The sequence below is a fragment of the Sorex araneus genome, chromosome 7, assembly GCF_027595985.1.
Source record: "Sorex araneus isolate mSorAra2 chromosome 7, mSorAra2.pri, whole genome shotgun sequence".
In the NCBI taxonomy this organism is placed as follows: domain Eukaryota; kingdom Metazoa; phylum Chordata; class Mammalia; order Eulipotyphla; family Soricidae; genus Sorex; species Sorex araneus.
The window spans coordinates 3,322,140-3,557,111 of record NC_073308.1 but is presented as its reverse complement, the minus strand read 5'-3'; the positions used below and the strand labels follow the sequence as shown (position 1 = coordinate 3,557,111).

Genomic DNA, 234,972 nt, shown 5'->3' with positions numbered 1-234,972 from the left:
GGTGAGGAGACCAGAGAGTTTTGTGCCTTCTCTGGGCCCATTCCTACTGAACCTCAGTTTTCTCTGTGAAAGTGGACAACCACTGTTCTGTCTCAGAGTTGTGAACACTGAGTTTAGAGAATACGTTCAGAGAAGCTTGGAGCATTGTACAGGGTGAATCGGTTGCCCATGGAGAGTTGTGTGACTTGGGCTTCTGAAAGGACAGACCATCTTTCTGCCAAGCACCGTGGTCTCCCTTTTCTCTCTTCAACCCCATGTTTCATGGGACTCTGCTTTGTTCCTTTAGCTCTTTTATTTTGTTCCAGTTATTTTGGGCCACATTCAGCAGTGCCCAGGGCTTACTCCTGGCTTTGTGCTCAGGGATCACTTGAGGCAGGACTCAGGGGACTATAGAGGGTGCTGGGGATCGAAGCCAGTTTGGCCCTGTGTAAGGCAAGCGCCCTCCCCACTATATCATCACTCTGGCTCTCATTTGGTTCCTGAGTCCCAGCATCTCAGGCCTGTGTGGGGAATCGCCCAGGGCCGCTGTCTGCTTGCTCTGTGCTGTGTTTGCTGGTGTTCCTGACACTCTGTTTGCAGTGATGGTTTGTCTGGCCCTGCTCTGGCCTCTCAGAGGAGTTTGCTCCAGTTCACCGATGTTACTTGACCATGCGCTCGTGCCCGCTGATAACCCGCTCTGTCTATCCAGTGAATACTCTTTGATTATCAGTGAACGAGTGAGCTGCATGGGGCTCAGGCTGTCATTCAGATGGTGGCAGTTGGAGCCTTCTGGCACCTGGCCTTGTGACTGGCTGAGGGCCTCTTTGGGATTCAAGAACAGGGCTGGTGGGGTGAGCCTCCAGTGTGGCTGGAAGGAATCGGAGCCCAAGATCTGGGAACCAGAGAGGCTGGGCCCAACCTCCAGGGGGAATGCTGACCAGAGATACCACCCTTTCCTGATGTTCTGGTGCCCAAAGTGGGAGCTGCTCCACCCACACCCGGAGACCCCGCAGAGTGGGTCTACCACAGCATACTAGTTTTTGTAGCTGCTGGCTCGTAGCAAATTGAGATTCGAGCAGTGGTGTTGCCTCATACTGTTGAAGCAGGCAGGCCCAGGAGGCCGGTGTCAGCAGGAGAGCCCTCCCCACCCTTCCTGTCAAGCGGTGTCACCTGTACCTCTCCCTCCCTCCCTCCCTCCCTCCCTCCCTCTCTCTCTCTCTTCTCTCTCTCTCTCTCTCTCTCTCTCTCTCTCTCCCCTGACATCCCTGACAGTGCTCAGGGACTACCCCATACTCCCACAGTCTGTGCGGAAGTATGGGAGCACTGTCACCCCTGCGGTGCTGACGAAGGATCCCGTCACTCCTGCATGTGAAGCCACTTGGCATGTGGAGCCTCTCTCTGGCCCCGAGCACTTGTTCTCTTCACTGCCGAGTCTGCAGACACATGCCTGTCCTTGCAGCTGGGGGTGTGAACGGTTGCTGGGCCCATGGACCATGAGCCCCTGCTTCTGGTCCCTACAGGTTGTTTGCATCCTCAGCCACAGCATCTTCTGTGGACCCTCTGCTCTCTCACTCACTTTCTTTTCTCTTGTCTGTTTTATTGTTTTCACCACACCCAACAGTGCTCTAGAGGCTACTGTACCATGGGTAGGGGTCAGGCCTTTTGGCTCACATTCAACAAGACTCAACCCAGCACCGCCTGTGATCCCCTAAAGCCAACCAGGAGTGATCTCAACACAGAGCCAGGAGTAAGCCCTGAGCACATCCAGGTGTGACCTGAAAACAAAAGAATTCAAAAAGAACAAAACCCAGAGAGAGCCTCTGTTTCTGTCTGTGGCTCAGGGATGCACTGAACCAGAGTGCTGTCTTCTGCTCGTTTTTGTTTCACATGGGGTGAAAGGCCTTGCAGCTATCATTTGGAGAATATGGTGACCTGCTCCTTGCTGTAGGGAGTTGCGGGGGGAGGGAGGGCATGGACCAGAACCCTGACCAGAGCCTCAACCTTATTCATATGACCACCCTCTGTCTCCCTGGGTGTCATGTGGTCCTTGTAGAGCTGTAGGCAGGGTAGAAATGCTCTTAGTGTTGGAGAATGGACTGGACCTCCAGGCGGCCATGCCAGTAAGGTGGCCAGGGCCAACAGGATGAGATGAGAGATGTGGGAGAGCCGCCACAAGGCTTTCAACTACATGGAAAGGAATGGACATCACGTGGGAGGGGAGGCCTGGCCAAGGGATAGTTGAGCAGCAGCGGTTCCCGGAGTCTCCTTCCTCCTTTAGAGCATATGACTGGGGATCAAAGGGAAATATCAGTGCCGTGGGGGCTCAGGGAGGTCCCCTGAAAGATTTCCAGTGAGCCTGCTGCCCTGGGGCTTCTTGATGGCTCTGGGCACCATGGGTCAGAACCTACATCCTAGTCACCCATGTGGGTGGTCACTGGGGCAGTTACCGTCTTTGGACATTTACAGCGTTTCCTGATTTTTCCAACTATGGTGTTTGCACTCAGCTCCTTCTTTCCCCCTTGCAAGGGGACCTGTTGGTGGCTGTGGGCCTGGGCTCTCCTCGCCACTCCATGGGTCTTGAATTCCCTGGGAGAGGCAGGGTGTGGAATGATGTTTGGATTGTCTGAAACCAAATTCTGCGTTGTCTTCCTGGGAGAAGCTGAGCTTTCTTTTTCTCCTTGCTGATGTTCCGTTATTCTGAGAATTTTCTGTCGGCAAGGAACTGTGAGTTTCAGTTGTGTCTTCTCTCCTCCTGGCCACTGGGATGTCGGGCCCATAGGCTGCTTCTCCTGGGAAGGTCCTTCCCTATGCCACCTTCCCAGGACGTCACAGAGGTAGGGCAGAGCCACTGGCTGGCTTTGCATCCTGACAAGGACTGAGTCTTTAGGCAGTAGGCTTCTGGTGCATATGTGCCTTCATCGTCTCTTCCTGCCCTACCCTGTAAAAGTTGAGCTGCATGAAGCATTTGTATGTTTGTTTTGTTTTGGGGCTACCCCCAGTGGTGCCCAGGGCTTACTGAGCTTACTCCTGGCTTTGCACTCAGGGATCACCCCTGGCAGGCTCAAGGCTCATAGAGGGTACCCGATGTCAAACCCAGGTCAGCTGCTTGTAAGACAAGTACTATGCACTGTATTATCACTCTGACCCCTGTTTGTACCTTGTATAAAGTATAGTAATACTATCTGACATTGGAAGAACATTTGAAGTTGGACTTCCATAAGGATTTTAAAATCCTTTATTTATGGGGGGCGGAGGGGTAGCATTGGGCACCAGCACTGCTCAGCATTTACTCCTGGCTCTGTGCTCAGTAAATATTCCTTGCAGTGTTTGGGGCACCATATGTGGTACGAGTAAATAGAATTGGAGTCAGCCAGATGGAAGGCAAGTGCAAGTGCCATAACCCCCATACTGTGTCTCTGGTCCAATATCAAAATCTTTAAAGGATCTAATAGCCAGAATATATAAAGACCTTTTATACATCAGCAATAAGAAGCAGATCCAGTTAAAAATAAAGGATTTAATGACACGTTTCTCAGGGCAATATGTTAAAATAGTCAATAAGTACATATATGGCATGACATGAACTCATCTGAAATACACAGGTCAGTGGTTTTTAATTTAATCACACAACTGTGCCACCCACTGTTGCCACAATCTAATTTTAGAATATTTTCACCCCCTTGAAAGAAGTACTGCAGCAAGTAGCAGTTCCTCCTGTTCCCCTTTCTCTGGGTCTCCAGCAGCCATGCAGATGTTTTCTATTTCTATAGATATTCCAATTATGGACATCTCTTATAAATTAATTCGTGCATCATGGAGCCATTTGTGATGCTCTTCATGCTTAGCCCACAGGTGCCAGCAGGCCACCATGGCAACATTATGGTGATTTCAGACCATCGGACCAGCATGCCGAGGGGGCCATATGGTGCCGGCACCTTCTTAAACTGTCTCCCTGCCCTCCTTCAAGTTGTTTATTCTTGATTTTCAGGCCACACTCAGCAGTGCTCAAAGTTCATGAGCTACTCCTAACACTGGCGGTGCTTAGGGTTCATGCAGTATTGGGGATCAAACCTATGTCCCCCACATGCAAAGGCCTTGAGCCATCACCTCTGCCCCAGTTAATCTCTTCTTTCAACAAACACTGAGCACTTCCATGTATCAGGAACTATGCCAAATATAGAGGACAGAAAAGTACATTAAAGAAATTGAGCCTTGGGGCTGGATCAATAGCACAGTGGGTAGGGCATTTGCCTTGCACATGGCTGACCCCGGTTCGATTCCTAGCACCCCATATCGTCCCATGAGCACTGCCAGCAGTAATTCCTGGTTGCAGAACCAGGAGTAATGCCTGTGCATTGCCAGGTGTGACCTAAAAATACAAAAAATTAAAAAAAAATCCAGCCTTGTCCTCAGTGTAGTAATCTCAGTGCTATAGATGAGGAAGTTAATTTCCATCTGATAGAAATTGGGACTCAGGAACCTGAAGTGTCTAGGTGGCCCAACTGGTGACAGGCACAGCCGGACTAAATTCAGGCCTCTGCAGTCTCACGTCTTTCTCCCTCTTGGGTGGGAGTGAGGCTCCAGCAGTGCTGCTCTCCACTAGCGGTGCGCCGGAGTTCCTGCATGCGGTGTAGAGGATTGATTGCCAGGCCCTGTATATGCCAGGTATCATGTGCTCAGCCCTTTGAGAATCTCCAAAGCCATACAGTGCTTTCTAGTTTTTTGTTTTGGGGGCCACATCTGGCGTGTGCTCAGGACTTACTCCTGTCTTGTACTCAGGAATCACTCCTGCAGGGCTCAGGGGACCACATGCAGGGCAAGGGCCAGCCCTGCTCCACTACTGATCTGGTCCCTAGACTATTACAAGAAAGAAATGCCTGTCTTTCCTTGGTTTTCTGGCTCTTAACGCAGCACTTTTTCCTCTTACTGATGCTCTGCATTCTTGGTCTTGCATCAGGTGGAAAGCTCAGCCCTGCCTAGAGGCATTCCCCAGGCTCCGGAGCAGTCCCTCTGAGGGAGTCCGCCTCTGAATCCCAGTTCCATGTGGCTTAGCCCATGTTTTGAAATAGAGAAGGTGGCCAGTGGCCAAGCTCTTGTCTTTTTTTTTCTTTTTTAAACGAAATTTTATTTATTTTTTATTGGATCACCATGAGATACTTTACAAACTTTAATGATTACATTTCAGTCATATAATGATCGAGCACTCATCCCTCCACCAGTGCACATTTCCACCACCATTGTTCCCAGTGTCCCTCCTGCTACCCCAACCCCAACCCACCCATTACCTCTGTGGCAGATACATTCCTTCTTACTCTCTAATTTGGGGTGTTATGATTTGCAATACAGATAGTAAGAGGCCTTTATGTTCTGTCTTTAGTCTACTTTCAGCAAACATCTCCCATCCCAATCAATCTCTCCAATCATTATTGACTTAGTGGTCCCTTTTTTTTTATTTTATTTATTTTTTTTATAAATAATTTATTTATTTTTAATTAGAGAATCACCGTGAGGGTACAGTTACAGATTTATACACTTTTGTGCTTATACTTCCCTCATACAAAGTTCCGGAACCCATCCCTTCACCAGTGCCCATTCTCCACCACCCGTAAACCCAGCGTCCCTCCCACCCTCCCCAATCCCATCTCCCCCCCAACCCACCCTGCCACTGTGGCAGGGCATTCCCTTCTGTTCTCTCTCTCTAATTAGCTGTTGTGGTTTGCAATAAAGGTGTTGAGTGGCCGCTGTGCTCAGTCTCTAGCCAACATTCAGCCCGCAACTCCCTTCCCCCACATGGCCTTCGACTACAATGTAGTTGGTGATCGCTTCTCTGAGTTGCCCTTTCCCCGGAACATGAGGCCAGCCTCGAAGCCATGGGGTCAACCTCCTGGTACTTATTTCTACAGTTCTTGGGTATTAGTCTCCCACTCTGATATTCTATATACCATAGATGAGTGCAGTCTTTCTATGTCTGTCTCTCTCTTTCTGACTCATTTCACTCAGCATGAAACTTTTCATGCCCATCCACTTAACTACAAAATTCTTGACTTCCTTTTTTCTAACAGCTGCATAGTATTCCATTGTATAGATGTACCAAAGTTTCCTCAACCAGTCATCCGTTTTGGGGCATTCGGGTTTTTTCCAGATTCTGGCTATTGTAAACAGTGCTGCGATGAACATACATGTGCAGATGTTGTTTCGATTGTACTTTTTTGCCTCTCTGGGATATATTCCCAGCAGTGGTATTGCTGGGTCAAATGGGAATTCAATATCTAATTTTTTGAGAATCGTCCAAATTGTTTTCCAGAAGGGCTGAACCAGTCGGCATTCCCACCAGCAGTGAAGAAGGGTCCCTTTCTCCCCACATCCTCTCCAACAGCGGTTGCTTTTGTTCTTTTGGATGTGTGCTAATCTCTTTGGTGTGAGGTGGTATCTCATGGTTGTTTTGATCTGCATCTCTCTGATGATTAGTGATGCAGAGCACTTTTTCATGTGCCTTTTGGCCATTCGTATTTCTTCCTTGGTAAAGTTTCTGTTCATTTCTTCGCCCCATTTTTTGATGGGGTTGGATGTTTTCTTCTTGTAGAGTTCAACCAGTGCTTTATATACCATTGATATCAACCCCTTATCTGATGGGTATTGTGTAAATATCCTTTCCCATTCTGTGAATAGTCTTTGGATTCTGGTCACTGTATCTCTTGCGGTGCAGAAGCTTTTTAGTTTAATGTAGTCCCATTTGTTGATCTCTGTTTTTACTAGATTACTTAGTTCCGTGTCACCTTTGAAGATACGTTTATCTTCAATATCGTGGAGGGTTTTGCCGACCTTGTCTTCAATGTACCTTATGGTTTGTGGTCTAATGTCGAGGTCTTTAATCCATTTTGATCTGACGTTTGTGCATGGTGTCAGGTCAAGGTCTAAACCCATTTTTTTTGCATGTGGTTGTCCAGTTGTGCCAGCACCATTTGTTAAAGAGGCTTTCTTTGCTCCACTTCACATCTCTTGCTCCCTTATCAAAGATTAGATGATAATACATTTGGGGTTGTGTGTAGGGATATTCCACCCTGTTCCATTGGTCTACGGCTCTGCCTTTGTTCCAGTACCATGCTGTTTTAATTGTTACTGCTTTGTAGTAAAGATTGAAGTTGGGGAGGGTGATGCCTCCCATCATCTTTTTCCCAAGAATTGTTTTAGCTATCCTTGGACGTTTGTTATTCCATATGAATTTTAGGATTGCTTGATCCATTTCTTTGAAGAATGTCAAGGGTATACTTATAGGGATCGCATTGAATCTGTATAATGCTTTAGGGAGTATTGCCATTTTGACAACATTGATTCTCCCTATCCACGAGCAGGGTATATGTTTCCATTTCCTCATGTCCTCTTTGATTTCATGGAGTAGCGTTTTGTAGTTTTCTTTGTAAAGGTCTTTTACTTCCTTGGTTAAGCTGATTCCGAGGTACTTGATTTTCTGGGGCACGATTGTGAATGGGATTGCTTTTTTCATGTCCCTTTCCTCTGCCTCATTGTTTGCATATATGAAGGCCATGGATTTTTGGGTATTGATTTTGTAGCCTGCAACTTTACTGTATAAGTCTATTGTTTCTAAGAGTTTCTTAGTAGAGGTTTTAGGCTTCTCTAGATATAGTATCATGTCGTCTGCAAATAGTGAGAGTTTGATTTCTTCCTTTCCTATCTGGATGCCCTTAATCTCTTTTTCTTGTCTAATAGCTATCGCAAGTAGTTCCAGTACTATATTGAAGAGGAGTGGTGAGAGTGGGCATCCTTGTCTTGTGCCCAATCTCAGAGGAAAGGCCCTTAGTTTTTCCCCGTTGAGGATAATGCTTGCCGTACGCTTGTGATAGATGGCTTCGACTATCTTGAGGAAAGTTCCTCCAAACCCCATTTTGGCGAGGGTTTTCATCATGAAAGGATGTTGGATCTTGTCAAATGCTTTCTCTGCATCTATTGATATGATCATATGGTTTTTGTCTTTGCTTTTGTTGATATGCTGGATTATGTTGATTGATTTCCGAATGTTAAACCATCCTTGCATCCCTGGGATGAATCCCACTTGGTCGTGATGTATGATCTTTTTGATGAGTTGTTGGATCCTATTTGCTAGTATTTTGTTGAGGATCTTCGCATCGGTGTTCATCAGGGAAATTGGTCTGTAATTTTCTTTCTTAGTGGTGTCTTTGTTTGCTTTTGGTATTAGGGAGATATGTGCTTCATAGAAACTGTTTGGGAGAGTTCCTGTTTTTTCAATTTCCTGGAAAAGTTTGAGGAAAACAGGCAATAGGTCTTCTTTAAATGTTTGGAAGAATTCGCCAGTGAAACCATCTGGGCCTGGGCTTTTGTTTTTGGGGAGGTTTTTGATTACCGTTTCAATTTCCTTAACATTGATGGGTCTATTCAGGTATTCCAGGTCTTCTTTCTTCAGTGTTGGGAGATTGTAGGAATCAAGGAATCCATCCATTTCTTTTAGGTTCTCCTTTTTTGTGGCGTAAAGACCTTCAAAGTAGTCTCTAATGATCTTTTGAATCTCACTGGTTTCTGTTATGATGTCCCCCTTTTCATTTCTGATTCGATTTATTAGAGTTTTCTCTCTTTCTTTCTTTGTGAGTCTTGCTAGCGGTTTATCAATCTTATTTATTTTCTCAAAGAACCAACTCTTTGTTTCATTGATCTTTCTGATTGTTTTTTTGGTTTCGATGTCATTAATTTCTGCTCTAATTTTTATTATTTCTTTTCTTCGATCTGGTTTGGGGTCCTTTTTCTGGTCCTTTTCTAAGGTCTTGAGTCGTGAAGTCAAGCTATCTATGTGGGTCCTTTCTTCCTTCCTGAGGAATGCTTGGAGAGCTATAAATTTACCCCTTAACACGGCTTTAGCTGCGTCCCATAGGTTTTGGTAGCTCGTGTCTTCATTCTCATTTGTTTCTAAGTATCTTTTGATTTCTTCCTTGATTTCCTTCCTGGCCCACTCATTGTTCAACATGGAATTGTTTAATTTCCAGGTGTTTGATTTGATTTTCCGTGTTTGTGAGTGGTTAGCTTCTATCTTCAGCGCATCGTGGTCTGAAAAGATGGTTGATACAATTTCTATTTTTCCGATTCTATTGAGGTATGTTCTGGGGCCCAGTACATGGTCTATTTTTGAAAATGTTCCATGTGCACTGGAAAAGAATGTGTATTCTTTCTTTTGGGGGTGTAAGGCCCTGTATAGGTCTATTAGGCCTCTCTCTTCAATTTCTTCATTCAGAGTCAGTGTTTCCTTGTTGAGTTTTGTTCTTGTGGATCTATCTAGAGGCGATAAGGCCGTATTGAAGTCTCCGACTACAATTGTGCTCTTAGTGATGTCCTCTTTGAAGTCTGTTAGGAGTTTTTTTAAATATTTAGCCGGTCGTTCGTTAGGAGCATATACGTTTAAGAGTGTGATTTCTTTCTGTTGTACATATCCCTTGATAAACAGAAAATGACCTTCGCTGTCCCTTTTGATCTTTTTCATCCTGAAATCTATGTTGTCGGATACCAGGATGGCCACTCCAGCTTTTTTAAGGGGGTTGTTTGCTTGGAGGATTGTTTTCCATCCTTTGACTTTGAGTCTATGTTTACTCTGTTTGTTCAGGTGTGTTTCTTGCAGGCAACAGAATGTTGGGTTTAATTTCCGGATCCATTTAGCCACTCTGTGTCTCTTGATAGGTGCATTTAGGCCATTGACATTGAGAGAGATTATTGTGATGTGGTTTTGTGTCATCTTTCTGTGGGATTTGTTGTTCTTATAGGGCTCCTCCTTGTCTTACAGTAGCCCCTTTATACCTTCTTTCAAGATTGGTTTTGAGTCTATGAAGGACCTGAGCTGTTGTTTATCCGAGAAGTAGTGTATGGTTCCTTCGAGTTTGAGTGAGAGTTTAGCCGAATAAAGTATTCTTGGTGAGGCATTCATTTCGTTGAGTTTTTTCACTATGTCCCACCATTGTCTTCGGGCTCGGAGGGTTTCTTCTGACAGATCGGCCGTAAATCTGAGGGGTGCTCCTTTGTATGTGATTTCCTTCCTTGACCTTGCTGCTTGCAGAATTGTGTCTCTATCCATGGTATCCGTCATTCTGACTATGATATGCCTTGGGGTCTTTTTATTCGGGTCTCTTTTTGCTGGTACTCTTCAGACTCCTTGTATCTGGATGCCTGCCTTGTCCAGCTCTGGGAATTTCTTAGCAATGATATCTTTGACTGTGTTTTTTTCATTGGGGTTGCTTCCCTGCGGTTCTGGTACTCCAATGATTCTTATGTTGTTCCTCTTGAAGTCATCCCCCAGGGCTCTGATTCGCTCTATAGCCATTTTGAGGTCTTTGGCCATGATTTGTTGTTGTCTATAAGCTTTCTGCAGCTCATCTTCCAGATCACTGATTCTGTCTTCAGCTGTAGTCATTCTACTGTTGAGGGCATCTAGTGAGATTTTTATTTCATCTACCGATTGCTTTATTTGTGAGACTTCCGTTCGAAGGTTTGAAATTTCTGCTCTCATTTCTGCTCTCATTTCTTCCTGTATTTTCTTGGTAGACCGTTCCAGCGCTTCATTCATCTCCTCCCTTAATTTATTGGATGTCTGTTCCATACTTGCTTGGAGTAGGTCGACTCTCCTCCAGATTTCCTCCAGATTTCCTCTCTGAATTGTTTATCTGTTGAGGTTTCTGGTATCTTTTCTTCCCCCTCTCTTCGCGGAGGGGATTTTCGCTGCTTCTTCATATTGTCACGGAAGTATAGAGTTGGAACCTTGTAATTATTTATTCCTCTTCCTTTTTGTGGAAAGAAGGGGCTCCGATTGTGCTAAACTTCCCTTATTCCCTGATAGCTTATATACTGTCAGCCTAAGCTACTGGCTATTTTGCGTAAGTGTTTGAGATCGCAAAAGTGAATTTTCAAAGGAATGCACGGTACCGATTGAGCTGAGGAAGGAAAGAATAACTGCGGCTGCGTTAGCGTTGGCGGCTCTGAAAATAGGCCACGCCCACTTTGAGACCACGCCCACTAAGGCACAGGCCACGACCCAGTGTCTTCCTGTTGATTGTGGGGACGGGAGGTCGTGGCCGAGGGATGGTCCTCGTACCTGAAGGACGTGTGCAGTTACAAGCCGGTTCGGGAGACAGGGTGCGCAGGGCGGCAGGGAGTGGCTTCAGAAATTCGGGGGACGCAGACGGCAGCGGGAAGGGGGAGCGGGAGGGCGTGGCCGAGGGATGGTCCTCGTACCTGAAGGACGTGCGCAGTTACAAGCCGGTTCGGGAGACGGGGTGCGCAGGGCGGGCAGGGAGTGGCTTCAGAAATTCCGGGGACGCAGACGGCAGCGGGAAGGGGGAGCGGGAGGGCCAGCTCTTGTCTTCAAGGCCCTGATTTTGAGCCCAGTCACTGCATCCCCCAAACATTCTCAGGCCCACCCAGGGATGCATAGCAGGAATAGACTCTGTTAAGAAAAAGATACACCAGGGGCTGTAGGTGGTCCTGTGGCTTAAAGCCTGAAGGAGGCCACAAGCCGCTGAGGCCACAAATCCAAACCCTGGTGCTACTACATGTGCTGAAGTCATCCTGGCAGCAACTTTTCTGGAAGCTTTGGTAAAAGGAAGCATAAAAAACATTTTGTTGGGTAATTTTTGGTGGGGCCACACAGGTGGTGCTCAAGGGCTATTCCTGGCTGGGTGTGGCGGGAGGGTGTTGGGGCCTACTCCTGGTGGTGCTCAGTTGGGCCCAAGCCTCCTGCAGTGAAGCTTATGCCCCTCCTGTTGCATAGCTCCCTGGCCCTTGAAAAACTTTTTAATTGCTACTTGGGACCAGAACAGAGTATAGCAGTTAGGGCACACTCGTAGTGTGCACCTGACCTAGGTTTCATCCCTAGCACCACCTGGCCTCCCAGCATCAGTGGGCATGGCTCTGGTGGCCCCCAGAATCTGGGGTTGACCCAGCTAATGCCCAGCACTGCGCAGTACAGGTAGCACAGACCCTTAGGCCCTCACACTGAACTGCCATGCCAGCTACTGAGAATCACTAGAGGGGCCCTTGGGCCTCCGGAAATCCGCCTCCACCACCCCGTATCCAAATAAGTACATACGCAAATGTTATTGCATAAAAAACCTAACAAACAGCGGCTTCCTCTGAGTGGTGTGTATGTGTGATTTTTCTTTCTGTGCCTCTAGCGTCAGGTGGTGCTAGTTCGGTAGTTCAGCAGGACAAAGCGTTGGTGTGGGTGTGCCCCATCCCGTGTATGGTGGAGGACAGAGTGGCATTCGGAGGGGTGCCACCAACCTGGTGTTTGTCCGCGCCGCCCTCCAGGTCATCAAGAAGGGGCTTGTGGGCTCCATGAAGGCCTTGCAGAAGCAGTACGTGTCCTGGGACATGGTGGTGACGAGTAAGGATGCCGACGCCAACACCGTGTACAGTGCCGTGGAGGCCATGTTCATCCATGGTCTGCACACCAAGCACATCCTCACCGAGGAGGGAGACAAAAGGAAGAAGCGTGCCCAATGGAAGCCCTTGCCGCAGCCTGCCTTCTGGCCCCTCCTGAAAGCCGTCACCCAGAAGTGAGCTTTGGCTTTGGGGAGGTGCTGCAGAAATGGGGTGGGGGTGGGGCCATCGCTGTGGGGGGAAATCCCCAGCAGTGCCATGTTCTAGAGCACACAGGGGGCCTCTTACACTTTTTCCACTTGCCGCCCCTCTTGGCTCCTGAGATGCCACCCTGCGCAAGTGCTGCCAGAAGCACCTCGGGTTCTTGAGGAGCTTGATTTTGAATGAGTGCTCAGTTCAGAAAGCTTTTCCTGGGCCGGAGAGATAGGATAGCAGGGAGAGCACTTGCCTTGCACATGGCCAACCCAATTTTGGTCCCTGACACTTTCTACAGTTCCCAGAACCCTGCCAGGAGTGATCCTTGAGCTCAGACCCAGGAGTCAGCCCTCGCATCGCCAGGTGAGGCCCCCAAAATAATAACTCTCCTGTGGCCCACATGCTCACAACCCTCTCACATTCAGTTTCTATCGAGTTACCCTAAGGGCTCATGAGCTTCAGTCTAAAAAGTTGGGGACACTCACACAAATGCACGGCAGGGGAAGGGGAGGGTGTTCTGCCACACCCTCCCATGCTCAGGGGCTATTTCTGGCTCTGTCCTCAGTGATATTGGGGGGCCATGTGGTACCAGGGATCAAACCTGGATTGGCCACATACAGGGTAAGTGTATTAACCCCTTCCTGTACTGTCTCTCCAGCCCGTGGAGTATATGTTTTAATGTTTTAAGATTTTCACCAACATTTACTATATAATTTTTGTTAATAACATATAAGTTGGGCTGAAAGATAGTATAGCTGGTAGGGCACATACCTTGCAGCCAATCCAGGCTTGAACTTCAACATACCAGGAGTGATCCCTGAGCACTGCCAGGTGTGGCCCACAAACTAACAAAAAAACACCAAAAATTGACAAATAGAAAATGTTTTGAAAATCCTCCCTTGCCACATATATAGACCATTTCAGGACTATTTCACCCCTGCCCTCCTTACATGAATTTTCTTAAACTTGTTTTGAAATTTTCCTTTTTGTCTTTCCCTTTTTTTGGTTTTATTTATTTATATTTATTTATTCATTTATTTATTTATTTGGAGGTAGGGGTACACCTAGCAGTGCTCAGGGGTTATTCCCGACTCTGCAGTCAGGCAGTGTTCAGGGAACCATATGCCAGGGATCAAACCCAGGTTGGCCACACAAAAGGCAAACACCCTCCCCACTGTACTATCACTTCAAACCCTCCTGTTGGTTTAACTTCAGCAGCACAGAACCAAAATTTTTTTAACAACAACAAAAATATTGGCATCCAGCTATCTGGTGCCGCTGATTAAAAAGCTGACCATAAATATGTAGATGATCCCTTATTACCTTTGTTTTCTTTTATTTTGTTTGGATGCACTCAGCAATGCTCAGGGCTTACCCCTGACTCTGTGCTCAGGAATCACTCTAGGTGGGGGACCATATAGAGTGCCAGGAATTGAACCCAAGTCAGCAGTGTGCAAGGCAGATGCTCTGCTCACTGTGCTGTGGCTCCAGCCTCTAGTCACCTCTTACGCGGATGTTTTGAAAGATCTGATTTATGAAGGTAGGTCAGAGTAAAGCTCAGCTAGGAGAATATCAGATAAAAGTCTTTTTTTTTTTTAATGAACCCACTTTTGGGCGTTTGCACTCTCAGCCACAGGGGCAGATGTGGGCCACCGTTAGGCTACTGTCTCTTGGCCCTACAACAAGAGGAACCTCCACAAGGGAGGAGAAACCACTAGCCTAGTGCCCATTCCAGAAGGCCGAGAAGGAGACTCGTGTGCCTGAATGTGTAAGGGTGTGTGTCCACAGAGACACTGGCTCCCTGTGGCCCCAGAAGCATGCGGAGAGGAGAGTGGCCTTTCTAGAGCCCCCTGGGGGGGACTGAGTGATGCCCTCCCCCATGTGTGTACTTGTGGCCACATGACAAGCCTTGAGCCCATGGGCTCAGAGACTTCAGGGAACAAATGCACTCTGTCCCCACAGCACAGAGGTAGACCAGCAGCACCTCACAGCTCTGAGAACAAAATGGGTCCCCACGTGACCAAATTCCAAGTCCCAGGAAGGAATCTTGGGGCCTGGGCTTCTGATCAATGGCTGATCTAACTGCAGGCCCACAGTTAGGCTGCTTAGGAGTTCAAAGGTACTTACTTCCCCTTCCCATCGCATCCTTTGTCTCTGCTCTGTCAGCTTCCTTTGCCTGAGGTTCTCAGCTCTCATACGTGCTGCCCTCTGTGCTGGGGGAGCAGAGGGACTGCGGAGGAGGAGGCCTGTCCCCATGGGGAGGGTAAGAGAGGTGTTTGCTCTGTGCTCAGATCACAAAGCAGCATATCTCCCTACTTACGATTTCCGTGGTGGGCATCCTAGTGGGCAGTCCAACTTGTCACACAGGGTATTTTTCTGTTTAAAGCTTCCAAGGGTGTTGTCAGAATTCATCAAGGCCCAGATGGACTCTGTGCCAACCTGCCAACTAAACCAGGAAGCAGCAAGCCCTGTGCCGCCCGGCCTGCACTCAAGCACACGCCCGCACTCCACCACATTAGTTCAGCCCTGCCTGCCCCGGCCTTCTCCTGCGCTCCTCCAGATGGTGGTTCCCCAGACTTGCCACCACCGGGAACTGCCCCTGTTGTCTCTGCAGGGAGCACTCCATGCCAGTAGCCTTCAAGTCTGGTGGGTGAACTGACCAGCACAGCCCGCCAGGGAGCCACCAGCCAGAGCTCCGGGAGGGTGGAGCCGGACTGAGAATCGTGGTTCCCTCACCTGCAGCCCAGTGAGTAGTGCGAGCTGTGGGTGGGGTGGAAGGGCCCCATGAAATGTCTCAGCTAGTGACTCTGAGTGGTCCCTGCCTTTTCCCCATTAGCCCTGGGTCCCCTCCCAGTGCTGGGATTCATTGCCTGGCAATGATGGAGCCCGGGCTTCTGGGTGTAAGTCAAGGAGATGAGGCAGGCACAGTGCTGGACACTTCCTGTGGGTGTGTTCTGTCAACGCATATCAACCCTGGGGGGAAGCTAATGCTCATCTTAACACAGACTCCGCGCTGAGGCTCATCTGTGCCAAAATAGTTTCCAAAGGCAAGACACTTTGCTCACTGAGCCTTTATTTTCCCTCAGCCCATATTAAATTAACAGTTCATAAAATTCTCATTCTGCAACATGAATCAGGTTTAGAACCACACACTCTCCGGAGACTAGAGCGATAGTACAGTGGGGATGGGGCTTGTCTTGTGACATGGCCAACCCACGTTTGACCCCCGACAGCCCATATAGTCCCCAAGCACCACCAGGAGTGATTCCTGAGTGCAGAGTCAGAAGTAAGCGCTGAGCATTGCCATGTAGGGTACAAAAGACAAAGGAACCACATTGTCTAATAATCTACCAGTGAACACTTGAAAGACGGCTAGTCCTGGGCTGGGGAGATAGCTCTGTGGTCATGGGTTGCATGCCTTGCGTGCACAGGGACTCATTTTCACTTCCCGGTTCCTCATGCTTCATTCACCACATGGCATGAGTCCTAGCACTGGCCCGTCCAGCCCAGTTGACCGAGTATCGCTGAAGTAGTCCAGTGTGTTGATCATCCAAGGGAAGCCAGCCATATGCAGCTCCTGGGAGAACCCTGCGTGGGCCCTTGTGAGCTTAGACCAGGGCTAAGTAGTCCCGCTGGGAGGCCACACCCTTGCTGCTTCACATTTTTTCTCAGGAAACAGGTGAAGATTCCCAGAGAAAATTATGGATCTTTTATAGTGACCCTTCTGTTTGAAAGAGAACTTGTGACTTTATTAGCAGCAAACGATGCATAGAAAATAAACTTTGTGATTTTACTCAATACCAAATAGATTAATGTGTACTCTCTTAGGGTGTTTTTTGGCACATTCCTCTGGTGCTCAGTTTCTACTCCTGGTGTGGTGCTCTGGGTACCATGGGGTGCTGGGGACTAAACCTGGAGCTGCTGCAAGCAAAGTAAACACTACAGGTCTTTGAGCTATCTCTCCAGCCCTTACTGAGTTTTTTTTTTTAATATATTAAATTTTTTTAATTTATTTTATTGAATCACCAAGTGGAAAGTTACAAAGTTCTCAGGCTTATATCTCCGTTATACAATGCTCAAACACCCATCCCTTCACCAGTGCCCATATTCCACCACCAATAAAAACAAAAACAAAACAAAAACAAAAGCAAAAACAAAAAAGAACAGTATACATCCCACCCCTCACCCCCCAAACCCCCCGTGCGTGAGTGATAATTTCACTTCCTTTTCTCTTTACCTTGATTACATTCCAGATTTCAACACACAACTCACTATTGTTGTTAGAGTTTCAAAACAGACTCACTATTTTTTTGGAATTTATCCCCCAAGAATACAGCTCTATTAACAAGGAAATATTTGATAATAAGATTTCCACTGATGAGAATGAAGCAATAAAATGTCGGTTTACAATTTCTGTATTATAGTAATTAAGTCCTCGGAGATTTAAGTTGGAAAATGAATCATTTACCTTCCTGGACCAGCATGTAGCAAAAGCTTAGTTCACAGTCTCCATACATGGGTGCAAGCACTTGCTGGAACCCCAAATCCTAAATTGTCTCTGGTTCCCGCTCGTTCCACATCCACCGGCTGTGCAGAGGCGTGGGCACCCGGGCGAAACCCGGCCGGAGCCCAGCACCGGCCCCAGCGGGGACTCCCTTACTGAGGTTTTTTGTTTGATTATTTGTTTTCTTTGTTTTCTTTGGGCCATACCCAACAGTGCTCGGAAGTTACTCCTGACTCTGTGCTCAGGGGACCATAATGGATGCTGGGGATCAAACTGAGGTCAGCCGCATGCAAGGCAAGCCCCCTACCCACTGTACTGTCTCTGCCCCCTGATGTTTTTTTTTTTTTGTAACCAAGAAATCTGAAGCTTCCAATTAGAGCCTCTCATTAGCACCACAACCAGGTTGGCAACTTTGAAATCTAGAATGTGAGTAAACACAAATTTTAATAGCTTCGTGTAATCTGCACACACTTTGTGACTCAGTAAATGTGTTACCTCAGGCTGTGTATCATATGTGCCCACAAACCAAAATGGGTACAAGGCTTAATATATGAAAGAAAATTATGTGGCCCCTTGATATTCTGAGGGAAATAATGTCACCTCTCAAAATGGGCACGGACAAGTGCCCAGGTCACTAGCCCCCAAGGAAGAATGTAGCAGTGTGTTAGTCGAAGGGACAGATGTTCCGTGGTTGTTGATTTGACTTGAGCATTGGTGGAAAAGGTCCGGTGTGAGGTCAGCTCCAGGTGGCTGGGCCAGGGAAAGGGAAGGCAGCTGCCCAGTGATGCTCAGGGGTTACTCCAGCTCTGTGCTCAGAAGGGTACAAGGCAAACGCCCTACTGCTGTGTTCTCACTTCAGCTCCACTTCTTAGATTTGTAATTCTTTGACATGTTTATTTTGTGTGTGTGCATATGTGATCCGAGGGGTTGAACCTAGGACCTCACACTTAGAAGCCTGTGCTCTGCCACTGAACCATAACCCTTCCCCCTGGCCCCCACTACTACCACTTTCTTTTTATTTTTTTATTATTATTATTTGCTTTTTGGGTCATACCTGGCGATGCACAGGAGTTCCTCCTGGCTCTGCACTCAGGAATTACTCCTGGTGGTGCTCAGGGGACCATAGGGGATGCTGGGAATCGAACCCGGGTCGTCCGCGTGCAAGGCAAACGCCCTACCCGCTGTGCTATTGCTCCAGCCCCTACCACTTTCACGTAACACACTCATGCCCTTCATTTTAAGAACAGCTTTATTGGGCCCCAATTCACCAATTAAAGTGTAGATTTTAATTTTTAAATAGACTCATAAGATTGTGTAGCCATTACCAGAGTTTAATTTACTTTGGTCCTGTGGCCACACCCACCATCACTCAGGCTGCTCCAGGATGTGTATTTGGCAGCACTTGGGGGCTCAGAGCTGCCAGGAATACTGCCTGGGCCTCCTGTGTGAAAAGCCAGCTCCGTAGCCTGCTGAGCTGTCTCTTGAACCCCACAGTTTCACTTTAAAACCTTGTCATCCGGGAAATAACCAGCCTCTTCGGTTTTTTTCCCTTTGTCAGACAGCGTGGCGATTACTAAACAGGCGTGAACTCGGTGGCGCGGGGCAAGGGGGAAAAAGAAAAGTTATGTAACAAACAGCAGGACTTAATATCTCTATATTCTTAGTAATGGAGAACTATCAAATGCCTTATTGGCAATAGGACTGTCTTTTTCTTTTTGGGGGGAAACCCCAGCAACGATAGTGAGTTGTGTGTTGAAACATGGAATGTAATCGAGATAAGCGCAAATGAAGTGAAACTTATCACGTACAAGGGTGGGGACTAGGGAGGTGGGAGGGGGCGGCAGATATACTGGGGGGGTTGGTGATGGAAGATGGGCACTGGTGAAGGGAAGGGTGTTTGAATATTGTATAACTGACATAATCCTGAGAACTTTGTAACCCTCCACTTGGTGATTCAATAAAAAAAAAAAAATCAAAAAAAAAATAAATAAAACCTTGTCATCCCCCCGCTGAAGGAAACACCTTCAATTACCAGTCTCTCTCCAGTCCTCTCTCTGCCCTTGGCCTCTGGCCTTCCTTCAACCACTTTGCTAGTAGTCAGGCCTGTTCTGGAGGGTCCCTTAATAGTGGATGAACCACACAACTTGCCCTGCTGTCACCCCATGACAGGCTCAGCCTTGGAGCAGCATCATTCCCTTTTGTTGTTGACTGACATTCCTTTGTAGGTGGCATTGTACGGCAGGTTACATTTTGTTTATCACTGGCTGATGGACTTTTCTCTTCCACTTTTGCTATTATATTTGTGTCTGTATGTTTTTATTTCTCCTCAGTGCATATAAAGTGGAATATGGGGGGAATCCAGTTTATTTCTTTTGTATTTATTTATTTACTTAACACTCTGTTTTTATTTCTATTTTCATTTTTATATTGAAACAGAAAATGTGGGTTGTTTTACACTTAATACTTTCAAATGACTTCTCACTACCTATATAATGTTCAAACTCCTTAACAAGCTCCTAAATAATCTGCTCCAATATCCCCCTGTATTCACAGTCTACTCATTCCCTTGTTGAGATCCATTTTATGCCTTGTAAACACATGTGCTTTAAAACTTCTCGTATCTGCTTTTTAATTTTTTTTAATGAATCATTGTGAGGTACATTTACAGACCCACAGACTTTCATGATTGCATTTCAGTCAAACAATGTTCAAGCACCCATCCCTCCACTGGTGCCCATTCCCCACCCCCAATGTTCCCAGTATCCCTCCTCCCACCCCTCAACCCCACCCCTTCCCTCTGTGGCAGGCACAATCCCTCTTACTCTCTGTCCTTTTGAGTGTTGTTATGGTTTGCAATACAGGTAACAAGCAGCCATGCTGTTTGGTCCATGATCTACTTTCAACATGCATCTACTATCCCCAGCGATCCCTCCAACCATCATTTATTTAGTGCTCCTCTCTCCATCCCAGCTACCTTTTCCCCTAATGCATGAGATTGGCTATCAAGGCTTGGGGTAGTGCTCCTGACACTTATTTTAACTGTTCCTTGATGTTAGTCTCCTATTATGTTAATTTATAGCCCACAAATGAGTGCAGTCCTTTTATGTCTGTCCCTTTCTATCTGACTTAGCATGATACTCTCCATGTTGATCTACTTCTATGCAAATTTCATGACTTCATTTTTTTCCTACAGCTGCATAGTATTCTTTTGTGTAGATATACTAGAGCTTCTTTAACCAGTGGTCTGTTCTTGGGTACTCAGGTTGTTTCCAGATTCTAGCTCTTGTAAATAGTGCTACAATAGACATACAAGTGCATATGTCACTTCTACTGTACATTTTTGCATCTCTGGGATATATTCCCAGACATGGTATTGCTGTGTCAAATGGGAACTGATTTCTAGTTTTTTGAGAAGTGTCCTTATTGTTTTCCAGAAAGGCTGGACCAGTAGGCATTCCCACGAGGAGTGAAAGGGAGTCCCTTTTTCCCCACATCCATGCCAACAGCGCTTGCTTTTGTTTTTTTGGATGTTTTTCGGTCTCTGTGGTGTGAGATGATATATCATAGCTGTTTTGATCTGCATCTCCCTGATGATTAGTGATGAAGAGCATTTTTTCATGTCTCTTTTGGCCATTCAGATTTCTTCTTTGAGGAAGAAGAAAAAGAATTTCTTCCTCTGTTCATTTTATTGCCACATTTTCTGATGTGGTTGGATGTTTTTTTCTTGTGGAGTTCAACCAGTGCCTTGTATATCCTTGATATGAACCCCTTCTAGAGGGGCATTGGATGAATAACCTTTCCCATTGTGTAGACTGTCTTTGTCTAAGCAAAATGGGAATTGAAGGAACTTTTCTCAATATACTCAAAGCCCTCTACCATAAACCCACAACAAGCTTTATCCTCAATGGGGAAAAAGTAAGAGCCTTCCCTGTAAGATCAGGGACAGGACAAAGATGCCCACTCTTACCACTACTATTTAAGATATGCTGGAAGTACTTGCCATAGCAGTTAGTCAAGAAAAAGACATTAAGCGTACCCAAATTGGAAAGAGAGAAAGAAAACTCTCATTATTTGCAGATGACATGATACTATATTTTGAGAACCCTAAAACCTCTACCAAGAACTTCCTAGAAGCAGTAAACATGTAAAGTCACAGGTTATAAAATCAATACCCAAATGTCCATGGCTTTCCTATACACAAATAACGAGAGAGAAGAAAGTGATATGAAAAAGGCAATCCCATTCACAATCATGCCTCAGAAAATCAAGTACCTCGGAATCAGCTTAATGAAGGAGGTAAAGGACCTATACAAAGAAAACTACAAAATGCTACTTCAAGAAATAAAAGCGGACACGAGGAAATGGAAACACATCCCCTGCTCATGGATTGGGAGAATTAACAATGTCAAAATGGCAGTACTCCCCCAAAGCCTTATACAGATTCATTGAGATCTCTACACATGACATTCTCAAAGAAATGGATCAAACACTCCTGAAATTCATATTCAAGCGCTCACAAATAGCTAAAACAATTCTCAGGAAAAAGGATGTTGGGGTATCACCTTACCCAACTTCAAACTGTACTTCAAAGCAGTAATAATTAAACAGCATGGTATTGGGACAAAAATAGCCCACAGACCAGTGGAATAGGGTTGAACATCCTTACACAACCTTCAAATATATGAGCATGTAATCTTTGATCGGTGAGCAAGAGATGTGAAGTGGAGCAAGGAAAGTCTCTTTCACAAATGGTGCTGGCAAAACATGTAACTTTCAGTTACATGAAAAACAATGGGCTCAGATCTGTACTTAACACCATGCACAAAAGTCACATCAAAATGGATTAAAGACTTCAACATCAGACCCGAATCTATAAGGTACATTGAGGAAAAGGTCGGCAAAACCCTCTACGACATTGAAGCCAAAAGTATCTTCAAGGATGAAATGCCATTGACCAAAGAAGTAGAAACAGAGATGAACAAATGGGACTATCTTAAGCTAATAATTTTCTGTACCTCAAAAGAAACAGTGACCAGAATACCAAGACTGTCTACAGAATGGGAATCCAGTTTAATTCCAGGTTTAACCTTTTTTATTTGTTTGTTTGGGTTGGGGGGTAAACACAGAGGTGCTCAGGGCCTACTCCCAGCGCAGTGCTCAGGGGTGGCTCCTGGTACTGGTAGGAGTTTGGGGCTGGGGGAGACCCTCTGCTGCCAGCGATGGAATGTGCATCTCCCAAGCATGCACCGTGTGCCCCAGACTGTTAAAGTCTCCCTCTGGTCCCTCTGGTTAGTCTCTTGAGTACTACCACATTGTGAAAAACTAAAAGGTACAGGGGCTGGAGCAATAGCACAGTGGGTAGGGTGTTTGCTTGCACACAGCCAACCCTAGTTCGATTCCCAGCATCCCATATGATCCCCAGAGCACTGCCAGGAGTAATTCATGAGTGCAAAGCCAGGAGTAACCCCTGTGCATCGCTGGATGTGACACAAAAAGAAAAAAAAAACCCAAAAAACTAAAAGGTATAGTATGTTTTTCCATATCTTCACCCCCAATTTTGATTGTCATTGCTGCCAGCCTCCTGGTGAATAGGGACAGCTCACCCTGGTTTGGTGTATTTTTTGTTTCTTTTAAAATTTAATTTAGGGGCTGGAGCAATAGCACAGCAGGTAGGGCATTTGCCTTGCACGCGACCGACCCGGGTTCGATTCCCAGCATCCCATATGGTCTCCTGAGCACTGCCAGGGGTAATTCCTGAGTGCAGAGCCAGGAGTAACCCCTGTGCATTGCCGGGTGTGATCCAAAAAGCAAAATAAATAAATAAATAAATAAATAAATAAATAAATTTAACTTAGTTTTTAAAATTTTATTTTCCCTTGCCTTATATAGACACTGTAGTTCGCAAAACTGTTCATGAAGATTTGTTACAGACATTCAATTCTACCATCATTGTACCTTCCCACCACCATTATCTCCATTTTTTCCAATCATCCTTTAAACCTTACGCAAAGCAGGTACTCAGTAATTTATTTATTTATTTTATATTACTTGTTATAATTTGCTAAAAGAATACTGAAAAAATATCTCCTCAGAAGAAAATTAGTGAAGATTGTGTATCTCACCCTGGAGCTATTATCTTATCTTATCTTATTTATTTTTGGAGCTATTATTTTAGTTTAGAATTTTCTTCTTTCTTTCTTTCTTTCTTTCTTTCTTTCTTTCTTTCTTTCTTTCTTTCTTTCTTTCTTTCTTTCTTTCTTTCTTTTTTTTTTTTTTGCCTTTCGGGTCAAACCCGGCGATGAACAGGGGTTACTCCTCGCTCTACAATCAGGAATTACTCCTGGCAATGCTCAGGTGACGATATGGGATGCTGGGAATCGAATCCCGGGTGGGTCGCTTGCAAGAAAATTTCCTATCTGCTGTGCTATCGCTCCAGCCCCTCACCCTGGATCTATTAAGCAGTTGTACAAGACATTGCTAAGATATTGGTATAGGTTAAGCCTTTTATGTTGGTACTTTCTTAACCTAGATCGGATGCCTTCTACTTTATATCCCATGCAGTCTGTTTGCTACTCCTGTTTTATCAGTGTTGTACAGTTTGAGGTGTCGTGTGGCTGCAAATGCCCTTGTGCATTCCAGTAAGCCCAAAGTTTTCAAGGAGGTGATACAGGTGGAGTTAACTTTTTAACTGGCCATCTAGCCAAGGCATGTGAATTGGGGATAGGGCCTAAGAATGAGTTCCTTTTGTGCCAGAGACCACCAGTGTTACCTGGTGATCCTCAAGGGTCTCCAGGGCTATAGTCAGTGGTGCTTCAAAGAGGGTGACATGGTGCCAGGTCAAATACAGGTCTGGTTTGCACCAAAGTCCTTGAGCTTTGTCTTGATCATTTGTCACATCAGTGTTTTTAGTTTATTTCCATTTTGGGACCATACCCGGTGGCATTTAGGGCTTACTCCTGGCTCTGTGCTCAGGGGTCACTTCTGGCGGGACACCGGAGACCATCTATGGTGCTGGGGATCAAACCCAGGTTGGTCATACGCAAGGCAAATGGCTTAGCCCCTGTCCCATAGCTCCATGAAAAGTTTTTAGTTTTCATGTAGTCCAGCATCTATTTCCTTTTGTCACTTTGGGTTTGGGTGTTTGTAATTAGGATCCTAATTGCCAGGTGTAAGGTCACGAAGATTTATTTCTGTGCTTTTTCTCAGGAACTGGATTATTTGCTTTGGACTATTGTATAGGAAAAGGACTCTTGGCTCTCTGTTTGGGGGTCACCCTGGTGATGCTGAGGGGAACCTGCCATGCTGGGGATCAAACTGGGCCTCCCGTGACCAACACATGCATTCAGTCTGTTGTGCAGCCCTCTGGCCTACTGCTTCTTAGTTACGGAGTTAGCTCTTACTTTTAGGTCCAGAGCCACTTAAGCTCCCGTCTATGTCTGGTGTAAAAGGCCCAGCATCCCCTTACCTCTGCCCAGTCACTGAAATCTGTTTTTCCTGTCTCTTCCTCGGCCCTTTTAACATTTTGCTGTATTTACAGTTCCCTTATTTTTGTGTCCACCTCAGTAATATTTACTGAGGCATATACTCTTTGGCAGGTACTCCGTGGCTACTTTTTGCATCAAATTCTGGAACATTTGTAGCCCACGACAACAGTGGTTTCCCAACCCCCTGGTCTGTGGGCAGGTGCCAGCCTGTCCTGCCAGAAGGTTCTTGCCACTTTGTGAACCAGTGCTTGCCACTTTCTATGTGGCAAACCATGGACACGGTTTGGACACTGTGAGGGCTGACCACTCTCTTCCTGGTTGACCTGATGTCATGTGGAATGAGGCGGGGAAAGCCGGCCTGCTATGGAGTTTTCCAGAACTCCTCTCTCTCCTCACTTGGGCATTCTCCATGTTGTCTGCCCTTTGCTTTCATTCTGTGTCACTGTCTTCTCTTCCCCTTCACAAGCCAAATGGACCAGAGCCCTGGGAGTAAAGGACTAAACCCAGGACTAAAGGGTTTCCAAGGGCTGCCTCCTTGTTCTCATACAAGTCCAGGCCCCTAGCTATTGACTCATTTATAAAACCAAGGGGACCCCGATGAAATTTCTATATTTGGGGGACTATTAAAGTGTTCCTTGTACGAAGAAAGCGTTCATGTTTTCCTGTCTGAATTTGAGTGCCAAGTGCAATCGGAGCACTCAGGGTACTAAAAGGAAGATAAAACCTATTGTCCGCGACATGTTCATCATGAAGTGGAGACCTGTGTGAACAGTTTCACAGGGTGTTGGGAGAGGCAATGAACTCTGTAATTACTGGTTTGAAACAATATCAGGCTTTAGGTAACTTAACCAAAGCAAATTGTTTTTAGTGGAGAGAGAAAACTCGGTGTAGCTTAATGATCTGGTATGGAGGCATAAAAAATAGTGGTGGGTGGAAGAAGTATGTCAGAATGCCAGTGATTTCAGCTGCTCTGGAAGAACGGACTAGAATTCAGATCATCTTTAAAAAGTCCTGGATAGGGGGTTGGAGCAATAACACAGCAGGTAGGGTGTTTGCCTTGCATGAGGCGACCTGGGTTCGATTCCCAGCTTCCCATATGTCCGCCTGAGCACTGCCAGGAGTAATTCCTGAGTGCATGAGCCAGGAGTAATCCCTGTGCATCTCAGGTTGTGATCCAAAAAATAAAAAAAAAAGTCCTAGATAGAATCTATCTTTGTTTTGTTTGGGAGAGGGGTATTTGGGACCACACCCAAGTGTCTGGGGCTATTCCTGAATGTCTTGCTCAGGAGTGACCCCTTGGAGTGCTGGGGATACACTCTTAGTCATCAACCAAAAGAGCATTAATGATTAGGGATGATCCTTTCTAAAAAGACGAGGATGGAGGGCTCCCAACATGTTTCTTTATATTTTACATACTGTTCCAAGGATCAGAGTTGGTTTGGCCACGTGCAAGGCAAACATCTTACCCTCTGTCCTATCTATCTTACCCAGGATCTAATTTTTTTGTTGTTTTTGCACCACACCCAGCTATGTTTAGGGGTTACTCGTGACTGTGCACTCAGGAATCACTCCTGGCAGTGCTCAGGAGACCATATGGGATGATGGGGAACAAACCAGGTCAGTCACATGTAAGGCAAGCACCCTACCACTGGTGATTTCATCAGTCTTGATAAAACTGGGATGTGCCTTGAATCACTCATGTTCCTACTTCTGAGTTTTAACTACAGCAGACATAAAATGAGAAATGATTATGTGATAGTTTCCAGACTTCTAGATTTCCAGAACAGATAAAACAAGAATAAAATTCAGACCATGATCAAAGATTTTCCATTTTTAAAACAACTTTAGGACTGAAGGGGATAAATAAAAATCACTGTATCACTGTCATCCCGTTGCTCATCGATTTGTTTGAGTGGGCACCAGTAACATCTCTCATTGAGTGACTGCACAGCGGTTGGGCATTTGCCTTTCACGCAGCCGACCCGAGTTCGATTCCTCCGCCCCTCTCGGAGAGCCTGGCAAGCTACCGAGAGTATCGAGCCCGCACGGCAGAGCCTGGCAAGCTACCCATGCTCATTGGATATTGGATATACCAAATAAAAATATTTTTAAAAATTCCTCTTCATAAAACAATTATTAGCATTGTAGAGAGGTCTGTAACAACAAGTCTCACAATGGAGACATTACTGGTGCCTGCTCGAGCAAATCGATGAACAATGGGATGACGATAACAGTGCTGCAGTGCTTCCACTCAGCAGCAGGGCATTTGCCTTGCATGCAGCCGACACGGGTTTGATATTTCACCCCTCTTGGAGAGCCCGGCAAGCTACCAAGAGTATCTCACCCGCACGGTAGAGCCTGGCAAGCTACCCGTGGTGTATTCGATATACCAAACACAGTAACAACAAGTCTCAATGGAGATCATAATGGTGCCCGCTCGAGCAAATTGATGAGCAATGGGATGACAGTGACAGTGACAGTAGAGAGGTCACACAACTAATGAAACCAGTTTTTGTCTTAGAAAGAAGAACATTTGTTATATTACCCTTTATGTTTTTTGGGGGGCCAAACCTGGCAATGCTTCTCCTTGCTCTGCACTCAGGAATTACTCCTGGTAGTCCTCAGGTGAACATATGAGATGCTAGGGATTGAACCTGGTCAGCTACATGCAAGGCAAATACTCTACCTGCTGTACTGTCACACTGAGCCCTATTTATATTATCCTTTTTAAAGGATTAGGGAAAATTTCACAGACGGGATGTGGTGCTGTCCTGATTCTGCTGACCTGGGTTCAATTCCCACTTCCATAAATGGTCCCCCAAGCCCTTCCAGGGATTCAGTGATGTTTGAGCACAAACCTAGGAGTCAGCCTGGAGCATCACTGGGTGTGGCCCCCAAATAAATGAACACAATTCCATCTTCCACTAACATTTTTTTTTAACTTTTTGGGTCACAAGGGCTACTCCTGGCTCTGCACTCAGGAATTACTCCTGTCGGTGCTCAGGGGACCATATAGGGTGCTGAGAATCGAAGCCGGGTCAGCCACGTGCAAGGCAAATGCGCAACCCGCTGTGCTATTGCTCCAGCCCCTGATACTAACATTTTAAAATTACGGATGGGAAGGACCTACTTGCCTTCTTAGTCCATTGCTCCACCAAATAGCTACAGGGAAGCTAAGAAGTCTCGTGGGCACCACAAGCTCCCATGTTGGAGTCACTACTTGAATCAACTCAATTCCCCAGTCTCTGCCCTGCTCTCAGCTCCCACATCATCCGGGTTCCACAAACGCACCTTCACAATGGTGCAGTATCCTGTGGGGTTGGGATTGGGGTGAGGAGGAAGGAAATTGTTTTCTAAGGGTTCAGGCAGAACTAGAGGTCCTTCCCCTATGTCCTTAAATTAGCTCTCTGGTCTCTAATCCCAGGGCTCAATGGCTCCAAGATGAGATACAACAGTTTTCACACACCTTACTCTGAGGAAACCTTTTTGGATAATTTTCAGTCAAGTATTTATAGCAAGTAATACAAAATAAATGACTTAACATTTTTTGGGGCAGTTTTGGGATAGTGGTGGGAAAAGTCAAAGGTGGTGGAAAGGTGTAATGGTGATGAAATTGGTGTTAAATATTGAGTGTAATCAAATTCTGTGAAAAACTCTGAAATAAAAGAAAGAAAATTAGCCCTCTGGGCTCATCAAGAAAGACTTGTGCTGATGGGACACCAAGGAGTTTAAAGGTGGGGACTTGGTGCCTAGCCCTTAGCACTGTGGGCTGGGCCTGGCCACAGTAGATCCACCCCCAGCACGCCCCACCCTCGCACAAGCCCCCTTTGAAAAAGCGGGGGCAGGTTCTGCGCAGGCGCAGTGCCGCCGTGAGTTTGAGTTGCGCAGGCGCAGTGAAGCCGAGGAGGGCTCAGGTGGTACCTTTCACGGTTCCCAACGAGAGTGACAAAACCCTGTTGGTGTGGGAGATGAGCTCTGGCCCCAAATATCCCTTGCATGTGAGCCGGGTCCCCCCGGGAAAGGAGTCTCTCGAGCCCCGACTTCCCGCCGTGGCCCCGCGCCCTGCCCTGTGCCAAGGGAACCGTGGCTGTCAGCTCGCGCAACACTTTCTTGTGCTGCACCTCGGGCCCGTGGCCGTGGCTTGCGACGCAGCTGCAGCCCCGTCTTGCAGAGTGCAGCGTGCTGGGGATGTGGCCCCTCACCTGGGGGCAGGGGACAGGCGGGGAGGGTGGCCTCCTATGCCAGACTGTGCAGTGGGTGACCAAGGCGGCCCTGCAGCATCGTTCTCTGTCCGCAGCCTTCTCCCGCTTCGCCTTCTGCGTGCGGTGAGCGTCTTCCCCAACGCTGTGGCCTCCCCGCCGGGTTTCTACTCCGGGGTCAAGTTTTATTTTGCGCGCGCCGCTCACTCAGCCCAAGGGGCCTATGACCGGCAGCCGCTCTTCCAGTTGTCTCAGCTGAAGGTGGGTCCGCACTCGGCGGGGGCCGGCCCCGTGGGAAGCAGTGCTGGGCGGGGGCACCTTACACTGGCAGCTAGCCGCCCCCACCCACCAGCCTCCCGCTGCCTTGCAGAGTGTCCCCCAGAATCCGGGTAGCACGCAGCCAGTCCCCCAAGGCTGCTGCTGCAGAAACGCCCAGGCTGGTTGCAGTAAGAGACTCGCTGACAGGGTCAGAGCCAGTTCCCAGCCTCCTCTGGGCTTTGATGGGGTCCACGTGTGCGCTTGGCAGTCCTGTTGGCTGGAGGGACTCGTGGCCAGCGTCATCGCTCTGTCTTAAGCCAGCCATTCGCGATGCCCAGCCCCAGTTCCCAGTTCCCACCGAAAACTTTCTTCCCTTTGCGTGCACCCCAGCTCCGCGGTCTCCAGCTCCCAAATTCCGTCTCGCTTGGGCCTCATTTTGGTCCCATTCTTTTGTCTGGCCCATTTCCGTTCTCTTGTGGTTCGTTTCGGTTTTGGTGGAGCGGTGTTGGGTGTGGAGGGGATGGAGGTAAGAACCTAGGGGTCTCCTGCTCCGCTGTTTTCCTGTGCACACCCCCCACCATTTCCCATGCCTCTGAATATATGAGTGAGGATTTTTTCTCTTCAAACCTTTCACTTGATAATTCTCAGCCTTCTCTGATTGGCTCCCTGAACTGGCTTCTCACACCTCATCTTGCTGGTCATTCTCACTCCCCATCCTTTCCTCCTTGCCTGCACCTTCATCGGACATGAAAACACCCCTCCGTGGTGACCATAGACTCTGCTGCTCCTCTGCAGGCTCAACACCTGCTTCAGTCTCTACTCCACCCCCTAGGAGTGAGATCAAGGTCTCTTAGACATTATTTGCTTTGCAGACTATACGCTGCAGCTAACCTATGGCCATCTCACAGTTACATCACAGCTGGTATTAAAAACATTTTTGGCCAGAGTGATAATATGGCCGGGGAGGGCTCTTGGCTTGCACTTGCTCACACTGGCTGGATTCCTGGCACCCCAGATGGTCTCCCAAGACCCACCAGAAATTTTTCTTGAGTGCAGAGCCAGGAATAAGCCTGGGGAATGCCAGGTGTGGCCCCAACCCCCCCTCAAATAAATATAATTTATCCGTTGTAATTAATGAGTGGTACTCCCCTCACCCCTTTCTCTCATTGGCTACTAAGACCATCTTGTAGGAACAGGGATGTGACCCTTGGCAGAGCGTAGACCTTGCATATGTAAAGGCACTGTAGGAGGGAGGAAGATGAGTTTCATAAATGTGGTTTTGAGATTTATTTTTTTTTTGCTTTTTGGGTCACACCCAGCGATGCTCAGGGGTTACTCCTGGCTTTGCACTCAGGAACTACTCCTGGTGGTGCTTGGGGGACCATATGGGATGCCGGGGATCGAACCCGGGTCGGCCGTGTGCAAGGCAAATGCCCTACCCGCTGTGCTATCGCTCCGGCCCCGGTTTTGAGATTTTTATAGCATAAAATTCATTACCAATATAGTGACAAAAGGAACATTCTATAAATCAGTATATAGTTGTGAAGGTGGTACTCTAGTAGATCATCTAATGTAGAGGCTGGGATTACTACCTTCCCTCGGAAAGTTATCCATTTCAATGAGAGGTTCTTTTATATTTTGGATAGCACCCAGAGTTCTTGTCTACTTTTGGCCTCCTGTAAGTACAGAAAAGCAAATTGGATCTTAATGTAAGGTGAAGGAAAGACCCAAGTCATCAGAGAGGTTTCTTCATGGTTACCAGCAAAAAAAAAAAAAAAAAAAAAAACTGTTCCAAAGTTAAGGTGACTACTCTCCAGGGTCTCAGAACCCTTCTGAAGCTTCCTAGTCGACAAAGCTGCCGTCACCACAATGATGGGCTAGTGTGTGGTGCAAACATTCAAGATCAATCGTCATTGCTTCCTCTCTCACCCAGTTGGGGAAACTAATTTTGTTCTCTTTTCTCATTCCTTGATTTATTCTCTCAACCAACAAACTATTGATCCTTTTATGGTAACAAATCTTTCTAGCTTCAGAGAATGAGGAAAGGATACAATATGGATTCTTGAGCACTCAAGGTGCTTATAAACTGGTATAATGATAGGCACATAAAACAAATCAATAATTAATATTGCTTTGCTTTCATTTGTATTTGAATTATTTTTCTTTTTTGTTTGGCAGTGCTCAAGACTGTTTTCTGACTCTGCACTCAGGGATCACTCCTGGCAGGCTTGGCGGCACCATATGGGATGCTGGGGATTGAACCCGGATTGTCCATATGGAAGGCAAAAATGCCTTACCCATTGGACTATCTCTCCAATCTTGCATTTGAATTTTTATAATATGTTCATGTACTACATCCTCGCTGAAAGTTGAACTTGACATTTAAGAACTAATGATGTAAGAAGTCCACAATAATGTATATTTAGAGAACTATTAACAGACATATTTTTTATTTTATAAGGAAGCTCTTATGCAGATGATAGTTACTCATAAAATGTTGTCACAAAAAATAAACTGTACTATTTTCTCTTCTAGCAAGGTTAATAGTTTGGAGAGGGGAGTGCTGCAGATGGAGGTCCTTCTTTGGTAGCATGTCTGTCTTATCTATGCTTCAGGTTATAGTTTCAGACAAAAGTTGCTAGATAGAATCACTGAAGCAATTTACTTCTTTTACTTATATACAATCTTGAAGATCTTCCTGTATCATACATTCATTGACCAGCAGAAGTCAGGGAAATGCTCAGATTAACCAGAGACTATGGAAATAATGCAGAAGAATACCATGGCTTGAAAACAATGAGTATTAGTCCTTACTATGAACTTAATGCCTAAAATGTTTAAGGACCAAAAAATAGGCCAGGAGTTAATGTGCTGACCTTGCTTGCTGCCAACCCAGTTCTATGCCCAGCAGACATATGATTGCCCCAACCACCACCTGGAGTGATCCCAGAGCACAGAGCTAGGAGTAACATTGCTGCTGAGTCACTGTCACTGTCATCCCGTTGCTCATCTACTTGTTCGAGTGGGCACCAGTAAGGTCTCTCATTGAGAAACTTATTGTTACTGTTTTTGGCATATCCAATACGCACGGGTGGCTTGCCAGGCTCTGCCGTGCGGGCTCGATACTCGATAGTCTTGCCGGGCTCTCCGAGAGAGACTGAGGAATCGAACACAGGTCAGCCACATGAAAGGCGAATGCCCAAGCACTGTGCTATTTGTAATAGGACTGCTGCTGAGTAGGGGTCTGAAACAATAGCAACCACCAAAGTTTGTTCGATTTGCTCTTCACAGCCACCTTATGAAACTTGTATTGAGAAGTCTTGGGTTGGCTGAATTAGATCTCTGTGGCAATTTGTTCCTATCGTCGAGTATGTCTCTTACGTCTTTAGGTTTGTCTCAAGCAGACATAAAGCAGTTCAACATCGTGCCCTTGCCCTAAACAGCTCCCAATGCCAGGAACTGGCAAAATACTATTTGGTTTTAATGGATGGTCTAAAAGGATTGTCAGGATAGGAAGTGAAGAGAGAGTTCAAGTGCAGATCCTGTGTGCACCGTGTTCAAGCCCCGGGGTTTTGTCCTGAGAACTGCACGACTCCCCAGCACTGTGGGGTGTGACTGCAGCAGGCCCTGTGGACCAACAGACCTGACAGATTAGAGTTGTCTAAGTGAAAGTGTCTGAGCACCGGTCACACCCCAGCATCAATCAAGATCTCAGTGAATTGACAGTGGTGTCCATATTCTACAACACTAGTGTGCTCTGTATGTGCGTGGCTGGTGTAGTTCATGGAAAGTTTGGCTTAATATTGAAGTCACAGGTTACTTCAACTGTTAGCACAGGTTGCTGGAATTTAGTTTTTATTTAAATTAAACACTTCAAACCTACATTGAGATGTTCAGAAGGACCTTCAATCTAAAATCCTAACAGCTTCAGAATTTTTCTGACCTTGAAGAAAGGGAAAAGGAAGATATTGTGGCACCACTTCAGAAGCAAAGCATGAAGATCTTCTGTGCTTTAGAGGTGGTATTAGAGGTGGTATTGTCATCCTTTGATTGCAAGAGCCCTGGAGTTGGCATAGCTGAGGAGACTTTGGATAAATTGGAAGGTCTCTGTGGGGATTAGAATGGGAGTGTGGGTAAGAATTCATTCTCTCTCTCTCTCTCTCTCTCTCTCTCTCCTTGATCATATTTTCAGATACATCAGAAACAACCCTCTCCTTGCTAAACTGCTACAACTTTATTCAGATGTTTTTAACAATTCTTGTTTAAATCTTAGGTAGTAACGAACAGAATTGTTTATTTGGGGGGATGGGGGAAGAGGAGGTGTTGGGGACACCTGATGATGCTCCTGGCTCAGCACTCAGAAATCACTCCTGGCGGTGCTCAGAGGACTCTGTGGAATGCTGGAGATCAAACCTGGGTTGGCTACGTGCGAGGCAAGTGTCCTACCTGCTGTGATATCACCCTGGCAGAACCTTGAACTTCACAATTTTAGAGCTGTCTTTCTACCAAGGAGTTTAGGGGTATGGGGATGGAAATAGTGTTTCTCCTTTTGGGGGATAACAGTCTTCTTTGTTCCAAAGTAAACTTTCAAGTATGTGTAATCTTCCATTATTCCAGCAAATTCTTCACCTAGATAATGAAAGAAACTAATATAAATGCTTTTTCCTCCAGAATCTATGGCACTTAGACTTAGGGAATTCAGTCAAAGGCAGGGCTGTTAGTGAAAGAACTGGAACAGACTCTGGTAGGTGAATCTTAGGGAGAAAGAAGTTCATCTATGCTACTAACAAACCTTTCTCAAGCTTCTGTTTTTATTTTTAATTTAATTTTATAGAGTAATTCACAATATTTTATCGTATTTAATATTTGAACACCAATCCCACCACCATTCCACCTTCCTTACCACTATATTTTGGATGTTTCCATCCGATCCCGAACCACAGCCCCAAAGCAGAATGAAAGAATTTATTTTGTATTGTTTATTCTGAATCAACTGCTGAAAATGCTCCAAAACTTTCCTTAGAGGAAAATACGTGAAGATTGTTGTATTTAACCCAGGGACCATTAAGCCCTTCAATAAGAGCTTACTGACAGGTTGTTAAAGGCTGCGCCTGCTTATGCTTTTATATATACATATATATGTGTATGTATATATCACTTGTATCACTTGTCATCCCGTTGATCTTCGATTTGCTCAAGCAGGCACCAGTAATATCTGCATTCTTCCCTGTCGAGTGCTAGTGTAGCCCAATGATATCTTCTTGCTCCAGGAACACGAAGAGCTCAAACTGTTCATTCAGGGTTTTGACAAAGAAGTGTGACCATCTCGTTGGTGGACGGCCACTCGGTCTTTTGTTCTGTGGAATCCAGTCGGTAACAGCTCTAGTCCAGCGGTTGTCTCTGAATTGCATTACATGTCTGGCCCATCTGATTTTTGACGCCTTGGCAAATGAGACAGCGTCCCTGATTCTTAACCTTCGATGGAGGTCTCAACTCCAGATTCCTTCTTTCACTTGAGTGAAACGTGATACTCCAAGCATAGCTCTTTCAGTTCCTCTTTGGGATACCTGAATAGCCTTCTCATCCTGTTTTCGTAGGGCGCAGGTCTCTGAGGCCTATATTAGTGCAGGAAGAATGGTGGAGTCGAAAGATGTACCGTGGAGGTTCTTTGTCCTCTTAACCACTTCCTCGAAGCTCTTGAAAGCATTCCATGCTGCTCTCTTCCTCCTGCGCAGTTCTGGCACCAAGTAGTTCCTCATGTTGAGTTCTTGACCCAGGTACACATAACTGCTGCATTCGGAGATGTACGTTCCATTGAGAGCAAATGGAACGCCAGGGACTAGTTCGTTTTTCATGAACATTGTTTTGCTGAGATTCAGCTGCAGTCTGACCTTTCACACTCACAGTTGAAGTCGCCAGCACTTGTGCTGCTTGGCTAATGTTTGGTGTTATGAGAACGATGCCACCAGCAAAGTGGAGGTGGTGTCATTGCCAACCGTCTATCTTCACTCCCATTCCTTCCCTTCCCATTCCAATAGTCGCATGATATTCTCGAGGGATATATATATATATATATATATATATATATATATATATATATATATTCCTCTAAGTTTGGTTGCTTTCTATTTTAAACCCCATCAAATGTGGAGTGCTACTTTTGGAATATTAGCGGTGTGAGGTATGTCAAGTTCCTGGTTTGTAGTAGAGTAGTCTATAGGTGTCTATCTTCCACTTGCCCGTTTGAAATATATAATCATTGTGAACTCTGTGCCATGACCTTGACTAATTTCTCCCTTCTAGTTGACCTATTCAGGAATGTCCAGAATAGATCAGACAGCAAAAATGTATGGTAATAGCCCTGACAGAATATACCTACCACAGAGCCGTCAAGACATAGACCTGTGTGGTGCCTTCCCTTACTAAGAGCATGATGTAGTTCTCTTTTTATCTTATTTTCATTTATTTTTATTTTTTGCTATGTTGGGTCACACCCAGCAATACTTAGAGGTTACTCACGGCTCTGCACTCAGAAATTACTCTTGGCGGTGCTGGGGGGACCAAATCGAATGCCACGGGTCTAACCTGGATCAGGCGTGTACAAGGCAAACGCCCTATACTGGCTCCAGCCCCAGTTCTCTCTTTAGACTTCATAAAAATCAGTTATACAGATTGGCACTGTAGATCTATTTGTTTTAGTCAGATTTTGCACCACTGTCATCCTTTTGAAAAAGAAGATAACTCAGAAGTTTACTATTCAAAAAGTTGTGTCAGATGCATGTCAGAAATTTCTCATTGTGGTCTTAGGTAAGACTTTTTATGGTTGAAGTTCTGCAGTTTTCTTATTTGAAGAGCAAATAAATTCTTTTTGAGAAGTCAATTATATTGAAAATAATGGAAATATAAGTACTTCCTATTCTTTTATTCACTAGATGCTCTGCAGGAGTAGTTTCAAGTTTGTTCTTTGTGGAATCTGTGAAAAAATAATTATAGCAAATATTACCCCAAATGTATAAATGTCGAATGGTTTAGATTGTGGAGAATATTTGATCCAATTCTTCTTTCTCAATTGCTTGTCAATAAAGCAGAATAATATAGTGATTATAAACTAGCTCTCTCCATATTTTTCCTTTTTTCTTTCTTAGGCCACACCTGCTGATGTTTAGGGCTTGTTCCTGGCTCTGTGGTCAGGGACCAGTGCTAGGAGGACTCAGGGAACCCATAGTGTGCCAGGGACTGAACCTGTGTTGGCTGCATGCAGGGCAAATGTCCTACCCACTGTAATAACACTCTGGCCCCTCTGTCAAATTTTCAAAAGGCAACTGTAGGTCTTACAGGTATGCGTTGGTATTGCTAAGCTGTATTTTTCTGAAAAAAAAAATAGACAGTAATTTAGCTTACCTTATGGGCAATATTGTAAAAGTCGAATACTTAAAACATACCTAGAATTTAGTAATAGACAAAATATTCCAATTATTGCTATTATTTTCCTACTGGAGAGAAAACATAACTGGAATCAGTTCAGGGTCGGTTTTCAGCACTGACATACTGAGTGGTTTTGATTCTATGTAACAAGCAAGTATGTAATGTGAACCTTCACCATGATTCAGCTGGAGCCAGAAAGACAGCTGAGAGGCCTAGTGCACATGCCGTGCATGTAGAAGGCCAAGGTTGGGTTCCTGGCAACACCTGAGTGTCCAGGAGCAACCCCCAAGTACCCAGCTCGGGAGAAGACTCTAAACTGCTGGGTGTGGCCCCCAACAGCAACAAACAAATAATGGTCATGCTATTTAAGATTTTTACATTTTCTCCTCTTATGGAATTTTATAGTGCTATATTACCGGTTGTGGCCAAAGGAAATGGAATAATCAGTAGAGAATCCACAAACAGAATCACTCTCCTTCCTCTATAGCCCTGCAGTCTTAGAGAGAGAAATTTTAAGTTGTAAGAGACCTTATATAGTTACATGAGTAGGCCCTGGGTTTGCTTCAGCCTTGCAGTCTGGGCAATCCTTCTAGTAAAAGTGACTCTTTGGTCATCTAGTAAAATTTCTATCAACTATAAGAACCTTTAAGAACTAATGGGGGCTTAGAGAAGATGGTATAGGAGCCAAGGCACCTGCCTTGCATATCCCTGCCATGGCATATGTTCCCCTCTAACACCACCAGGGAGCACAGAGCCAGCAGTAGCCCCTGAGTACCAGAGGATATGATCCCCACACCCAAAATATTGAGAAATAAAAGAAGCAGTGGGTTGGAGAGATAGCTCAGCAGACTGAGCACATTCTTGGCATGCAGGAAGCATAGTTTCAGTTTCAACTCAGCATGGCATTGCCAGGAATGACTCCCAAGTATTAAGTGGGTGTAATTCCTGGGCATCATTGAGTCTATCCCCAAAACAGAGAAACAAAAAGAACCAAACTTAATGGTTGCATTGAAAAGGAAAATGCTCTTATTTTTGCTTTCAAAACAAAATTATTGGGGTCAATGTAGCGATAGCACAACGGGCAGGGCGTTTGCCTTGCACTCGGCCACCTAGATTAGATTTCCAGCATCCCGTATGGTTCCCCAAGCACTGCCAGGAGTAATTCCTGAGTGCATGAGACAGGATAACCCCTGTGCATCTCTGGTGGTGACTGAAAAAAGCAAAAAATAAATAAATAAATAAATAAAATTATTGGATGTATAAAGGAAGTACACACACAATATCATAGTTTATTACCTTCAGAGAAAGATTATTTTAGAAAATAATTTCGAATTGATCCTCGTTAACTTTATTTCAGAAAGTGATAAAATAGCTGTGGAATATAGGCCTTTTGAGTCGCTCACTGATGCCAGAACTGAAGGACTCAATCTTTTCAACTATTGACCTAGTTTTGAAAAATAACTTTTAAAATAGTTTATCAAACCAATGAAGAAAACGTCAAACACCTACAATTGGGTCTTAACAAGACTAGCTCAGGAGCCTGAGACCTAGTCCATCAGGCTGCTGCATGGACTGTGGTGAGGGAGACCTGGGTTTGATACCTGCCAGTGCATGGCCTCCGGAGCACTGCCAGGTGCAACCTCAAACACCTCCAGGTGTGGCCCCTAACAAAAAAAAAAAAGTCCACCTTAAAATGAAACATGAGAAGACATTTAGTACTAATGCCAAAGAATTCAGAAAACTAACACCCATCCCTAAATGAGGCCACTTTTGGAACCAACTCCATTCAAAGCTCTCTACTCAACTAGACACTGGGAGGAAGCCCCTTCTCACGAAATTTATATTCTAGTAGTGTGCAATAATAAGAATTGAAATCGATTAGAAGAAGGACTGTGAACAAAGTGGGTGCTAGTCACAGTATTGTAAGAGAGCTTTGTTACATGCTGACGTTAATGTCTTCAGTGGTCTCTCCAGGAGTGCTAGAAGGGCGGGCAGCCCTCTAGAAAGGGGCTTGCTACTTTTTCTCTATGAATTAATGTTGAGCTCCATGCAAGACAGGGGGATTTGCCCCAGGCTGGTATAAAGGAGTGTATACAGCTGTTCATTCAGTTTAAGAGCCCTCCTTCAGAAAATATTGGGAACATTTGGGAACCTGCATCAATCTTAACTAGTGTTCCTTTTGCAGGTCAGCCTACTTGAAAGCAGGATGGCCAACAGGAGGAAGAATGTGTCTCGGATTTCAGTAGTGAGGAGGAAGCACCAAGACCACCACAACTGGACTAGTACTGTTGAATTCGGCAGCGTTCCCAGCCCTAGGACATGCTGTTCCTTCCCCCACCCCCACCCTGGGGATCAGCCCATAGTAGTCTTCAGTCCCAGTCCTGTTTGGCTGGCAGGGGTGGGAGGGGAGTCTGGGGACAGGGGCGGGGGGGAAGAGGACCCGATTGGACATTTTAGGTGCCTTCATGGAAAGAAGGAAAGCCTGGGTCATGCTGGTTATGTTTAGCCAGCCCTGACCCAATAAAGGCAGCTTAAAGGCAGCATAAAAGTGCTGTGGGGGAGGTGTGTGTGAGCTGCAATAATGGTGCTGCCATAACGGTGCTGCCATTACAGCTCGCTACCCTCAGGGGGGCTGTGCCCCACTGGCCTGAATCGCTGCACCTCCAAGCCTCAGCATGTCACATCATCACTGCTACTCTAGGCCCTATGTGTCCTCACGTGGCGACCAATGTGGCTGCTGGTGCAGGGAGCTCAGCCCCTGGAGTTGGTGCTGCACCCAGTATAGCTGCCTTCCCAGTTACCCCAGGGTCTCCCAAGCCCTGGCCTTCACATTCCCCTGATCTTCCACCTGATTCGCCCCTTGCCTTTCAACCCCGGCCAACCCAAGGGACTTTGAGTACCTGTTTTCCTAGACTGCTACCTGCCTTTTGTTCCATTTAAGATGTTCTCTAAGACATTAGTTCGACCCTTGGTGAGGGATAAGGATTCAAGTAAAGAGTTGCCTTCTGGGTCTGATCGATTGCCCTCTGGGTCCCGTACCTTTACTACTGGCCACCGTCACAATCCAGGCCGCTTTCTGGACACTCGGGCCCGGACCCAGCATTACACACGAGTGAAGCCCCACAGAAATGGGGGACTTCACTCATAAAGCAGAACTTTGTGACCTTGGACTCCAGTTTCATGGGACTGTGAAACAGAGATCCTCTGGCTGCTTCCACAGCTGCATTTCAGGATCTCCCAAGGAATCGAAACCTTCTTTAGTTCAGGACTCAAATTGGCTGTCAAGTACCCTGAAGAGGGTGATACTGCTTCAGTCCTGCCAGAAACCCTAGTTCAGCCTACATTGGCTGCTGAGGAAAGGGGGTCTTCAGTGCCTCAGGAGGTGGAAGCTCGGCCTTCAGTCAGGTCTGGAACTTGTAGCGCAGTCTTTACTGCATCATCAGGAAAATGAACTGTCTCCAGTCCAGAAAGAAGCCCATCTTTCAAATATATCTACTGTCACCATCAAACCTGCCTACCTGCAGATTACCAGAACTCCAAGGGTCATCAATGAGGGTGAAACTTCAACCCAGCCAGAAACTCTAAATCTCACACTGCAGAGAGCCTTGAAGAGAATGAACAATCTCTAACCCAAGCAGAAGCCCAGTTTCAGTCTCTAGAGAGCCTAAAGGGTGACTGTGCCATACAGCAGGAGGCAGTGGCTCAAGCTCCAGAGATCCCTGAGGTGACTGAATCTTCAGTCTGCAGGAATCCCTAGCTCAGCCTCCTGAATCCTCTATGGAGTTGGAAGCTCAACCATTCCTGCATCCTGAGGAAAATGTTCTATCTCTAAGTCAGAATGAAGCTCCACACTTAAACCTGCCTCGTGTCACTGCTAAAGCTTTGAGTGTGACATTTGTTATATTTTCAGAAGTCAGTTATGAGGTTGAACCCTCTCCAGTGCCACAGGAGGCCCTGGATCAGCTTTCTGAGCCATCTGAGGAATCAGTCCCTCAAGCACTTCTGCATCCTGAAGGAAATATTCCATCTCCAAGTCAGAATGAAGCTCCAAGCTTAAATTTGCCTCATCTTACTGTGACAGTAACCATAGCTACAGAGGTCAGATCGGACGAGCCTCATGCATAAAGGGACCGGCAGTGGAAGCCAGGTGTGCGGGGCCCAGTGCTGAGATCTCCAGACCTGCTCGGTTTGGGACTGGGCCTTCTCCACCCAGACCCTCACTTTCCGTAGCTTGGCAGCCACACCCAAAAACTCCCCCCAGTGTCGTGTAATCCCACCAACAGCCAACATCCAGAGACTATAAGACCAAGTTCCCGGAAGAGAATGATGCAGAGTCTCTTGCCCCGTGCCTGGCTGTCTTCACCGGGGCCCCTCTGAGGGGACCGGTTGCCTTTGCCTTTGCCTTTGCCCCAAGCGGAGCTTTGACAGTTGAAGATCTCCAGAACACAGCCACAGCCATGCTCAAGGCTACTCTCCACACATTTGGACGAGCCTCTAGCATGAAGGGACTGGCAGAGGAAGCCAGGTGTGCGGGTGCCCGCTCGAGTAAATCAAAGAACAACGGGATGACAGTGATACTGTGATACAGACATCTATAATGAGGTTGAACCTTCTTCAGTCCTGCAGGAGCCCAGGCTGAGACTCTTGAGCCATCTGAGGAATCTGTCCCTCAACCGTTTCTGCATTCTGATGAAAATGTTCCATCTCCAAGTCAGAATGAAGCTCTAAGCTTAAATTTGCCCCGTGCCACTGCTAAACCAATGGGTGTGACATTTTCCATATCTACTGAGTTTTGTAATGAGGATGAACCTTCATTCCAGTAGGAGGTGTAGGCTCAACCTCCTGAGCCACGTGAGGAATCTGTCACTCAGCCATTTCTGCATTTCTGCATTCTGAAGAAAATGTTCCATTTCCCAGTCAAAGTCTCCATCTTCACATGAAAACGTGCACAGTGTCACTGCTAAATAAAAACAAACAGTGGGCATACTATTTAAGATTTCTATATTTTCTCCTCTAATAGAATTTTTTAGTGCTATGAATATTACTGGTGTGCCCGAAGGAAACTGAAAATCAGTAGAGAATCCACAAACAGAATTGCTCTCCTTACTCTATAGCCCTGCAGTCTTAGAGACAGAAATTTTAAGTTGTCCGAGACCTTATTTACTTACATGAGTAGGTCCTGGGTTGACTTCAGCCTTCCAGTCTGGGCAAGTATTTTAGTAAAAGTGACTCTTTGGTCATCTGGTAGAATTTCTATCAACTAAAATAACATTTAAGAACCAATGGGGGGTGCTGGAGGTAGGGGGGGTGCAGCAGGTAGGGCGTTTGCCTTGTATGCAGCAGACCTGGGTTTGAATCCCAGCATCCCATATGGTCCCCTGAACACCCCAGAGTAATTCCTGAGTGCAGAGCCAGGAGTAACTCCTGTGCATGGCCGAGTGTGACCCAAAAAGAAAAGAAAAAAAAAACCTTTGGGGACTTAAGGAGATGGTACCGCAGCTGAGTCATCTGCCTTGCATGTCCCTGGCACGGCATATGGTCCTCTCTAGCACCACTAGGGTTCACAGAGCCAGCAAAAGCCCCTGAGTATCAGAGAATATGATCCCCACACCCAAATTATAAAGAAATAAAAGCAGCAGTGGATTGGCGAATTAGCTCAACAGACTGAGCACATTCTTGGCATGCAGGAAGCAGTTTCAGTTCCAGTTCAGCACGGCATTGCCAGGAGTGACTCCAAGTACGAAGTGGGTGTAATTCCTGAGCACCATTGAGTCTGGCCCCAAAACAGAGAAACAAAAAGAACCATACTTAATGTCTGCATTGAAAAGGAAAATGCTCTTATTTTATGCTTTAAAAACAAAATTTTGGAGGGTTTTAGCGATAGACAGTGGGCAGGGCATTTGCCTTGCATACGGTGACCTGCGTTCAATTACCAGCATCCTGTATGGTCCCCCAAGCACTGCCACAAGTAATTCCTGAGTGCAGAGCCAGGAGGAACCCCTGAGTATCACTGACAGAGACCCCCAAAGCAAAAATAAACAAACAAAAAATAAGTTCTGGCCATTTCAAAAGCCCCAAGAGAGTGACCATAAATAAGTAGGGGAAGGAGTTGAGTCTGCTGTCATTAACTGCTGTGGCACTTGGAGAGTCCATGACGAGAACAACAGGTTTGGTTGTGATTTACTTAAATACCCATCCCTGCTTGAGGATGATGATTTTTGCAGCTCTTCAGGGATTGATTTCCAGCTCTTCAGGAACTTCGGGATCTGATTATTCTGGGGGCACGAGGAGAGGCTCCCATCCTCCCATGCCATTCAGTCCTCTCGGACCTCATCTCCACCTGGGGAGGGATTCCAGCTCCAGTTCTGCATTTTCTGCCAATGGCCTTATTGGTTAGATGAACGTTGACCTCTTTTTTTTGGCTTTAATTCTCAAGCCCATCGCTGGACTTATTCATATATGCATTTTAATATGAGAAAATGAAATTTTTTTAGGATATGCCAAGAGGCTCTTTAGAAAATAAACTTTCTAGGTGGTTTGAGGCAGAGGAGGCATTCACTGCGTTCACGTGGGGCTTCTGTCACCATGCCATCCTGCAATGACTCCTATGGTTCCTCTTCAGTCTCCTGTAATGCCAGCATCTCCTGGGATCTGAAGGACTGTTGTGTAAGGGGGCCTGCGGAGCCCTGATGGACTGTCGTGCTGAGAGGTGCTGTGAAGACCTGATGGACTGTCGTGACTGGGGTTCTGTGGTGCGGGGGCACCCTGTGGAGGCTTGCTGGTCTGTTGTGCCAGGGGGACAAGTGGTGGCAGGGGGCGCCTTGGTACCTGTGTCTCCTGTGCTCCCTGGCTCTCCTCTGCTGTCTTGGTCTCCTTAGCTGCATTCTCAGGAAGTTCTGCGCCCTTCACTACTCCGAGCTCCCTGAGCTCCCTGCAACAAGAATAAGGTCGCTCTCGAAAGGGACATCCCTCCTCTGCATCGCTTCCTGACTTCAGGCAGAAATTGGAACTGTCCCCATCATTTACTCTGTGTCTTTGTTGAAAATTTTGTCCTTGTCAGAGGAATCCTTGTCCTGAAGCTTCTGTGCCATGTTTTTCTTATGTGCCATGTTTTTCTTACTGAGCGGCCGATACATGTCCCTCAGCCACAGGGGCCGCCTTTGCCAGAAAAAGCCCTCCTGGAAAAGGCAAGGGGAGCTCGTGATCCTGTACCCCAGCCCACTCTTGTACTGCCTCAGTGTCCCCTCTTCCCCTTGCTTACCTGAGGCTTGTGTTCCACTGAACTTCTCCAAGGAAGCAATAATCCAAAGAAGGTCCTTGGAGGAAAACACGGACACACATCATTCGTCATTCACCCATTTCCCATGCTTCTATGATGGAGGTCTCTGTTCTTGTTAGGATAACTACATGGGTACCTCGGTCTGGAGCCATGATGAGTCCAACCACTATGACCTGATACCTTGACAAAGTTTCCATGCATACTTGCAGCGGTTTTTAGAAATTTGTCGGGTCCATCCAAAGGGACCCCATAGTCTCTTGAGAGACATTTATATGCAGCCTGGCTTAGAAAACAGGCAGGATATTTAGTTCTGCTCACCACGGTGGCCCCAGCAAATGCCCTGTGCAGTGAATAAACTGCCCACCACACTGAGAGAAGGCACTAGAGTCTCCAGAAGCCTTTCCACTGGTTGCCTCTGGATTTAGTTCCTCGGGCACCCTTTACTGGAAGTTGGGGTTGGGGAGATGATTCTATCCTCATAGCTGCTTTATTCCAGATGCTGAACCAGAGTAAATGCCTATGTGCAATTTGCCAAATCTTTTAGCCCACTAGCTTCCATCCTGCAGGCAATCACATCATTGTTGGGGATGAGGGATTACAGCTGCTGGATGAGTTGAATCTCCAGTTGGTCTCCGAGGTGTGGTTTTTGTGTGGCAGAGAAGATGTCCCTGGTCACGTTGTGATATTCCCACTGCATCTCCTTGGACTGTTTGACAGTTGGCATGATGTTGTCCGCCATCGCGGCTTCCTTCTCATGGGTGGTTCCATTGCTACTGACAGTTTTCTCTGGCAGCGCAATGCCTCTGGTGTTCCCCCCATTTGCAGCATGCGTGCTTTCTGCAGTCTTCTTTTCTGTAGACTAGTGCGAAAGAAGAAATTATTGCAGGAAAGCTTTGTCCTGATCTCTCCAAGACAGACTCCTCTCGTGGCGGGGAGTTGATGAGGCTCTTCACTGCAGCGGAAGGAGGCCGCTTGCTGAGCACCGGCCTCTCGGGTGCTGATAACTTTATCTCCATATTCATTCTGCCTTTGGGCATTCTGCAGCCCACCAGTGAGTAAGGTTTATGAAAATGTTGACACGGGGCTAAGAAACTATGTTTCGAACTCGAGGGTTCGAGTCTTCCAATATAAGGTGTTTTTCTGGTCTTTCGATTTGTTTTTCATTACAGATGGGATTTTGTAAGAAGTGGCTGTCGACACTCAAGCTTCGGGGGTGTGGTGACCACCGCTTTGTGCTCCTGGATGAAGGACGACGACTCAAGGAGTTTTCCACTAATTTCCTGGGCTTTCCCACCAAGGGAAGCTCTTTCGGTTCTTTTGGGACTGGCTGCCTGAACCTTCTTTCTTGGGCAATGTTTTCTAAGTCTAGTTGCTTTTTTATGAAAATGGAGAGGTTACTTCCATATGCTGAGGCCTTCTCTGGTTGAATGATCAGCTCAGATCCGGTATTCTACTTTCTGCGGCCTGTGAAACCTTCAAGAACTCTCCTTCCATGTTTCTTATGGACTCATCTAAATCTGACTTCTCGGGTGCTGATTTCTTCGTCTCTGTATTCACTCTGGCTTTTGTCATTCTGTGTCAAAGCTGAGAGAGTAAGATTTATGAAATTGGTATTTTTTTCTGTTGTAATAATCATATGATTATTCTACTGATCCCCAAGGAGCAAGCACCCAGTCATCAAGACAAATATTTGCTGCTCAGTTAGACTCTTTACTGATCAACTATGACTTTTTTTTGTTTTATGTTTTGGCCATTCCCAGCCATGCTCAGGGGTTACTCCTGTCTCTGCTCTCCGAAATTTTCTGGATGGTGCCTTGGGGACCGTATGGGATGCTGGGAATTGAACCTGGGTTGACTGCATAAAAGGCAAGCACCCTCTCCACTAGACCATCTCTCCAGCCCCTCAACTATGACTTGGGGTGTATTCCCATACCTTTATCCCGTCCTGCCCATATAAAGAGAGAGGACTTTTTCTCTCTACCTCTCTCAGGTACTAATGCTTTTGTTACTGTCAAGATGACGAATAAATTCCTCCAAAAATCAGGTCTTCATCTGAATGTACCCTTCCTCCACCTACCCACTAATTCTTTTGCTTATTAACTCTTAGTCTCATATTGTTGAAGCTGGCAGATGTCTAAGGATAGGTTAATGGATTTGCCAGAGTATATGTCAGTGTGCAATGTTGAGAAAATCTGGAAGATAATTTTGCTTTGTTTTGTTTGGGGTGACACTTGGTGATGCTCAGGGGTTATTCTTGGTTCTGTGCTCAGGAAATCATTCCTGGTGGTGCTTGGGAAACCAAATGGGATGCTGGCGATGGAACCCAGGTCATCCGTGTGCAAGGCAAGTCCCGTACCTACTGTACTATCTCTTGGGCCCCTGAAATAACATTGGAGCTCCCAAAATTGGGGAAAATAACTCTTATTAGATGTCTATTTTGCCTTCATTTACTCCCTTCAACTTCCAATTCTATTTAGGGAACCATACAAAGTTTCTGACTGCTTGAAGGTCAAGTATAACATTTGTACAATTGGGTTTTTTTTTTGAGGGGTAGTGGGGCCAAATCCATAAATGTTCAGGGGTTACTTCTATCTCTGTGCTCAGGGATCACTCCTGGTAGTAACTGAGGATTGTCTGGGAAGCGAGGGATCCAACCCAGGTCTGCCGTATGCAAGACAGGTGCGCTAGCTGCTAGACTATCTCTCCAACCAACCTTTGCTGAAGAATTCAAAGTGCTTTTGGTGGAGGTGAAGTTTAGAGGGGGAGTTAAGGGAAGTGAAGAAGAAGCATGGACTTGCAGAGAGTCCCAGACCGGGAACACATGATCTAGGCATTAGGCACATTTAACACTTTTAGTTTTGCTATTCCTCACCTAAAAAAATATATAATTATTTGGTTTAGTTTTTCTCTAAATAAAATCATTGCAGATGGAGTAGCGTGGTTACAATGGTACCGATGCTATTGGTTTCCATGTACAAAGTGAACTTCACCTAGACCACTGCCCAAGTGCCGAGACACCACAGTCTGTACATCGCCTCTAGCCTGACTCTACTCCTGCCACCCCCCACATCTCCAGGTTTGTTGTTCATCTTATGAAAGGTGATTAGTAAATGATTGTTATGCCCACTTTTGCGAAGAGAATTATTGCAAAGGGACTTGCTAAAAGTTGATTTTAACAATAACACTATCTTTGTGTAAGAAGCAAAGTGATCTGATGTGCCCAATTTCTGATAGCGAATCTGATTCATACTATCCTGGCGTGAAAACACATTTTTGGGTGGTGCGTGTGTGTGTGTGTGTGTGTGTGTGTGTGCGCGCGCGCGCGTAAGCACATGTGCATGCGTGCTTGCGCCATTCTCAGTAGTGCCCAAGAAATACTCCCAGCAGTGCTTGGGAACCTGTTTTGCAGGGAGTTGAACCCACACAGCCCACATGAAAAGCATGTGATACAACCTATTGATCTATTTTCCTAGGCCCCTAAAAGCACGTTTTGGAAGTTATCAAGCTAAAGTCAGTAAAGTTACTATGTGGAAAGATACTTAAGAGCACCTGAGTGCTTTGTAGATGGAAGGGTTAAAATTCAAAATAGGCTCAGAAGTGGGGTTGGTCTAAGAATCCATGAGCCCATCCATCTTTAGAAGGACTGAGTGGCAACCTCTGCTTAGAAAACCAGAAATTCTCAGGCTCTAAGCAAAACTTTCATAAGACAGTATGACTTGTACTCACCTATAAATTACAAAAGCACATGCAATAAAGTAGCGACACCTGTCCTATGAAGAAAAGGGCACTTGAGATCTGTTGTATATAAAATCTGTTTACAAACTGCATTCTGTGGCTGAGCTCTCATCTGGAGGACCAGCACCTTGGTCAGAGTGTGGCCCTCATTTGTGACCATTAATGTTACCTCCCTTCCCCACTTCTATCCCTTTCTGCCATTCCTCTTAAGTCTTCAGGTCATCCATATACTACTAAGGTAATGATGTTATTGAGATTCTGACTTTTACCAAGGGAAATCATTCTTAGAAATATAGGAATTTGAACTCTGAATAAAAATAATGCAACTACATAATCAGTTTAAAATGGACCATCAGTGATTAAAATTAAAATGAAACAATTAAAGAGCTATGAGCAGGCTATTTAGACTTACCTCTGTGTTTACTATTGTTAGGATATTCACTGTCACAATTTAGTTTGAATAAAGTCTTGCAGACAACCTCAATATTGGGGTGTGTTTTTTAATTTTTTGGTTTTTGGGTCACACCCAGCTATGCACAGGGGTCACTCCTGGCTTTGCACTCAGGGATTACCCCTGGTGGTGCTCAGAGGACCATATGGGATGCTGGGAGTCAAACCCAGGTCGGTCACATGCAAAGCAAATGCCCTACCCACTGTGTTATCGCTCCAGCCTCTCAATATTGTTTTTAAATTGCTGAGGAAGCAGGCTAAATGGCTGGGTAAGATCCTATGAATGGAAACACAGAATTAAGTGTAGAGTAAAGGGGTGGCTTTAAACAGGTAGAAGAGGTAGCCAAAGCCACTGTGCAGCTATTCAAAATGTTCCTGAGAAACATGGGTGAGGTGTTGCTCGAAATCTGTGGTGGTGGGAATCCAACTGGGAGGTGATGCATGCCAAGTGTGTACCTTAACCCCTCTCCTATCACTTCAGCCCTCAGAAAATTGAGTTTTGTTTTTGGTCATTGTTGGGGTCTCAGCAGCCAGCCTGAGACCCTGGACAAATCCCTGCCCTTAGAAGCAGGAGCAGTCTCTCTTCACAGGGGCCTAAGGCCCTGTGCCAGCACTCCACCCAGTGCTAACATACCCGGCCTTGAGAGCAGGAAACATAAGTCATTAGTTAACGTCTGTAATGGGTCCGGCAAAGTGTATATGACAAGCGTTGATAACCATGTGTTCACAATATCCAAGTCACCCTGAAATTGTGTATAAATATCTCCTGTGGGATCTAATAAAATGAGAGTTGGTTGACCTCCGACTTTCCCCCCCTCTGTGTGATTCTTTCTCGGTGGTGGCGGTGGGGTGGCCACGGTGAGCAGAGGGTCAAGGCAGAGGCTTCTCCCCTTCCCACTCCCTCTCCTTTTTTTGGTATGACCAAAAAGTCAAAATAACTAAATAAAATAAAACAAAATTACGGGTATGGTGCAACCAGCAGGTCAATCTGTACCTGCGGGGCGAGTGCATCAGCAGCCAGATGGACCCTTCTGGCTTCCTGATATTTCAAAATTGCCACTGTACCTGTGGCCAAACCCCAACAACTTAGGGCCAAGTTCACCAAAACTTGGTAAAATTTCCAAAAATTAGTTTGGAAACTAATTTTGTTCTCTTTTCTCATTCCCTGATTTATTCTCTCAACCGACAAACTATGGATCCTTTTATGGTAACAAACTTTTCTCGCTTCAGAGAATGAGAAAAGGATACAGCATGGATCCTTTGAGCATTCAAGGTGCTTATAAACTGGTAATAGTGATAGGCACATAAATCAATAATTCATATTGCTTTGCTTTCATTTGTATTTAAGTTGTTTTTCTTTTTTGTTTGGCAGTGCTCAGGGCTTTCTTCTGACTCTGCACTCAGAGATCACTCCTGGCAGGCTTGCCGGCACCATATGGGATGCTGGGGATTGAACCTGGATTGTCCATATGCAAGGCAAAAATGCCTTACACATTGGACTATCTCTCCACTCTTGCATTTTAATTTTTATTAATAAGTTCATATAGTACATCCTGACTGAAAGTTGAATTTGACATTTAAGAACTAATGCTATAAGATGTCCACAGTAATGTGTATCTAGAGAACTAATAACACGTTGGGGGCTGGAGAGATAGCACAGCGGGTAGGGCATTTGCCTTGCACGCAGCCGACCCGGGTTCGAATCCCAGCATCCCATATGGTCCCCTGAGCACCGCCAGGAGTAATTCCTGAGTGTAGAACCAGGAGTAACCCCTGTGCATCGCCAGGTGTGACCCAAAAAGAAAAAAAAAAGAACTAGTAACACGTAATTTTTATTTTATAAGGAAGCTCTTATGCAGATAAGAGTTACTCATAAAATGATATAAAAATAGCTATACTGTAGTCTCTTCTGGACTGAAGCGATAGCCCAGCGGGTAGGGCGTTTGCCTTGCATGCAGCTGACCAGGGTTCAATTCCTCTGTCCCTCTCGGAGAGCTCAGCAAGCTACCGAGGGTATTGTGCCCGCAGGGCAGAGCCTGGCAAGCTACCCGTTGTGTATTCGATATGCCAATACACACAGGTAACAAGAAGTCTCACAATGGAGACGTTACTGGTGCCCACTCAAGCAAATCGTTGAGCAAAGGGATGACAGTGCTGCCAGAGTGCCACATAGTCTCTTCTAGCAAGGCTAATAATTTGGAGAGGGGAGTGATACAGATGGATGTCCTTCCTTGGGGGCATGTCTTTCTTATCTTCCTTCAGCTTATAGTTTCAGACAAGAGCTGCTAAATAGAATCACTGAAGCAATTTACTTCTTTTGCTTATCTACAGTCTTGCAGATCTTCCTGACTTATACTTTCACTGACCACACGAATCAGGGAAACAAATGCTCAGATTAATGGGAGACTATGGAAATAATGCAGAAAAGTATCATGGCTTGAAAACAATGAGTATTAGTCCTTACTATGAACTTAATGCCTAAAATGTTTAAGGACCAAAGAAATAGGCCAGGAGTTAATGTGCTGACCTTGCTGCTGCCAGCCCAGTTCTATACCCAGTAGCATATATGATTGCCCCAACCACCACCTGGAGTGATCCCGGAGCACAGAGCTAGGAGTAACTGATTACTACTGAGTATGGCTCTGACACAACACCAACCACCAAAGTTTGTTTGATTTGCTCTTCACAGCCACTTTATGAAACTTGTATTGAGAAGTCTTGGGTCGGCTGAATTAGATCTCTGTGGCAAGTCGTTCCTATCCTGGAGTATGTCTCTTATGTCGTTAGGTTCATCTCCGCAGACGTAAAGCAGTTCAACATCGTGCCCTTGCCCTAAACAGCTCCCAGTGCCAGGAACTGGAAAACTACTATCTTGGTTTCAATGGATGATATAAAAGGATTGTCAAGGTGGAAGTGGAGAGATAGTTCAAGTGCAGAGCCTGTGCTGACCGTGTTCGAGGCTCTGGGTTTTGTCCTGAGAACTGCACGACTCCCCAGCACTGTGGGGTGTGACGCCAGCAGGTCCTGTGGACGGACAGACCTGACAGATAAGAGTTGTCTAAGTGAAAGTTTCTGAGCAACGGTCACACCCCAGCATCAATCAATATCTCAGTGAATTGACAGTGGTATCCATATTCTACAACACTAGTGTGCTCTGTATGTGCATGGCTGGTATAGTTCATGGAAAGTATGGCTTAATATTGAAGTCACAGGTTACTTCAACTGTTAGCACGGATTGCTGGAATTTAGTTTTTGTTTTTAATTAAACATTTTAAAATCTACATTGAGATGTTCAGAAGGATCTTCAATCTAAAATGCTAACAGTTTCAGTATTTTTCTGACTTTGACTAAAGGGAAAATGAAGATATTGTGGCACCACTTCAGAAGCAAAGTGTGAAGTTCTTCTGTGCTTTAGAGGGGGTATTGTCATCCTTTGATTGCAAGAGCCCTGGAGTTGGCATAGCTGAGGAGACTTTGGATAAATTGGAAGGTCTCTGTGGGGATTGGAATGGGGTGTGGGTAAGAATTCTCTCTCTCTCTCTCTTTCTCTCTCTCTCTCTCTCTCTCTTTCTCTCTCTCTCTCTCCCTCATTATATTTTCAGATACATCAGAAAGAGCCCTCTCCTTGCTAAACAGCTAAAGCCTTACGCAGATGTTTTTAACAATACTTGTTTAAACCTTAGGTAGTAACGAACAGAATTTTGGGGGGTGGGGTGGGGGAAGTGGAAATGCTGGGGACACCTAATGATGCTCCTGGCTCAGCAATCAGAAATCACTCCTGGCGGTGCTCAAAGGACTCTGTGGGATGCTGGGGATAAAACCTGGGTGGCTACATGCAAAGCAAGTGCCCTACCTGCTGTACTATCACTCTGACAGAACCTTGAACTTCACAATTTTAGAGCTGTCTTCCTACCAAGAAGCTTAGGGGTATGGGGATGGGAACAGTGTTTCTCCTATTTGGGGCAACAATCTTCTTTTTTCCAAAGTAACCTTTCAATTATAGATCACGTGTAATCTTCTGTTATCCCAGCAAAACCTTCATCTAGATAATGAAATAAACTAATTAAATGCTTTCCCCCCAGAATCTATGGCACTTAGACCTAGGGTATACAGTCAAAAAAAGGGGCTGTTAGAGAAAGAACTGGAACAGACTCTAGTAGATGAATCTTAGGGAGAGACCAGCTTATCTATGCCACTACCAAACCTTTCTCAAGATCCTGTTTTTTTAAATTTAATTTCATAGAGTAATTCACAATATTTTATTACATTTAATATTCAAACACCAATCCCACCACCATTACACCTTTCTACCACCGTATTTTCTATGGTTCCTTCCTGATCCCGAACCCCAGCCCCAGAGCAGAACAAAAGAATTTATTTTGTATTGTTTGCTCTAAATCAACTGTTGAAAATGCTCCAAAAAAGTTTCCTTAGAGGAAAGTATGTGAAGATTGTTGTATTTCCCCCAGGAACCATTAAGCCCTTCAATAAGAACTTACTGACATGTTAACGGTTGAGCCTGTTGTGCTTATATATATATATATATATATACATATATATATACATATATATATATACATACATATATAGAAAATCCACAAACAGAATTGCTCTCCATGCTCTATAGCCCTGCAGTCTTAGAGACAGAAATTTTAAGTTGTCAGAAACCTTATATAGTCACATGAGTCGACCCTGGGTTGACTTCAGCCTTGCAGTCTGGGCAATTCTTCTAGTAAAAGTGACTTTCTTGGTCATCTAGTGTAAAAAACTAAGGAACGCCGAGGGGGCGCGTGCACTCACGGGCTCTCCGGGCGGCTCTGTCTCACCGCCCGCGTCCGGTGCCCCGGAACCGCTGTGTGTGCTGTCTGTCGAGGGAAGGCGACGGAAGGAAGAAGAAAGAAGGCCAAACTGGTTGCTCGATCCGTTTATTTCATCCTCTCTCTCCGCTTCTCTCCCACTCTCCTAGATCTCCCCCCCCAACCCACTCTCACAGCCTAGTTAAATCTCCACAGCATGAGGGGGTTGGGGCGTACACATAGGTGTGGTCACCATCAATAGGGTAAGATCCTTTCCCTTAGGGGATGCTTCTCCTAGGACTTAATTCTCTTTCAGCAGGAGGATCCACCCAAGGGCGGAGTCCCATGAATGTGTTTCTCTTCTCCTCAGCCAGCAAACATATAAGAATTCATAATATTAGTTATTTTGTATGGACACAATAAGAGATGCATTAAAGTTTATAGAATTGCTCTCCTGGGGCCATCTCAATCTCAGACTACAGTGCTCAGGCCAGATCAGTCTTTCCTATCCCTGGCAGGGTCCCAGTCTCATAATTACTATTGGATCATGACAGAATTTGTCTATGATCAAGCTCTTAACTTATAGTTAAGAATTAGGCACTTTGGCCAGGCCCATCTCGATGCCAGGGTAGCACATAACTCACCGCTTGCCCTGGATCCTTCCCGTCCCACGTCGGGGACCCTACTTTGGGGTGCTAGGAACTGAGGGCAACTGAGGCTTAAGTGGAGAAAGCAGATGCTCGGGAGGGAATATTCGAGGCCAATTAAGTCTCAAGTTATAAAAACATAATATTGTCTTCTTGTGTCTATACAAAACAGTCATAGCTTTAAAATAAATAATTCAAAAGGCACAAGAAGAGGAGAAAGGCAATATTAACTTATATAATATAAATTCAGTATCCTAGGAAGGTCCGACCTTGCAAATTAGCAGAGTCAGATTAAGGGAAAGCCGAGGGCTAAACAAAGGGATGGGAGAGATTCGGGAACACCTTGATGGATATGACTGGGGTAAGCCTAAACTCTGGGTAAAACCGGGACAAGCTACTTGTGGCAAGGAGGGAAAGGACAAAGTAATGTCATCCTACAATCTAGTAAAATTTCTAAGTGGGGGCTTAAGAAGATGGTACCGGAGCCAAGGCACCTGCCTTCCATATTCCTGGGACGGCATGTGGTCCCGTCTAGCACCACCAGGGAGCTCAGAGCCTGCAAGAGCCCCTGAGTACCAGAGGATATGATCCCCTCACCCAAAATATAAAAGAAATAAAAGATGCCGTGGGTGGGAGAGATAGCTCAGCCCACAGAGTATACTCTTGGCATGCAGGATGCATAGTTTCAGTTCTAGCTCAGCACGGCACTGCCAGGAGTGACTCCCAAGTACTATCTGGGTATAATTCCTGAGCACCATTGAATCAGGCCCCCAGAGAAACAAAAAGAACCAAACTTAATGTCTGCATTGAAAAGGAAAATGCTCTCATTTTATGATTTCAAAACAAAATTATTGGCGGGGGGGGGTGCTGGAGCGATAGCACAACGGTCAGGGAGTTTGCCTTGCACCAGGCCACCCACGTTCAATTTCCAGCATCCTGTATGGTCCCCCAAGCACCACCAAGAGTAATTCCTGAGTGCATGAGACAGGATAACCCCTGTGCATCTCTGGGTGTGACTGAAAAAGCAAAAAATAAGTAAAATAAAATAAATAAAATTATTGGATATATAAAGGAAGAACACACCCAATACCATTGTGTACTACCTTCATAGAAAGGTTATTTTAGACAATTATTTTGAATTGATCTATGTCAACTCTATTTCAGAAAGTGGTCAAATAGCTGTGGAAGCTAGGCCTTTTGAGGAGCTTACTGAAGGACTCAATTGTTTGAACTATTGACCTATCGCTGTCATCTCGTTGCTCATCAATTTGTTCGAACGGGCACCAGTAACATCTCTCATTGAGAGACTTATTGTTACTGTTTTTGGCATATCCAATACTCACGGGTAACTTGCCAGGCTCTGCCACGTGGGCTCGATACTCTCGGTAGCTTGCCGGACTCTCCGAGAGGGGCGGAGGAATCAAACTCTGGTCGGCTACGTGAATGGCCAACACCTAACCGTTGTGCTATTGCTCCAGCCAATAGTTCAATAGTTCTAGTAGGCTGGAACTATTAACCTAGTTTCGAAAAATAATTTTTAAAATAGTTAAATCAAACCCATCAAGAAAACTTCAAATACCTACAATGGGGTCTTAACAAGACTAACTTAGGGGCCTGAGACAAAGTTCATCAGGCTGGAGCATGGACTGTGCGTGAGGGAAACCTGGGTTTGATACCTGCCACTGCATGGCCTCCGGAGCACTGCCAGGAGAAACCTCAAACACCTCCAGGTGTGGCCCCCAAACAAACAGAAAACCTCCACCTTACTATGAAACGTGAGAAGACATTAAGTACTAATGCCAAAGAATTCAGAAAACCAATATCCATCCCTAAATGAGGCCACTCTTGGAAACAACTCCATTCAAAGCTCTCTACTCAACTAGACACTGGGAGGAAGCCCCTTCTCACTGAATTTATATTCTAGAAATGTGAGATAATGAGAACTGAAATTGATGAGAAGGACTGTGAAGGAAGTAAAATGGGTGCTAGTCACAGTATTGCAAGAGAGCCTTGTTATATTCTGACTTTAAGGTCTTCAGTGGTCTCTCCAGGAGTGCTAGAAAGGCAGGCAGCCCTCTAGAAAGGGGCTTGCTACTTTTTCTCTATGAATTAATGTTGAGCTCCATGCAAGAAAGGGGGATTTGCCCCAGGCCGGTGTAAAGGAGTGTATATGAGTGTTCATTCGTTTATGGTCGGTCTCCCAGAATAAACTGTCTATGGCCCCAGAGCCCTCCTTCAGAAAATTTTGGGTCAGTGATTCCATGCTATCCCCTCTCTCGGAGACTGATAAATAATCAGAGATACTGAGAGTTTAAAGGAAATGAGAACATTTGGGAACCCCCATCCACCCTAAATAGTGCTCCTTTTGCAGGTCAGCTAGCTTTCTTGGAATTAGGTTGGCCAATGGGAGGAAGAATGTGTCTCGGATTTCAGTAGTGAGGAGGACGCACCAAGACCGCCACAATTGGACTAGTACTGTTGAATTCCGTGTGTGCCAACCCGGGGACATGCTGTTCCTTCCCCTCTTCCTCGGAGCTTGGCCCACAGTAGTAGGCAGTTCCAGTCCTGTTTGGCTGGCAGGGCTGAGAGGGGAGTCTGGAGGCAAGGGCGGAGGGAAGAAGACCCTATTGGATATCTTAGGTGCCTTTGTGGGAAGAAGGAAAGCCTGGGTCCTGCTGTTTATGTTTAGCTGACTCAGACCCAATAAAGGTGACTTAAAGCTGGCATAAATGTGCTTCAGGGGAGGGGCGCCTGGGCTGCAATAAAGGTGCTGCCATAAGGGCTCCGGGCGCCCTCGCCCTACTGGCCTGAATTGCAGCACCTTGGAGCCTCTGCACGTCACATCTTGGCTGCTACTCTGGGCCCTATGTCTCCTCACGTGGCGACCAATGTGGCTGCCTGTGCAGGGAGCTCAGCCCCCCAAGTGGGTCCTGCAACCAGTCCAGCTGCCCTCTCTTACCCCAGGACCTCCCAAGCCCTGCGTTTCACATTCCCCTGATCTTCCACCTGATTCGCCCCATGCCCTTCAACCCTGGGCCGAGACAGGGGACTTCCATCACCTGCATACCTGGACTGACGCTCGGTTGTTGATCCCACCTCAGAAGCTGCCTAACACTTTGGTTCCCACCCTCGATGAGGATTCACGTACAGAGTTGCCCTCTGGGTCCCCTCGATTTGCCCTTCCACACCAGGGTTTGAGTGACAAGCCTGCAACACATCAGAGGCTCCTAGTTGACCCAATGATATGTAAGACTCAGGATGAGAGTCCGCCTCTAGTTTTGCCTCCTAGAAGGAAAAGTGCAATTCCAACTAGGTCTAGATCAACCTGAAGATCAGACATTTGAAATGCCTGCTCCACCTCTAGTGGACAGATTCCAAAATTTAATAAAATTTCATTATTTCACCTGAAAACCAGATGAAGGGTGTATTTGGCTGTCAAAATATACTGCTAAAGTTGTTGGAATTCCCAGAAAATCTGAGACCTCATCATCGACCACAACAGATGCAGGATGATGACTTAGATTCCAGTATGGATATCTTTTATCCTGAGGGGAGTGAACCTTTGGATGTACTGGGAGATTCAGAGCAACATCCACAGATCCCTCACAAGACTGAATCCTTTTCGCCCCAGTCCCAGCATCCAGAACCCTCTGAAGAGATAGAACAGCTTCCCTTTAAGGCCCTGGAAGCTGAAGTTTCAGCAAGCACACAACAGACCCCAGGTGCACTTCCAGGATCTCCCGGGGAATGGAAACCTTCTTTACTCCAGGACTCAGATTGGCTGTCAAGTACCCCTGAAGAGGAAGGGAATGATGCAATTTCTAACATAAATCTCCCTGGACTTAATTACTAAAATACTAAAATACAGAAATCCTAAACCGCTCGGCCGCAATAGACTTCATATCTCATCATTCTCAGCAATGGAAAACTAATTATCAAATACTTCCTTGTCGGTAGGGCTGTTTTTATTGGGGGGGGGGGAGAAACTCCAACAACAATAGTGAGTTTTGTGTTGAAATATGGAATGTAATCAAAAGAAAATAAAGTGAAATTTATCAGCTACGCAGGTGGGGGTGGCGGGGGTGAGAGGTATACTGGGGGTTTTGGTGGTGGAATATTGGCACTGGTGAAGGGACGGGTGTTCGAGCATTGTATAACTGAGACATAAGCCTGAGAACTTTGTCACTTTCCACATGGTGATTCAATAAAATTAATAATTAAAAACAAACAAACAAACAATGAAATTCCAGGTATTTATAGCAAATTTATTTGCATTAAATGATGTTGTCCTTAAAAGTTAGTTCTGAATCTTGAATTGCATGCATGTTTGAATAAAGTATAAACAAGAAAAAAAAAGTACCCCTGAAGAGGGTGATACTGCTTCAGTCCTGCCAGAAACCCTAGTTCAGCCTACATTGGCTGCTGAGGAAAGGGGGTCTTCAGTGCCTCAGGAGGTGGAAGCTCAGCCCTCAAAGTCAGGTCTGGAACTTGTAGCGCAGTCTTTACTGCACCATCAGGAAAATGAACTGTCTCCAGTCCAGAAAGAAGCCCATCTTTCAAATATATCTTCTGTCACCATCAAACCTGCCTATCTGCAGATTACCAGAACTCCAAGGGCCACCAATGAGGGTGAAACTTCAACCCAGCCAGAAACCCTAAATCCAACTGCAGAGAGTCTTGAAGAGAATGAACAATCTCGAACCCAAGCAGAGGCCCAGTTTCAGCCTCTGGAGAGCCCTGAGGGTGACTCTGTCATACAGCAGGAGGCAGTGGCTCAAGCTCCAGAGATCCCTGAGGTGACTGAATCTTCAGTCCACAGGAATCCTTAGCTCAGCTTTCTGAATCCTCTACAGAGTTGAGAACCAAACTTGATGTCTGCATTGTAAAGGAAAATGCTCTTATTTTATGCTTTCAAAATAAAATTATTGGGGAGGGCAGGCTTGAGCGATAGAACAGCAGGTAGGGCATTTGCCTTGCACTTGGTTACCCGTGTTCGATTCCCAGCATCCCATATGGTCCCCCGAACACCACCAGAAGTAATTCCTGAGTGCAGAGCCAGGAGATACCCCTGAGCATCACTGAGAGTGACGCCAAAACAAAAATAAACAAAATAAGTTCTGGTCATTCCAAAAGCCCCAAGAGAGTGTTCATATGTAGGTGGAGGAGTTGAGTCTTTGTCATTAATTTCTGTGGCACTTGGGGAGCCCATGAAGAGAATAACAGGATTGGTTGTGATTTACCTTAATATCGATCCCTGCTTAAGGATGATGGCTTTTCCAGCTCTTCAGGAACTGATTTCCAACTCTTCATGAACTTCAGGATCTGATTATTCTGGGGGCACGAGGAGAGGCTCCCATTCTCCCATCCATTTAGTCCTCACAGACATCATCCCCACTTCGGGGAGGGATTTCAGCTCCAATCCTGCATTTCTTGCCAATGGCCTTTATTGGTTACATGGATGTCGACCTCTTTTTGGGGGCTTCAATTCCCAAGCCCATTGCTGGACTTATTCATCTATGCATTTTTATATGAGAAAATAATTTTTTTTTTAGGAAATTCTGAGAAGCTCTTCAGAAAATAAAATTTCCAGGTGGTGTGAGGTGGGAGGCATTCACTGTGGTGCCTCTGACACCATGCCCTCCTGCGATGATTCCCATAGATCCTCTTCAATCCCCTGTATTGCCGGGACCTTCTGGGATCTGAAGGATTGTCGTGCATGGGGAGCCTGTTGTCCCCTGAGGGACTGTTGTGACCAGGGGTCTATGGTACCAGGGCACCAAGTGGAGACTTGCTGGTCTGTCCTGCCAGAGGGACAACTGGTGGTGGAGGGCGCTATGGTGCCTGTGTCTCCTGTGCTTCCTGGGCCTACTTAGCTGCTTTCTCCTCAGGAGTCAGTTCTACCCTCTTCACTACTCCGACCTCCCTGAGCAACCTGGAACAAGAATACACTCAGCTCTCGCAAGGGATGTCCCTCCTCTGCATCACTTCCTGACTTCAGGCAGAAATTGGAACTGTCCCTATCATTTACTCTGCATCTTTGTTGAAAATCTTGTCCTTGTCAGAGGAATCCTTGTCCTGAAGCTTCTGTGCCATGTTTTTCTTACTGAGCGACGGATACATGTCCCTCAGCCACAGGGGCCGCCTTTGCCAGAAAAAGCCCTCCTAGAAAAGGCAAGGGGAGCTCGTGATCCTGCACCCCAGCCCACTCTTGTACTGCCTCAGTGTCCCCGCCTCCCCATAGTTACCTGAGTCTCATGTTCCAATGAACTTCTCCTAGGAAGCAATAATCCAAAAAAGGTCCTTGGAGGAAAACATGGACACACATCATTCGTCATTCACCCATTTCCCATGCTTCCTAGGATGGAGGTCTCTGGTCTTGTTAGGACAACTACATGGGCACCTTGGTCGGGAGCCATGATGAGTCAAACCACTTTGACCTGACATCTTGAGAGAGATTCCATGCAGACCTGTGGCAGTTTTTAGACATTTGTTTGGTCCATCTAAAGGGACCCCATGGTCTCTTGAGAGACCTTTATATGTAGCCAGGCTTGGAAAACAGGCAGGATATTTATTTCTGCTCACCACCGTGGCCCTCCTCATTGAAGGAGTTTTCCACCCATTTCCTGGGCCTCCCCGCCAAGGGAAGCTCTTTCGGTTCTCTTGGGGTCGGCTGCCTGAGCCTTCTCTCTCGGGCCATGTTCCCTGCCGTGGGCAGAGCCTCCCCTTTCCTTAGGCTGTGCTGATTGCCCCCTTCTTTGAAGCGCCTCTTCTGGAGGCCTCTGGGGTCCTTGAACACGCTGCTTATCTGCAGTGGTTCCCTCTCCCCCTCCTCCACCTTTCCTAAGTGCTTTCTCTTTGGCCAGATAGTTTTCAATTTCTTCAGAAAGATTTGATGTTTCAATTTGGGCCCAAAAAGCATGGAATGGAACAGCATGGCAGTTTTCTCTCTCTTTCTAGCTTTGTGGACTTCTGCTTGAGTTCCTGCATTTATCAAGCTTTCCAGAAAAAGGAGACTTTCGACTTACTGTGTATTGTATTGTTGGATTCGAGCTGTAGAGACATTGGAATTGTGCTGTTCTTCAAATGTTCCAGAGGATTTGCTCCATCTTGCATATCTGGAAAAAGAAGCTTAACGAAGGGTAACAATGTTGATTCAAAATCTCCTATGTTCCCATCCAGGAGAAAAGGCACTACGTAATTTAGCCCAGTAATGGTATCACTGTCATCATTCACGTCTAGCTGCTCATTCACTAAAAGGGACATGCTGTTTCTCTCTGACGAGGTCTTCTCTGTTTCAGTGGTTAGCTCAGTGCTGGTATTCCTTTTTTGGGCCTGTAAAACCTTCATGAAGTCCCCTTCGGTGTTGCTATTGGACACTTCCTCATCTGTCAAAAAGGAAGAGCTTGCTTTTCATCATGAAAGACGACTGGGGATAATTTTGGGAGCATCGACAGACAGAAATCCCAGACAAGCAAATAAGTAATCAGTAAATGAATGCCATATGGTGGGGGGCACAGAGAAACCCTAAATTTACGCCTATGATTGACAAAAGGAGAAATGAAATGGTCGTCACTATTTATTCAGAATAAATAAGGCATGAAGTTCAGTTACATGTCACTATCACTGTCATCCTGTTGTTCATCTATTTACTTGAGCAGGCACCAGTAAGGTCTCTATTCCTCGCAGCCCTGAGATTTTGCAGCCTCTCCTTACTCGTCTTTCCCAATGACTGGAGGCTCTTTCAGGGTCAGGGGAATGAGACCTATAGTTACTGTTTTTGGCATATTGAATGCACCACGGGTAGCTTGCCAGGCTCTGCCCATGTGGGCGGGATTCTCTCGGTAGCTTGCCGGGCTCTCAGAGAGGTATATGTATATGTGTGTGTGTGTATATATATGTAGGCTGGAGTGATACCACAGCCATAGGGCGTTCGCCTTACATGCAGCTGACCCATGTTCGATTCCTCTGCCCCTCTCGGAGACCCCGGCAAGCTACCGAGAGTATCGCACCCGCACGGCAGAGCCTGGCAAGCTACCCGTGGCGTATTGGATATGCCAAAAACAGTAACAAGAAGTCTCACATTGAGAGACATTACTGTGCCCACTCGAACAAATCGATGAACAACGGGATGACAGTGACAGTGATATATATATGTATATATATATATATATTACTCTATATGTATATATACATACATCTATACATCTATATATATACTTATTTAATAGATATAGATAAATTAACTCAGTACATGTATTTAGGATTATTCCACTGGCAGGCAGAGTGACAGTAGAGTAGATAAAGTACTTTTCTTATACGCAGCCAATCTGTGTCTGATCCCCAGCACCCCAGAGGGTCCCTCAAGCCTTACCAGGCCTGACCCCTGAACACAAAGTCAGGAGTAAACTTTGAGCACTTCTGAGTATGCCCCCAAACAAGCAAACACACAAACAATAATAATACGATTATTCCACTGGTCCCCAAGGACCAAGTGCCTAGTATTCAAGACAAATATTTGCTGCCCAGTTAGACTCTTTACAGATCAACTATGACTTCTGTTTTATTTTTTGGCCATTCCCAGCCATGCTCAGGGGTTACTCCTGGTTCTGCTCTCAGAATTCTAGCAATTCTGATTTCTAGGAATTCAGAATTGAAGTATGTTGAATTATGATTTCAACATAATCTGTTTCCAACTGTATTCTGTAAATTTGAAAATATTTCAGATCATTAAAAACTAACTAACCTTGGGTCTGTGATTCAGCCACAGGACAGGATTGATGCACTCAATATTGATGACTTAAATAACATGCATATCAGAGATAAGTGGCCTTCCTCTATGATTAGGGAGGAGTGTTTTAGATAGAGAAAATTGAAGATTAAAATTGAGCAAGTTCCAAATTCTGATTTAAACTTTACATTTTTTGAGTAAAATATACCTTTTTTAATGTCTACCTGCTCTATTTTTTTAAATAATTTATTTATTTTTAATTAGAGAATCACCGTGAGGGTACAGTTACAGATTTATACACTTTTGTGCTTATACTTCCCTCATACAAAGTTCGGGAACCCATTCCTTCACCAGTGCCCATTCTCCACCACCCGTAAACCCAGCGTCCCTCCCACCCTCCCCAATCCCATCTCCCCCCCAACCCACCCTGCCACTGTGGCAGGGCATTCCCTTCTGTTCTCTCTCTCTAATTAGCTGTTGTGGTTTGCAATAAAGGTGTTGAGTGGCCGCTGTGCTCAGTCTCTAGCCAACATTCAGCCCGCAACTCCCTTCCCCCACATGGCCTTCGACTACAATGTAGTTGGTGATCGCTTCTCTGAATTGCCCTTTCCCCGGAACGTGAGGCCAGCCTCGAAGCCATGGGGTCAACCTCCTGGTACTTATTTCTACAGTTCTTGGGTATTAGTCTCCCACTCTGATATTCTATATACCATAGATGAGTGCAGTCTTTCTATGTCTGTCTCTCTCTTTCTGACTCATTTCACTCAGCATGAAACTTTTCATGCCCATCCACTTAACTACAAAATTCTTGACTTCCTTTTTTCTAACAGCTGCATAGTATTCCATTGTATAGATGGACCAAAGTTTCTTTAACCAGTCATCCGTTTTAGGGCATTCGGATTTTTTCCAGATTCTGGCTATTGTAAACAGTGCTGCGATGAAAATGCGTGTGCAGATGTTGTTTCGATTGTACTTTTTTGCCTCTCTGGGATATATTCCCAGCAGTGGTATTGCTGGGTCAAATGGGAATTCAATATCTAATTTTTTGAGAGTCGTCCAAATTGTTTTCCAGAAGGGCTGAACCAGTCGGCATTCCCACCAGCAGTGAAGAAGGGTCCCTTTCTCCCCACATCCTCTCCAACAGCGGTTGCTTTTGTTCTTTTGGATGTGTGCTAGTCTCTGTGGTGTGAGGTGGTATCTCATGGTTGTTTTGATCTGCATCTCTCTGATGATTAGTGATGCAGAGCACTTTTTCATGTGCCTTTTGGCCATTCGTATTTCTTCCTTGGTAAAGTTTCTGTTCATTTCTTCGCCCCATTTTTTGATGGGTTGGATGTTTTCTTCTTGTAGAGTTCAACCAGTGCTTTATATACCATTGATATCAACCCCTTATCTGATGGGTATTGTGTAAATATCCTTTCCCATTCTGTGGATAGTCTTTGTATTCTGGTCACTGTATCTCTTGCGGTGCAGAAGCTTTTTAGTTTAATGTAGTCCCATTTGTTGATCTCTGTTTTTACTAGATTGCTTAGTTCCGTGTCACCTTTGAAGATACCTTTATCTTCAATATCGTGGAGGGTTTCGCCGACCTTGTCTTCAATGTACCTTATTGTTTGTGGTCTAATGTTGAGGTCTTTAATCCATTTTGATCTGACTTTTGTGCATGGTGTCAGGTCAAGGTCTAAACCCATTTTTTTGCATGTGGTTGTCCATTTGTGCCAGCACCATTTGTTAAAGAGGCTTTCCTTGCTCCACTTCACATCTCTTGCCCCCTTATCAAAGATTAGATGGTCATACATTTGGGGTTGTGTGTAGGGATATTCCACCCTGTTCCATTGGTGTACGGCTCTGCCTTTGTTCCAGTACCATGCTGTTTTAATTGTTACTGCTTTGTAGTAAAGTTTGAGGTTGGGGATGGTGATGCCTCCCATCATCTTTTTCCCAAGAATTGTTTTAGCTATCCTTGGACGTTTGTTATTCCATATTGTTGGATATCATTGGTTTGTCCTTTCCCCCTTGCCACTAGGAGCTTAGGTTTATCAGTCACACCCATCAAAGTGCTCCCGAGTCACTCCCATTCCTTTGTTTATCTGTAACCATTTCTATCAGTTTATCTGCTCTTCCCTTAATCAAACTCTGTTAATTGGTAAGGTCAGAACTTCCTAGGACACTGAATATTATAACATTGCCTTTCTCTCCTCTTTATGCCTTTTGAATAATTTACTTTAAAGCTATGTCTTTTTTGTATAGACACAAGAAGACAATATTATGTTTTTATAACTTAAGACTTAATTGGCCTCGAATATTATTCCCTTCTGGGCATCTGCTTTCTCCACTTAAGCCTCAGTTGCCCTCAGTTCCTAGCACCCCAAAGTAGGGTCCCCGACGTGGGACGGGAAGGATCCAGGGCAAGCGGTGAGTTATGTGCTACCCTGGCATCGAGATGGGCCTGGCCAAAGTGCCTAATTCTTAACTATAAGTTAAGAGCTTGATCATAGACAAATGCTGTCATGATCCAATAGTAATTATGAGACTGGGACCCTGCCAGGGATAGGAAAGACTGACTGGCCTGAGCACTGTAGTCTGAGATTGAGATGGCCCCAGGAGAGCAATTCTATAAACTTTAATGCATCTCTTATTGTGTCCATACAAAATGATTAATATTATGAATTCTTATATGTTTGCTGGCTGAGGAGAAGAGAAACACATTCATGGGACTCTGCCCTTGGGTGGGTCCTCCTGCTGAAAGAGAGATTCTGTCCTAGTGAAGGCATTCCCCTAAGAGATAGAACTATACCTCCTATGGATTGTAACCACACCTTTAGATAAGCCCCAGGCTGCTGGGGGACGGGGAGATTTAAGGTAGCTGTTTGAGGGGGCAGGGGGAGAGTTCCAGAGGAGAGTTCCAGAGGAGAGTGTATAGAGAGAAGATTGGAATAAACTACAAGTGAGACCAACCATCTTGGCTCCGTTCCTTCCTTCGCCTGCCACATCTTCGCCATCAACCTCCCCGGGGTGGGGGAAGCGGCTGGAGGCTACCGAACTCGGGTGGCGGGAGAGACAGCTGCTACCCTAGGCCCTGTGCCTGGCTCGGTGCGGTGAGGTATCTCCGCCCGCGCCGTTTCTTTTTATTTTTATACACATATGAATTTTAGGATTGCTTGATCCATTTCTTTGAAGAGTGTCATGGGTATATTTATAGGGATCGCATTGAATCTGTATAATGCTTTAGGGAGTATTGCCATTTTGACAACATTGATTCTCCCTATCCACGAGCAGGGTATATGTTTCCATTTCCTCATGTTCTCTTTGATTTCATGGAGGTAGTTTTGTAGTTTTCTTTGTAAAGGTCTTTTACTTCCTTGGTTAAGCTGATTCCGAGGTACTTGATTTTCTGGGGCACGATTGTGAATGGGATTGCTTTTTTCATGTCCCTTTCCTCTGCCTCATTGTTTGCATATATGAAGGCCATGGATTTTTGGGTCTTGATTTTGTAGCCTGCAACTTTACTGTATAAGTCTATTGTTTCTAAGAGTTTCTTAGTAGAGGTTTTAGGCTTCTCTAGATATAGTATCATGTCGTCTGCAAATAGTGAGAGTTTGATTTCTTCCCTTCCTATCTGGATGCCCTTAATCTCTTTTTCTTGTCTAATAGCTATCGCAAGTACTTCCAGTACTATATTGAAGAGGAGTGGTGAGAGTGGGCATCCTTGTCTTGTGCCTGATCTCAGAGGAAAGGCCCTTAGTTTTTCCCCGTTGAGGATAATGCTTGCCGTACGCTTGTGATAGATGGCTTCGACTATCTTGAGGAAAGTTCCTCCAAACCCCATTTTGGCGAGGGTTTTCATCATGAAAGGATGTTGGATCTTGTCAAATGCTTTCTCTGCATCTATTGATATGATCATATGGTTTTTATCTTTGCTTTTGTTGATATGCTGGATTATGTTGATTGATTTCCGAATGTTAAACCATCCTTGCATCCCTGGGATGAATCCCACTTGGTCGTGATGTATGATCTTTTTGATGAGTTGTTGGATCCTATTTGCTAGTATTTTGTTGAGGATCTTCGCATCAGTGTTCATCAGGGAAATTGGTCTGTAATTTTCTTTCTTAGTGGTGTCTTTGTTTGCTTTTGGTATTAGGGAGATATGTGCTTCATAGAAACTGTTTGGGAGAGTTCCTGTTTTTTCAATTTCCTGGAAAAGTTTGAGGAAAACAGGCAATAGGTCTTCTTTAAATGTTTTGAAGAATTCGCCAGTGAAACCATCTGGGCCTGGGCTTTTGTTTTTGGGGAGGTTTTTGATTACCGTTTCAATTTCCTTAACATTGATGGGTCTATTCAGGTATTCCAGGTCTTCCTTCTTCAGTGTTGGGAGATTATAGGAATCAAGGAATCCATCCATTTCTTTTAGGTTCTCCTTTTTTGTGGCATAAAGACCTTCAAAGTAGTCTCTAATGATGTTTTGAATCTCACTGGTTTCTGTTATGATGTCCCCCTTTTCATTTCTGATTCGATTTATTAGAGTTTTCTCTCTTTCTTTCTTTGTGAGTCTTGCTAGCGGTTTATCAATCTTATTTATTTTCTCAAAGAACCAACTCTTTGTTTCATTGATCTTTCGGATTGTTTTTTTGGTTTCGATGTCATTAATTTCTGCTCTAATTTTTATTATTTCTTTCCTTCGGTCTGGTTTGGGGTCCTTTTTCTGGTCCTTTTCTAGGGTCTTGAGTCGTGAAGTCAAGCTATCTATGTGGGTCCTTTCTTCCTGAGGAATGCTTGGAGAGCTATAAATTTTCCCCTTAACACGGCTTTAGCTGCGTCCCATAGGTTTTGTTAGCTCGTGTCTTCATTCTCATTTGTTTCTAAGTATCTTTTGATTTCTTCCTTGATTTCCTTCTTGACCCACTCATTGTTCAACATGGAATTGTTTAATCTCCAGGTGTTTGATTTGATTTTCCGTATTTGTGGGTGGTTAGCTTCTATCTTCAGCGCATCGTGGTCTGAAAAGATGGTTGATACAATTTCTATTTTTCCGATTCTATTGAGGTATGTTCTGGGACCCAGTACATGGTCTATTTTTGAAAATGTTCCATGTGCACTGGAAAAGAATGTGTATTCTTTCTTTTGGGGGTGTAAGGCCCTGTATAGGTCTATTAGGCCTCTCTCTTCAATTTCTTCATTCAGAGTCAGTGTTTCCTTGTTGAGTTTTGTTCTTGTGGATCTATCTAGAGGCGATAAGGCCGTATTGAAGTCTCCGACTACAATTGTGCTGTTAGTGATGTCCTCTTTGAAGTCTGTTAGGAGTCGTTTTAAATATTTAGCCGGTCGTTTGTTAGGAGCATATATGTTTAAGAGTGTGATTTCTTCCTGTTGTACATATCCCTTGATAAACAGAAAATGACCTTCGCTGTCCCTTTTGATCTTTTTCATCCTGAAATCTATGTTGTCGGATACCAGGATGGCCACTCCAGCTTTTTTAAGGGGGTTGTTTGCTTGGAGGATTGTTTTCCATCCTTTGACTTTGAGTCTATGTTTACTCTGTTTGTTCAGGTGTGTTTCTTGCAGGCAACAGAATGTTGGGTTTAATTTCCGGATCCATTTAGCCACTCTGTGTCTCTTGATAGGTGCATTTAGGCCATTGACATTGAGAGAGATTATTGTGATGTGGTTTTGTGTCATCTTTCTGTGGGATTTGTTGTTCTTATGGGGCTCCTCCTTGTCTTACAGTAGCCCCTTTAGACCTTCTTTCAAGATTGGTTTTGAGTCTATGAAGTTCCTGAGCTGTTGTTTATCCGAGAAATAGTGTATGGTTCCTTCGAGTTTGAGTGAGAGTTTAGCTGGATAAAGTATTCTTGGTGAGGCATTCATTTCGTTGAGTTTTTTCACTATGTCCCACCATTGTCTTTGGGCTCGGAGGGTTTCTTCTGACAGATCGGCCGTAAATCTGAGGGGTGCTCCTTTGTATGTGATTTCCCTCTTTGACCTTGCTACTTGTAGAATTGTGTCTCTATCCACAGCATCCGCCATTCTGACTATGATATGCCTTGGAGTCTTTTTATTTGGGTCTCTTTTTGCTGGCACTCTTCGGACTTCTTGTATCTGGACGCCTGCCTTCTCCAGCTCTGGGAATTTCTTAGTAATGATGTCTTTGACTATGTTTTTTTCATTGGGGTTACTTCCCTGTGGTTCTGGTACTCCAATGATTCTTATGTTGTTCCTCTTGAAGTCATCCCCCAGGGCTCTGATTCGCTCTATAGCCATTTTGAGGTCTTTCGCCATTATTTGTTGCTGTCTGTAAGCTTTCTGCAGCTCATCCTCAAGCTCGCTGATTCTGTCTTCGGCTGTAGTCATTCTGCTGTTGAGGGCATCTAGTGAGATTTTTATTTCATCTACCGATTGCTTTATTTGTGAGACTTCCGTTCGAAGGTTTTAAATTTCTGCTCTCATTTCTGCTCTCATTTCTTCCTGTATTTTCTTGGTAGACCGTTCCAGCGCTTCATTCATCTCCTCCCTTAATTTATTGGATGTCTGTTCCATATTTGCTTGGAGTAGGTCGAGTCTCCTCCAGATTTCCTCGCTGAATTGTTTATCTGAGAGGTCTTAGATGTTGGGAGACTCTTTTGAGGTTTCTAGTATCTTTTCTTCTCCCTCTCTTCGTGGAGGGGATTTTCGCTGCTTCTTCATATTGTCACGGAAGTGTAGAGTTGGAACCTTGTAGTTATTTATTCCTCTTCGTTTTTGTGGGAAGAAGGGGCTCCGTTTGTGCTAAACTTCCCTTATTCACTGATAGCTTTTATACTGTCAGCCTAAGCTAATGGCTATTTTGCGTAAATGTTTGAGATCGCAAAGGTGAGTTTTCAAAGGAATACACAGTACCGATTGAGCTGAGGTAGCAAAGAATAACTGTGGCCGCGTTAGCGTTGGCCGCTCTGAGAGGAGGCCACGCCCACTTTTAGACCACGCCCACTAAGACACAGGCCACGCCCCCAGTGTCTTCCTGTTGATGGGGGGGACGGGAGGGCGTGGCCGAGGGATGGTCCTCGTACCTGATGGACATGCGCAGTTACAAGCCGGTTCGGGAGACGGGGTGCGCAGGACGAGCAGGGAGTGACTTCAGAAACTCGGGAGTTGCAGACGGCAGCGGGAAGTGGGGGAAAGGGAGGGCGTGGCCGAGGGATGGTCCTCGTACCTGATGGACGTGCGCAGTTACAAGCCGGTTCAGGAGACGGGGTGCGCAGGACGAGCAGGGAGTGACTTCAGAAACTCGGGAGACGCAGACGGCAGCGGGAAGTCTACCTGCTCTTAATGCTTATTGGTTTATATAGAGTTAAACATTGAACTAATTTAATAATTTATTCTTTGTGCTGAGAGTTGTACTCTTTTAATAACACAATTTAACACTTATGTTCATATTAGTATCTATCTTATCACTGTTATAAGCGAACTGAAAAAATATTAATACCATCAATCTTTATTAACATTGGAAAGCTTTTCATAATGTATCATGGGGAGAGCAATGAGATTAGTTCCTGGTATTTCAAACAAGTCACATGTATTTGGATCTTCTTTAGGTTTATCAGTGAAACTATTTAATAAAGTTTGCAGACATAATAATAATAAAGCTATTAGATAATTCAACCCTGAGTTAGAGAAGCATAAGGATAAGCCCAAGAAATTTGAATGGTTTAATGGACTACAAAAATAATCATTTTTTAGTTAGTTTTTTTGTTAGTTATTTTTATGGCTCATAATTATCACATGTTTGACAAAAGTTTAATAAAACAAGCCTTCTCTTGAGCATAATAAGGTGTACTAATCAAATATGTAAAAAGATACATGATAAAGACTTGGTGCTCTGAATGCATCAAGAAGATAAACTACACTTGAAAAATAATTGGGTTTTTTTTTGGGGGGGATACCTGGCAATGCTTAGGGGTTACTTCTGGTTCTGCACTCAGAAATCATTCATGACAGTGTTTGGGGGACCATATGAGATGCCGGGGATTGAATCAGGGTTGTTTTCATGCAACACAATCAGCTTACCCACTTTACTATCTCCAGCCCAAGAAAATACATCTTTATAATGGCTAAATTTTTACTTTAATTAAATTTTACATGTGCCTATTACTTATACTTGTTTGCATAATTGTTGATAGTATAGTTTTTAAATAATCTAGAACTGCCTATACAAGTAGATAAATGCAGGGCTAGAGAGAGTACAGAGGTAGAGCATTTACCTTGCATGTGACCAACTCAGGTGTGATCCCTGGAATCTCACATGTTAACACGTGTTAACTTCCACACCAGTAGAAGTAATTCCTGAGTGGAGAGCCAAGAGTAAGCCCTGAGCATTAATGGGTGTGGCCCCCAAAAGCAAATTAACAATTAATAAATAAATCTTTTCTTAAGGTAATTATGTCCACTGGGCTGGAGCGATAGATCAGCAGGTAGGGTGTTTGCCTTGCATGCGGCTGACCCAGGTTTGATTCCTCTATCCCTCTCAGAAAGCCCGACAAGCTATCAAAAGTATCCCGCCCACAGGGCAGAGCCTGGCAAGCTCCCCATAGCTTATTGGATATGCCAAAAACAGTAACAACAAATCTCACCATGGAGACATTACTGGAGCCCGCTCAAGCAAATTGATGAACAACGGAACGATAGTGCTACAGTGCTACAGTGATGCTCTCAGAAATTATTCTGGGTGGTGCCTGGGGGACCACATGGGATGCTGGGAATCGAACCTGGGTTGACTGCATGAAAGGCAAACACCCTGGGACTGGAGTGATAGCATAGCAGTTAGGTCATTTGCCTTGCATGTGGCCAATCTGGATTCGAATCCCAGCATCCCATATGGTCCCCTGTGCACTGCCAGAGCCAGGAGTAACCCCTGTGCATAGCCAGGTATAACCCAAAAAAGAAAAAAAAAGCGAGCACCCTCTCTACTATACCATCTCTCCAGTCCCTCAACTATTGCTTCTTATACTCTCATATCTTTATCCTGTCCTGCCCATTATAAAGAGAGAGGACTTTTCTCTCTACCTCTTTTGGGTGCTAATATTCTTCTTACCATCACAGGCAATGAAGAAATTCTTCCAGAAATCAGGTCTTCATCTGTATGCACCCTTCCTTCACCTACTCATAATTTTTTTTTTTTTGCTTTTTAAGTCACACCCGGCAATGCACAGGGGTTACTGCTGACTCTGCACTCAGCATTTACCCCTGGCGATACTCAGGGGACCATATGGGATGCTGGGAATCGAACCCGGGTCTGCCTCGTGCAAGGCAAACGCCGTACCAGCTGTGCTATCGTTCCAGCCACAAAAGTGATTTCTTGGTCAGAGTTGGGTTTTTTGTTTGTTTGTTTGTTTGTTTGTTTTTGGGTCACACCTGACAATGCTCAGGGGTTACTCCTGGCTCTGCACTCAGAAATTACCCCTGGCCATGCTCAGGGGACCATATGGGATACTGGGAATCGAACCCAGGTCGGCCACACGCAAGGCAAATGCCCTACCCATTGTGCTATCATTCCAGCCACAAAAGTGATTTCTTGGTGAGAGTTGGGTTTTTTGTTTATTAGTTTTTTTTTTCTTTTTGGGTCACACCAAAATGCTCAGGGGTTGCTCGTGGCTTTGCACTCAGGAATTCCTCCTGGCGGTGCACGAGGGACCATATGGGATGCTGGAAATCAAATCCAGGTTAGCCGGGTGCAAGACAAACGCTCTACTCGCTGTGCTATGGCTCTAGCCACAGTAATTCTTTTGCTTATTAGCCCTTAGTTTCATATTGTTGAATCTGGCAGATGTCTAAGGATAGGTTAATGGATTTGCCAGAGTATATGTCAATGTGCAATGTTGAGAAAATATAAAAATAATTTTGTTTTGTTTTTTGGGGGGGGCCATACAGGTGATGCTCAGGGGTTACTCCTGGTTCCATGCTCAGGAAATCACTCCTGGTGGTGCTTGGGAAACTGTATAGGATGCCGGCAATGGAACCCAGGTCTTCTGTGTGCAAGGCAAGTCCCCTACCCACTGTACTATCTCTCTGGCCCCTGAAATAGTATTGAAACTCCCAAAATTGGGGAAAACAACTCTTATTACATGTGTATTTTGCCTTCACCTACTTCCTACTATTTTCAGCTCTACTTAGGGAACCATACAAAGTTTCTGACTGCTTGAAGGTCAAGTATAACATTGTGCAGTTGGGTTTCTTTTGGGGGTCAGTGGGGCCAAACCCAGAAATGTTCAGGGGTTACTTCTCTCTCTGTGCTCAGGGATCACTGCTGCTAGTAATTAGGATAGTCTGGGATGCTAGGGATTTAATCCAGGTCTGCGGTATGGAAAGCAAGTGTCATAGCTACTAGACTATCTCTCCAACCAAACTTTTCTGAAGTTATTAGTATTTTATTCTGAATTTTGATTATTTGGTTTAGTTATTCTCTAAATAAAATTATTGCAGTTGGAGTAACATGGTTACAGTAGTACCAATGCTATTGGTTTCCATGTACGAAGTGCCGAGAAACCACAGTTTATACATCACCTCTAGTCTGATTCTTCTCCCCGCCACACCCCACAAAATCCCCAGTTTTGATGTTCATCTTATGAAAGGTGATTAGTAAATGATTGTCATGCCCACCTCTGAGAGGGGATTAATACACTTTCTAAAAGTTGATTTTAACAATAACACTATCTTTGTGTAAGAAGCAAAGTGATCTGATGTGTCCAATTGCTGATAGTGAATCAGATTAATAATATCCCGGTGTGAAAACACTTTTCTGGGTGGTGTGTGTGTGTGTGTGTGTGTACGCATGCTTCATACTCAGTAATACCCAAGGGATACTCCCAGTAGTGCTTGGGAAACTGTTTTGCAGGGGGTTGAACCCACACCTCCCACATGAAAACTATGTGTTTTAATCTATTGTTCTATTTTCCTGGGCCCTTAAAAGCACATTTTGAAAGTTTTCAAGCTAAGGTCCATAAGCTTACTATGTGGAAAAATATTTAAGGGCACCTGAGTGCTTTATAGATGGAAGGGTTAAGATTCAAAAAAGGCTCAGAGGTGGGGATGGTCTAAAAATCCACGAGCCCATCCATCCTTAGAAAGACTGAGTGGCAACCTCTGCTTAGAAAACCAGAAATTCTCAGGCTCTAAGCAAAACTTTCATAAGACAGTATGACTTGTACTTGCCTATAAAATTACAAAAACACATGCAATAAAAAAACTACACCTGTCCTGTGAAGAAAAGGGCACTTGAGATCTGTTGTGTATAAAATCTGTTTACAAACTGCCTTCTGTGGCTGAGCTCTCATCTGGAGGACCAGTACCTTGCCCAGAGTGTGGCCCTCATTTGTGACCATTAGTGTTAGCTCCCTTCCCCACTTCCATCCCTTTCTTCCATTCCTCTTAAGTCTTCAGGTCATGCATAGACTGCTAAGGTAATGATGTGACTGAGATTCTGACTCTTACCAAGGGAAATCGTTCTTAGAAATATAGGGAGTTGAACTCTGAATGAAAGTAATACAACTACATGATCAGTTTAAACGGACCATAAATGATTAAAATAAAAATAAAATACAAATTAAAAACCTATCAACAGGCAATTCAGATTCACTGCAGTGTGTGCTTCTGGTAAGATAGTCACTGTCACAATGTAGTTTGACTAAAGTCTTGCAGACAACCTCGATATTATGTTTAAATTGACAGAGGCAGCAAGCTAGATGGCTGGGTAAGATCCTATGAATTAAACACAGAGAATTAAGTGCAGAGTAAAGGGGCTACTTTAAATTAGTAGAAGAGGCAGCCAAAGCCACTGTGCAGCTATTCAAAATGTTCCTGAGAACCAAGGATGAGGCGCTGCTCGAACTCGGTGGTGGTGGGAACCCAACTGGGAGGTGATGCGTGCAAAGCATGTACCCGAACCCCTCTACTGTCACATTAGCCCTCAGGAAATGAGTTTTGTTTTTTGGTCATATCTGGTGGTGCTCAGGGGTTGCTCTTGGCTCTCAGCTCAGGGATGATTCCTTGCAGGCCTTGGAGAACCATAGACAGTGCCAAAGACTGAAAAGGGTTAGCCACATGCAAGGCAAATACATAACTCACTATCTTATCTCTCCAGCTCCCAGATAAAGATAAAAATGCCGTGGGGAAATCTGAAAGCACTTTTCCAGACTATAAAAAAACAGCGACTAGAGTAATAGTATAGTATAGCAGGTCTGGCATTTGCTTTGAACACGGTCAACCTGGGTTTGATATCCTGCATCCATGAGACACCAAAAGTGATTCTTGAGTATCTCAATTTAAAAATAATTTTAAAAAATAAAATTACACCTCAATTAAACATAGCTTAAGAAAAATAAACAAGCAGTTCAGAGTATGGTGCCACCAGCAGGTCAATCTATACCTTCGGGGTGAGTGCAGCAGCAGCCAGATGGACCCTTCTGGCTTCCTGATAACCCAAAATTGTCGATGTACCTGTGGCCGAACCCCAACAAATTAGAGCAAGTTTACCAAGAAACTAAACAGCCAAAAGTTTGGTATGTTGGAGCCACACCCACAAACCACCTCCGGCTCAGTTATACAAGCTCATTTACCGGCCATATTTCAGAGACCCATAAATCTCAAAAGAGATCAAGAGCTGCAGATAGGGTTGGTGGTGAGGAGCCCTACGGCCAAACGGGCATACTCTGCAGGGCATATGCCTATAGTTTCTTTCTCTGGAAAAGATAGAAACAAGGGCCACAATCCAGAGACACACAAAAGAATCTCTAAACCGAGCAGCTCTCTGCGAGATGCCTCCGGACTTTAAGCCAGGCCAACTTCACTGGGGAGCCTCAGGGGCAGGCATCATCCCTCCACCTGCCCCTTAAGAAACCCAGCAGCCACCAACTTCCAGAACCCAATGAGAAGTGCAGGTGCGCGGGTTCAGTGACAGCAAACTCCAGGCCTCAAGGGATAGGGGATGGGCTGTTCCCTCTCATGCCCCTGTCTACCCGTGGGAACCTGGAGGTCATGCCCACAAACTGCCTTCAACTGCCACTTAAGGTGCTTAATGATCATGATCCAGAGATACACAAAGAATCTCTGAACTGAGCAGCTCTCTGCAGAGATTTCTCCACACCCTAATTGTCTAAACTTTTAGAATTCCAGGAGCACACAGCCACTCTTGTGGCCGTATGACATCTTATACTATTCATAACAAGCAATGCAAAAGAGAGTATGGGGGAGATTGTCTGCCAGAGGCAGGGGGAGGGGTGGGACAAGGGAGGGATACTGGGGACATTGGTGGTGGAAGATGCGCACTGGTGGAGGGTTGGGTGTCCTATTATTGTATGACTGAAACTCAAACAGGGAAACTTTGTGACTGTATGTTACGGTAATTTAAAAAAATTTAAAAAATTAAATTAAATTAACATCCTGAATAAAAAATAATAATGTGGAGTTCATGCCAAATTGAATTAGCTTAATTAGTGGCTGAATAAATAGCAGTACTCCTACATTTAAAAATAGAGAGGAAACAAAAATGAAAAGCCTTAAAAAAGCGAAGTGAAAATAAATGTCAGAAAAATCAGCTTACAGTTTTTCCAATTCAAGAGTCATCATGAGGCTGTTTTGGACTGGTCCAAGTTACACTTGTGTTGCTCCCATGTCTCTGAGGGAGAAAGCACAAGCATGATGTGAATCCAAATACAGAAACTCTAGAGTTACATTGATGAGATTAAAGAGGAATAACTTTGATTCTGACTTTGCTGTAAAGCCAGGTCAACTGTTTACTCTAGACCATAATTCCAGAGAGCTCTTACTGATAAGAGATTTCTCTATCATCAAATTAATGACACTTTGTAGACTAAATAAATTTCCTCCCTCCCTCCCTCCCTGCTTTCCTACCTTCCTTCACTTGTCTGATTCTCATTCTAAATTGCATTTACTTATTTTAATGTTTCTTTTTCATATGACCTAGAGGTGGCCTTGGATTTTAGCCACATCTGGCAGTACTTGGGAGATATGCTGGGTGCTGTACTTGTGGGTTGCTCTGAGTAGAGTTCCGGGAAACACATAAGGTGCCAGAGATCGAATCCAGGCCTCTAGCATGCAGTGCATGGGCTCCAAACACTGACCTATCTGGTCCTCTTTTCTTTACTTTCTTTTTGAAATAGTGTTTACATTATTACTCGTTACTTTCTGGAATAAATAATACTTCTACACACATCTGTATGTTTCTTATCTATATGTACTCAACATTGCTCTTGTACTCTTTTGGCTATTACCCATGTACATTCTTTCTTAATCTTTTCCTTTGACAATAAATCTCATTTCAACAATCCAGTGTTAATATTAAAAATATAACTTTTAAATTCAATGCAAGACACTTAATCTTTGACAAAAATGGAGAAAAATAAAGACAGCAAATCATAGCAGAAACCATATGACCTACAAAACTATTAAAATACTTACAGATATTTTAATGCTGGCAATTGAAAAAGATATGAATCTTCAATAGTTGTTAGAGGATTATGACCGAGAATTCTAAAAAAATACAATAAAATGAAAATTATCTGCATAATCAGTAACTAGCATTAAAGTTTATATTTATTTATTGGCATTGAACTTGAAGATGAAAAACATTATTTTCTGTGATTATCTATAATCACACTTAGAATTCATAAAGCATCCTACCCCATTTTTTTTGTTTGTTTTTTGGGTCACACCGGTGATTTACAGAGGTTACTCCTGGCTCATGCACTCAGGAATTACTCCTGGTGGTGCTTGGGGGACCATATGGGATACTGGGAATTGAATCCGGGTCGGCTATGTGCCAGGCAACCGCCCTACCTGCTGTGCTATTGCTCCAGCGCTAAGCATTCTCCCTTTGGGAAACACCCAAGTCTCAAGATGATAAAGAGAAGGGGAACGTGGTGGGGGGGGTGAGGGGAAACAAAACAAATGTACAGCAAAATAATATATATATGCTAACAAATTTTCCCAAGTTGAAAACCCTAGGAGTAGGGGCCAAATAGTACAGCAAGTGGGGAACTTGCTTTGCATGCAGCCGACTTCTACCTTTCATTCCTGGAATCTTATATAGGCCCCAGAACACACCAGGAGCGATCCCTGAGCACAGACTCAGGAGTAAGCCCTGGGAACCACAGGGTGTGTCTTTCCATCACCCCCAAGAAGAAAGAAAACCCAAGGAGTGATGATGTCTGCAGGAAGTCCTTGCTCTGCAGCAAATATTATTTCTTTTTCTTTTTAAAAAAAAAATTATAATGAGGACTGGAGCGATTGCATAGCGGGTAGGGTGTTTGCCTTGCACGCGGCCAACCTGGGTTTGAATCCCAGCATCCCCTATGGTCCCCTGAACACCGCCAGGAGTAATTCTGAGTGCAAAGCCAGGAGTAACCCTGTACATCACCGGGTGTGACCCACAAAGGGAAAAAAAATTTATAATGTAGGAGCACCGCTATTTATTCAGCCATTGATTAAGCTGATTAAATTGGGCATAATTCCACATTACATTTTTTTCTTAATTTTTTAATTTTATAAGTTAGTTCACAATGTTTGATTACACTCAACATTCAAACACCAATCCCACCACCATTACAACTTCCCTCCACCAGATTCAGGATGTTTCCATCCCAAGCCCCAAGCCCTGTCACAAAACACAACCGAAGTAATATATTTCGTATTGTCTGTTATGAAGAACTGCTGAACATGCTTACAAAAAAGTGTTCATATAGGAAACAGTGTGAAGATTTTTCTATTTTGGCAGGAACCATTAGACATCTGTAGGATATCACTAACTTGCTATTGAAGTTTGGGTGGTGTGAACTTTGGTATATATATCTGAAAATATGTATATATGCATATATAAATATATACATTTCCCCCTATGATTTATTGCCTACTATCTGAACTCCATCAAATGTGGTGTGGTAATTATGGAGAAAGGGTAGGAAGTGTTTTATGATGTGTTGCGAGGCCACTTTTGCTGCTGCACAATCCAGGAATATGTTTGCTCATAGGTGAGGCACAGCCCGAGTGCATGGGGCCCGGCCTTGAGTATGGCAGCAGTTAGGTTGTGGAGGTTTTTGGCTGCCAGAGCTGGGTCCCTTGGGGTTGGACGGGCTCTCACCCGCACCCCTCTGGGGTGCACTGTGTGAAACAGCCTGGTGCGGAGTCCGGTGGCATGGTTATGGGGGCCTCATGTTATGCTCCCTTTTAGGAGAAGCAGCCATGTCATCTGGACAGTGGCTGATGATGATATTATCTGGCACCAGCAGGAGGTGGCTTATGGCATGACCCCTGGGTCACCGGAGACTTGGAAAAGTGGGCAGAAGATTTCCGCTCCTGGTCCCATTGAGCCCAGAGGCTCAGGTCACAAAGTTCTGCATTACCTCGGTCCTGTAGGACTTCACTCATGTGAGGCTCGGCCAGAGTGTGTAGGGAGCAGCCTTGAGCGTGGCATGGGTTCCCGCCTACCTCTGCACTATGGGCCCTAACTGTGTCTTTTGATCTCTTTTGAGATTTATGGGCCTCTGAAATAAGGCCAATAAATGAGCTTATAAAGCTGAGCCATATGTGGTTTGTGAGTGTGACTCCCACATACCTAACTTTTGGCTATTTAAGTTCTTGGTACTTGGCCCCAAGTTGTTGGGGTCTGGCCAAAGGCACAGCAGCAATTTTGGGGTAAATGGAAATCTGAAGGCACCATCAGGCTGTTGATACATTCGCCCCAGGTACAGGTTGACCTGCTGGCGGCATCATACCCCCACAGATATTTCTAACGGATGCCACTACAATTCAAAATGTTTCTTACACCCTGAGAAATTCAAACCATTTCATGGCTTAACACAACCAGCTAAAGATAAAAGTAGGGTCAATCCTTGGTTTTGGATAAAGAAGACAGGGTCACTCTAAGAGGAGCTGGTGGAGCTGTCTTCTCACCAGTCATTCCCCAGAGATCTCTGTGCCCTGACCTTTATCACACTGTATGTGATCACTGACTCACCTGTCAGTCTCCTGGATTTTCAGCTTCTTGAATGCCAGGGCCACCCGAGTGTCACTGGTCTGACAATATCGGGTAGCTACTAGATACTTCAGAGATAACATTATGGATATATTGGTCAAATGAACCAGTTCCTTCCCTCCCTCCCTCAGTTCCTCACTACTTTCTTTCTTTCTTTGGTTTGTGGGCCACACCCAGGAATGCTCAGGTATTACTCCTGATGGTGTTTAGGAGACCATACAGAATGCCAGGCATGAACCTGGGTCAGCCACCTGCAAAGCAAGCACCTTTCCTGCTATATTATCACTCCAGTCCCAGAAGCAGTTCATTTTTGTCAAAAAATTTTGTTCCAAGGGACTGGAGCAATAGCACAGCGGGTAGGGTATTTGCCTTGCATGCGGCCAACCTGAGTTTGATTCCTAGCATCCCATATGGTTCCCTGAGCACCGCCAGGGATTATTAGTGAGTACAGAGCCAGGAGTAACCCCTGTGCATTGCCGAGTGTGACCCAAAAAGCAAAAGCAAAATAAAAAGCTCTTTATCACTAATCATCAGAGAGATGCAGATCAAAACAGCTATAAGATACCACCTCACACCACAGAGACTGACACACATCCAAAAGAACAAAAGCAACCACTGTTGGCATGGATGTGTGGCGAAAGGGACTCTCCTACACTGCTGGTGGGAATGCTGACTAGTTCAGCCCTTTTGGAAAACAGTATGGACACTTCTCAAAAAATTAGACATTGAGCTCCCATTTGACCCAGCAATACCACTCCTGGGAATATATCCCGGAGAGGCAAAAAAGTGTCATCGAAATGACATCTGCACTCGAATGTTCATTGCAGCACTGCTCACAATAGCCAGAATCTGGAAAAAACCCGAGTGCCCGAGAACAGATCACTGGTTAAAGAAACTTTGGTACATCTACACAATGAAATACTATGCAGCTGTTAGGAAAAATGAAGTCATGAACTTTGCATAGAAGTGGATCACCATGCAAAGTATCATGCTAAGGGAAATGAGTCAAAAAGAGAGAGACAGACATAGAAAGATGGCACTCATCTGTTGAATATAAAGTAAGAGAATGGGAGATTAGCACCCAAGAACAATAGAGATAAGTACCAGGAGGCTGGCTCCACGGCTTGAAAGCTGGCCTCACATGCTAGAGGAAAAGGCAGCTCAGACAGAGAAGGGAACACTAGGTAAAGTGTGGTTCGAGGATCCACTGGGGATGGGAGATACACGTTGAAAGTAGATTGTAGATCAAACACTATGGCCACTCAATACCTCTATTGCAAACCACAACACCCAAAAGGAGAGATAGAAGAAAAGGGAATGCCCTGCCACAGAGGTGGGGTGGGGTGGAGGGATGGGATAAGATGTGGAAGGGATACTGGAATTATCGGTGGTGGAGAATGGGCACTAGTGGAGGGATGGGTACTTGAGCATTGTATGACTGAAACACAGGCACGAAAAGTTGTATGTCTGTAACTGTACCTCATGGTGATTCACTAATAAAAAATTTTAGAGGGATGTAAACGAAATGCAAATATGAAAGTTCATAAGTTTGTAACTGAACCTCACGGTGATTCACCAATAAAAATTAGAAAAAAAAATTTTTTAAATGCGCTGGCAAATTCCTGGGAAACTGGACCATGAGACACAAAGTCTATGTGACTATAGAAAAAAAGACTACTATCATTAATAAATGAATTCCACAAGATTGTAAGATACAGGAGCAATATGACAAATTTAGCCATATTTCAAGACACTAGCTAGAAGTAATTAAAGATGAACATTTTTTCAAGTTTCAGATATAGGGGCTAGAGCTATAGTACAGCAGGTATGGTGTTTGCCTTGCATGCAGCTGATCTGGGTGTGGTCCCTGGTATCCCATATGGTCCCCCCCCCCAAGACTTCAGCAGTGATCCTTGAGTGCAGAGCCAGGAAGAAGTCCTGAGTGTCACCCAGTGTGGCCCAAAAAACAAAATAATTTTAAAAAATTTTTAACGTTTTCAAATATAATGACATAAAAATGATAAACAGGAGAAGAGATGAACAGGAACTTCCTCAAAAAAGAATAGAAATGGTCAGGGACTGAGAGATAGCATAGTGGGTAAGGTGCTTGCTTGGATGCAGCAAACCTGGGTTCAATCCCCAGCATCCCATATGGTCCCCTAAGCAGCATAAAGAGTGATTACTAAGTGCAAAGCTGGGAGTAAGCCCTGAACATTGCCAAATATTGCCCAAATCCCAGCCCAAAAGAAATACAAATGACCAAAATGCATATGGAAAAAACTGTTCTATATCACTAATCATCAGGAAATGAAGATCAAAGCAACAGTGAGATATCATCTCATACCACAGAGACTGGTACTCATCAAAGAGAACAACAATAACTAGTATTGACGAGCATTTGGGGGAACAGGGCCCCTCATTCACTGCTGTGAGAATGCTAACTGACCCAGCCTTTCTGGGAAGACAATATGGACATTCCTCAAAACTCTAGGAATTAAACTTCCATATGACTGGCAGAGGAAACCAGGTGTGCGGGACCCGGGGCCTAGATTTCCAAGGTTGCTCGGATTGGAACTGGGCCTCTTCCACCCAGATTCTCCATTTTGAGTAGCTAGGCAGTCACACCCAGAAATCTCCCCCAGCCCCACCCCGCCCCACACACAAATACCATGTAATCCCTTCAACGGTCAACATCCAAAGAATATAAAACCCAGCTCCTGGAAGCATGCAGACACTATCAAACAACATCTGATAGCCTAGATATCCCTTTTGGAAAACCTGGCAAGTTACCGAGAATTTACTGCCCACAGGAGAAAGCCTGGCAAGCTCCCCGTGGCGTATTCATATGCCAAATACAGTAACAATGATGGGTCTCATTCTTCTGACCCTGAATAGCCTCTAATGAGGCACCATTAGGAAGGACAAGAAAAGAGAGGCTGCTAAAATCTCAGGACTAGGATGAATGGAGACATTGCTGGGCCCGCTAGAGCAAATCGTTGATCAACAGGATGACAGTATATACATACCTCGCAGAAAGCCCGGCAAGCTACCGAGAGTATCCTGCCCGCTAGGGCAGAGCCTGGTAAGCTACCCGTGGTGTGTTCAATATGCCCCAAACAGTAACAATAGGTCTCATTCCCCTGACCCTGAAAGAGCCTCCAATCCTTGGGAAAGACAAATAAGAAGAGACTACTAAAATGTTAGGGCTGAGAGGAATAGAGACCTTACTGGTGCCTGCTCGAGTAAATCGATGAACAATGGGATGACAGTGATACAGTGATTCCACTGATACAGTGATACAGAAATTCCACTCTTGTGAATATATCCTAAGGGCCCAAAAGCACAATGCATAATAGATGTCTGCACTTCTAGGTTCATTGCAGCACTATATATAACAGCCAAAATATGGCAACAGTCCAAATACCCACAAACAGATGACTGGATAAAGAAACTATGGTATAGATACACAATAGAATATTACCCAGCTATAAGAGGAGATAAAGTCATGCAATTTGCTGCAATATGGATAGATCTGAAGAGTATCGTGTTGAGTGAAATCAGTCAGAGGAAAAGGAACAGACTCAGAACCATCTATCTCAAACTTTGTAGGGGACCCTCAAATGTCCAATGGCAATGGAAACAAAGAACTGAACTGGTCTTCAGTAGGAACTTGCCACTGGGATAGAGGTGGGAGAGAAGTTAGTGAGGGGAACAGTAGGACAATGAGATGGGCGGACAAAGTGCCTGCTACAGGGGCAGAGGGGGCAGGGAGTGGGGGGTACCAGGGGACATGAGTTGAGAGTAGTGGACACTGGTGAAGGGACTGGTGTTAGAACAATGTATGTCTGCACCTCAATCATAAATATCTTTGAAACTTTGTAATTCACAGGGATTCAAAATAATTTTTTTAAAGGTTATAGGGACTGGAGAGAGCATACAGGGGTTAAGGTGCTTGTCTTGCATCCACTGACCCAGGGTTGAATCCCCTGCACCCAGATGGTTCCCACCTAGGGACACTACTGAGTACAGAGAGACAGGAATGGTCCTGGGTGCTGCTGGGTGTAGTCCTCAAACGAACAAAACCCAAAAACCACACAAATTTAAAAATACCTGGGAGACATTAAAAATGGAAATAAATGGAAAGACGCGTCCTGACCAGAACCCTATTGCTGATAGTATTCATCAAATTGAGCTGTGTTTTTAGTATTATCTTCGTACAAATCCCAGCTTTATTATTATTATTATTATTATTATTATTATTATTATTATTATTATTATTATTTATTTATTTATTTATTTTTGGAGGTCAGGGATACATCTAGCAGGATTCAGGGCTTATTCCTGGCTCTGTGTTCAAGGGTCTCTCCTGGAGGTGCTAAAGGACCATCTGGTACCAGGGATAAAAACGGATTGTCCACATGCAAGGCAAGTGCCTACCCGCTGTACTATCGCTCAGCTCCCAAAGTGGGTTTTAAAATGACTATTATAAGCAGGAGAAGATAGTTAATGTCTTGCCATTATCAGAACAAAAATCCAAGTCACAATCAGATACTACTTTATACTCAGCAAGATGGCTAAAAGCAGACAATATGTGCAACCAGGGTGATGGAGAAATTGAAATCCTTATGCACTGCTGGTGAAAATATAAAAAGAGACACTGCAGAAAAGCTTGATGGTTCCTCAAAAAAGTTAGGCATAGTTACCAAAGACTCAGCAATTTAATACCTGGGTATGTGCCCAAGAAAAATGGAAACATGTCTATACAAAAGTGAGTATTCATAATCAAAAAATGGAAGGGGCACCTGAGCACGTGCTTTGCATGTCAGTACTTCCTCTGGCTGACTTCTTCTGCATTTTAAAATAAATGTATGCGCATGCCTAGCTCATTCATTGCCTCTTTTATATTCATGACCTTATCTTTATGCTTTATGGAGTAAACTGTGGCAAAAGGACTAAGTAATAAGGCTCAGAGGTAAAACACTTGTCTTGCAGGTATAAAATCTGAGGTTCTATCCCCAGCCCGGCAAATAAAGGAGCAACAGTTTTTATCAATCTCAGAGAGCATGACTGAGTTGGGGAGTTTGCTCAAAGTGGCAGAGCAGATGCCTGGCATTTGCGAGGGGCTGAACTTGACTCATGGTATAATGGGATCCGTGAGTACCACCATAATTGGTTCCTAGGTCCTTTGGACGTTATTGGAGAATCCTATTTAAAAATAAACGAAAAGAGGGTTCAAACAAACAAACCAAAAAGGGCTGGGGTAAATGCCTTGCCCAAGGGGGTGGGGTGGGCAGGTTCATGGCACTACCTGGCCCCCTCAAACACCCCCTCAAGGCCCAGCACCCCATGAGCACGGAAGGGTATAGTCCAAAAACAGTAAAAAAGACTGATCTCTTTCAGTGACCAAAAACCTTTCTTTTGGTTACTGGGCCACACCCAGCTGTGCTCAGCGCTAACTCCTGGCTGTGCACTAAGGGATCAGCCCTGGTGGTGCTCTGGGGAGCACATTCAGTGCTGGGGATTACATATGGGTCAGTGACGTGCAAGGCAAGTGCCCTCCCAACTGTACCATCTCTCTGGCCCCAGGCAGTATTACTTCAAATGCCCTTTTGAAATAAATCTTATCTGGGGACTCCGGCTTGACCCCCTCACTGCAAGCATTCAGCCTGGAATTCAATCCCCCGTGTCACCACATTGGCTGAATGAGATTCCTGGCAGCTCTGGGGTCTGTCTTGCAGCTCTGCCATTCCTTGTCCCTGGCAACTGATTTCCAGTTGCACTGCAGTCAGTCAGGAGGACGTTAACATCACAACAAAAGAGGCCAAATCCCTGGCAGGCAACACTACTAAAAGGTGTGGAAACACAGTTGAGTATGCTACCTCAGGATAGAAAAACATTCAAAAGGACACATGAACACACATTCTTCGCAGCACTCAGTGCAATAGCTAAGATACGGAATCAACGTAGGTGTCCAACGACAGGTGACTGGTTTGTAAAGATGTGGAATAGATATGCAATGAGATACAATGTAGCTGCAAGAAACGATGAAATCGTGTAATTTGCTACAACCAACTTGGAAGCAGAAGACATCATATTGAGTGAAGTCAGATGAGGATACATACAGGATGATCTCACTTCTCAGTGGTAGATAAAGTAACTAGAAGAGGGAATGCATTGAAGTAGAAAGGATGACTAGATCAGTCTTGACCCCCAAGTATAGGGAGAATGAGAGAAAAGCAAACAAATCAACATGTGGTAGAAGATAAAGGGCGGGGACAAGGGTCAGGGCTTTATTTCTCCAATGATGCGTCAAAGTGGTATAGCTCTCTAAACAAAGCACAGGCTCAACACTGAAAACATAACATTTAAAAAAACCACCACTGGGCCAGAGCAACAGCCCAACGGGTAAGGTGCTTGCCTTGCACACGACTGACCTGGGTTCAATCTCCAGCAACCCAAATGGTCTCCTGAGCCTGTAAGGAGTGTTCCCTGAGTACAGAGCCAGGAGTAATCCCTGAGCACCATTGGATGTGCTCCCCTGCCCCCCCAAAAAACAAACCCTACAACCACTGAACCTTGAAATGTGCCTGTCAATGTAGCAGATTGGGTGTAGGAACACTGGTGAAGGGAAGTGTAAGAACGCTGGTGGTGGGATTGGTGTCAAAATATTGTATGCCTAAAACCCAATAACCATGGTGGAAATGCTGACTGGTCAGCCTTTTTGAAAAACAATATGGGCATTCCTGAAAAAACTAGAAATTGAGTTTCCATCTGACACCACAATACCACTTCTGTGAATATATTCTGAGGGTACAAAAAGCACAGTAGAAATGACATCTGCACCTGTATGTTCATTGCAGCAGTGTTCACAATAGCCAGAATCTGGAAACAACCCAAGTGCCTGAGAACAGACAACTGGTTGTTAAGGTTGAAGAGACCTCGAGCAGATCTCTACCCGGGGAGGTGCGAAGAGAGGAAGGAGACCAAGGCAACTCTTTCTGCAAATGCATGGGGTTTATTCAAGCCAACATGCCAGTACCCTACAGCTACAGAGCCGAGGGTCCCGAACCCAAAAACCAAACAGTTTTTGTACCCTTTTGGAAGAAAAAAGGGGAAATCACACATATTGGATCACAGGGAATCACACATATTGGATCAAAGGAAATCACACCTATTGGATCAAAGGAAATCACACATATTCCCTCAAAGGGAATTGCACCTATTGGATCAAAAGGGAATTACACCTATGTCACTTAATTTGCTAATCTCAACATTTGTTGACTGTTAACTGTTTCCATGCAAATGTTTGCTTACAGTTCCTAGGGCAGTTTGTTGGCCCATTTGGTGACAGTTTCCTGCCCAGTGGTAGGTCTCGAAAACATCTTTCAAAGCAGCCAAGCAGTTACAAAGGGCAAATTCAGCGGTTAGCAGAAGTTTTTAACCCTTAACCTGCCCTCCAGTTTTTAACCCTTAATCTGCCCTCCTCTTCATGGTTAAAGAAACTTTGGTACATCTACGCAATGAAATACTATGCAGCTGTTAGGAAAAATGAAGTCATAAAGTTTGCTTATGAGTGGACGATCATGGAGAATATCATGCTAAGTGAAATAAGTCAGAAAGAGAGGGATAGACAGAATGACTATGCTCATTTGTGGAGTATAAAATAACATAATATGAGACTGATACCCAAGTAGACTAGAGACAATGGCCAGGAATATTGCTCCATAGTTGAAAGCCTACCTCATGAGCTGGGGGAGAAGCAGCTGGAATAGAAAAGGGATCACTAAGTCAATGGTGGTTCAAGGGATTGTTCGGGATGGGAGATGTGTACTCAAAGTAGATAAAAAATCAAATTTGATGGTCTCTCAGTATCTATATTGCAAATCATAATGCCCCAAAGTATAGAGAGAATATGGGGGAACATTGTCTGCCATAGAGGCGGGAGGTGGGGTTGGGATTGTGAAGAGGGGAGATACTGGGGATATTGATGGTGGAGAAAGTGCACTGGTGGAGGGATGGGTGTTTGATCATTGTATGACTGAAAGTCAAACACGAAAGCTTTGGGACTGTAGCTCACAGTGATTCAATGAAAAAACAAACAAACAAAACCCCAACTCTCAATAACTTTGTAAATCGTGGTTCTTTAAACATTTTTTTTAAAAAAAAAGAGATGTGCACACAGTGGACTTCATGTCTGTCCCCCAACCCCCAAGTTTACCTGAACGAACATGCATACTTAGTTGGGGACAGAGCCACACTGTCCTCTTCCTAGGTACACAGGTCTTGTAGTGGCTTCCTGCCTAGGCCACTGTGGCTGAGCAGATGGCTCTATGCCAATGGGCACGGGTGGAGTTCAGTCTCAGGAAAAGCAAGACCCCAAGAAGCACATGAATCCACCTCAAAATTCAGGCAACGAAGGTCTTTGCTGATCTTTGATATAAAAGAGAAATGGTGCACAAGAACCACGCCGAGAAGTGGTGCCTCTGACAAGCACAGGTATAAGCACAGGTCTTAGAAAGTTCTTATACACGAGTAGAACAGTGATACCTGTTGGTTGTGTGTGTGAGCCTCCCATCCCCCCCAAGCATTTAGCAAACATCAGCCCAAGGGGGAAAATGCCTGGCCCTGATGTAGGATTTCCAGTGTGTAAAAAACTAAGGCTCGCCGACGGGGCGTGTGTACTCGCGGACACTCCGAGTGGCTCTGTCTCACCGCCCACGTTCAGTGCTCTGGAACCGCTGTGTGTGCTGTTGGTCAAGGGCAGGCGATGGAAGGAAGGAAGAAGGCCAGACTGGTTGCTCGATCAGTTTATTTCATTCTCTCTGCTTCTCTCCCGGTTCTGCATCTCTCCCTCTGGGTCTCTGGATCTGGCCCCCCTATCCACTCTTCCAGCCTAGTTAAATCTCCCCAGCATGAGGGGTTTGGGGCATACACATAGGTGTGGTCACCATCAATAGGATTGAGGTTCCTTTCCCTCAGGAGCTGCTTCTCCTAGGACTTACTCCCTTTCAGCAGGAGTATCCACCCAAGGGTGGAGTCCCATGAGTGTGTTTCTCCTCTCCTCAGCCAGCAAACATATAAGAATTCATAATATTAATCATTTTGTATGGACACAATAAGAAATGCATTAAAGCTTATAGAATTGCTCTCCTGGGGTCATCTCAATCTCAGACTACAGTGCTCAGGCCAGATCAGTCTTTCCTATCCCTAGCAGGGTCCTAGTCTCATCATTACTTTTGGATGATGACAGCATTTGTCTATGATCAAGCTCTTAACTTATAGTTAAGAAATAGGCACTTAGGCCAGGCCCATCTCAATGCCAGATAGCACACAACTCACCGCTTGCCCTGGATCCATCCCGTCCTTTGTTGGGACCCTGCTTTTGGGGTGCTAGAAACTGAGGGCAACTGAGGCTTAAGTGGAAAAAGCAGATGCCTGGGAGGGAATAATATTTGAAGCCAGTTAAGTCCAAGTTACAAAAACATAATATTGTCTTCTTGTGTCTATACAAAAAAAACATTGCTTTAAAGTAAATTATTCAAAAGGCATAAAGAGGGGAGAAAGGCAATGTTATAATATTCAGTGTCCTAGGAAGGTCTGACCTTACAAATTAGCAGAGTCAGATTAGAGGGAGGAGCTGATTAACTCTTTTTGGGGAAGAGAGCATAGAGAAGTGATTACAGTTAAACAAAGGGATGGGAGAGATTCTTGATGGGTGAGACTGGGGTAAGCCTAAACTTCAGGGAAAACCGGGACAAGCTACTTGTGGCAAGGGGGGAGAGGACAAAGTAATGTCATCCTACACCAGTGAGCGCCGCAACTGAATATGGGAACATCACAGCCAGGTGTGTATGACCCTCAGACATCTCGCAACAAAAAGATGAGGAGGAAAGGTAAAACCTGTTTGGGAGTGTGGGGGAAGCAGGGAGACTAAAGGGAGCAGCTAGACCACATCTGGGTGGTGCTCAGGCGCTACAGTGCTCCAGCAGCAGTACTAAGTGGAAACAGAAGATATCTCCTTATATAGATGGGAAGGAAAAGACGCACTTGGGAGAACAGACGCTTTCAGTTGCTGAATGTGATCAACTCCTCAACTTTCCAGCTATAACAAAGAAACCACCCCTAAGCCATTTCAAGATCCTGAGCGGTCTTCATCTTTATGGTAGAAGCTTTTGAACGATGAGAAGCTGCTGCCAGGATTTCAGTACACACCCCAAAGTGATAACAATGCCTTAGAGTAAGCTCTCGTGTGGACACTCATCTAAAGACAGGCCATTATGCTATGTGGCTGGGAGAGCGTGAGGGCTTCGCTGTGACCACAGCTCCGTCTGCCTTCACAGTGCAGCTCCCCACCTCACTGACAATCTCCACAGTGGGGTCAAGCGGTCAGTAGGAACAAGGCTTGGGTTTCCTTTGTTCTCTCTTAGTCCTTATGTCTTGGCAAAATACTTAAGTTCCACAAACAAGCCAGGGTGTCCACTGCTCTGTCTGAGTAAGGCATCGCCTTTCTACTTTGTCAAGTCTGCAGTTGCTACAATCATGGAACTTGTACCGATGAAATGACTAAAAAAGTTTTTTAAACAAATCATCAGTTTAGACCTGTGTAGGTGAATGAAGAAACACTCGAAAGTCAGAGGGAAAAAAAAGATACTTGGAGCTGGAGCAATCGTACAGCAGGTACAGCAGGTAGGGCATTTGCCTTGCACACGGCTGACCTGGGTCTAACTCCTGATATCACATATGGTTCCCCAAGCACCGACAGGAGTAACTCCTGAGAGGAGAGCCAGGAACAACCTCTGAGCATGGTGGTGTGGCTCCAAAACAAAAGATAAAAAAAGATACTGAACATTTAGGATTAGCAAACACTGTTGGATTTCCATAACATACTTCATTCCTGATTTCATCTGTAAGAGATGTGATTATCACCCTTTCAAAAACAATGGCATCTTATTAATATTTTGAAAATTTATGGAAAATCTATTAATTTGCAGTTGCAAATTATTATGGCATATTGTAGGTGACCTATTTTTTATTTAACTGATATGTTCACCACTCAATGTCTATTAATATTATAGATGCTTCATTCAAGAAACTCACTGAGTGATAATTACCCAGAACCCAGGAAGAATTAAGGTTTTGTGGGCCCTGAATTTCATCTAGTTTATTAAAATCCTGTTTAACAAAATAAATGAAATGCAAAATTATGAATATAAAAATTTCTGGGATCTTCCCCGAGATCTTGCAAGTAAGGTTTGGAGTTCAGCTTCTTTTAATTCCTTATCAATTCACCTCAGATTTTGTTTTGTTTGTGCTTAGGTTTGGGTTACACCTGGCATGCCTCTGCCCACTGAGCTCTCTCTCTGGCTCTCACCTTGACCTTTCCTCAGCTATATTTAATGCAGGGAGTAAATTATGATCAACCCAGCCTCTAATCAGCCCAGTCATTTGTCAGATAGGTAATAAAATGACCTATCTTTGTTGCATACGTTTAAGTGGTTTGGAACTTTGCACATGAACAGAAACCAAAGTTAGGATTTAACTGGGAATTTAAAGCCTCATTCACAGTTCAGCGCATACCAGTGACAATGCTAACAGGTGCCTTTCTGTTAGTGCTCTCGCCAATAATCAATAATAGGGAAAGCAAAGCCTGCCACGCCCCATGCAGATCTCCTGGCCTCTTTGTTCCTTAGTTTCTTCATTTGAAAAAAAGGGATTGGATCTCAGGACATACTTGTTAGAGTTCACACTGGACTTATACCAGTGAGGTAATAATAACTGTGTGATGTTTTTATGCACAGTTTCAATATATATATATATATACATATATATTTATCTGCTTTTTCACTTACATCTTTTGTAAAAAAACACATTCCAGGACAGGACTGAAATGTTCCAAAGCTCAGTTCGGTGATTAAATTGCAACCAAGATCCTACCAAAGAAAAAAAGAACAAAAAGATAAAAGCACCAGCAGAAGAAAAAAGAAGAAAGAAGAAAAAGGAAGGAGAAAAAGAAGAAAGATGAATAAGGAAAAAAGAAGGAAGAAGAAGGAAGACTGAAGAAAGAAGATGGAAGAAGGAAGAAGAAAAACGAGGAATAAGAAGAAGGAAGAGGAAGAAGAAAGAAGGAAGAAGGAAGAAGAAAGCGAGGAGGAAGAGGATGAAGACAAAAATTAAGAAGAAGAAGAGGAAGAAGGAAGATGAAGAAGGAAAAGGGAGAAGGAAGAGGAAGAAGGAAGAAGGAAGAGAGGAGGAGGAAGAGGAAGAAGGAAGAAGAAAGAGAGGAGGAGGAGGAGGAGGAAGAAGAAGAAGAAGAAGAAGAAGAAGGAAGAGGAGGAGGAGCAGAAGGAGGAAGAAGAAGGAAGAGGAAGAAGGAAGAAGAGGAAGAGGAGGAGGAAGAGGAAGAAGACAAAGAAGTGAAAGGAGATGAGGAAGAGGGAGAGGAAGAAGAAGAGGAAGAGGAAGAGAAAGATGAAGAGCTAGAAGAAGAAGAGGAAGAGGAGGAAGAGGGTGAGGAGGAAGAGGAAGAGGATGAAGAGGAGAAAGAGGAGGAGGAGGAAGAAGAGGAGGAAGAGGAGTAAGAGGAAGAGGAGAAAGAGGAAGAGGAGGGAGAGGAGGAAAAGGAGGAAGAGGAAGAGGAGGAAGAAGAGGAGGAAGAGGAGGAAGAAGAAGAGGAAGAGAAGGAAGAGGAAGAAGAAATATTCTATTTTTTTTTGGATCACACTGGGCGTTACTTTTAATTCACATAATCACAACATTTCATGCACTAAACATCACTGTGAAAGACCTAAGCTTAAGGTTTATTCTTTGATGTTTATGATGCTGTGGGGGTATTAGACACAAAATAGCAAATGCTTAACAAATACTTCACTAATGAAGTTCTCTAGAACAGGGATTCATGACTTCAGCACTACTGCCACATGGGGGCTGGATAGTTATGGGGGGGGGGCTGTCCAGTGCATTGTAGCTATTCAGCAGTGTATCTGGAGGCCTCTGCTCACTAGGTACCAACAGCATCATTATAGATCTGACCATTAAAACAATAAAAAAAAAACCCTCAAGGCACTATCAAGGGTCATGTGGGCACAAAATCATCCTGGTTGAGGGCCACGGTTCTATTGTTCACATTGCTCTGACTAGTAATTCCCATAGTAATCCTTACTTACAGGCAAAACGGATTTGCTGTACAGTTTTAGTAGCTATTTATAATGTTCTAATAATATTCAAATGAATAACAAGATGACAATTAGGTGTTCTAAAAATTCCAAAAATAATGAAGCATATTTTTAACTTACACATACTGCAGATATGGTAGTGCTTCAAATGTATGCCTTTAATAAACTGTATTTCATTGCAGGATAAATCTCTAGGAAAAGGAAAAGGAAAATATTGCTCCGATTAAATACCAAATATCTAATTTTAGGAATAACCAGTAAAGTCAAAATAATATTGAATGAGTATATTTGAATGTTCCGGAACTCCTAAACTTGCTTTCATTTCTCTCAACCACAAATCTTCATGAATAAAATGTACGACTACTTGGTTCTTGGACTTTAACTTTTCTCAGAGCAGAGAATTGATTAGGTGATTTTTATGTTCTCAGTGATAGATGGAGTTCAATTTTTTATCTTCATGTAAAATTACTATATTTAATATAATTATTTCAAAAATTCATATGAATAATCTCATGTTTATAGACCTTCCTATTTAGCTGTTTTCTAGGCTAATAAAATGACCCATTTTCATATAATATGAAATGAAGTTACTCCCTTCATTTACAGAATAGTGATTCTTACAGCATAGTGAAGGTGCTATTGATGTTGGGCCCTGGCACAGGCACTCTACGGAGCCTCTTCTCTGGACTGAGACCAGCACAGGAGAGGATATTCTCTGTGCAGGTACAGAGCTCACATATGTTGAAGATCATGGGTACATTCTGTTCCAGTTGCTCAGGGAAATATACATGTGCCTTTTCTGAAGTAGATTGTACAGAAGGCAGGGCTGAAGAGTGAGTCGGGGAAGAATGAGCTGTCCCTGATGTTTCTGGTTGTGGAGTTTTCTCCAAAGATACAGATGTGTGTTGACCCAGATCTGTGTGCTGATCCTGACACTGTTCTGACGGCAATCCCTGTGCGGGGGTTGTCGGAGTGGTACTTGTTCAAACTGTTACCTCAGCTTTCATTGGGGCCTTTGCAGGCTGAGCTGGAGTCTCTTGCAAGTTGTAGATGTAACTGAACTGCCTTCTTAGTGACAGTAACATCCTTGTTTATAGGTGCATATGTGACTTTAGTCAGGTTTGAATGAGGACTCAGTGTGATAGGTGAAACATTCGAGTGTTCTGTAGCACTGATACTTGTCAGGGTTGTCGAGGGTTTAGTATTCAGCGTGCATACTGGAGTTACAGTCAAATATTGATTTGACCCCCAGAATGGGTAGAGCCGAAACTTTAGTTGAGCCAGATTGAATGAGTCTGCACATGCCCTGATGGTTTTGTCACTGTGTGCTCTGTGGGAGTGGTAGTCTTCTTCAGGGTCGTAGAACCTTCGGTCTCCCTACTTGGTTCCGCCGTGATAGTCGTGACATGGGCTGATGATGGATGCTGAGTTGATGCTGAAACTGTTCGTTCCAGATGCTCTGGAGCCTGAGGCAAAACAATATCAGTTGGTAGCTCTGAAAGCTGAGTGAGGGTCTCCTGCATAGCTGAAGAAATGTCCATTTCCTCAGCAGGTTCCTTGTCTGGTGAAAGCTGAGTTTGAGTCTGTCCCAAATGTAGAACTACCCTCTCACTCTGGAACATCTGTGTTTCTGAAATTGTTGAAGATAAAATCTGCCTGCCAGAAAATTCCATGTTCGCAGAGAGGCCTGGAAATGAAGCCAAGACCTCCAGAGATGGAGATATTCATCCTCATGGGGAGATCCAGGAAACAGAGTTGGGTTCTCCTGGGAGCCTGGAGATTGCGCTTGGCTCTCTTGGGGGAACAGACTGTGATGCTATCATCTCATGGTGCTTTGTAGACTGAGCTGCATTTTCCTGTTGGGATAAAAATATTTGAGAATCATTCGAAGGCTCATCTGTAGTCAAGTCCTCCTGAGAGACTGAATGCTGAGGTGGGGTCTCTTTCTGGGTTACAGATCTGGTTGTTGCAGTAGTCGTTAGAGGATGAGATGAGACTGGATCCTGAGCAAATGGTTCAATCTCAGAGTGCTCTAGTGAGTTTTTTGGGATCTCCTGAGAGACTGTGTAAGTGTCCACCTCAGGAAGATCTGGAGTCAGAGCAATGGTCTCTTGTTGACCTGGCGTAGCTTCAATCTTTTCAAGGCTGACTGCAGGGTGATCAGAGTCTTCCTCATGGACTGGAAAAGGGCCAATTTCTGTGGTGGGCCCATACCTAGAGAAACTGTCATTTTAGATAACATTGGTTGCTGAGCTTCACCCAGACCTAGAGGTGAAGTGTGACATTCTGATGTACAGATTTAGCTACAGGATCCATAGTTAACTCTGTAGACAGATCTACATTTTGTGCACTTTGGAACCCTACTGTGGGCTTTGGAGTCTTAAATTGGCCCTCCTGCTGACTTTGAGAGATACCGAAGTCCTTCAGACTGCGTTGGGACTTCTCTGATTGACTGAAGAAAGTATGAAATGACTCCCTCATCATTTCAGAGGGAGTTGAATACAGATCTGGACCATCTGTTGCAGTGCCAAAATTTCCAGCTTTCCTGGGAAACCAGGGAGTTGGCTGGGGTCGCATGTTGGGGTGATGAAGTTGTGCTAACCCTCAGAGCCTCAGATTTAACTTTGGGCAATGTCAGAGGCAGAGGTTGATCCCAACTCACAATAGAATCTGTTGACACATCAGGTTCTAGAGGATGATTATTTCATTAGAGAGCCCTAGATTTTGATTTGTGGTTTCCTTCTTGGGTAGGTAGACGGGGGCCTCATTCGGGGTTAAAGGTTCCTATTTTATAATAGGAAATAAAGCCCCCCCTTTATAGGGGGGCTGAGTGAGTTGTAGTCTGCTGCCCACTCAGAGAATGCCCTGGTACTATACTGGGGTGTACTGTTCCGAACAACCACGTTGGCAGGTTCAATCACGACACTGGGGATGTGTGAAGGTGAAGCGTGAGGGGGACCTGGTGAAACTGTCATCTTCTGATTCTCCAGGTCTAGATTGGGAATGCTTCGTGAGTCTGGAGCCTTAGGAGAGGTGACTGGCTGAGCCGAAGAAATGACTACCTCAAGATACTCAGGAATCTTAAGCATGGCATCCTCCTGGGTTGTGGAAAATAAACCAGTTTTAGTGGTTTCAGACTTGTTACTTTTAGATTTCTTATGATGAGTCTGATACTGCTTTGCAGTCTGAGATAGCAACTGATAACTTTTTGAAATTTTAGGTGTTGATAAAGAAAACTTGGATGACAGGAACCCAGTTCCAGAGGGTGGAGCAGATCCCCTTGAGTGGTTATGACATAATCATGAAGGTTCTCTATAGGCTGGGACAATTCTTGCTCCACAGCAGAAAAGCTTTTCTCTGGGTGGTCTGGTCCTTGTGTCTGCACTTCCTGCAGGACTAAAGATTCCCCGCCTGCCATGAGGTTGGTGGTTTCATATGATGAAAATGTAGTCTTTGTCCTGGCTCAAAACCTGGCTCAAAACCTGATGCCCATCAGTTACAGAACTCAGCTCCGCGTGTCCCATATGCGGGATAGCTTCTTTGTTCCCTGAAGGCTCACTTGTCAGTGAGCCTCTAGATGCTCCATGAGGAATGGAGTCAGGGATCAGAGACGCCTTTACCTGCACTGTCAGGGAATCCTCCAGACAACCGTGAAAACCTGATGTGCTGCTTCTAAGGTTCACTTGAACAAGCTCCCTTTCTACCCCAAGGCTCAAATCTTGTCCCTGTACACCAGAATTTAATCTGTGGGGACTCAGGGTGGGAGAAATGGTAACTACATGAGGGCAGGGAATATCCAAGGCAGCGCTCCTTGCCGTGGCCGGTTGCAGTGAATCCAATGACTGGAGCTCTGAAGCTCCACGTAGGGGAGGAGGGTTGCAGCTGGGAATGTCCCCTGAATTTGCGGGGCCTGGGGCTGGCCCCACTGCTAGTTTCCCGAATTGGGGTCACCAGCCACGCCAAGATGGAAGGGACAATCTCTGGCCCAGTGGTTTCCCTTATGCCATTTCCCTTATGTGGATGAGGTCCAGGTGGTGTTCTCACAGTGGAAGTGTTTGGAGGTGCCCTGCAGTCCTTACGGAAGTGGCCTGATCTCCCACAATTAAAACATTTGCCCTGATCTTGCCTCTGTCTGGCATAGGCCTCAACAGCATTCATAGGTGCCTATTGTTTGATAGAACCAACATTCCCACATGCCCTCAAGTACCCCATCATGTCCCCCTCCTCCTTAATGGGGCACAGCATGGCCTGGCAATCCTCATTAGCATTTTCAAAGGCCAATTGTTTGGACAAAAGCTCCTGAGTTTACTTACCCTTCACCTGCTTTCCTATGGTTTCCATCAACCTCCCTGTGAAGTCTGCATAGGGTTCTGAGACTCTCTGAATAATCTTAGTATAGCTTCCCTTCAATTCAGCATCTGCATCGATCTTCTCCCAGGCCTACAAGGCGGCGTCACGGACATGAGTAAAAACAGCACGAGGCAAGGTGTCTTGCTGTTTAGGGTCATGCCATTTCCCTTCACCTATTAACATGTCATAAGTAAATTTACTCCCTGACAATTTTCATTCAGCATGGCCTAGGCTCTGTAGTTTTATCTTGGCCTCATCACTGAACTACGACTCCATAGCATATACTGAGAAGGGCTTAAACAAGTCTTAGCAACCACATGAAAAGCTTGAGGTACCCAATGAGTCTTTGCTTTCAGCCTGTAAGATAGTCCTTACAGTATGGAGATGTAGATCCTTATGAGTCACAGGCCTTTTTGAAATTACTGAATGAGTCCATTCTTAACCCTTCCTAAGATGGAGACTGATTTTCCCCCATCTGGATGAGAAAAAAAGAGATGGAGCTCATGGGGCCTGGGTGGGATTAACTATTTACGGTCGAGAGGTCTCAGCTGTCAGCTCCTATCGGGAGCATGTCCCGAGCTACCAGGAGGTCGCTTGGTTGAAGGGCAGCGGCTCCTGTGAGAAGCCTTCTCTACCATGCCACTCTCAGACTCAGAATCTGAGCAACTGGTAGCTGGCTCATCTTACCCATCACTTCCCTCTGATTCACTGGAAATGGAGTCACACAAGGGAGGTGGTGTTCTCTCTGGCCACCAGTAGGGAATTTTAACTCATGAGGGCAGAGAGATTTTTGCTCTGAGAATGTGTTTGCACTGGAAATGCCTTGAGCTGCTTTCGTGGCTTGGGTACGGGAGTAGCCAGGCACTGAGCATCAGGCTTCTTTCTAGGCTTGGGTATGGGAGAAGCTGAGGGTAAGGCTGTCTTCGTAGTAGTAACTTTCTTTACTTCATCCTTATACTTAAGGAACTAAGGGCAAGTGAAGCTTAAGTCGAGAAAAGAGATGCCCAGGAATGAATAATATTCAAAGCCAAGTAAATCCCAAGTTGTAAAATCATATTAAAAACTGTACATACATTTTGTACACACAAAAATGACATTGCTTTAAAGTAACCTATTCAAAAGATACAAGGGAGGAGAAAGTCAATTTTAACTTACTATGCAAGTTCAGTGTCCTAGAAATATATGACCTTACAAATTAACAGAGTCTGACTGGGGGAAAAAGCCGATCAACTGGTTGCGGAAAAGAGCATAGAGAAGTGGTTACAGACAGACAAAGGAATGGGAGTGACAGGGAGCACTTTGATGGGTGTGACCCGATAAACCTATGCTCCTTGTGGCAAGGGGAACAGGACATACCAATATTGTCTTAAAATGTTTAGAGATTATTACCAGATAAACCTAAACTCGTTGTGATAAAGGAGAAAGGACAAACCAATGGTATCCTATAATTACTGCCCTCATTAATTACAGTAATAGTTACAGCCATAGGTTTAGCAGAGACATCGGGCAAATTTAAGCTTAGAGCTTCATTCTGACTTGGAGATGGAACGTTTTCTTTTGAATGCAGAAATGGTTGAGCAATAGATTCCTCAGATGGCTCAGAAGACTGTTCCAGGGCCTCTTGTGCCACTGGAGAATTTTCAATCTCATTACTAATTTTTGAAAATATGAAAAATGTCACACTCAAAGGTTTAGCAGTGACATGGGGCAAGTTTAAGTGCGGAGTTTTATTCTGACTTGAAGATGGAGGGGAATGAGCTAGAGATTCCTGCTGGACTGAAGATTCAGTCACCTCAGGGATTTCTGGAGCTTGAGCCACTGCCTCCTGCGGTATGGCACAGTAACCCTTAGGGCTCTCTAGAGGCTGAAACTGGGCCTCCTCTTGGCCTAGAGATTGTTTATTCTCTTCAAGGCTCTCTGCAGTGTGAATTAGATTTAGGGTTTCTGGCTGGCTTGATGTTTCACCCTCATTGGTGACACTTGGAGTTCCAGTATTCTGCAGATAGGCAGGTTTGATGGTGACAGAAGATATATTTGAAAGATGGGTTTCTTTCTGGATTGGAGATAGTTCATTTTGCTGATGATGCAGTAAAGACTGCACTACAAGTTTCAGGCCTGACTCTGAAGGCTGAGCTTCCACCTCCTGAGGCTCTGAAGATCCCCCCTCCTCAGCAGCCAATGTAGGCTGAACTAGGGTTTCTGGCAGGACTGAAGCAGTATCACCCTCTTCAGGGGTACTGGGCAGCAAATCTGAGTCCTGAGCTAAAGAAGATTTAGATTCTGGGAGATCCTGGAAGTGCAGCTGGGGTCTGTTGTGTGCTTGCTGAAACTTCAGCTTCCAGGGCCTTAAAGCGAAGCTGTCTATCTTCTCAGAGGGTTCTGGATGCTGGGACTGGGGTGAAAAGGATTCAATCTTGTGAGGGATCTGTGGATGTTGCTCTGAATCTCCCAGTACATCCAAAGGTTCACTCTCCTCGGGATAAAATATATCCATACCGGAATCTAAGTCATCATCCTGCATCTGCTGTGGCAGACAATGATTTCTCTTAGCTTTTCTGGGAGTTCCAACAATTTTAGCAGCATGGTGATGGCCAACTAGAACCTCCCTCTTGTTTCCACGAGAAATAATGAAGTTTAGTACTTTTGGAATCTGTCCATTAGAGGTTGAGCAGGCATTTCAGATGTCTGATCTTCAGGTTGATCTAGACCTATAGTTGGAATTGTACTTGTCCCTCTAGGAGACAAAACTAGAAGTGGACTCTGACCCTGCGTCCATCCTATTGTTGGACCAACTGGGAGCCTCTGATGTGTTGCCGACTTGTCATTCAAACCCTGGTGTGGAAGGGCAAATCGATGGGATGCAGAGGGCAACCCTTTTCCTGAATCTTCATCCAGGATGGGAATGAAACCTTTAAACTTCTGCGGCGGTAACACCATCTGGCGAACATTCGAGGTGAAATGTTGATGAAAAAACCCAGACTTGGCCCGGGGTTGAAGGGCACAAGGCGATTCAGGTGTAAGAACACAGGAAGGTGAAATCCAGAGCTTGGGGATGGAGGGGCCAGGGATCAGCGGGACTGGGTGCAAAATCTGCTTCAGGATCGGAGCTCCCAGCAGCCATATTGGTCGCCACATGAGTACACATAAGACATATAGGAGACAAAGCTAGAGGTGGACTCTGATCTTGAGTCCATCGTATCATTGGATCAGCTGGGAGCCTCTGATGTGTTGCTGGCTTGTCACTCAAACCCTGGTGTGGAAGGGCAAATCGAGGGGACCCAGAGGGCAACTCTGTACGTGAATCCTCATCGAGGGTGGGAACCAAAGTGTTAGGGAGTTTCTGAGGTGGGATCAACAACCGGGCATCAGTCCAGGTATGCAGGTGATGGAAGTCCCCTGGCTCGGCCCAGGGTTGAAGGGCATGAGGCGAATCAGGTGGAAGATCAGGGGAATGTGAAACGCAGGGCTTGGGAGGCCCTGGGGTAAGAGAAGGCCCCTGGATTGGGTGCAGGACCCATTCGGATGGCTGAGCTCCCTGCACCAGCAGCCACATTGGTCGCCACGTGAGGAGACATAGGGCCCAGAGTAGCAGCCAAGAAGTGACATGCAGAGGCTCCGAGGTGCTGCAATTCAGGCCAGTAGGGTGTGGGCACCCCCAGCCCTTATGGTAGCACGTTTATTGCAGCCAGAGCGCCCCTCCCCTGCAGCACGTTTATGCCACCTTTAAGTCGCCTTTATTGTGTCTGAGTCAGCTAAACATAACCAGCAGGACCAGGCTTTCCTTCTTCCCTCAAAGGCACCTAAGATATACAATCAGGTCCTCTTCCCCCCTCCTGCGCCCCCAGACTCTCCTCCCAGCCCTGCCAGCCAAACAGCACTGGGACTGCCTACTACTGTGGGCCAAGTCTTGGGGAAGGGGGGAAGACCAGTGTGTCCCCGGGTTGGCACACCAAATACAACAGTACTAGTCCAATTGTGGTGGTCTTAGTGCTTCCTCCTCACTACTGAAATCCGAGACACATTCTTCCTCCCCTGGGCCATCCTGCTTCCAAGAAAGCAAGCTGACCTGCAAAAGGAGCACTACTTAGGGTGGATGGGGGTTCCCAAATGTTCTCATTTCCTTTAAACTCTCAGTATCTCTGATTATTTATCAGTCTCTGAGAGGGGATAGCATAGAATCAGTGACCCAAAATCTTCTGAAGGAGGGCTCTGGGGCCATGAACAGTTTATTCTGGGAGACTGATCTTAAACTGAATGAACAGTCATATACACTCCTTTACACCGGCCTGGGGCAAAACCCACTTTTTTGCATGGAGCTCAATATTAATTCATACAGAAAAAGTAGCAAGCCTTTTTCTAAAGGGCTGCCTGCCTTTCTAGCACTCCTGGAGAGACCACTGAAGACCTTAACATCAGAATGTAACAAGGCTCTCTTGCAGTACTTTGACTAGCACCCAATTTACTTTCTTCACAGTCCTTCTCATCAATTTCAATTCTCATTATCTCACACTTCTAGACTATAAATTCAGTGAGAAGGGGCTTCCTCCCAGTGTCTAGTTGAGTAGAGAGCTTTAAATGGAGTTGGTTCCAAGAGTGTCCTCATTTAGGGATGGATGTTGGTTTTCTGAATTCTTTGGCATTAGTACTTAATGTCTTCTCACGTTTCATAGTAAGGTGGACGTTTTCTGTTTGTTTGGGGGCCACACCTGGAGGTGTTTGAGGTTGCACCTGGTAGTGCTCAGGAGCCCATGCAATGGCAGATATCAAACCCAGGTTTCCCTCACGCACAGTCCATGCTCCAGCCTGATGAACTTTGTCTCAGGCCCCTAAGTTAGTCTTGTTAAGACCCCATTGTAGGTGTTTGAAGTTTTCTTGGTGGGTTTAACTATTTTAAAAATTATTTTTCAAAACTAGGTCAATAGTTCAAACAATTGAGCCCTTCAGTAAGCTCCTCAAAAGGCCTATCTTCCACAGCTTCTTGACTACTTTGTGAAATAGAGTTAACAAGGATCAATTCAAAATAATTGTCTAAAATGACCTTTCTTTGAAGGTAGTACTCAATGATATTAGGTGTGTTCTTCCTTTATACATCCAATAATTTTATTTATTTTATTAATTTTTTCTTTTTGGTCACACCCAGAGATGCACAGGGGTTGTCCTGTCTCATGCACTCAGGAATTACTCTTGATGGTGCTTGGGGGACCGGACGGGATGCTGTAAATCTAACCTGGGAGGACGTGTGCAAGGCAAACACCCTGTCAGTTGTGCTATCGCTACAGCGACCCCCCCTCCAATAATTTTGTTTTGAAAGCATAAAATAAGAGCATTTTCCTTTCCAATGCAGACATTAAGTTTGGTTCTTTTTGTTTCTCTGTTTTGGGCCAGACTCAATGGTGCTCAGTAATTATACCCACTTAGTACTTTGGAGTCAATCCTGGCAATGCCGTGCTGAGCTGGAACTGAAACTATGCATCCTCCATGCCAAGACTGTACTCAGTCTTCTGAGCTATCTCTCCCACCCACTGCTTCTTTTACTTCTTTTATATTTTGGGTGTAGGGATCATATCCTCTGGTACTCAGGGACTATTGCTGGCTCTGTGCTCCCTGGTGGTGCTAAAGGGGACCATATGCCATGCCAGGGATATGCAAGGCAGGTACCTTGGCTCTGGTACCATCTTCTTAAGCCCCCACTGGTTCTTAAAGGTTCTTATAGTTGATAGAAATTTTACTAGATGACCAATAAAGTCACTTTTACTAGAAGAATTGCCCAGACTGGAAGGCTGAAGTCTACCCAACGTCAACTCGTGTAACAATATAAGATCTCTGACAACTTAAAATTTCTGTCTCTTAGACTGCAGGGATATAGAGCAAAGAGAGCAATTCTGTTTGTGGATTCTCTACTGATTCTTCAGTTTCCTTCGAGGAAAAAATATATATAACATATATATGTATATATATATATGTATGTGTATATATTTATATAAGCAAAACAGGCTGAACCATTAACAATATGTCAGTAAGCTCTTATTGAAGGGCTTAATGGTCCCTGGGGGAAGTATAACAATCTTCACATACTTTCTCTAGGAAACTTTTTTGGAGCATATTCAACAGTTGATCCAGAACAAACAATACAAAATAAATTCTTTCGTTCTGCTTTGTGGCAGGAGTTCAGGTTCGGGATTGAAATACAGTGGTAAGAAGGTGTAATGGTGGTGGGATTGGTGTTCAAATATTAAATGTAATCAAATATTGTGAATTACTCTATAAATTAAAAAAAAACAGTATCTTGAGAAAGGTTTGGTAGTGGCATAGATGAGCTGGTCTCTCCCTGAGATTCATCTACTAGAGTCTGTTCCAGTTCTTTCTCTAACAGCCCGTTTTTTTGTCTGTATACCCTAGGTCTAAGTGCCACAGATTCTGGGGGGAAAATATTTAATTAGTTTATTTCATTATCTAGATGAAGGTTTTGCTGGGAAAACAGAAGATTACACATGATCTTTATTTGAAAGATTACTTTGAAACAAAAAAGATTGTTGCCCCAAATAGGAGAAACACTGTTCCCATCCCCATACCCCTAAGATTCTTGGTAGGAAGACAGCTCTAAAATTGTGAAGTTCAAGGTTCTGTCAGAGTGATAGCACAGCAGGTAGGGCACTTGCCTTGCAAGCTAACCCAGGTTTTATCTCCAGCATCCCACAGAGTTCTCTGAGCACCGCCAGGAGTAATTTCTGAGTGCTGAGCCAGGAGCATCATTAGGTGTCCCCAGCACCTCCACTTCCCTCACCCCATCCACCAAAATTCTGTTCGTTACTACCTAAGGTTTTAACAAGTATCGTTAAAAACATCTGCATAAGGCTTTAGCAGTTTAGCAAGGAGAGGGCTGTTTCTGATGTATCTGAAAATATAATGAGGGGGAGAGAGAGAGAGAGAGAGAGAGAGAGAGAGAGAGAGAGAGAATTCTTACCCACACCCCCATTCAATCTCCACAGAGACCTCCCAGTTTATCCAAAATCTCCTTGGCTATGCCAACTCCAGGGCTCTTGCAATCAAAGGGTGACAATACCACCTCTAAAGCACAGAAGATCTTTATGCTTTGCTTCTGAAGTGGTGCCACAATATCTTCATTTTCTCTTTCTTCAAGGTCAGAAAGATCCTGAAGCTGGATTTTAGATTGAAGGTCCTTCTGGACATCTCAATGTAGACTTTAAAATGTTTAATTAAAACAAAAACTCAATTCCAGCAATTTGTGCTAACAGTTGAAGTAACCTGTGACTTCAACATTAAGCCAAACTTTCCATGAACTACACCAGCCATGCACATACAGAGCACAAAAGTGCTGTAAAATATGGACACCACCATCAATTCACTGTGATCTTGTTTGATTCTGGGGTGTGACCGTTGCTCAGACACTTTCACTTAGACAATTCTCATCTGTCAGGTCTGTCGGTCCACAGGGCCCACTGGGGTCACACCCCACAGTGCTGGGGAGTCGTGCAGTTCTCAGGACAAAACCCAGGGCCTCGAACACGGTCAGAACAGGCTCTTCACTTGAACTTTCTTTCCACTTCCTACCATGACAATCCTTTTAGACCATCCATTGAAACCAAAATAGTAATTTGCCAGTTCCTGGCATTGGGAGCTGTTTAGGGCAAGGGCACGATGTTGAACTGCTTTATGTCTGCTGAGGTGAACCTAACGACATAAGAGACATACTCCAGGATAGGAACGACTTGCCACAGAGATCTAATTCAGCCGACCCAAGACTTCTCAATACAAGTTTCATAAAGTGGCTGTGAAGAGCAAATCAAACAAACTTTGTTGGTTGCTGTTGTTTCAGAGCCATACTCAGCAGTAATCAGTTACTCCTAGCTCTGTGCTCTGGGATCACTCCAGGTGGTGCTTGGGGCAATCATATGCTACTGGGTATAGAACTGGGCTGGCAGCAGCAAGGTCAGCACATTAACTCCTGGCCTATTTCTTTGGTCCTTAAACATTTTAGGCATTAAGTTCATAGTAAGGACTAATACTCATTATTTTCAAGCCATGGTACTTTTCTGCATTATTTCCATAGTCTCCCATTAATCTGAGCATTTGTTTCCCTGATTCTGGTGGTCAGTGAAAGTATAAGTCAGGAAGATCTGCAAGGCTGTAGATAAGCAAAAGAAGTAAATTGCTTCAGTGATTCTGTCTAGCAGCTCTTGTCTGAAACTATAAGCTGAAGGAGAGATAAGACAGACATGCCCCCAAGGAAGGACATCCATGTGTAACACTCCCCTCTCCAAATTATTAGCCTTGCTAGAAGAGACTATGCAGCACTGTCGTAGCACTGTCATCCCCTTGCTAATAGATTTGCTCCAGTGTGCACCATAACGTCTCCATTGTGAGACTTCTTGTTACCTGTTTTGGCATATCGAATACACCACGGGTAGCTTGCCAGGCTCTGCCCTGCGGGTGTGATACTCTCGGCAGCTTGCTGGACTCTCCGAGAGGGACAGAGGAATCAAACCCGGGTCAGCTGCGTGCAAAGCAAACGCCCTATCTTCTGGGCTATAGCTCCAGTCCAGAAGCGACTACAGTATAGTTATTTTTTATAGCATTTTATGAGCAACTCTCACCTGCATAAGAGCTTTCTTATAAAATAAAAATTAGATCTGTTATTAATTCTCTAGATACACATTATTGTGGACTTCTTATATCATTAGTTCTTAAATGTCAAATTCAACTTTCAGCCAGCATGTAGTATATGAACATATTATAAAAATTCAAATGCAAGGGTGGAGAGATAGTCCAATGGGTAAGGAATTTTTGCATTGCATATGGACAATCTGGATTCGATCCCCAGCACCCCATATGGTGTCGCCAAACCTTCCAGGAGTGATCCCTGAGAGCAGAGTCAGAAGAAAGCCCTGAGCACTGCCAAACAAAAAAGAAAAACAATTTAAATACAAATGAAAGCAAAGCAATATTAATTATTGATTTATGTGCCTATCACTATTACCAGTTTATAAACACTTTGAGTGCTCAAAAGATCCATATTGTACCCTTTCTTATTCTTTGAAGCGAGAAAAGTTTGTTACCAAAAGTGTATCAATCGTTTGTTGGTTGAGAGAATAAATCAAGGAATGATAAAAGAGAACAAAATTAGTTTCCAAACTAATATTTGGAAATTTTACCAAGTTTTTGTAAACTTGACCCTAAGTTGTCGGGGGTCAGCCACAGGTACAGTGGCAATTTTGGTGTATCAGGAAGCCAGAAGGGTCCATCTGGCTGCTGATGCACTCGCCCCGCAGATACAGATTGACCTGCTGGTGGCACCATACCCGCTTGTTTATTTTTCTTAAGCTGTGGAAGTCGATGTGGAGGTCTCGTTCTGTTCAGCAGGGAGAACCCTTCGTAGGGCGCAGCTGAAAGAACAGACGCAGAGCCCGGAGGAGGGAGAAATGGCATTTATTCTATGTCAGTTACAGTATTTATACCTCCCTGTTGGGAGGAGGTGGTGCCAGGACCCCCAACAGAAATACAGGGTGTGGCACGGGATTTAGCTAGTAATAAACAAATGCTGATAGGATAAAATCAGTAAGATTAGGAGTGGCAACCTTTGCTAGGTGTGGCATGGGGTTAGCTAGTGATTAAACAAATAGTGACAGGATAAGATCAGTAAGGTAAAATGGCTCCCTACATTAAGCTATGTTTAACTGAGGTGTAATTTTGTTTTATTTATTTATTTTGGCTTTTTTTGGTCACACCCGGCGATGCACAGGGGTTACTCCTGCATTTGCATTTGGGAATTACTCCAGGCAGTGCTCAGGGAAGCATATAGGATGCTGTGGTCAAAACTGGGCCAACTGCGTGCAAGGCAAACGCCCTACCTGCTGTCCTATCACTCCAGCCTCCTGTATTTTTATTTTTTAAAAAAATATATTTTTAAATTGAGATACTCAAAAATCACTTTTGGTGTCTCATGGATGCTGGGAATCAAACCCAGGTCGACCATGTTCAAAGCAAATGCCAGACCTGCTATACTATACTATTACTCTAGTCGCTGTTTTTTCATAGTCTGGAAAAGTGCATTCAGATTTCCCCAGGTTATAACTGGTATTTTTATTGTTTTTCTGGGAGCTGAAGAGATAGGATAGTGAGTTAGGTATTTGCCTTGCATGTGGCTAACCCTTGTTCAGTCTTTGGCACTGTCTATGGTTCCCCAAGGCCTGCAAAGAATGATCCCTGAGCCGAGAGCCCAGAGCAACCACTAAACACCACCAGATATGACCTGTCAGGGTCCTGGCCAGTCGACATCAACAAACTGGAAGCCGCCAGACTTACTCCCTATTGGAGAGGGAGTGGGAAGGGGAGAAGCCTCTGCCCTGACCCTCTGCTCACCGTGGCCACCCAACCGCCACCATCCAGAAAGAATCACATGGCGGGGGCGGTGGGGGTGGGGCTCGGGAGAGTGGGAGGTCAACCAACTCTCATTTTATTAGCTCCCACAGGAGATATTTGTACACAATTTCAGGGCGACTTGGATATTGTGAACACATGGTTATCAACGCTTGTCATATACACTTTGCCGGGCCCATTACAGACGTTAACTAATGACTTATGTTTCCTGCTCTCAAGGCCGGGTATGTTAGCACTGGGTGGAGTGCTGGCACAGGGCCTTAGGCCCCTGTGAAGAGAGACTGCTCCTGCTTCTAAGGGCAGGGATTTGTCCAGGGTCTCAGGCTGGCTGCTGAGACCCCAACAATGACCAAAAAACAAAACTCAATTTTCTGAGGGCTGAAGTGATAGGAGAGGGGTTAAGGTACACACTTGGCATGCATCACCTCCCAGTTGGATTCCCACCACCACAGATTTCGAGCAACACCTCACCCATGTTTCTCAGGAACATTTTGAATAGCTGCACAGTGGCTTTGGCTGCCTCTTCTACCTGTTTAAAGCCACCCCTTTACTCTACACTTAATTCTTTGTTTCCATTCATAGGATCTTACCCAGCCATTTAGCCTGCTTCCTCAGCAATTTAAAAACAATATTGAGGGGCTGGAGCGATAGCACAGTGAGTAGGGCATTTGCTTTGCATGTGACCGACCTGGGTTTGACTCCCAGCATCCCATATGGTCCTCTGAGCACCGCCAGGGGTAATCCCTGAGTGCAAAGCCAGGAGTGACCCCTATGCATAGCTGGGTGTGACCCAAAAACCAAAAAAGTAAAAAACACACCACAATGTTGAGGTTGTCTGCAAGACTTTAATCAAACTAAATTGTGACAGTGAATATCCTAACAATAGCAAACACTGCAGTAAGTCTGGATTGCCTGCTGATAGCTTTTTAATTATGTTTCATTTTAATTTTAATCACTGATGGTCCATTTTAAACTGATTATGTAGTTGTATTATTTTTATTCAGAGTTCAACTCCCTATATTTCTAAGGACTATTTCCCTTGGTAAAAATCAGAATCTCAGTCACATCATTACCGTAGCAGTATATGCATGACCTGAATGAAGACTTAAGAGGAATGGCAGAAAGGGATAAAAGTGGGGAATGTAGGTGACATTAATGGTCACAAATGAGTGCCACAATCTAGGCAAGGTTCTGGTCCTCCAGATGAGAGCTCAGACACAGAATGTGGTTTGTAACCAATTTTATACACAATAATTCTCAAGTGCCCTTTTCTTCATAGGACAGGCATAGCTACTTTATTGCAGGTGTTTTTGTATTTTATAGGCAAATACAAGTCATACTGTCCTATAAAAATTTTGCTTAGAGCCTGAGAATTTCTGTTTTTTTAAGCAGAGGTTGCCACTCAATCCTTCTAAGGATGGATGGGCTCCTGGATTCTTAGACCATCCCCACCTCTGAGCCTATTTTGAACTTTAAACTTTCATCTACAAAGCACTCAGGTCCTCTTAAGTATCTTTCCACATAGTAAGTTTACTGACCTTAGCTTTATAACTTCCAAAATGTGCTTTTAGGGGGTCCAGGAAAATAGATCAATAGGTTGCACTACATGCTTTTCATGTGGGCGGTGTGGGTTTAACCCCTTGCAAAACAGGTTCCCAAGCACTGCTGGGAGTATCCTTTGGGCACTACTCAGTATGGTGCAAGCACGCATGCACACGCACTTATGCACACACACACACAGACACACACACCACTCCCAAAAATGTGTTTTCACGCCAGGATAGTATGAATCTGATTTGCTAAATTCTAGGTTTGTTTTAATATTTGACTTTTATAACATTGCCCATAAGGTAAACTAAATTACTAAGTATTTTTTCAGAAAAATACAGCTTAGAAATACCATCACATCCTGTATAAAAGACCTACAGTTGCCTTTTGAAAATTTGACAGAGGGGCCAGAGTGTTATTACAGTGGGTAGGACATTTGCCCTGCATGCAACAAAACACAGGTTCAGTCCCTGGCACACCATGGGTTCCCTGAGTCCTCCTAGCAGTGGTCCCTGACCACAGAGCCAGGAGTGAGCCCTAAACATCAGCAGGTGTGGCCCAAAAACCAAGAAAAGAAAAAAGGAAAACAATGGAGAGAGCTAGTTTATAATCACTATATTATTTTGGTTTACTGATAAGCAATTGAGAAAAGAAGAATTGGATCAAATACTCTCCACAATCTAAACCATTCGACATTTATACATTTGGGGTAATATTTGCTATAATTATTTTTCACAGATTCCACAAAGAACAAATTTGAGACTACTTCTGTAAAGCATCTAGTGAATAAAAGAATAGGAAGTACTTATATTTCCACTATTTTCAATATAATTTACTTCTCAAAAACAATTTATTTGCTCTTCAAATAAGAAAACTGCAGTATTTCAAGGACAACCACAAAAAGTCTTACCTAAAACCACAATGAGCAGTTTCTGACATGCATCTCACACAGGCTTTTGAATAGTAAAATTCTGAGTTATCTTCCTATTTAACAGGATGATAGTGGTCCTACATCCGACCAAAACAAATGAATTTACAATGCCAATCTGTATAACTGATTTTATGAAGTCTAAAGAGAGAACTGGGAATTCAGTACGTAGGGCGTTTGCCTTGTACAAGCCCGACCCAGGTTAGACCTGTGGCATCTGATTTGGTCCCCCCAGCACTACCAGGACTAATTTCTGAGTGCAAAGCCATGAGTAATCCCTGAGCATTGCTGGGGATTACTCAAAACAGCAAAAAATAAAAATAAATTAAAATAAAATTAAAAGAGAACTACATCATGATCTTAGTAAGGGAAGGCACCACACAAGTCTATGTCTTGAAGGCTCTGTAGTAGGTATATTCTGTCAGGGCTATTACCATACATTTTTGCCGTCTGATCTATTCTAGACATTCCTGAATAGGTCAACTAGAAGGGAGAAATTAGTCAAAGTCATGGCACAGAGCTCACACTGATTACATATTCCAAATGGGCAAATGGAAGCTAGACACCTATAGACTACTCTACTATAAACCAGGAACTTGACATATCTCACACCGCTAATATTCCAAGAGTAGCACTTCACATTTGATGGGGTTTAAAATAGAAGGCAACCAAACTTAGGGAATATATATTCCTCGAGAACATCATGCAACTACTGGAATGGGAAGGAATGGGAGTGAATATAGATGGTTGGCAACTACACCACCTCCGCTTTACTATTGACATTGTTCTCATAACACCAAACATTAGCCAAGTGGCACAAATGCTGGCCGACCTCAACTGTGAGTACGAAAGGTCGGACTGCAGCTAAATCTCAGCAAAACAATGTTCATGAAAAACGAACTAGTCCCTGATGTTCCATTTGCTCTCAATGGAACATACATCTCCGAATGCAGCAGTTATGTGTACCTGGGTCGAGAACTTAACATGAGAAACTACTTGGTGCCCGAATTGCCCAGGAGGAAGAGAGCAGCGTGGAACGCTTTCAAGAGCTTCAAGGAAGTGGTTAAGAGGACAAAGAACCTCCAGCTGGCCACAACTTTTTGACTCCATCGTTCTTCCTGCACTAACATAGGCCTCAGAGACCTGAGCCCTACGAAAACAGGATGAGAACGCTATTCAGGTATCCCAAAGAGGAACTGAAAGAGCTATGCTTGGAGTGTTTCACTGAAGTGAAAGAAGGAATCTGGAATTCAGACCTCCATCGACGGTCAAGAATCAGGAACTCTATCTCATTTGCCAACGGGTCAAAAATCAGATGGGCCAGGGGCTGGAGTGATAGCATAGTGCGTAGGGCGTTTGCCTTGCACGCAGCCGACCCGGGTTCAAATCCCAGCATCCCATATGGTCCCCTGAGCACCGCCAGGAGTAATTCCTGAGTGCAGAGCCAGGAGTAACCCCTGTGCATCGCCAGGTGTGACCCAAAAACAAACAAACAAAAAAAAAAATCAGATGGGCTGGACATGTAATGCGATTCAGAGACAACCACCGGACTAGAGCTGTTACTGACTGGATTCCACGGGACGTCAAAAGACCGAGTGGCCGCCCAACAACGAGTTGGTCACACTTCTTTGTCAAAACCCTGAATGAACGGTTTGAGGCTCTTCGTGTTCCTGGAGCAAGCAGATATCATTGGGCTACACTAGCATGTGGTGACAGGGACCAAAGCAGACATTACTGGTGCTTACTCGAGCAAATCAAAGATCAACAAGATGACAAGTGATACATGTGATATACACACATACACACACATATATGTATATATAAAAGCATAGCAGGCACAGCCTTTAACAACATGTCAGTAAGCTCTTATTGAAAGGCTTAATGGTCCCTGGGGGAAATACAACAATCTTCACATACTCTCCTCTAAGGAAACTTTTGGAGCATTTTCAGCAGTTGATTCAGAACAAACAATACAAAATAAATTCTTTCATTCTGCTTTGGGACTGGGGTTCGGGATCGGGATGAAAACATCCAAAATACAGTGGTAGGAAGGTGTAATGGTGGTGGAATTGGTGTTCAAATATTAAATATAATAAAATATTGTGAATTTCTCTATAAAATTAAATTAAAAATAAAAACAGAAGCTTGAGAAAGGTTTGGTACTGGCATAGATGAGCTGGTCTCTCCCTGAGATTCACCTACCAGAGACTGTTCCAGTTCTTTCACTAACATCCCTGCCTTTGACTTAATACCCTAAGCCTAAGTGCCATAGACTCTGGGGGAAAAAAAACATTAATATTAGTTTCTTTATTATCTAGGTGAAGATTTTGCTGGGATAATGGAAGATTACACATGATCTATACTTGAAAGATTACTTTGGAACAAAGAAGATTCTTAACCCAAATAGAAGGAACACTGTTCCCATCCCCATAACCCTGAGCTTCTTGGTAGGAAGATAGCTCTAAAATTGTGAAGTTCAAGGTTCTGTCAGGGTGATAGAACAGCAGGTAGGACACTTCCCTCGCATGTAGCCAACCCAGGATTGACTACAGTGTCTATATAAGGTAAGGGGAAATAAAATTTAAAAAACAAAGTTAAATTAAATTCAAAAAAAGTACACCAAACTAGGGCGAGCTGTCCCTTTTCACCAGGAGGCTGGCAGCAATGAAGGAGAGAGACAATCAAAATTGGTGATGAAGATGTGTAAAACATACTGTACCTTTTAGGTTTTTTTTTCCCCTTTTTTGGGTGACACCCGGCAATGCACAGGGGTTACTCCTGGTTTTGCACTCATGAATTACTCCTGGCTGTGCTTAGAGGACAATATGGGATGCTGGGAATAGAACCCAGGTTGGCTGTGTGAAAGGCAAATGCCCTACCCGCTGTGCTATTGCTCCAGCCCCTGTACCTTTTAGTTTTTAACAATGTGGTAGCACTCAAGAGACTAACCAGAGGGACCAGAGGGAGAGTTTAATAGTCTGGGGCACACAGTCCATGCTTGGGAGATGCACATTCCATCTCTGGCAGCAGAGGGTCTCCCCCAGCCCCCAGTCCTAGCAGCTCCAGGAGCCACCCCTGAGCACTGAGCTGGGAGTAGGCCCTGAGCACCTCTGTGTGTGCCCCCTAACCAAAACAAACAAATGAAAAAGGTTAAACCTGGAATTAAACTGGATTCCCATTCTGTAGATAGTCTTGGTATTCTGGTCACTATTTCTTTTGATGTACAGAAATTTCTTGAAGTATCGTTTTGTAGTTTTCTTTGTATAGGTCCTCTACCTCCTTCATTAAGCTGATTCCAAGGTTTCTGAGACATGATTACAAATGGGATGACCTTTTCCATATCACATTCTTCTCTCTCATTATTTGTGTATAGGAAAGCCATGGACATATGGGTATTGATTTTATAGCCTGCGACTTTACATGTTTACTGCTTCTAGGAATTTCTTGGTAGAGGCTTTAGGGTTCTCTAAATATAGTATCATGTCATCTGAAAATAGTGAGAGTTTTCTTTCTTCCTTTCCTATTTGGATACCCTTAATGTGTAGGGAGCCATTTTACAAGCCCAGCTCTTATCCTCTAGTCAAGTGGAGGCTTACTTTGGATTCCTGTAACAAGGTCACCACTGCTGACCTTACTGATCTTATCAGTTCATCATTCCTCTCTCACTAGCTAACGCCCATGCCTGATCTGCCCAATGCCCATGCCTGATCTGCATTTTACTATTGTTCCTATGGGTGTCCAAGCATGCATACCGCCCCCTCCCACCAAGAGGTATAAGTATTGTAACTGCTGTGAATAAATTCTCCTCCTCCTCCTCCTTCTGGCTCTGCGTCTCTCCGTTCGGTTGCGTCCCCTCCTTAGCCCCACGAAGGGTCCTCCCTGTGGGACAGGATGATGCCCGCAGGGGGGACCCCACATCTGGCGCCCTAGTGGGGCACTAGGGGACCACCGAACGTCCGGTCAAGTTCATGTCAGCCGACGAATTCACGGAAAAGTGAGTGTCTCTGAGGGTCGCCTCTCTCTTGGCGCACACCCTGGTATGGGACCGAGCTCGAATACAGTCTCGTGTTAAGGACGAGACGGTCACTGGCGGAAAGGCTTGAATTCCCTTGTCTTGTGTGTATGTGTGAGTGATTGTGCAGTCTTGGACGTCCTCGTCCTTGTACTGAGTCTGTGGCTCCACGACTTGGCATCCTTAAGATCCCTTTAAGGTTACAGAGTCCGATTGGGCTGTCTGCGATTCCACGAGGAACATATGGTCTAGGGTGGTGCTCGTTTAGACACCGGCCGAAAGTCACCTCTCAGGCTGATCCACTATGGCTAAGTTCCTCACCGGCCAGACATGCATCTGAGTAGTTTGTTATGAGTGTCCCCGTCCCCCCCTGCCCCCTTCTTGTGTCTTTTGTGCTTTCATTTCCATCGAGTTAGAGAAAAAGCCTGCCAGTGACCTTTTCCTTTCTGTACTTTCATTTCTGTCGAGTTGGCAGAAACAGCCTACCAGTGAAGCAGCCACTGGTGGAAGGCTTGAACCCCTTTGTCCTGTGTTTTCATTTCTGTCGAGTTGGCAGAAACAGCCTACCAGTGAAGCAGCCACTGGTGGAAGGCTTGAACCCCTTTGTCCTGTGTTTTCATTTCTGTCGAGTTGGCAGAAACTACCTCCCAGTGAAGACAGTCACTGGTGAAAGGTTGGATCCCTTTGTCCCGTGTTTCCATTTCTGTCGAGCTGGCAGAAATTACTTCCCAGTGAAGACAGTCACTGGTGGAAGGTTGGATCCCTTTGTCCTGTGTTTTCATTTCTGTTGAGTTGGCAGAAACAGCCTACCAGTGACCCTTTCTTTTCTCTTCTTGCTTTATGGCCTGCTTATCCTCTGTTTCCAAGGCTCCCTCAGTCTGTGGGGATGAGGCCACCCCCATGCACGGAACTGACTCCTCAAATTCTACTACTATAGACTCTGACCATCCTGCTTTCCTACCTGAGCCCTCCCAAGCGGAGGCGCCTCCAAGACTTTAAAAAGAAAAACGGCAGTTGGCGACTGCTACAGGATCTACGAGCAGTAAATAAAACCATAGTCATTTTTGGGGCGCTTCAACCTGGACTGCCGTCCCCAGCAGCCATTCCTTCAGAAATGTATAAGACAGTACTTGATTTAAAAGACTGCTTTTTCTCAATTCCCTTGCATCCTGATGATCACCCCCGCTTCGCCTTTAGTTTGCTAGCTTCTAATTAGAAAGAGCCCACTGTACATTGGAGCAACCCCATTGTCAGGGGGATAAGACCAAAGATAATGTGGACGTCCGTAGGGCAGGTTCAGGAATTTCAGTGTGAATGTGGTGAGTGGGTGCGCACCCTCGTGAAAGAAGGACCGGTCCGAGCGAGTGCAGGAGTGTGCTTTGTGCGTGTGCCTTTAGTGTGTGTGTAATTGTCTCATTATCTTTCTCTTAGTTCTGCTTATTATTATCAGCAGAGAAGGCAGGAAAATGCAAGATCATGTGGTTAAGTGTTTAATAATATCAGGAAATAAAAGTATATCACTAAGGTAGCCTATCCCCAAATCTGATAAGAAGTCACTAGTTCCCTGCCTCAGAACTAGTCTTGACCAAGAAAGAAAAATGCTAGCATCTGACCACCTTAGGTTTCAACAATTTTGAAAAGGTTTTGCCGGCTTATATCAACAAAAGCGCTTTCTTGACCCATTTTTAACAAGCAGGAAACGGGCTGGTCAGGCAGAGAAACGGGGAGCAATGTTCCCAATCGGCCGACAGGGCTTAACTTTGCCCTGGGGACTTGTTCCTTCCTTTCTCAGTCTATCAGTTTTTTCCTTGCCATTTCTGAAGGGCCAGATCGATAGATCAACTGCAGATGTGTGCACATGTACGTGTGGTGTTTTTAGTGAACTTATTGTCTGTCTGTTTGTTTGTCTGTCTGTCTATGTGGAACACTTGAGTGCTGGAGCCAGAGTGAAAATCAGTGGTAAAAATTAGGCCTGGGGAAAACAGGATCATCTCAAGAGATCAGAGTGATATGCAGTTCAGCAATTTAAAGGATCTATGTGATTTTGGAACCTGTTAGACCAGGTTTAAACAAAGATTTCTAATTAGAATGTGGCGCCTACAACAAAATTGAAATTTTTAGTCTAAATTTCTTATTGGAAGAACATTAATAGTTATTAACAGTTGAAATTCTTTTGAATTCCAGTAGCTGTACTATCTAGAAAAAGCTACAGAGCTAGAGCCAGAGAACTAAAAGTGAAATAAGAATTCAGAGAGTGCAAGGCTTTATCTTATAAGCGTCAGCCAATTTTAATGAGGAAGTTAGCTGTTTTTCAAGCAACAGAGGTACAGAAACCCTCAAAATAAACAAAGTTTACTTGTGTTTCCATAAATATTTGACAGTCCAAATGCTTTTCTTTCTATGCTATTATCAAAGTTTGGTTAAAAATATATATATATATATATATACATATAAATATCCAAAGGGCTTTTTCTGTGTTTGAAAGCATATTTGTATTGTGGAATTGATAAAGTTAGAAAGCTTGTGATTTGAACTAACTAAGGTACAAGAACTATTGAACTGAAGCCAAAGAAGATTTACTCATGTTTCATAAAAATTGATGGTTTAAAGGTCTTATGCTGTTGTGTAAATGTACATATGCATCTATATTGGATTATTAGAATGTGAGCTGAAATAGTTGTGGTTAAAAACAGGTTCAAAGAGTAATGGTTTAGTTAAAATATGTTTTTCTAGAGTTATAAAATTGGTTGCAAAATTTATTCTACAAGTGTTTTATTTGATCTGAGACTCGGTAACTAAAATTTCTATTGATACTTAGCAAAGAATTATAATAGATTAATCTCAGGTGTCAGCCTGATAGTCTAAAGCCACAGTATTGGGCCTTGGTTAAAGTTTGAGATGTGGGAACTTTTACTGACTATTGTTAAGTCAGTCTGTCCAGTACATGAAAATGCATGTTATTGTTCTGATAACTTTATTCATTGCAAAGCTTTGTCACCAGGTATCATACCTATCTTGGATCATCAGAGACCTTCGTACAGAAGTATGAGATCCTTAATGTTTTATGGTAGTCTATGGGTGTTTTAATCTTTATATTTGTATTTTCCTAGAACTCTAAAGTTTTTTGAATATCTATAGAACTGACAATGCTTTTAAAATGGTATGGCAGAGTAGTTTTGTCATGTTAAATGAGATGATTGATAACTAGTGTCCAAATTTGGGAAATCATGTTGTACTGAGTTCAGTAAAATAAGAGTTTAAATTTGTGGGACGACTATAAGGAATATAGATGTATGTGTTAAGTCAGAAAGATAATGGATGCAGATATCATCAGTTGGAAAAAGGAAAGGATCCTGTTAAAGTGAAGTTGATTTTGAAATGGGTTGAAGGAAAGATACAGGACAGAATGAATATAAAAGAATGTGTAGAAGGTTTGAGGTTGTGTTTGAAGGAAGGAAAGTGATCACTGTTCTAAGAAACTCTTTAAATCACATGCAAAAATTGTTCTAGTATGTTTTTTGGTAGGATCTATGGAAAAGATATTGGATGGATTGTCTGGACTCCTGTTAGAGTGCTCTTAGATAATTGAAGTCTTCAAAAGTTGCGGGAAATCAAGGGTTTTTTCAAATGGGATTAAATGAATTAGACATGTTTAATTGTACACTGGACTCCTAGTACAGTGCTCTTATTAATGGGAAGTCAACGTTTTCAACATGGGATTGAATGGGTTAAATATGATGTTAAATTGTACACTTTCTCTATGGATTTTAGATTCTTTGGCTAGGAACTACAACAAATGGGCGTGTTGCATCTCACTGTGAGTAAAGTGAAATGTTTTTCTCTTCTTTGTACCTTCGGTATGTTTTTGATGCTTCGTGGCACTATGTTGGTTTGCACAAATCCAGACAAAAGTTTTTCCTCTCTGTAATAGGGTCTACCCCTCATGCAGACAGGAAAATCAATTATGGGACCCCAAAGCCCTCTTTCAGGGAAAGAGTCAAGGGATTGGTCTAAATGACAGGAGCAGGTATTTAACAGGTACTGTTTCAAGTACCCTACAAACCTCAGGGAGACCCTAGAGGCCAGTTGGCTTAAGGAAAGAATGGAAATCATCACTGCTATGGAAAATGAGAAATCCGGGAATCTGTGTGACTGACACAATCTGGGCCTACTCAGCATCAAGAAAAACCCTGGAAACCAGGATCCCTCCCAGCCCTGAAAAAGGGAGGGGATGGACTCCTTTCTGCCAGGATGCATCTACGGAAAAGGCCACCTCCAGTTCAACCTGAAAGCTCGAGACCATCCAGTTCATCGTGGGACATTTATGGCCAGGCCTGGGTAACTCTGACGTGCCACATAAGATTAATGCCATTATTGGTGTGCCTCCTGTCTTTAGCCCAACCCCCAGGACTTCTCAGTAAATAATGGGGTACCCCAAAATGGAGAGTTCTCCAATCTTGCTGTGTTTATGCAAAAGAACAAGTCAGATTTGTTAAGCCATCAGGCAAATTTTAAAATGAAGGTGGAGAGAAAACCATGTTTCTGTAACTTGCCTTTTTAAAGAATCAGATTCAAATTCTACAGAATGATCTAGTAAATGTATTCTAATCTTGATCTAAAAGGTATTCCTCCTGGGTAATTCAGGTAAAATGTGTTTTGCTGACTGTAAAGTAAGCAGCCTAGTCTTTGGGACTCAATGTTGAACATGCTGTCACTAGTCTGACCAGGGTATTGGAAGCCAGAGCTTTAGTAGGGGGAACCTCAGCTCAAAGTGCAGAATTAATTGCTTTCCCCCAACCTGTCAGTAGGCTACAGTGCCAAAAGTGGACATCTCAACTGGTTCTAAGTATTCACCTTTAGTTCTGTGAACACAGTCATTTGGAGAGAACTAGAATTTTTTAACAGCTCTTAATTCTCGTTTCATCATGGGATTAATACCCCATCCAGAGAATACTCATCTAAGATACTCCGCAAAAGAGGAGCATAGGCATTGGAACAAGGTTTTCAAAAGAAAATTGATAGATAAAGGGTTACACTAAGCTTCCAACACTAGTGAAAGCCATCTTTCATGGGAAGGAACTCAGTACTGTGCTTTCTATTTCATTAATGAACCTAGTGGAAATTCTGGGCTTCCTTTCCTAACACTTGTTCAGCATCAAGGAATTTACCAAGGAGAGGACTGGCAGTTTGACATCATGTAAATGATCAAATGCTCATATTCAAGGTATAAATATCTACTGCTTCCAAATGACAGCTTCAGTGGATAGGCAGCTTTTCCAACCTGAGAAGTGGTGTGGTGCTTCTAGGCCACTAGAAAATTCTGGACATAGGAAGTCATTTTCTATCAACCATGGGTGGAGCAGTTATTCTTTTCCATTGTTTTTATGACAGAAATGGGTATGGCATTATGTTGCTTTGGGTTCTGTTGCTTTAACTCTTACAGCAAACTATTTTGTCCTTACTAGGTCAGAAAGGACCTTCCACATCTTCAGAGTCTAATCATTTCAAAGTGCCATCCCTCAGTCTAATTGATCTGATCTTTTCTTTCAGATAACTTCAGGAACCCAACCAGTTCATTGCCTGGAGCCCACTAAAACTAAGGTAGCTTGAGGTTTCACCCCTTGTGCAGGCAGGGTCTGCGCCCCTCTGTCAGCATGAAGCAGCTTCAGAAGATGGATCACCGACCATTTTCCTCTTAAAGATTTAAGGTGGTGAAATCTCTAGGGAGGAATATGATGTAGGCAGGTAGATAGGGAAAGGCCCTTGGCAATGAAACAGATTAATAAAGTCTCTGGGAAGGAGAATCCTGAGACTGACCCACCCTGTGGATACAGAAAACAGACCTGATAAGACCTTCTAAAGAAGACCATCACCACTCCCAACCTCCCTGGTAACCTCCTTAGCAACGGACTTTTACCCGAGAAGGAGCCCCCACGTGGGGACAGGTTGAAGAGACCCTATAAAAGACACCTTGAACAAAGAAGTGTGCGCATATGCTGCCTGAACCCATGTGCTGCTTGTGCCATGTGGCCGAGCACATGTGTCGCCCGCATTCCCCCCTTGAGATTTGTACTTTCATGCTTTCATGTTTGTGTCATAAGGGATACTGGACAATGCCTCCCCTGACCACATTTAATTTAAAACAAAACAGGGGGAGATGTAGGGAGCCATTTTACAAGCCCGGCTCTTATCCTCTAGTCAAGTGGAGGCTTACTTGGGATTCCTGTAAAAAGGTCACCACTGCTGACCTTACTGATCTTATCAGTTCGCCATTCCTCTCTCACTAGCTAATGCCCATGCCTGATCTGCCCAACGCCCAAGCCTGATCTGCATTTTACTATTGTTCCTATGGGGGTCCAAGCATGCATACCGCCCCCTCCCACCAAGAGGTATAAGTATTGTAACTGCTGTGAATAAACTCTCCTCCTCCTCCTCCTCCTCCTCCTTCTGGCTCTGCGTCTCTCCATTCGGTTGCGTCCCCTCCTTAGCCCCACGAAGGGTCCTCCCTGTGGGACAGGATGATGCCCGCAGGGGGGACCCCACATTAATGTTTTTTTCTTGACTAACTGCTATGGCAAGTACTTCGAGAACTATATTAAATAGTAGTGGTAAGAGTGGGCATCCTTGTCCTGTCCCTGATCTTACAGGGAAGGATCTTAGATTTTCCCCATTGAGAATAAAGCTTGTCATGGGTTTATGGTACATGGCTTTGAGGATATTGAGAAAAGTTTCTTCAATTTCCATTTTGCTGAGACAAAGACAGTCTACACAATGGGAAAGGTTATTCACACAATGCCCCTCTAGAAGGGGTTCATATCAAGAATATACAAGGCACTGGTTGAACTCCACAAGAAGAGAATATCCAACCCCATCAGAAAATGGGGCAATGAAATGAACAGAAGAAGAAATCCTTTTTCTTCTTCCTCAGAGAAGAAATCTTAATGGCCAAAAGACACATGAAAAAATGCTCTTTGTCACTAATCATCAGGGAGATGCAGATGCCTACTGGTTCAGCCTTTTTGGAAAACAATAAGGACACTTCTCAAAAAACTAGAAATCAGTTCCCACTTGACAGAGCAATAACATTTCTGGGAATATAGCCCAGAGATGCAAAAATGTACAGTAGAAATGACATAGGCACTTGTATGTCTATTGCAGCACTATTTACAAGAGCTAGAATCTAGAAACAACCCTAGTGCCCGAGAACAGACCACTGGTTAAAGAAACCTTGGTATATCTACACAAAGGAATACTATGCAGCTGTAGGAAAAAAATGAAGTCATGAAATTTGCATAGAAATAGATCAACATGGAGAGTATCATGCTAAGTGAAATGAGTCAGATAGACAGGGACAGACATAAAAGGACTGCACTCATTTGTGGGCTATAAAGTAACATAATAGGAGACTAACACCAAAGGATAGTTAAGTAAGGGTCAGGAGACAAACACTAAAAGATAGCAAAGTAAAGGTCAGGAGCACTGCCCCATGGCTTGATAGCCAATCTCATGCTCTAGGGGAAAAGGTAGCTGGGATGGAGAGAGGAGCACTAAATAAATAATGGTTGGAGGGATCGCTGGGGATAGTAGATGCATGTTGAAAGTAGATTATGGACCAAACACGATGGCTGCTTGTTACATGTATTGCAAACCATAACAACACCCAAAAGGACAGAGAGAGTAAGAGGGATTGTTCCTGCCACAGAGGCAAGAGGTGGGAAGGGGTTGGGTTGGGGGTGGGGGGAGGGATACTGGGAACATTGGGGTTGGGGAATGGGCACCAGTGGAGGGATGGGTGCTTGAACATTGTTTGACTGAAATGCAATCATGAAAGTCTGTAAGTCTGTAAATGTACCTCTCGATGATTCATTAAAATAAAAAAAATTAAAATAAATAAATAAATAAAAATTTAGAAGAGCATGTGATTGCAAGGCCCAAAATAAATCTAAACAAGGGAATGAGTAGACTGTGACTACAGGGGCATATGGGAGCAGATTATTTAGGAGCTTGATAAGGGGTTTGAACATTATATAGGTAGTGAGAAGTCATTTGAAAGTATTAAGTATAAAACAACCCACATTTTCTGTTTCAATATAAAAATGAAAATAGAAATAAAAACAGAATGTTAAGTAAATAAATAAATACAAAAGAAGTAAACTGGATTCCCCCCCCCCACCCATATTCCACTTTACATGCACTGAGGAGAAATAAAAACATAAAGACACAAATATAATTGCAGGGGTTGGAGTGATAGCACAGCGGGTAGGGCATTTGCCTTGCACACGGCCAACTCGGGCTCGAATCCCAGCATCCCATATGGTCCCCTGAGCACCACCAGGGGTAATTCCTGAGTGCATGAGCCAGGAATGACCCCTGTGCATTGCCGGGTGTGACCCAAAAAGCAAAAAACAAAAAAACAAATATAATTGCAAAGGTGGCAGAGGAAAGTCCATCAGCCAGTGATAAATAAAATGCAACCTGGCCAGTGATGCTCAGGGGTTCACAACATGGCCGTACAATGCCACCTACACAGGAATGTCAGTCAACAACAAAAGGGAATGATGCTGCTCCAAGGCTGAGCCTGTCATGGGGTGACAGCAGGGTAAGTTGTGTGGTTCATGCCACTATTAACAGACCCTCCAAAACAGGCCTGACTATTAGCAAAGTGGCTGAGGGAAGGCCACAGGCCAAGGGCAGAGAAAAGACTGGAGAGAGACTGGTAATTGAAGGTGTTTCTTTCAGTGGGGGATGACAAGGTTTTAAAGTGAAATTGTGGGGTTCAAGAGACAGCTCAGCAGGCTACAGAGCTGGCTTTTCACACAGGAGGCCCAGGCGGTATTCCTGGCAGCTCTGAGTCCCCAAAGTGCTGCCAAATACAGATCCTGGAGCAGCCTGAGTGTTAGTAGGTGTGGCCACAGAACCAAAATAAATTAAACTCTGGTAATGGCTACACAATCTTGTGAGTCTATTTAAAAATTAAATTCTATACTTTAATTGGTGAATTAGAGCCCAATAAAGCTATTCTTAAAATGAAGGGCATGTATGTATGTACATGAAAGTGCTAGCAGTGAGGGACAGAGGGAAGGGATATGGCTCAGTGGCAGAGCACAGGCTTCTAAGTGTGAGGTCCTAGGTTCAACCCCTCGGATCACATATGCACACACACAAAATAAACATGTCAAAGAATTACAAATCTAAGAAGTGGAGTTGGAGTGATAGCACAGCGGTAGGGCGTCTGCCTTGTACCCTTCTGAGCACAGAGCTGGAGTAACCCCTGAGCATCACTGGGCAGCTGCCTTCCCTTTCCCTGGCCCAGCCACCTGGAGCTGACCTCACACCGGACCTTTTCCACCAATGCTCAAGTCAAATCAACAACCACGGAACATCTGTCCCTTCGACTAACACACTGCTACATTCTTCCTTGGGGGTTAGTGACCTGGGCACTTGTTCGTGCCCATTTTGAGAGTTGGCATTATTTCCCTTGAAATATAGAGGGGCCATATAATTTTCTTTCATATATTAAGCCTTGTACCCATTTTGGTTTGTGAGCACATGTGATACACAGCCTGAGGTAACACATTTACTGAGTCACAAAGTGTTTGCAGATTACACAAAGCTTTCAAAATTTGTGTTTTCTCACATTCTAGATTTCAAAGTTGCCAACCTGGTTATGTGGTGCTAATGAGAGGCTCTAATTGGAAGTTTCAGATTTCTTGATTAGACAAAAATATAGCCGGGGGGCAGCGACAGTACAATGGGTAGGGGGCTTGCCTTGCATGCGGCTGACCCCAGTTTGATCCCCAGCATCCCATATGGTCCCCTGAGCATCACCAAGAGTGATCCCTGAGTACAGAGTCAGGAGTAACTCCTGAGCACTGTTGGGTATGGCCTGAAGAAAACAAATAATCAAACAAAAACTTCAGTAAGGGCTGGAGAGATAGTTCAAAGGCCTGTAGAATTTGCTTTGCTTGTAGTAGCTCCAGGTTTAGTCCCCGGCACCCCATGGTACCCAGAGCACCACACCAGGAGTAGAAACTGAGCACCAGAGGAATGTGCCAAAAACACCCTAAGAGAGTACACATTAATCTATTTGGTGTTAACTAAAATCACGAAGTTTATTTTCTATGCATCCTTTACTGCTAATAAAGTCACAAGTTCTCTTTCAAACAGATGGGTCACTATAAAAGAATCCATAGTTCTCTCTAGGAATCTTCACCTGTTTCCTGAGAATGGGAAACGGCAAGGGTGTGGCCTCCCAACTGAACTATTGGGCCCTGATCTAAGCTCACAAGAGCCCACACAGGGTTCTCACAGGAGCTGCCTAGGGCTGGTTCCCTTGGATGATCAACACACTGAACTGTTCCAGCGATACTCGGCCAACTGGGCTGGACGGGCCAGTGCTAGGGCTGTTAGGATGTGGTGAATGAAGCATGAGGAACCAGGACTTAAAAATGAGTCCCTGTGCATGCAAGGCATGCAACCCATGACCACAGAGCTATCTCCCCAGCTCAGGAGTAGCCGTCTATCAAGTTTCTAACCACATTATTAGGCAATGTGGTTCCTTTGTCCTTTGTACCCTACATGGCAATGCTCAGCGCTTACTTCTGACTCTGCACTCAGGAATCACTCCTGGTGGTGCTTGGGGACTATATGGGCTGTCGGGGATCAAACGTGGGTGGGCCATGTCACAAGACAAGTCCCCTCCCCACTGTACTATCACTCCAGTCCCTGAAGAGTGTGTAGTTCTAAACTTGATTCATGTCGCAGAATGAGAATTTTATGAACTGTTAATTTATTTTTTTAAATTCTTTTATTGATTCACCATGTGGAAAGTTACAAAGCTTTCAGGTTTAAGTCTCAGTTATACAATGCTCAAACACCCATCCCTTCACCAGTGCACATATTCCACCACCAAGAATCACGATATACCTCCCCCCTTCCCCCCACCTCCCCAGCCCCCCACCCCGCATGTGTAACTGATAAATTTCACTTTGCTTTCACTTTACTTTGATTACATTCAATATTTAAACAAAAAAATTCACTATTATTGATTTGGAGTTTCTCCCCCCTAAAGTCGATCTGCTGAAAAGAAAGCATTTAGTAATTTGTTTTCCATTGCTGAGAATGAAGAGATATGAGGTCAGGAGGCCGCACTAGCAGCAGCATAGTTTTGGATTTCTGAATTTTAGTATATTAGTAACTAAATCCAGATAAATGTCTGCCAGGAATCACAACATTGTAAGCTTGTACCTCTCAGCTACTTTATATTCCACATATGAGTGCGATCTTTCTATGTCTGTCTCTTTCTTTCTGATTCATTTCACTCAGCATGATACTTTCCATGTTGATCCACTTATATGCAAATTTCATGACTTCATGTTTTCTGACAGCTACGTAGTATTCCATTGTGTAAATATACCAGAGTTTCTTTAGCCAATCATCTGTTTTCGGGCACTCTGGTTTTTTCCATATTGTGGCTATTGTAGACAGAGCGGCAATGAACATGGAAATGCAGATGTCATCTCTACTATACCTTTTTGCCTCTCTGGGATATATTCCCAGGAGTGGTATTGCTGGGTCAAATGGGAGCTCAATTTCTAACTTTTTGAGAATCGTCCATATTGTTTTCCAAAAGGGCTGAAGCAGTCGGCATTCCCACCAGCAGTGAAGGAGAGTCCCTTACTCCCCACATCCACGCCAACACCGGTTGCTTTTGTTTTTTGGGATGTGGGCCAGTCTCTGTGGTGTGAGATGATATCTCATTGTTGTTTTGATCTGCATCTCCCTGATGATTAGTGATGTGGAACATTTTCTCATGTGCCTCTCAGCCATTCGGATTTCTTCTTTGGAAAAGTTTCTGTTCATTTCATCACCCCATTTTTTGATCGGGTTGGCAGTTTTCTTCTTGTGGAGTTCAACCAGTGCATTGTATATCCTTGTTATCAGCCCTTTATCGGATGGGTACTGCATAAATATCCTTTCCCATTTTGTAGATTGTCTTTGTATTTTGGTCACTGTTTCTTTTGAGTTGCAGAAGCTTCTTAGTTTGAGATAGTCCCATTTATTTATCTTTGTTTTCACTTGCTTGGCCAGTGGCGTGTCAGCTTTGAAGATACCTTTGGCTTCAATGTCGTGGAGGGTTTTGCCGACCTTATCTTCAATGTACCTTAGGGATTCTGGTCTGATGTTGAGGTCTTTAATCCATTTTGATCTGATTTTTGTACATTGTGATAGATGGAGGTCTAAGCCCATTTTTTTTCATGTAGCCATCCAGTTTTGCCAGCACAATTTGTTAAACATGCTTTCCTTGCTCCACTTCACATTTCTTGCTCCCTTATCAAAGATTAGATGATCATATATTTGGGGGTGTATGTCAGAGTATTCAACCCTATTCCATTGGTCTGCAGCTCTGCCTTTGTTCCAGTACCATGCTGTTTTAATGACTACCACTTTGTAATAGAGTTGGAAGTTGGGGAGGTTGATTCCTCCCATTTTCTTTTCCCCAAGGATTGCTTTAGCTATTCTTGGGGGCTTATTGTTCCATATGAATTTCAGGAGCGCTTGCTCCATTTCTTTGAAGAATGTCAAGGGTATCCCTATAGGGATCACATTGAATTTATACAATGCTTTGGGGAGAATTGCCATTTTGACAATATTAGTTCTTCCAATCCATGAGCAGGGGATGTCTTTGCATTTCTTCGTGTCCTCTTTTATTTCCTGAAGTAGTGTTTTATAGTTTTCATTATACAAGTCCTTTACCTCCTTAGTTAACCTGATTCCGAGGTACTTGATTTTTGAGGCGCAATTGTGAATGGGATTGCTTTTCTCAGGTCACTTTCTTCTCTCTCATTATTTGCATATAGGAAAGCCATGGACTTTTGGGTATTGATTCTATAGCCTGCAACTTTACTGTACGAGTCTATTATTTCTAGGAGTTTCTTGGTAGAGGTTTTAGGGTTCTCTAGGTATAGTATCATATCATCTGCGAATAGTGAGAGCTTGATTTCTTCCTTTCGTACTGAATGCCCTTAATATCTTTTTCTTGCCTAATCGCTATTGCAAGTACTTCCAGTACTATATTGAACAGAAGTGGAGAGAGTGGGCATCCTTGTCTCGTCCCTGTTCTTAGAGGGAAGGCTCTTAGTTTTTCCCCATTGAGGATAATGCTTGCCATAGACTTGTGATAAATGGCTTTGACTATTTTGAGGAAGGTCCCTTCTATACCCATTTTGGCGAGTGTTTTCATCATAAATGGATGCTGGATCTTGTCAAATGCTTTCTCTGCATCCTATTGATATGATTATATGATTTTTATCTTTTCTTTTGTTGATATGATGGATTATGTTGATTGATTTCCGGATGTTAAACCATCCTTGCATCCCCGGGATGAATCCCACTTGGTCGTGGTGTATGATCTTTTTGATGAGTTGTTGAATTCTATTTGCTAATATTTTGTTGAGGATCTTCGCATCTGTGTTCATCAGGGATATTGGCCTTTAGTTTTCTTTTTTTGTGGTGTCTTTGTTTGCTTTTGGTATTAGGGAGATATGAGCCTCATAGAAACTGTTTGGGAGCGTTTCTGTTTCTTCAATTTCCTGGAAAAGCTTGAGAAGGACTGGCAAAAGGTCCTCGTTAAATGTTTGGAAGAACTCGCTAGTGAATCTGTCTGGACCTGGGTTTTTGTTTTTGGGAAGACTTTTGATTACCATTTCAATTTCCTTGATGTTAAATGGACTATTCAGGTACTCCCAGTCTTCTTGGTTCAGCCTTGGGAGATTATAGGAGTCGAGGAATTTATCCATTTCTTCTAGGTTCTCTTGTTTCGTGGCATAGAGATTTTCAAAGTAGTCTCTGATGATCTTTTGAATTTCATTGGTTTCTGTTGTGATGTCCCCCTTTTCATTTCTGATTCGGCTTATAAGGGTTCTCTCTCTCTCTTTCTTTGTGAGTCTTGCTAGTGGTTTATCAATCTTGTTTATTTTCTCGAAGAACCAGCTCTTGGTTTCAATTGATCTTTCGGATTGTCTTTTGGGTTTCCATGTCATTAATTTCTGCTCTAAGTTTTATTATCTCTTTCCTTCTGCCTGGTTTGGGCTCCTTTTGTTGGTCCTTTTCTAAGGTCTTGAGCTGTGAAGTCAAGTTATTTATGTGGGCCCTTTCTTCCTTCCTGAGATATGCTTGCAGAGCTATAAATTTTCCCCTTAAAATGGCTTTAGCTGCGTCCCACAGGTTCTGGTAGCTCGTGTCTTCATTCTCATTTGTTTCTAGGTACCTTTTGATTTCTTCCTTGATTTCCTTCCTGACCCACTCATTGTTCAATATCGAGCTATTTAATTTCCAGGTGTTTGATTTGGTTTTCTGCATCTGTCCACGATTAAGTTTTATCTTCAGTGCATCATGGTCTGAAAAGATAGCTGGTACAATGTCAATCTTGTTGATTCTGTTGAGGTATGCTGTGTGGCCCAGCGCATGGTGTATTCTGGAAAATGTTCCATGTGCACTGGAAAAGAATGTGTATTCCTTTTGGGGGGAATATAAAGCCCTGTATAGATCTATTAGCCCTCTCTCTCTATTTCTTCCTTCAAAGCCAGTATTTCCTTGGTGAGTTTTAATCTTCTTGATCTGTCCAGAGGAGACAGTGCGGTGCTGAAGTCTCCAACTACTATTGTGTTGCTCGAGATGTCCTTCTTAAGGTCACTTAGCAGCTATTGTAGGTATTTAGCTGGTCCCTCATTGGGTGCGTAGACATTTAGGAGTGTGATTTCTTCCTGATGTACACATCCCGTGATTAATAAAAAGTGCCCTTCACTATCCCTTCTAATCTTTTTCAACCTGAAGTCTATGTTGTCCGATACTAGTAAAGCCACCCCAGCTTTCTTGAGGGAGTTGTTTGCTTGCAGGATTGTTTTCCATCCTTTGACTTTGAGTCTGTGTTTGTTCTGGCTATTCAGATGTGTTTCTTGCAGGCAGAAGAATGTTGGGTTCAATCTTTGAATCCATTTTGCCAGTCTGTGTCTCTTAATTGGTGAATTCAGACCATTGACATTAAGGGAGATTATTGTTATGGGATTTTGTGCCATCTTTGTGCAAGGGTTTGTTGTGCTTGTAGGGGTTGTTCTTGTCTTACAATAGTCCCTTTAGTGCTTCTTTTAGGTTTGGTTTTGAGTCTATGAAGTTCCTGAGCTGTTGTTTATCCCCAAAGTAGTGTATGATTCCTTCTAGTTTGAATGAGAGTTTAGCCGGATAAAGTATTCTTGGTGAAGCGTTGATTTCATTGAGTTTTTTCACTATATCCCACCATTGCCTTCGAGCTTGGAGGGTTTCCTCTGATAGATCTGCTGTGAGTCTAAGAGGTGCTCCTTTGTATGCGATTTCCTTCTTGGACCTTGCTGCTTGCAGTATTGTGTCTCTCTGGATGATGTCCATCATTGTAACTATGATATGTCTTGGGGGTTTTTCTGTTAGGATCTCTTTTAGCTGGCACTCTTCGGGCGCCTTGAATCTGGATGCCCGCATTGTCCAGCTGTGGGAAGTTTTCCACAATGATTTGTTTGACTGTGTCTTTTTCGTTGGGGTTGGTTCCCTGTAGTTCTGGTAGTCCAATGATTCTAATGTTGTTCCTCTTGAAATCATCCCCTAGGATTCTGATTCTGGCTAGAGCTATTTTGAAGTCTCTTGCCATGGTTTGTTATTGCCTATAGGCCTCTTGCAGCTCATCTTCAAGCATACTGATTCTGTCTTCGGCTGCAGTCATCCTATTGTTGAGGGCAGCCAGAGAGTTTTTGATTTCATGTACCGAATCCTTCATTTCTTTTTGAAGGTCTTTTATTTCTGCTCTCATTTCTTCCCGTATTTTGTCGGCTGTCTGTTGTATTGCTTCTGCCAGGTCTTCCTTGAAGTTGTCCATCTTTGCATTGAGTTCATTGAACATGTTGAAGATTTCAACTCTGAATTCTTTATCAGAGAGGTCAAGTTTGTAGGAAACGCCCATTGAGGTTTCCGGACTCCTTTGATCGTCCTCTGCTTGCAATGGGGATTTTTGCTGTTTGTTCATGTTGTTGTGGTGGTATGAAAGAGGTCCCTTGAAGATGAGTATCCCTGTTTCCTTTTGTTGCGAAAAAGGATTGTGGATAGGCTCAATTAATAGTGGTTGCCTTTTTACTTGCCGGTTGTAGAACCTGGTCTCCTACTGAGATGTTTCCTTCAATCCTTATGTGAAGTCTTGTGTTTTATTGTCCTACTGCTTGCGAATAGCTAGGATGTTAGTCTTGGATAGGATGTTGGGGAAAGTATCTGCCACCGTGTCAGTGGTGGCTGGCCGGTATTGAGGCCACGCCCACTTTTCTTAGGCCACGCCCCTGACGATTAGGCCACGCCCCTTACCCACAACCCTACAGTGGTCAACGGGCTGGGGGTGGCTGTCTGGAGGGGAGGGAAGCCTGGGGTGCTCAGGGCCGCAGAGCAGGCTGGGTCCAGAAGGGCGGGTCAAGGGAGCGTCACAGACCTTTGCCGGAAGACAGAACGGCGGCGGCTCTTGGGGTCGGCGTGCCGGCCACTTGGCCAGCAGTCCGGAGGGGAGGGAAGCCCGGGGTGCTCAGGGCCGCGGAGCAGGCTCATGAACTGTTAATTTAATATGGACTCAGGGGGAAAAAAGGCACAGTGAGCAAAGTGTCTTGCCTTAGGAAAGTGTCTTGGCACAGATGAGCCTCAGCACGGAGTCTGTGGTCAGATGAGCATTAGCTTCCCCCCAGGGCTGATATGAATTGACAGGACACACCCACAGGAAGTGTCCAGCACTGTGTCTGCCTCATCTCCTCGACTCACACACAGAAACACGGGCTCCATCATTGCCAGGCAATGAATCCCAGCACTGGGCGGGGACCCAGGGCAAATGGGGGAAAGGCAGGGACCACTCAGAGTCACTAGCTGAGACATTTCATGGGGCCCTTCCGCCTCGCCCAGAGCTTGCACGACTCACTGGGCTTGTGGGTGAGGGAACCTCTGGTTCCATCCTCCTGAGGCTCTGGCTGGCGGCTCCCCTGGCGGGCTGCGCTGGTCAGCTCGCCCACCGGACTCAAAGGCTGCTGGCATGGAGTGCTCCCTGCAGAGACAACAGGAGCAGTTCCCAGTGGTGGAAAGTCCGGGAGCCACCGTCTGGAGAAGCACGGAATTATCAAATGCTTCCTTTCCAGCAGGTCTGACATCAGGGGGCGGGGGGTCTCCAAAAAATAATAGTGAGTTTTTTGTTGAAATATTGAATGTAATCAAAGTAAAGAGAAAGTAAAGTGAAATTTATCAGCTACACAGGTGGGGTGTGGGGCTGGGGAGGTGGGAGGTGGGGTGGAGGGAAGGTTTACTGTGGTTCTTGGTGGTGGAATATGTGCACGGGTGAAGGGATGGGTGTTTGAGCATTGTTTAACTGAGATTAAGGCCTCAGTTAACTTTCTACATGGTGATTCAATAAAAAAATAAATAAATGAATTTTTTAAAAAAGAAAAGGCTGGGGCAGGCAGGACTGAACTGATGTAATGGGGTGTGGACGGGGCGGCACAGGGCTTGCTGCTTCCTGGTTTACTTGGCAGGTTGGCACAGAGTCCATCTGGGCTTTGTTGAATTCTGACAACACCTTTGGAAGTTTTAAACAAAAAAATACCCTGCGTGACAAGTTGGACTGCCCACTAGGATGCCCACCGCGGAAATCGTAAGTAGGGAGATATGCTGCTTTGTGATCTGAGCACAGAGCAAACACCTCTCTTACCCTCCCCATGGGGACAGGCCTCCTCCCCCGCAGTCCCTCTGCTCCCTCAGCACAGAGGGCAGCAGGTATGAGAGCTGAGAACCTCAGGCAAAGGAAGCTGACAGAGCAGAGACAAAGGATGAGATGGGAAGGGGAAGTAAGTACCTTTGAACTCCTAAGCAGCCTAACTGTGGGCCTGCAGTTAGATCAGCCATTGATCAGAAGCCCAGGCCCCAAGACTCCTTCCTGGGACTTGGAATTTGGTCACGTGGGGACCCATTTTATTCTCAGAGCAGTGAGGTGCTGCTGGTTTACCTCTATGCTGTGGGGACAGAGTGCGTTCAATCCCTGAAGTCTCTGAGCCCATGGGCTCAAGGCTTGTCATGTGGCCACAAGTACACACATGGGGGGGGGGCACCACTCAGTCCCCCTCAGGGGGTTTGAGCAAGGCCTGCTCTCCTCTCCGCATGCTTCTGGGGCCACAGGGAGCCAGTGTCCCTGTCTCTGTGGACACACACACTTACACATTCAGGCACACGAGTCTCCTTCTTGGCCTTCTGGAATGGGCACTAGGCTTGTGTTTTCTCCTCCCTTGTGGAGGTTTCTCTTGTTGCAGGGCCAAGAGACAGTAGCCTAACAGTGGCCCACATCTGCCCCCGTGGCTGAGAGTGCAAACGCCCAAAGGTGGGCTCATGGGAAAGAAGACTTTTATCTGATAGTCTCCTAGCTGAGCTTTACTCTGACCTACCTTCATGAATCAGATCTTTCAAAACATCCTAGTCAAGATGAGGTGACTAGAGGCTAGAGTGACAGCACAGTGAGTGGGGCATCTGCCTTGCACATGGCTGACTTGGGTTCAATTCCTGGCACCCTAAATGGTCCCTCATGTGGAGTGATTCCTGAGCACAGAGCCAGGAGTAAGCCTTGTGCATTTCTGAGTGCAGCCAAACAAAAGCAAAACAAGACAAAACAAAGGTAAGAGGGGATCACCTACACATTTATGGTCAGCTTTTTAATCAGGGGCACCAAAATATCTGGATGCCAATATTTTTATTGTTGTTAAAAATATTTTGGTTCTGTGCTGCTGAAGTTAAACCAACAGAAGGGTTTGGAGTGATAGTACAGTGGGGAGGGTGTTTGCCTTTAGTGTGGCCAACCTGAGTTTGATCCCTGGCATCCCATATGGGTCCCTGAACACTGCCTGAGTGCAGAGTCAGGATTAACCCCTGAGTACCGCTAAGTCTACGCCTGCCTCCAAAATAAATAAACAAATAAAACCTAAAAAAAGGGAAAGACAAAAAGGAAAATTTCAAAACAAAGTTTAAGAAAGTTCAGTTAGGGAGGGTAAGGGTGAAATGTTCCTGGGTCTATTTTTATGTTGTAGAGGAGGATTTTCAAAACATTTTCTACTTGGCCATTTTTGGCGGTTTTTTGTTAGTTTGTGGGCCACACCTGGCAGCGCTCAGGGATCACTCCTGGTATGTTGAAGTTCAAGCCTGGATTGGCTGCAAGGTAAGAGCCCTACCAGCTATACTATCTTGTCAGCCCAACTTATATGTTATTAACAGAAATTATATAGTAAATGTTGATGAAAATCTTAAAACATTAAAACATATACTCCACGGGCTGGAGAGACAGTACAGGAAGGGGTTAATACACTTACCATGTATGTGGCCAATCCAGGTTTGATCCCTGGTACAACAAGGCCCCCCAATATCACTGAGGACAGAGCCAGAAATAGCCCCTGAGCAGGGGAGGGTGTGGCACAACACCCTCCCCTTCCCCTGCTGTGCATTTGTGTGAGTGCTCCCAACTTCTTAGACTGCAGCTCATGAGCCCTTAGGGTAACTCACGGAAACTGAATGTGAGAGGGTTGTGAGCATGTGGGCCACAGGAGAGTTATTATTTTGGGGGGCTCACCTGGCGATGCTCAGGGCTGACTCCGGGATCTGAGCTCAAGGATCACACCTGGCAGGGTTCGGAGGAACTGTAGAAGGTGCCAGGGATCAAACCTGGGTTGGCCATGTGCAAGGCAAGTGCTCTCCCTTGCCTTGAGAGATATTCTATCTCTCCGGCCCAGGAAAAGGTTCCTGAACTGAACACTAATTCAAAAATCAAGCTCCTCACGAACCCGAGGTGCTTCTGGCAGCACTTGCCCAGGGTGGCATCTCAGGAGCCAAGAGGGGCGGCGAGTGGAAAGAGTGTAAGAGGCCCCCTGTGTGCTCTGGAACATGGCACTGCTGGGATTTCCCCCCACAGCGATGGCCCCACCCCCACCCCATTTCTGCAGCACCTCCCCAAAGCCAAAGCTCACTTGTCGGTGACAGCTTTCAGGAGGGTCCAAAAGGCAGGCTGCGGCGAGTGCTTCCGTTGGGCACGCTTCTTCCTTTTGTCTCCCTCCTTGGCGAGGATGTGCTTGGTGTGCAGACAATGGATGAATATGGCCTCCAGGGCACTGTACACGGTGTTGGCATCAGTTTCCTCACTTGTCACCACCGCGTCCCAGGACACGTACTGCTTCTGCAAGGCCTTCATGGAGCCCACAAGCCCCTTCTTGATGACCTGGAGGGCGGCGCGGACAAACACCAAGTTGGTGGCACCCCTCGGAATGCCACTCTGTCCTCCACCAAACATGGGATGGGGCACACCAACACCAATGCTTTGTCCTGCTGAACTACCAAACTAGCACCACCTGTTCGAACTAGCTAGAGGCACAGAAGGAAAAATCACACATACACACCACTCAGAGGAAGCCGCTGTTTGTAAGGTTGTTTTTATGCAATAACATTTGCATACCTACGTATTTGGATATGGGGTGGGGGAGGCGGATTTCAGGAGGCCCAGGCGCCCCTTCAGTGATTCTCAGTAGCTGGCATGGCAGTTCAGTGTGAGGGCCAAAGGGTCTCTGCTACCTGTACTGTGCAGTGCTGGGCATTAGCTGGGTCACCCCCGGATTCTGGGGGCCATCAGAGCCATGCCCACTGATGCTGGGAGACCAAGTGGTGCTAGGGATGAAACCTAGGTCAGGTGAACACTTAGAGTGTGCCCTAACTGCTATACTCTCTCCTGGTCCCAAGTAGCAATTAAAAAGTTTTTCAGGGACTGGAGCGATAGCACTGTGGGTAGGGCGTTTGCCTTGCATGCAGCCGACCCAGGTTCAATTCCCAGCATCCCATATGGCCCCCCTAGCACCGCCATGAGTGATTCCTGAGTGCATGAGCCAGGAGTAACCCCTGTGCATCGCCGGGTGTGACCCAGAAACAAACAAAAAAAAGTTTTACAAGGGACAGGGAGCTATGCAACAGGAGGGGCATAAGCTTCACAGTAAAAGGCTTGGGTCCAGCCGAGCACCACCAGGAGTAGACCCCAACTCTCACCCCCTACACCCAGACAGGAATAGCCCTTGAGCACCACCTGTGTAGCCCCACCAAATATTACCCAACAAAATGTTTTTTATGCTTCCTCTTACCTAAGCTTCCAGAAAATGGGCTGCCAGGATTACGTCAGCACATGTAGTGGCATCAGGGTTTGGACTTGTGGCCTCAGGGGCTTGTGGCCTCATTCAGGCTTTAAGCCACTGCACCACCTATAGCCCCTGGTGTTTTTTTTTTTTCTTAAACAAAGGCTATTCCTGCTATGCATCATTGGGTGGGCCTGAGAATGTTTTGGGGAAGCAGTGACTGGGCTCAAAATCAGGGCCTTAAAGACAAGAGCTTGGCCACTGGCCACCTTCTCTATTTCTGAAACATGGGCTTAGAGCCACATGGAACTGGGATTCAGAGGTGGACTCCCTCAGAGGGACTGCTCCAGAGCCTGGGGAATGCCTCTAGACAGGGCTGAGCTTCCCACCTGATGCAAGACCAAGAATGCAGAGCATCAGTAAGAGGGAAAAGTGCTGTGTTAGAGCCAGAAAACAAAGGAAAGACAGGCATTTCTTTCTATGGTAAGAAAGAGTCTAGGGACCTGATCAGTAGTAGAGCAGGGCTGGCCCTTGCCCTGCATATGGTTCCCTGAGCCCTGCAGAGTGATCCCTGAGTACCAGCCAGGGATCCTGCACTCACCCCTGAGCACACACCAGATGTGGCCCCCAAACAAAATACAGGAAAGGATTCTAGGGCGTTGGAGATGCTCAAAGGGCTGAGCACATGATACCTGGCATATACAGGGCCTGGCAATCAATCCTCTACACCGCATGTAGGAACTCCGGCGCACCGCTGGTGGAGAGCAGCACAGCTGGAAGCCTCACTCCCACCCAAGAGAGAGAAAGACATGAGACTGCAGAGGCCTGAATTTAGTCCGGCTCTGTGCCTGTCACCAGTTGGAACATCTAGACACTTCAGGTTCCTGAGTCCCAATTTCTATCAGATGGAAATAAATTTCCTCATCTATAGCACTGAGATTACTACACTGAGGACAAGGCTGGATTTTTTGTTTGTTTGTTTGTTTGCATTTTGGGGTCACACCTGGTGATACACCGGGGTTACTCCTAGTCCTGCACTCAGGAATTACTCCTGGCGGTGCTCAGGGGACCAGGTGGAATGCTGGGAATTGAACCCAGGTTGGCCATGTGCAAAGCAATTGCCCTACCCGCTGAGCTATTGATCCAGCCCCATGGCTGGATTTTTAAATGTACTTTTCTGTCCCCCTCATCTGGTACAGTTCCTGGTACATGGAAGTGCTCAGTAAGTATTTGCTGAAAGAAGAAATTAAGTGGGGCAGAGGTGATGGCTCAAGGCCTTTGCATGTGGGGGACTTAGGTTTGATCCCCAGTACTGCATGAACTCTGAGCACCGCAAGTCTTATGAGTAGCTTCTGAAATTTGAGCACTGCTGAATGTGGCCTGAAAATCAAGAATAAGCAAACTTGAAGTAGGGCAGGGGAGACAGTTTAAGTAGTGACGGCACCATATGGCCCCCTCGGCATGCTGTTCTGATGGTCTGAAATCACCAAAATGTTGCCATGATGCCCTGCTAGCACCTCTGGGCTAAGCATGAAGAGCATCACAAATGGTTCCATGATGTATCAATTAATTTACAAGAGATGTCCAGAACTGGAATATCTATAGAAATAGAAAACATCTGCATGGCTGCCAGAGACTCAGAGAAAGGGGAACAGGAAGAACTGCTACTGGGTGCTACAGTACTTCTTTCACGGGGGTGCGAATATTCTAAAGTTTTTAATGTTGGGCCAGAGACACAGTATGTGGGTTATGCCACTTGTCTCCCACGTGGCTGACTCCAATTCTATTTGCTAGTACCACATATGGGCTCCCAAACACTGCAAGGAATATTTATTGGGCACAGAGCCAGGAGTGAACCCTGAGCAGTGCTGGTGCCCAATGCCCCACCTCCTTCCCCCCCATAAATAAAGGATTTTAAATCTTTATGGAAATTCAACTTAAAATTTTCTTTCTACATTAGATAGTATTACTATATTATATAGAAGGTCCAATCAGGGGTCAGAGTGATAATGTAGAGTGTAGTGCTTGTCTTATAAGCAACTGGCCTGGGTTTGACAACTGGTACCTTCGATGAGCTTCAGGCTGCCAGGTGATCCCTGAATGAAAAGCCAGGAGTAAGCTCAGTAAGCCCTGAGCACCACTAAGTATGGCCCCAAAACAAAAACAAAACAAAGATGCAATGCTTTCTTCAGCTGAACTTCTACGAGGTAGGGTAGGAAGAGACAACGAAGGCACATATGCACCAGAAGCCTACTGCCTAAAGACTCAGTCCTTGTCAGGATACAAAGCCAGCCAGTGGCTCTGCCCAACCTCTGAGGAGCACTGGGAAGGTGGCATAGGGAACAGCCTTCCGAGGAGAACCAGCCTATGGGACAGACGTCCCAGTGGCCAGGAGGAGAGAAGACACAACTAAAGCTCGAAGTTCTTTGCTGGCAGAAAGTTCTCAGAATAATAGAACATCAGCAAGGAGAGAAAGCAAGCTCAGCTTCTCCCAGAAAGACACCTCAGAATTTGGTTTCCAGACAATCCAAACATTGTTCTCACACCCTGCCTCTCCCAGGGAATGCAGGGCCCATGGAGAGGCCAGGAGAGCCCAGGCCCACAGCCACCAACAGGTCCCCTTGCAAGGGCCAGAAGGAGGTAGTCTTTCGACTACATGGGAAGGAATGGACATCATGTGAGAGGGGAGGCCAGGCCGAGGGATAGTTGAGCAGCAGCGGTTCCTGAGGTCTCCTTACTCCTTTAGAGCATATGACTGGGGATCAAAGGGAAATATCAGTGCTGTGGGGGCTCAGGGAGGTCCCCTGAAAGATTTCCAGTGAGCCTGCTGCCCTAGGGCTTCTTGATGGCTCTGGGCACCACAGGGTCAAAACCTATATCCTAGTCACCCATGTGGGTGGCCACTGAGGCAGTTACTGTCTTTGGACATTTACTGTTTCCTGATTTTCCCAAGTATGAGTGTTTTGGGCTCTGAGGCAGAACAATTGTTGTCCACTTTCACAGAGAAAACTGAGGTTCAGTAGGAATGGGCCCAGAGAAGGCACAGAATTCTCTGGTCTCCTCACCCCAACCCTACGCTTCTCACCAAACCACTGTCACGGGTATTAAAATAAAAGCATTAAAGGCAACTTATTAATGAGACTTTTAGGAGATAGGCAGATGCTCCAGTTGGTTGGAGAAGACCTAAACTCATGGAGAAACCACAGTGCTGAAGGGGCAGCGGCTCCAGTCAGCTCCCATGTCCCAGCACACAGCTAGGAAGGAACTGCCCTGGTTGTTTGGGTTTTCAGTTTTCATTTTCCTCTTTATATTCTTTTACCTTCTCTATACACTTCCAATTTTACTTCTCCAATTTCCATTTTCACTCTCCCCCACCCACCCTGCTGAGATCAAAGAACAAAAAGAGAAGAATGCTTTAGAAGAGGCTTACATTGAAAGAAGAAATGCAGGGGCTGACTTTCCTGCCTTCAAAACACTTCATCCAGGAGTAAAAAGCAATCTGTGCTCCTGAGAGACTTCTCAGCCATCCCTGCTGGCCAGCTCTCTGGGGCCTGACCCCAGTCCTGTACTGGGCCGCGTGGAGCAATAGACTGACTCTCAGCCATGCAGTGGCGGTGCCACCTGATGAATCGTGTTCTGCAGCTGGGGAAGCATGGCAAATTTTGCTGTTGGAAGAAGCGTGACAAGGTTATCTTCTGACTCAGAAGGGCAGCTGACTTTTCAGCCACAAGTGCTCAATGAGTAAATGGCACTGTCTTGCACTGAGCCAAGCTGGATTTCTGGACTAGTGTCTTGTGAGGGGCAGAATGGGGGTGGGTGGGAGAGGTGGGGAGAGAGAGAGGGGAAGGTCTGTGTGTGTGTGTGCAAGGGAGAGGGAGAGAAAGAGAGAGAGAGAGAGAGAGAGAGAGAGAGAGAGAGAGAGAGAATGGGAACTGAGCCTTTGAAGGAACCAAGTGTAGAGAGAGAAACTTCCACTGTATGATTCCCAGACTAAGCTTGGGATACAGGAGGCAAGGATAGGTTGCTGGGGGACACCGGGTGAAAACGTTCTTTCCTTCCATCCAGCCAAGAACACCCTTTTCCCCTCACACTCTTCTCTCATGTTCCCTAGGACTCTGAATAAAAACAGGAACTTCCCCGCCCCACAAGTTTATCCACCAGTGCACCTCCAGGGCCCCGAATAGTGCTTTTGGGAAAACACTTGCTGAATGAAGTGATGAATAACATAAAAACAAGGGCAAGTCAAAGATAGCTCATGGTGGAGAACAGGCCTTGCCCACAGAACACGGGTTTGATCCCCAGCACCACACAAACCAACAGAGGCCTGGGGCAGGTGTCTCCAGTCACTGAGAAAGGGAAGTGAAGAGGAGAGCTCCTCCCATTAAACCCAGCTGCAGAAGGTGAAAACCAGTCCGATTTCTGGCACCTTAAGCAGGGGGATCCTGGAGGCACTTGAAGGAGTCTCAAAGGAATGAGACTCGGAGAAGCTGCACAGAGACTATGGGTTCTCCTTAGGGTCCTTATCAACAAACGTGAAATAACCAAGTCTGCTGCCCGGTCAAGAGAATGTGGAGGGAATGTGCACCCACCGTGCATGGGGCAAGTGTGTGTGCTGCTCTGAGGTCATAGTTCCTTGAGTTCAGGAGTGTCCCAAATGGTCAAAGCTCAATGACCTGGCACCTGCAGAAAGAAGAAACAAACTTGACAGGCCCGGGTGGTTGTTGGGGCTGACCAGCAAACAGCTCTGGCTGGGGGAGCACAAGGTGAGGAGCCTTAACATGTGCAGGACAACTCACACACCATTCTGCCACCACACAGTGGCATCTCCACTTCCCCAGGCCAGCACTGTGAATGGAAGGGCTGGGTCCTGCAGCTGCAGTGGAGTGAGCGACTGAGGCACCAGCACTCACCTTCAGGGATTTGGCTGCTGCCTACCAGGCGGGTGGCCAGCACAGGGAGTCCAGCATCAGTGCCAGACACACAAACCCCAGGAAGCCCAGGGGAACAGAAGGTGAGGAGAAACTCTGGCTACACAACAGGGGCGGGCCCCCATGCTAGCTGACCAGTGGAGCCTCTCGGGGGTCAGTCCAGCCAGTCCCCTTAACTGCCAGGCTGTCCCCCAAGCTAGCTGACCCCAGGAGACCCCTCGGGGGCAAGTCTAGCCTCCCCCTAACTGCCAGGTTGTGCGCAAGCGTCTGTATTTGGCTGCTGTGCGGCAGTGAGGGGGGTTGGCAGAGGGCTCTGAACTTTCTCAGACCGCATGGGGACTGGGCCAAGGGGCCATGGGTGCAAGCTGAGGCCGCGGGCAGAGGTGCAAGGACCTTGCTGGGTTTGTCATGAGACGGATGAGGAAGCGGAGACGGGGGCCAGGGAGGACGGGAAGGACATGGAGTGAGGCGCTGAGCTCGGGCACATTTAAGGGCTGGTCCAGGTTGTCACCAAAGCGCTGGGCTCCACCGGCCACTCGCCTTGGCTGTGCTGGTGAACGTGGGGCCAGCGGAGGTGGAGGGGGGCTTGGAGGAGGGGCCCCTGGTTTTTGGCTTATTTGGGGTAGACACCGGACAGTGCTCGGGGCTCAGTCCTGCGCTCCACACTCAGGAATCCCATACGCGATGCCGCGGGGGATCGAACCCGGGTCCCCGGGCGGGCCTCGGGGTGCACTGCAGGGAGCTGAGGGAAACTGGGCTAAGGGAGCCGAGCCCGCGAGGGGCAGAGCGGCGAGGGCGGCCCCCGGGGTCGCGGGGCGGCGGCGGGCCGGGGTCGGGCTCGCGGGCTCGCGGGCTCGGGTGGGGAAGGGGCTGGCAGACGCCGGGCTCGGGGCGGGCGCCCGGGGGGCTCCGCGGGGGCTCCCCGCCGCCGCGACGCTTCCCCTCTGCTCGCCCCCTCAGCCGTCACTCTCCACAGGGAGCCGGGAGGCGGTGACGGGCGCTCAGGGCCGGGGCAGCCCCTCAGCTTCGCTCCAGACGCGGTGGCCGCCTCGCAGCCTCAGACAACTGGAAGCAGCGCCCGCGGCGATGACGCAAGCACGTCGTCTGGACGTCGGGCCACGCCCCCACGCGACGGCCCAATCGCGGAGCCCCGAGGAGGTTGAGGGCGGGGCCAGTCATTAGGGGCTTCGCCCCAGATCCCGGAGGAGCCTGAAGACCTTCCCCCTAGTGGGGCTTGCCACTGTCGCAGGTGTCTTAGGCTCTAGATCCTACTGGCTACCTTCCCTTGCCGGCCACCTTCTGTGTAAGGATCGTCCGTCTGGGCTTCTGTGAGTGAAGCTTGCCCACTTGTGAAGCCGCCCGTCTTTGCTTTCCCAGGCCGTTGGCGCTGGGGACCAACAGAGCTCAAGCACCTTCCTGCCCAGGGGGCTCTCAGGAAAACGTGTTTTCCCTACTCCTTATAACAGGAGCCGCCCTGAAAGCCCACCGCGATGTTTTATAGTCAACTGTTTGGCATCTGTCCCAAAGACCCAAGACATTTGCACCCTTCTGGTCTTTGCAGCACTATTCACAATGGCCAAAATCTAGAGCCGACCCAAATGTCCAAGAATAGAGGACTGGTTAAAGAAGCTGTCTCTATCTTTAAAGGTACATCTAGAATGGAATACTACTCAGCTCTAAGAAAAGATGATAGCATGTAATCTGCTGCTATGTGGATAGATCTGGAGATTATCAGAACAGATGAAATTAGTCAGGAGAAGAGACCCACAATAACCTCCCTGACATATAAACGAATTACGAATAAAACATCAGTACTTTGGCTCCTTCTTTTTCCGGGTGGGATGTAGAGATCACTCTCAGGTCTGTGGTTGGGAAATGGTCACTCCTGGCAGTGCTTCTGGGACCATGAAGTGTTGTGGCTCGAACCCTGGCCTCCAGCATGCAAACTCTGTGCTCAGCCAGTGAAGGCAATCTCTGCAGCCTGTGTGACCTTTGATGGCAGCCCCAACTTATCCTTCCCTGCAGGGCATGGTGAGAGTTGGGAGGCTTTGAAGTTCAACCCCAGCTCATGGACTTGGATGTGTGAGCTTGAGCACTTGAGCACTGGCTGTCTAGAGAACAGCTATCTCTTATTCCGCATCCACAAACTGAGAGCCCTGACAAGGAAGTGACGGGCAGTTCACTCAGCACACTGACCCGCAGAATGTGCTGGCCCCAGGCTCCTTGCAACACACTCATTTCATATGTCCAAAGTGTCAGCATTGATGTTGTGCTCCTTTAGGTACGTGATCAAATCTGGCTCACTGCTCATTTTCCTCACTCATGTATTTAACTTTTCCTGGCTTACAAGTGCACGGGTGATATATCAAGATGATTACTTTTCTTTTTGGGTCACACCCGGTGATGCACAGGGGATACTTCTGGCTCACACCCAGGAATTACTTCTGGTAGTGCTTGGGGGACCATATGGGATGTAGGAATCGAACCTGGGTCAGTTGTTTTCAAGGCAAATTCCCTACCCACTGTACTATTGTTTCAGACCCCAAAGATGATTATTTTGGAGTATCTAAAGGTTATGAGTATCTTCATTGTAGAGGGAGATCTGTGCTTCTTCCACTGCTACTGGGGTTCTTGCTGCCACAGATCTATCTCAGGTGGGATGGAAGGTGGGGTGCATGAGACTGGGATAAGCCCACTGGACCCAGGAGAGCCTCGGGCAGTACCTGGCTGCACCAATGTTTGGTTTGGGGGCCACACCTGGAAATGCTCAGGGGGTTCTCCTGACTGCACTCAGGAGTCACACCTGACCATGCTCGGGGACCATATGAGATGCCGGAGATCAAACCCTGTCAGCAGCATGGAAGACAACCACCTTTTCCACTGTCTCTCTGGCCCCTCTTAATTTTTTAAAAAATAGTTTGGGGCCATATCTATCCAGGTCTTACTCTTGGCTCTGTGCTCGTGGATCACTACTGGCAAGGTTCAGGGGATTATATTGTAGGGTCACGGATCAAACTCAGGTCACTTGTGTGCAAAACAAGTGCCCTACCCACTGGTCTATTACTCCCGTCCCTCCACCAATGTTTTCTGAAATCGAGGTGGAGAAATATCATCTTAGTCAACTACTGCTCACACATTCTTCTTTACTCTGTGCCTCCCAGCATCCTGCTCACTGCAGACTGAGGGGGTTGGTTTGTTTAGCTTTTTGAGAAATGGGGCTTCGTCCCAACCTAGTGGTGGTCAGGGGATACTTAATGCTCTGTATTCAGGGGTGACTCCTAATTGGGCTTGGGGAACCAGAGGTGGTGCTGGGAGTGAATTACACATTGGTCAGTAACCTGTAAGGAAAGGGCTCTCTTTCCAGCCTGGAAAACTGTGTTTTTCATTGTGTTTGTGTTTTAAAAGAATACCAAGCCCCCCCAAAAAATAAAATTTTCTGCAAGGTTTTAAGGGAGGAGAACCTTCAATACTAAGATAGGGCATGCACTTGTGAATAAGTCTGAGAGCTTGGGAAAACAGACAGGCCTTTAGCATCAACAGCAGTATAGACACTGCTGCAAAAGTTCTAACCATTTCAAGAGCCCGAGAGTGTGACCATAAGTAGGGGTAGGAATTGAATCTGCTGTCATTAACTGCTTTGGCACTTGGGGAGCCCTTGGACAGAACGACAGGACTGCTTGTGATTTGCTTTAATACTCATCCCTGCTGGAGGATGATGGCTTTAATAGCTTTTCAGGAACGATTATTCTGGGGCCACAGGAGAGCCTCCCATCCTTCCATCCTCCCATTCCTCGTGGACCTCATCCCCGCCTCGGGGAGGGATTCCAGCTCACGTCCAGCATTTCCTGCCAACAGCCTTTATTGGTTACATGAACGTTGACCTTTTCGGCTTTACTTCCCAAGCCCATCGCTGGACTTATTCATGTATGCATTTTAAAGTGAGAAAATAGGTATTTTATAGGAAATGCTGAGAGGCTCTTCAGAAAATAAAATTTCCAGGTGGCGTGTTGCAGGGAGCTGCCTGCTCACATAGCCCTAGGAGCTGCCTCACACAGAGGGCCAAGAACACTTGGCGTAGCTCCCTGTACTGCCACCCCCAGTACGCAGAGAAGCTATTATATTGCCAACCCAAGCCTATAGAGATTAATACATTCCCACCCTTAGCCTGCTGAGAAGTTAACAGGATATAGATGTGTTAATAGATTAGTAATCCCATCAAGGGCCAAGATCCAGAGACAATATAAAACAAATCTCCCAGAAGCACGAGGCCGCTTTGTGGCTGCACAACCACTTATAGTCTAGCCCACTGATGTGCTTAAAGCAACACACGTGTTAGGTTTTAACAAACTTGCTTGTATTCACTGATATACAGTCTCCGTTCCTCTCGGAGAGCCTGGCAAACACCAAGAGTATGCCGCCCACATGGAAGAGCCTGGCAAGCTCCCCGTGGCATAATCGATATGCCAAATACAGTAATAGTTAAAGGTCTCATTCCCTTGACCCCGAAAAAGCCTCCAATCATTGGGAAAGACAAGCAAGGAGAGGCTACTAAAATCTCAGGGCTTGGATGAATGGAGACTTTACTGGTGCCCGCTCAAGCAAATCGATGAACAACGGGATGACAGTGATATAGTGACAGTGAATAGATTAGTAGGATACACACGTAGCTGTACGGTCTGCTAATCATTAAAAGGTTTAGGAGTGATCAGGTTGTTCCCCATTGCATTTTGTTATGATCAAAGAAATGTATGATCTTAGGAATATGCTTTTTGCCATTACAATCGATGACAATGCTTGCCAAGTTCCTGACAGAGATGTAGAAAAGGCTTCCTGAAATAAAGATCGAGGCTGCTGGTCCACGAGCACTCAGACCTCTCAACCACTAATTTGTCTCTTTAAGATCCTCACCTTCCCTTTTAGCCCATTCCTTTGACAGCCCGCACGCACTCTAAGTGGTGCCAGAACTAAGGGCAAGAGGAACCGAGGCGTGTGGCCTGGAAAAGACAAGGCAGCTGTGGAATAGGTAAGGAAGTCTGGGGCGGGACAGTTTTGGCTGAGTAAGGGGGGACAATGGAGCAACAATTAAGTAATCAAAAACTGTTTGCACAGATGCTTGCTTTAATGATTCAAAGTGGAGGTTTAAAGTAAAATAAAGTCAGATTGTAAAATTTTTGCAGCATGTACATACTGTTTCTCCTTGGTTTCCTAGCCAAGGAATTGTAAATGAGCCAACTCGGAAACAAGAGCTTGGATCAACAGCTTGGATCAAGATCTCCAGAAGCATTTTAATAATTGTGGTCCTGATAAAACTCCAGTAGATAATTTTGCTCTCTGGAAATTTATTATGGAAGGGATCTGCTCCCAGGAAGAAAAATGTGTTCCAGAACAAAAAAGGGAGAAAATAGAAACTAAGGAGGAGCCAGAACAAGGGACAGTCCCTCGGGTCCTCCCACTTCCACAGCTCCTATAGTAGCTGTTTTAGAAGAAGAAAGTACTAACAATCTTATAGCAGATCCGTTACAAAAATTAACTGTTGTTCCTATTAAACAGGATGAAAATGCTATTCGGGTATCCCAAAGAGGAATCAAAAGAGCTATGCTAGGAGTATCACGTCTCACTCAAGTGAGAAAAGGAATCCGGAGTTCAGACCTCCTCAACGGTCAAGAATCAGGGATGATGTCTCGTTTGCCAAGGCATCAAAAATCAGATGGGCCGGACATGTAATGCGATTCAGAGACTGGTCCAGAATTGTTACCGACTGGATTCCACGGGACATCAAAAGACCCCATGGCCGTCCACCAATGAGATGTTCGGACTTCATCAAAACCCTGAATGAACGGTTTGAGGCTCTCCCTGTTCCTGGAGCTAGCAGATATCATTGGGCTACACTAGAACGCAACAGGGACAAATGGAAATGTTACTGGTGCCCACTAGAGCAAATAGAAGATCAATGGGATGACAAGTGATACAAGTGATATTTCTATTAAGACTCAAGAAGGAAATACTCAGCCTCTTGAATCTTGAATCTTGGTGACCAGTTGCTGTTTATTCCAGTCTCCCCATGCACCCCGTTCCAGTCTCAAACTGACCCTCATTCCCTCATTCCTATCTCCTCCTGTCCCCTGTACCAGTCTCTCCACACACACTCCTGCAGCCTCTTCTAGAGCCCAACTTTCCAGCATTCAGGGTAGCAAGGACACCTAAGTGAGGTAGCACAATCAACATCTGAAAGCCCTTCCTTCTGGGGAAGCTCTTCTAAGACAAAGATGTCCTCCTGCTAGGAGATCAGCCCAAGGGCTTTTTTTTTAATCTAAGGACATATTTGTCCTTTTCTTAGTCCACAATCATCTTAGATCTACTTACTTCTTAATAATCTTTCTAGTCATTTTGTATGGACACAGTAAGAGATATATTAATCTTATAGGGTGACTCTGCTGGGGACATCTTGCTATAGATCCCAGACTGCATTTCTCAAGCTAGATGAGCCCTTCCTAACCCTAGCAGGGTCCTTGTCCAGTCATTTCTCTTTGGGCCATGACAGAATTCACCCACAACCGTGCTCTTGAGTTATAGTTAAGTATTATGGAGCTTGGCCTGTCCTGTTTCGTGCCAGGGTAGCTCACAGCTTGCCGTAGGTCCAGCCAGTCCTTTCGTAAGGACCCTGTTTCTGGGATGCTAGGAACTAAAGGGAAACTGAGTCTTAAGTCGAGTTATATATATGACAGACATCCAGGAGTAAATATTATTTGGAATCAATTAACTCCCAAGTTACAAAAGCATAGCATTAACTGTCTTCCTATGTTTATACAAAAAGGACATTGCTAGGAAGTAAACTGTGCAAAAGACATAAGGGAAGAAGAAAAGCAATATTTCACATAAAATACAAAATCCAGAGTCGTTAGAAGGATCTGACCTTACAAGTCACAGGGTCTGATTTAGGGATATAGGTGATTGGGGAGGAGAGCACAGAGAAGTTAAAGATAAACATAGAGGAATGGGAGTGCCTCAGGAGCACTGTGATGGGTGTAACCCAATAAACTTAAGCTCCCTGCAGCCAGGGAAAAAGGACTAACCAATGTTATCCTACATTCAGACACCTCCACCAACCTCCCCAAAACTGAGGATATAATTTTCTCTAGTGCATGTGGAATTTCTCCAGGATAGATAACATATTAGGGCATAACTCAATATATATAAATTTACAAATATAGAAATCATGCAAAGTATTCTCTCAGACCACAATAACATGAAAGTGGAAAATGATTATAAAAAAGGGGAAAACTTCAAACTTTTGGAAGCTGGACAAGTCACTGTTAAATAGCACTTGGATCAAGGAGCAAATCAAGGAAGAAATAAAAATATTTCTTGAAACTAATGAGAATGAAGGTACAAGATACCAAAATATATGAAATACAATAAAAACTGTACTAAGGGGGAAATTCAGCATAATGCAGGCCTACATTAAGAAAGAAGAAAGCACCCAAATAGATGATTTAAGCACATATCTCAAAAATCTGTAGAGGAAACAACAAATAAACATAAGATATAATCGACTGAAGGAAGTAATAAAAATTAGAACAGAAATTAATATTATAGAAAAAAAAGAGAATAAATCAAACCAGAAGTTGGTTCTTTCTTCAAAAGAATAAACAAGGGGGCTGGAGTGATAACACAGCAGGTAGGGCATTTGCCTTGCGTGCGGCCGACCCGGGTTCGATTTCCAGTATCCCATATGGTCACCTGAGCACCGCCAGGAGTAATTCCTGAGTGCAGAGCCAGGAGTAACCCCTGTGCATTGCCAGGTGTGACCCAAAAAGCAAAAAAACAAAAACAAACAAACAAAAAACAAATAGTAAACAGGATAGACAAACCCTTAGACTCATAAGGATAAGAAAGAAAATGTCCAGATGAATTGAATCAGAGATGAAAGATGAAACATTACAACATACTCCTCAAATATTCAAGATATTATGAAAGGTTACTACAAACAACTTTGTGATGTTAAGCTTGAGAACGTAGAAGAAATGAACAGATCCTTAGAAACATCTAATCTCCCATGAGGAGAAAGTAGAAAACTGAACAAGCTAATCACAAATAAGGAAACTGAAATAGTGATTAAGACCATCCAAGAATGAAATTCCCCATCAGAATTGGCTGGCTGGTGAGTTTTATCAAACCTTCAGAGAAAACTTACTGCATTTACTTTTTCAACTCTTCCAATATGTTGAAGAAGCTTCTAACTCAGCTAACATTGCATTAATACCCAAAGTAGAAAGAGACACATCCAGAAATGAAAATTTAGACCAATCTCCCTGATGAACATCAATGCAAAAATCCTCAACAAAACCTTAGCAAACTGAATCCAACTGCACATCAAAAAATCATATATAATTATCAAGTGGAATTCATCCAAGATGGTTCAATATATGCAAATCAATTAACATACTATTCCACATCAGTAAAAGGCAAGGCAAACATCATATAAATATAGCAAAAGATGCTAAAATAGACTTGACAAGTTTCAATTTGAATTAATGATAACAATTCTCAATAAAATAGAAGTGGAAAGAACCTCTGTTGCGTGAAGCTATATATCAGTCGGTCAGAAGCGCAGAGGCAAGACACGCGAAAGAAATGTAGAGAGCAAGGAGGGACAAGGCATCAATCTGGCTCGAGGCGAAGAGCGACTTCTAGAGGCCTCCCTTTCTTCTATTTTTTATCAGTTACGTCTGAATGACCTCATCACAGTGAGAGAACCACTAACGAGAGTACAGTTATAGGATAAGCATTCGTCAAAAGAACATCAGGGTATACGTCGTCCTGTCAAAGCTATGCTGTCAAAGCTATGTTGCAATGATTTAAAATGTCAGAGGAAGATATGGAACTGGACACATAGGCTCTACAGATTACGTCCCCCACATTCTTGTGGTCGGTTACACATAGGGCAAAGAGAAGGCCCAGACTGATACTTGAAGGTCACAACAGATTAAGGATGTGTAAGCAGGGGGAAACTGCTGCTTTGTACTGCCAAGATGAGGTATGTCCAGGCGGGCCTATGAGAGCATGCTGTACTCCTCCAGGTCATCGGACTCACAAGCTTAGCTTGCCCACTTAATTTAAAGTGGGGCCTCGGTTCTGCTTCCTGCTTGCAGGGCAGCGTCCTAATGTCCTGGCTTAGCACCAACAAACCTCCCTCAAGAGAGTAATGGCTATCTATAACTAACCTACAAACAGTATTGCTGCAGAAATTCCCACCAGAAACCTGTGGAGAAACAAACAATCTGTACTGAGAAGTAGGAAAACGTGCCAGCAGATCCGGTGAGCTTGTGCTCCAGAACTGGCTCCAGTCCAAAGGCAAAAGCTTCGTTTGATAGCCTATCTGATGGAGGTTGGGGCATTTGCAGGCACCTGGCAGGAGAGGACAGAAGTAGAAATTCCAAAGTGTGTTATTTTGCAAAGCTGGGTCTGGATAACGTCAAGGACCTGAGCACATTTGACAGGTGACCAAGGTGACAAAGCGAGACTCAAACCATCTTATGAACATCCCAAATACACCCCATGGCTCTATGGAACAGCCCAGACTCAGTGGTTCCTTGGCAGGTCCTGCTCTTTGGGGTTAACCTCCTTGAAGTGAGACTGTTTGAAATACAGGCAGGGGGTTCTTCTCATCAGTATCACTCTTTTGTTTTGTTTTGGTGTGTGTGTGTGTGGGGAATCATACCCATGAGGCTCACAATTTTCTATTGACTCTGCAAACAGAAATTACTCCTGGCAAGACTTTTTAAGACTATACAGCATACCGAGGATCAAGCCTGGGTTGGCATCATGCAAGGCAAGTCCTATCTCTCTGGTCCACATCACCAGTATCATTCTTAATGGTGAAGAACTGAAAGAATTCCCACTGAAATCAGGTACAAGGCAAGGATGTTCACTGTCTCGTTTTTCATTCAGTATAGTATTAGAAGTTCTAGCAACAGCAATCAGGCAAGGTAAGTAAATCAAAGATATTCAAATTAAAATAAAACAAAGATATTCAAATTGAAAAGGAAGTCAAATGATCACTATTTTCAGGTGGCATAATAATATACATAGAAGACCCTAAATAATTCACCAAAAACCTCCTAGAAACAATAAAGCAACACAGCAATTTGACTAGCGATAAAGTTAGCCACATAAACACAAAGCACAGAAACACATAAACATAGACAAAAAATTGGTTGTGTTTCTATATGCAAAAAAGAATCATAGAAGAAAGAGATTTAAAATAGTGTCCCAAAACATTAAATACCAGGAATGGACTTAATGAAGGACGTGGGAGATCTATATAACAAAATACATAGGGACTGGGGGCTCAGTGGCTGAGAGCCGCCTCTCCAGACCAGATGGTGGCAACAGACGGACAAAGGACCTGGGGAACGGAGAAACAGGGCCCCAGACTGTTGGGAGTCAGTTTATTTCTCTCTCCTCCCCAGCGTAGTTCGATCTCTCCCCTCACCGCACAATTGTAGTCGTGGTCGTAGTCCCAGGCATCATAGTTCCCTCATCCTAGTCCTCGTCTTGTCTTTCTAGTCATCGTTGTTACCTCGTCCCCTCTCCCCCCCTTACAGCACAGTTACAGAGACACCATGAGGGGTGGGTACTCATGGGTGGGGTTGAGTGTTGTCAGAACAACAAACAGAGGTAAAGCCACCCCTTCAGGGGAAGGTCTAGGAGATGAACTCAAGGTACAAGTCTCATCTGAGGGTTCTCCAGATGACTAGGAGATCTGCTCAGGGTTGTTTGCAGATTTCGGTTCTATTGAATAGTGCTGCAATGAACATAGGAATGCTGATGCCCTTTCTGTTTGTGCTTTGGGGCCCTTGGGTATGTTTCCAAGAGTGGACTTGTTGATCGTATGGGAGTTCAATTCCTAGTTTTCTGAGGAATGTTCGATTGTCTTCCCAAAAGGCTGGAGCAGTGGACATTCCCCAGCAGTGAAAGAGAGTCCTTCTTTCCCTCTGCCCATGCCAGCACAGGAGGTTGTGTTCTCCGTGATGAGTGTGACTTTGTGGTGTGAGGCGATATCTCATTGCTTTGATTTGCAGTTTTCTAATGCCTTGTGAAGTTTATTTTTCATATGAGTTTTTTGCCATTTATTTTTACTTTGAGGAATTTTCTGTTCATCTTTTCTTGCCATTTTTTGATGGGGTTGTATTTTTTTTTCCTTGTACAGTTCTACCTGGGGACTGGAGTGATAGCACAGCAGGTAGGGCATTTGCCTTGCATGTGGCCAACCCGGGTTCAATTCCTCCGTCCCTCTTGGAGAGTCCGGCAAGCTACCGAGAGTATCCCATTGTGAGATGAGTATCTCCATCTCACAATGGAGATGTTACTGGTGCATGATCGAGCAAATTGATGAACAACTGGATGACAGTGCTACAGTGGTACAGTTTTGCCAGTGCTTTGGCTCTCTTGGATATAAGCTCTTTATTAGTTTCAGGTAAGCAAATAATTTCTCTCAGTTTTTGGACTGTCTTTATATTCTGATCATTATTTTCTTTGAGGTGCAGAAGCTTCTTAATTTAATGTAGTCCCATTTGTTTGCCTTTGCTTCCACTTACTTGGTTAGTGGTATTTCACCCTTAGAGATGCCTTTAGCTTCAATGTCTTGGAGACAATGAATTATGTCTACATTTTTCTCTTTATTTTTTTTAATTAAAATGTTGAGGGCCTGTGTTCTCTGGTCTGTGTTCTCCCCTGAGCTACACTGCACTGCATTGTCGTCCCGTTGTTCATCGATTTGCTTGAGTAGGCACCAGTAATGTCTCCATTGTGAGACTTCTTGTTACTGTTTTTGGCATATCGAATATGCCACGGGTAGATTGCCAGGCTCTGCCATTAAGGCGGGAAACTCTCCATAGCTTGCTGAATTCTCTGAGAGGGATGGATGAATTGAAAGCAGGTCGGCTGCGTGCAAGGCAAACGTCCTACCCGCTGTGCTTTTGCTCCAGTCCTCTCCCCTGGACACATATCTTTATTGCTTGCCTCTATGTCTCTTTCTTTGCTTGCTTAATTGCTCTCCAAGCCTGTGTTCTCCCTTAACCATGGATCCCACTTGCTTATCTCTGAGTCTCTTTGCTTGGGCTTCTTTCCTCTCTGGAGAAGACTGTGTTCTCTCTTTAACACATGTTTCTTCTTTCTCCCTCCTTACATCTTTCTAAGTAAGTTTTGTTCAATAAAAACTATCTTTCTTTGGGGGTCAGGTGATAGTACAGCAAGTGGGGTGCACATGGCCAACACAGGTTTGATTCCCCAGCTTCCCGTATGGGCCCCCAAGCCAGACAGGAGGGAACCCTGAGTGCTGTTGTCACTCAAAACCAAAACAAAACAAGACAAACAAAAAACTTTCTGCTTCACTGAAAAAGTATTTTGTGCATATCCGTGTTCGATTCTTCCGCTCCTCTGGCAAGCTACCGAGAATATTGAGCCTGCACGGCAGAGCCTGGCAAGCTACCTATGGTGTATTCAATATGCCAAAAACAGTAACAATGAGTCTCACGATGAGAGATGTTACTTTTGCCCACTCGAACATATCGGTGAGCTACGGGATGACTGTGACAGTGACAGTAATTTTATTTTATTCTACTTATTTTAGGTTTTATTTAGTTTAAATAGTATGGTTGTAATGGTGTTTAAGCTCATAGTATTTATAAACAAAGTTACTATGTGCTACCACCTCCAAAACGCCCTTGACCTTCCACCTCTGTCCTTTTGTTATGTCTAGAAAGAATAATATAACCGTAATATCAATGTTTCTAAAACAGCCAACTTCTCTCTACTAGCCTCCTCCTCATCATCATCATCTTATATAAGTATATAAGCATATAACTACCTGTAAGTATTCTGCTACCTTCTTCATCAAACTGTAAGCTGTTCATTAGAGAAAAATCACTATTAAAAAAAATTCAACATTGGGGCTGGATCGATAGCACAGTGGGTAGGGCATTTGCCTTGCACGGGGTTGACCCGGATTCAATTCCCAGCATCCCATATGGTCCCCTGAGCACCACAAGGAGTGATTCCTGAATGCATGAGCCAGGAGTAACCCTTGTGCATCGCCAGGTGTGACCCAAAAAGCAATGAATAAATAAATAAATAAATAAATAAATAAATAAATAAATAAAATAAAAATTTCAACATTTGGGCTGGAGTGATAGCACAGCAGGGAGGGCGTTTGCCTTGTTCTTTCCTGATTTGGGCTTATGAATAGTGCTGCAATGATCATAGGAGTGCCATATGTCTTTTCTGAGTAGATTTTGGGCATCTGGGGTACATACCAAGAAGCGGGATTACTGGGTCATATCCCCAGCAACAGAAGCTCAATTTCTGTTTTCTTTTGGGAAGTGTCTATATTGTTTTCCCAAAAGGTTGCACATTTTGACATCCCCTCCAGCAATGAATGATGGTCTTTTTCCCAATATCCATATCAACACCAGTCATTTTTGTTCTTTGTGATTATGATGTGTGAATTATAATAAATGTAGTTTTCTATCATTTGTTTTTAAAATTTTATGACAGGTATTCCTTGGACTTATGATTTTGCTGGTATGGGTGACCAATTTTACCTTTGAGAAAGGTCCTGACTTGCAGTTTGAATACAAACCACAAAACCCCTGGCTTCAGGAAACTCCCTTCCTTTGCTGTGAGCTGTGCTGCCTGTCTCCTGATAAGAGCCATGTTGTAAACTGCCCTGCCTTGCTGATGCGTGATAGACTGTGAAAGAATGGTGAGCTCGTACGATTACCCTATAAATGCTCTTGAGAGCCTTGATTGGCACCGAGAGCTTCAGGTGCTTTGCCTGGGTCTGGTCAGCCACAAGACTCTGTCTTAGTGAGTGTGATTAAACAAACTTTCATTTGACTATTGCAACATGATATGTGCTGGTCTTCTATGAGATGTTGTATTGCTGGTTTAATTTGCATTTACCTAATGATAAGGGGTACAGTATATTTTTTATATACCTGTTGGACATCTGCATGCCTTCTTTGAAGAAGTATTTGTAAATGACTCCACCCCATATTTTTTTTCTTTTTGGGTCACACCCAGCGATGCTCAGGGGTTACTCCTGGCTTTGCACTCAGGAATTGCTCCTGGCAGTGCTTGGGGGACCATATGGGATGCCGGGGATAGAACCCAGGTCGGCCGCGTGCAAGGCAAACGCCCTACCTGCTGTGCTATCGCTCCAGCCCCCACCCCATTTTTTGAAGTGGTTGATTATTTTCCTTCTTGTAAAGTTCTACCAGTGAGGAGGATACATATGTATGTGTGTGAATACATATATATGTGTGTATATATATGTAATGAGATGTATATATTTATATATACATATGTATGTGTACATCTTAACCATTTGTACCATGAGTGGTGGGCAACTATTTTCTCCCAGTCTGTGTAGTATCTTTATATTCTCGTCACTTCTTTCACTGTGTAGAAACTTCTTGCTCTGATGCAGTGCCATTTACTTATTTTTTGGTTCCATTTACTTGGCCAAAGGCATTGAATCATTGAAGATATCTCTAAATCAAATGTTCAAAAGTGTTCAGACTATGTTTTCATCAATATAATTTATGGAATCCTGTATGATACCAAGATCTTCAATTTTAATTTAATTTTTATGTGTAGTGTTAGAAAGGGGTCTGAGTTTGTTCTTTAGCATGTGACCAACCAGCTTACCCAACAACAGTTGTTGAAGAGGCTTTCTGTGACCGCTTCATACTTTTTGGTCTTTTATCAAAAATAAATTGTTCATATACCTAGGATCTGTCTCTGGCCTTGGGTTCTATTCCAAGGTCTGAGTCTGTCCTTAATCCAATGTTACATGGTTTTGATTCCTGTAACTTATACTAAGGTTGGACATTTAGGGAGAGTGAACTCTCTCATTTTATTTTATCCCTAAGATTGTTCTGGCTATTGTGAAGAGAGGGTGTTATTGCACAATATAAATTTCTAAACTGTTTGATTATATCTTTAATGAACGTCAAGGGTTTTTTTAAAAAAAAAAATAAGGACTACATTGAATATGCATAATGCTTTGGACTAGGTTGTCATTTGACATTATTAATCTTTCCCATCCATGTACAGGGGATATATTTTCACTTTCTCCTGTGTTTCAAAATTTATTTTAGTCGTGATTTGTATTGTCAGTAGCTTGCGGGCTCTCCAAGAGGGGCGGAGAAATCGAACCTGGGTCAGCCGCAAGCCTGGCAAGCTACCCGTGGTGTATTCTATATGCTAAAAACAGTAACAACAAGTCTCACGATGGAGACGTTACTGGTGCCCGCTCAAGCAAATCGATGAGCAACGGAGTGACAGTGACAGTGATTTGTACATTTCTTTTTTTTTTAATTACTTATTTTATTTAAAATGCAATACTCACCGCCGAGATGTGATCCTAGGGGCTGCACGCATGTGCAGCCTCTCCGCAGCTGCACAAGAGTGAATCCAGACCCAGCAAAACCTCTTTCGGCATGGGCAACTCCTCGCAGAATGTCTCCAGCCTGAGAACTAAGCCTCGGCCCCGTGCCCGCCCAGGAGGGGAAAGGTATTTCTCTCTCTCACCTCTTTCTCTCCGGGGATGAAGGGCGCGGTGTCCGCCATTTTAAGACAACCACAGATTGGGTTTTCAAGCCTGCAATGATCCAATATCTGGAAGAAATCTCCCTGGACTTAGTGTTAAAGTACAGAAATTCAAACCTTATTTGTCTTCACAGTAGGTCTGAATCTAGTGGGGTACTCCTAACAACAATAGTGAGGTTTGTATTGAAATATTGAATGTAACCAAAGTAAACAGAATGTAAAATGAAACTTATCAGTTACAAGGTGGGGGGGCAGGATGGGAGGTGTACTGTGTGGGGTTTTTTTTTTTTTGGTGGTGGTGGAATATGGGCACTGGTGAAGGGATGGTTGTTTCAGCATTGTATAACTAAGACCTAAGCCTGAAAGCATTGTAATCTTCCACACGGTGATTTAATAAAAAAATTTTTTATTTAAAAAAAAATGCAATACTAAGCCTTCAGGAATGCCTGATGAACTCTAGTTGACTAATCTGCCAACCCCTAAAAGACACTGACTTTTCTTTCTTTTTTCTGTGTGTTTTATTTTATTGAATCACCATGTGGAAAGTTACAAAGTTCTCAGGCTTATGTCTCAGTTATACAATACTCAAACACCCATCCCTTCACCAGTGCACATATTCCACCACCAAAATCCCCAGTATATCTCCCATCCCTGCCCCCCCACCCCCACCTGCGTAACTGATGAATTTCACTTCATTTTCTCTTTACCTTGATTACATTCCATATTTCAACACAAAACTCACTATTGTTGTTGGAGTTTCCCCCCAAAAAAGACAGCCCTACTACCAAGGAAGCATTTGATAATTAGTTTTCCATTGCTGAGAATGAAGAGATATGAAGTCCCACTGCTCCAAGTACATGACTCTTTTTTTTTCCTTTTTTTTTCTCGTCCCCCTTCCCTCGCCACCCAGTTCATACCTGTTTGATAGACCTCATAATATGGTGGACGCCACGCCGCGTTTCTCCCCGAAAATGGGAAACAACTGGGAAAGAGGGAGATTTCCTATCCTCGGCCCGCGTGGGGCTATGGCTTAGTTCACAGTCTAGAGAAATGGCTGCTACTTTGATTATCTTCAATATTTCAACAAAAAACTCACTATTACTATTTTGAGTTTCCCCCCAAAGTCAGGCCTGCTAAAAAGGAACCGTTTCACATTGCTGACAATTAAGAGATGTTAAGTTGCGTGGCTGCTACCGCGGCATCGTGGATTTGGATTTCTGTATAAAGTCCAGGGAAAATTCTGTCAGAAATTGCATCCCTGCAAGCTTTTACTTCCCTTTTGTGGTGCTCATAAGATGGAAAAGCCTGGAGAGAGAACCCTTCCCCGCGGGTGCCGCATGGGGCAGCGGCTCAGCTCACAGTCCAGAGGCCTCTCTGGGAGCTGCTAGCGTCCAAAGTAGTTCAGTTGGCCTCTGGGATCATGCTCGTGCAGCAGCTGAAAGGGATTTGTACATTTCTTTCTGTGAGAATTTTATTCTTTTCTTAGGTTAATTCCGAAATACTTGTTTTATTTGAGGCAAAGTTGTGAATGGGGATGTTTAAAATTTTTTCTCTCTCTGGGTTGGAGAGAGAGTACAGCAGGTAGGGCATTTGCCTTGCATGCGGCTGACCTGGGTTCGAGCCCCAGCATCCCATATGGTTCCCAGCACCGTGAGGAGAAATTCCTGAGTGCAGAGGCAGGAGTAACCCCTGAGCATTGCTGGGGTATGACCCAAAAAGAAAAAAAAATTCTCTCTCTTCTATTTTATTACTTAGAAATAGGACCATGGTTTTGGCAAATTGATTTTTTTAGCTTGCCACTTTACTGAACAAGTTCATAGTTTCTAGCAGCTTTTTGGTATAGATTTTAGGGATTCCTAGGTATAATATCATGTCCTCTGAAACTACTGAGAGTTTTGTTACTTTTCTAGTCTGAAAGGCTTTACTATCTTTCTTGCCTAACTTTATTGAAAAGATTCATTTCAACTTCTCAGGCTATTGAGAACCTTCACTTGGATCCAAATGTCACAAGTGGAACGGCAACCACAGCAGCCAGATACCTGGCGGAGAGGACTGACATTACTAGGGAACTCTCTCTAAAAGGAATGCATGGACTACAACACCCAAAAGGAAAGAGAGAACAAAAGGGAATGCCCTGCCACAGAGGCCATGTGGGCATGGGGGAGGGGTGGTGGTGGTGGGAGGGACACTGGGATCATTGGTGGTGGAGAACGGGCACTGGTAGAGGGATGGGTACTCGATTATTGTATGACAGAAACGCAAACACAAAAGTTTGTAAGTATGTGACTGTACCCCATGGTGATTCATGAATTAAAAATTTTAAAAAACAAATAAAAAAACCAAAAGGAATGCATGGTCACAGAAATGGGACTTCTAGCAGAGCACCTGCCTGCAGTGCATGAGACTAAGAGTTCAATTCGGCACCAGCTCACATTAACTAGTGCAACACCTCACTGTGCACACAGATCTCCAGAACCCAAACTGGGTGAACCCCAGGCCAACTGGAAAACACGGCAACAGTTATGGAAATCCTGCTCATGGCCAACACAAGGGTGACAACACAGCAAAGGGAAGAGGGCAGGGGAGGTCACTGCACAAAGACAAGAGGGATGTGTGGGACATCCTAGTTTGTGGGGATCTCTGAGGTTATGATGCATTTCCTTAGTACTGATTTCAATGTCATATCTCTCATAATTCCCTTGGGTAGGAAAATGGAAAAAGCTTAATTTAGAGCTCAAGGACATGGATTAAAGGAGGATTCCAATCTAGATGTGGAAGAAAAGATCTAGTTTCAGGAGGGGAAACGGGCCTTGATAGTTCTCCCATGCTGAGTCCGTTTCCAATGGCTTCTGTCTGCTTCCTCAATCCTGATTTATATCCTGAAATGTTTATCCTCATTTAGTGGTGATGTGAAAGCTAAGATTGTATGCTAGGGGAAGAAAGACTTCCGAAGTTTAGTTCAAAGAAATAGCTTCTAGAAAAAAATTCCACACCTAAAAAATAGCCAAGGAATGACAATATCCTGGGGCAGGAAGTGGTTTCAGAGCAGATCCTATTCCAGCCAATGAACACTCACGTCTGACAAGTTATAATTCAGAGGACCAGCACTGTCCGCTCTTGCTCACAGTTACTGGATGAGCAGGATAGCTGGGGCAGGGCACCCCTCAGAGGAGTGAGGCCAAGGGGAGCCCTTCTCCTCTGTCACAGACAATGAGCTGAGGCTGAAGAGTTAAGAGCCAGGAGCCAGGGAAGCAGTTGCATTTCAGTGAGCGCAGGAAGCAAGAGACCCACATATCACCACAGTCCAGGGAGTTGCAGCTTTACTCTGACCACATCCAGTCAGCGGGTGTTTCACTGAGATGAGAGCTGTCTGCCCACCAGTGGGGAGAATGTGGGGAGAACGTGGCGAGGTTGGACCTTCCCCATCATTAATGTGCCCTAGAGGCTCATTCTTAACATCTGAGCAAGAGGGGTCCCCAGAATACCCTTTGGCCCACTGTGTCATGCTGTTGTGCAATCAGCTGCACGTCCAGCCTGGACAACTCCGTCCCCTGAGGATTCTCCCTGCTGGTGACAGTTGAACTGGCAGCCTCAGCTAGCAGGGCAGGATGCAGCTGGGGGCTGAGAGGCAGCGACTGGTCTCACAGGAATCACACAGGTGGTGAAACTCCAGGTCAAGTGGAGCCACTGCTGCTGCTTCTCTTGCTCACTACGACAGCACTGACCTGACCATGACATCCAGGAAGGGGACCTGCTCCTCTCAGAAGGTGGACCCGGGGGAGCACTTCATTTCATCCCCACGTGAAGTCAGCCCGTGGCTGCAGAGAGGAGCAGGAGAGGAGAGTCCTCACCTCCCTCTAGGGAGCAGGTGACAGGAACAGAACTGACTAGAACAGCATCAAATCCAGGCCGTGTCCACAGGGAACATGTGGGCACCCCGACTATGGACCGTGGCAGGAGCAGTGGGAGGGAGGGAGCTGCCCCATGAGCCCTGAGTGACCCACTACCCTGCTGTTGAGGAAGAGAGCCTGGGTGTGGGCACAGCCATCCATGAGGGGTCTTGATGGTGTGGACAGTTGAGCTGCCAGCCTGGGGCCTGAGGACAGACGCAGCTGAGGGACAGGGCAGTGCTTGGGCTCCCGCCAGCCACACAAGCAGTGTCCCTCCCACGGTCTGCCTGGCAGCTGCCCGGGGGTCCAGCAGTAGCCAGGCTAGAAGTCAGGGCTGTGGGAGCTGTGAATACTGGACTCTGTCAGGGACAGGCCCCCAGTCCTTGCCTGACCCAGAGTGTCCTCCCCTACCTGTCCTCCTCCTGAATCTGCTTCAGATCCTGGAAACAGATAATCAACCGCATCAAAAACACTGGAAAAAAAAGAAAGAAAACTTAACTTACAGACTGAGAGAACATTATTTGAACAGGGTAATTACGTGTATATTTCTGAGCATCTATATGTACATAAACAAAGGACATGAATCACTCTAACAGTTCAGCAGTCACTAGATTATTTCAGACAACAGTAATGTGCAATGCTGTGTCCAGAAACCTTATTAAAGAGTATAAGGAAGCTCCAGAGAGAACAGGCTCGGAGGGCCTGGCCCGGGCACCCCTCCGGGAGAAGCCCAGGAGCAGAGTGAGGGGGCGCGGGATTCTGGAAGGAAGACAAGGCAATCCTTGATCCCTGTTCCCTAAGGTCTCTGTCCAGCAGGTGCTGGGACTGTGGGGCCACACTTAGCATCATGACTTGAAGGTCACATGAAAGGCTCAGCCTCTGTCATGGGGTCAGGCTCAGCTTCAGTCTTGAGTGCGTCCCGCCTCCTTGACTCTGGCAGCAACTTCCTACAGGTTTCTCTCAAACAGAGCTGCCCTGCGCTGTCCCAGGGACACCCCAGCCGCGCCCTCAGAACAAGCCTAAGGAAGCAAGGGGTGGAGGAAAGGGAGGCCACTGCAGGGGTGGTGACAGAGGAAGCAGACGTGGTCCCCAGGGAGCAGCTGGGTTGCACGAGGTCACCTGCCATGGCACTCAGCATCTTTCAGGTGCAGTACAGACATGACAGTGCCTGTCAGTGAAACCCCCACGAGGAACAGCCCAGGCCATTTTCTGTCACTTACTCCTCTGGGGACCTGAATCAAATATCAAAGGATGAAATGTCACTGTGTTCACCGTAACTGTGAACAATAGCACTACTGGAAACAGAAAAGGATGGAATGCCGTGTAAATTTTTAAAAAAGGAAACAAAACTGAAAAATGAAAAGTAAAAACTAGAAAATGAAGCTTTAAGGTTTTCAATTTTAAGTCAGTGAGGACCATGGCAAACAATTGTGTGTTCCAATGTAAATATTACATTTTAAAGGTGCTTCATGGCTTACATTTTACATGTGTATCTGTCTGTATAACTAGGGTAAAACCCCGACATCACAGAAGAACCACGGCATGGGGCAGAGGACATACAGCAGAGGATGTGACACTGCCAGTGTGGACACTGGCTTCTCATAAGGGTCTTTCTGTTGGTGACAGTTGAACTGACCACCTGGGCCCTGGGTTCTATGGCCAAACAGGACATGGCTGTGGGGCAGAGGGTCAGTGGTGGGGGACCAGCAGCCACATCAATGATGTCCCTCTCAGGGTCAGTCTGGCAGCCGACCCATGTGTCCAGCAGTCGGCAGGCTGGGAAGTCTGAGCTGTCCAGGACCATGATATGTCATTGGACTCTTTCAGGGACAGGACCCATGGCCTGGCCAAGTTCAATCCTATCTTTCCTCACCTTGGCCCACGGAGAGCCCCTCCAAGTCCGAAAAGCGGGCTACAAACTGCTCTTCCTCTAGGGTGTGACTCGCTGTGGCCTCTGAGGGCAACGTGATCCCAGTCAGGAGTACATTTCCCTGGTCACATCGGGAAGGGCTGCAGAAAGGGCCTCCGGGGACGGGTGTCAGCACTCTGGGGGTGCAAGGTGAGGGAGGGGGCGAGCACTTTGCTAACAGAGGACCCTTCTTCCATCAGGCTCACGCAGCCTCCCCCGTTCTGACACGTCCAACAGCCGCTCCACCAGAACGTTCTTCAGGCACCTCCCCTTTGCCTTCCTCTCATGTTTATCTCCTTTCCCTGCAAGCAAACAACCAAGTGCATGAGAAAGGGCCCCTGGGCCTCAGAGCTCCTCTGCCCAGCCCTGCCTGCACTACGGCCCGAAGCCACAGGGGCGCCACACAGAGAGCAGCGGGACCCTGGGCCAGGCTCTGAGCATCAGGTATTAGGGTCCTGGGGTGTCAGGCACTCAAGGCGACCCGCCCTGTGCTTGGGGTGTCACTGCATACGTCTCCGAGGTGGATCCTGGGGTCCCTCTGCCTCAGGGTCTCTGAGGGAGAGAGGGCCTGAGGGGTCCTGCAGAGCGTTTCCGCACGGGGGCTCTGCTGTTTCCTGGGCCTGGGGACTCGGCTGCTCCTCCCTCGGGACTCAGGGGCATCCCACGAGTCCTTTCAGACTGGCGATGGCCCCGTGCTGAGATGCAGGGGTGAGTGTGGGCTCCCGCTGAGCGGCTCCCCCTCCACCTCCCCCAGCGGCCCAGTGCCCGGGTCAGAGGCCACGAAATCCTCCGTTTGCGAGTGTGGGCTCTCGCTCTGCGAGGACCAGGGTTAGGATGGGACCAGCCCTTTCCCCTTTGGGCAGGACCCCCGGACAGAGTGCGCTCCGTCCTCAGAGCGCCTGCGCACACCCCGCTGGTGGCCTCTGGAGCGCATCAGCCCTGCACACCTGTCCTGAGCCCGCACTGTCCCCTCCAGCAGACCGCCCCCCGCCCCATCTCCCCGACAGCACCCTCCCGATGCCTCCCCAGGGCCTGTCTTGCACGTGCAGAGAAGATGGGAGAGTCCCCCAGAAACTCCGTGAGACCCCACTGCCCGGGCCCCTCCCTCTCAGCCTCTCCGCTCAGGCCTCCACCTCCCTGCCTCCACGGGGAAGCAGCTGCTCCGCCCCGTGCTCCCGGCATAGCATGTTTTGGTGCTGGCTGGCATGAAGCTGGGATCCAGAGGCCAGCGTGTGGTTGGAGGAGGGACAGAGCTGCCGGGCTAGGATCCCGCCCGCAGCACCCAGCCGGCCCCACGGTGCGGGCAGGACACCGCGGAGTCACGTGGAAACAGGCAGCGCTGGACTGTCCCTCCTCACACCTGCCTCCCTGCTCTGCCTGCGGGGGCCCCACCCCGCGGCTCCGCGACCCTCCTACTCTGGGCTCCGGGGCATGAGAGGGTCAGATGGACGCCTAGGAAGTCGGGGCTCTGCTGCTCATGCCGAGCTCCCAACCCTGCTCCCTGGGGCTGGGGGCAGTTGGGGGCAGCTGTCAGCAGCTGTGCTCTGGAGCCAGAGGGTTCACTCCGGAGGGTTGGACCGGGGCAGGTGGAGTGAGAGGCAGGCAAGGGAGTTTGGGGCAGTCAGGGGCTGCTCCCTCCCAGCCTGCTCTGGTTCCTGGGCTCTCTGTGACTCAGTGACCCTGGAAGGGGGTAGGGGGGCCCTGCATTCAGAGAAATGATGTGTGAGCTCCAATTTCAACCAATCCCCCAACATAGCACCGTGTGTCCTCTCTGTCAGTGGGGACAGGAGGGCCCCTTCGAACTTCAGAGACCACTTATTGCTCCAGCAGGACCTGTGGTTTGATGTCAAGTTCAAAGCCTGAGAGGAAAATGTCCATCCTGGAGGAAGCCAAGATAGTGCCGAAGGGAATGTTCTAGACAGGATTGTTCAGGATTCCTACCCTTAGATTAGGAATGAAACTCAGGGCAACTCTCTGGTTTGTTCAGTGACGACCTTCATGTCCCATGACATGTGCATTGTAGGTGTTCACTTCATAGAGTGCCTGAATAAGCACCCTGAGACCTGGAGTTGTCTCTGTCCCACAAACACCCCTAAACTAGCCCCAGCAAAGGCAAACATGGTAGCAGACGAATGAATAAAAAGGTGCTTCTTGAAATTTTTTAGAATCTGCCTTTGGTGTGACTTAGGGATGTAGGAGTCCAATCAGCAGGGGTCCAGGGTTACGCCCTGGTCTGTGCTGGGGTTGGTCCTGGTGATCCTGGGAAATGTACAGCTCCAGGCATCGAATCAAAAGGACCTTCGTGGAGAGCCTGTGCCCAGTCAGTGAGCGACTCTCCACACCCAGATGCCTTTGTGAATTATCAAAGGTCACAGAGCTTTGTGGCAGGAGGCGGGAGAGCCTTTTGGGGGAGAAATCAAGATTACCGTTAATACAGTGCTGGGGAAGTCAGGCGTCAGCAAAGCCCCTACATGACAGATCCCATGTTCTCTTCAAGAACCTTGTATGGTTCATCCTTTCCCGCCTTCCCTTCAGAGAAATCAGCTGACCCAGGAGAGGCACTGGGACCTTCCCAGGACACACAGCTAGAGGCTGGAGGAGCCCGGGAACTGGCGGGAGCACTCTCATCTGAGCACCACCTGCTCCAAGGACTGAGGGGATGGGGAAGGCCAGGTGTGGAGAAGGCTTATGGTAGAAAGCTAAGGCCAGGAATATTGGTCCATGGTTGGAAGCCTGCCTCAAGGCCGGGGGAGAGGCAGTCGGGCTAGAGAAGGGACCATGATGACAACGATGGTTGGAAGGGATGGCTCTGGATGGGGGATGTGACTGCGAGTGGGTAAAGGACCAAACATGACGATGGCCTCTCAGTATCTGTATTGCAGCCCATAATGCCCCAAAGTAGAGAGAGAGCGAGAGGAAAGGTGCCTGCGACAGAGGCAGGCTGGGGTGGGGGGAAGGTAGTGGCAGGAGGGATATGGGGGGATATCAGTGGTGGGAAATGTACACTGGTTGAGAGATGGGTGTTGGAACATTTTATGACTGAAACTAAGTCCTGATAGCTTTATAACTGTACCTCACAATGATTCAATAAAAAAAGTGACAAAAACTTTTAACAAGTTTATGGTAAAAATTATATGGGTAGAAACAACACAGAAATTGTTTCTCCATGAGAAGTCAGGTGCCAGAAAGTCCCCCCGGGTTCCTGCCCCAGGGTCAGCATCATACAGTCCTCAACCTGAGACAGGAGGGACTCGGTTTGCATGCTAGGTGGGCGGGGAGGGACAGGGCAGTGACCTCACATGGCCTCATGAGGATTTGACCAGAATTCTCAGCCCAGCAATTTCACCTCAGGAACTTGCACAGAGGAGGAACATGAGCCCCAGCACTCAGCAGTGCTCTCGTCTGACCTTCAGGATGGCAACCTTGAGCTCCTTAGAGCCCTGGGTGTAGCTGAGGAGCTCAATCTCTGCCATCATTACAGGTGATGTGAAAAGGTGATGTGACCGAGTCTCAAACATCACCACTGCAGAGACACAACAGAGGAAGACTGCCCACACGATACCAGGGCACCAGAGACCTGAGCACCTGTGAGCCCAAGGTCCTTTCATGCATCTCCCTAAGGCCTCTTCTGTCCCCCCAGAGAGAAGGGGCACCTCTGGGAACAAGAGTATGTGGAGGGGGCAGAATCTCCTGCCCCTGCGCCAGGCTGTCTTCACCGGGGCCCCTTGGAGGGGAGTGGGTTCAGTTTCCCTCCCTGAACCGAACAGAGCCCCAGCAGCCAAAACCCTCCAGAACCCAGCCATAGCCATGCTCAAAGCCCCTCTCCACACGCTCAGTGAGCATCACGCATGAAGGAACCGGCAGAGGATCCCAGCTGTGCGGGACCCAGGGCTGAGATCTCCAAGCCTGCTCGAATCAGGACTGGCCACCTCTCCCAGATCCCCCATGTTCCAGTAGCTTGGCACTCACACCCACAAACTGCCCCCGGCACCATGTAATCTCATCAATGGCCAAGATCCAGAGACTATAAAACAAAGCTCCCGGAAGCTGGCATCTGCATTTGCGGCCACACAACCTCTTAGAGTCTAGCCCACTGATGTGCCTGAAGCAGCACACATGTGTTTGGTTTTAACATACTTGCTTGCATTTTCTTCTATACATTCTCCATCCCTCCCGGAGAGCCGGAAAGCTATGGAGAGTATCCCACGCACACAGCAGAGCCTGGCAAGCTCCCTGTGGTGTATTTGATATGCCAAAAGCAGTAACAATGACAGGTCTTACTCCCCTGCCCCTGAAAGAGCCTCCAATATGGCACTGTTGGGAGGATGAGTAAGGAGAGGCTGCTAAAATCTCAGGGCTGGGACTAATGGAGCCATTACTGGTGCCTGCTTGAGCAAATGGATGAACAACGGGATGACAGTGATACAGTTACCCCAGGCCTACAAATCCCAAGGAGAAGGTAAAGGCCAGTAAGACTTCAGCTTCTCCCGCACCACCAGACTCAGTGTGCAGTGCCTGGAATGTTCTTTGGCTGGGAGCTGTTCTCTGCTCTGATGGACTCGCATGAGTGGACAGAGTGTCCCTTCCTTTCTGAGCTCAGGCATCACCTTTGTGCTGCAGGTTCCAAGCATAGGTGGACATTTGGTTTGAGCCCGCCATCATCCACACCTCCAGTGCACAGCCTGGAGGACAGAGGGGCTGTGGTGTCCCGAGCACGGGGACATGTGTGTAGACACCTGCCTTTCAAGAACTGGTCACTCTCCTCATCCGTCAGCTCTGAGGGACAGACCACCCCCTGAGCCCTCCCACCCTACTAAAGGAAAGGACAGGGACACAGCTCGGACAAAGAGCAGCAGCTGAGTCGTCCCCCCACCCCGCCCCACCCTGACGCTGCCAGGCTGCAGGAGCAAAGGGCTCTGTGGGCAGTGCCCTGCCTGCCTCAGTCACACACACAATGGGCCGGCAAAACTCACAGTTGGCGCCTACTGGCTGAGCGTGCGGTGTCTGCACCCTTCACCAGGCTCCCACGGGAGGGGGTGTTGTCTCCCAGGAAGCTCCCTGAAGGCGAGCAGCTCTGGGAATCCGGTGTCCCGGCATGGCAGTGCACAGACCACCTGCTTTTCTGCTCAGCATCTTAGTGTCTGTCGCATCCTCAGGGCTGTCCGGGGACCGGGTGGCCACTGGAGTTCCAGCCAGCACCAGCCTCCACCTCTGCATGTCAGCTCAGCAGCTCACAAACCTGGGAAGAAGCCGCCTCCCCCCCTTCAGGGCGACTGTGCAGTTGCCAGAGGCTGCAGGGGGCGCCTGGTTCCCTGGAGCTCAAGGGAGATTGAGGGATTTACCTTTCAGCGTTTGATATTGGCTGACATCAAACTCTTTGCTTCTTAGAGTAAAGGGAGGAGGAAAACCATAGAGACAGCCTTTGTCACTCCCCGCAGGCCCCTGGGGAAGAGCAGACAGACAGAACAGACACTTGGACCCTGCGTACCTCCACCGTCTCTGTTCTCTAGCCTGGTTCATTCCAGGGCCATCAGGGTCTTCTCTCATAGCAGCATTTCAGGGTGTCCCTGTCTGAGCCCACGGACCCACAGCAGCCCCGGGTGGGTGGCTCCAGCTCCCGGAGTTCGGAAGGAGATGTGAGTGGAACACTGTCTCAAGGAGTGTGTCAGGGCTGAGGCTCACACAGCCTGCAAGCCTGTGTTCAGTAGGATTCAGAGATACAATTTAGAAATTTATTGAACACAAAGTTGAATTCACTGTTCTCCTTTTGGAATTTAAATACGTGTAGTCAGTAAATATTAATGTTTTTTTTACAAATGGCAGTTAGGAGCCAAATAGATAGTACAAGGGGCATGAAACTTGACTTGCATGCGGCTGACCAGGTTTGATTCACCACATTCCATAGGGTCCCCCAGGACCACCAGGAGTTATTCCTTTGCACATAGCCAGGAGTAACCCCTGAGTATCCCTGGGTATGACCAAAAACTAATAAAAAAGAAAAAATGGCAAATAGATCACAGTAAAATCAGGTGTCTTGAGCCTGAAGAGATGGTCCAGAGTATATGTTGCATCTCTTTGGTGCAGGAGAGATGGTCCAGAGCATGTGGTCCATCTCCTGTATGCAGGAGAGATGGTCCAGAGCACGTGGTACATCTCCTGTATGCAGGAGAGATGGTCCATATAAAAGATGCTCCATCTCTTATATGCTGGAATCTCCACTTCAATTTCCAGCACCAAATAGTCTCCTGAATGTTCCAGTGAGCAGCCCAGGAGGCCCTGAGCACTGCCAGATGTGGACCTGGAGGCCCCGAGCCCTATTCAGAGTCTGAGTAAATCCTGACCCCACGGGATCAACTTTACCACACCCCCCGGACCTTGCCTTGGACCATCCACCCAGTGAGCCAAAAGTCACCAGGGGGAGCCCAGAACTCCACACCACCATATGGGATATCAAGAAAACTTAGAGTTTTACATTGTGCTAACAGTTATGTCTTACTTTGCATTTTGCCATCACACATGGTCAAATGTGTCCTTTCTAAGTCTTGATGACAGGAATAATCTAGAACCTATAGCCATCCACATAAGGAAGAAATGATTCCTCTGTGACATGCAACGTCAGGTGACACCATGCACCCTTGTGAGGGGCCTGGGCACAGACATACAGGAGCTGCTCCACCATTGTCCAGTGTGTGGGGAGCAGCCTGCTGTCACATGCCCGCTGGGGAGGGACAGAGAATGATCTCACACTGACACAATCACATCTGCAAAGTGCAATGCAGGGATTCTTGGAGGCCACAGGCTCATGCCGTCAGCACTGCTGTTGATTCTGGGTCATTGGTGTCACCCCCGAGATAGCTGATGTCCCCAAGCAGTGCCTCCTGGGTCTCTCCCTTGGGCCGAGAGAACCATGACCTCTCGGGATGAGCTTTATGAGGGCCGGGCATCTCCTGACTGAAACAGAAGAATGCGACTGAACACAACACCTCTCAGTCAAGGAAAGTGACTCATTTGGACTTTATTATTTTGTGAGCCTACTGTTTTACCTGTCTTGGTTGTAGGCTTGTATGTGTATTGTTGGCACTGAAGGGTAAGCATCTAATGGATGACCCCCTGGATGTCCTCTAATTTAATGACAGTGGATTCAACCGTAATGATTATGAGAAGAATTGAAGGACCCGTGATGTTGTCACAACAAATCCCTGTAGCACACACCTTGAAAGTGTGACAGCACAAACTCTCCCATGGAGAGTATATTTCTGTCCCTGGGTGTGGTTCAGGCTGGAGTTCTCACAGCCACGGGGCATTGAAACAGGGTAGAATCAGGGAGGGGCCCGGGACAAGAGGGGCAGGTGCTGAGTCGACTCTTCTCATGCAGGGACCAATTTTGATGTCTGAACACACACTAACCCCTAAGCTCCTCCAAGAGTGATGCCGGAGATCAGAGCTGGAGAAGCACCTGAGGAGTGCTGAGCCCCACACAACGGAGGCCTCGCCTCGGTACTGGCAACACCTGCCTGCCTCTGTCTCAGGGACACCCCAGCCGCGCCCTCAGAATAGGCCTGAGGAAGTGAGGGGTGGAGGGAAGGGAAGCCTCGGCATGATTGGGGACAGACGAGGCAGATACTGTGCCTAGGGGGCTGTTGGGCTACACACGGTCACCTGAGACAGCCACATCATCTTCCAGGTGCAGTTAAGACACTGTCAGGGAAACCTTCCCACAGGGAACAGCCCGGGCCCATTTTCCTTCCTTAACTTCTCTGGGGAACTGATTCAATATGAAAGGAGGAAATAATGCCAAGTGTACACTGACACTACGAACAATACCACTGTTGAAAACAGGAGTCCTAATGGAAAGTGATTTAATGTCAGAAAGGAAATGAAACTCACAAATCAGATTGATTGATTGATTGATTTTGCTTTTTGGGTCATGCCCAGAGATGCACAAGGGATACCCTGGCTCTGCACTCAGGAATTACTCCTGGTTGTGCTCGGGGGACCATATGGGATGCTGGGGTTCAAACCACGTGCCACGTGCAGGGAAAATGCCCTACCCATTCTGCTATCGCTCCAGCCCCCCAAAATCAGATTAAGGTATGTGTAAACCTACTTTTAATTTTTATGTCATCGAGGACCATGAAAACCAAAGTCTACATGTGCTACCATGAAGCATTCACTTAGAAGGTGCCTTATTGGATTCTATGGTACATTTCTATGCACAATTAGAGTAAAGCCCAGGACATCGCAGGAACACCCCGGGCAAGGGGGAGAGGACAAAGAGAAGAGGAGCCTGTTGGCCCTGGGAGAGGACGTCAGGCTATTGGGAAACGGGTCGACTTTCTCTAAAGAGAACCAGCAGTGGGCCACTTTGGTGGAGGTTGGTCTCTCCCCAGAGGAGATGAGCAGCACGAGGAAAGCTGTGGCAAGGGGAAATCCCCAGGGTAGCAGAAACTGGGGCATCACTAATGAGGGCCTGCAGGTCCTGCTGTCAATAGAACACAACCTGTCGTGTCTCTGGAACAACAGCTAAGCTCTTCACATCGTGGCTACCAGTAGGACAGAAACAGGGAACAGCAGCTCAGCTTCACCCAAAGGGGCTGGGAGCCACGGGAACCAGTTCTTTCCTGCTAACAACCTTCACCAGAGGATGATGCTGCAGAGACTGCATCTGCCCCGCTTGAGGGTATACCAGAAGATATCCCGCAGATACCTTGAAAAAGTGCAAGAGCTTCCCCAGCAATGAGAACAGCCCCAGTGCTCAGGGAATGCACACAGGACAAAGCAGAGCCTTCCTGACAGTGGTGTCCACCTAAGGTTCCTGTGCAGAAAGGAAGTTTCAGAAACCAAGGAGATGAAGGAAGTTTCTGGATAGTATCTGCACATCCCCCACCCCTGTGATGATGAGACGGCTGCTGCTCGTGTGGGTGCCGAGTGTGTGGGAAAGGCCAGGGAGAGACATTGTGTCACTAGGAAATTGCAATACGACACATTCTTTCAGTCAATTGTTTTAATACTATACTACATAAATGTTCATAACAAATATAAAATACTTGAGTTTCTTTAAAAACCAAAAGAAAAGGAGGATATCTCAGTTCCCGTGTGGACAGTGGATTCTGATATGTGTTCCTGGCTGTGGCGTTGGTTGGACGGCTGAGTCGGGGGCTCCCGCTGGATGGACAGGACGCAGCTGGGGACAGAGAGGCAGCAATTGGCAACCAAAGCCACACTAGCATGGTCCCTCCCAGGCTCAGGAGACCAGCAGGGCCCAGGCTGCAAATCAGTCTGGGCTGTGGGTCCATGGACACAACGCAGACTGTCTCAGGGACCGGAACCCGGGCCCTTCCCGGTCCAGGCCTGGCCCTCCCACCTTTCCTCCTCCGTGATCAGCTCCAGGTCCTGGAACCAGGTGAGAAACTGGTCGTGGGGCTGCAGGCAGTAGTTCTCCGAGGCCTCCTGGAGCAGAACAATCTCCAGGAGGATCTTATTTTCCTGGGACATTGCGAAGGAAGGAAGGGAAAGACCTGAGTGGGCTGCGGCACCAACCAGGCTAGGGCTGCCCTAGGGCGGACTAGGAGGAGAATTTCCACAGGGATCCCCCCTTCACTCTGCCCATCAGCATCTCCACTTGTCTGAGATCAGAAAACACCCCCCCACCAGGAAGTTCCCCCTTGATGGATCTCTGCCCTCCCACACGCATATATAAGTTTCCATTGTTTCATTCTCCTACTGTGAGTGCCAGGCCAGAGGGACAGAGACAAGGAGGATCTGAGAGGGGGCCAGGGGACAGGGAAGTCGGGTCCCCTCCTCTATTCCCCTGCAGAGTCCCAGCTGCTCACCTTTGTGAATTTCTCCTTGTTGATCACCTCCCCCTGGAAGCAAACAGCCAAGTACATGAGAAAGGGCCTCTGGGGGACCCTGTGCCAGGCTCTGAGCTCAAAGGACGGGGCTGGGTGTCAGGGACTCAGGCCCTCCTGCCCTGTGACATACTGGAGTGTCCAGTGAGGACAAGCATCTTGTCCCTGAGGTGGATGCTGAGGTCCCTCTGCCCCACGCCTCTTGCTGAGGGAGAGGTTGGGGATGCCCTTGACCTCAGGTGGTCTTCACCAGGGGCTCTGCTGATCCCCGGGAACTGGGTGAGGAGGCCTCAGTGCCCCAAGCTGCTCCTGCCTCAGGTGTCGGGCCCAGCGCTCGGGGAGTTTCCCTCAGGAGCTCTGCCCAGGGCTGAGGTGCAGGGGTGTGTCAGCTCCAGCCCACCCAACCCCCAGCTCACTCACCACAAAATCCTCCTTTTCTCTCTCCAGTCTCTCCAGCTCCTGGAGGAAGGGCGCCAGGAAGGGGACCACACCCTGTGCCGAAGGGGCCGTTAGAAAGGAGCCCTGCTCTGGGGGTCCCCAGGACACCCCCAAGCCTCAGCCTCCCACTGCCAGGCTCTAGGTGAGCAGGAGCCCCTCCAGGACCTTCTAATGTCCTCCTGCCCCCACAGCTGAGAGCCCTCCCGTGGGTCCCAGGGTCCCATCCCTCTCCCGGGCTCCCCCACCCACCCTCCTAGCATGAGCTCTGCAGCCACCACTCTGCCCTGGGTCGGGACGGGGTTAGCAGGAGGCACGGTTGTGGCCGGGCCTCCTTTCTGAGGGAAGACCCCTGCGGGGGCCACCCTCAGTCCTTGGGTCCTCCACACGACCCTCACCTGCTCCAGGGGTCTCTGCTGGCACCTCCCCAGGTTCCTCAGCCAGGACACAATGCAGCAGCGCTGCTCCTCCTGGGGACAAGCACCCAACCCTGAGCCTCTGTTGCCCGCATGCTCAGCCCCCACTCTCCTCCCTCAAGCCCATTCTGAGGAGAAGAGAGGCAGCTGAGCCTGCAGCCCCCACCCAGAGCAGCAGCCCCATGCAGATGCCCCCAGGGCCTCCTGCCCTCACAGCCCCAAACAGTCCCTGACCCAACCCACACACCTGCTGTGTCCATACAGAGAAGACAGGAATGTCACAGAAACCTGTCCAGCACCCGCCCCGACCTCCCCGCTGCTCCATGCAGTCCTCCAGCCTGCACACTACCTGCGGGGGCTTGCAGCGTCTATGTTTCCGGGCCTGTCTGCACAGGGCCCTCAGCTTCCTCCGGCTCCACCTAGGGAGGGAGCACATTTGAACCGAGGGAGCCGTCCCTGCATCCCTGGGGCCTTGCTCAGCTGTGGGAAGCCGGACTCCAGCTCCCTGCCCAGCGCCTGGCCCCGGGGCTGCTGTCTCCAGGGGTCTCAGCTCACTGAGGGGCTCTGCAGACAGAGCACAGAGGCCGCAGCCCTGGGGGCACCCACCGTGACACGTGGCCCCAGGTCTGGCGGAGTCGGCGGATGGCGGGGCTCTGCAGGGCACAGATGATGGCATTGGTGGACGCCCAGTTGCGGAGGCGCTGGCACTCCTGGAGGCAAGAGCAGGGGACAGGGCAGCTGGAGTCTGAGCTCCCTGCTGGCCTCGGTGCAAAGCCCATATTGGGGACTCTGAGAGTCTGGGGTGCACGGGGGACACAGAGATCCCCAAGGAAACCCCGGGAGAGTGTGTGCATGGCTCACGGAAGGAGCAGGCAGGACGATGGGCCCCCACTGGGACGGCCCCAGGACACCGTCCCTGCAGGAAACTCCCGCGGTCCTCAGAACAGGAGACCATCTTCCCTCCTGAGCTTCACAGTAGAACAGGCAGCCCCAACTCCACAGGGACCCCCATCCCCCACATACCCGGCCACCAGGACCCAGTGCCCCCAACTGCAGAGGGACCCCCACCCTCAACACACCCAGGCACCAGTACCCAGTACCCTCAACTCCACAGAGACCCCTGCCCCCACATACTCGGGCCACCAGGATCCAGTACTCTAGCATCCGTGCCCTCTCGGGCAGGCTCAGGTCCCCGAGGCAGGTGGTGAGGACACAGGCGGCCACAGTGATGTACTGGCTCTCGATGGCCCGCACACTGGGGCACACGCGTCCGCAGCCCGGCTTGTTCCTCTTAGACCAGAGGGCCCCCCGGCAGTGGTAGGTCACAAGCTCTAGGAACAGCTCCTGGGGAGAGGGACGGGCTCAGCCACGGCCACCCCAGGGAGACAGGACACAGACACGGTCAGTCCCAGTGTGGCCTGCGGGCTGTGCTGGGCAATGAGGGGCTCAGGACCCCGGAACCCAGACTGATGCGGGGTGCAGGCACGTGGCCCCTCTGCCTACACCTGGGGCCCTAGCAGGCTCAGGGCCCTCCCTGTCTCCCCTCTCTGCGCCCCTCAGAGAAACGTTCCTCTGTGGCAGCTGTGCAGTCATCCCCCTTGAAGGGAACTGCCCTGAGGGGCCTAATGGAGTCCTGGCTGCTCAGACCACAGCAGACACTCGGACTCTGACACTAGTCTCAGCACCACAAAGACTCCCCACTGCTCTATTGAGCTCACAGACAGGTACCCCCTCCACGTGCCTCCCTTGACATGGGCCATCTCAGCCATCCCGGGACAGTGCGGGATCAGGGAGCCGGCACAGAGGGTGAGTGTGGGCCAGGAGGGCCGCTGCCTGCAGAGGTGCCCGGGGAGGCAGGTGTGGGCGACGCTGCCTCTCACCTTGTCCATGAGTGTCAGCTGCTCGGCCACCAGCCGGGCAGGGAACGTGCTGATGGAGACCTGCTCATTCCCCGGCTCCTCCAAGGGCCCGCTGCTGGGGCACGAAGGCTCAGGGCCATCAGCTGCCTCGCTGGCCCAGCTGGCAGCTGCCCACAAGCTGGCATCATGCGTGTCTCCAGGCCCGGCGTCCTCCAGCTCTGCCAATTGTGCTGCAGCCGCAGCTGAGGCTTCGAGAGGCTCCGGCTCTGGGGCATCCCGTGGAGGCAGGCCCAGCTGCTCAGGTGGTTCTGGGACAACTGCTGGGGCTGGAGCAACGTCTGAAGAGAATGGCCCTGCCTCAGAGTCCCGCCAAGCCACAACAAGAAACAGCAGAGCCCTGTCCCCAGACCACGACATGCAGGAGCCCGGCCACCCCAGAGGGCAGGGCCTTTACCCTGAGCCCCGATCAGTGCGGTCAGGAGAAGTTCCTTCCTCAGATGAACTTGGAGGCCACAGTCAGAGAAATGCACCAGAATGCAGCCCAGCATCGATTGCATGGGGACACACCACAGCCACTCAGCACAGCCCTCAGGCCAGGACCCCGACATGGGACTCAGGGCGCTGGGGGGAGTCCATGGAGCAGAGTCAGGACCCTGGAAAGTGCCTCCCCTTCTCCCACAGAAGGTCCCCTCACGTGGAGCCCAGCTGAGCCATCATGCCACTGAGAAGATCCAACAGAGAACCTGTGAGTGGGTCCCCATGCCCTCGACTCCAATGTCGTGAGAATGACCATCCCCACCTGGGCCTGTCCTGGGCTGCTGGGAATTCTAGAGCATCTGCTGGGCACATCTGCTGCTGAGGCCCAGGGATGCTGAGCAGGACGGGGTGAGAGGAGGCCAGACGAGGGCAGTGGGGCAGGGAGTGTGGGCCACTCAGGGAGACCCCAGCCCAATCTGCTCTCTTTCCTGAGCCCTGGACCCCTCTTCAGCCCTCTGTGATGCAGGGACCCTGTCAGGGAGGTTCCCGTGTTGGGGAAATGATGCCTGAGCTCTGGCTTCTGCCCCACACACAGCACCCAACACAGCCCCAGCTGATCCCTCTGGATGGAGGACCCTGGACCACTCACTGCTTCAGTGCGTCTCCATAGCTGAGAACCTGCTCCAAGTACAGGAGGAGGCATCCAGACCTAGGGGAAGCAGGACAGTGCACATGGAGTGTTCGGGACACACGGCAGAATCCTAAGGCTCAGACCAGTGCTGAGCCCCAGGGAGTCACTCTGTTCTCGTGTGACAATATTGTGTGGAGAAATGCTGCACAACCAGGTGCTGCTTTGACATATGGAAAGACCAAACCACCAGACCCTTCTCCTGTCCCTGGGTGCTGGGACACCTGTGCCCCCCAGAGACATCTAAATGCCCACAGCAACACCAATAGGAAGACCAGGGCATGGGTGGACAGAAATGCTTTGCAGCTGGGAGGGGGATTCCTGTGCATGTACTTTGGGAGTCCCAAACCACAGGCTCTGAGTGTTGCGGCTGCTATTCCGTGGGCAGGAACAAGAATGAACAGGAAGCTCATGGCCAGGAGACCAGGCAGCAGCCCAGCACTGTCACGGCCCATCCCATGTCCTCCTCCAGGACATTGTGTGACTCTCTCCACACTGTGTTCAGGAAAACCAGCAGAAGCCCAGAGAGGCCCTGGCCCCTTCTGAGCACCCCAGGCGGGGAGGCAGGCAAGGCCCAGGGGCTGGCGGGGCGGCTCTCACCAGCGCAGCATCTGCTGCAGGATCCGCGTGGGAATGGGGAAGGCCAGGCCGGTAGGAAGGATGGTGGTAACAGAGGAGAACTTCCGCCCTGGGGAAGCTGACATCAGGGAGACCAACATCTCCACAGTTCTTTCACCGAGGGTCAGCATCGTGCAGGCCTCATCTAGAGAGCTCGGGCACACAGGCTCCTCCTGCTGGTGGGTAAGGGGTGCAATGCGGTAAGTGAGTTCCCCAGGGGGCAGGTGCTGAGAGTCTGGAGCTCGGAACTGGGGGAAAACTAGCTCCTGGGGACAGGAACAGGAGAGCCCACATGTGCGAGGAATCAGGCTGAGGACTGCCCTTCTGACCAATGAATTATGCTGTTGCCAGTTGGGAGCATCAAAAGCCAGAGGACAGACATGGCCCTGAGGGTCTTCAGGAACCCGCCCCCTGCAGGGGGACAGCGGGGGCAGCTGGGCAGGTCCCTCCTCATCAGCAGAGAAGCTCCTGCAGCTGCTCTCAGGACCTGCCTCCTCTTCAGTTTGTTCTGCCCCTGGTGAGGGGCTGGGGAGCCCCGCTGAGGGGCTTCAGAGGTGTGGCAGATCCCTCCCCAGGTCTCCCCCCCTGCCCTCTTGGCCCCTCCTGTGAGGCCCCCCTGTGCCCAGTGGCCAGTGTCTTCCAATACTGCCCCTAGTGGAGAGAGCTGGCATGTGCCACTGAATCTCCCCTCCAGGTGGCCCTGGGAGCAGCCCACAGACTCTGTCCCTGGCCAGAAGGAGGCGGGGCCTCACCTGCCTTGGTCTTTGCTAGGGAAGCCTAGACCCAGACTATAGCTAGTGGCCACAGGAGGGCCCTGCCCTGCTGCTGAGATGCTCAGGAGCTGATGCCAGCTGAGGTCTCCCTGCTCTGTTGGCTGAGTCCTGTCCCAATGTGTCCTGAGGGAGTGTAGGGACACAGCCAACACAGCTCCGTACTTTGGGCGTCCTTCCCCAGGGGTGCATCCCAGGGATGGCAGTTTCAGGAAATGAGCACCGAAGCCTCTGCTCCTTGTCTCTCTAACCCCCAACCTGAGCTGCTTCCGGCCTGGAGAGTCAGCCAGACAGGGGAGCTGTCTGAGCCCCGTGTCCCTCAGCCATGAGGACAAGGTCAGACAGCAGCAGTGCAGACATACACTGAGACCAAGGGGAACATGAGCGTGGCCCTCTGGGTCAGCTCCATGTTCTGAAGTGGGTGGGGATGGACTTTCAGCTGATCCTGTGCCAGAGGAGCACTGGGGATTGGATCACTCTGAGATGGACCTTAGACACCCCGAGGAGTCACCATGGAAGAGTCTCAGGTGTCTTGGGCTGGGACTGGGCTCTGCACCCACCTCCCCATCTCAGACCCTGAGTGTGGGAAGCCCCTGTCACCTGCTCACCTGTGCCAGGCACTGGCTATTACTGCAGATAGGTGTTCCTGGGCTCGTGTCCTGGCAGGTAGAACAGCTGCTTCCCACCTGGGGCTCCACTGGGATGTCTCGAGCTGAGCTCTGCAACACAGAGTCTGTTACCCCCGGGAGGGACCTGAAACGGGGGCCCCCTTGAAGAATCTCTTTGGTCAACCGTGAAATATCATCTCTCACCACAGAGACTGCACACAGCGAAAGGAAGAAGAACAACCAGTGCTGGCACAGATGCAGGGAGAAAGGGGCTCTTATTCACTGTTGGTGTGAAGACCGACTGGTCAAGCCTTTTTGGAAAACAATATGGCCATCCCCCCCCCCCAGCCCATTTTAGAAATTGAGTTTCCATAGGACCCAGCAATGTCACTTCTGGGAATATACTCCAGAATAAATAGGCACAGAGCTGAAACGTCATCTGCACTCCTATGTCCATTGCAGCACTATTCACAGTAGCCTGGATCTGAAAACAGCCCGAGTATCAAGAACAGAGGACTGAATAAGGAAATTATGGTACATCTGTGTAGTAAGGAATACTACACAGTCACCAGGAAAAGACATCATGAAATTCACTTAGTATGACACTCGTTCCCAAGGACATTGGAAACAGGGCCAGGAGGACTGGTCCACAAGTTTTGGGAGAGACAGGGAAGGCAGTTAGGATAGAGAAGAACCACTATGACAAGGGTAGTTAACCATGGATAAGAACTGCGTGCTGAAAGTAGGTAATGGAACAAACATGATAACCTCTCAGTACCTGCATTACAGTCTATAATGGTCAAAAAGAGAGAGAAGAGAGAGAAGAGAGAGAATCAGAGACAGAGAGAACACTAGAGAGAGAAAGAGACAAGAAAATTTCATGCCAAAGAGCTCGGTGTGGGATGAGGGCGGTGGGAAGAAAACTGGGAATGTTGTTGGTGGGAAATATTCACTGGTGAAGTTTCCATTTTTCAGAAACCCTGCTTTGTCAAGAAGAGTCCATGACACACACCAGCCTTCCCTCATGAGACAGCTGTTCCTTCCCGTAAGAACAGGATTCACTCTCCTCAGACACCCTTGGACCATGACCCACAACTCACACAATCAAATTTCATTCACACACGCAGACACACACACACAGACACACGCAGTAACAGGGGTGTGAATCCAGTGAGGTGTATCACAGCTGTGAACTATTGACCCTGTGGGCCCGGATTACCCTTGAGTTCCTCCTCACCTGGGACAGGTGTTGCGGGTGGGGAGGAGTCCTCCTCCACAGTCTGCAGGGACAGCGATCACCCTCACTCTGGGCTCGCCTCAGCCCAGAGCCTCTGATCTTGGGCATACAACATGAAAACATGTCTATTGCTTCTCAGTGCAAGTGAACTAGACGGTCACTTTCTCGAGAATGAGCTCACAGGGGATCCAGGGTTCTATGGCAGTTGGGGATGGTCACCAGGGAAGTGAGGTCATTTTCCAGTGTTCTATGAGCTTTTGAATTCCTTCCATCTGACCAAATGCCCTCCCCTGCTATGGCACCCACTGACTGAAACAGGGAGTTGAGAGGTTTCCCCAACTATCTGGAAATAGAACGTGGGTCCAAACTCTGAGGATTCAGTGGAACTGGATTTTTTATGTCTCCTGTGTCCAGACCCCTGGGCCCTGGACTCCAGAGTTGTGTTCTCCATCCCACGGTCCCCTCCCCGGCTCTCTCCCCTCTGCAGAAGCAAATGTCACTAAAGTTTGGTACAGGCTGTCAGGCTCAAGTTGTAGGGCCGGTGCATGAGACAAGGGCCACTGGTGTCCCCCATAACCCCCAGTCAGGTCATGACTTTCTCCCTCTCTTCAGCTACAGTGGAGACAACTGTGTGTCAGAGTGTCCAAGACACCGATGTCCTTCTCGTTTCTCCTCATTCTGCTCTAGACACATCGCACTAGCACTAAATTCCACAGCAAACTGCCACCCCTGTAAGTGCCCTTCCCTCCAAAAGAAGGCCAGGATGCCCAAGGAACTTGGCCCACTGAGTGGCCATGCACAGGGCCCTGTGCCTGGGAACCACATGCAGGGGCTGCATTGCCGGATGGGCTACAGGCAGAAGAGTCTCCAGATACCCACTCAGAGAGTGGGAGCCGAGGTCTGGCTGTCCTCTATTGGGATATGACTCAGCCATCCCTCCTTCAGGGACACCAACCTCTCCTGCCCTCAAACACCCTCCGTCCCTGCATCTTGCTTGATCAGGAGCTTCTTCTTAGGCTGAGACCCTGAGCCAACAGAGATGGCCCTGCAAGGGCGCCTGCTGGGAAGCTGTTGTGCAGTCATGGGTGAGGGGCAGGTTTCCAGTGGGAGGCAGAGACTCTCACTTGCTAACTGCATCCAAAATGGGAGCCATGTTCATTGCCATTGTAATGGTGTCTGTGACAAGACCCATGATCTGGAGGCAAACATTGGCTTGTGCCCAAGTCAGTGGGAAGCTGTGGTACATACACAGTCATACCTGTCAGCTCCTAAAGAAAGGTGACTATCTACCTATCTCTAACTCTAACCCTACCCACACTCCTACCCCACCCTTAACCCTATTTACAACCCTCTCCAAACCCTACCCAAAACCTAAACCTAGACTAACCCTACCCAAACCCTATTCCTCAACTTAACCTTAATGCCTTAACCCTAACCTAATTCCAACCCCAACCTCAACTCATCCTTAACTCTAAGCACAACTGCAACCCCTACCTTCATCCTAACCTCTAACCCCAAAAATATTTCCAACCCTAACCTAACCAAATCATCACCCAAACAAAAAACCTCAATTAACTAGGAGTACCCAGAACTGAGGCAGTGGATCCCTGCTGAAGCAAAGTAAACAAAGCTCCAAGGGTGAGTTTGAGATCCAGAGAGATTGGTTAATTGGGTTAAGAATGTGGCAAAGGTGCTGTAGAGATAGCACAGTAAGCAGGGCATTTGCCTACCACATGGTCAACCTTGTTTCGATTCCTAGCATCCAATATGGCCCCCCAAACACCTCCGGGAGTAATTTCTTAGTGTGTTAAGTTGAAAGAAATTATATTGGGTTAAATGATTGGCAGCCCACTCCTGAGTATGTAACCTCACCTTGTTCTGCTTCTGTAACCATGCTTATGCCCCTGAACTGTATATAACAATGCACTGTGCCTGAGTCCTGTCACATACATCCTGACATCTGCCTGTCGGTTGGGCTGAAATTCACGTACGTGCCTAAAAGATAGAGACCCGCTCACAGAAGGAGTTGCTGAGAACAAGGAGCCCAGATAGTGACTCCATTCTCACGGCCCAGCAGATAGTGACCCCGGCCCAGTAGATAATGACTCTGGCCCAGCAGATGGTGACTCCAGCCCAGCAGATAGCAACTCCGGTCCCAGGGCTCTACAGATAGTAACTCCTGATGCAGGACAAGGAGAATGAAAGAATGTCTTCAGGCACCCGAATTCCAAGATAGTGGCTCTGGACGAGGCTACGTGACAAATGTGACTGGCCCAGTGGACTCAAGCCCTATAAAAAGGCTGCCCTAGCTAGCACAAATCGCTGCATCTACTAGAGGTGCAGCCCCAGCATGTTGGTTTGAATAAACTTTTGTCTTGCAAGACTGGCCCGTCTCCGCTTCTTGCGGACCGGACCGAACAGTGCATGAGCTAGGAGTAACCCCTGTGCATCACCATTGTCACCAAAAAAGAGACAAAAAAAGAATGAGGCAAAGTACTTCTAAACATGAGGAGTATATTCAACTCCCACAAGCACTGATGCATATAATGTATATATCAGGATTAAAAATGAGAAGGAAGACTTTCCGAAATGATTCCAGGCTTTGGGCTGCATGATCCCTGGCTACCCTCCAAGGAACTTTACATTCCAAACAATGAAGAAAATGATCTGAGAACTTGTTCGATCTTAGAACTGATCTTAGAACTGAGAGAGGCTCAAAGAAAAGGGGCATCCTACCTGATTCTGGGTGGTCTTTTTGTTACTTGGTCCTAGCCACTTTCGAATCATTCGAATTAGAAGGGTACAGAAAAAAGATGAAAGGAAAGCAAGGAAAAGAAATTAGAACAGTTCTGAGGAGAAACCATCTGAGGAGGAAGAGGAGGCTAATTGCCCTTTTCTCCTTGTTCCTGTTCAAAACGTAAAACCTCCACTCCCCCTAACCCTTCCCAAGGATTGATTCCTTAGAAAACGGGGAAAAACCTAGTGTGAGAGAAACGAAAGAGAGTAAGGAATGGCCTTGACCTCCCAGATCACCTGCTCTCTCTCAGCTCCGTCAGAAGAACAGAGTAGTGGCAGAAGCCAGCTTGCCAATCTTATCTAGAATTCAGCAAGAAATTTGGCATTCTCACTTAGGAGGGACTATGCATGCATATTTGTACCCTGGATCTTGTCATATTCCTATAACCTCAAATGAAGAATTCCCAGAAGGGGAGGATGAATACATACATACTTCTTTCCATTTGAAATTTTTAAAGAATAAAACCAGGCTTGTATGCAGTAAGAAGCTAACTCTCTTTATATTACGGGACTTCGTGGCTTAGCTGCAACAGAATGCGATGATTCCTCAGATTTGGAACAATTGCCTTGTACCTGTCTCTCCCATGCCAAAGTTTGGCAATGGGGATATGAGCCTTGTATAGCCCCGTGGCAATTATAAATGCAAAAGCTAATCCCAAGATCAATATCTCTATGGATCAATTGACAAGAACTGACATTTGGGTAGATAGAGAACTACAATCTGCTTACGGCAGTAAGGTTAGTTCCCAAGTTAGTAGCTGTCCTCGAAAAGCTTGGGGGAAAAATCCACTCCAAGATTCACAGTTCAGGGGCTGGAATGATAGCACAGGAGGTAGGGCGTTTGACTTGGGCGTTCGATTCCGAGCATCCCATATGGTCCACAGAGCACCGCCAGGTGTGATTTCTGAGTGCAGAGCCAGAAGTCAGCCCTGAGTATTGCCAGGTGTGACCCAAAAAGGCAAAAAAAAAAAAGATTCACAGTTCATTCCTTTGTTAATGTTAAACAAGGGCCTAAGTAACCTATGTGGATGTCAACAATCATTTGACTAAGATTGTTCCCATTTCATGGAGCTCAATATATACTGCTGCATATGTTGTCCTTTGACAATGCTAAAATAGATTGCTATTGGGCTTTAGGACTGGTAAAACAAGAAGGAAAATTCAATGATTATATTAAAGCTTGCAGTAACGTAGAGCTGAAATGGCGTTGTGCCTAGCAGAAATGCATGCAGCTAAAGCACAGGGCTATTATTTATTGAGCATGGTAATATAATCTTAAATGTGAGTAATAAAGTGAACTTTACCATCAAAGTATCTGCGGTAGGTTTTTTATTTTGTTTAGTTCTGTTGTTTGTTTATTTATTTATTTATTTATTTATTTATTTATTTATTTATTGAATCACCGTGAGATACCATCACAAAGCTTTTGTGTTTGAATTTTGGTCATACAATGATGAAATACCCATTCCTCCACCATTACACATTTTCCAACACCAAAATCCCCAGTTTTCTCCCCTTGCCCCAGCCCAATGCTTTCCCTACCTGTGTGGTGACAATTTCTCACTCTACTTTGATTACATTGAATATTTAGACACCAGTCTCCCATTATTATTTGTAATTTTCCCAACACCACTCAAACCTGCCAAAAAGGCAATGCTAGACAATTTGTTTTGTATTGCTTATTATGAATAGCATATAGTGTCATGCAGCTTCTCTCCTGGAATTCTATATTTTTAATATGTAGGTTTTAGAGAGATCTCTGCAGTGAGCTGCTCAGTTCCGAGGTTTGTTTGTGTCTCTGGATCATGGTCCTTTAGGATCTTAATAAGTAGCCGGGGGCATTTCATGGGTGTCACCTAAGAGTCCCATCGGCGGTGGGAAGGAGAGGGACCAGCTCCTCCCCTGTCCTGTGAGGCCTGGTGTTTGCTGCTACTGCTCGCTCATACCTGGGCTTTTCGTTGAGTTATGGAAGATGGCAGCCACTGGATTTCCTAGGGGGCAGGCGGAGGGACAGCACTTGCTCCCATCTGGAGTAGCCCGGTGAAAGTGGCCTACTGCAAATTCTGGAAGCATCTCTGCAGCTAGCTGATCAGTTCCAAGATTCCTTTGTGCATCTCTAGTATCTGCATAGTTAGAAAATTATAGGACTAGTATGTAACAGCAGACTGCACCATTCAGATAGATAGTTTTCTAAGTAAACATAGAATTCAGAGAGGCAATGAATGCTACAAAAGGATTGCAAGTATCAACCATAGTCTCAGAAGAGCAACTTGACCGTCATACAACTTCAAAGTAAGTCAATGAATGACAAATATTGGTAACAGTGACTGTTTCGTTTCATTTCTTTGTGACACACCAGGCAGCACTCAGGGACTACTCCTGGCTCAGGGCTCAGGAACCACTATAGCATGGCTTAGGGGACCCTATGGAGAGCCAGGGATCAAGCTTATTATGGGCTTCTGAAAGGAAAGTGTCTTAGCTGCTATAACCTTGATCCTGGATGGAAGCATACTTCAAGAATATGAAATGATGCACAGTTCTTCAAAAACTAGAAATTGAGTTTCCATATGCCCCTGCAATACCACTTCTGGGAATATATCCTGAGGATGCAAAAAAGCACAATAGAAATGACCTCTGTACCTATATATTCATTGCAGCACTGATTACCATAGCCAAAATCTGGAAACAACCCGAGCGCTCTAAAACAGATGATTGGTTAATGAAACTTTGGTACATCTACACAATGGAATACCATGCAGCTGTTAGGAGAGATGAAGTCATGAAATTTGCTTGTAAATGGATAGACATGGACAGTATCATGCTAAGTGAAATGAGTGAGAAAGAGAGGGATAGACATAGAAGGACTAACTCATGTGCAGTGTAGAATAACATCACATAAGACTGACACCCAAGGACAGTAGAACCAAGGGCCAGGAGGATTGCCCCCTAGCTGGAAGCCTGCTACATGAGCAGAGAGGAAAATAGAGATGAAATAGAGAGGGTATCACTAAGAAAATGATGGCTGGAGGACTCAGTCGGGATGGGAGATGTGTGCCGAAAGTAGATAATGGACCAAACATGATGACCTCTCAGTGTCTGTGTTGCAAGCCATAATGCCCAAAAGTAGAGAGAGAGTATGGGGAATATTGTCCGCCATGGACACAGGGTGAAGGTGGGAAAGGGGGGGTATACATGGGATATCGGTGGTGGGGAATGTGCACTGGTGGAGGGATGGGAGTTCGATCATTGTGAGATTGTAACCCAACCATGAAAGCTTTGAACTATCTCACAGTGATTTAATAACATTTTAAAAACAAAGAATATGAAATGAAATTAATATTTCCCTGTGCTCTGTAGAAACACTTGGCAGGCAAAGAGAACAGAAGGATGTGGCCGAGATGTGATCCTGGGGGCTGCACGTGTGTGGCCTCTCTGCAGCTGCACGAGCATGACTCCAGAGACCAACTAAACTACTTTTGGTATGGGCAGCTCCTTGCAGATTGTCTCCAGACTGAGAACTGAGCCACGGCTTCATGCTGCCCAGGAGGGGAAAGGTATTTCTCTCTCTCGCCTTTTTCCTTCCCAGGAGTGACTGGCGTGGCGACCACCATATTATGAGGACCGAAGATGAGAGTTACAAGCTTGCAATGATCCCATATCTGGAAGAAATTTCCCTGGACTTAGTTGCTAAAATACAGAAATCCAAAACCGCATGGCCGTTATTGTGGCTGCATGACCTCATATCTCTTCACAACAGGTGTGACTCTAGTGGGGAACTCCTAACAGTAATAGTGAGGTTTTTGTTGAAATATTGAATGTAACCAAAGTAAAGAGAAATTAAAGTGAAATTTATTAGTTCGAGGGGGGTCGGTATGGGAAGTATACTGAGTTTTTGGTGGTTTTTGAATTTTTTGGTGGTGGAATATGCACACTGGTGAAGGGATGGTTGTTTCAGCATTGTATAACTGAGACTTAAACCTGATAGCATTGTAATTTTCCACATGGTGATTCAATAAAATAAAAAAAATTAAAAAAGAACAGAAGGATGCATAAAGCAACAGGTGTGCAAAGGAATGAAAATGGCCAAGAGTAACGTCAGGTCATGCTCATTCAAGTGAGGCATGTGACACTAAGTGAGAATAAAAACACATTCTAAAAACACTAGAATGGTTCCATGGCTTATCATTTCAAGCAAGTGAAGTGAGTGTAGCACCTGACCAGTTAGTAGATCCAAAGAAATCTGCAGGGAATGATTAAAGATGCGCATACCTTTCTAGAGCAGGAACCCCAAAGACCCAGTGCTGAATACCAATGTACATGCACACTTCCTACTAACCACAAACAGCACTTACTCTCCTCCCTACTCCACCCCCCAAAAGACCATCCTGAACCACAACTAAGGGGTCCTTGAACAACACATATGTTCTGAATCTAGTAGATTACATATGTTCCTCCATATAAAAACTGAGAGTTCATTCATGACTCATAGAGTTACCCATTGTAAAAACTGAAAAGTCAGAACACAGTTGAAAGCAACAAACCCTTTTCCGCTAATTGTGAATAAATGTGCATGTGACATGACACACTTCTGAATACCAATGTACATACACACTTCCTCCTAAGTACAAAGAGCACATACTCCCCTCCCCAGACCCCTGTGTGTGAGTAACTCACCTCTGCACAGCACCTCCCTCTCAGGCACCACCATCTCAGCGGGAAGCGAACAGTGTTGTGGCAGGAGTAGGAGCAGTCTCGGGGTTCTCTGTTGGATCACGGTGAGCACCAAGCCAGGCATGCTTGTCAGGGTTCTGGAGGTTGACAGGAAAACCTAGAAAACAGGCATGTAATGGTTGTCAAAACCACACAGACCTGGTCAGAGACATGACACAAGTTAAAGAGCTCAAGGGTTGGCTGTAAGTGGTCACTGGCATGATGTCCAGCACAGTCCATTTCAATGGATTTCCCCTTTAGATCTTTCTGTGGGTGGTGTTCACCCAGTGCTCTCAGATCTGTATGCTCCCACTACTTCATCAATCGCTGTGCAGAGGCAAAGAGCTGTGTGAGGACACCATACCCTCCATCTGAAGATGAGCACTAGTCATTACTTAATATAGTGGGAAGCAATATGTAAATCTACAATTCCCTAGGCTGTCACACAGGGCCTCAGACACGTTAAGTTTATAGCCTTTCCACTGCACGTGAACAACTGTTAATTCTTAGCTCACTCACACTACAAAATGAATGCAGTATTAGAAGTAGTGTTCCACTGAGCACTTCATGATCTTTTAGAACTGCTCCCTTCAGACAGTCCCTAAGAAAGGGAAGTCATGATCTTCTTATAGTAACACTCTATTATAGTAACTACCCTAAGTGTGTAGTGCACCCTGGGTGTATAGCTACCCTAAGTGTATAGGGTATAGTAACTACCCTAAGTGTAGCAGTAGCAAGGCAGGGGTCCTACCTCTAATTAGAACTCAGATGTTCTGATCTGGTGCTCATCAGGTGCCCATCCATCACTCCAAAGAGAACCTAATGACAGAAAGAGTCAGGATGGCACATTTCTGGTGAACACAAGGGTGCCCGGCACTGAAAGCATCTGAACACTGCTAGGCATCACTGGCCTGCACACAAACGGGAACAGATGTTTCACACATATCGAAATCTATATTCAGTCCCTGCAGCTCAGTGCCCTACCCACACAAACGGATGAATCCTGCTGTCTCCAAGCATCAAAGGACCTGAGGAGCATTTGAGCCACTGTCCCAACTGAGCACCACACCGTTCAACCATTCAGACAAACATCACGTGCAGCAGCCACCATGTCCCCAAAGATCACTGAAAAAAAAAAAGAAAGAAAAACCAAAGACATTTAAAAAAAACACTGACAGTGATAACAATTGGGACTATTAGACAAATCTCACCTGCATGCTTTGTGTATCACCACCAAATAGGAAGAAGGAAAAAAGGAAGTTGTGAATATTAAGACCTGGACAAGAAGCAAACCAACCACAGCATGACATCTGCCTGGTGCAGGCATCAGAATCTGATTCACTCACAGGACAAATCAAACCTCACCTCATTGAACAGGTGGGTATGCCCCATACCAGCTGGCCTAAAGAGCATGACATGAAGCACCAAGCCCAGTCACTGAGCTCCTCAGGCACATGAATAATTAGGAATGACCAGCAAGTCCTGTGATCACCAGGTGGGAGACCACCCATCAAAAAGAACGTTCAAAGCGTCATTTGAGTGCCACCCCCAGCAATGCTCAGGAACCCAACAAACACCGTGTGGTTCCGGGATGAGAAGCACGAGGATCATTCTGGGAAACGATTTCTCAGAGCCCCAAACCAAAGGCAGAAACCGAGCACACAATGGGGTGCCCAAGAGCATTTTCAAGAGAAGCAGGTGGTCTCTCGCTCCCTCCCTCCCGCCCACATCTTCAAATGTTTCTCAGAAAATGCACTTTGCCTCAGAGAAGGGAAAAGCACAGCGTCTGTCGGGCCCAATGGGTCCATCTGTGGGCCCAGCTGAGCACTGTGCGGGAAGGGCACTATTGCCACTGCTGGAAGCCCAGCCAGGCGTGCAGCAGGACTAGTGCTTCCTGGGCAGCACGAGTCATATGGGCTGAGTGACAAACATTAATCTTTTCTGTTTGCAGCTCCCACAGCCCCTCTCTGAGTCTCTAAGTCCCTTCTTCAGCACCTCAGCTCCATTCAGCCAAGTGTCTCAGCACCACACCCATGTGCATGGCAGCTCTGCCGGCCCCTGTGAGGCCAAGAAACACCCTGGATATAGGGCACAGGGGAGGAAGGGATCTGGAAGGCTGCTTGGAGGAGGGTAATGCTCTGAGTCCTGAAGACAAGTTGGTGGTCACAAGGTCTGTGTCCTCCAGGAAAACTGAGCATCTGAACCACAGTTTCCTTTAAAATTAGAAGGAGGAGTGGTCAGAGTGGTCATTCGAAGGCCAAGGTGATCGTCTTGCTCACAGCCGACCCATTCAATCCTTGTTACCCCAGACGATCCCCGGAACCAGGAGTGATCCTGTAGTTCAAAGCCTGGGGGAAGCCCTGATCACAGCCAGGTGTGTCCTAAAAAACAGAATGAATGAGATCAGAAGGCAAAAAGGATGGTAACTATTATTGAATCATAAATTAGATTGGCCTACATTCGTCATTATACCAGTATGGTGAAAACCTAATGTGAGGGCTGGAGAGATAGGACAGCAAGTCGGATGCTTGCCTTGCACGCGATTGAGCCCTGGCTCCTCCTAGGATCCCTTATGTCCTGCCATGAATGGTCCCTGAGCACAGAGCACCGAATAGCCAGAGGCTCGGTGTGTGCCATCAGGAGCAGGGCCTCTCTGTGGGGCAGCCCCGCATCCACAGCACAGACAAGATGACTCAGGGATGCCAGCAGCGCAAGGCAGAGGGGCAGGAGTCCGCACAGTCGCCAGGCACCTTGGCCCAAACCGCACACCGCGCAGTATAACCTCTCACCCTCATGCACACAGGCCTGCAAAGGGACAGCGATGCGTGGCCCCTGCCTCCCCGCGGAGGCGACCCAGCGCCAGACTTGAGCCAGCCCCACGTGGGGTCCGGGACTGGACCCAAATAGAGACTCCCCTAATAGCAGTCCCGCACGCACATCCCACCGGGCTCTCTCACAGCAGCCCCTTCCAGCCACTCCTGCGCTTGCCCCTTCGGACTGGGGCAGTGGTTGCTGCCCCCTCCCCCGCCCCTTTGGAGCCAGAGCCTGGGCCCTTTAAAGGGGCCAAATGACAGCAGTGGTGGGGGCTGGTGCGTGGGGCCTGGGCCAGGGCCAGGGCCAGTGGTGGGCACAGAGCTTGAGACATCCTGGCTGCCCGATAGGGGACCGCACCCAGCTGGTGGGGCTCAGAACCCCAGGGCTGCAGCTCTAGGCTTGCAGGTCGGGGGTCAATAACCTTGAGGCCACCGCGCCCCACCCTCCAAACCCAAGGGCAGCCCTGGCGGGACAGGATGCACGAGACAACAGCTGGGCTGTAGGGCCGCTGGCCACCCTGCCTGCGCTCTCCAGGAGCCGTCCTGCGGCCACGTGCTGGCCCCAGCTCTGGCCACCTTGCACTGAACCTGGCCACGCTGCCCTGCCCTGCCGCTCAGGAGCGCGCCTGAGGCTGCGCACACTGCCCCCTGCCCGGGACCCGCCCGCCCTCCGGCGCTTCTGGACACTGGCGAGTCTTGGGCTTCGGGGGTGGGAGCAGCCTGGACAACCGCCCGGCCCATGCCAGAGGCCCATACGCGGCGCCTTCCAGCCCGTGGGTGGCCGCTGCCCCTGGGGGAGCCCCAAGGACGCCCTCTCGGCGCGAGTCTGGAGAGCACCCAGGCCTGCGTCTGGGGGAAGTTTCTGGGACTGTAAAGGGCAGGCGGGAGACAGGTGCCCGACCAGGGCGCCAGGGAGAGGAGGGGTTCAGGAGGGGACTTTGAGTCGATTTGAACACAGCTTGGGGGTCGCTGCTCCGCTGGGGCTACCCCACAGAGAGGAGGCGCGGTGGGAGGGCGCTCCCGGTATCCGTGAAAGCGGGTGCTTGGCTGCGTGGAGCCGCGGATGGGGAAGTTGGAGGCTGTGGGTGCTCATGCAGCTGCCAGGACAGGTACCACCAGCCTTGCAGCGGCGGCTCCCCGAAGCGCGCCCGTCTGCACTGGTCTTGCGCGTGGGCCTGGGCCCGTCACTGGTCCTGCTCGGTCTCGCAGGGAAAAGTCTGAAGACGTTTATGCCCAAGGAGATTCTGCAGTGCAACCTCCCATCTGCGACTGAGCGGGCTGTCCAATATCTGTCCAGGTGGTGAGATGGGGGAGAAAAGTGGGAACTTTGGGCTTCTTTCTCCTCTGCAGATCCTGTGCCTGTGTTTGCTTAACCCTATTTGTGTGAAACAGGTTCCCCAAAGGGGAATCAAGGGAGATGCTTTGGGTGGGAACGTCCGGTGCCTGGAGGGCCCTCTGCTATGGAAGCAGGGTCACTCTTGCCCATGTGGTCTTGGCAGCTGCAATGACATAAACCGGGCACAGCCAGGTGTGTGTGGGGGGGGGGGGGCGGGTGGAGGGTGTAGAAGGTGGGGGATGCTGTCCATGGACAATTCCTCTCCCAGGGCACGGACCCGGCCTGGGGGTGCCAGAACTGGGTGATACTTGCCCTGGGCTGTGACTGTGCAGGCTGACCTGGCTGAGAATGTGGGGTGCTGAAGCCTGGAAGGCTGCCTGTGGGCGAACACAGACCAGGTGGGGCAGGACCTGTGTCCTGTGACCTTTTGGTAGCAAAAGAACTAAGTTGGAAGCTGTATAGGGTGGCCACCCATCCGTCCGTCACTAGCCAAGTGGGACAGAAACAATTGTTGTGGGGGGGAGTGGGCTGTGCCTTCCTCAGAAGCACTATCTCGCCTCCTGATATCCTCAGGCAGCGAGGCTGAAGGATTGAGTTTTTTAAAAATGGATTTGTTTGAGAAGGACAGAGCCCAGGAAGACCCGGCTTCTAGAGTCAAAAGTGTGTCGTGAGAGGAAATAGGGCAGCCACCGTCCAAGGTGGGCACAGTACCCTGTGCTCCTGGCGAGGTAGCCAGCTGGGACTCCATGGACACAACTGTGGGGACAAATGTGAGGTCAGGGGAGGGTTCTGCAGCTTCATCTTACCTTTCTGCATGCCACATACAGCTGACAGTTACACACACACACACTCACACACACAACACGCACACACACTCGCACACACACCACCTGCCACTCAGCCAACCTTCACCAAAACGCCCAGCACCGGCTCCAGCAGCTGGAGCCTCAAAGGGAGCTTCTGGGACCCAGCTAGGCCTGGGGCTTCTGTCAGGAGGCAGGAGCCTTGCCTCTCCCACGCTGCTGTTGAGGGGACACTTCCATCGAGAGGCTGCCCCAGGCCAGCACCGAGCCCTAGGTAAGACCAGGCTCAGAGGGAGAGGAGCGGGCCAAGCCCAGAGCTGTCTCGTGTGTGGATCCCAGGTACATGCTGTGCATGAGGGGAAGCTCAGACCTGGGCTTAGTTCCACAGGCCAGCTCCTGAACTGTCCTGAACAGTCCCCTCTCTGGGGCCCCTGCAATGAACCCCCATAGCCTGCAGACTCACTTCCTCACAAAGACTGTCTCTACCCCTCTCAACCTGGTGCACAGATATGTGCACACCTCACAGCCACACACACAAACACAGACCAGCTGTGTGCTCATCTCAACCGCCAGACACACAGACTTGCCAGGTATGTGTACACCGCACAGTCACACACACACACACAGATATAAGTACACCTCACAACAAGCACACACATACCAGGTATGTGCATGCCTAACAGCAATACACACCACATATGTGCACACCTGAAAACTGAAAACCACACACACACACACACACACACACACACACACACACACACAACTCCTCAATCTTTTCACCAGGAATTGCCTCACCAGTCAAGTCTTGGTTTGCCTGTCAATTTCCAAGACATTCTTTAGGGCCACACCTTGGGAGACCCAGGGTGGTGGCGGGAACTGAGGCGGGGCTTGCAAGGCAGCTGGCCCACCTGCTGTGCTGCTGCTCCAGCCCCTCCCCATACCCTCTTCCTGGCCTGCTAGGTCCAAATGCACCTGGGTTCTTGAAACGCTTCTCCCGGCCTGTTGGCGTAATGCCAGCGGTGGCCACTAGAGGGCAGTGGAGAAGCCGTGCGGGAGAAGGAGGCGCCTTCCCAGGGGTCCTGGCCGCGGGGGGCTGCTGCGGGCCTGAGCTCTCTCCGCAGGGTCGCCGGGGACTGCTCCGCTGAGCCGTCTCGGGTCTGGGGCTTTCCCAGGAGCCCAGGGGGAGTCGGGTGGTGCTCAGGAGACTCGGCGGTGTCTCCTGGCGGTACCTGGTGAGCGCAGAGAGGCGCGTCCTGCGGGGTCTGCAGGACTCGGCAGCAGCGGCCCGGCCTGGCGGGGCCCAGGGGTCCAGGGCCACACACTGCGGCGCTTCGGCCCGAGCCTTTCTGGGCATGGACACCGGGCCCGCTGTGCGCCACCTCCCGCCCCGCGCCTCGGCCCGCGACCCGCGGGTCACCAACAGTCGAAGTTCCGAAGGCGCGACCAGGGCTCGGTCACATCAGATCAGGGACGCGAAGGTGCCCGGGTTCCTGGCGACCCCCAGGAGCTGCGTCCGTCTCTCCTGGAAAGGGCAGAGCCGGGAGGAGGGCTCAGTGCTCGGGCACATCCAGGCAAGCCCACCCCACCCGCCCCCAGCCCGGAGGCTTGACCCCCCAGGCCACAGCTGCATCCCCCCAGCTGGCGGCCACAGCTCGGCCTGGGGGTCTTCCTCGGGGCCCTCCAGCTGGGCCTTCTCTGTATCCGTTTCTACCTGCTGTGTCTGTCCTATTCCTGGTCGTTTATGTGTGTGATTTGGTTATTCCTTTTTTCTGCTTCACATCTACTTTTTTGAAACTATTCTTTTAATAGCGTTCATTTTTTTTTTCTTTCTGCTTTTTGGGTCAGACCCAGCGCTGCTCAGGGGTTACTCCTGGCTCACGAACTCAGGAATTACTCCTGGTAGTGCTCCGGGGAACATATGGGATGCTGGGAATCGAACCCGGGTTTGCTGCATTCAAGGCAAACGCCTTACCCTCTGTGCTATTGCTCCAGCCCCAATAGGGGTCATTCTTTTTTTTTTTTTTTGAAGCGTTTTTCGTTTAATACATCTGAAAAGAATGCTTATACAAAGACTTGAGACATGAGAAAGCATTGTTCAACACTAATGATTCTACAAGAATTAGGATTGGGGAAGGTGGGAAAAATTATCCGACCATTTTTAAAAACTGGAATTTTTGCAACCAAAATGAGCTGATAAAATCCCTATTAACACTTATTATAAAGACTCTTTATAAGTCTCTGTTCCCCATTTTTTTGTTTTGTATTTTTAATTAACCTAGAGCCTCAGTTGGCTGCTCTAGGGTTCTCAGATGCACAACAGAAATAAAGGGATGCCCCTGGCTGGTCCCCATGTTGTTAAGTGTTCTCCCCACCCCACCCCATCCCTAGCTTCTTAATGAAGCAGGTCTCCATCTTCTTAACTTGGAACAGGTTGCATATCATTGCAAGGGTATCTTTCCTCTAGCACCACCCCTCATATTTTCTCTATATACCAGGTCTTCAGCTATTTCTAGGACTACTGTACTATTACACATCTTGTCTATGCTAAGCATATAAGACAATGATTGAGAAGGGAAAAATGCTTTTTAATTATGTACTCAATCCATTCGGTATATTTCAAAAGGTGCAATACTTTTCACTTATTAGAGAAGTTAGAAATTAACTTCAGGGGAAAAAACTTTTTAAAAAAATTAAATGGCAAACATATTTCCTTGAAAGTCACAGTCACATATATAGTGCATCCTAGAAAAGAGGAGGGGCAAATCTGGTTCCACTTTCATGAGTTTCATCAAAAACCGAACCTACTCGGGTGGAGAGAAAAGGCAACTTTCAAAAATGAATATTTTTACTGCACGAGGCATCTGCTATACTCCTTCCTAAGAGCACCAGGCGGGGAGCATGTCCTCTAAACCAGGCGTAGGAAGTGGAATGTGCAATCCATCCATCCTCCTCTCCTTAATGGCTATACAATAGTTAAATGAATTAAAAATAAAAAATAAAAACAAAAAGGACTAAATAAAAACTGACCCTACACACACTCCCCCCGCTCCACAAAAGGAAAAAAAAAAAAGGACAGGAAAAAAAAAAACAATTACTAGATGCCCCAGATTACTCCAGAGTGGAGCCCCAGAGCAGCTTTAACAATCCGAATTACTCTGTTACAGAGTCATCACAAGCATGCCTTGCTTTTAAACAAAAATAAAACAAACAAAAAATTTTTAAAACAGCAAAACTGAAACTAGCACTGATCACTTTTCTGACAAATACGCAATGACTCAAAATTCACTAGTATCAGGAGAGGGAGCCATTCCTATGAGCCTGTCTTACATGAGTGCATGTGGGTAGGTGCAGGGCCTTTGTCATTATTGCAAAAACGAATTTTAATTTTTAATCTTTAGTTTGATTTAAACATTGCTTTTAGTATGATGCCGACACCAGCTGTGCAGAAAGGACTCCGGAGAGATGTGCATAGCAGCACACACCTGCGGCTCTTCTTCGGCTCTGGAGGCTCCAGGGCAGCCAATATTGCTTCATCAAATACATCCTCTAGGCCTTTCTGTGTGAGTGCAGAGCACTCCATATATTTAACGGCCTTCGGGTCGCGCGCCAGCTTTTCCGCAGTCTCTGGAGTGATAGGCTTCTGTTTGTTCTTGGCAAGTTTTTCAGTAATAGAGGGGTCATCTCTGAGATCAATTTGGGTCCCAACAAGTAAGAAAGGAGTCTTTGGACAGTGGTGAGCTATCTCAGCCACCCACTTTTCTTTCATATTTTCAAATGAGGACAGAGAGACCACTGAAAAGCAGACTAAAAATACATCTGTTTGTGGGTAACTCAGTGGCCGTAATCTGTCATAATCCTCTTGCCCTGCCGTATCAAAAAGTCCCAGAGTATATGGCTTTCCACCAATCACAAGAGTGACTGCATAGTTGTCAAAAACTGTTGGTACATACTCAGATGGAAATTTGTTTGTTGTATAGGATATCAGGAGACATGTTTTACCAACGGCACCATCACCCACAACAACACACTTAATTGTCTGCATTGCTGAAACAGTTTTGTATCCACTTGACTTCAAATTCACTGATGACCTCAGCTCCTCCCCGGGGCGTTGGCAGCACTGCCAATAGGGGTCGTTCTTAAGACACTCCGGAGGGGAATCTTTATTAAGATATCTGGGTTCCCCTTAGGCCCCCTGTGGGTCAGGGAGCTCAGTGGCCAGGCCTGGCATTGGGAGTCACCAAGGCTACATCCTGTGCTGCTGAGGACCAAACGCAGAACACAGGTGCTATGGGTGCTTTGCAATTGCTCTAAGACTTGAATGCTCTACCTGGTCCTGGTTTTATTTTATTGGAGAATTTCATTTGTATTTATCACTTATAAATATAGCACAGTGGGTAGGGTATTTGCCTTCCATGCAGCCGACCTGGGTTCAATTCCTTCATCCCTCTCGGAGAGCCCGGCAAGTTACCGAGAGTATCTTGCCAGCACCGCAGAGCTAGCAAGCTACCCGTGGCCTATATGATTTAACAGTAACAAGAAGTCTCACAATGGAGACATTGCTGGTGCCCGCTTGAGCAAATTGATGAGCAACGGGATGACAGTGACAGTGATATATATACATACACACAGACCCTTACAGAGTGAAACTATCCATTGATAACTACACACAAAAATAGAAATCAAAATTTTTAATATCAAGCAAGGTGATTTTATTCCATGGGTGAAATAGAGAAATTTTATTTAAAAAGCTACATATTCTATAGAAATATTTTGAAATAAAATTGGAGAGAGAAACTCAAAGTATTAAATGTTTATATTATTTAAAAACAGATCATTCTAAAATCAGTAATCTAAGTGTCCTCTGCAAGATCTAGAAAAGGGAATGAACAGTACATCTTATTTAAGCAGAAAAATATAGATAAGAAAATTTAAGAGCATTATTTTTCTGAAAACAAAAAAATATGGAGAAAATGATTAAAATGCTAAAGTTTTTTGAAAGGCCAGTAAAATAAATATCCAACAAGACTGAAAAGAGATAAGAAGAGAAATGAAAGTCATTATCAATATGTGGAGAAAAAATAATCTATCCAAATGGATACAAAATAAAATAGGTCACACATGAAGTTCCCAAAAATGCTTTTTACGGAAATAATATGTTTTATTTTATTTATTTTTGTTGAGGGACTACCTGTGGGACCCAGGGATCTCTTGGGGGTGGTCAGGGGGCCGTAGAGGATAATAGCAGTGGCTATTATTTTCTATTATTTGCGCCTGATGAGTTGGTGTTCCCACTTCCCTACATACTTTAATAAAATAATGTAGAGAGTTTTTCCCATTAACTTAGCAGTTTGGATTGCCTTTTGGCAATCTGCCGTAGCGTTTTCCACCGCTAACGTTAGCATAAGCATTTCACGAAGGCCTTCATCAGGTATAGCCTTCTCAAGAGCGTCCTGGAGTCTGGCAATAAAATCTGTTCATTTACTTCCTGAAAGATTTTTGTGAATACCATACTACATTTTGCAGAGGTCTCAAGATAACGCCACGCCTTTAGACAGGTCTTATTAACAGCTTCTAAAATGGTTGCCTTCAAATGGACTTGTTCTTCCGCTAAAGCCCACTTGCCAGTGCCTAAAATCTGGTTCACAGTGATATCAACATGTTTTGGTGTTTGAATTCTAGCATATTTCCCAGCCTCTTCTTTCCACCAAGATTTAAATTGTACATATTGAGAATTTTCTAGCACTGCCTTTGCAAGAGTTTGCCAATCAAGCTGAATTACAGTATTAGCTTCTGCAAAATTTTCAAGAAGGGCTAGCAGAGAATTAGAAGTAACACCATACGTGGTCACAGCTTGCTTAAGTGAGGAAAGAAACTGAAAAGGAACAGGCTCACATTGCCCTGCCTGTCTTTTTCTTTGCACATCAGGATTACAAACGACTGGAAAAGCCATAAACTGAGCAGGCTGTTGGCTCAATTTTGCCTTATAGAAAGGAGCTTCAGATTTTTGCATCAGAGAATGCAACTCAGGACTAAGCTTAGAAGGGCAACACAGAGATTCCTCTTCCCTATTCTTATGTAAGTGAGGGGAAGAAGCTGCCAAAGGGTCAGGATCAGTGGTACCCTGTACAGGAGGCATTATGCTTCTTTAAGAAGGGTGGTGCATCTCAAGGTACTTCATTTGTCTTATTCATTTATCTAATTTTTTATTAACTTTCTCAACTCTTGGGCGCTTACAACCTCTTTTGGAACTGAATTCTCTGTGTCTGACTCGAAGCTGTCAGACTCAGACCGGGCAGGCAGGTGAATCATCAATTTGATATGAATCACCAGATAATATAGATGCTGTTGGCTTAGCACCAAATTTAGGCTGAATCAAAGATTCTTCTCCACTCTTCTCCTCTAACACAGGAGTTTCTCTGTAAGTTGCTTTGAAATTTGATGAATCAGTGCAGAGAGCCGTATGAGAAGACGAAAGAGAAGTCTCCTCATACTCAAAGTCAAACTGTGAAAATTTCAGGGCAGCAGCAATACAATTGTATGTGCTCCATTCCTTTGCTGGGATCAAATCTCCATTTTTTTAAATTTTAAGTTATAATTTTATTAAATTATAAAAATAGGTCATCTTATTGTGAAAAAACAGAAAAATTGTTGAAACTTTTTCACACTGTATTCAACAGATCACTTGTGTCTAATTCCATTATTTTTCTTATTTTTAGACAAATAGCTTTCCAGTCATTCTTTTTATTTTAATTTTTTTATTTTTTAATTAGTGAATCACCATGAGGGTACAGTAACAGATTTACACAATTTCGTACTTGTGTTTCCCTCATACAATGCTTGAGCACCCCTCCCTTCACCAGTGTCCATTCTCCACCACCAGTGAACCCAGTATCCCTCCCACCCCCCAATCCCATCCCCCCCACCTCTGTGGCAGGGCATTCCTTTTGTTCTCTCTCTCCTTTTGGGTGTTGTGGTCTGTAATAGGGGTAGGAGTGGCCATCGTGTTCAACCTATGGTCTATTTTCAGCACGCATCTCCCCTCCTGAGCGGGTCCTCCAACCACAGTTTATTTGATGTTCCCTTCTCTATCTGAACTGCCTTTTCTCCCAGCCTGTGAGACCAGCTTCCAAGCCATGCCAACCACCTGGTGCTTATTTCTACTATTCTTGGGTGTTAGTCTCCTACTGTTATTTTATATTCCACAGATGAGCGCAATCTTTCTATGTCTGTGACTCTCTTTCTGACTCATTTCACTTAGCATGATACTTTCCATGTTGATCCACTTATATGCAAAATTTATGACTTCATCTTTTCTAACAGCTGCATAGTATTCCATTGTATAGATGTACCAGAGTTTCTTTAACCAGTGTTCTTCGGTACTCGGGTTTTTTCCAGGTTCTGGCTATTGAAAACAGTGCTGCGATGAATATATAAGTGCAGATGTCATTTTGACTAGACTTGTTTCTCTGGGATATATTCCCAGAAGTGGTATTGCTGGGTCAAATAGGGACTCAATTTCGAATTTTTTCATATTGTTTTCCAGAAGGGCTGAAGAAGTCGGCATTCCCACCAACAGTGTAGAAGGGTCCCCACATCCACTCCAACAGCAGTTGCTTTTGTTCTTTTGGATGTGTGCCATTCTCTGCGGTGTGAGGTGGTATCTCATAGTTGTTTTGATCTGTATCTCTCTGATGATAAGTGATAGTGATAAAGAGCAGTTTTTCATGTGCCTTTTGGCCATCCGTATCTCTTCTTTGGGAAAGTTTCTGTTCATTTCTCTGCCCCTTTTTCTGATGGGGTTGGATGTTTTCTTCTTGTAGAGTACAACCAGTGCCTTATATACCCTTGATATCAACCCCTTATCAGATGGGTATTGGGCAAATTTTCTTTCCCGTTCTGTAGATAGTCTTTGTATTCTGGTCACTCTATCTTTTGCAGTGCAGAAGCTTCTTCATTTAATATAGTCCCATTTGTTTATCTCTGTTTCTATTTGGTTGATCAGTTGCATGTCATCTTTGAAGAGACCCTTAGCTTCAATATCGTGGGAAGGTTTTGCCGACTTTGTCTTCAATGTACCTTATGGATTGTGGTCTGATGTTGAGGTCTTTAATCCATTTTGATCTGACTTTTGTGCATGGTGTCAGGTCAAGATCTAAGCCCATTCTTTTGTATGTGGTTGTCTAGTTGTGCCAGCACCATTTGTTAAAGAGGCTTTCCTTGCTCCACCTCACACTTCTTGCTCCCTTCTCAAAGATTAGATGATCATACATTTGAGGTTGTGTGTAGGGATATTCCACCCTGTTCCATTGGTCTGTGGCTCCGCCTTTGTTCCAGTACCATGCTGTTTTAATTGTTACCGCTTTGTAGTAAAGTTTGAGGTTGGGGAGGGTGATGCCTCCCATCATCTTTTTCCCAAGAATTGTTTTAGCTATCTGTGGGCGTTTGTTGTTCCATATGAATTTCAGGATTGCTTGATCCATTTCTTTGAAGAATTTCATGGGTATCTTTATAGGGATGGCATCGAATCTGTATAATGCTTTGGGGAGTATTGCCATTTTGACAATGTTGATTCTCTCTATCCATGAGCAGGGAATATGTTTCCATTTCCTCGTGTCCTCTTTTATTTCATGGAGTAGCGTTTTATAGTTTTCTTTGTAGAGGTCCTTTACTTCCTTAGTTAAGCTGATTCCGAGGTACTTGACTTTCTGGGGCACGATTGTGAATGGGATTGCTTTTTTCATGTCCCTTTCCTCTGCCTCACTGTTTGCATATACGAAGGCCATGGATTTTTGGGTATTGATATTTAAATCTCCATGTTTTTAGCATAACACAATTCTCTCCCTACTTTTGTCCATAAATCTAAATTGTTCTATATTTTTGGCTTAAACCAATGACAATATTTTTGTACCCTCTCAAGGAGGCCTCGCATTATCTGTTCCTTTAAAGGCAGACCAGCCATGTCTGTTAGAGAGTTCAGGGTGTCCACATAGGTATCCTGCTGTGATGTTACAGAATTACCCACTACCCTTTTTTCTTTTCTTCCTTTATTTATTATTTTTCTTTCTCCCTTTCTTTCTCCTTTTCTTCTTTTCCCTTTCTTTCTTCCTGTCTTTCTTTATTTCCTTTCTTTCTTTTTTCTTTCTTTCTATCTATATTTCATTTTCCCCCTTTTTTCTTTCTTCTCTATCTTTATTTCTTTCTCCCTTTCTTTCCCTTTTACTTCTTCTTCCTTTCTATCTATATTTCTTCATTCCCTTTCTTTTTCTTCTTCCTTTCTTTCTATTCTTCTTTCTTTCTCTTTCTTTCTTCTCTTTCTATCTTTATTTCTTTCTCCCTGTCTTTCTTTTTCTTCTTTCTATCTATATTTCTTTATTCCCTTTCTTTCTCTTTTTCTTCTACCTTTTTATCTATCTATATTTATTTATTCCCTTTCTTTTTCTTCTTCCTTTCTTTCTATCTATATTTCTTTATTCCCTTTCTTTCTCTTTTTTCTTCTTCTTCCTTCCTTTCTTTCTACACTTCTTTATTTCTTTCCCCCTTTCTTTTTTCTCTTCCTTTCTTTCTTTCTATATGTCTTTATTCCCTTTCTTTCTCTTTTTCTTCGTCTTCCTTTCTTTCTTTCTATGTTTCTTTATTTCTTTCTCCCTTTCTTTTTCTTCTTCCTTTCTTTCTATCTTTATTTCTTTCTTTATCTCTCCCTTTCTTTATTTCTTCCATACTGGGCTTCTCTGTGGGTGAGCTGAAAGCCATACGGGGCTCTAGGCAGAGGGTTGGAGCGATGGGACAGCAGGGAAGGCGCTTGCCTTGCACCCGGCTGACCCGGGTTCGAATCAAAACCTCCCACTCAGTCCCCTGAGCACCACCAGGAGTCAGCCCTGAGCATCAATGGGTGTGGTTTCCAAAGCAAAGGAAAAAGAATAGAGGCAGTCTCTCTGCCTGCTGTGTGAGGGACCCTCCAGCTCAGGTGTCCTTCACAGGGAGACTCCCCATAGCCTCTCCCTCCCTACAGTGCTCCCCAGGGGAGCGGGGACCTCTGAGTCCCACCGGGAATATCGGACTCCCTGGTCAGAGTGGAGGTCAAGGTCCTGTTGGCCGCACAGGAGAGAAGTCCACTTCCGCCCTGGTTTCTTAACCCCTCTCCCCTCCCCCGACCAGGTGAAAGTGGCCCCCCGGGGGCATCAGCAAAGACCAGACCCCTGGGCCACTGGGACTTCCTGGGCCCGCAATTGCAGCCGGCCCTTCCGGTGAGGAGGGGGACAAGGTGAGAGGAGCTTGGGGGAGCCCCCGGGGTGGGGGGACGGGTCCTTCCTCGTGTCCACTCCTGTGCGGGGAGACAGGGCCACACCCGGCCACAAGGGGAGCGGAGGCGACAAGGGCGATGCGGTGAGTGGGGCCCCGGGAGGGCGAGCGCCCACACCTTCCCGGACCCCATCCTGGTACCTGCAGACAGGACTCTGGAGCCCAGCCCTGCACGCAGGGTCACTCAAGTGGCCTCTGTCCCGACTGTGCAGCGCTGAGCCCCAGGCCTGGCAGGTTCCCACGGCCCCACTCAGGAGTGCTCCCTGCCGGACTTTCGCGCGTGGGGCGGGGCCCATTGATCACTTCCGGCGGGAGGCGGGGTAAGGGGCGAGAGTGACATTGCTAGCCCCGCCCCTTCTGAGCCTGACTCCGCCCCCATTCTGCCTCCCAGGGTCCACCTGGACCAACAGGGATACAGGGGACGTTCTGGACACCCAGGCCCACCCCACGTTAAGTGCTCTAGGCTTGCTTCGTCCCTGATCGCAGGAAACGGGGGTCCCCCACCCTGCTTGATCCTGATCACCCCACCCCCATCTCCGTCCTGTTTGTGGTCTCAATCCCGATTCCAGCCTCACCTGACCGGGCCACACCCTAAATCCCAAGCCTGGTCCACCCTCCAGGAGACCCCAGACCTGAGCTCAGAGGCTAAGTCCTCAGGCCCAGGCCCGGAAGTAAACCTGCTCCTGACTTTGACCTCCCCTTGATCCCAATTTGTCCCTTACCCAGACGCGCTGGTCTTGCACATGTCAATCAGGGCTTTGATCCGGCCCCGCCCGCACCCCAGCAGTTCCGGAAGGGCCAGGCCAAGTCTGCTGGAATTCAGTAGTGCCAGGAACTGTCCTACCTCTGCTAGACGTGGTGGCCGCAGGCTTCGGACAGCCTGACCCAAAGTTCACTTTCAGCTGGGCCCATCTGCTTCAGTTGCTGAGTTTTGGGGGTCGCAGGAGGGGGGACAGACGGGACGCTCCCACGGGGGCACTAATGGTGCTGAGGCCTCCGCCGCCCTATTTATCTTCTCCTGGAACTGCCTCACGGTCATACAAGAGGAATCTTCTTCCTTCCTTAGCCCCCTGGGGACCCCAAACCACCCCCCTCCTCTCCTGGGGGGTGCATCGGAAGTTTATCTGGAAGTTGAGGACCCCTGCACCCCATACAAAGGACTACCAGCTTGGAGCTGATACAGGCCCCCCCAAACCTGCCTCTTGACCTGTCCCCCCAAAACTCTGGTACCCCGGACTTCCTTGTTGACTACTACATTTCCTCCTGTTCAATGCAAGACTGCTCATTGGCTTCCCCTGACATTTGGGGGAGCACAGCGGATGTGGAGTCCCTGAGTGTAGGAGTCAAAGTCTGACTCCAGAAGGAACTGGGCCCCCCTGGCGTAGCTGTGTGCCCCCCTCAGCCCAACTCCAGACACTGCCTCACCCCTGCGTCCAACCCCCTCCCCTGAATCATCAGGAGGTGTGGACCAGGTAGGGTCGAGTGAGGGTTGGGGGGTGTCCCCAGATCCCAATGGTCCTGCCTTTATTCTCGAGGGGTCCGTGTGCCAAGAGGAGGCCGCTTCTGGTGGATTCCACTCGCTTACACCCACCAGGGGCTGGAGGGGATGTGAGAGTCCAGCATCTTCCAGCCCTGACCATGCCCTGCTGGGCCTCGGGTCAGAGAATAAACTGGTGAACTGTGTCTGGGGTCCATACTGCCTGGGGCTCGCCCCTCTCACTCTCTGTGTGGAGGGACACCAGTGCACAGTGCCCCAGAGCCAGCTGCCCGAGAGCAAACAGGGTGACACAGGAGAGGCTGTGCCTTCCCGCAGTATGGTGTCTCCAACCAACTCAGTTCTAAAGGTCTCCAGACCCCACGTCCCCACACCACAGCACCCCACATTGCTGAGGGTGCCATCTTCCATCCTGGGAGAGTTTTGGGGTTCCTTTACACATGAGAAGTCCCATGTCTTCTGTTCTCCGTGGAGGAGGGTGGCAGAGGCCAGGTTCAACTCCGGCATCTCCAGATGTCTGGGGTGAAGGTAACAGCCATCAGAGGGACTGGGGGTGAGTGAAGGAGAATTCTAATTAACACAGGAATAATGAGCCTAAGACCCGGCAGTCTCCTTCCCTGGAAATTCTAAATACATCACTTCTGCCAAGGAGTTTGTTTTTTGCTTTTTTTTTTCCTTTTTGGGTCACACCCAGCGATGTTCAGTGGTTACTCCGGGCTCTGCAGCCAGTAATCCTGGCGGTGCTTGGGGGACCATATGGAATAATGGGGATTGGACCTGGGTTGGCTATGTGCAAGACAAATGCCCTATCTGCTGTACTGTAGCTCTGGCTCCGAGGATATATTTTTTTGGAGGGGGGATGCTTTGGTGTGGGCCCGCAGGGTTCTGGAGACCATAGAGTACATGGGATTGAACCTGGTCATCTACGAGCAGGGTGAGATTATTCTGTTGTTGTTCTGTTAACTTTGAACGAGAGAAGTGCTGAACCCACCTTGCTCTCTCTGTGACCCAGCTCTTTGGAAAGGTCTTCAGTTATAGTCAACCCCACGTGCCATCACCCCACGTTCTGAGGGTGCCCCAAACCTCTTCTACAGAGAAGATACAGGGATACAGCAAGATACAGCTCAGAACCCACCACGTTGGGGTGAGGGAATCGCCACCAACGGACTGAGGCTGTTTTGGTTCTATTTTGTTTGTTCATGGTTTGGGGGCCACAAACCCAGCAACGCTCAGGGGTTCTCCTGGCTCTGCACTCAGGAATCACTCCGGCGTGATGGTCGGGCTGTGTGGAGAGCCAAAGAAAGAACCATGGACCTGTGACTGCAAGCCAGAGCACTCACCGCTCTGCTCACGTCCCAGCGGCTGCACTGTTTGCTTGATCCTTAATGACCTTGTCCCTCACATTGAAGCAAAGCAAAGGACTGGAAATCTCAAGCGTGGGAAAAGTCGGGCCGCGGTAGTTTCGCGGAATAGCCACGAGATGGCGATATGGGCGTTTTCTTTCCTCCCCAGGCCCATTTCTCTTAAGAGTTTTCCGCCCTTGAGTTAGCTTCAGCGTTAAGTATGGAGTAATTAAGGATCAAGCAAGCAGCTTCCACAGGTGCAGCGGTAGGAGAGCCTTTGGGTGCTTGTCTTTTACTTGAGTAACCTGAGTTCGATTCCGCCTTCAGGTCTTTGTGGGGTACATGGCTGAATCTCCTCTGGGGGTCGAATGGGTTGCCCCAGCTTTGTCTCTGGACCTCGAGGGGTGCAGAGGATTGAACATGGCCTGGAACGAGCAAGGCAAGGTTATTTTCTTACATTATTTGTTCTCTTCGCTCTGAGCAAGAAAAGTTCTGAATCCCCCTTGCGATATCTGTGATCGAGCCCTTTGAGCTGTTACTGACTGGATTCCACGGGACATCAAAAGACCACATGGCCGCCCACCTACAAGATGGTCAGACTTCGTCAAAACTCTGAATGAATGGTTTGAGGCTCTTCGTGTTCCTGGAGCGAGCAGATGCCGTTGGGCTACAGTAGCACACCACAGGGATGAATGGAGACATTACTGGCGTCCGCTCGAGCAAACCGAAGATCAACAGGATGACAAGTGATACAAGTGACACAAGTTTCTGGTTGGGGTCACACCCGTCAATGTTCTGGGGTGGCTTCTGGCTATTCTTTCATTAATTTCTCCTGTAGGTGCTCAGGGAACTATATGGGGTGCTTGGATTCGCGAGGGGAGCGCACTTGATCCTTAATCATTGATGCCAAACCCAGGGCTGGAAATCTTCCCTGTAAACCCGGGACGCACTACTTCCTCTCCATCACCACAAGACGGCGCTGTGGAGCATTTCCGTCCGTGTCCCTGTCCCTGCGTTTCTATCAGGAATGTCCACCCCTGCTCCTGACCTCCCTCCAGAACCTGCAGAAGCTCCCCGGACTTTCCAGCTCTCAGGAGAAAGACCCCTAATCCTCGACCACCTCTGCAGCCCCCCACCCTGCCACACCAGTGCTCTGGCTTTATCTGGGGGTGGCTAGAGTAGAGCTAAAGGTGTGGGGGTTCGAGGCTTCCTATGGTGCAGGGGATCGAACCCAGGTGGGCCGAGGCAAGGCAAGAGCCTGCCCACATTCCTGTCCCATTTTCTTGGCCCTTTTTAAGGTTTCCCATCACGGTCATCCTCACACCTCTTCCCACCCCCCCATACTTTTTTTTTTTTTTTTTTTTGCTTTTCCGGGTCACACCCAGCGTTGCTCATGATTCCTCCTGGCTCTGCACTCAGGAATTACTCCTGGCGGTGCTCAGGAGACCATATGGGATGCTGGGGATAGAACCCAGGTCCACCACGTGCACAGCAAACACCCACCCCGCTGTATTCTAGCTCCGGCACCCCACTCTGTACATTTTGAAGGACCCCCAAACACTCTCTTACTCCCTGCCAGAGTTTTGGGGAATCCCATAGATTTCAGATGTTCTAAACATTGTGCTTGCCCTGTTCACCGCGGTGGAGGGGTATGGGTGGAAATTTCAGTCTGGTAACCCCCGAGTTTTGGGGTGAAGCGGGGGGGGGGCTTGTTTAGGAATGAATGTGCAGAATTAGCACATGGAGATGGAGCACAGAAATATCCCAAGATCTCCAAGGATTTTCAAAAAATTTATTCAGAGGTTCGGTGGTTCCTCCAGTGGGGTGGGTGGAAGAGCGACTTGAAGGTCCACACTTCCTCCTGAATCTTCCAACCCAAAGCTTATTTCTTCCTTCCTCCCTTCCTCTCTTTCTCCCTCCCTTCCTTCATTCTTTCTTTCTTTCTTTGATTTGTTTGCATTTTTGCATTTTGGGTCACACCTGGCGATGTACAGGGGTTACTCCTGGCTCATACACTCAGAAATCACTTCTGGCAGTGCATCGGGACCCTATGGGATGCTGGGAATCGAACCTGGGTCCGGCCCCATGCAAGGCAAACGCCCTATCCCCTGTGCTATCACTCCAGCCCCAGGGAGTACTTGATCTTAATCTCCCCTTTATCCTTCATCAGTGAAGGAAGAGACAAATAGTTGGGCTGGGCTTTTTGTTCTCCAGGGAGAGGGGAATGAGGAGCACTCAGACATGAGGGGTGATGGGGTCCATGGCAGCAAATTTTGAATAACGGGGGTCGGGACAGAGAGATGGGAGATCGAGGCAGGGGTTTTGCTGTTTGTGACCGACCTGGGCTCTCGCACCCTTTCTGGTTTCTTGAGCTCCCTGGAGGGGGGGTGGTCTGCCCCAAGACCCTGAATACCCAAATAAAATAAGGAAGCCAAAGCCACTTTGGCAAGTTCCTGCCGTTGTCCTGGGAGAGGGTGGGGTTCAGACTGTTTCTCTAATTCCCATCACTAGTTGGTGTGGCCAAAGGCAAACCAACCTTCATTAAAAAATAATAAAGGTAATAAAGGGCTGGAGTAATAGCACAGAGCAAGGTACAGTTACTTGCACACTGTAGCCTGGGGTTCCATTCCTGGTACCCCATATGGTCCCCCTGCCTGCCAAGAACAATTCCTGAAATCAGAACCAGGAGTAAAACCACTGGGTGTGGCCCTGAAATCAAAACTAAAATAAAAAATATTTTAAAAAACAAGCACATACACACATGCAGCACGCACACACAGACTCAGGGTAAAATGCACGCGGCCCAGGCTGGGCGGGGTAGTACAGTAAGTGGGGCACTGGCTTTGCAAGCTGCTGACCAGAGTCCCATCCCCGGCATCCCATAGCGTCCCCTGAGCACCGCCAGGAGTGATTCCTGAGTGCAGAGCCGGGAGGAAACCCTGAGTATCGCCGGTGTGTGGCCCAAAACAAAACAGGGAGAAGCACACAGGCAGGAATTTGGAAGGAGGCGCAATTAATAGTTTCCAGAGACCTCTGGAAGGAGCTCACAGAGCGTTCCAGAATGAGGAACAGCAGCAGGCAGCGACAGAAGCGCCAGGGCACGCCCCCTGATTTGCATATGCTGCTGGGCAGGTTCCCAGGACCCCTAAGGAATGGCATCTTGTACTCTGGGGCAATTTCAGCCCCTGACTCCCAGCTGTGGAAGGGGGGAGGCCAGGGTGGATCTCCCAGGATGGACAGAGCCGGCTGATGGAGGGGGTGACAGACACAAATGGATCAAGGCCCTGGCCCCATCAAATCCTCATCCTACCCCCCTCCCTCAGGACCCCCCAAATGCATCCATCTGTAGGCTCAGCCAGATCCACACGTGATGACCCACATGCACACACAAGCATACACACACACGCACATGCACACACAAAGTGCACACACATCGAAGCACACACACGTGCACAGAGACACACAAACACATACTCACCCATAGACTACAAATATCGGGGCCCTCCTAGACTTCTGACTCTAGTTGGATGAACAGGTGCGTCAGCAAAGCCAGAGGGGGTGCCACAGAGGAAAAGAAGGTAGGGAGGAGGGCAAGAAGTTCTCTTCAGTTGCGGGAATCACAGCGGGCTTCCTGGAGGAGGGGTCCTTGCAGCCGACGTGGAGTGCGTGTCTTTTGGTGCAGTCGTTCTGGGACTCACACTCTTTTGGGTGGGGCAGGGTCCAGATACCTGAGCTGTCTGGACTGGCTGGCCGAACGCTGCAGCTCCAGGGATCGAACTCCTGCAAGGCAAGTAGGTCTTATTCTGTGTCATGGGAAGGAGCTAAGTCAGAAGGGGGTTGCGGCCAGGAAACGGCTGAGAAACGCTGCACAGTCACCAGAGCACAACGGAGAATTTTTAAAGATTGATGTTCGGGGGTCACATCCAAAGGTACTCAGAACTGACTCCTGGTTCTGTGCTCAGGGATCACGCTTGGAGAGTCTCAGGGGAGACTATGGGCTGCGCAGGATGGGACTCACACAGGCTGTGTTCAAAACACCTTCCCTGCTGTGCTACAGCTCCAAGCTTGTTCCTGTCTGGCTGTGCCACCAGCATCGCACTTGGCATGTGCAAGGGCACCGGGGATCATACCCAAGGCCTCACGCCGGAGACACTCAAACATATGGATTTATTTATTTATTTATTTATTAACGAATCACCGTGAAAAACAGTTACAGATGTACAAACTTTGGTGATTACGTTTCAAACATGAAATGACTGAGTACCCATCCCTACACTAGTGCTCGTTCTCCACCACCAATGTTCCCAATATCCCTCCTGCCCCCCCCCCCCCCGCCTCTGTGCAGAGCCATTCCCTCTTACTCCCTCTCTCCCTCTGAGGGCTGTGGTTTGCAACACAGGTCCTGAGTGGCCCTCAGGCTTGATCCATAGTCTACTTTCGGCGCGCACCTCCCTTCCCCAGTGAGTCCTCCAACCATCGTTTACTTAGTGGTCCCTTCTCTGTCCCAGCTGCCCTTTCCCCAGCACGCGAGGCCGGCTCCAAGCCTGGAGCCATCCTCCTGGCCCTCAGCTCTGCAAAGTAGGTGTTAGTCTCCTATTATGTTACTTTTTTTTTTTTTTTAGTGTTTGGGCCACACCCCTGGTGATGCTCAGGGGTTGACCCTGGCCGTGCTCAGGGATCACTCCTGGCATTGCTCAGGGATCCTATGCGATGCTACAGATTGTACCTGTCAGTAACCTGGGAAGCAAATTCCGTCCCCACTGTCCTATTGCTCCAGCCCCTGGAGTGTGGGAATTCTTTTGTTTCTTTGCCAGGGCCACACACCCAGCAATGCTCCAGGGTTACTCCTGGCCGTGCTCGGAGGACAATACTGGATGCCGGATCGAACCCAAGCTGGCTGTGTGCAGGACAGATGCCCGCCCTGCTGTGCTCTCCCTCCAGCTACAAACCCTTGGAGACATTTTTGGGGGGAGTCATACCCGGCAATGCTCAGGCATTACTCCAGGCTCTACACTCAGGAATCACTCCTGGTGGTGCTTAGGGACCCTATGGGAGGCCGGGATAGAACCGTGGTTGGCCGCGTGCAGAGCAATCGCCTTCACCTCCTGGCCCTGTACTGACTCTCCAGCCCCTGCGCGGGTAAGATTTTCAGGGGTCGGAGCCATAGTCCAGCGGGGAGGATGCTGGCCTTGCACATGGCCAACTGAGCTTCGATCTCTGGCATCCCGTAGGGTCCCTGAGCACCACCAGGATTGATCCCTGAGCACCACCAGAGGTGATCCCCAAATAAAAACCAACCAACCAAACACAATGTTTAAAGTGTCGGGCACAATTTGGCTGGTAACTGCCCTGGTTGTTTGGGGCCAGAGAAATAGTACAGCGGGCAGGGCACTTGCCTTGCATGTGGACAATACTACATTTCTGGCACTGTAGCTCCTGAGCACTGTCAGAAGTGAACATTAAGTGCCGAGCTAGGACAAATTTTTGAGGATTGCCTGGATGTGGCCCAAAAAATAAAAGAGAAACCATAACAAGGGGAGTGGAGTGTTATCACATCAGGTAGGGTGTTTGCCTTGCACGTGCACAACCTGGGTACGATTCCTAGCATCCCATATGGTCCCCTGAGCACTGAGTAATTCCTGAGTGCAGAGTCAGGAGTAACCCCTGAGCATTGCTGGATTGACCCAAAAGGCACTGTAGCAGTGTCGTCCCGTTGTTCATCGATTTGCTCCAGCGGGCGCCAGTAATGTCTCCATTGTGGGGCTGTTGTTACTGTTTTTGGCATATCGAATATGCCACGTATAGCTTGCCAGGCTTTGCCATGCATGTGGGATGCTCTCGGAAACTTGCTGGGCTCTCCGAGAGCGATGGAGGAATCAAACCCGGGTCAGCCGCGTGCAAGGCAAATGCCCTACCCACTGTGCTATCGCTCCAGCCCATCCAAAAAAGCAAAAACAACAACAAAAAAAAAAAAACAAAAAAAGCCAACAAAATAAAACCATAACAAAGGTCCCAGTATCCTGGATGCAAAGCCTGTGCTCAGACCTTTTGTTTTGTTTTGGGCAACACCCAATGGTACTCAGGGCAGACGCCTGACTTTGTGCTCAGGAATCACTCCTGGTAGTACTTGGGGAACCATATGGGATGTTGGGGATCGAACCCACGTCAGCTGTGTGCCAGGCAAGTGCCTTCTCTGAAGAACTAAGGCTTGGGTACCTGTGCTCATCCTTTGAGCTTGGCCCAGTAATTTTTATCTCCACTTGTTCTGGGCTGCGGTCGGAAATGGTGGGATCCTTTTTCACTCAGGATCCAGAGCATTCTATGGAGGGACCCCAACCCCACAGCCCTGTCCAAGGCCTCCTCACCATGGACAGGGACTCTTGTGGGGTTCCCACTTCCTGCCCCAGTGCTATGAATCTTGCCTCGCAGGCCTCAGTGGTCCAGGATTGCTTCCAGGAAAAATTCTCCGACTCCTTCGGTGGAGAGGCTGGGCCCGCTGGACCATGTGGTGTTCTACTTTCATTTGGTCTCATTTTGGTGTTGGTGCTTAATGCTGACTCCTGGCTCTGCTCTTGGGAATTACCCCTGGGGGTGCTCAGAGGACCCTATGGGATGCCAGGGATTGACCTTGAGTGGAATGTATGCAAGGCAAATGCCCTCCCCGCTGTCCTACCACTCCAGCCCCCTGTAGCCTTATTTTATTTTTTTGCATGAGGTGACGGGAAAGTCAGATTGGACATCAGTCCTCTGGGTTGGAGTCAGAGGTAGGACAGCGAGCAGGTGCCTGGCTTGCCCAGTTTGGTCCCTGGTGCCACTTAGGGTCCTCCAAGCCCCACCAGGAATGATTCCCTCAGTGCAGAGTCAGCCTGAGCACTGCTGGGTGTAGCCCCCCAGCCAACCCCAAGAGCAAACAGAAAAGCACTTGGTCCTGGGAGCTCTGCAGCTTCTGAGCCGCCGCGTGGGCCCGCCCGGCCCCATCTGGGTCAGCAGTCCCACCTCCCCCATCCTGTCTCTGTGAGGACCTGGAGGACAAAGGCTCTCGCTAGGTACCTCCGTTGCCTCCCAGCCACTGTGGCAGAATGAACCAGGTCACTGCCGAGGGTCACACGGGCAGGAAGGGACAGAACCAGGGGGGCCCTACGCCTCCCGGACACCGGCCTTCCCTCCTCCCTCTGGCAAACCAGCCCAGACCCGCACTTCCCGGCATGCACAGGGCCAGGCAGGATTCTCCGGCCCACCCCACACCCCCGGATGGTTTTGGCTTGTCTGGGAGGCCACACCCAGCGATGCTCAGGGATCTCTCATGTCGGGGCTCAAGGAGAGCCGATGGGGTGTCAGGGATCACTGCTCCAACCCCCAAGCTTGATGGTCAATCGCCTTTCCCATCACCCCGTAAATTGTTTTCTAAAAGCTATGGAGGAGTGATGAGGTCCCCATGGAGGGGAGAGGCAAAGCAAGCTTGGGGTGTGTCTGGATGGAGGACAGCGTGTAGAGTGGCTGCCTTGCATGCAGCTCACCCAAATTTGGTCCCCAGCACCCCAGATGGTCTCCCGAGCCCCACCAGGAGTGACCCCTAAGCACAGAGTCAGGAGGAAACCCTGAACAGTGCTGGGTATACCCCCAAAAAAGTAAGGTTGGGGGCTTTGAGAAGGAGCTGGGGACACCCAAGTTCTTTTCCTGGCAAAGGACTCTGCTGGGGACACACTTTAGGATTCTCTCTGCTCCCCTCTGCTCTGGCTCTCTCAGCTGGAATCAAAAGCAAGAGGAGGTCCCAGGAGGTGGGGGAGAGGGAGAGGGAGGGAGAGAGAGATTGGGGGAGGGACACAAGAGTCAGGGCAGGGAGTGTCTGTCCCCCTCCTTTCCCAGCTCCATCTTGGCACCAGACCCCTGTCCTCACCTCACTGCCTCCCATCCACCAGGTCCCCACTGCCTTCATTTGTAGTGGGTTTTAGTGGTGGCGGCCACACCCAGCAGTGCTCAGGGCTGACTGCTGGCTCTGTGCTCAGGAATTGCTCCTGGCCAGCTGAGGGGACCATACGGGATGCTGGAGTCTGAACCCCGTGTAAGGGCGAAACTGACACCACGACAGGCGGCAGAAATGAGAAAAATCAGGTGGCCCCGGGTTTAATTCCTGGAACTGAAACAGATTCAGTTTCCCAGCAATAAAAAAATGTGTAACTAGCCAACCTGAACCCACCTGAGAAAGTTTCTGGACTCAGCAAGTGGGCTCAATTAATCAATTCTCACAATGCCCCAGAAGGTGCTTTTTGTTTAAAAAGAATGAGAAGACTACGTAATCATAAAATTGGTACTGATACTGGAAATTATTGTTTAATTGTTGTCTTACCATTGTTACCCTAGACACTTAGTTACCTTTGGTAACTAAGTCAGATCCTTTTCTAAAACAATAAGGCATGTACTGCTTATGTAATCAAACCCTATATAAGCTGCTTGCTGCCTGAAGTCGGGGTCCTATCAAGAGACCACTCTGTGGGTGAGATAGATGACCCCAGGATACTGGAATAAAACTCCTACTGCTTTTGCATTATCATGTTCATGTCTCTGTCCGTCTTGCTACTTGGGAACCCGGAACCCTGGGTTTAACATCTGGGGGCTCATTCCTCAGGATTCCCAAGTGGAAAAGCAGGCAGACCACATCTCAGTATAGGAGTTTCTATTATGAAAACCTGCAGTCACTCAGGGGCGGTCTCGTTGAGACTGAGAGGCCTGAGTGAAGGGGAGACAGGTCAGGGGCATAAAGCCATGTTTCGTGATGGCCCACACAGGGGCGTTAGGCCAGCTCACCAGGGGATCTGGGATTTGGCAGCCAACTGTCGACTCAGTAGAAGGGCGTAAGGCCACCTCGCCAGGCGAGGAGGCTGGCAGCTAAGTATTATGGGAGACGTCCCCGATGATTTTTTTCTTTTCTTTTTTTTAAGTCTCCAGAAAGCAGTGGCAGTGCAGATGGAGACACTGGGAGAAGCCTCGGGGACTTGTGTACAAGGGTTGGTGTCTGTCTTTGGTGTTCATTTGTCTTCCTTGTGTCATATTCTTTGGATTACTACGTGTGTGTTGAGTCTGACTGTTGTTTTGGTATTCGAGCCCTTCATCTGTGAATTTGTCATGGGTCAGAATCAGTCGACCCCACTTTCCCTTGTGACTGGCCATTTCAGCAATTTCAGGTCCAGGGGCAGCAGCCTCTCGGTAGAGGTGAAGAAAGGTAAACTGATAACTCTTTGTTCTGCAAAATGGCCAGCCTTCAACGTTAGCTGACTAGCAGAAGGTACTTTTGATCTGGGGACCTTTCTGAAAAGTTAAAGGTAAAATTTTTCTTTCCAGGACTGGGAAGACACCCGGAAAAGACCCCTTACATCCTGGTCTGACAGGAACCGGTTAAGAGAAGCCCTCTCTGGTTAAAAACAAGAGTGTTGTAAAAGAGTGCAGAGATAAAATTAGTCTACTTAGTTTAATAACAGAGGTATAGCAGCCATCAAAACAAAGTTTTGTCATGTCTTCATAAACATATGCTGTTGTCTAAAAGTTTTCTGAGTACCAATGGCCTCTTTCTATGTCTAAAAAGTGTGAAATTGCTAACGTATCTAGTGTAAAAACCTTATGATTTGAGGGAATTAAGAACTTTAAAAGTAAGCCAAAGAAGGTTTTCCTACTTTCATAAAAATGAATGGTTTATATTTGTTTGTATTTGCACTGGATTATTAGAATGTGAGTTCAAATTATTGTGGAACATGAAAACAAGTTTCAGAGTAATGGATTTCAATGTGAGTGTTTCAAGTCATAAGATTGGTGGAAAATTTCTTACCCTACCAGTGTTTTTATTGATTTCTGAGATTGTTGGTAACCTAAATTTCAGGAGCTACCAAGACCACAGAATTGTGCCTTGATAAAAGTTAAAGATATCGGGTTTTCCTGCTGGAGTCCAGAGCAGCTTTCTTTTTATTGAAGGAAAAATAATTCAAACGGCTAAGAACAGTCCATTTGGCTTTAGTGGTTTCTGAGAATGGAGAATTGTGTGGGTGAGGCTCAAGGCCCTGAGCGGCCCCAGGACCTGCAGAGACACCACACAAGTGGACAATAACTGGTAGGGTCTCTTTTTCAAACTATTGTCAATTAGTCTACACAGTAACTTTATTTCACTTAAGCTTTGTTACCAGGTATCAACCTAGTCTTGACCTTAAGAGTAACGGTTTATCTACAAATATGGAATCCTTACTGCGCCTGGGAATCTGTGAGTGTTTTAATTCTTTTATATCTGTTTCCCTAGAAATTGGAATTCTAAAGATAAAGTTTCTAATGAACTTTGGCCAAGCAGATATATGTTACAAAGATCTTTAATTGTGAGCATTGTAAACTTTTTGATATCTTTGAGACTGATGTAATGCTTTTGACCCTCGCATATCGCGGTGTGGCTGGGCCAATCGAGGTCACTCCCTGGAGGGCGGGACCGGGGCGGGGCCAATCCAGGCCATTCCCTGGAGAGCCTGGCTGCTGAGGCGTCCACGGGCTGCAGTGCCTCCTGATGGCTACTGCTGGTACTGCAGGTGCTGATATCCACCCAGCCCAGCACCTTGTCAAGGCGGTATCTGGAGAAGGGACGCTCTGTCCCCTCTCCGCTCCTCCCTCCACCCTCCTTCCCATCTCCCCTTTCTCATCCTCCTCATTCGTTCTGTCATGATTTAGCACGGAGCTCCAGGCAGCCAGGCAGTTCCAGCTGCCCCACCACCCTGCCCCTGCCCCTGCCCAGCGGCCCACCTGGGACGCCGACCTATCTCCCTGAACTCCCCACCTGCCCTGAACTCCAAGAACTCCAGGTTTTCCTCTCCGTGGCTGTCATATGCCCTCCCCCCATTACCCCGCCACTGAGCAGGGGTTCCTTGGGTTCGCAGCATCCCTAGCAGAGCCTGAAACACGGTGGGCATGCAGCAAGGCCAGCGGCAGGGATGGATGGGTGGGAGAACGGGGCTCCCCCGCATTCCACAGAGCCTTGTTTCGTCTCGCACTGTGGGCCACCCTGCCAAGGGAGAACTGGGGGAAGAGCTCTCCCCACCTGACCCATAACATCCCCACCTCCCCTCAGCGAAAGCTCCTGGACTCGACACATCAGGATAAAAGCACCTTCTTCCATGCCTGAAATCATAATAGACTTTGTTTTTGTTTTGGGGTGACACCCAGCGGTGCTCCGATGACTCCTGGCTCTGTGCTCAGGGATCACTGCTGGCAGTGCTCGGGGGACCCTGTGCGGTGCCAGATATGGAACCCGGGTTCATCGTGTGTAAGTCAAGTGCTCTCCACGCTTTACTCCGGCTCTGGGCCCCGTGACTAAAATTCTGTCCTTCCGGGCCACTGCTGCTGGGGTAAACACTGTCCTCCCAGGCCCCTTTGCAGTGTCTCAAAAGGCAGGAAGTAGAAGGAAATCTCGAGGTTTTCAGAGCACAGGAATTGGCTGTTTTAGTAAGAGCCCAGTTGGGGGCTGAGCCCAAGTGGGGCTACGGCGACACCTACTGGTGAGAGGAGGTTAGCGCAGAGCCTCTGAGTGTCCCTGATTAGTGTGTGTGTGTGTGTGTGTGTGTGTGTGTGTGTGTGTGTGTGTGTGTGTGAAGCAAGAGGATTTTCTTTTTTCTTTTCCTTCTTGGGCTACTCCCAGCGATGCTCAGGGCTGACTGCTCTCTCTGCATCCTGGAATTACTCCTGGCTGTGCTCAGGGGAACGCTGCGGGATGCTGGGAGTCAAACCCGGGTGGGCTGTGTGCAAGGCCAGCGCCCTCCCCGGTAGACTGATGCGCAGGCAGGGGACCACTGGCAACGGTCCACGGCGCCCTCTGGTGGCTATTCGGTGGAACTGCCGCGGCCCGACTTCCCCAAGGTAAAGATCTCCAGTCTCGGCCTCAGTGTTGGGCTCGGGGTCATGAGGGGTCGAGCAGGCAGCCTGGGGCCGTGGGTGGAGTCCTGAGCCAGGAGGGCGCTCGCCTCGTGCGGGGTGACCCGGGTTCTGCTCCTGCACCCACAGGTTTCCCGAGCACCGTCAGAGGGTTCCTGAGGGCCCCGAGACGCAGACGAAAGCCTTTCAGGGGGGACCCTCAGGCCAACGGGGGGGCCGAGCCGGGTCTTGCTCCCCCCGCCTCCCCCCGCCCTAGACCGCGGAGGGGTGGGGGTGGCGGGGCCAGGAGGGAGAGATTCTCCCGCGCGCTGCTGGGCTCGGCCCCCACGCCCGGGTGGGCCCATGCTCGGCTCCTGCCGCCGGCCTGAGGCGACCCCGTGCGCCTAGTGGCCCGCACGTGACCAGGCGCAAACCGAGGGCTGGAAATCTTCAGGCCAGAGGAGCGGCGGGCTCGGGCTCGGGCCAGACTTGGGGCCCCCCCCCCCCTGCGCCACCACCTCCCCCCCTCCCCCCTCCCCTCCCCCGCCCCAGCCCCGCTCAGCCCGAGGTCGACCCTTGAGTCACCCTTTCTCTTTCTTTTTTTTAAGTAAATTCATCTACTGCATCACCGTGAGGGAGGGAGCCGCCCGCGGGACGGGGTCGTGGGGGGCCCAGGAGGGTCCTTTCTCCAGAGCAGCTCCCATGGAGCTCTGCTGGGGGGACTGCCACGACCGCTCCGGCAGGGGGCGCTCGCGAGGAGAGCGGGTCGGCTCCAGGCCTCCTCCCTACCCGTTTGGGTCCAGAGGGGGTAAGATGGCATTCTGACTCCAAGAAACGGAGCTGATGGATCGTCACTTCGGAAGGGAAAATGAGGGAGGGAGTGAACGAATGAATCAATGAATGCTACACCCACTCCATCTTGGGAGCCAGGCAGGGGGCTCAGTGGTACAGCGCCCGGCTCGCCTGTATTTGGGGCCCAGCAGAAAAAGAGAAAGAAAACAACAGTCCTTCCTGGGTGCTGGTGCTCTGTGTGTGTGTGTGTGTGTGTGTGTGTGTGTGTGTGTGTGTGTGTGTGAGAGAGAGAGAGAGAGAGAGAGAGAGAGAGACAGACAGACAGACAGACAGACAGACAGACAGAGAGGGAGGGGCAGCACATGGCCCAGGGAACAGTGCCATGGGACTTCAGCATAGCGCACTTTCCCTGGGAGGTGGAGAGAGTGGCACCAGGAGAAGAGGCCCAGGCTATGTGACGGCAACATGCCCTTGGACACTGCATCCCCTATTTCAAGGAATGGGTATTCCTTCCTGTGCTCAGTGACAACCACTTCACGCTTCCTCCCTACCTGTACCTTACTTGCAGCTAAGTCAAAATGACAAGTTGCTTGCTTGCTTTCCTGCTTGCTATTTACTTACTTATTTATTTACTTATTTCACTGTATAACTGTGTCACTGTCATCTAGTTGCTCATCGATTTGCTCAAGCGGGCACCAGTAATGTCTCCATTGTGAGACTTGTTTCTGTTTTTGGCGTATTGAACCACCACACCACAGGTAGCTTGCCAGGCTCTGCCATGCTGGCGGGATACTCTTGGTAGCTTGCCGGGCTCTCTGAGATGGACAGAAAAATCAATATACAAATTATACCACAGAAAATTAGAGAATAGCCATTAAGAACTTCACTAATGAGTTTCAAACCAATACTTTAAAGAGACATTTAAGAATTTAAATAGACATTTAGCTCATAGCAATTTACTTTCAACAAGTTATTTCTACAGATTATCACTGAATCAGGGGCTGGAGTGATAGTACAGTGGATAGGGCACTTATCTTGCATGCAGCCTACCCGGGTTCAATCCCCTCCACCCCATACGTTCCCCTTGGCCTGCCAGGAGTGATCCCTGAGCACAGAGACAGCAGTAAGCCCTGAATACCACCAGGTGTGCCAACAAAACAAACAAAAACTACCATTAAATTACTCTACATTTTGTGTATTCAAAAGGGACATCATTAAAGTAAAAGTGTGGTAAAGGGTTGTTGCATAGAATGGCTCCCTGAAAGTGGTCAATATCTAAATATGTAAACATCAAGCATGTTTGTCTTCCAGTGTCACCAGGCACTATGACTCAAGCACGCTGCCCCTATTTGTGCTGTGTGACCTGCTTCAGCGCCTGCTGTCCCCTGGGAGGGCCAGGCAACGGTGCGGGGCCGCAGGCTGCTCTGGCCTGGGCACTATGAAGGGTCCCAGAGCACGGACCTACCATCAACCCAAGCCCATGCAGCTGATGAGAAATTTTAAGAAGAGCTTTCAAACCTGTAACTCTCAAACTACATATACGCTCAAACCTCAGAAGTTATTCTGCGCTAAGTGCTCGGGGGTCTTACCTGGCAGGTTCTTAAAGGTCGTGTAGTGCAGGAATAGAATCTGGAACTTCTGTGTGGAAGCATGCACTCCGGCCCGCTGAGATATTTCTCCGGTCCTGAAGCCCAAATTATTAACTGAGAAAGTTGAATACTCGGATAGTGCTTGGGAAATCATTTACTTGTTGTTATTTTTGTTTGGGGGACATGCCCTGCACTTAGGGCTTACTTACCTCACTCCTCAGAGCTTACTCCTAGCTTACTCCTAGCTCTGAGGAGTGAGGTAAGTAAGGCTTAGGGCTTACTCCTAGCTCTGAGCTCAGGAATCACTCTTGGTGGTGCTTGGGGGACCATCTGGGGATGGAACCCGACTAGGTCAGCTTCATGCAAGGCTGCATGCCCTACCCATTGTGCCATTGCTCTGATCTCTGGAAATGCCTTTTTAAAGATTAAAATTTAACTCCCCCTAGAAATACCCGATTATTACTGTAAAAATTGTGAAAAGGCATTATAAGTTGTTTCAGGAGTCACTCTGAAAAGTTATTCCAAAAATGTTCAGTGGCTGATGAATAAAAATGAACTTCAAGCTGGATTCATTTAAACTCTACTTTGCTCTTCCTTCTTCTGCCCCCTTGTGGGGGTACAGAGAAAGGGATGAAGTCCACAGAAAGGAACTCAAAATATCAAGACCGAATTTCAAGGGAAAAAGTATCAGGCCAGGAATAGTCAGGGTCATCAGCACCCGAGAGCCTGGGGATGCAGGACAACAGGCAGGGTGTTTGCTCACACGTAGCTGACCCAGGTTCGATCCCACACACCCCCCGACAGAGCCCCAAACCAAACCAGAACTATCGGTACATAAATAATATCTAAAAGTGATTTTAGTTTCTCACTGAACAGCTATTTTGGTTTAAAACGGTTACTACTGTGCTCTTCAATCAATATAACATCTTCTTACATGATTGAAAGTGAATACAAGTATTTTTTAGAGAAGGTCAGATATTTGTGGATGGAATTATCTGCTGTCTAGAATATGCTCCAAGTGCACAGCATGGAGAAAACAAAAACCTATACCTGCTGAAGCTAGGTATTTTATTGTATATCTTTGAAATTTCCAAAATAAAAATCAGGGTATAAAGAAATAGGTGGGGCTTGATCGATAGTACAGCAGATAGGATGTTTTCCCTGGCATACAGCAGACCCGGGTTTGATCCCTGACATCCCATATGATCCCTGAGCACTGCCAGAGGTGATTTCTGAGTGCAGAACCAGGCGATTTCTGAGTGCAGATTTCTGAGTGCAGAACTAACTCCTGAACATTGCCAGGTGTGACCCTCCACCCCCCCACAAAAAAAAAGTGTAGGCTCCATCATATGAAATAAAGCACCTGAATAAGTCAGTAAATTTGTTTATCAATGTTTTTTATTCTTTTTCAGTTTTATTTCCCTTAATTTTTTATCAAAAAATTTTTGACAGGGCTGGGGTGATAGTACAGTGGTAGGGCATTTGCCTTGCATGCAGCCGACTCGGGTTCCGTTCCTCTGCCCCTCTCAGAGAGCCCAGCAAGCTACGAAGATTATCTCACCCACAGGGCAGAGCCTGGCAAGCTCCTGTGGTGTATTCGATATGCCAAAAACAGTAACAAGTCTCACAATGGAGACAGTACTGGTGCCCGCTCGAGCAAATTGATGAGCAACATGATGACAGATACAGTGATAATTTTTGATATCACTTGTCACTTGTCATCCATTGATCTTAGATTTGCTCAAGCGGGTGCCAGTAACATCTCCATTTGTCCCTGTCGAGTGCTAGTGTAGCTCAATGATATCTGCTTGCTCCAGGAACACAAAGAGCCTCAAACTGTTCATTCACAGTTTTGATGAAGAAGTCTGACCATCTCATTGGTGGGCGGCCACTCGGTCTTTTGACGTCCCGTGGAATCCAGTCGGTAACAGCCCTAGTCCAGTGGTCATCTCTGAATCTCTGACCATTAGAGAGTGAAACTATCCAATGATAACTACACACAAAAATAGAAATCTAAATTCTTAAAATCAAGCAAAGTGTTTTTATTCCATGGGTCAAAGAGAGAAATTTTATTTTAAAAGTTATATATTCTATGGAAATATTTTGAAATAAAATTGGAGAGAGAAACTCAAAGTATTAAATGTTTATATTATTTAAAAACAGATCATTCTAAAATCAGTAATCTAAGTTTTCTCTTTAAGATCTAGAAAAGGGAATGAGCAGTACATTTTATTTAAGCAGAAAAAAATAGATAAGGAAATTTAAGAGCATTATTTTCCTGAAAACAAAAAAAATGGAGAAAATGATTAAAATGCTGAAGATTTCTTTAAAGGCCATTAAAATAAATCTCCAACAAGACTGAAAGGAGAAAAGAAGAGAAATGAAAGCCATTACCAGTACGTGGAGAAAAAATAACCTACCCAAATGGATACAAAATAAAATAGGTCACATATGAAGGGTCCAAAATGTGTTTTACTGAAATAATATCTATTTCATTTTATTTATTTTTGTTTGGGGACTACCTGTGGGACTCAGGGATCTCTTAGGGGTGGTCAGGGGACCCTAGAAGGTCTAAGGATTCAACCCTGATTAGCCACTTTCAAGGCAAGCATCCTTCCCACTGCACTAACACTCTGGCACCCAGAAAGAAGATGGACTTTACAAGAATAAGTATAACTTTTAGAACTGAGAAATATGTTATCTAAAATTTAAAATTAGAGGCTGGAGTGATAGCACAGCGGGTAGGGCGTTTGCCTTGCACGTGGCCGACCCGGGTTCGGTTCCCAGCATCCCATATGGTCCCCTGAGCACCGCCAGGAGTAATTCCTGAGTGCAGAGCCAAGAGTAACCCCTGTGCATCGCCGGGTATGACCCAAAAAAGCAAAAAAAAAAAAAAAATTAAATTAATGGCCATGTGCAATAGTCCAGCGGGTAGGGCATTTGCCTTACACGCAGCCAACCCAGGTTCGATCCCTGGCATCCCGTATCATCCTCCCAGCACTGCCTGGAGTGATTCCTGGGTGCAGAGCCAGGAATAACCCCTGAGCATTGCTGGATGTGACCCCATAAAAAATCACTGCCACTGTCATCCTGTCACTCATCGATTTGTTCGAGTGGGCACCAGTAACATCTCTCATTGAGAGATTTATTGTTACTGTTTTTGGCATATCCAATGCACACGGGTAGCTTGCCAGGCTCTGCCATGCGGGCTCCGTACTCTTGGTAGCTTGCCGCGTTCTCCGAGAGGGCGGAGGAATCGAACATGGGTTGGTCGCGTGAAAGGCGAAAGCCCAACCGCTGTGCTATCATTCCAGCCCATAAAAAATAAATAATTAAAATTTAATATTGACTAAGTAGCATAAGGAATCAGCATAAGAATCATCAAACTTAAAAACAATGAGTCTGGGGCTTCAATTCCCAGCATCCCATAAGGTTCCCTGAGCGCCGCCAAGAATTATTCCTGAGTGCAGAGCAAGGAGTGGCCCCTGTACATCTCTGGGTATGACCCAAAAAGCAAAAAAACATCCCACCAAACCCAAAACAATGAGTTCCCATTATCAGTCTACTTCTCTCCTACTTTTTCTTTCTTCCAAGGTTTCTGACTATCTCCAAATGAGGCTTCTTGTTCTTTTTATTAAATTTCCTTTAATATTACATGGATGGTCAGTTTGCTGGTGATAAATTTTGTAATTTGTTTTACACTACTTTACCATTGATTCACTGATTTGGTTTTTCTTTTTCTTTTTCTTTCTTTTTTTTCATTCTGCTGTTGAAGCCCTCTATTCTAATTTTTAAATTTCAGTTGTTACATTCTTTATCTCTATTATCTCTGATTGGATTTTTCTCAAGCTGATCTCAGACTTCTGCTGTTTTTATTGACATTACCTTCCACAGAAGTCATTTCAGTGAGTATCAGTAAGACAGTTGTTTTGAAGTCTTCCTCAGGTAGCTTTCTGTTGGATAATAATGGGTTGTCCTTGCTGCTCCCGCAGGGAGCTTAGGTTTATTGAGTTACTCCCACAAGAGTGCCCCTGAGACATACCCAATTCCATCAAGCACTAATAATCCTATATTGCTTTCTCTTTCCTTTATGTCATTTGCATACATTATTGAGCAATGCTCTTTTTGTATAGACTCAGGAAGACAGTTCATGTTATGCTTTGTCACATGGGAGTTAATTGGCTCCAAAATAATATTTACTCCTGGGCATCATATTGACTGGACTTAAACCTCACTTGCCCTTTCTTCCTAATACCCCAAAAGCAGGGTTCCAACAAATGGACTGGATGGACTCTGGGCAAGCAATTATCTACCCTGGCATCGAAAGGGGACAAGCTAAGCAGCAGAAGTATAATAAGTATAATAAGTTAAGTATAATAAGTTAAGAACAAGGTCATGGGACAAATTCTATCATGACCCAAAAAGAAGTAGCTGCATAAGGACCCTGCTGGGGTTAGGAGAGACTCACCTGGCCTGAGGACTGTGGTCTGGAATATATAGCGAGATGTTCCCCCAAAGAGCCAAACTATAAGCTTAATATATCTCTTACTGTGTTCATACAAAATGACTAGAAGTATGATAAGAAGTACATTTACTCTCATTGTTTCAGTGGATTACTAGCTGAGGAAAGGAGAAAGAATTCACCCTGGATGGAATCCTGCCTTTGAGCAGATCTCCTAGTAATCTAGAGTGCTGAACCCTCCAATGAGATTTTGTCCTAGAGTTAATCTCCTAAAACTTCCCCTGAAGGGGTGGCTTTACCTCTGTTTGTTGTTATGACAATATTCAACCCCACCTATGTGTACCCCACCCTTCATGATTTCTCTAGAACTATGCTGTAAGGAGTAAGAGGGGACTAGAAAGTCCGGGACTAGGAGGAGGACCAGATGAGGACGATGACTGGAAGGAGAGGACTATGAGACTAAGACGAGACTAGGAAGGAGATAAGAAAGGAGAGGACTCTGAGGTCTACGAGAAGACTAGAATAAGGGAACTATGATGACTGGGACTATGGCCAAAACTATGACTATGATTGTGCCATAAGGGGAGAAATTGGACTACACAGGGAGGGAGAGAGAAATCAACTGTCTACCCATCAGCCTGGAGCCCGGACCCAGTTTCTCCGTCCCCCTGGTCCTTCATCTGTCAGTCTACATCGTCTGTCCTGGGGAGGCGGCTCTTGGCCACCGATGGCTCTCGTCGCTGTTTGGGCATTCGTTTCTATTTTTGAAACTCGCATCTTTCATAGCTGGGTAACAGCAGGAGTACTTTCCAGTTGCTGTCTCTACCATCAATGTGTGCAAGTCTCTCCATCTCCCCTTATTTCTAGAATTCCACAAGGGCCTAAGCAGGGGATGGTGACTCTGCTCCAGAGGCCTAGGGGGACGAACCAGCTCTCCCGCAACAGATGCTCACCTGCCAGCCTTGCTCCAGAAACTCATAAATACATCTTGAAAGAGCTCAACTAGCCACAAGGATTTCTAGGACTGGGACATCTGGGGCACTCTCGGAGGGGACAGACCAGCACCTGCCCAAACAAAGCCCCAGCAACTGCTTGCTCTGGTCCTCTAAAGCTACTGCCCAATGGCAATTTTAAATCCAGCTAGACCACCCAGTAAAAATTCTGAATTCCCTGCATGATGTCTCCACCTCTACAATGCTGACAATCCTGTAATAGCACACCAGAACGGACGGGATGAAACCTAGAATCAACCAATTTCAACTAACGAAAATGGTAACACCGAAGGCTTCACTTGTAACAACATCTTAGTAATCCCTCAGACAAGGACTTAGTGTCCCCATGGTGAGATACAGCAATGTTCACTAATTTTCTTCTAAGGAAATCATTTTTGTTCATTCTGTTGGCAATTTATTGGTAACAAAAAAATCTATATAAAATAAATGACTGTGGGTCTGCCACAGAGGCAGATTGAGGGGTGGTTGACATAATTGGAAACAATGGTGGAGAGAAAGGTGACTGTGGTGACATAATAAGGACTGGTGTTGGAATACTGAACACATGTAACACACCATCATGAACAACTTTGTATACCACAGTGTTTAAATAAAACAGAGCAGGGGAAGCCATGACTCCGAATTTGAGCAGGCTTGAGGAGTCACCAGGAATGCGTTGTCACGAGCCTGGCACTGGCTATGGCACCATGATGGAATGTCGCTGGGAGCAACAGTCCTCATTGTTTGGCCTCTTTGATGGCACTAAGTATGAGCATATCTGGACACTGTTTGAGATCTTAGATGCCTGGAAAAATCTGAGCCAGCTTCGAATAGGCTTAGGTAGTACCCATGGGCTCAGGTATGTGTAGGATATCATTGGTTTGTCCTTTCTCCCTTGCCACAGAGTTTAGGTTTATCTGGTAATAATCTCTAAACACTTTAAGACACATTGGTATGTCCTGTTCCCCTTGCCACAGGAAGCTTAGGTTTATCACAGTGCTCCCGAGGCACTTCCAGTCCACTGCGTTTATCTTAAACCCCTCTCCATGCTTTCTTCCCAAACCGGTCTAACATCTTTTCCCCCTAGTCAGACTCTGTTAACTTGTAGGGTCGGATTCCTCAGAAATCTATGATTTTATGTGTATGAGTGAAATATTGTCTTTCTCCTCTCTTTATGTCTTTTGAATAGTTTTGTTTAAAGCAATGTACTTTTTGTATGGACAAAGGAAGACAGTCAATAATATGCTTTTGTAACTTGGGATTTAATTAGCTTTAAATATTATTTTCTCCTGTGCATCTGCTTTCTCGACTTTAGCCTCAGTTTTCCTTAGTTCCTAGCACCCCAAAATCAGGGTCCCGACAAGGGACTGAAGGGGCCAAGGGCAAGCTGTGAGCTACCCTGGTATTGATATGGGCCAGGACAAAGCGCCATGATTCTTAACCATAAGTTAAGAGCTTGATCATGGACAAATGCTGTCATGATCCAAAAGCAACGACGAGACTAGGACGCTGCTGTGGATAGGAATGACTAATCTGGCCTGAGCACTGTAGTCTGGATTGAGATGGCCCCAGGAGAGCAATTCTATAAGCTTAATGTATCTCTTACTGTGTCCATACAAAATGATTACTATTATGAATGCTTATATGTTAGTTTGGACAAAGAGAGGAGAAACACACCCATGGGATTCTGCTCTTGGGTGGGTCTTCCTGCTGAAAGCCAATCTGTCCTAGGAGAAGCATCCCCTGAGGGAAAGAACTTGACCCCTATTGATTGTGACCACACCTATGTGTAAGCCCCAAATTCTCATGCTTGGGGATTAGCTAGGCTGTAAGTGTGGGCTGGGGGTGGGGGGCAGATCTGGAGAAGCCAGATTAAGATCCAGATCCAGAGTGAGAAGGAGAATGAAGTAGCATGGGGGAGGAAGAAGTAGGAGGAGACTCAGAGAAGAATGGAGACGGGAATGAAATAAACTGCAACTCAGACCAACCAGCCTGGCTCCCATTCCTTCCTTTGCCTGCCCATCGCCATCAACCTCCCAGGGGTGGGGGAAGCGGCTCGAGACTACCGAACACGGGCGGTGGGGTGGGGGAGAGATAGAGCGCTGCTGTGGCATGCCCCCTTACTTTGTGTTTACACAGCCAAACATTAGCCAAGCAGCACAAATACTGGCCAACTCCGACCACGAGTGTGGAAAGGTCAGACTGCAGCTGAATCTCAGCAAAACGATGTTCATGGAAAACGAACTAGTCCCTGATGTTCCATTTGCTCTCAATGGAACAAACATCTCCGAATGTAGCAGCTACGTGTACGTAGGTCGAGAACTCAGCGTGAGGAATGACTTGGCGCCAGAACTGCGCAGGATGAAGAGAGCGGTGTGGAACGCCTTCAAGAGCGTCGAAGAAGTGGTTAAGAGGACAAAGAAACTCCTGCTCTGGGCACATCTTTTCAACTCCACAATTCTTTCTGCACTAACATACGCCTCAGAGACCTGGGCCCTACGAAAACAGGATGAGAATGCTATTCGGGTATCCCAAAGAGGAATCAAAAGAGCCATGCTGGGAGTACCAGGTTTCACTTAAGTGACACAAGGAATCCCAGGTTCTGACCTCCATCTGTGGTCAAGAATCAGGGATGCTGTCTCATTTCCCGAGGCATCAAAAATCAGATGGGCAGGACACATAATGCGATTCAGAGACGACCGCTGGACTAGAGCTGTTACCGACTGGATTCCACAGGACGTTAAAAGACCGTGTGGCTGCCCACCAATGAGATAGTCAGACGTTTTCATTAAAACCCTGAATAAATGATTTGAGGCTCTTCCTGTTCCTGGAGCAAGCAGATATCATTGGGCTACACTAGCACGCGACAGATTAAATGGAGACGTTACTGACACCCTCTTGAGCAAATCGAAGATCAATGGGATGACAAGTGATACAAGTGAGCCCTAGCCCTAACCTATACCTAACCGTAACCCTATCCCTCCTCTTCCCCCTTACCCCTAACCTTATACTAAGCCCTACCCCTACCCTGACCCTGACTATGTCCCTACTAATACTCCTGTACCAACCCTAACCCACCCCAAACTAAGCCTAACGCCAACCAATCCCAGCCCTACCCCTATCTCTACCCCTTCCTCTAACCCTAACACCCTAAACTGTGTCATGATCCAGGCATTGGGCTGAACATAACAGGTTGTACCTAAGCCAGTGGTCAAATATGCAACGTGGAAGGTCTGAAGTAAACAGGTCCTGCCTATCAGCCTAACTGGGAGTGCAGGATGTTATTATCTCATCGTTGTTGTTGGTTTGGGGACACACCCCGAAGTGCTCAGGGCTTGTTCTGGCTGTGTGCTCAGGAGTCACTCCTGAAGGAGTTGTAATCTGACCTTAACCTTAACCTTATACCCTACCTTAAGCCTATTTATAACCCTCTCCGAACCCTACCCAAACCCTAAACCTAGCCTAAGCCTACCGAACCCTATTCCTCTACTTAACCCTAATACCCTAATCCTGACCTAACTCCAACCCCAACCTCAGCTCTAAGCCTTAACTCTAAGCACAACCGCTGTTATGGTTAAGGGGGCTGTGCAGGGGTGGGGCAGGCAGGGCGGGGGCAGGAGCTGAAGCCCACAGAGAATGGCCCTGGGCCTTGTTTGTTGGTTTCATCCTTTGTGGACCACACTGATGGTGCATAGAGGCTGCTCCTAGCACAGTGCTCTGGGGACCAGCCTGCCCTTCTCATGTGGAGCATGCGCTCCACCGGCCGTGCTCTCTCCCCGGCCCCGGGGCCCTGCTGGACGTGGAGACGAAAGGAGCAGAGCACCCGTGGCCGGAGCTCTCTGTGTTGGCCCGGTGTTCCCAGGGTCCATATTTCCCTGCTGAAAATACTGAGTGAGGAGAGACTCAGAGGTAGAAAGATTGTCACAAAGAAAAGTTTATTGGCAATTTCCTCCCTGCCGGAGAGGAACTCATGAGCAAGTATGGCTCATGTCGGCGGGGGTTTGTGTGGGAATATTGGGTCTTGTGTGTTTCTTATCACGAGACAAAGCTATTACCAAGCATCAGAGGGTTCCCATTTGAGTCTCAGAAAGGTGGGTGTTTGTGTGTCTGGTTTGGGTTTTCGGGTCACACCCTGCGGCGCTCAGAGCTTACTCCTCACCCAGCACTCAGGGCTCCTCCTCATGGGCTGGGCCAGACGGACGGCAGGAGATGGACCTTGCTTGGCCACGCACAAGGCAAGTCGCCCGCGGGCTGTACTATCTCTCGGGACAGCCCCTCCCCCAGGGATGTCTGTGCACATAGGAACCATGTGTGCTGCTGATAAGAGCTCCCTGGGGCAGAGAGCTAGCCCCGCAAGAAGGGTGCTAGACTTGCACCTAGACAACTTGGTCGCCTGAGTCCCTTCAGGAGTGACTCCTGAGCACGCAGCCCAGACAAGCTCTGAGCACTCTGGGGTGTGTCCAAACCAACAACGATGATAATAACATCCTGCACTCCCACTTAGGCTGGTAGGCAATGCCCATTTACTTCAGACCTTTCACGTTGCATATTTGACCCCTGGCTTAGGTACAACCTGTTATGTTGAACCCAAGGCCGGGATCATAATTCATGGTCCTGGAGGAGCTGAGCTCCTGCCATTAAGAAATGCCCCTGCGACGGCAGGAATGTTTAGAAGGTCGGATGGAGCCACAAAAAATAGAATCATTCTTCATTTTGATAGGTGGGAACTGAGATCTCCTCTTTCCAAAGTAGGGTGCACTGCAGGGGCGCCCGTGCTCACAGCCCTACAGAGGCATTTGGGGGAGTCCCTGACCCCAGGGTTTATTCTCAGGGTCTGTGGGCAGTTTGAGTGGCTGCAGAAGCTGAAAGGGAAGAGTTTGTCTGTGAGATGCAGAGACACCCAGCCTGCCGTCCTGGGGTCAGGGGACACGGAAACGCTGCTGCTGCATCCTACTGGCCTCGCGCTCGAGGTCCAAGGCAAGGTCTCGATTCTCCATCCAGCACCACCCTGACCCTGGCTGCTTCCCCATCACCGCGGCTGCCCTCAGGGTGGAAGACTCGGGGCTTTACCACTGTGGAACCTCCCAACTCCCGGGAGTCTGGTCTCAGATGCTTCCGGCTCGTGGTATCTCAGGGTAACTCTGCCCCATGGAAACAAGGTATTAGAGTGCAAGGGACCCCGGGAATTGTTCCCTTTGGCTTACTTGCAACCTGCCCCAGCTCACTGGGCTCTAAGGGCTGAGCCGGTGCCTGTTCGCAGACCCACAGGCCTCGGGCCAGTTCTTCCCTCTGCTTCCACCTTCACTTTCTTCCTTCCAGACATTGCTGGGAACGGCGGTGGCTCAACCATACCACTGCCCACCTGTGCCCGTGGCAGCGCTGCCTTGGCCCTACTTTCTCTCCAGCTACTCCAGAGATGGGACACAGGTAGCTGGGTTGGACTCAAGAAAAGCGACAGACAGCAACAGGTGGGGAACAGGCAGCAGAGGCTGAAGGGGCCAAACTGGGACATGTGCATCCCCGGCCCAGAGAGCCGGCCTTCTCCCAAAGACAGACTAAGCCTCAAAGTAAAATTTTGGGGAGCACAGTGGGTACTGTTTGCCTTGCACGCAGCCGACCCGGGTTCGATTCCCAGCATCCCATAGGGTCCCCCGAGCTCCGCCAGGAGTGATTGCTGAGTGCAGAGCCAAGAGTAACCCCGGTGCATAAACGGTTGTGATCCAAAAAGAAAAAAAAATGGAATTTGGGCTTTGGAGTTACACTGCCCCCAAGTTCCCTGTTATTCCTCTTGAAAGCAGAATCACAAAGGCCCCTCCCCACAGGTCTCAGTGGTGATACCTAGGCACCAGGTACCTGAGGGACTGAGTCTGACCGGGCCAACGGCAGGGTTGATCTCCGGCACAGCCTGGGCTCACTGCCTGCTCCCTGTCAGCACAGGGCTAGGCCCCAGGAGGAAGATCAAACACCCTTCAGGTCCCTACTCAGTGCTGGGGGAAAGACAGGGAAATTAAGGCTCAGAGGCAGCACAGCAGGTGACAGGATAGAGTGTTGGGGCAGAGACTAAAGCAAGTAAGGGACAGGGGACTGTGGGCAAGGCCCAGCCTGGAAAGGCCTGCAAGCCTCCCCGGAGGAGGTGACATCACATGGGCCTTGTGGGAGGAGTGGAACTGTATCCTGAGAGACAACAGGGAGAGGGGGGAAGGGAGCGGCATGCTGGAGCCACAGGCCAAGCAGGCGCTGCGGAGAGCTCGGCGGGCTGCCAGCTGTGAAGCACGCAGGAGACCCGAGTTCCATCCCTGTCCCCACGCGGCCCTGGGCACTGCTGGGGGTAACTCCTGAGCAGAGCTAGGAGGAGGCTGTGGGTATAGCTGGGCCTGAGCCGAACCGGAAACAGCGAGGGGAGCAGAAAGGCCTGTGGGCTGAGCACGTGAGACCCGCCAGCTGGGGTCTGGCTGTGTCTCCCTTAGGGCCCCTCCCACAGCGGGTTCCTCCTGCAGGAGAGCACTGGGGAGAGAGTCATGCAGATCGCTGTCCACTCTCACAGCGTCCACTCTGCGCAAGGGGCAGCAGGAAAACCGCAGGCTGGACCTCGGCCCCCGTCCTATCACTGACAGGGAGTTTCCCTGTCCCCTGTCGCCCTGTGCTCTCACCCTCCCTTTCCTTCCTCACCGCACAGCACAGGCAGTTTGACACTCTTTGAGCCTCAGTGTGTGCCTCTGCAAAATGGGGACAAAGGTTGCAGTTTGTGCCATGGTGTATTCCCTGGGGCAGCAGACACATTTTTGGGGGGCTGTGCATGGCCAGGTCAGCAGCTGACCCGGCCTCTGGCCATGAGAGTAGCCAATAGCCTTTGTCCAGGCCCCTGGCTGTGCACCAAGCACAGACACTGGCAGCTGTGCTGTGTGGGGGCAACACCAGGGACCCCCGCTAGAAGCCCCGGCTGTGTGAGGCTCCGTGCGAGAAGAGGTGGGGACGGGTCGGGGAGGGAGATGGACGCTCAGGGCTGCTGAGCTCCTGACCCTTTCCAGAAGCCTAGGGAGAGGCATGTCCTGAGTCCCCCCACCCTCTCCCATTTCTCAGCCCCGTCACCCAGGACAGCCCAGACATCACCCCTCAGAGCCTGCTGTGGTGTAAGGAAGTCCACCCTGGGGTTCCTCCTCCGACCCAGGAGAGGACTATTCCGAGCCATGGTCTGCCGCAGTGCTCGTCCAGGGCACTGGCGGCCTGAGAGCGGAAGCAATTCACACGGGAGCGCAGTGGGCCAGGACGAGGGAGCGTGCTGGCGTCCTCCTTTCCACAGGGACACACGACACTCAGTGCACCTCCGAAATCTCCCGTGAAGGGTGCAGCACTTGTGCGCGGAGCCACTTATTTTATAGCATAATTTGTCACCACATACTCATCTCACCCCAGAAACTATAAAACCAAGCTCCCGGAAGAGAGGGCACAGTCTCTTGCCACTGCACCTGGCTGTCTTCACCGGGCCCCCCTCAGTGGGGATAGGTTTTGTTTTCCTCCCCCACCGCCCTGCAGAGTCTCAACTCGACAGTTGAAGACCTCTGGAACCCAGCCACGGCCATGCTCAGGGCAAATATCCACACGTTCAGGCGAGCTTCGAGCAAGGGGGAGCTATTGGAGGAACCCAGGTGTGCGGGACCATGGGCCGAGATCTCCAAGGCTGCTCGGATCAGGACTGGGCCTCTCCCACCCAGATCCCCCATTTTCCAGTAGCTAGGCAGTCACACCCAAAGACTGCCCCCAGAGCCATGTAATCCCATCAACGGCCAACATCCAGAGACTATAAAACCAAGCTCTGAGAAGCATGCAGCCGCAATGCAGCTGTACAACATCTAATAGCTTAGTTCTCCCTCTTGGAGAACCTGACAAGCTAACGAGAGTTTATTGCCTACTTGGAAGAGCCTGGCAAGCCCCCGTTGGCATATTCATATCCAAATTACAGTAACAGATATATACATACCTCTCGAAGAGCCTGGCAAGCTCCAGAGAGTATCCCGCTTGCACAGCAGAGCCTGGCAAGCTACCGATGGCATATTCGATATGCCAAAAACAGTAACAGTAGGTATCATTCCCCGGACTCTGAAAGAACCTCCAATCATCGGGAAGAACGAGTAAGGAGAGGCTACTAAGTGTAATAGAGACGTTACTGTGCCCGCTTGAGTAAATCGACGAAGAACGGGATAACAGTGATGTGGAGAGCCTCCATGGAACCGTGCTTCGTGAACACCTGTTTCTTGTTGGTTGCACCGTGCTTTGTGAACAACACCTGATGGGGAATCAGGATGTCTTGTCACGCTCACAAGTTATGGCTGGTTTATCAGCTGCAGACACTTAGGGCAAACAGGCAGGGAGAAGTATATAAGGGGGGAAGTCACCTAGCTAGTCGGTTCTCCCTCATGCGTCCCCTTTTCCTCCTTACTCCACGTCCCCGTTCCTGATTTCTTCTCTAACGCATGAGAAAGTTCCTGAATAAATCGCAGCCAAAAGGATCTCCGAGTTGCGTGTTTCTTCGCTGGACGAAGCGGCGCGCGACAGCTGGTGGCCCGTACGGGGAACCCGACCTCCAGTACCCCCCCGGTGGATTCAGAACTTGCTGCGATTTATTCAGGACTAAGGTTCACGAGAAATCGTGACGATGAGGTTCCTGTGGTAAGTCAGGACTAAGGTTCACGAGAAGTCGTGACGATGAGGTTCCTGTGGTAAGTCAGGACTAAGGTTCACGAGAAGTCGTGACGATCAAGTTCCTGTGGTGAGTCAGGACAATAATATCCATGGATGTGTATGTTTTGTTTGTTGGTTGGATGTTTTTGTCTTTCCCTTTGTTTTTTCATTTTTGCTTTCTATGCTTACTCTAAGGATCAGAAGTGCGATAAGGCCATACAACCAGGACAAGTAGTGTTAGAAGAGACAAAGAAGGACAGAGGCAGCCGTCATGGCATTATAGCCTCTGAGCCAGAGGAGGGTTCGGACGTGGAAAGCGAGGCCTCTAGGGGAACCCCGCTGATGGAGGGACGCGCCCCAAAAAAGAAAGGAAGGCCCCAAGAACCATCCATGACCCGTCCGTCTCTTTATCCCTCGCTACATCAATTTCAGCAGGGACGGGCTAACGGGGATTCTGACCCCCCTATTGAAGAGGAAGCTGCGACGTATGATAGTGACCGATACTTGCCGCTAAAGAGGTCTGAGGATGATCCGCCCCTTTATAACAAAGCGGGAGGTGGACTTTCTTTTGCAAAACCCGGGCTCTGGGCAGAAGTTAGGCGAGAGCTACAGTTAACTTATCCTGTTTTTGAAGGTAATAATCAACAGCGATATCACGAGTCCCTAGATTTTAAAATAATCAAGTCCTTGGCAGAATCAGTAAAGATGTATGGAGCCAACGCAGCCTTTACTGTAACCCAAGTAGAAGGCTTATTCAGATATTGTATGACCCCAAATGATTGGCAACAGGTGGCTAGAGCGGTGTTGATGCCTGGACAATACTTGGACTGGCGCACCTTCTTAATGGGAATTGCAAGCTCTTACTGCTGCTGGGAATACACGCGTGCAGCCTGAGTTTCCTATTTTACTTTGTGTGCTTTCAACATATGGGCAACCTACTGCAGTCCTATGGCAGGAGGGACCCCTTCTGTGGATTCATCCTAGGGTCTCTCCGGCAAAAGCCGTGGAATTATACCCTGCAGCTGTAGCCCGTTTGGCTATGATTGGTATTCAGGACTGCTTGCAATACTTTGGAAAACTTCCAGATACTCTTATTACCCCCTATAATTCCACTCAAATAGTTTCTTTGTGTAACTTACATGATGATTGGGCGATTCTCCGATTTTCTTTTCCCAATGTTATTGATAATCATTATCCCAAACATCCACTAATGACCTTCTTTAAAACCCATCCGGTAATTTTCCCCAAAGTCACCTCTTATGTACCCCTTCGGGATGTTCCAAACATTTATACTGATGGTTCAAGTACAGGCTGGGGGGCTTATATGATAGAGGGTCAAGATCCTATTCGTATGCAATTTCCAACTACGTCTCCTCAAGTTGTGGAACTCCGCATTGTCTTGACAGTGTTTGAGCATTGCTCCTTTGCTTTCAATTTGATTTCTGATTCACGATATGTTGTAAATGCTCTTTGCTCACTTGAGGTGGCAGGACCCATAAAGGCCTCCAGCTCGATAGCCTCCTTGTTATCTGCTTTACAGCAAATTCTTTGGACCCGTGAAAAACCATTTTTTGTCACACATATCCGCTCTCATACAGGCCTTCCGGGTCCCTTAGCAGAAGGCAATGCTTGTGTTGATGCACTCTCTAGACCATCTTGTTTTGTTATTCAGTCTCCTTTACAATTAGCAAAAAATTTTCATGACCATTTCCATGTTTCTTCTCGGACCCTTCAACATAGATTTCAAATCCCTCGAGCCGAAGCTCGGGCAATTGTTTTACATTGTCCACACTGTGTCCCTTTTCTTCCTGCCCCCTCCATGGGCATAAACCCTCGTGGTCTTGTGCCTTTACGCATTTGGCAAATAGATGTTACACATTTCTCGGAATTTGGCAGGCTCAAATATCTCCATGTATCCGTGGACACGTGCTCCGGTATCATTCATGCCACTCCCCTTTCTGGAGAGCGGTCCACAAATGTTATCTCTCATTGCCTTGAAGCATGGGCAGCCTGGGGCATCCCAGCCCAACTGAAAACAGATAACGGTCCGGCATACACCTCTGCTAAATTCACCGCATTTTGTGCCCAGATGGGAGTCTCTTTATCTCATGGCCTCCCGTATAACCCACAAGGACAGGGCATCGTTGAGCGTGCCCATTCCACCCTTAAAGCATGCCTAATAAAACAAAAAGGGGGAGTTGGCCTGGGACGGCCCCCTCGAGAAAGAACCTCTATTGCACTTTTTACTCTAAATTTTTTGATCATTGATGATAAGGGCACCTCCTCTGCAGACAGGCATTCTTCAAAGATCCCTGTGTGCCAAGGATATGTTAAATGGAAAGATATCCTTTCTGGTGAATGGCACGGCCCGGACCCCGTGTTAACCTGGGCCAGGGGTTCTGTTTGTGTTTTTCCACAGGACAGGGCAGAACCAGTGTGGATTCCTGAGCGCCTGACATGGAAGACCGCGCCTCAAGTAGACCAAGAGGTGGAAACTGGTGCTTCTGTTCAGCCTGGTTTCTGTGATGATACGAGCTGAAGAAGCAGCTTTTTGGGCCATTGCTACAACTTGGCCTGCTTTAATCCCTTCGGTACCCACCTTAATAAGACCAGAGTAGAAGTCCCCTCTATTTTATCAAAGAGTGGGTGGAGGTGGGAGTACTACTATCCTTATTGCTTCTCGCTGCTTTGGTTTTTTGCCTGGTGTCTATACAAAATGTAGCAAGAACAACTATTTACAAAGGCGTGATATTTACAGGCATTCGTGGCCCTGGAGGCGCAGCAATCCCTGCAGCTTTGGCTTGCAATTTTGAAACAATAATCTCGCTTGGAACAATCAGGTCTAGCTGGATGTAGCAAAGGTATTGTGCAGCTGAGAGCCCTTAACTGCAGGGGACCTCCTGTAGTTGAGTTGAAAGGGTGCACTATACCCCACCTGACCCTTGGACCAACCTAAGACAGGGACCTACAAGCGAGAGGGCTCCCAATGACGGGTAA

The 234,972-nt window shown here is 46.9% G+C and overlaps 1 protein-coding gene, 1 non-coding gene and 1 pseudogene across 3 annotated transcripts; 1 reads left to right on the top strand and 2 right to left on the bottom strand.

Annotated features, from left to right (window-relative positions):
• Positions 1 to 12,324: 12,324 nt before the first annotated feature.
• On the top strand, positions 12,325 to 55,906 carry LOC129406536 (RAD52 motif-containing protein 1-like; annotated as a pseudogene).
• Positions 55,907 to 60,668: 4,762 nt separating this feature from the next.
• LOC129406603 (uncharacterized) lies at positions 60,669 to 139,340 on the bottom strand. Of its 2 annotated transcripts, XM_055144936.1 has the most exons (6): positions 139,278 to 139,340; positions 138,119 to 138,353; positions 133,543 to 133,790; positions 76,515 to 76,586; positions 75,637 to 75,711; positions 60,669 to 60,726 (listed from the first exon to the last, which is right to left on the bottom strand). In XM_055144936.1, the coding sequence occupies exons 1-5, from the start codon at positions 139,313 to 139,315 to the stop codon at positions 75,687 to 75,689; spliced, it is 618 nt and encodes a 205-aa protein (XP_055000911.1). In that variant the 5' UTR covers positions 139,316 to 139,340; the 3' UTR covers positions 60,669 to 60,726; positions 75,637 to 75,686. The 2 variants fall into 2 exon arrangements, with proteins under 2 accessions (XP_055000911.1, XP_055000912.1); XM_055144937.1 differs by lacking the exons at positions 60,669 to 60,726; positions 75,637 to 75,711; positions 76,515 to 76,586 and adding an exon at positions 130,934 to 131,117.
• Positions 139,341 to 217,605: 78,265 nt separating this feature from the next.
• Positions 217,606 to 217,737, bottom strand: LOC129406664 (small nucleolar RNA SNORA42/SNORA80 family). The gene has a single exon (XR_008631141.1). It is a non-coding gene; the product is annotated as a small nucleolar RNA SNORA42/SNORA80 family (small nucleolar RNA).
• Positions 217,738 to 234,972: the final 17,235 nt, after the last annotated feature.

Bases quoted from the DNA above. Each gene is read 5' to 3' on its own strand.
- LOC129406603 (XM_055144936.1), bottom strand. From the start codon at position 139,315: ATGACCTCAGAGCAGCACACACACTTGCCCCATGCACG. The intron at 138,354-139,277 runs GTGGGTGCACAT...TTCTTCCAACAG, and splicing joins ACACACTTGCCCCATGCACG to CAAAATTTGCCATGCTTCCC. The intron at 76,587-133,542 runs GTGAGCTTTGGC...GTATTTTTTTAG, and splicing joins CTGAAAGCTGTCACCGACAA to AATTCTCGGTCATAATCCTC.